At 43.8% G+C, this 203,549-nt stretch overlaps 1 protein-coding gene across 3 annotated transcripts; it reads right to left on the bottom strand.

The window, feature by feature from the left end:
* Positions 1 to 267: 267 nt before the first annotated feature.
* Positions 268 to 136,918, bottom strand: SESTD1 (SEC14 and spectrin domain containing 1). 3 transcript variants are annotated; one of them, XM_075001113.1, is made up of 20 exons: positions 136,789 to 136,918; positions 133,327 to 133,394; positions 132,478 to 132,583; positions 105,539 to 105,618; positions 87,591 to 87,699; positions 79,993 to 80,083; positions 71,866 to 71,979; positions 56,645 to 56,758; positions 47,476 to 47,573; positions 45,319 to 45,374; positions 40,647 to 40,858; positions 26,324 to 26,446; positions 17,999 to 18,193; positions 16,540 to 16,654; positions 15,253 to 15,412; positions 11,614 to 11,695; positions 10,798 to 10,920; positions 9,869 to 10,060; positions 7,697 to 7,818; positions 268 to 1,015 (listed from the first exon to the last, which is right to left on the bottom strand). In XM_075001113.1, exons 4-20 carry the CDS (start codon positions 105,591 to 105,593, stop codon positions 886 to 888), a joined length of 2,091 nt encoding a protein of 696 aa, XP_074857214.1. In that variant the 5' UTR covers positions 105,594 to 105,618; positions 132,478 to 132,583; positions 133,327 to 133,394; positions 136,789 to 136,918; the 3' UTR covers positions 268 to 885. The 3 variants fall into 3 exon arrangements, with proteins under 3 accessions (XP_074857214.1, XP_074857213.1, XP_074857215.1); XM_075001112.1 differs by lacking the exon at positions 136,789 to 136,918 and adding an exon at positions 136,398 to 136,612; XM_075001114.1 differs by lacking the exons at positions 105,539 to 105,618; positions 136,789 to 136,918 and adding an exon at positions 136,398 to 136,612.
* Positions 136,919 to 203,549: the final 66,631 nt, after the last annotated feature.

The raw sequence follows: 203,549 nt of genomic DNA, 5'->3' as shown, positions 1-203,549 counted from the left end.
TCAGTAATTGAGGGCCAGACTGTATATCCTGCTAATTTATTCCAGAAGTAGCTTCACTGATGTCAGTTGAGTTACTCCTAAAGAAAGGCACTACTCAGTGAGTAAAAATATCACAACATGACTCTTAGGAAGAATATTGTGTGTGTGTGTGTGTGTGTGTGTGTGTGTGTGTGTGTGTGTGTGTGTGTGTGTGTAAACAAATCAAAATGTGGGTTTACCAACTTTGAGTAACAAACGACAGTCATATTTGGGAAGATAAATCATAACAACCAATTTGTATCAGATTTTTAAAAGATGTTTTTTATTAAGCACAATCAGCTTTTAATACATATCAGTACAAATAGGAAAACGTTTGTAATGAATCCGATATATCAAAGATTTGATGGTCAGGCTGTGTATTGGAACAAGAGAAATGGTCATTTTTAATGTATTACAAATTAAAATTATAGGGTCACCACTGTCTACACAAATGGGTAGCTTGCCTACAGCCTAAAAATACTACATCACCTTGGGATGGGGGCAACGAGAGCCACTACATCATATGTGGAACTTCTACATTCTGCTTAGCACCATTCAAAGCTCATGTCAGCTGTTTAACTAAGAAGCAACTGACAGGTCAGAGTAAAGCTTTACAGCAATTTTTCAGTGCAAGGTTTACCATTCCTTTTGATAAGATATTTTGAATCTATGGTTTCATAGCATTTAAATAATTATGGCTTGGCAGATGTAGTGTTAAGATGTTGAGGAGCAATGTTTACTTGGAAAAAGATGAGGCTTTCATAAATGCCTATGAAATGCGTTATGCCAAATGCTGTAATATTCAGACAACATGCTGGGTTACAAACTGAAGTATAATTATGAGCTGGTAGTTAAAGGTCCAGTCTATTAGCTCTCTGGGGTAGTGGTTTCTGGTTGTCTCAGCTGTTGCTTCTTCAGGCTAACAAGCTTCATCTTCTCTCTTATGTGTTCTGCTGTAGAAGCCATGTCACTTGGGCTCCCAAAGTACTGTTCAGTACTATGAAAAAACAAACAAACAGGTAAAACACAATTGGAATTTTCACATGAATAGAAATAACCTCCTGAAGACGTGAAATGGTTCTTTTCTGCTTATGATTTTAAATACCAAAGTCAGTGGGCTTTACAGCAGACCTTGAATTGAAATTCTGCTGTAACTGATCAGAAAATCAACCAAGGACAGAATGAATATGGAGATTGAGCTGTCCTCTCACCCAAGCAGTTCCTTCAGAAAGAGCTATGAAACATATTAGCAGGTCAATGTAAGTTAGCTTTGCCTTGTGCTAACGTTTGCATTGTTCTATAAATGGCAGGATGGCAAATCTGCCACTTCTGAGTACAAATTTCATTTTTTTTTAAACAGAGAATTGTTATTAGGCTTCTTTACATTAATGTCCAGAAGTCAGAAAATCAAATGTTTGTTTAATAGCAGAAACAAGGCTATTTCTATTGAAACAGCACCAAAATGTGCTACACAAATTCATAAGTCAACAACATACACACATTCATTACATAGCTCCTTATAGCTACAAGAAAAGAGCAACTGGCCATTTAATTCATTTAGATTCTTCTAAATGCTACTTCTCTGATTGACAGTCATTGTCTGTCTAGTGGGGTTTTGATTTCATCATACAGCAATAACAAGTGATCCGTGACACTGCAACACCATTGTTACTTGTCCTGAGACTGCTGTTACCTTCTCTAGCAATGGAAGCTGAGCACTTGCCAGAAAATAAAGTACTTGCCAGTTAGGAGATACATGGTGTATGAGGTTAGAGTGAAATTGGTTAAAGAAAGGGATGGGACACAGTCTTTTAGGAACACTGTCAACATGAAATCTAACAGTCTTCAAAAAATGAGTTAAAAGTCATTTCAGAGAGCACATTTGCCCGAGTCCACCTGTGTATTCTTGTGGTTTTTCAAACTTATGTCCTTGCTTTCTCTCAAAAAAAAATTCTTTCTTCACATAGAAAAGACAAAGGACTGATTTTACTGACAACTGTACCAGGAGTAGCGAAGATGACTATAACATCAAATACACAACATAAACACCAATAGCAACAACAACAAAACCTGAGTAAATACTTTTTCTTCTCATCTCTTTCAATGTCTGCTGTCACTGATGTTGCAAGTGAGAAGATAAAAACTGTTCAGACAGAACTATGATTTTTAAATTGACAAACGTTCCTTAAAATAGTTTATCCAGAAAACTAAACAGCAGTCACGTAGCATTTTAAAGACTAACAAGGTGATTTATTAGATGATGATGAACTTTTGTGGGACAGACCGACTTCTTCAGATCTATCGAGAAAACTGAAAAGCACATAAAATAAGTGACTGTCCTTATAAAAAACATTACTTCCCTGTAAGACAGATACTCCACTGTCAGAAATGGAACAATGTCTCATTAAGAAGATACAAATTACTTTGCAATTGCTCTAACAAAAAAGGTGAGATTGATTCTCAGGAACAGAAATCACAGCATTTTTTCAAAAAAAAAAAAACCAAAACATGCTCATCTACTCTATAATGTACAGTAAAATTCCTTTAATCTGGCACATCTGGGACTAGATAGGTGCCGGATTACCAAATTTTCCAGATTATTGGATGTCACCATAGTGATATACTGAGACATTCTAATTTCACTAATGTATGTGTTATACGCTATTTTGATACTGTATTTACTACACCACACCACATTTATTACACTGTAAATACTACTGTACTGTACTCACCAATACTGCATAGATGATGCAAAAAGTGAAGTACCCATAACGGTAGATGAAATACCCATAGCAGGAGATTAGTGTGCAGCATGGCTTTTACACTTCAATACAGTAAAGTTATACTTCAGACACTTACATACAATTTGTAATTCACAACTTAATGCTGTAATTTTCTTTCTTTATCAGAAAATTAAACCTCATACTGCACTGTATTTACTAATTGTAGCTTAAATAAACTTTTCACTTAATGCAACAAAAATTCACTTATTTACTGAAAAAGGTCACTTAAAACTTCTGTAGATGCTGTAGCTGCACAACTAATCTGATGACTATTCCATTGTAGTTTATTCAGCTACAGGTTCAGGGTCATCACGGTGAGGCCTCTCTGCAACATCTGGATCATTACGGTGAAGATTATCTTCAACATGGATGTCAGCAGGTTCATCTTCCAAGGGTACATCCATAGCTGCAGCTGAAGTTGAAGGAACAGGGGCTGTAGAAGTGATTTTCTTTGATGCCCTCTTAAAAATGTCTCTGAGATCTGCTTGTTCCATTAATGTTGATTTTTTTCTTATAATCAATTACTTTTATCATATGTAGATTCATTACTTCTGTGGCAGTGTAGTGAATGTTACTCTCAGCAAGTTTCACAAAACCTGTAAGAAATTCTGAAGCTTGCTGACAGCTGATTTGGGTTTTAGGCTCTTTTTCTTCATCTTCCTCAGCTTCTTGAGCCATCTCTGGGTTTACTACACTTTGAATAATTTGGCCATCACTTATCTCTTCTACTACTGGAGAGTCCTTATCAGCATCAACCCATTCTTTAACTTCCCCCTCTGTAAGCTTGCTGATAGGATTTACCCAAGAAGCACCTGCAACAATATTTTAAAATGTCTCTTCAAATGCCTTGTTATACCAGTAAATCCTTCAAACTCATCATCTGACGAACCATCCTGAAATATGGAATCTGTTCAAAGTTTTCACCAGGCTCTTAGGGTTGGAAGCCTTAAAATCCTTCCTTGCTAAAGCAGCAACACTAATTGCATCCTTAATATTAAAAGACCGAAAATCATATAAACTACAGTCAGAATTCACTCACTTGCAAATGAAAGATGTCATGTTTTGAGGCAATTAGGTAGTGAAGATATTCCCACAAATGAGTTCTGAAACTGGAGGATGTGCCCTACAATTATCTAATAGGAGAATAGCTTTACTATCCTCACACAATCCTTACTTTCTGAAGTTTTCCTTCACTGCTGGCACAAAATTATTGAAAAAACAGTCTTTGAAAAGCTCTGCAGTCAACCAACAATTTGACTGATCATCATAAACAACAGGAAGGTGTGAAGCACTTTTGAAAACTCTTGGTTTTTTGAATTTGCCAATAGCAAAAAGTTTCAACTTATGACTACCATCAGCATTAGCACATACAAGAACCATAAGCCTAACCTTATTTAATTTGAAACCACAAACACTTTTTTCACTTCCACCAAATGCTGTTAGGCAAACAGTGCCAAAAAACGCCAGTTTCATCAGCATTATATATTTGGGCAGGTGACAGATTATACTGCTCGACTAAATCTTGGACGAACTCACTGTATTTCTCAGTTGCTTCAGTATCCGCAGACAACACTTCACCACAAACATCAAGCTTACATATACTGTGATTTTCTTTGAAATTACATACCCAGCCATCAGAGAATGAGCACTTTGCAGTAATTTTCATGTGATCATAAAAAAGCTTAGCCTTTCCAATTAGCATAGACCCCGTTATTGGCTTTCCTTCTGAACGCTTAGCCATAAACCATTTAAATACTATCTAATTAGGCATTTTCAATGTTTGTTATTTTTCAGCACTTTTGAAGTTACCTGATGCAGCTACAAAAGATCACAACTGTTTCTTTTGTTTCCTGATATTTTATATCGTAGATGATCGAATACTGTATTGCTGAATTATCACATTTCTGGTTTAGCCACTTTCAAGTCATCATATTATTTCCAATTTTTGATGGATCATCAATGTAATGTGCTTCCTTTTTGAGCCTTTACAAACTTTCTTCACTTTGCTAGCCTTAGAAACCATTATAAATGGTAGATGGGCTCATTAAAATCCAAATATATTGGGATGAACACAACAAACTTTGAATAATTTCGAATGGCAATATGGGAAGATGGCAAATATTACATGATGGTGCTGTAAACTCACTCTCAACAGTCCATGACTGAGAGATCACAAAATTTACTATTGCAGCTCACATCCGAGCCTCAGTCAGGTACACTCTGCCTATCCCCTACCAAAGCTCATCACTAAATGCTGCCTGAGCAGCTAACAAGTGAGCCTCATGCTGGATCGATGCCGGATATGTCAGACCATCAAATTTTGCTGGATTATCTCCATAAATGGGACTATTATTGCCAGATGTCAGACCATCAGAATTTCTGAATCATCAGAGGCCATATTAAAGGAATTTCACTGTATATAATACGGAAGATCACACAGCAATTGTGCAGTCCCATTCTAGGTAAGCACTGACTTTATCAAGACATAGTATTTCTCCGAGCAAAATGTTTTTTTTTGTTTGTTTGTTTGTTTGTTTTTCCCTCACTAAGCAATATAAGAATAACTGATACTAGGGAGGACTAAATGCAGAAAAAGTATATATAAATAGGCCTACAAATAAAACTCTCAGATTGGCTTTGCCAGTATTTGTAAACAGTCCAATTAATAAATTTTTATTTGCAAGAAGTATGGCAGGCAGCAAAGCAGCACTTGATTTATGAATAAATATTTGCCTGGGAAATATTCCTTCTATCATTCTGACAGCTAAGTGTATGGAGACAGAAACCATGAGCAACATTTTAAAATACAACAAAGCAATGATGGTGAGCTGCCCCCATCCCACCACTACTGTCAGAACCTGGGATAAACTTGGTCATTGGGATGGTTGCCTGGAGAGCAATGGAGAAAATGATTGCTTGGACCTTCACCCATTTTTTAAGACCGTCCCCAAAGGTTGAAAACCACAGCCAACAAGGACCCAGAAGTCTCAGGGAAAAGTTTTGTGAAAAACTATGAGAGGATTCCAGTATTTTATTTTGCCTGTGTTTATTTGTTTTTTATTTCTAGTTATAATCATCCATGGAGGAAAACCCTGACAGACCAGCAATTGCGTCTTGTTTCAGACAACACATTTCACCAGTTTTCAGAACGTTAAATGGACATTTTAATGACAAAGACATTAAGACATGTTTAGAAAACTATCCACTGGTGAACTTTAACCACTGATGAAAGTTAGACAGTGAGACCACTAGGAAGATCCAGGCCTTATGTAGGCAAGAACTATGCATGCTTTTTGTGTTTCTACTGCTGCAATTTCTCATTGGAGCAGTACCCAAATACAATTATGAAAACTCCTTTTAGTGCACTATTTGGCTACTGCTTATTCAGCAACACTTCTGAGAAGGAGAACATCTCCAAAGTATAAGGATCTTTTGTGCAGTCCAAGTTATGGAAATAAATAATACAGTCGAAAGCAATTGTCATGTTATTTATATTGCTGATTCCCCCCCACACCCCATTAGCTAGTTATGGAGTGGTACTGCCCCACTTTGTACTCCTGAGGAAAAAATCCCAATAATAGTTCATTACACTGACTTTTAAGACTCTAGAAACAGCCCTCATTAGATTAGATCAATGGCTGATGTCAGATATTTCAGAAGCAATGAGCAAACCAGGGCCATTTTGAGTGATCCATCAGCTGTTAACCATTCGCAGCTTCTGGCAGTTGGAGGTTCAGGGATACCCAGAACATGGTGTTATGTCCCTCATCATCTTGGCTTATACCCAATGAGAAGTTCTTGGAGGTGAGGTTCATCTATTTTTCTTTCTTTCTTTTTTTTTTGGAAGCCAATTATACTTTTGGCCTTCACAACAACCGATGGCAATAAATTTCACAGGGTGACTGTTCATTCTGCAAAGGAATGCTTCTGCGTGCTTTAAACCTCCTACCTATTGATTGCATTAAGTGACCTATAAAATATACATATCTTAGAGCTGGAAGGTCATTGACTCCAGTCCCCTGCCCTCTTGGCAGGGCCAAGCACCATCCCTGACAATTTTTTTAAAAATTTATTTGCCCCACACTCCTAAATGGCCTGCTCAAGGATTGAACTCACAACCCTAGATTTAGCAGGCCAGTGCTCAAACCACTGAGCTATCCCTCCCCACAAAAGACCCACTGTTACATGGACCAGTAAATAACACTTGCCTATTCACCTTTTGTGTTATAGTCATGATTTTATAGCCCTCTACCATAACATTCTTCATCTCTTTCCTAAGATGAAGAGTCCCAGTCTTTTTAATCGCTCTTCAAATGGAAGCTGTTTCCGACACCCCAATCATATTTTTTGCCCTTTACTGTAACTTTTCCAACTCCAATATATTTTTAGATGGGGTGACCAGAATGGTACAGTGTTCAAGGCATGGGTATATTATGGACTTATACAATGGCTTTATGAAATTTTGTCTTCTTTTGTAATAGTTCCTCATATTTTGTTAGACATCTGTAAACATCTGTTCATTGGGAAACAGTAGCTATTTATGACAACTCCAAGATGTCTTTTTTGAGTGATAACAGCTAATTGAAACCCACAGCTTTCCTCTATACTTGCAATTACTTTGCATTATTTTGCACATTTACACTGAATTTCATCTACCATTTTGTTACCTAGTCACCAACTTTAATGGGATCCCTTTGAAATCATCTTTGGATACAAGAGTTTTGAGTAAGTCAGTATCATCTGCAAATTTTATCACCTCATTGTACATCCTGCAGTTTAATAAATAGGAACAATTTAAACATTAATCAAACAATCTAATAATCTCTACATGAGAAACCACTGCCAATCTTAAAGGAAGGCATATTGAGAAAGTATAACAATAACGTGTTCCATACCCATCAGGATAAACTACAGGCACTGTTAGTCTGTCCAGTAGTGATTTCCCAACTGCTTCAATTTCATCAAATTGTTCCATTTCATTAATGGCTTCTGGCTGCTCTGAAAATTCTTGCAAAAACTGTAACAAAAGATATGGAAATGTAAAAAACAGGAGAGTGGACAGCATAATTAACGCATCATCGTGTACACATTTATACAAGACCAACCTGTAACAATCAAACTATACTCAGAGAAATCTAAAACAAATGATTAACCCATGTTAACAAAGATGGTACAGGCTGCTTGCTGTACTGGGTGCCAATACATTTCACAGCAACGAAGGGTCCTGTGCCACCTTATAGACTACCAGAAAAGTTTTGAGCATGAGCTTTCGTGAGCACAGACTCACTTCATCAATCTGCTGAAGTGAGTCTGTGCTCACGAAAGCTCATGCTCAAAACTTTTCTGGTAGTCTATAAGGTGCCACAGGACCCTTCGTTGCTGTTACAGATACAGACTAACACGGCTACCACTCCGATACAATACATCTCACGTTACTGCTAAGTAGTTGCCAGTATTTAAATAAGTCCAATCACAGCTCGCCACCAGGTATTCTAACAAAAATAAACTGCATCAGCAAACAAGCCAAATTATTTGAAATACAAGCCCATGAATATTAAAGAGGGCACTCAATTTATTCTTGAGAGTACCAAACAGTTTTTCTGACAATACACACCAGTACAAAGTTCAATAGTTGTAAAATGGCTAAGATATAGCACCAGATGGAAGGTCCCTGACAGTGTCCCACCCATATACCACAACACAGTTGTAGGAAGACTACCTTTATGGATGAGAAAGTAATTCTCTCTGCCTATTCATTCTCTTTCTACTTAGACTGCCTACACGTGCGTCAGTGAATTATTTCCAATTATGAAAGTTTGGGGACATGGAGAAGTCTCTATTAAGAGCTGGACTGAAATAGTTAATTCATTTACCAGCCACGGAACTTGTCTCATTTACCATCAGATTCAAATAGCTTTCAGGCACTATTGACCTAGATTTGATCTGAACTGACAGATTTGGTTCCCCTTTATCAACCTTCTGACGCTCTCAGTATCTTCAAATCCAAAGTGAAATTTAAGAAAAACTTATTGGAAGTTAGTAATATATAGATTAAGTCTAGAACAGCACTGTGTGTTAATATCAATTTGAATTTATGCATTTACTGTTCCCTAGGTTGACTATCATATACCATCATGATGTGGTTTTAAGATCCTTACCAGAACTTTTTTCTAAAAACAGTTATATAAAAGTGACAATCTACATTCATGTGGGTGGAGTTTGGTACTGTACTAACAACCCACATCCCCCAAATCATTTGAACTTATATGTTCTGAAGAATTAATGTGCCTCTGCCTCAATCGCAAGCTAACAGTTTCTGGAACTCATGCATTTAAGCAGACAAAATTGTCCAGCAGTATCTACTGCAATGTCAGTTTTTCCTCAGAATCTTATGGTAAGCAACGTGTGCCCTTCTCTGTGAGCACAACTAAAACCCCACTGGGGACACTTACTTTTATAATAAAAACAGAGTACTCCTAACAATAACTGCATCCCACAAAAGTCAGCAGCAGAGTTAGGAAGTAAACTAAGTTGTTTAGGTTCCCAGGACAGTGCATTAACCATAAAGACTATTTTTATTCCCTTAGGTGTTATATAGGTTATCATACAGATTAATATATGCTACATATTAGGTTGATTATATAGCCCCATCAAGCCAATATTTTCAAATCAAAAGTAATTTACAGCTATGTGATTATTATAATCAAATGGAAGAAATAATTTACATCTATGCCATGCCTTTTTTGCAAAAAGTGACAATATTCAGCCAGCTCCCTGCACTCTCCCCACAGCCAATCTCATGGCTGGGTCTGCTGATGTATCAGCAAGTACCAGCACAAAAAACACTGTATTTATAACAGTTTTATGGGATTGATTTTACATTTTAAAGAGCTGATTTATGAAAGTATTTTCAATATAGAATACGATATTTAATTTCTTTTTTTAAATGTCGAAAGCAAAATAAGCAAAGTTTGATTATAGTTCAGTCAACATGCAGCAGGATTAATTTTATTTTCCATTTTACGTCCACTAAAATAGAACTAGTACTTCTTTCTAAAACAGCTCACCTTTTCAGCATTTGAATGAAATGCAATAGCCATTTCCAACCGGTGCACTCTCTCTTCAGAAGTTATTGTAAACTGTTTCCATACTCTGTTCAGTCTTGGAAGTGTGTCTCCTGAGGACCTAGAAGCACATCGCAGAGACTGGCACAGCACAACTGTAGCCTGCAGTAACTGTCTCCCATAATCATAAGTACTCTGTAAAGAAAACAAGAGAGTACGTGCAAAATTATAATTTCAACTTCAGAATGGACAGTTTGCAACAATACATACAAAACTGCAAGAAATGAATTCCATAAAGCTTGTTTGCACTGATCTACTCTAGTTTAAAAAAAAAGTCATCGTTTACACATTGTGTGAACAACAATTAGTTCACTAAGTAGATACCTAATACTTCTGGTTTTTTGGTTTTTAGTTTATGCCTATCATACATCAGTGTGAGAGTTGCTTTTGAGATGCAGTGTAGTTCCTCGATCTCTAGATACTGCTATCCTGGAACTAGACATAAAAATAACATCTCAGACTATAGTGCAGAGCTGTACAAATATACCACACGGTTGGCCCCATATTTTTGCTACGTTAGTTGCCATGACCTCAGAATTTATTAGAGCACAGTCTCACATATTTCTCCTTTAAAATAAATAATCAATACGAACATTGTTTTATACTCAATTTCCTCTGCCCATCACACCTATGAAGGCCTTACGGCTGCCAGCATCAATATGAACCCTGCAGCTTTATAATCATTCCAAAGCTAATTACTAATTTTGGCCGTCATTATTGCCCTATGCAACCATGAATGCAAAGTAAGCAAACAGTGAAATTAACAATGGAAACCTTATTCCTGTCCTCCCAGATTCAGAGAAAATTGAGCTAAAAGCTGCTTGTAGCTACAGAAAAGTGAATTTTTAGAATGAAGATAATTCACCACTCACCTGTGCAACATCAACAAACTTTCTATGTTTTTCCAACAAAACTTTGGTTTCTTGAGCATCATCTCCCAATCGGACGTGGGTCTTGAGCAGAGCATCCAGCAGTTCACTTAACCATTCTACTGCCTTAATAAAAGTGCAATAAATTAGAAAGCTGATTAAAAATAAATATCAAGTGCACTGAGCTCAATATAGAACTGAAAAATCACTTTGCAGTTGAAACTTCAGAAAAGGTTTCACCTAAATCAGATGTGTGTGTAATCTCCTTCTACTTTACTTTTATTCATTGCCATAATTTACTACTCTTTGTGCATACTGGGAAGTAATTAAAAACAAAGTAACAGTACCTTTAAAAGAATAAAAAGAGAAAATTATATTATAAAATTGAACAAAGCATTTGTCAACACAAATATTGCAGGAGTGGCTCAACGGTTCCTATATGGGTCCTGTATGAAAATGAATGATTTTATTATTACTTTTTTAAAAAAGATACTTGCAATTCAGGCATTTTTATTTACATTAATATAAAACCCGACACATGATTACAAAATATCTGGCTATTATATGTTTTATGTAATCAAGATTTCCATTTAAATTAGATGTATTAGAGAAAAGTTTGCAGTTAGTACCAAGACGCAGCTTGAGTGAAGACCTATTTGGTGGCTATGTTATACAAGCCCTCAGTTTCTGGAAGGATCATGTCATCACAAGAGCACAGTCAGCTGCAGTCAATACCTATTTAAGGAATATTTCGCACACAGGCCAACATGCAAACATCTGAATATGGCAGAACTGCAAAGTTCTATAGCCAACTCTTACCTGAGCAGCATCCTCTTCACATTTAAATAATTGTACCATCTGAAGCATCTTTAGCCGTCGCACATCTACCATGTCCTCACACCTGAGGAAACCCAAACATTGAGGAATAACTGAAATAGCACAGAAAGTCACCATTCAGCACACTGAATATATCCTGAGAATGCTGACAACTATGGTATCACAATTCATGCATTTTAAATGTACAGAATTAAGAAGTCACTTTTCATGAAAAAGGTAATTCTGTAACATTATGTCTGGCCTGGCCCACACATTACTGACTTTTACAATGCACTCCAAAGACGCATGCAGTAAACTCAGGTAAGCACTAGAAAACACCAATATGTCAATAGTCAACCCCTACAAGAGACTCTGATGAATAATACTGGAGAAGCACTAAAATTCACCTGCATTTCCCCACTTCACCATGATTAGCCAACTACTATTTAAAAGGTTACAAGGTAAATTTATCATCTCAAAGAGCCATAAAAGCATTGAAGGTTAGTTTGGATGATTTGCTTAGCTGGAAATCATACACAATGTAATTTATATAAAATGAATACAGAAAGATAACTAAAATTAACCTCGTGACTTAATTTTCTGTAGCCATGATATGAAAATATTGGAAGCATTTCCCTGTCAACCACCAAAGTTCAATATTGTAACAAGTTAATCTAAATAATGAGTTTCCCCTTGAATTTAAAAGATACTTAGGTCGAAGATAGAGGGAGAATCATAATCCTACATAGCCTAGGAACAAATTCTGATATTTAATCATAATACCAACAGTTAGCTTTATAGGTGAGAGGATACGTACATGACTGTTTTGCAAACAAGCTTTGTAGCATGCATGAGCCCTGCACAAGCGTAATGTATTAAAACTGTGAGCTTTGTTAAGTGTGCCCTGTAATGCTGCAATGTTTACACGAAGCAGCCACTACTGTGAGAGTGTGAGGAAACGTGGCTTTTAAATTTCAAAAACTGAAGTGATCTAGCCAAAGTGTGTCTAAAAATAAACATGCAAAATTATGAAACATTTGATAGTTTTAGTAGCCAATATTTTACAATTCTTACTGTGTTACTCACACGTGTTTTGGACCTACCAGGAATCTTAACACTATTTACAATTAACTATTAGAAACAAATCTTGCAAAGCAAATGGGAAAATAGATTACAAATGAATGCCTTGTCTGACTTTACTTTGAACCTGATTTGTATTCAGGCTAACAGAGACAAATTCCTTTGTGCGTATACATCAGAGGGGAGAAAATTCACATTCATCTCTCCTACCTGTATTGTTCTCTCCCTGGAAAATATAATATAGGTAATACTATGAAAGAGGCATTCTCATTATAGAAACTTATGTCCCTGACACAGAAAAATGTGCTTTTGTGGTAAGATGAATATTTTTAAAGATTAGTCCTTGGGCATTTAATTTTATTGAGCATAAACTGTGCAAATTGGGTAGAACTCTATCTAAACTTCTCTGTCTGGTAGAAACGACAATGGTAACGGTAAGGAAAAGTACGGCTTTTATTTCATTCTGATTGAGTTGCAATTAGTATAACAAAACCACATACCATATTAGCATATTAAGAATGTCATTTGTCAACATGAATTCAAAATAAACATCCTTCAAAGATTGCTATGGCTAGAGCACCTGTATGACGCCAAGGGCTTTCTGGTAAGTTTTCAATTTTTAAGTTTCTCGAGGACAAACACTTCCTCGTCTCACACTCTTGCAATCACACAGACCATCTCCTCTCTAACTGAGGCCATGTCTATGCTGCCATGGTCATCTTCTGGAGTTTGATTTTGTACCTAGTAGGGATGTCCTAACTGAGCTCAGAGGACGCCTGCATTGGCGCCGGTACTCCTGCCCCTCAACTTCCCTTAATAGTGATGGTGCAGAAGCCCAAATTAAGGTAATTAACATAGCTGGAATTGTGTACTTTAATTCAACCTTCTGCTTAAGTGTAAACCTGGCCATATGCAACATCTTTATGACAATTACAATCATATTGGTAATAAAGAACTATGAGGAAAATAGCTGTGTTTAACACAATAGGCCACAATTTAGGAAGACAGTTAAACACATCCTATGCAACAGAGAGAGAGAGCTGTTAGTCTATATACCGTCAAAACAAAAAAGCAGTCCAGTAGCACTTTAAAGACTAACAGAATAATTTATTAGGTGATGAGCTTTCATGGGACAGACCCACTTCTTCAGACCATAGACATACCAGAACAGACTCAATATTTAAGGCACAGAGAACCAAAAATAGTTACCAAGGTTGACAAATCAGGAAAATTGTAATCAAGGTGGGCAAATCAGAAGAGAACAGGGGTTGGGGAGGGGGAAATCAAGAGTCAGATAAAACAAAGTATGTAAAAGAGTCCTTATATAATGGGCTAGGTAATTGGCGTCCCGGTTCAAACCATGTGTTAATGTGTCAAATTTGAATATAAAAGAGACCTTAGCATTCTCTCTTTGTAGGCCATTCTTAAAGTTCCTCTTCAGTAAAACACAGATTTTCAGGTCAACAGAATGGCCCACTCCATTAAAGTGCTGGCTGACAGGCTTGTGAGTTAAGAGCTTTTTGCTGTCTGTTTTGTGTCCATTCATTCTTTGTTGAAGCGTATTTACCATTTGCCCTATATACAAAGTATGCAGGCATCATTGGCACATGATGGCATATATGTTAGCAGAGGAACATGATGAATGTGCCCGTGATTCTGTGAATAACCTAGTTAGGTTTAGTGATGGTATCTCCTGAATAAATGTGGGCAAAGCGGGCAACGGGGCTTATTGCAAGGAAATGTTCCAGGATTGGTATTATTAAGGTTGGGGTGTTGTCTGTAGGACAGAACACGCCTGTCACCTACAGCCTTCTAGTGTGTGGCATCCTGATTAAGGATGGGTTGTAGGTCTTTAATGATAGTTTGCAGTGGTTTGAGTTGGGGGCTGTAGGCAATGACCAGTGGTGTTCTGTTGTTTTTTATGGGCCTATCCTGAAGTAGCTGGTTTCTGCAAGACAGCTTTTATGTACTTGCTTAACTTTAAATCAGTGGGACTTACACAGTTTAACAGCTAGTTCAGTGCACACCCAAACAAGAATTTACTAGTGAATTGAGACCTCCTCCACAAGAATTTAAGCCTGGGAGGGAGAGTTAATGATTAAATGACAGCACGAGTTACAGTGTGCTTTCATAAGAGCACACCACGTATGTCTACTGCTCCCTAGCTTCCTCTCCCTTGCGGTTGCCCTGCCTCTGCTTCCATGCCCTCAAGTGCATATATTCTAAGAGGAGACTTTGTTACTGCCTCTGAGCGTCTGGCAGTGCCTATAAGAGGAGATCATACACTGTCTCCATATTATTGTTTTTGAGTAATGTACATTTGCTCACACTTAAGTATCAGAATTGACAGGAGCATACGTATCACTCTCTCAGCTTCATCCAGTCCTGCAATGTATCCATCTCTGGGTCCAAGGGGAAGAAGAAAAGAAAACTCCTCTCTCAATTAAATAGAATGTGAGACTTAAGTCACACAGATTTCAGCTGCATAAATTAATATTTTCTTTTCAAAGTGAGCTTTTAACGTATAAAAATCTTCATAACCACTAGAAGTGCTATTATTACCGTTGCTTTCTAAGCTGCATATCTTCCATCACTCCCTGGATGTGGTCCACATTTTCTTTGTTTTCTGTTGTTACATCTTTCCCATAGGCCCAGGATGCCTGGTTAGATATCTGGTCAAGAAGACCTTGACCTTTCTCCCGCAAACCTTGCAGGCCTAAGTCTGAAAACAAAATAAATGAAAATAATTGGTTAGTTACCAATTACATTTGGTCAGTTCTCCCCGTTGTTTGAACCCCCTCCAATTTTTCAACATCCTGCTGGAAATGCGGACACCAGTGCTGGACACTGTATTTCAGTTGTAGTTGCACCAGTGCCCATTACAGAAGTAAGATAACCTTCATATGCCGACTCAGTATTCTCCTGTTAATACATCCAAGGATGGCATTAGCCATTTTGGCCACAGCATCATAATGTTTATGATGCAAAGAACATCCAGGCTACGATTTTAAAAGAGATTTTACATGGCTGACAAATACTGGGTACTTCAGTTTGAAGAATCTTTCAGTGCTTGTCCTGTATGTCTGTTGTTAAATCTATAGCACAGCACACTTAGGTCATGCCATTTTAATATAGCATATGGCTTGGGGTATACACAATACAAATTCCTGTATATGTGCAATAACTTTTCAAATTTACTTCAGCTTTTTCAATTTTAATATATCTTTTTATTCCACCCTCTTCTTCCTACATACTGCCCTTTCCCTTATAGTAAAGCCAACATGTGGCATTTAGAGCCTGTAAAAATTAATGAGTGTTGTCATTGTATGCATTCTAGGGTTGGCTAGGCAGAATATAACTCCCTTCAGAGTTTAGTTAACTCATAAAGGATTCTCTGCTGGGGAACAGGAGTTTCATCATCCTCCAGGGAGGACAGGCTATACCTCCAGCAGTGAAGGCCCTGCTCCCGCCATGACTGATGAAAAAAGGTATAGTCCAAGGTATAAACTTTAGGTTTGTTGCCAAACGTAAATCTCCTGAAATAATATATTGCATTTGTGTGCATACTACTTACATCATTTTTCATATAAAATAGTCTCAGAACATAGCACAGCCAAATATGATATAAACATGCAGTAGAGAAATGTATTTAGTTTAGCGCTGGGGAGAGGTGATCTTACTACATGTAAAAAAAAGGGGTGAAATAGAGTAAAGAAAGAACTGATCAAGGGGAAAATGGTTAAACATATTATATAAAATTGGAAAAATTTGCCCTCAGCATTTGTCCCTTTTAAGTACTTCATCCACTATCATTTATATATTTCTGCATTTCAGCAATTTTATGCTTACCAACACTTTTCAGCTTCTCTTCAAGCAGTTTTAAAGTTTGCTGAATTGATGCCCCATCAGCTGGTGCTACATCTACACACAACATCCCTAATAAGCCATCTAACTGCTGAGACAACTGAAAGAGAGGAATAAAACCAAACATTTTATCTGATACCATAGCCATTCTTTGGCGGCATCTACACTGCAAGAAAAAAATCAAATTTAAAGGAGATGGCATGACACTAAAATTTCAGTGTCTCCACTGTAAATGTCATGGAAATGTAGCTTGATTTAGTCTGCTTTAATATCGATAACAAAACATCGATATTAACAGATGGGTATAGCATCAATCTCAAGTTTAAAATGTTTAACAAAGGCTAGTGCAGAAGCACCATGTCCTTCATTTGAAATTATTAACTTCCACAAGTGTCCTGTATGTATCCCACAAAGCTACGCGCTGCACCCGGCTTGTGGCTCCCTGCTACTAGTGGGAGCCAGGAAACTGACCAGGGCTGCTGCGCTGTCAATTTCCCAGGTTCCACAGCTTGGGGGAGCCACCAACTTGATCAGAGATGCTGCACTATCAGTTCCCCGGGTCCCCCAAGCTGTGGGGACCCAGGAAACTAACAGTGCTGCTGCACCTGGCTCCCGGCTCAGAATGTGAGGCTGAGGAAACTGTGGGATAGGATCCCACAATGCACTGCTGCAACAGTCAATGTTTGGTGATTTCAGTGTGGAAGCAATATGTTGAATTTCTTGGGAGCCTGTGGGAAGTGAGGATACTCAAAATGAATTAAAAATGGCATTATTACATCAATTTTTAATAAATTCGAATTTACCTTGTAGTGTAGACTTAGCCTTTGTAATGATATCAATACAATTGCAATTAATATTTAAAAGACGTAAGCACTCTCAGTATTGTCAAGCCCACGCATACCAGAATCATGAGATGAAAATAATTGGGTTCGTTTTCTTGGCCTTCTGTCTTCTGAGCCTTTAGAGTTCACTTACATCAAGTTTTCAAGCTCTTCTCCACCTCCGTGAAAGCTAGAAACTTATATTTAAATGAAAGCTGAAATTATCTCCTACACTAAGATCAAGAGTTGGCAACATCGCAGCAGACACTTGACAAATAACGGTTTGAAAAACGTTTTACGTTCTACCCCATTCAATAGAACTAGCCAGTCAAAAAATAAGTAAAAAGAACTCAATTGACTTTCTTTTCATGATTTCTGTTACAACATACATATTGTAGAAATGTATGGCTGTACGAAAACGTCTACTATTACTATACATTCTTCTTACAAAACAGGCCTCAGCCTTAATAACAGTATTTCAACCAGGCTACCAATAAATGAAGACTTTTGCATTTTCCACAGCAGTTACTTTGTTTTTTTCAACACACTTTACACAAGATACAGGTGGTCAATAATATTATGTCAATAGTTAAAACACTGTCAATACTTAAAACCAAACTTACATCTTGGGCAACACCATGGAATTCAAGCGCTGCTTGTAACAGATTTTGCCTAAATTCCAGCTGACTGGCCTGCCGGTAACAGACATCACTCAATTGTTGCTGCAGTGCTTTCAACTCTACCAAGTCCTCCTCATCCCCAGCATTTAGCAGTGCTGCAATCTGCTGATTAAGCTCCACATATACGGCGAACCATTCCTAAAACCACCAACAAAAAGAGCAAAAACCACATGATTAAAATCAGGAAACACCAAAATATTTCTTTTTAAATGGCATGCAGTTTGAATGTACTAGACTTTTACTGGATCAACGTCTGTTCCTGACAGAGATGTGTTTGAGATACACAGAGCTCTGCTTCAGGTTTTCAGGCATAGAACAGATTACATGTACCAGCTAAACAGCAGATTGAATACATAGTTTAACGTAAGTGGTACCTTAAAAAAATGTGCGCTAACTACTTATCCAAAAATCATGTTTAACCTTGCATTTAGTTGTAACTTTCTCAGTACCTTTCCCAGAACTCAAAAAGACCTTTGTGTATTTCATAAGTTTGCCTCAAGCTTTTGACAGCAGTAGCCTCTTCTGTAGTACAGAGAGAATACTTTCTTCATCTCTGTTTGATAAATTGAGATTTGAAACAGCAGGAAATGCTCGTTTTCCTCTTCCACTCTATGACTACACCTAAACTTGGAGCAAGAGATGCGACTCCTTGCACAGAAGTTAAACTGACTGGTCCGTAGTTTCCTGGGCTGTCCTTATTTCCCTTCTTAAAGATGGGCACTACCTTTGCCCTTTTCCTGTCTTCTGGAAACTCTCCCATCTTCCAGGACTTTACAAATATGACAACTAATGGCTCACACATCTCCTCTATTCAGCTCCTTGAGTCTTCAAGGCATCAGGGCCTGATCTGAATGCATCCTAGAAGACCTCTAACTTTCCTAAGTATTTTTGAAGTCTCCCCACCTTCCATTTTAATTCTGAACCTACCACATTGTCTCTATTATTCACTATGCTAGGCATCCAATCACCACCAACTTTCTTGGTGAAAACCAAAACAAAGAAGTCACTAAGCACCTTTGCCATTTTCACATTCTGTTAGGCCGTGTCTACACATACATCATCTTCCAGAAGAAGCTGGTACTCTTCCAGAAGATCCTTGCAGTGTCTACACATAAAAGGCATTCTTCCGGAAGGAATCTGGAAGAATGTGCCGCCTCTTCCAGATTCTGTACTCTGCTCCCAAACCAAGAAGAGCAACTTCTTCCAGAAGAGTCTTCTGGAAGAATACACGTGTGGACACTCCACGATCCCTTCTTCCAAAAGAGCGGTCCACCATGGTAGCGGCCAGCTGGAGCGCAGACATGCTCCAGGCAGCCATATGGGGCTCTATGGCATCTGACTCTGGCGGCTTTTAAAGCTGCAAGGACCCAGAGACCCCATGGCAGAAAGCTGAGCGCGTGGAGACAGGCAGCACGAGCAGTGCTCCAGCACACACTCCCCAGTCACCCCTGCACAGAAAGTGGAGCACAGACCCTGATGGATGGCTAGCAGCCAGATACCCCACACCTCCCAGGGAGCCAGCTGAGGGCAGCCAGGACCCTCCCCCCCCATCAGACCACAAAAAGGAGGGCCTTGTCCTGGATGGAGCCAGAGCTCCAGGGCCTCCTGGGGCTCTGGAAGGATGAAGAAGAGGTCCTCCGGGACACAACGGGGCACCATAGGAATGCCCTGCCTTCGTATGCCTCACAAATAAGCTGGCTGCCCAAGACCACCTTTCCTGGACTCCTGACCAGGTCCAATGTAAGGTAAAGGAGTTGAGGCAGGGGTACACAATGGTGCAGGAGAGCATCCGTCAGCCTGGGCAGCCCCTGCAACCTGGTCCTACTTCAAGGAGCTGCAGAACCTTCTGGCGGGGGATGACACCTCCCCACCCCACAACCCGGTAGAGATGGCATCGCTGGAACCCCGTGCCACACCAGAGGGGGAGGCAGGTCCAGCCGAAGACTAGCCTGGGTGAGCCACAGAGCCCAGTGCCCCACAGCCAGAGGTCCCATCTGGGGACCAGCCCTCAGCGCACTCCCTGATCATCAAGGTGCCCTCTGCCTCCAGCAGCCAGGGTGCACCTGCAGCTAGGCACTACCTGACCTTTTTGAGGGAGCCTCTGGTAAGTGCATGTCATGGCACATGCCTGGTGGATGGCCACACCCGCGCCCACATGCAATGGCCCAACCCAAGATGCCCCACTCCGGAGTGTGCCCCGGGGCCACAGGCACATCTGCAGGTGACTTTTGGCACCCTCCCCTGTGGCATGCTCCACTGGCCTCATGCATGTGCTGGGACACCTCGGGGTCCCCATCCGCCCCCTCAGGCAGGGACTCCCCTGTGTCCAAATGCATCCCCCCCTCAACTGCTAGCCTGTTTCTGGGAGGGAGGGCCTGCCTCGGCCAGCACCATCTCCAAGACCACCTGCGGCTTTGGCCTGCATGCAGGGAACAAGGGCCACTGCTAGAGGGCCATCCCCGGGACAAGCCTGTCCCTCAGGTCATGGGTGGGGGCAGCTGCCTGTGAGAGGCATGGCAATCAGGGCCAGGAGGTGGTACTAACCCCCCTCCCTCTTCCTTGCCCCACCGTCATGTCTTACAGGAGCACCATCCAGGGCTGGGAGAGCCTCACTAGAAGCCTGGGGCCCACCAGCCTTGTCCAGACGAGAGGGCCTGCCAGTCCCGGAGCAGCTCCAGGACTTGCAGCCTGGTGAGCCTATGCCTGGAGGTCCTGAAAGCCAGGGCTGCAGTGAGGAGGCCACAGCATACACAGCCATCCTCCAGCACCAAAATACCCTTGCTGAGAGGCAGCTGGTCCTGGATGAGGCAGAACTGGCCTGGTGGCAGGACACATTGCAGGAGGTGCGGGGCCCTCGTTGAGCTGTCCCACCCCCAACCCCCGCAGCTTCCTGCCCATGTCCCCTCCTTAGCCTTAGCCTCCCTCCTGCTGGTGGGCCTCTTGGCTGCTGCTCTGAGAAGCCTCAGGGCCTGGCTTGTGGCATGGCAGGACCCGTGGAGGAACTGCACCATGCAAACCCTTTCCCCTCTGCCCCCGCCACCCCACACCAAAACTGAGGCCACGGCCCCACATCCCTATCTCCCCAGGCTCCCAGCCTCTTCCATGCTCCAATGGGGACTGCGCACGCAGGGTGGCGGAGAGACACCTGCGGGGGGTGGGGCTTGTGGCTCTTCACCTTTCCTTGAGTACTGCCCTCTCCATCCCCATCTCCCCTACTCAAGTTGGAATACCCACCCTGTTTAATAAAGCCCCATATAAGTAGTTATCCCACAGACATGTTACAGTTTAAACCTTTGTTTACTGTTGTACAGTTATTTCTAAATACAGTTTAACAGTTTCCAACATCCCATGTCCTTCATTATTGGGGGGGATGGTTGGAGGGTGCCTGTGGGGAGTGCTTGGGTGAGGGTCAGTGTTTCCCTCCCGTGGGCAAATGCCTCCTGGATTGCCTCCCGGATGCAGATCCCATGGCAGTTGACCTGGCGGTCAAGGGCTGCAGTTGGCTGCTCGTATCCAGGGGCAGCCTCATCCATCCAGACTTGAGGGAGGGTCTCCACACATGCCTCAATGAGGTTATGGAGGGCACAGCAGTCCCCCACAACCCAGGGGATGTTCTCCACCCCCACATCAAGGCATGTAAGGAGGCATCTAAATCTTGCATTCAAGTGGCCGAAGGCACACTCAATGTGGTAGCGGACCAGTCTGAGCTAGGTATTGAAGAACTCTTGTGGGGGGTGAGGCAGCCTGTGTATGGCTGCATAAGCCAGGTCTGCAAGGGGTAGGTCAGGCTGCCCACCAGGCAGAGTGGCATGGCGATGTCTTGATGGCGCACTCCTGCTGGGGATGTAGGTGCCAGTCTCCATCCTCCGGTACAGGGTGGAGTTATGGAAGATGCGCGTGTCATCTGCAGGGCCTGGACAGCCCACATAGATGTCCGAGAACTGTCCTCAGTAGCCCACCACTGCCTGGAGCGCAGGGGAACAGTACACCTTGCAGTTCACGTAGTGACTGGTGTTCCAGTCTGGGGTCCTAATGGGGATGTCATGCTAGCAATTGCTTCGAAGTATGGATGAACCTGAGGTCAGTGAACTCTGCAACAGCTGTGTCCAGGTCCCTGATGTGCATGAGCCTCTGCAACAGCACCTCGTTGATGGCTCTCATGACCTGCAGGGGACAGAGAGAGAGCATGCTCGTGGGTGCGTACAGAGATGCACCTACCCCCTACCTGGGGGCTCCCCCTCCCGCCCTAAAGGGCCTTCTGCCTCCCCCCCACCCCCCGCCAAGGAGCTTCTCCGGCAGTAGACCTATGTATGGGTAGGGTGTCATGAACCCTTGGGGTAGGCCTCCCTGCCCTCCCAGGTCCACCCCCTCACACTCCCAACCCCTAAGTGCCCTCCCTTGCTGGACAGCCCCTCCCCACTAACCCAAGCTAGGCCAGGGCATGGAGCGTAGCTTACCTTGAGGATGATGGCCGCAATGGTGGACTTGCCCACCCTGAATTGCTGCCCAGTGGAGCGGTAGCTCTTCGGGGTGGCCAGCTTCCAGACTGTGATGGTCATATGCTTCTTGACGGAGAGGGCTGGCCGCTTCCATGTGTCCTGCTGTCGAACAACAGGGGCAAGCCAGCTGAAGAGCTCCAGGAATGTCTCCTCCTTCATTTGGAGGTTAGGCAACCAGCACACTTTGTTCCACTCAGCCATAACCACCCTCTCCCACCAGTCGGTGCTGGCGGTGTGGATCTTCACATGCTGGATAGCCTGGGGGTGGGAGCCCAGCAGGGGCTGTGGTGGGTTGGGACCCCCAGGCCTTGGTCTCCTGAGCCATAAGAGGCTGAGGAGGGTGGCCATGAGAATGCCCAGCAGCCCAGTCAGGGCAACCGTGTAGGTCTGCAGCTGCTGGGGGCGGTTCATGACAGTGAGTTCTGAGGGTCAGGATAAGACACAGGCTCAGCTTTGCTGTAAGCAGTATGGCAGACCTCAGCAGCATGTGCAGTGAGGGGCTGTTTGGGAGGGGCCCTTTAACACGTCATGTGGCTGGCATCCCTGGAAGAACTTTCCAGCCATGGGACCCCACCCACAGCGTTTCCTGCCCCTTTCTTCTAGAAGAACACCTGTGGTTATGTAGACATGATTTTCCGGAAGGGATGGTTCTTTCAGAACGCATTTAACATGTGGATGCAATCTTCCAGAAGATGACCCTCCAGAAGACAGCCTCTGAAGGATCTTCTTCCGGAAGATCATGCATGTGTAGACGCAGCCTTATTATTTTTCCCTCTTCATTAAGTAAAGTGCTTACCTTGTCTTCCTCTGGCTTCTACTGGTTGCACCTCTGAAAACTAGCAGTCTCTGGTCCAGCAACATCTGTGTTCCTTCTGGACCAGAGAGCCTGGGAGCCTAAGGGCGGGAGGGCCAGCTGGGACCAAGGGCAACAAAGTTGGCAGCGTGGGTGAGGGCAGCATACTACCAGGGCCAGAGCCCTGTGGCAGCAGGCCAGAGTTGGAGCCTTGGGGCAGTCCCTGGGAGTGTGGGGCTGTGGCCCTATGTCAGCCAGACTCTTGTGAGGAAGGGCAGGAGCCCTGCAGCAGCCCGCAGCAGCCCGTAGCAAGCAGGGCTGGGGCTGGAATCCCCCAACAGCAGGCTGGAGCTGAAGCCACACGGCACCCTACTACAGCACAGGGGCAGGGATGCAGCCCCAGGGAGCACGGGGCTGGGGCCCTGTGGCAGACACATTGAGTGGGGAGGAAGCCCTGCGGCAATCCCCGACAGACCACGGCAAGCAAGGTCAGGTCTCGAATCTGCTGACACTGGGCTGGTGCTGGAGCCCCATGGCAATCCCTGGGAGTGCAGGGCCAGGACTCAGCCCAGAGCCACACAGCAGCCTGCTGCAAGTAGGGTCAAGGCCAAGCCCTGCAGCAGAACCCAGAGCCTGGGCACTGCAGGAAGCCGGCAGCAGCTGGGTTTGGCAAATTCTTGTTTGGAATCAGTAAGGTCCCAAAAGTGCCGACTAGGGAGGTTCACCCTGTAATATATTTGTAGAATGTTCTCGTTACCCTTTATGTCCCTAGCAAATTTGACGTTGTTTTGTTCACTCCTCTAATTTTGCCCCTACACATGTGTTATTTGTTTATATTCATCCTTTTTGATTTGACCTAGTTTCCACTTTTTGTGGGACTCTGTTTTTATTTTCAGATATTCTAGATCTCCTGGCTGAGCGAGGATGGTCTCTTGCCATACTGCCTCTCTCTTCTACGTACTGGAAGAGTTTGCTCTTGCATCCTTAATAATGTTAATATCGAGACATAAATCATTATTTAATCATTAAGTTATTCACACTATGCTATCTTAACAATGATAAGGCCCTAGCACCATATTAAACCATTATTAAAAAACTGCCAGTGAATCAAATGTTATTGCTTTCAGAAATCACTACAGCTAGCAAGAAACATCATTAGAAAAATATTTTAGACAGAGAGAAGTAAATGAAATCGGGCAGCAAAATAGAGAAACAGGTTATTTTAAAGTTTCTTCATTATATAAGAGAAAAGTGTCTCCAACATGTCACCTTACAATTTTTGGAACTATAATATACAGCTTTAGGTAATAATAACATTTCAAATGATGAACAATTCATGAAGAATGAAAACCTACTTCACATATCTAGATAAGAAACCCCATGTTCATCCATTTTGTTAAAAACTTGTAATACCAAATATGGCTGCTAGATATCTGCATTTTGGTCTGCTGAGAAGATGACCTTCAAATGTCCTACTTAAACCTAATGTAAGAGAATCATGCCACCTATTGGTTGTATTAATGAAAACACTGATTTAGTGATTAATACTTTATCTTGTTATTGCCCAATAAGCAAAGGAAAAAATGGTCATTTATAAAAAGTTGCCAATACCTAACAGCAATGAAAGTCCAATTCACTGCTGAATATTTTAACATCAAGACCACAAAAAGCTCTTAATTTAGGCTGTTTAAGTCAAATGATCAACTCTAAATCCAAACTGACCAGACTCTCACAGGTCTTGAGGAAAAGGCAGAAATTCGACTAAAGGAAATGAACTAAAGTAGATTAGACATGCAAAGAAACTGTTAAATAGGTCACAAATTGCTTATTTTCTAGAAATCTGAAGCAGTTCTTTTTTCAAGGCTGGATTCACATAGAATATTAAAACTAAATAGAAGCTTTCCAGCAATAAAAGCAGCAAGAGAGCAATAAAGAGAAAATATTTCCAAAGTAATGCAGGAGGAGGTGGGGAAGAGAAAAGCAATGGAGAGGAGATAAAATCAGACAGGCATAAAATTTGACTTTAGGAATGTGGGACGAAATATCGAGAGAAACTATAGAAAATTAGGAAAACGATAAAGGAAGAGGTGAAGATGACAGACAGCAAATGCTCATTTCCAGATCAATTATGGGAGATGCTCCCAGATTAGAGGGCAAAAACAAGTGTACACCAACAGTAAGGTGCAGAGCTACTTTGACAAGTCAATAGGTTCCATGTTTAATACCTCTTAATATTTCCCAGATCTAACTTGCTTAATTTATAAATTTAAAGATTTTTTTTTCTGTCATTGCAAATTCATAGTGGGACTGAAAGCCAAGGTATTTTCTTCTCTCCTTGTGCAATATCAACAGTGATAAATATTCTATAGGCCAAATTAAGACCTCAGTCACACCTCTGAACCCATGGTCTTTGGTGAGATTGCAAGGACCCGAAGACAGAAGCTGCCCATCAAACAGAATTGTCATTTTGGTAATGACACAGAAGCATTTCAGTTAGAAATAAAGCTATTAAATTTTATTTCCAACTAAACTGTGTTTCAAATCTTGTTAACTGAAATTCACATTCGTTGATAACTGACAGTGGTGGGTTCAGCCAAAGAAACCCAAAACTTAAACATGTTATTTATCAGAGAAGCACAGGTCCTATCATAGACATGTTCTTTTTTCAAGCTTATGCTCTTTGATTTTATTTCACTGTTACTGAAAGTATAAATTATCATTGTGGTTTTTAAACATCAATATGAGTTACACACAGACAAAAAGCATATAATTAGATTTTATTATCTACACTGGAAGCTGTAAAATGCTATATCTAATGGACATATTGAGTAATTAAAACAGTGCAGATACTCCTCTTCATATCCAGTAAATCTCTGCCTGCTCAAAATTCCAAAGATTCTGTGACTGAAATGCATTGGTCACAATAACGTATACTCATAATCATGTTGTAACTTGAGGAAGAGGAAAATAACTCACACTGTGTTGACTCTCAATCTCTTCATGTTTCTGTTGCAAAGCTTGTGAAGCTCTAATTGAATCACCTATCCCCCACTGCGTTCGTAGTTGTTCCGATCCAGGTCCTTCAAGCCAATTCACTACCTATTAATAAAATAATAGTTTAGATGCCATCAAATACTCTCAACAACTTTTAAAGCACTTTCATTCACGCTATTAATTTCTTTGCAGCTTTCATTTCAAATCAACTGAACTACACGTTCAGAAAAAGTTGGATTTTTTTTAAATGACTTTGGAAGAGACTCAATTTGTGTACCTTTGGTTATATGTACATTTCATTAGGTTCTCAGCTAATTCTAAAAGCTGATAGCTCACAAATGACTTGATGCACTTGTATTTGTCATTTCATATTGTCTGACAAGAAAGTGAATTAAATAATCCCTTCCTTTTCTCAACAGGGAAAAATTCTCTCTTTGTCAGATAAATTAGATTAACCTCAATCAACAAATTAAAATGCACATAACAGCACTGCTCAAATGTGGGACACACAGTTATGCCCATGAAATTTAAGTGTTTTCTCCCAGCTCTGTTGAACAATTATGTTAATGTACACGCAGGTGACCAGCTTGTTTTCAATACAAAATATTAGAGATAGACAAAATGCTTTAAAAGGAATATAGGCACTTATCTTGCAAGCTGAACCCTTTTGCCAGTATCTCCTTTAAAAGTTATGAGATCTGACTTTGTAAAATAGCTTTCAAGAGAGATTTTATTAACATCTAATCTATACCTGGAAAGTCCCAAGATTAAATTGTCAAAATGTGTAATTTTTGTAACCAAAAAACATCAATTCATTGTGAGTTATATGATCGGAAATTGTCCCACTAGGATGGAATGGCCTCTAAAAGTATGCATAATAGCCTTTATATATATATTTCATGCACACTTATGCTTGAAGTACAGTAAACTCTCAATTTAATGAATTAATGGGGGGAGGGGTGGTCGTTAAAACTCAAAAGTCCATTAAACGCAAGGGTTTACTGTGCACTCACCCCCCACCAGGCTCCTCCCGAGTCCCAGAGCTACCCTCAAAAAAGCTGTGGACTCATCAGACTGCCACTGCTGGAGGAGCCCCTGGATTCTGCTGCGCAGATGGAAGAGCTGCTACCACTGCCACACGTTCCTTCTAGCATGGGTCAGACATGTATGCTTATGTACCGTCTGCCCATGTAAGCACCCCACCCGTGATGGGAGGAGCTCATGGTAGCTCAGGTGGCAGCCGTCCAGGCTGCCGTGGAGGGCTCAGTTGCAGCAGACAGAAGCAACACCTGCTAAATCCCCTACGTTTCTGGAGAGATGACGGATGGGCTTTAGGATTTTACAGGCCCCAAGTAAGTGTGCTTCAGGAACAATGGGGGGGTGTGTGTGCCTGGAGGATATCCATTGTTCCTGAAGTCTGCTAAACCAGGCCTGTAAAATTGAGGGTTTACTAATTTAGACTATTTCCACAGAACAAATTCTAAGATTAAAGCACCTAGGAAATACAGAAATATGCCTGCCATTTGAAAGAAGCTACATCTTGTCACTGAAGCCACCTGGGAGTCCTCAAGCAACTGGGAATCTAGAGACCCCTAAATTATGAGACAATGGCAAAGGAAAATCAAACAGCTTCACTTTTTTAATTAAAAGTCTCTCTTTCACATAACAAGAATACATACAAACTTACTATGAAATTCTGTTGGCTGGTGATTTGTGTGCATTCATTTTTCAAGGGAAGTTAGCTTCACCAAGGGAAAAACAAGGGCAGAACATGGATTCATCCTTGACTTTTCTGTCAGCATGGAAGGTCATAGTGCAACAGTGACTATTACCATCCTTGGATTATTCACCAATATTTAATTCCATCACCTTATCTACAGCTACCCATGCCTACATTACAGCTTCAAACTACTGCCTTTCCAAGAGCCTACTACTCTGCTCCCAAAACCCAAAGGTAACACACATCCACAAGACACCATTATTAATTATATTATTATTATTATTATTGTTATATCATCTATGACTACTCATGAACCAGCATCTAATGTGCTAGGTACTGTATAAATTAAACAAAGATGAATCTCCACTAAAGAGATTACAATTCAAGTAAGATGTCCTTATCCTGTGTGTGGTGCTTCCTTTGGGATCCATGGAGAGCGTATGAGAAGGGAAGTTTCAAGTATACCTATCAGAGATCATAGCTGAGCTGTGAAAACCCTTTTAAGGAAACTGCCTTGCAACTTTGTAACACTACTGCTCAGCAGCCTCCTGCTTTATTCCCCACTGTAGTCTTCTCAGTTGGAGAAGCTAGCTGCCTGTATCTGACCTCTTGCAGCACTTCTAGAGATGCGCTTAGCTCAGCAAGTGGAGAGATGTGTGTCAAAAAGAGAGGCAGCCAACAGAAGTGGGGTGGCTGCAAGGCAAGAGAGAAGAAAGCTGAGGATCCTGCACACTCTGTGCAGGCCAGTGAGGCCATCTACCAGGGAAGGACAGGAGACAAGGGGAACTTCAATGAAGGAGTGTTTTTCAAGTCAGCCTATGGCAGGGAGGCACAGTGGGATTTTATGTGCATTTTTTGTGAGTTTACAGTAACTTCTCTGTGTTTTCTACCTTAACTCTTTTAGGGAAAAAGTAACCCAAAAATTAAATCAACCAGGGGTCTTGGAAATTCCCACAGTCTGCTTATTGAGTGGACTGTTCCTGGCTATACATCGCCAACTATACAGTGGGGAAACAGAAAAGAGCAAAATGTGGGAAGGGAAGCAGAAGAGCAGGAGGTGTCTGAAAGAAACAGAGGAAAAGAGACAGAGGAAGAAGAGAAAAACCATGTGGAAAAGAAGGTGTGAAAACTTAGTAGGTAAAACCTAAAATCTTCACAGTGAGACTAGGGTCGGGGAGAGGGACGACGTTGTACTACTTATCAGTACACCAGGCTCAAGCTGAGGAAGCTAAAGATCCATCCAGTAGACCAAATTCAACAATGAATCCTGGTCACATACCATCTGAGGCATGTTGTGCGTATACTAAGAGGAGAAAGGGAGGAAAGCAGAAAATGGAGACTTCTGAGTAAACACAACCAGAAACAGCAAGCAATACTGGCAAATGAATAAATAAAATAAAAATACAAAGGAAAGAAGGAAAGCGAATGGGTAAAAACACAGGTGGAATGATTTTGCAATACTAGGGTTCTCCAAGAGGGGGAGCACCAAATTAATCACTGCCCTAGCGACAGGTATCAGAGAGGTAGCTGTGTTAGTCTGTATCTTTGAGAACAAGAAGTCCTGTGGCACCTTATAGGCTAACAGATATTTTGGAGCATAAGCTTTCATGGGCAAAGACCTGCTTCATCTGACGAAGCGCGTCTTTGCCCACGAAAGCTTACGCTCCAAAATATCTGTTAGCCTATAAGGTGCCACAGGACTTCTTGTTGCCCTAGCTACAGTCAGTACTGTATTGGGCAAGAACTACTATTGTGGCACTTGCAATGTCTGTTCATTTGGGTCAGTTAATTCAGTATTTCTGAGGCTTTTCTCTTTGACTGTCTGAATCCTTATATTCTCTCCTTTTACAAAGCTATACAGGATTTAGTACAAAATATGCCTTGGAAGAGATCATTTGAAAATTCATCATTATTATCCTGGCAAATATATATGAGGCATATAAATTATAATATTCTACTCTATAACGTTACTGAGGTACATTCCAAGCTTGTGTAATCAAGTGCAAACCAATTTCTCAAACCCAAAAGAGAAACTGATGCCTTAGCTAGGTGCCAGCAATAGTCCATTTGATATCATCTGGTTAAGCAGCCGTTCTTTGGCAGGAAAAAGAGTGAGAGCAAAAATTTACATTTTGGCAAAGAAACAGCCAGAGATTTCTAGCATTCTCCCCTCATCCTTCTATCTCCTGAAACTCAGGTGGATCCAGTTTACATAGAAGCTCTTTCTCTTCTTTCATGCCCCAAGATCGCTCCCTCTTTCCCTCTATTCACAGCATTGACAACACTTCGAAGACAAAGGAAGCATCACTGGAGTGGGGAGAGATTCTAAAAGGATTTCAGCCAGAAACATTCCTAATCATGTGATGAGAGTGACTTTTGCTTTGAAAGCTTTTTAAGTGAGCTATTACTTGCATTTTATCTTTTATTTTCACGTAACCAAGACGTTTATGTGTTACTATTTGTAATAAAATTAGGGCTGACGAGTAACTAAAGTTATTAGTAATTAAAAGAATGATTTTTAAAATTGTGATTAATCACACTGTTAAACAACAGAATACTGTTTATATAAATATATTTAGATTTTTCTGCATTTGCAGATATAGCATTTTAAATATACAGTGTATACCGCAGTGTACAGTGTTCTTTGTATTTTTATACAAATATTTGCACTGTAAAAACACAATAGTATTACTCAGTTCACCTAATACAAGTACCGTAGTACAATCATGTCACTGTGAAAACTGATCTTAAAAATAAAAGTGTAGATACATGTAGAAATATAACTGCATTCAAAAATAAAACTATGTACAACTTTAGAGCCTAGAAGGTCCACTCACTCCCACTTCTTGTTTAGCCAATCACCAAGACAAACAAGTTTGATTTTATTTGCAGTGGATAATGCAGCTAACTTCTTGTTCACAGTGTCATCTGATGTATGCCCAGTTGTGTGTCAAGCACAGTTCCAGAGAGAGATTTGGATTCTGTAGTTTCTGCATCAGAATGTTTCTTTTTAAGCACTTCTAATAGAACGCACCACACTAACTCTAGAAGGGATTTCAGATACATAAACCTTAGCTCAAGTGTTACAGCAGAAATCTTATGTGTGGTTTTGAGATTTGTGAACTCTGCAGTAGAAGCATTCTTAAACTAAACACCACATGCTGGGTCATCAACTGAGACTGCTGCAAAATTAAATATATGGCAAAATGCAGGTAAAACAGAGCAAACAACAGTCCTGATGGGCGAAGTGGCACTCCACCAGTGCTGTGTGTAATAAACCCTCCTGCTTGCTTCATACACTGTGTCCAGACTTTTTTTCCAAGAAGCAGGCAGCGTTATCTTCTATAAATGTAAAAAAACGTATTTGTCTAGCAATTGTCTGAACAAGAAATAGGACTTGTAGGCTCTAAAGTTTCCCATTGGTTTGGCTTCGACAAAAAAAATTCTACATTTGCCAATTGCTCTTTCATGATAAAGATACTACAATACAGTTATCAGTACCGTATTACAGTACATCATTTTTGAGTGCAAATATTTATATTAAAAATAAAGTGATAACTGTACACTTTATGTGTTGTAACTGAAACAATTATATTTGAAAACACAGAAAAAACATCCAAAAATGTTCAATAAATTTCAATTAGTATTCTATTAATGCGATTAAAAATTAATTGTGATTCGTTGCAGTTTTAATCAATTTTTAAAGTTAACCATGTGACAGGACTACTTAAAAACTTGCTGTAGTTCATGAGCTTCTTCTGTTTTATCTAAACCAGTGTACATTCGGATATAAGTGTTTGAGAAAGTTTATTTACGATAGGATTTCTGCATAAAATTTTCTACGGATGAAATGGCAGACTGTATATGAGTTTGTAGTATTCAGAAGGGTGCTGGGCAGTGCAAGATGCACATTTCTGAGAAAAGTCGGACTGGAAATTTGCTGGTGTTGGCTGTGCAGTGTAATTCATGAGTGGTTGGCTCATGTAGAAACCACTCAATGCATGGCTGGGCTCAATATAGCTGGGAGTGATTTACATGCTGGAAGATGTGTGAGAGGTGATGAGGAATGGTTGCTCTCAAAGTGAAGTAATATAAAAGGCACTCCAAGTTGCAGGACTGAAGGGAAATAGCTGTCCATCACTCCAGCTTGTCCCCTATGAAATATCATGCTCCCCCTTATCTTTTTTCCCCCCTCTCTTTACTTTGTTTACATCAATCTGCTTCCCATTTTTATTCCTTGGCTCATTCTTTGTTTCAACAGAGTGCTGACTCCAGCTGGTGGGCAGTTTGCCCACTCTGACTCTTGCCCTTCACATATCATATATGTTTCTAGCTGTGAATGTAGGCAGGTAGCTTTGTCTTGTAAATTTAGGCAACATTTTATTGCATTATTTGTATAACACAGATTTCTTTCACAATTATCTTAGAACAGGTTAAACAAAAATAGCTGAATACATAGCTTCAACAGTGTGCTAAAATTCTGTTAATTTATTCTGCAGCATCAGTAACACAGAGCAAATGGATGACTATTTCCAATCAAAATGATGTAAATTGAGGTTGATGCCCCAGTAAACAAGTCAATTTAAATGCATTAATAAGGCAGTTTGCCAAACTAGGCTATAAACGTCATTTCAATCTGCAATTCTTGCTCAGCCAATTTGATTATTATCCAACTACAGGAAAAGCCCCATACTCTGTTTTTTTGAGCTACACAGTAGTATTATCTTATACACCACACCTTTCATTGTCTTCAACTAGAAAGAGCAATCAGAAAAAGGGATTTTTCTTTTCTTCTGAAGATTTCAATAACTACACAAATGAAAAAAGACAGTTACCTGTTCTGTAACTGGTGTTCTTTGAGATGTGTTGCTCATGTCCGTTCCAATTGTGTGGGCAGGGGAAGGTGCGGTGAGGCGGATGTGCACCGAGTGCATGCCCAGTTGCCAGAAGCTTTTTGCCCTAGCCAGTAGCCCTAGGGTCGGTGCAGCGCCCCCTGGAGTGGCGACCATAAGGCCGCCCATATATGCACCGCCAGCCCCCGCCCCGCCTCCGTTCAGTTCCTTCTCGCTGGCTACTCTGACAGAGGGGAAGGCAGGAGGGTTTTGGAATGGACATGAGCAACACATCTCGAAGAACACCAATTACAGAACAGGTAACTGTCTTTTCTCCTTTGAGTGATTGCTCATGTGCATTCCAATTTGGGTGAATGCAAGCCAGTGTCGAGCAGGCGGGGCTGGATCCCTGAAAGGAGTGCAGGACAGCCCTGCCCACTGCAGCATCTTCCCGTGTGTGCTGCGTTACTGTGTAATGCACTGTGAACATGTGAATGGAGGACCAAGTGGCCACCCTGCAGATGTCCTGGATAGGCACCTTGGCCAAGAATGTCGCAGAAGACGCTTGTGCCCTAGTGGAGTGAGCCCTGATCGGCGGAGGGGGAACACCTGCCAGTTGGTAACACTCACTGATACAGGCTTCTATCCAGGAGGAGATCCACTGAGAGGAGACTGCGTGCCACTTTGTCCTGTGCACCACTGCAACGAACAGCTGCTGCGACTTCCAGATGGGTTTGGTCCTGTCAATATAGAAGGCCAGTGCCCTCCAGACATCCAAGGTGTGTAGACTCTGCTCTCTAGGGGAGGCATGGGGCTTTGGGTAAGACATTGGTAAGGTGATGTCTTGGTTAATGTGGAAAGGGGAGACCACCTTTGGCGGAAACGCCAGGTGGGGTCTCAGCCTGACCTTGTCTTTGTGGAACACCATATAAAGTGGATCCACTCTCAGGGCCCTTAGCTCTGACACCCTTCTGGCTGAGGTAATGGCCACCAGGAATGCCACCTTGTAGGCAAGGAACAACATAGAACAGGAGGCGAGAGGTTCAAATGGGGGAGCCATCAGCTTAGACAAAACCAAATTAAGGTCCAATGTTGGCAGAGGGCCCCGAACCTGTGGTTTGACTCTCCGTTCCCTTCATGAACCTTTTTACCACTGGGTCTGAGAAGACTGAGGACCTCCTGTCCCCTGGGTGAAACGCCGAAATGGCTGCCAAGTGCACTTTTAGGGAGGACAATGACAACCCCGTCTGGCTTAGGGCCAGCAAGTAAGTCAATGATACATGGTACTGGGGCCTCTCCCAGGGACATCCCCTTTTGGGTGGTCCAAATGGTAAACCTTTTCCACATGGCTACATATGCTACCCTTGTAGAGGGTTTCCTGCTGTTCAGCAATACCTCCGTGACCGGTTTGGAGCAGGCCAGCTCAACCGGTCTCAGCCATGGAGCCTCCATGATGTGAGATGCAGCACCTGGAGATTGGGATACCGCAGTCTCCCCTCCTCCTGCGTCAGCAGATCTGGATGCAGTGGAAGCACCTCCAGAGCATGAGTGGACATCTCCAAGACGGCTGAGTACCAGTGTTGTCGAGACCAGGCTGGGGCCACCTGGATAGCTGATGCTTGGTCAGACCGAATTTTCAACAGCGTTCGGTGGATTAGCCGTATTGGTGGGAAGGTGTACAGTAATGGACCTGACCAATGAATGCTGAAGGAGTCTGCCCAAGAGCCTGGACTTCAGCTCTGGTAAGAGCAGAACGTCCTGCACTTTGCATTGAGATGAGTGGCAAAGAGGGCTACCTGGGGACATCCCCACCTCTGGAAAACTGAATTCAGTACTTTGGTGTGTAATGACCATTCATGGTCCATGAAGGACCTCCTGAGGCGGTCCACTAGGCAGGTAGAATGCCCTCAGGAGAATCTGGTGCTGGATGCAGAAGTCCCAAAGCAGGAGGGCCTCTAGACACAGGGGCGACGAGTGTGCACCCCCTTGTTTGTTTATATAGTACATTGCCATAGTATTGTCTGTGCTGACTGTGACACACTGCCCCTTCAGTTCGTTCTGAAACACTCCACCCACCAGCTGAACTGCTCTGAGCTCCCGCACGTTCATGTAGAGCTGAGCGTCGGTCTTGCTCCACAGGGCCTGCCTCTGGTGGTTCCCCAAATGTGCCCCCCAGCCCAGGTCCGAGGTGTCTGTGACCAGGGAGACGGAGGGTTGCGGGGGATTGAAGTGTACTCCCGTGCAGACCAACCCGGCTTCTAGCCACCAGTGTAGTGCCACCAACACTTTTGGGAGGGGGAACTGTGACTAAATTGTCTACGTTGTCCCTGACAGGCCCGTCAGGCAAGCCACACCTGAAAGGGGCGCATTCGTAACGTGGCATGCTGGACTACGAACGTGCGTGCCACCATGTGGCCCAACAGTCTGAGGCATCCCCGGCCATTGTGGTTTTGAACCTTATTAGGCCTTGGATGCAAGATGCTATAACTTGGACCCTGCTCTGTGGCAGAAAGGCCCTGGCTTGTTCTGCATCTAGGCGTGCACCCACAAACTCCATGACTTGAGTCGGGGCCAGCACAGACTTTGCCTCATTTATTAGGAGGCCTAACACGTCTAATGTTTCCCTTATCAGCTGTACATATCTCGACACCTGTCTCTGTGACCGACCTCTGATCAGCCAGTCGTCTAGATAGGGGAACAGATGCACTCCCTGCCTGCATAAAAAGGCTGCCACTACTGACATGCATTTGGTAAAGACTCTCATGGGCTGAGGAGAGTCCAAATGGAAGGACTGTGAAGCGAGATTGGTCCTTCCGTAGCACAAACTGGAAGAACCTCCTGTGAGATGGATAAATTGCTATATGGAAATACGCGTCTTGTAAGTCGAGACTGGCAAACCAGTCCCCTCGTTCCAGCATTAGGATAATTAAGCCCAGGGATATCATACGAAACTATCTTTTTCACAAATTTGTTCAGGTTTCGCAGGTCCAAGATTGGCTGTAGCCACCCTTTCACTTTCGGAATTAGGAAATAGCAGGAATAAAATCCCTGTCCCTGGAATTCCTGGGGAACTTCCTCTATAGCCCCCTTTTGGAGGAGGGTTTCTACCTCCTATTCGAGAACTATCTTGTGAGAGGGGTCCTTGAAGAGGGACGGGAAGGGGGTTAAGAAGAAAATTGGATAGCATATCCCTTTTCTACTGTGTAGAGGACCCACTGGTCCAAAGTTATGCTACACCATGCATGGTAGAATGGGGATAGGCGGAATGAGAAAAAGCACTGAGCTGGAACTGGGTGGGGTGGCTGGTGTGTTGCTCCCGATCGCCCCTGCATCTCCTATTATGACAGCCCCTTCTCCTGTTCCCATCTCTTTATTGTTGTGGGAACTGTCTGAACTGGGGCCTTGGGTAAAATGCCTTCTCTGGGTCGCCAGTGTGTATAGACTCAGTTAACGTAGAGTGGTCCATGAGTCCTACATGGTATGAAGTTTCTCGTCCGTTTTTTCTGAGAATAGGGAGGGGCCCTTGAAAGGGAGGTCCTGAATGGACTGCTGCACCTCCTGTGAAAGTCCTGAGACCTGAAGCCATACCCCTCTTCTCATGGCTATACATGAGGCCATGACCCCTGTGGCCTGACCAACTGCATCTAGTGAGGCCTGCAGTGCTGCTCTGGATAGGAGTCTCTGCTCCACTACCAGAGATGTAAATTCCGACGGTGCCTGGTGGGAGCAGTTCAGTGAAATGGTCCATGGAGCTGGCCGTATTGTATGCATACCTGATAACCATGGCCTGCTGGTTAGTGATTCTCAACTGTAAGCCACCTGTAGAGTAGAGTAAACTTTCCTACTGTACAATTCTAGTCGTTTTGCATCTTTGTTTTTAGGGGAGGGCCCCAGAACCCCTTCCTCTCCCTACTGTTCACAGCTTCCACGACAAGGGAGTCGGGGGAGGGTGGGTGAATAGACGTTTACTTCCCTGGGCCAGGACAAAATATTGGCATTCATTTCTCCTAGCTGTGGGCAAGGCTGAGGCCAGGGTTTGCCGTGCTGTGTTCGCTGTGTTGGCAATTGTCTTTATAACGCGCAGTGCCACCCTGGATGGTCCAGACGTTGACAGGATGTTTCATCCCTGACATCTTCTACCTGCACCCACAGACCCTGGGCCACCCTTCCCAACAGTTGCTGGTACACCCCTCCATCCTCCAGTACTAGGGATGCAGAGGATCCAGCTAACGCCTCATCTGGGGAGGACGAAAATGAGGGCATCACGCCCTCCAAGCCCACCGGTGCGGGGAGTTCTGGCACTTACATTTGAGTCCCTGGCACCGTAGTCTGGTGCCGTGCTTGGTGACTGGGGTGAAGGGCCCCCTATTGGTCTCTGCTACAATGCCATGAGAATAGGGCCACTCTGCACCTGGGAAGGCACCAGTTCTGTTGGTGTTGGTGCCCACTGCACCACAGTACCCGGTGCCTGCAGGGGTGGTGCCCATCCTTGGGTCGCCTCCAACTACACCGGTGCCAATGTTGGTGCCATTGTCGGTGCCGGTGCTGATGACTCTGCTTGGTTTCTCAGCGGGGCTCCCAGAGCAGTGGTCGGTGCTGATCTCAGCACCTGAGGGGTGCCAGGTGCCCTGAAGGGGAGTCCTGCATCCTGCTCCTGTGTCTTGTTGATCTCCCACAGAGTCCAGAAGGGCCACTGCAGTGCCCTTTTGTGGGGCCTTTGCCACTCTGCTTCTGAGGGGCGTTGGAAATGGTGTCGGTGCCTGCTGCGTCGGGGTGACCACGTACTTCCACTCTGAGCTGAGCTGGAGTCAAACAAGTCTGACTTTGATGCGGACCCCGACGCTGACAACCGGGGGCGGGTGCTGAGGGTCCCACAGCACCCGCCCATTCCTGTGCACTCTGCACCGTCTGCATGGCACCCTGGGAGGCGACCATTTGTTGGGGGTCTCACAGGTGTCAGGAACTGTTGGGGTCCCTAGAGCCTGGCTAAGCACCTGGAGCAGGGGCGATGAAGGCTCCCGGTGCAACATCATTTGTGACACCATAATTTGCAGGAGACCTTGTGCAGTGCTAAAGGCCTCCGTCGTCAAGGGCAGCCTGGGAGAGCACAGGCTTCTGCCTCGTGATGGAGTTGACGCCCGCACTTCATGACCCCAGTCATGGTGCGATCTGGAGGACTCCCCCGAAGCTTAGTCTTCACCTTCTCCTCTCCTGGGATCAACTCTCGTCCCGTCTTCTCTTTTTACAAGGCACTGAGAACTGACACTCATGGCGCTGAGTCCTGCTCTTGGTGCCCGGAACTTTCTGAGGGCATCAAAGTGCTCTGCACCGACGATGCGGCGCTCTGAGATCCTTCCGGGGAAATGTCCAGGCGCAAGGCTGATTCCATTTGGAGAACTCATCCTAGTCAACCAGAATTCTTGGTTCCAATAAGCGAAAGCTCCTGCCGAAGGACTGAGGAGGGTAACATTCCTATCTCCTTCACACAGTTTCAGCTTCTTGTGTCACAATGTCTTTCAGGAAGATTAGACCCAAGAGGGGATAAGGGAAGGTGACAATATCATCTGGTAAGGTGTACATGTGGTACATCTTAGAGACAGGGGAATTCCAGTAGTCAAAATTCACAAATCTGAGGCATCCTTGGTCATTGTGGATGACAGGTCTTTAAGGGGATTGATCAGTTATGTGGAAGAGTCGACCTGTGAACTCTTGGGTGGTGTTTGCAGCTGCAGATTCTTAGGCTTAGGAATCAGAGCAAACACTGTACCATCAGATCCTGCCTCCTCAGCACCTTGCTTTCAGGACTGGAAGTTTAAGCAGACGTAAGTCCTTACAACCTGCATGCGAGGGTTCATAAAACTTGGCTGGAATTGGGGAGAGATTTCTTCTCTTTTAAACAATCCTCGAAGCTCAGGAGAGTGCTCCATATTCTCATGAGAAGTTCTGGACAATGGCTCCTGAGCTTACTATTTCCGATTACCACTCCTGAACTCATTCTTAGGAGGGGCTTTTCTTGTTGCTTGAGGCTGATATACAGGCATGTCTCCTCAGATTGAAGTCTCTCTCAGCCTTCTCCATAAGTTGTTTTCTCTGCTGTGGCCCCCGAGTCTTGTGGAAGAGATAAGCAGCAAGTTCTCCCCTTTGCTAAGACAGTCGCCGCTCCAAGAGAATAGCAACATGCTCATGCAGAATGAGACATAGTTCTTAAACTCCAGGACTGTGGGCAGTCTTTGTCTACAGGAAAACACTAGGGGAGAAAACTCAGTTGTACTAACTACACTAAGACTGGACACTAACTATAATAAAAAGTATTTATAATATATATACAGGTTTGTTACAAAGAAAAATCACAAAAAATCTGTGGACACAGAGGATTCCAACTCAAGCCATACCACTGGAAGAAGAAACTGGAGAGGCATCAGTTTACAACACACCTTAAGCCCCTTGGTTCATATCATGAGGAAAGCAACTCTATAGGCCCAGATGAACAGACACTACTTCCTAGAAATCTCCAATCTCATGCTCAAGTGCACTTGCATACTCACATGTAGAATACATGCAGGAAATAGCACGGAAAGAACTTAAAGACATGCAGAATTCCCATCGTAGAATTTTGTCTTAAATGCCTTATCTGATAATTGGGTGGGGATCAGTTTTTGGCTGGCATCCACTGACACACTTGGGGCACAGGGGTTCCCTTACACTTCAGGCCCATGATGCCAAATCTAGCCCCTGGCTTTCCTTGATCTGGCTGCAACAAGGCTTTGGGCTTCCCTCCCCGCATTGCGGCAAGCTGAGTTGACACTAGTGCTCCAGTCCCATGGAGGGCATCAAGGCAGGGAGACTTACAGTGGGCATGGAACACTAGCATTAGGCTCGCCCCCCTGCCAGGGGGAAAAGGAAGCCCCAACCCTCACTGTGGACCACATCCCCACCCCTGCTCTAGGCACTGAGCCCTGATAAGGCTGTCCTGTGCCACTGTGGCAGTGCAAAGGAGGTTTAAGGCTGGCTTAAGAAACAAATCTAAAGGTTCATCAAATGTAGGCGAATTCTCAGCACGAAGGTTGGAAGAGAAAGCTTGTTTGGAAGTCACTGCACTCTAGTGACCTCTGCACCTGGAAAAAATGCCCTATGGGAATCACCGAAAATAGTTATAAATTAGATCACGTAAAATCACTACTTAGTAGCCCCAGAATCAAAAGAAACACAAAAGCCTGAGTAAAGCAACTTTCCCTCCAATTCCCTTAGTCTTTCACAATGTACCGCTCATCCAGATCTGAAGGTCAGAGCGTAAGCTTCAATTTAGCTCCCTCTCCCCAAGAAAAAAAAATGAGAATTGTCTATAGTATATTAGACCTGTTCGGGCTGAATATGTTATTACAAAGACGTGAAACAATGTAATATTTAGCTTGAATCTAGTTGAAAAATATATCACTGTCAGCTAGTTATGACTAACTTCTCAGATATTTAGAGTTAAGCAAAAAGGAATTATACAGTATGTGCTTTTAAATTATGCGCATACCATAGGAATACACTGAGGCTAGATATGTATTTTTAACAGTCCTAGACATTGCAAACCACAAAAAAAACCCACCACCCACCACACCATTGATGTCTGTAATATATGCTATTAAATAACCAACACCAGAAAGACAGAAACAAGGTTGGTTTTGGATCGATTTTTGTTAGCAATGCAAAGTTAAAAAGTTAAATGGTTAAAAAACCATGGTGCCAAGAGACTCTTGATACTTACCTGCATTACCTTCTGCTGAATCTCCTCCAGCTGTGTGCGCTTGCTACGCTGTCTACAAACTTCCTGGTAGCGTGTATACTGTTCTCGGAGTGAATCTAATAGCTTCATGACCTGTGGCTGAGCAAGTAGTTCATCATCCATGGGAGACCATGAGACCCCTCCATCTGAACCATTAAACCGACGTTGCTGTAACTCAGATAATAGCTCATGACCTTTAAAGATAAGCAGAGCAATAGTGTCACAGTAGGGCCCTACCAAATTCATGGTCCATTTTGGTCAATTTCACAGTCATAAGACTTCAAACATTATGAATTTCACAATTTCAGCTACTTAAATCTGAAATTTCACAGTGTTGTAATTGTATGAGTACCGACCCAAAAAGGAGTTGTGGGAGGTCTCAAGGTAATTGTAGGGGGGACTGAAGTACTGCTTCCCTTACTTCTGCGCTGCTGACGACTGTGGCACTGCCATCAGAGCTGGACTGCTGGAGACTGCCGGCTGATGATTGCGAGACCAACTCTGAAGGCAGAGCTGCCACAAGCAGCAATGCAGAAATAAAAATGACATGGTATGGCCACCCTTACTTCTGCGCCACTGCCTGTAAAGTTGGGCCCTCAGTCAGCCACAACCATGCCCTGGCCACCCAGCTCAAAAGAGAGCAGCACAGAAGTAACAGTGGCATGGCATAGCGCTGCCATGCTTACTTCTGTGCTGCTGCTGGCAGGGTGCCATCTTTAGATCTGGGTGTCCGGTCACCAGCTGCCACTCTCCAGGCAGGCAGTACAGAAGTTATGGTGCCAGTTCCACAACCCCTCTAAAATAACCTTGCCATCACCCCTGCAACTCCAGAGAAATCCTTACCTCCCTCATGAAATCCAGATAGCGCAGGATTAAGGGCACACAAAACACTAGCTTTCACAGTGGCAAACCACATTTCATAGTCTCTGATGCATTTTTCATATCTGTGAATTTGGTAGAGCTCTAGTCATAATTAATAAGCACTGATGCAGTCAAAATCTTTACATGGCAGAAATTAGTTTGTAATGTTTCCAGACATCATATTCTTACATCCAATGACCTGTAATTTACTGGTACATTTAATGACGCTTCTTTGTAAACAGCAGGCCAAACACTGTTCTTTGTCAAGGGGACTGTATTGGTTACAAATTAGGACAAAATTTGGCCCATTATGTTTAAGCGGGAGGGGAAGAAGAGAAGTATGCATACAAAAAACAAACTATGCAAAATGTCAACTAAACTAAGACTGCTTCTCAAATTTATAGTAATTTCTGACAGATTTTCAAATTGTGTTTCAGGAGCCCATCTACTGACTTTCCGAAGTTCCATTTTGAGAGTAACTGACCAAAAACACTTAAGGTCATTGAATAATTAAACCAAAAGGAAAAAAGTCACACCTTTCATTCTACTAGTTCTAATAAACTGAACTCTATTATACAGCTTTGTTCTATTTATATGTCTTGTTAGTAGCTTTGAAAATGTGGAGAGAGAATATATGAGTACAGGTTTAACCTCTCTTGTTCGACACCCTCAGGACGTAACCAATGCCAAACAAGAGAACTTGCCAGGCCACCAGAGTTCAGTATTGTCTAGCACATTACCAACACTTCTCCTGCTTACTTGGCTCTTAGAAGATATTTGAGGTAAATTACAGAGAAATAACAGCATAGGACATTGAGAGCAAGAACTGGGTAGCTATAAACAAATGTTATGGGACCACAGGAAACATGGCCACACCTGGCTAACTAAAATCATGCCAGATTACAGATGTTGCTGGATATGAGAGTGTTCTGGATTAGAGGGAGGTTCAACTTGTAGTAGATACAGAAAAAGAAGTTAGAGATTTTTTTCAACAAAATCACCACCTGAAAGCACGCCAGTCTTCAACAAACTTAACCAATATTCTAAAATGGGGTGAGCAACCTTTCGGAAGCAGAGTGCTGAAATGTCACCTTTAGACCTCTATGTACAGTCCGAGTGCTGGTGATACTTTTTAAAGTCACTAATAGACCTACTTACAACAGCTTCCTTAATAAAGCTCATCAGTGACACACATCTATTTGCTCTATAATTCTTATGAATAATGCTGTAAAAACACACTGCTATAAATTAGGGCTTCAGAACAATGAGGTCAAATATCAACAACAAAAAAACATAAGTTTGCCTTTGAACACAAACCTCCCATTGCCCGTGCCCTGGTGGGGACCCTGTCCCCAGCAAGGGGGGCTGCCCCACCCTGCGGAGGGGACTTCGCGGGAAGGGGGAGGTGCTGGACCTGCAGCAGGACCCTATGGCCAGAGCTGGGTGGAGCAGCAAGCCCTAATTTAACACAGTTAAGCCGTTAAGTTCTATTGTTTAACTGTTTTAACATCCCAAATTGCTGCACGCAATTTTGACCATTTCAATAGTGCTGGCTTATTCCAAGCCACTCTGTACATCCACATATGAAACAGCTTTCACACTTCCATTTCCTCTCCATCCTCACTTTGGGATATCATGGATGAGCTAGAAGCACGGAGCAATTCAGCTATTAACTAAGGGTCTCCACATTTATTCTGTTAGTTTTGGTGATTTGATAATATTTAATGTAAAATATTAATAAAGAGTTTTGCATCCAAATCAACATTTTTACCAAGACTCATTACAGCTTTGCCTATTTTTCTTATCCATGGCCAGACTATGAGAATCTTACTCAGACCAAGTACTATCATAATCGACAAGTACTTTCATTATTAGTGGTCTGAGGTGCATCTGGCCAATACTAGTTAATTATTTAACTAACCTTTTCCCCTTTTTGAAAGATGGTAATAATTAAATCAATGAGAGCCACTCAAAAACAGTAAAATAAAAAAAAACTGACACAATAGGGAAGAAAAAGAACTACTTTGCCATTTCCTTCTGTTCCAATTAGGGCAACATAAAAAACAGTAAAAATCATAGGCTTTAATTATTATAAAATATAGGCTTAACATGACAGGTTCTCAATATTTGTGGCTAACAAGAGTAACTAGTACATCAGTGGTGACAACTTGGTATGTTTGAGAAGCATTTTATTTAATTTAAACAATTAAAAAAGAATTAGTTATGGTGCTACTTAAAAGGAAGAGACGTAGTGTTTTTCCCATTTACTAACAAATTTTCGAAGTTTACTTCTAAAAAAATGTAAATATTAATTTTTTTTTTTTAACAGCAGCAAGGGAGCCATGCTAGTCTATATACTACCAAAACAAAAAAGCAGTGAAGTAGCACTTTAAAGACTAACAAAATTATTTATTAAGTGAGCTTTCGTGGGACATGCAAAATTTTTCTTCAGTAACACTGTACCAGAAACCCTCTCCCTTAGACAAAGAGTTAATGGGCACAAAACAGACATAAAAGCACTCCAGATCCACAAACCAGTTAGTCAATATTTTAACAGAGTGGGCCATTCCATTAATAACTTAAGAGTTTTTGTGTTACTGAAGAAAAATGTTCACACCACTATTCAAAGGCAGACAGCTGAGCTATCTTTTATATTCAAATTCGGCACATTAACACGTGGTTTGAGCCAGGATGGGAATCTTCTGAGTCACTATAGGGGCTCGTTTGCATACTTCGCTTAATCTAATTCATGACCTTCCCCGTCGCCTTCTACCCTCTACTCTCTGATTTGCTTACCTTGATCTTTTTTTTCTGATTTGTCCTCCTTGATTACTGTTTTTGGTTCTCTGTACCTTAAATATTGAGTCTGTTCTGGTCTGGCTATGGTCCGAAGAAGTGGGTCTGTCCCTGTCCCACGAAAGCTCACTTAATAAATTATTTTGTTAGTCTTTAAAGTGCTACTTGACTGCCTTTTTTTTTTTTAAATAAATATATCATCGTGTAGGGTAAAAATTTCCAGTGCATACTATGGTTTGTGTTAAGATGCACTTCTCATCATTCCTAAATTTCAGTCTGGTATAAGGCCTAACTAACTCTAACATGTATCATGGTTCATAGGCAGTCAGTGTTAGTGCAAATCTGCTGTCTCTGCCCTTTACCATACATTACAGGCCTTAACAAGGCCACGAACAGAAACAGAGCCTTATAGCCTAAAACAGAGATAACTAAAGCAGCAGCAGCTACAGTCAAGGTCTCAGAACTGTTCTAGAAGGACATTTTCTCTCTCTCCCCCCTGGCCACCCCAAACACACCTTCCACGGACTCAGAGATATAAACAAAGTATAACTAAGTAAAACAAACTCAGTACGCTTGCCATTTACCTTTACAGTTTTTGCTTTAAATCCCTAGATATGCATCACTGGATCATACCTATCTGGGAAGAATCACTGTCACTCCCTTGACCTCATGATTGGAATTCCATGCATGCATTGTTTAACTGAATCATTAAGTAGTAGAATTTAAGTATTAGATAAACGTTATCTGAGCTATGGGCAGATTCATTCGTGTAACCTGTTAGATTATTGGCTTATTGCTTGACAGTGCTCCACTGCGTCCTGATGGTCAATGTGGCACTCTGCCAGCTGTGTGTAATAAACCCTCCTGCTTGCTTCATACATGGTGTCCAGACTTTGTTTCCAACACATCTCATCCTCTATACTTTCACTTAAGTTTTTAAAACAATAATTAAAACCACAGTAGTGATCCAAAAACGATCATTTTCAATTTACTGTACCTGTCTGTAGTACTGTCTCTGGATCAACAGACGGAAGAAAGTTTACATCCATAGACCTTGTAATAAAAAAGTAAACATACTATTAATTAGTTGTACAACAATAGCACCAAGAAGCCTGAACTGAGATTGCAGTTACACTGTATAAACACACAGTAGGAGATAATTAGCTTTTATGGAGGTACCTATTTAAGACTGCATGGGGAAACTTTTTTGGGTTGGTGGGGGCCACTGACCACCAAGGGCAGGGAGGTGGAGAGGAGGGTACTGAGGTCTATGGCTTCCCTCAGGGTAGGGCCAAAAGGGGAGGTGAGGTTCATGGTTCAATGTGAGGGAAGGGACTGCTGGGGAGTGGGAGGGTGCCACAGTGGGCTGAGGCTGGGGTATCTGGCTGGGAGGTTAGGTGCATAAGTGGGCTGGGTGGCAATTGGGGGCTTCAGGAGCAGTCTGGAGGTGAGGGGGCTGGGAAGGAGGGAGGGTGAAGTAGCAGGCTGGGGGTGGGGGTTGTGTGTGTCGGGGGGTGCATAAGTGGGCTGGGGCAGCAGCAGAGGTTCTGGAGCGAGCTGGATATGAGGAGTCTGTGCAGGAGGGCAGCTGCAGGAGAAGGCTAGGTGAAGGGTGTGGGTGGCAGGGAGAGGGAGGCTACAAGAAGAGGCAGAGGATGAGGGGAGGGTCTGGGCAACGTGGGAGGTGCTTACCTCTACCCATCACCGCCACTCCAGCCCCCTCCCCCAGCTGGAGGAAAGGCAGCATGGAGAAACACTCCCTGGAAAGGCTTTTTTCCGCTGCTCTGAATTCAGGCCAGAGTGGCGGGGAGGCCTCTCCAAGCAGTGAAGAGCTGCTTTTTCCCAGCCAGGGAGGGAGAGGAGGAGGAGAAGTGGCAACAGCGCACCAAGCCTGGAGCCACTTCTTGCCTCAGCAAGCAAAGCCTATGGACTGGATCCCCACCCCAAAAGACAAGACATACAGAATGGGAGAAAGTGTAATTATCCCTGCTTTACAGATGGGGAATGGGAAACAGAAGCCTTGCTCCTGCAGTGTAATCTGCCAGCATTGATGTCAGTGCTGGATCAGCACTTGCCAGAGTCATATAGATAGTGTGTGGCAACTTGCCCAGAGTCATATAGCCAGTGTGTGGCAAAACCTAGAAAAGAGCTCAGACCTCTTAAGTTCCAGCCCACTTCTTATCCATCCCTGCTCCCTGTGGCTCTTTGTAAACATATACATAGTAATATTTTACAGCAGAACAACAGAAAAGATAAAATGAGTGAAAACACTTTTGGTACATTAACATAGCAACGCACAACACAACACAATTAAACCTGTCAAGCAACTAGTTATTAACATGGTCTAAGTTGCTTTGGTATTTAAAGACAAGACAGACATTAATAATGTGGATATTTCTAAATCAATTAATAATGTGCAATAACTTTCAAAGTTTTATTACAGAAGCAAATGTCCTGCACATGCATAAAAGATCAGTTTTCACTACCCCACAAAATTCCTACAGAACTGCTCTCTCTCTCTCTCTCTTTTCTCTAGTTCCAAATATTTGGCTAAATGCATTCAGTTGCACTGACCTCCTACTTGAAATCCTCTCTCTCTGTGGAAGTTTGTGACTATCACTATCAGTTTCTAAACCTTAGCAGATATATATACTGTGCTTTAAATAATGGGAAGAATCTAACGAAAAACAATTGGAGTCAATAAATTGGAACTTGAGGCTTATGCTTCTACATGGATTTATCCCATTGTCTCCTTTCACTGAAACAAAATACAGAAGCTAGAAATGGAAGGGTCAGTGAACAACTTGTTAATTAAAGCTCCTTGCAGTGTCCATCATATAACGGATCACCACAGTAACAGTCTGGCTTCCTTTTATTTGTTATTCCAAAACTGAAAATGCAAAGACTGATATTGCTGGGATCAAGCGGATCTGGTTTACTTAGCCACAAAGGCCTGATCCTGCAACCGACTGTGCACAGGAACAGGATTGCACCCACATGCAGTTAGTTGCAGGATAAGGGCCTTTGTGTCTGCCGGAAAACAAATTATTGAGAAACACTTGTGTTGTCCACCAGTCGCTGCACATATTGCTGAACTGGGAATTAAGACACATGCTGAAACATGCCTCTTTTGAAAAGTAATGTATACACATACCTTTCTTTCTCCTGTTGGTTTCCTTTATCGCTTCCATTGTTAATTAAAGCAAGCTCATCCAGTAATGATGTAGACTCTTTTGTAAACTTCTCAAATACCTAAATAAAAATACAATTAAAAAGATAACATTTACTTTTTAAAGAGTTAATATGAATTCATGTCGTGTGCTCTGTTAATATGCTTCAAACATGACAAAGTTATGACCTCCCAGACCCAATGATATAAGAAAAAGGTTAGAAAATATAATTTGCCTTCAGTGAGAGAGGACTGCAGTGTCAAATTCTACAGAGAATTAAGCAATTCAAGTTAGGGCTGAATTTTGATCCTGAGGAATCTCTCAAAACTTAAGTCTTTACTCCTAATAGTTACTCATCTGGTCCATTCAATCCTTTGCCTTTTTTATGACTGCCTGTTAAGGACTATGGTGGGGATTTTTGTTATATGAACATTGGTCTGCTTAAAAAAATGGATTGAATACATCAGCTTATCAAAATTTTAAGTGCCTGGGCTGTATAAGTTTGGGCTTCACTGTAATAACTGGTAGAGACAAAAGGAACACATTCCAAAAGTAAAAAATACTTTGGTAAAAGTTTCTTGAAATATATCGGTTTTGACCTCAGACAGCAAAGTCTATAAAATCAAGCACTGTACTCATTCAGTTTCTATACATTCTGAGTTTATCAAAATTGAGTGTTAAATTGTTCCAGTTGTGCGATCTGCATTCCTGTTCACTAGGTACTGGACTGAAACCAATCACTAATTTCACTATAAATAGGTATCAACTTTCAGCTGATATTGACCTCATCAGCTGCTAACCTTTGGCCTGGGCATGTAGCTTCTGTACCACATTCAACTCATTCAGGCACCAACAGAGAGACCACTGGATATGAATTGGACAGCCCCCTAAATAACAATATAACGTTTGATACACTATGGTAGAAAATGTGTTACAAAGCTAGATATTGTAATAAAACAAAAAATATTTTTTTTCAGCCAAGATCTGAAAATAGAACCAAAGAGACTCTTGCATGTGGCAGGAGCACCAAAGGAGAAAGCTCTTGCTCCAACTTTATGGAAGGGTTATGAAGGAAGATACAGGAGTCTGGTGCTCGATAATGAGAAAAGACAGGTACATCTGTAAAGATAGCATCAGTAGAATTTTTCACCTGAATCCTGAAATGAATAGGAAGACAGGCCAGTGAGGAAGGAGGTGCTTTATTTGTAAGCTTCTTGCAAATGTGAAGGCAGCAGCCACAGAAAGATTGCACGCCAACATGTGCTGGATTTGGGGAGATATTAGGGAAGGGAACAGCAATTTTCGGGATAAAAGAAGGTGAATATATTGATGAAGATTTCAACAGAAGCAGAATCAAGCTAGTGACACAAACCAAGTGGTATTACAGAGGTAAAAATAACTTTCCACCTAATAAGGCAAGTTCAGGGTTCATGATCATACAGACCGTAGAAGCAAATGGAACATCTGAGCAGAGGACAGAAAGAGAGAACATAAGGGTATGTTTAAGGATGCTTATCTTGCCTAAGAAAAGCACTTTTGAGACATTTAGCTGAAGAAAACTGTGAAAGCAATAGTTTCTCTCATTTTAAGCAATCATCCATTTACCACAGAGCATGATTTTTAACCTTTTTTCATTTGCAGACCCATATAGGAGGCGTGGACCTCTCCGGAAATCAAACAGCCTGCAGACCTGCAGGGGTTTACAGACCTAAGTTAAAAACTACTGTTGTATGATAACTGTTTCACGGTCCCCTTAGACAGGTTACCTCAGAACGTGACATTTCTACTATCATTCATTTTGTGCGTCCAGTCGCTGCTATTTGAAAACCAAATACAGGTTGAACCACTCTAAACCAAAACTCTCTCACCTGGAAACTCTGCAATCTGGCATGATTTAAGTTGTCCAGAACCATGATAACTGGTCATCTGGCTAAGTTTCCCATAGTCCCATAAAATTTGTTTACAGCCACCAGTCCTGGCTCTCAGTGTTCTGCGCTGTTATAAGAGCCCAGTAAGCAGTGGAAGTGTTGGTAATGTGACAGAAAATATCAACCTGCCATTATCTGGCAAATACTCTTGTCCGGCACTGGTCATGTCCCAAGGGTGCCAGATAAAGCATGAAATCTGCTACACAACCAGTGGGGGGCACTAGATGATCAAAATGATGCTTACAGCGGATTACATAACCCTAGAAAGGAAGATCAATGAATATGGAGCACAACTGGTGTTCTTGTCTATCCTCCCTGGATAAAGAAGGGGCCCGGGTGGGGATCATCAAATCACGGAGGTAAATGTGCGGTTGCATATATGGTGTAGTAGGGAAGGATTTGGTTTCTTTGACCATGGGATTCTCTTTCATCAACAGGGATTGCTGGGAAGAGATAGGATCCACCTAATAAAGAGAGGAAAGAGCATCTTTGTGCACAGGCTTGCAGATCTAGTGAGGAGGGCTTTAAACTAGGCTCATCAGGGGACGGTGACACAAGCCCTGAGGTAAGTGGGGAAGGAGGAGGGAATAATCAAGTAGGTTTCCTGGGTGAAGAGGAGAAAGTGGGCCAATCAGCCACTTCTCCAAGATGCTTGTACACAAATGCCAGAAGCCTAGGGAACAAACAGGAAGAATTAGAGGCCCTGGCACAGTCAAAGTAGTATGAAGTGGTTGGAATAACGGAAACTTAGTGGGATGATTCACATAGCTGGAGCACGGTCATGGAAGGCTATAAACTGTTTGGGAAGGACAGGCAGGGGAGAAAAGGAGGAGTTGCGCTCTATGTGAGGGAGCTGTATGATTGCTCAGAGCTCCAATATAAGGAGGGAGAAAATCCAGTTGAGTGTCTTTGGGTTAAGCTTCGAGAGGGAAGTAACAGAGGTGATGTAGTTGGTGTCTGCTATAGACCACCAGATCAGGGAGATGAGGTAGATGGAGGATTTCTATAGGCAGCTAAGTGAAGCTTCCAAATCACAGGCCCTGGTTCTCATGGGAGACTTTAATCATCTGGACGTTTGTTGGGAGACCAATATGGCAGCACACAGACAATCCAGGAAGTTTTTGGAGACTGTTGGGGATAACTTCTTGGTACAAGTGCTGAAGGAACTGACCGGGGCCGTGCACAACTTGACCTGCTGCTCACAAATGGGGAAGAATGAGTAGGAGAAATAGAAGTGGGTGGAAGCCTGGGCTAGATTTCAGGATATGGACAAAAGGAAGAAGGGTGAGCACTAACAAACAGACAGACCCTTGATTTCAGAAGAGCAGACTTTGACTCCCTGAGAGAACCAACGAGCAGGATCCCTCGCAAAATGAAGATGAAGGGGAAAAGTGTTTAAGAGAAGGGGCAGTATTTTAAAGAAGTCTTACGGAAAGCACAGAAACAAACCATCCTGCTGCATAGTAAGAAATGCAAACGTGGTAGGCAAACAGCTTGGCTTAACAGGGAAATCCTTAGGCAGCTTAAAGTCAAAAAGGATGCGTATAAGAAATGGAAACGTGGACAGCTGACTAAGGAGGAGTACAAACATAGGGCAAGAGAATGCTGGGGAAAAAAGCACAATTGGAAAGCGAAAGCACAATTGGAACTGCAGCTGGCAAGGGATCTGAAGAGTAACAAGCAGGGTTTCTACAGGCATGTTAAAAATAAACAGGTTATCAGAGGTGGTGTGGGGTCATTACTGGATGAGAGGGGTAACGTAGTGACAGATGATGTAGGAAAAGCTGAAGTGTTTTTTTGCCTCAGTCTTCACGGACAAATTCAACTCCCACACGACGGTCCTAGACAATGCAGTGTGGGAAGGTGGAGGGCAGACATCTGTGGAGAAGGAACAAGTTCTGAGCTATCTAGAAAAACTAGATGTACACAAATCCATGAGTCTGGATTCAATGCACCCAAGGGTACTGAGGGAATTGGCAGATGTCATTGCTGAACCTTTGGCCATTATCTTTGAAAACCGTTGGAGACTGGGAAGGATCCCAGATGATTGGAAAAAGGCAAATGTGGCACCTATCGTTAAAAAAGGAAAGAAGAGCAATCCAGGGAACTATAGACTGGTCAGCTTTACCTCAATTCCGGGTAATGGAAGGGGGTCCTCAAGGAATCCATTTTAGAGCACTTGGAAGAGGGGAAAGTGATCACAAGTAGCCAACATGGATTCACCAGGGGCAAGTCCTACTTGACCAATATGATTAGCTTCTATGATGAGGTAACAGGCTCTGTGGACATGGGGAAGTCAGTGGATGTGATATATCTTGACTTCAGCAAAGCTTTTGATACAGTCTCCCAGAACATTCTTGCCCATAAATTAAGGAAATATGGATTAGATCATTGGACTATAAGATCGATAGAAAGCTGGCTTCATGATTGGGCCCAATGGGTAGTGGTCAATGGCTCAAAATCTGGATGGTGGTTGGTTTCAAGCCGAGTGCCACAAGGCTCAGTTCTGGGGCCGCTGTTGTTCAACATCTTTATTAATGACCCAGATAAGGGATTGGATTACACCCTCTGCAAGTTTGCGGATGACACAAAACTAGGGGGAGAGGTAGATATGTTGGAGGGTAGAGAGGGAATCCAGAGGGACCTGTATAAATTGGAGGACTGGGCCAAAAGAAATCTGATGTGGTTCAGCAAGGAGAAATGTAGAGTCCTGCACCTGGGACGGAAGAATCCCAAGCATTGTTATAGGCTGGGGACTGACTGGCTCAGTAGCAATATGATGGAAAGGGACCTAGGGGTTATGGTGGATGAAAGGCTGGATATGAGTAAACAGTGTGCCCTGGTAGCCAAGAAGGCTAACGGCATATTAGGGTGCATTAGGAGGAGCATTTTCAGCAGATCTAGAGAAGCGATTGTTCCCCTCTATTCGGCACTGGTGAGGCCACATCTGGAATAGTGTGTCCAATTTTGGGCCCCCCAGTATAAAAAGGATGGGGATATGCTGGAGCAGGTTCACTGGAGAGCAACAAAAATGATTATGGGGCTGGAGCACAAGACCTTTGAGGATAGGCTGAGGGATTTGGGCTTCTTTGGTTTACAGAAGAGAAGACTGAGGGGTGATTTAATAGCAGCCTTGATATTCCTGAAGGGGAGCTCTAAAGAGAAGGGTGAGAAACTGTTCTCAGTGGTGTCAGATGGCAGAACAAGGAGTAATGGTGTGAAGTTGGAGAGAGAGAGATGTAGGTTAGATATTAGGAAAAACTACTTCACCAGGAGGTTGGTGAAGCATTGGAATGCATTGCCTAGAGTGGTGGTGAATTCTCCACCCCTTGAGTTTAAGTCCTGGCTTGACAAGGTCCTGGCTGGGATGACTTCGTGGGGGTTGATCCTGCTTGAGGCAGGGGGCTGGACTAGAGGACCTCCTAAAGGTGCCTTCTAGCCCTGGGATTCTATGAAATGCTATGGGAGCACTCAAAGACAATATGGCCATTAAGGAGAAACTAAATTAATTCTTTGCTTTCCATCTTCAAGGCTGAAACATTCTTTCTAGCTGACAAACCTGAGGAATTGTCCCAGACTGAGGTATCATTAGAGGTGGTTTTGGAACAAACTGATAAGAAGGCACCTGGACCAGATGGCATGCACTCAAGAGTTCTGAAAGAACTTAAATGTGAAATTGTGGAACTATTTTTGTTATTATGTGGTTTGTAACTTAGTTAAATCAACTTCTGTACCTAATGAGTGGAAGATAGCTAATGTGATGCCAACATTTACAAAGTGCTCTGGAGGTCACACTGGAAATTACAGACTCATAAGGTTAACAGCAGTACAAGGAGAATTAGCTAAAATTACAGTAAAGAACGAAGTTGTCAGACACGTAGCTGAACATAACTTGTTGGGAGAAAACGTCAACGTGGTTTCTGTAAGGGGAATCCATGCCTTATTAATCTACTAGAGTTCTTTGAGGGGGTCAATAAGCACGTGGAGAAGGGGGATCTGGTGGATAATAGTGTATGTAGACTTCCAGAAACCCTTTGACAAAATCCCTCACCAAAAGCTCTTAAGTAGAGTAAGATGCCATGGGATAACAGGGAAAGTCCTCTCATGGATTGATAACTGGTTAAAAAAAAACAGGAAACCAAGGGTAGAAATAAATGGTAAGTTTTCAGAACGGAGAATGGTAACTAGTGGTGTCCTCCAAAGGTCTATCTATAAATGATCTGAAGAAAGGGGTAAAGCAGTGAGGTGGCAGTATTTGCAGATGATACTAAACTGCTTAAGACAGTTAAGAACAAAGACACACACACACACACACACACACACACCAGCTGCGCTGCATTTAAAAGCTTGAGCCGCACACCGTCTAGCGCAGCCTTTTAAATGCAGACATCTGCTGGATCCCAGAGCAAGCAGAGAGAGAGGCAGAGCCAGCCGCTCCCTATTTACTTTGCAGGTGGGAGGGTAGAGGGTGGTGGCTGAGGAGTTTGTGAGTAACTAGTAGCATTAACTGAGAAGCAGATGCTTATTGGTTAGCTGTGTAACCAGATACTCTTAAGTCCCTAGAGAACAACAGGAAGTCCTGTGGCACCTTATAGACTAACTGATATTTTGCAGCATAAGCTTTCAGGGGCAAAGACCTGCTTGATCAGATGCATAAGTCCCTAGTAAAACACGTTTTGACAAAGAATGGACGGACATAAAACAGACATCAAAAAGCTCTTAACTCACAAACCTGTCAGCCAGCACTTTAATGGAGTGGGCCATTCTGTTAATGACCTGAAAGTCTGTGTTTTACTGAGAAGGAACTTTAAGAATCGCCTACAAAGAGAGAGTGCCAAGCTCTCTCTCATATTCAAATTTGAAACGTTGACACGTGGTTTGAACTGGGATGCCAATTACCTGTGTCATTATATGGATTCTTTTACATTCTTTGTTGTATCTGACTCTTGACTCCCCCACCTCTTACCGCCCTTCTGCTCTTCTGATTTGCCCACCTTGATAAACACTTTTTCTGATTTGTCTACCTCGGTAACTATTTTTGGTTTTCTGTGCCTTAAATGTTGGCTCTGCTCTGGTATGGCTGTGGTCTGAAGAAGGAGGTCTGTCCCACGAAAGCTCACCACCGAATAAATTATTTTGTTAGTCTTTAAAGTGCTACTGAACTGCTTTTTTGTTTTGATAGTGTATAGACTAACATGGCTACCTCTCTGTTACTATTAAAGTCCCTAGTATCTGTTACTGGAATTTTCAGAGCCAAAAGTAGTGGTAACTTAAGAGTTCCCCTTCAGGTAGTGGCAGGAATAAGTTAATGGGGATGTAGCACCTCCATCTACTAACTTATTGGTGTAAAGAAGAGGGCTTTTACTTGAAACCTAATAAAAGAGCAGCTTTAAGTATATACACTGTAGCAGTAGCTTCAGAGCATCCCAACATTCTTTCTAATCTTTTTCATCCATGAGCAGATTTTTCCATCCATTGCAGCAGTGTCTCGCAAAGTGTGGTACATGTACCACTGGTGGTACGTGAAAGTGTTTCAAGGGATACACAACAGAAAATATATTACTAAAATCAGGAGACAAACACTGGGCTGGCACTGGGAGAGGGGGTACGCTGATAAGGCCAAAGTCCTTAAAAGGATACATGAATATTTTAAGTTTGGGAAACACTGCACTGCAGTATACATTGTTTTATGTGCACCAAGGCCCATGCAAATGTGCCCAGCAATAGAAACAAAAGACCAAGCTATGAGCACTCTGTGAATTAGCTGTGTGGCATTTGAATCTTTCCTGCATGGGGGCACAAGCACACAGCTTCCACGGAAGGCTGCTGTCAAGCATTTATAGTTACCCCAAGTCTAAGCTTGTTTCAAATAATTAACAGCCAGGCTTCTGGGTGGCCTTTTTCTCATCCAGCTCCTAGGAATGTAGCTATTAGCACCGTGATGGAAGAAAAGGTTCTTCAGACAGCTCCCACTTGTACTATTATGCTTACCTGTTTTATAGCTAACTTAGAGCACATAACCCATAGTGACTCTTAGTGGGTCATCAAAGTAACCCTTAGTAGGTCACCAAGTCTTTTAATTTTAGCGAACTGCTTATTATTTCTTAATATTATATTTTTTTGTAATTCTAACAAACAACAAAACTTGTATGTCGGGGCACTTAAAACCAAGGTCTGCTGTCCAAACGATCCTTTCATTTTCATGGTGCATTAATTCTTTGTTTTGTCTTCCCATTCTAATTAGCAAAACTGCTCTCATTCATCTGTTTGGCCTTGCCTTTCAGAGCCCTAAGATTATTTCTCTCTCTTTCTCAGAGTTAACTGAGTAACCAACAAAAATATTGCCAGTTGGTTATCAGATTACTTGTTCTTTAACATTCTAACAGATGCAGCCTGCTGAACCCCACAGGCCTGGGGGCTGCAGAGTGAAAACCACTGCCATCGAGTAAAGACAAACTAAGAGACCTTATAATAAGGCTGCTTCTGTTATTCCAGTCTTGCAGCTGAAAAGATTCAGTTTCCAGGGTTGAAAACATATTCAGACCAAAGCAGTGAGTCTGCTTTTAAAATGACATAATTAAAATTTTAGCTTCAATGTTGGGTATTGATTTAAAAATGTGTTTTTAAAATAAATTCTGATCTTCAAACAAATTTCAATCAAAAGAATTGAAATATACTTAATTACGCACATACCAATGACAGTCTAAATAATTTGCTTCTATTAAAAAGTTTAGAGGTAGGACTACCCAGATGTATACTGTATGTCTGGACCTAAGAGGCCATCTGCACGGCAAGGGGATGCTTTTAAATCCATAGGTGCCTTATCTTAAAACACTGCCTGGGAAATGCAAACAATTGAGTATTTTTTGCTTGGCTTGGGACTTCCTCTCTATGGCCAAACCCAGCTGATTCCAAGAACCCAAAAAAAAGCTCTTGCTCCTGTTCCCTGCACTCCTGGGGGAATTTGTCTATACTGAGAATATGTAGCTGAGCCTAAATCTGCTTCTTAAAGAATATAACCACATCTGCTTTGCTACCCCTGGAATAAGTTCAATTTCTTCTACAATAATATTCTCTTGTTCTACTGCATTATAATGTACTCTAAATATTGACGTAGCAACCAAAATGCAGTAGGAGCCATGCACACAAAGAGAAACACAGTCCATGCCTCATGGAGCTTACAATTTGGGGGAAAGAAAGAAAGAAAGAAGGAAGGAAAACCAACCAGCCTCTTATTCAACCAGTCCATGTGATCATAAGAAAGGCTTCCTCCAAAATCTTCGGTCAGTTGGCATGGCTCTATGTATCGTGTCAACTTGTTAGCAGATACTAAAATAACCTGCAAGAAATTAAGAGAAAGTTTTGATAACATGATTTTATGAAATCTATGCTAGAAAATGTAATGTTTTATTAAACTTCTTACTTGGAATAAAAGGAAGACAAAAAGAAAAATAGAATATTTGAAGTGCTTCATAAAAAAGTCACTAGCCTCTCCATATGCAGCTGTTAAGCTTTGATGTGAACTGCTTCTCAGCACTTAATCTGTTTTTAAAAAAAACAGAAAACTAATTTTCCCATCCTACAGCTATGAAGGGTAGAGCTGAAGTAGGAACAAGTCTATAGTTAATGTGAAAATTGAGTTTAAAATAGATAGCTAATTCTGACACAAACTTTCCCCTCTCAAGCATCATTTCTCAAGTTGTAGATATTCCACTATTCCTATGAATTACCGATTGAACATCTCATACAGCACTTTCTTGTCTGGAAGTATCTGTGGGTATGGTATGAATTTAGTATGCTGATGTCCACTTATGGGTGTGGCCAAGTCTTCCATGATCCCATAAAGCTGGTTTACAGCCACCACTCCTGGCTCTCAGTATTCTGTACTGTTATTTAGCTGTAATTTACCCACAAATAGCTTCTAAGAGCCGAGTAAGAGGTGGAAGTGTTGGTAATGTGCTAGACAATATTGACCACCCATGGTTGGGCAAATTCTCTTGTTCAGCACCTGTTAGGTCTCAAAGGTGTTGAACTACAGAGGTTCAACCTATACCATGTCTCCCTCTGACTCTTAACTCTTGAAATTGGGATATCCAGATTTTTCTGGCATTTAAGCCTGCAATCCATTCCTTTACTCTGCACTTTGGACACCCTCTTCTTCTCAAACTACTTATTTGCCCAAGAATCCCCTGAATCTAGGCAATCTGCCTCCACCCAAGACAAATACCAGTTGCACATTAGCCTTAGTAGTCCAGGATGCAAAATAAAATATATGGTTTATTGTTCTATTATTATTTGTTACTAGTTGTGCTATGTCTTCTCTTTCATTTGTGATTCAGTGTAGTGTTAAACTTAGGACACTAGTCTCAGAAGGGTAGCTATGTTAGTTTGTAGCTTCACAAACAAGCAGTCCTGCAGCATTTTAAAGACTAAAAAATGTATTCAGTCATGAGCTTTAGAGGGCAAGACTCACTTCTTCAAATGATTGGAGTAGACACTTAGAATCCAGGATTTATATAACAGAGGGGAAAAAATGTGTTGTGGGCCAGGAGGATTGGTGATGATGGTGGGGGGTGTTGTCATTATTAGGACCAGCAGATGGAGCAAATAAGTAGGATATGTCCCATTCCTGAGAACAAAGATGGGGAAATTGCCCCTGTAATGCATAAGATAGTTGAGATCTCTGTTAAGGCCCAATTTGGGAAAAAATCGCTGTAATAATACAATGTTACTTTTGTAATGCACTTTCCTGCCTATATTTGTATATGTGAAGGAAAAGAAATACGGAGGGACTGAACCAAAAATAGATAAGGAATTAATCTGAAAAGGTTGCCTGTAGTAATGCATGAATACTGTGTGTTCACCTAGTTATTTGTGATAAAGGTATGCATACAACAAGGTAATTCAATAGCTGGACTGTCAGAAAATGCATCTAGGAAGATGGAGGTGGATTAGAATATGATTCCGATGAAACCACGTTAGCATGTGACCAGTTTCTTTCTTATTGGAACTCATCGGACGTCCGATGAGTTCCAATAAGAACTAAACCGGTCATGTGCTAATGTGGTTTCACGGGAACCTTATTCTAATAAATATAGTCAACCCTGATTGGGGCATGCTTACAGTTCACTAGCTTGTGAACATAGCACATGTGGCCAACAGTTATTGGTCCAATTATCTGGGAAAGCAATCAATCCAACTGATCTACATAGAGGTGGATGCTGATCCACCTTCCCTCTCATTTTTTGTGTCCATGTGCAGAATGACTTTTGTCATGTGCGCCCAATATGGAGATGATGCATCACATAACAAAAGTCATTCTGTAGACAGTGCATGGTGGGGTGAGGCCGAGGAGCTGGAGTGCAGGGAGAGGTACCTGCCTGGGGTTGAAGGCTTTTAGAACAGAAATGAGGAGTCAGGATGCAGGCTGCTCTGGAAAGAGAGGACTACACTCAGATCTCCCCCACTGCAGCAAGCTGGGGCCAGATGAGAGGTGCTTTCTCAAGCCTGCCACAGCTCCAGCTGGCACAGCCAGGTGAGGGGCACTGGTCCCCCAGCCTGGGCAGGTGCTGGCTAGGCTGGGGGAGGAGGCAGAGAATGAATGATTTGGGGCAGTTCTGGGTTTGGTGTCCTGGCTGGGGGAGATGGCTGCTCCTCCCCTAGCTCCATCACAGAACTGCCACAGCAGTTCAATTACCTGGACAGAGGCTGGGGCATAGGCAACATCCTGTACAGCAGCAGAGCTGCTGTGTGGGGTTTGTTAGGGAGCTGTGCAGTCAAGCAGATGAGAAGGACCTTGAGATATCGTTTAATACTTCTAATTAAACATTAAAGAGACGGTAAAGAGTCATTCACTTTGAAGGCCTGATCTGGACTGGCAGAAAGGTTTCTTCAGGAGTGACTATTTCAATGGGGAGGAGGTTAGCAAAGGGAAGCATATTAGGATTTCAAGAGTCACTCTGCCACATATGAGAGACGGCGTTGCTGAAGAACTGTTTGGGGTAAGAGACCAAGGCCCAGAAGCTCAGAGGTAAGGCATCTGGGTCAGGGCAGGGCTGCTTGGGACTCTAGTTATTATAGAGCTGCACACAAACTCTGTTTTAAAATCCTTTTATTCTTCTGTTGTGCTTTGTTACAATAGTTAAGATATCTGGGTTTAAGAAAAGCTCTCTGATCACAGGCTTCCCCCAAAGGGAGAAGTGCAGGTGCCAAACTTTGTTACATCTGTTGGACAGGCATGGCTGACACACAGGCTACTGCAGACCAAGACTCACTCTAAGAGTGGAAGAACTACAGGATTCCGCCCCAGGAAACAGAGATGAGACTGCTGGTTGAGCTCACAGAGAATCAGAGCCACTCTGCAACTGTGACACTCACACTACATTTCTATGTATTATTTTAAAGACAATTTAGCTGAAAGAGATGATGGATTGGCATTCTCTCAGTTACAATCTGCAGAGAGTCTTATTCGATGAACAATTTCATGGTTTGTGACACTTGTGCAATTTGCTACATCTAAGAATGTTCTCTAGAACCAGCCAGCATAACACAGAAGCCGTTCTGTTAGTTACCTTTCAATATAACTTGTACTTAGAGCAAAAGTGTCATACAATTTTAGCTACAGAGATGCCATTAGTGTTGTGTACTGATTTTAAAAAGAATAAACCAAAGACAGCATAATGAGGCTGCTTCCAGGCCATTATGAATGTGTGTATCTCAGGGACCCCACTCACAATTCAAATATTTTGGGAGTCACAATTAAAATGCGAGTGAATTACTCACCAAGCACACTGTGGGGGGAACGTCACTACTTCTGAAAGGTTAAATTTGCACTAGCCTCTTCTTACCCAAAATTCTCACTGCTAATACTACTTGAGCTCCAACAGTAGCAGAAGTGGTCAGAGTACCAGTGACAAAGAACGTGGTTTACCATTATGTCTTGTAGACCTCTCACTCTTCACATAGTCACTTTGTCATGGTGAGTCGGCTTGTGTCGTCCAAAATGAACTCAAGAGCGATGCCATAGGGAGTCTCGTGCTCCCAGCAGGGTCACCCGTGTTGGTAAGGTCAAGGGGGAGCATCCAGATGAAGAACCATCCTAAAAGTCCTCAACAACGTAACAGGTGGAGGGTAGCAAGGTAATGCTACAACAGTTGTGAAGGTGGATGAAGGCTACAGCGGACAGGAGACTCCCAGTTGTCATGGATCCCATACCATTGGACCCGAGCCTTCTATTTGTCAAGAACTATGTGGTGGCTTCAGTACAACAGTACCCCCACATCAAAAGATGTCACGCACAGTGTCTTCCTCTACATACTACTCTCCTAAATTAAGCCCTAAGTCCTAAGTAACTGGCAATGGGAGCCGGACTGTGAAATCTGGAGGGTTTTAGTCATAGACCAGCATGTAAGCGGATGTATGTATGTATGTATGTAGTCATTCTGTTTCAAGGACCGAGATGGTAGAATGATCTGGCTGCTGCAGCCACAACTGAGCAACCCTATTTAGGATCTACTCTGCTTACCCACATGTGGAAGGGGGAGAGGGGGCTAGAAAAAGGTGCGCTACTCATAGTCCGACTCAGCCCCCGCAACTGGGTAATCACATCCAGTGGGTTCACCACTATGTGATCAAAACCAAACTGTAAACTTTGGAACATAGAATATTCAGACTCTAATGGACAACCTAGACAGCGAGAAAACCAAAAGACGCATGGCAATGATCACCTGCAAGCTGCAATGATTCAACATTGATACAGCTGCTCTGGCAGAAATGCACAGACCAGGAGGAGGACAGCTAAGAGAAGAACGTGGAGGGTACACTTTTTTCTGGAATGGAACTCCACAGGGGGAACCATCCCCCCCATATTCATGGAGTAGGATTTGCCATCCAAAACAAACTGACAAAGACCCTATTGGCATCAATGATAATCTCATGACTCTCCATTTGAAGTTTGCTAAAAACTAACAGACAACTGTCATCAGTGCTTATGTGCCGACTCTGGACCCCAAAGACAACGTGAAGGAGAAGTTCTAAACCCAGTTGGACACAGGCTTGAAAGACACCATCAAAGACGACAAGATTATTCTCTTTGGGGATTTCAATGCCAGAGGCAGAAGAGACATGGCCCGCCGGCAACAGCAACTTCAGTAGAGTGTTCCTCCTTACAAAATGTACAGAACATGAGCTTGTCATCACAAACATCCTCTTCTGCCAGAAAAAGAAAACTAAGACACCATGGCAACATCTTTGATCACACCACTTGCATCTCATAGACTATGTCATCGTCCGCTCTCAGGATCAGTGTGATGTCCTTCTCACACACGCAATGACTAGTGCTGATGACTGCTGGACCAATCACCACCTTATCAGATCCACAAATGGCAATTAGGATTGTCGCCAAATAGAGAAGTCAGAGGAAACAGATCCAATGGCCTGAAGGACCCCATCAGATAAGTGACTTCCAGATGGCACTCCAAAACATGCTGCCAACAGTACACCCCGAAGATGTGGAAGAACACTCATGTCAACTGAAAAATGCCATAATTGGAGCCTGTGGAGAAACTACTGGCTACCAGTCCAGGAAGCATCGGGACTGGTTTGATGAGAATGATGTGGAAATTGAATGCCTGATTAAGACAAAAAAGGAAGGCCTTTAGGGCCTGGCAAAGCTACACCAAATGTACAACAAAGAGAAGTGAAGGCAAAGGCCAAGGCAGAGGTCCAATGTAAAACAAGGACTCTGAAAAAACAGTGGCGAACAGAGAAGACGCAAGAACTCCAGCATCTCACAGACATCAATGATAGAAAAGGTTTCTTCAATGCTACCAAAGCTGTTCATGGACCAAGAAACCATGGAATCAATCCCGAGATCAAAGGATGATGCCCAGCTCTTGAAAGACAATGAAGCTATTGTTTCTCTCTGGAGGGAGCACTACAACGTCCCTTGTTGAGAACCACTAGGCTAGGTAACAGGGGTGTAGCTTACCTTTGCAGTACACACATGCACATGGATCTGTGCTCCCTCTCCCAGGAACAGCCTTCTGCCAATTCTGGCCAATCAGAGCAGTTGTAAGAAGCCTCTGGCAGACTGCCAAGGTGACTGTTGCTCCCTCTCCCGCTCCCCACCTTTGTCCAAGCCTTCAGTTTGGATATGGAATGCAGCTTGCCTAATCCAGGCTGCTAGGCTTTAAGCTCTACACCCTCCACACCACCGCAGGCTGGATACTACGGAGGGGGAGCCCTCAGGGTCCACATCCAGACAAGCCCTGGTCCAGATGTGGACCAAGGACTTCCCATCTCTGCTTTGAAATAATTGCTTGGAATTTGACTCACTTTGTATGAACAAAGTCTAAAAACCTCATGTCCAAGGGTTCAATACTGAGTGATGATTGGAGAGAGGAACTCTGCTTGAGATCAAATTGTGTCCTCAGTTTCCATATGTACAAGTATTATTGCCATCCAAGCTTCCTACAGCTTTTGAAAATCCAGTCATGGTAACTCTCTCACCTTCTGTGACAGTGAATTTCTTAACTTCCTTTGATTCTATTTCCTGACTTTTACTGAAGTTGACTTTCATCTTCCATTATGCTGGTTGGTCCTCTTCATTTGTCCTTCATGCTTTCTAAAGCGTACAAGTTTCTCACATCCCTCTCCCACTTAGAATAAGATACGACATTCCTTCATTGGCACACTTGAATTAGCTGTCTGCTTTCCCCTCCAAAATCATTAGTACTAAATTGCAGTGTTCTCAACACTAACCTGAGAGAGTACATGATTAATCTTCTCTCCTATTTTAAGGGAATGCATTAGGTATAACTGTTTTCTATTGATTAACCAGCTTTTAGTTCACATGGATGAGACATGTATGCAAATAAGCCTCTCACACAATTCAGAGGAAACAAAAACCCACAGCTGTATTGACATGCTTAAGATATTTTAATGCTCATTACGGTGCCCTTGTGGAAAAAGTCTTCTCTGAAACCATATTAAACATTTTGGGATAGTGGATTTCCAATACCAAAATCAGGGAGAAAAAGATTAAATTTCTTTGAGAGAAGTAGCTCAGGACAAATGGCAGCTGGGGTCTTCCAAAGACAGAAGAAAGTGTTAATGGCTCGAGTCCCAATTTTCCTTCCATCTTGGCCTTCTTCCCCACAACTTCTCTGGCTACAGCAATGGGTATCAAGAAGGTAAATCGTATAACTCAGGGAAATGGTAATGGGTCTGATGTTTGCTCTGGTTAATATCCATTTTTTCTTATCAGACTAACCTCATGGAAGATTTGACAATTGTAATATAATTCTTATTAACAAAATGTCTCTGTTGTAGTAACTAAACGCTGCTCTTTCAGCAATGATTTATCCTTGAGGGCAAATGTGACTTCAACAGAATAGTAAAACAAACTAGGAGAGTTCTACAAGGATTTTTTTTGAGGACTGTAAAAAAGTCACACAAAAAAGAAAAAGTACACTTGAAGTGTTTCTGATGCTATGGCCTGTTTCTGAAGCAATTTGATTATCTGGCAAACCCTGGAATGCTGGATAATGAAGCTACTGCTGTATATTGGGTCATTAATGATCACTGAGCAAAAAACAGCTCTGAAAGGCCAGAGAAAATTCTCCCCACAGCCATATGCTATGGTAAAAATATTTTATTTAAAAAAATACATTTCACTGATGAAGTCAAAAAACAGAATATTTAAGCATCCTAAAGAAGTCCCAGGTCACTAAACTTGAATGATTCCAATGACAAAGAGCTTTGTTAGGGAAGACAAACTACGTTAACTTAATTTTGTTCAAGAGTACATATCCACAGGTCTTGTATTCTAACTTTGAAGTAATTAAGACTTAATTCAGCTAATGCAGATCGGCATCTAGGGTTACCAACAGACCTAATTCCTCCAATTCTGGAAGCTATCCACGTATGATCCTGGGAAATTATATTTTCGTCTTGTCTAGCGGGAGAAAATACACATTTAAAAGCATCAGCAGGGTAGCTGTATTAGTCTGTATCAGCGAAAACAACAAGTCGTCCTGTGACACCTTATAGACTAATAGATATACTGGAGCATAACCTTTCGCAGGCAAAGACCTGCTTCATCAGATGCATCTGACAAAGTGGGTCTTTGCCCAGGAAAGCTTACGCTCCAATATATCCATTAGTCTACAAGGAGCCACAAGACTTCTCGTTGTTTCTACATTTAAAAGGGAATTATTTTACAAACTTACCAAAAGACAGCTGGCCTTCATTTCCAGAAAAGGAGATTGATGTATTTGATTATGAGTATTTATTTAACATTTAACACACAACAGGAAGTCCTGTGGCACCTTATAGACTAACAGATATTTTGGAGTGTAAGCTTTCGTGGGCAAAGACCCGCTTTGTCAGATGCATGATGCCACTCACAGCTAGACCTGTGCTGGTACTTAGAAGTTGCCTCAGGGGGGGAATTTGCTTAATGAAGGGTACAGTTGTTTCTCCTCATCTCTTAAGGAGAGGCTTTTGCATTAATGCTGTCCTGCAGAGGGGCACAGCCAGCTAGTACAGAAGAGGAGCAGCTTCTGAGAACGACATATGGGCTAAGTTACTATTTTAAAAAAAATAAAACAAACAAACCCTGAAAAACAAACTACATTCTCTTAAATATATCTTGCCTAAAGAATGTAACTACGTTTTATGAAAAATTCCCCAGAGTTCAAATAAAAGTTGCTACAACACTACAAGTATTCTTCATTTTCTCAGACCTACCAGCTCCCTCCCACAACCTACTGCTGCTAAGTCATTTTGTATAAACTCAGGCTCAAGTGACAGAAAGAAGTGTCATTTTAATGTACTATTCTAACACACCTCAAATGGGGACTCACAACATCTGATAGTGTCTCTATGTTAAAATGATCAAGAAAACGTATACCTATACAGGAGCACAGAAATGGAGGGCTGGAAGAGTTGCATTGAGGTCATCTAGTCCTAGGGTGACCATACCTCCCTTTCCCCGTCGGAAGCCGGGAAGGAGGTGGCAGCCGCTGGCCCTCCCCTGGACCCCAAGGAAGTAGCAGGGATGTTGTAGTTGCCGCTACCGCCCCTGCTTCCCTGAGACTCAAGGAAGTGACCTAGTGCAGCTGTTGGCAGAAAAAGTCAACAGGAGGAGGGCCCAAACACAGGACAATTAGTCCCTTTTTAAAAATAAGTAGGGAAGACTTTTTGGCGTTCCAAATATGGGGCAGATGGTCCCTTTATCTAGCCCACTCCCCGGCTTTGGGGCAAGAGCAAACCAAACTAGACAACCTCTTACAGGTGTTTATCTTTCCACTGGCAGGGACTGTACAACTTCCCTTGATAACCTATCCTTCTAGTTAGAAACCTATCCATCTAAGCTAAATCTCCACGCATGCAGATTAAACACAACTATTTCTGCAATCTAAGTAGACATGGAGAACTATCAGTCCCTGTCCTCAGCCCTTAATACACGTATAATGGCCATTACCACACTGAAGACTTACTACACTCCCTTGCAGCCTTCTTCCCGGACTAAATATGGCCTGCATTTTTTTAAATCTTCTCACTTTATAATCCTTATTTCTGAGAAAATTCAGAGCCACGGCACACGTAGAGCATTCACGTAAAAACACAGAATTCCTCCTACCCTCCACACCGTTCTCTACAAACTGACGGAAAGGTGCTGAAGTTATTCATTTTGTCCACTAGAGGACAATGTGGAACCAGAACCAATAGCAGACACTCCTGGACAGGAGCAGTGCCAGCTACAGACAGGAAGAGAAAAAGGAGGCTGCCTTCCTCACAGTGCCCTACTGGTAGGGGAAGACCAGGAGCATGAGATATGGGGGAGACAGCACAGAGTGCATTGAACTGTTGAGGGGAGAAGAGTTAATGGAGGGGACAGACTGTGACAGGAGCTGAATAGGAGCAGGGGTGCAGGAACACAACAGGTAGGAGGGGGTGCAGAGACACATGGGAACAGGGCTGATTTGCCTGACTGAATGAGACAGGCTAGGGGTCAGCCTGAGTCTGCATGGAAAGACTCCCCAAGACTGCTTATGGAAGGGACAAAAGGGGCAGTTTTCCCATGGCCTGGCCAGTAACCCTATCAGAGGAGGATGTTAGACTGGTTTGGCATAACATGATTTGTTCTTCACAAATCCACTTTGCTCATTAATATTGCCTATTATCCTCTAGGTGCTTGCAAACTGATTGCTTAATGATTTGTTCCTGTATCTTTCCCATGTATCAAAGTTAAACAGAAGCGGTCTTTAATTTCATGGGTCTATGTTTTTCTTCATTTTAAGAGACAGGCATTATATTAGCTCTTCTCCAGTTCCTGGTCCTCACACAACGTTCCCACCCGAGTTCTTCAATATAAACACATTTCAGGCTATGTCTAGACTGCACGGTTTTATTGACAGAAGTTTGAGTTGGAAAATTTCCCGTGACAAAACTCATGTCAACAGAGGACGTCCAAACACCAATGTGCAGTAACAGAGTGGTCAGACAGCCAGGCCACTCTATCAGCAAAACAGCCGCCTGGAACCACATCAGCCAGGGTTGCAGGTCACCAGTTCCTTTTGAAAGCCAGTGCCAGAGCCCTCTGAAGACATGCACTTAAAGGGCCACTTCAGACAGCCTTTACCTGCCCCTGATGGGGGCACACCTATTCCTGCGAGGGAAGGGAAAGTTCTGTGCCCGCTGTGCCTGCCCTGTGTTAGCAAGTGACACAGATGGCCCGTTTGCTAAGCTGTCAGAGCTGCCCTGCCCTGGGGCTTCTGATGGCCTCAAATGGATGCTGCATCTTGTGCTGAACTTCCTGGCAGCTGCCTTCCTGTTCCCCAGTGAGGTCAACCCCCAGATCACCTTCAGGACCATCGTCCTGGCTGCAGGGGCACAAGCAGCTCTGCGGGCACCACACCAGTTCAGGCTGCTCGGACCAGCTGGTCACGGAGCCGTGGTGTGATCAGCAGTGGCTCCAAAACTTCCACATGGAGATGTCCACCTTTTTGGAGCTCGGTGCCTGGCTTGCTCCTGCCCTCTGGAGATGCGATACCCAGCTACAGCACACCATCCCCAAGTAGAAGCAATTCGCAATGGCACTCTGGAAGCTCACCACCCCCAACAGTTACTAGTTGGTGAGCAACTAGGTTGGTGTGGGGGAACTGCACCATTGGGGACCTCCTCATGGAGGTAATGCTCTCTTGGGCTGCGGTCCCTGACTGGTGGGGAGGGGGATCCTGCTAAAGGGCAACCCTCAGGAGGCAGGGTCGGGGTTGAGAGAGGTGGAGTTGGGGTGGGTAGGAAGCCCCATCCCCAGGGCATTGTGCCTTCCCACACTCACATAGTCCTGCTGCTGGGGAGTGGCCTCACAGTGGGGGCTGCCAGAAGGCTGTTGGTGGAGCGGATGAGAGGGGGGCCAGGGATCCCCCAAGGACCCAGATAATCCCTCCCCTCAGTCCCTGTCATGTTTGTTTGTTTGCCTCCCTCTGCAGGTCATGAGGGCCACCAACTTGACCTTGTTGCACAAAGTCATCATCTGGGAGACCTTGACCAGGTTGTGGCTGGATTCATTGCCCTAGGGTTCCTGAACTGTGACGGAGCCATCAATGGGACCCACACCCTGATCCATGCCCTGGAGCATCATGCAGCCAAGTTCATCAACAGAAAGTGCTTCTTCTCCATGGTGCTGAAGACCCTGGTCAACCACCATGGACAGTTCCCTGACATTTACAGGGGATGGTCAGGCAGGGTGCATGACGCTCACATGTTCTGCATTCCAGCCTGTGGAAGCTGGAGGCAGGAATATTCATCCCCTGCCACGAACTGGTGGTTGGGGACGTGAAGATGCCAGTCTTTATTGTGGGAGATGTGGCCTACACCCTTATGCCAACAGGGAACAATTCAACGAGCACCTGGACCATGTCAGGACTCAGGTCAAGTGCTCCTTTGGCTGCCTCATGGCATGGTTCAGGTGCCTACTGACCCACATCAGCCTGGGAGAACACAACATCCCATAGGTTGTGGGAACTTCTTGTATCCTGCACAACATCATGCAGGGGAAGAGGGAGGCCTTCCTCCCAGGGTTGGGGGGCAAATGCTAACCACAAGGAGTGCGCTTCTGAGCAGCTGCACACAGCCGCCATCCACCAGGGCTCATCAGGTTGGAGGTGAGGATCTGGGAGGGCCAATGAGGCAGAGGTTCTCCCAAGCAGACCAGTAACGCTCCCTCCCCAGGATTCCCCCAGAAGCCTGTACCCACCATGACCCTCCCTTTACCCCCTTCTCCCCTCCCCATCCTCTGCACAATAAAGGCAGGCACTCAAGTGGTTAAAAGTAACTGGCTTCGCTGTAAAAACTATGTACAAAGCGAGGGTGTGTGGATGAGGGATGGTGACTGGGACTGTGAGGTGATGGGAGACGTTTCAACTTAGACATGGGGCTTGGCTTGGGATGGGGGGTACCACAAACTTGAGGGAGGAGCGGGATTCCGAGCGGTGTTGGTCTTGGGATCCCCTTCTGCTGTGCATTGGCTGGCCTGGGACCAGGGGGTGGTACAGACAAGGAGGATCTGGGGCAGGGTCTGGGTTGGTGTGGGGGGCATAGGGAGCAAGGGGCCAGGGGATTGGGTATGGCCATCAACCAGGGGAGCAGGCAGGGGCCCAGGGCGTCTTGCAGGACGACATGTGGGTGTAGAGTGGTGGGGGAAAAACAGCAGATGGCTTAGCCAGCATGTCCTGTCAGATGCTGGTGACAGTTGGCCCCACACCTGCAACTACCACCCAGCACCTCCTGGCCATGGTACACCAGGTTATGCTGAATGTCCTTCAAGACAACATACTGCTGCATGATGTCCTCATGGACTCTCCATCTCCTCCTGCAACTCTGGGGGTGGTCTGGTGGTGTACTTGGGGTGGCCCAGCCCTCAGACAGTGCTGGTTGAATACAAGGAGGGAGGAGATAGTGAGTCTTTCATCTAAACACAGCCCCTGAAGCCATGCCCCCCACCGTGAGCCGTGACCAACACCTCCTAGGCCAAGGGATGGGGATGTCCTGGGAGCAAAGATGTGTGGACTGCACAATGGGCCCTGGCACACAGGGACTCCAAGGTGCCCCCAGGACCATGCTGTCTGCACCATGGCTATTGGGAAGTCAATATGGACATTTTAATTGTTTGCTGCATTGTGACTGGCCTCTGGAAATGCTCCCTAATCCCTACTGTAGCCATTCTGCTCATTGTTTTGAGCTTGGCTGTCTGCTCTTCAGGCATGTGCATATCCCCCTTTCAGACAGCCTGCATGCTCTGCTCTGGGACACAAAGCAAATCATTCAGGTGGAACGTTTGTACAGTTGAACACAGAGGCAGGTGTGTGTGAGAGGGGAAGATGGGCCAAAAGCCAGGGAGGGACTGATGTCAGGGTCTTCCACCACCCCCACTTGAGGGCTGGATGTTTCCTGCCACTGTCTGAACTTACAAGACAGCATGCGGGCATCTTCCACTCCCCCACCCCGGGCTGATATACACACACTCCCTGCCCCCCAACTCCCAGATTTCAACTGGAAAGCAGCTGTCAGTGTAGTAGGTTGACCATGGAGCAATGGGACTGGGTAACCTGCATCAGGGGGCACTGACTGGCCCATGCAGCACTGCAAAGCCTTCCCAAATCAGCCTGTGGTGTTGCACAGTGGGATGGCTACCACAATGCACTGCTCTTTGTGGCATTGCAAGAGCTGCTAATGTGGATCCACTCCACCATCATGAGGAGCAAGGTGTGCAGATAACAGCAGTATTCCTGCAGTGCTCTGAGCAACACTAACCACCAGTGCTTGCCATCTACTAGTGTAGACATAGAATAAAGTCAACTTGCCTTATCAGCATATCAGATTTCTACTTAACAGTCTATAATTATCTGGTCTACAAAGAAATTCTAGCTGAGTCACAAGAAGAGCCTTTAAGAAAGGGATGAGGAAAAGAAATGTGTAGAAGATGGATTTCAAACCACCACGCCTGTAACATTTACAGATACGAAGAATGAAAAAGTACAAAAACTCACAAGGGAATTACAAAAGCTTTCTTTACACTACAACTTCAAATGCTGCCTGTACTGCCCCAAAATGACTGGTCAGAGATACATATAGTCAATTTACTTTGAAAGAGAAATTGCCTAAAGTCATAAACATTATATTTTTATATATAATGTGGCTTTTTCATTATATTGCACAACAGATCTACAATGACATGTGCAGTGAAGGAATCAACTTGTTTCAAAATTAGAACTGGCTGCCAGACTAATGAGACACATGTTTATGGCCCTTACCTGCCATTCATTTTCTAGGCTTAGAAGTGCAGGACATACATCCCTGCCTGTATTTGGGCTCTGTAGATCAGCTTTAAGGAAGACCAAATTCCATATGAATTATTAACAGTGCTCTCGTTCTTCTTACTGGTGAAACCTTGAAGGACATCTTACTCTTTACATATTAAGTAGGTATTTATCCCAGTCATAGAAAACAACATTGTGTCTGTCTCCTCTCTCTCTTAAATTACATTTCTAGATTTTCTGTAGGAATATTTGCAAATTTAGAGCATACTTTGTGGCAGCAGAAAAAAAAAAACCTGTCATCAGGAAGAAAAGGACGGTGTTTTCCTTCTGATATCTTTTTCAAGAAAAGGAGGTTCCCCCCCCTCAAGAAACTTCAGTTTACCTGTGCAGAACAATGGATGACCAGGTATTATACCCACTGATGTGCACAGGACACCAAATTTCAGTTTGGATGAGACTTGTTCTCAGGTGATAGTATGAAGGATTAACTGACATTGAGAACACAACTACCTGTAATAATGAAATCTTATTTTCCCCTTGACTCCACTACCTGTCCAAAAAATACAAGCATGCAATTATTCTTGTTTGCAAGCCCTTGTATACACACATCATTTCATGCAAGTCAAAAAGTAATCAACTATAGAAAAACAGAGTGCCTGTAACCTTGGTAATGAATACCAAGAATTAAGAGCTATAAGAATGGAATGAATTTAACACAGCCAAGGACTGTACTTTCCAAATGTTTGCTCTTGCCTCAGTGACAGCAGAAACGAGCATCCAAAAAGACCACAGTGGTGGAGCCATGCACAGAATATGTACCCCAGAATTATAATAATTTTTAGATAAAAACATGGAAAATTGTACGAGACACCGTTATCATCACAGTCAAACCACCACAAAGGCAGCAAAACCCATTTACAAAACTTCATTTAACAGTCTAAGGTTTTTTCGCAGCTATTTTAAAAACAGTAAGCCCCAGCAGTTTTTCCACAGATATCAACAAAGCAATCTTGAAGACTGATAAGAATTCTTTAAGAAACATCCATTTCAAATCAAGCATATATCATTCTAGCACACTTAGCGTCAACATTCCTGATAGGGGAAAAATGACTATACATACCTCAAAGCCAAGTCTATCTTTCTCTTTCCAAAAACAAAAATGTGTAACCTTCTTGTCCCAGAATTCATCAGGTTTTACTACACAAACAAGTGATACTTCAGCTGGAACAACATTCTGTAAAATAAATGAAAACTGATAAAACTTTCAAGATTAAATTCAGATTTATGGCAAAATCAACTTGCATTTAGATAGCATCTTTTATCCAGAAACTTAATATTTTCTACAAATACAAATTAGACAAAGCTGACAACTCCCAGGTAACATAGGTGGCTGTACATTAATTATAAGGAGATTAATGATTTGCATTAAAGCATGCAGTGAGTCAGAATAGAACTGGGGCTAATCAGATTTTCTGATTCCCAAAAGTGTGCTTTAATAACTAGCTGTTCTCCACCAGCAACAGAAAACAAAACAAAACAAAAACAGAAACAACCCCACAGCTTTATTTACCTGAATGAACATTACCTACAACTTTGTGGTAACACAACTATAGTTAAGGCTGATATGAGACTTTCAGTTTACAGCCTGTTTGCATATTATTTAGAGAATATGCTATAGAAAAGAAATTAAATGTAAAGCTTTATACAAGCCAACAGATACTATATTTGAAGTTTGAATTTCAGTGAGGTCACCACAATAAGAAACAAGTGAGAAAAGAAGAGAAATTTATTCTTTACAATTAAATAAGGATTTTAAAAATCAATGGATCTGCTATTATACTATAACTATAATGAGAAGTCCTATGGCACCTTAAAGACTAACATATGTATATGGGCATATGCTATTAAGTCTTCAATGTGGCACAGGAATCTTCACTGTTTTTGCTGATACAGACTAACATAGCTATCCTTCTGAAACTTGTAACTATGTTTCCTGTTTCCCGAATAGAAATATTCTGAATAATTAAACACATTAATAATTTCTCTCAGAAACCCAAGTTTTAGTACATTTTGTCTACTGAGTTTATGTCCTCACATCACATTATTGGGTGCTATACATATTACTTTGTCGTCATCAAGAATAATACTAGGACAGAAAGCCATGATTACAGTATTGAATATTGAAAAGCAGTAAATGGAACTTATTTTGCAGTATCTTGTTTTCACATGAAAATCAACTGGGGATGACTACTTAAAATTGGCAGAAAATTTAGATTTAAAAATAAGGTTTAGTTTTATTAATATGGAAAAACAAAATTTAAAAAACAATACGTTGTTATGGTTTTTCTCCACTTTGACAGAAACAGTCGTTTCAAAACACACATTCCACTACAATGTTTTGAGCCCATACGCTACCTCGGTGAAAAATCGAAGCGATTCCAGTGATTTTCTGTGTCCAATGAGCTAAATAGGAAAGTGATCTGCATAAATATGTCTTTTAGATTTTCTACATGGTAATTTGAGAGATGTGACTACTTTCAGGTGCAATATTATTCCTCCTGATGGAAACAATGACATATATTACAAATAGGCTGTGGTCACACTGGGCACTAACTTTGAAAGTGTTTTCAAAAGGAGGAGTGATTTCAAAATGAGCAGCAGAGCAACTACACAAAATGCTTGTTTCAAAATCAACTTTGAAATAAAAAGGCAGTCACTTTGAAAGTGCTGTTCCACTCCCGCCTTGGGACGTCAATTTCGAAATGAAACGTGTGTAGCCGCTCCCCTGGCCACTATTTCGAAATCACAAGTCCTCCATAGTGCCAGACCCACCCCAGAGCACAGAGATGCCCTGGCCAACACCCAGGGCTCTATGGCTGTCAGCCCCAGCTACCTTAAAGCTGCAGGTGCACAGAAACCCTGTGCAGCAAGCTGAGAGCATACTTGCACCCAAAGGAGCACATGCTCCCTGCAGAACTCTCTCCAACACCCCCCAGAACGCCAGAGAAACAGACGGTTGGAGCCATGGACAGCAGAAAAGACCCTCAGGAGCCCCAGGGATCGGAAGGCATTGGCAGCCAGGACTCCTGGGACCCTGGGCACCCGCTGAAGAGGAGGGGCGCCCTGTGGCTGGAAGCCGAGGTCCGGGACCTCCTGGTCATCTAGGGGGACGAGAAGGTCCTGCTGAGGATGGAGGGATGGATGCAGAACGCAGCCACTGTCAGCTGGCTGGTAGATCCCCTGGCCACAAGGGGCCACCCACCCTGCACCTGTCACCAGGTGCGCTAAAAGTAAAAGAGCTGCTCCAGGGGTATGCAAAGGCAAAGGACTCAGCCAGATGGTTGGGGGCAATGCCTGCCACCTATCTGTACTTCCGGGAACTGGACCAGCTCCTTGGCCCCAGGGAGGCAGGACTGCCGGAACAGACCCTGGACATGACCAAGCTGGAGGGGAAGGGCGAGGAGCCGGAGCCAGGACCCTTCGCAGCACCATCGACCCAACGCCCAGAGCTGCTGGCCAACAACAGAGACAGAGGGCGGGAGTGAGGGGACACTATACGATCACCATGCCCTTGGAGGACATGAGACAGGCCACCTCTGTGTAGGCCTCCCCCAAGCCAACCGAGGCACCCTCAGGAAGAACTGGGTGTCAGGCACCCTGGGACTCAAGGGGTGCAGTCCCCACTGCTGTTGGCACGGGCTCAAGCACACAGCCAGTGGCCACCGGCAAGGGGCCCCAGGGACAGCCACAGACACCATCAAGGAGCGGCCTGTGCATGGGGGTCCCCACTTGGGGCACATGACTAGGGAGGGTGGGGAGGTGGATCAGCGCCACAAATGGCCCAGTATGGATGGACCGCACAGCAGCTGGGGTACCTTGCCCCCACCCCACCACAGGCAGAGAGGGAAGGTGACGGGGACTTAGCCACAGGCCCATGGTACTCAGTCATGTGACTAACAGGGTGCCACCCTCTCCCCTTACGTCTTCACAGCCTTGACATTTGCGGGCCACCCCAGCCCCTCAACGTGCCAGGGAGCCCTGCAGCAGCCGGCGATGGGGAAGGAGTGACACCTCCATAGGACCAGGGGCCATGCTGGGTGGGCCCACTGGCGCAGCTGGGTGGACGAGCTAGCGGCAGCCCACAGGACTATGTGGCAGGACATAAACAGCCTGCTGAGGGAATGGCTCTCCATGGATTGGGCGGCCTGGGAGGGGGTCGCGGGCAGCATGGACACCCTGACTCAGGCTGTCAACAGCCACCTGCCCCATGTATGGCCCTTCCTGCCATCCCCGTGCGTGCCCCCCCGCTGCCCATGCCACCCTGCTCTCACTCCGCATGACCGTGGCTGAGGTAGGAGCTGGTGCAGTGGTTGCAGGTGTGCATGCCCACCCCAGCCACTGCTCCACCAGTCCCCCCCACCACCTGGCAAGCCCAAGGCCATCACACCCACACCTCCCGGTGCTCCCAGCACCATCCCAGCCCCGGACCTACGGTGCTCATGGCTTGAGGGGCTTCCATGGCTTCTGTCACCCCACCTCTACGGACGAGTGATATCCCCCCATGCCCCCTTGTAAATAATTCACCCCCTGCCATCCCTTGTAAATACTTCACCCCCACCCCATTATGAAGTTCACGCCCCCACCCCTGGTAAATAGTTGGAGGCTTGTCTTGTTGAACAATTAATCGTTAACTTTATCGAATGGGGTTGGTGTCATGCAATGGGCGGGGATGGTGAAGGAAGCGCTCGTGGGGGGCAGGTGGGGGAGCCGGAGTCACAGGGGCCCCCAGGCAAAGGTCTCCCGGATGGCCTCCTGCACATGCACCCAGTCCCAGTGCGCCTGGTGGTACGAGACCATGCCCAGCTGTTCGCAGTGCGGCACAGCCTCGGCCAGCCAGCACACCCTAAAGAACCTGTGCTTTTCCTCCACAAGATTGCGGAGAGCACAGCATGAAGCGTGCCTTCAGATGCCTAAACTCCTGCTCCAGGATGTTCCTGGCCAGGTTGAGCCAGGCACTGTAGCAGTCCTGCCTCTCGTTGTTGTGGCCTGTGTAGGGATGCATTAGCCAGGCCTGAAGGGGGTAGGCCACTTCAGAGACTATGTACAGGGGCATAATCACATCCCCTGCCGGGAGCTCCCATGTGGGGAACGTAGGTGCCCTTGGCCATCTTACGCCAGAGCCACAAGTTCCACAGGATGCAGGCATCGTGGGCCCTGCCCACCCAGCCCGTGCAAATGTCCATAAAACATCTGCTCGTACCCACAAGCACCTGGAGGACAACCGAATGGTAGCCCTTCCGATTAATGTAGCATCCATGGCTGTGCGGTGGGGCCTGGATGGTGAGGTGGGTGCTGTCCAAGGCACCGAAACAGCTGGGGAATCCCAGCTGCTGAAACCCAGCCACGGCAGCGTCCACATCCCCCAAGTGGATGAGCCAACATAGGAGGTTTCTGGTTGATGGCATCAACGACCTGCATGGGAGGCACGCAGCAGGGCACCCTCCCCAGGACCCTCTCCCCGGCCACGCTCCCTGCAACCCGTCGTGGATGCATGACCCCGGGCTGACTTACTTCTAGAAGGACGACCCCAATGGTGGCCTTCCCCACCCAAAGTGGTGGCCAACCGAGCAGCTGCTGTCCAGGGTGGCCAGCTTCCACATAGCTATGGCCACCCTTTTCTCCAGGAGGAGCGCAGGCTGCATGCAGGTATCCTGGTGGTGTAGTGCTGGTGCCAGCCACTGGCACAGTTCCATGAAGGTGGCCCATGTTATCCTAAAATTACGAAGCCACCGCTCGGCGTTCCACTACTCCAAGACGACACGGTCCCACCATTCCCTGCTGGTAGGGTATCACCAGAGGTGACGAGGGGCCTGAGGTGCTCTGGGTGCACCGGGGGTGGGGGACTGCAGGAGACTGGCCACTTGGCGGGCACCACGAAGCCTCAGGTGGACTGTTGCCAGGAAGGCCTTCAGGCTGACCATGATGTCCGGGACATCCTCGTCCTGGAGATCCTGCAGGTCCATGCTGGGCTGTGGTGTTGGAGCTGACAAAGGCTCCACTGGTTCTGAGCTGGAGTTTGTGTGCTGCAACCAGCCTGCACCCTCAGCATTACACTAGTAACAGAGAGATAGCCATGCTCGTCTATATACTATCAAAACAAAAAACAAAAAAAAAAAAGTCAAGTAGCACTTTAAAGACTAACAAAATAATTTATTAGGTGATGAGCTTTCATGGGACAGACCCACTTCTTCAGATCATAGCCATACCAGAACAGAATCAATATTTAAGGTGCAGAGAACCAAAAATAGTAATCAGGGTTGACAAATCAGAAAAATCATCATCAAGGTGAGCAGAGCAGAGAGGCAGAAGCAGGGGAGGGGAAGTCAAGAATTAGATAAAGCAAAGTATGTAAAAGAGGCCTTATAATGAGCCAGATAATTGCCATCCTGGTTCAAATCACACGTTAATGTGTTGAATTTGAATATAAAAAAAGAGTTCAACAGTTTCTCTTTCCAAACGGCTGTTAAAGTTCCTTTTCAGTAAAACACAGACTTTCAGGTCATTAAGCTAAGCAAATCGCTTTGCTTTTCAAGATCTTATCCATTGCCTTCAAACTCGCTCTTGCTTTCACTATTCTAGTCACTATTTCCTTCTTACTGTCTAGATCACACCTCATGTTGCCTCCCAGATACGTGAACTCCTCTACATTCTCTAGTTCAATCCCATCTACACTGATCTTCCTTCCTATTTTCTTATTTCCAAATACCATTGGTTGTTTTATGAATGTTCATAATCAGTCCGTACCTCATTTCGCACATGCACTGTTTTTGCTAGCTTCTCCTCATCTTCCTCAGTAACTACATCATCCATGAACCTCAAGTTGTTAATTCTTACCCTATGCATAGATACCCCATCTACCTCTTCCTTGATCTTGTCCATTGCCCTCTCTATGCATGATGAAGACAGTCAGCAATATTGGATCACCCATGTCTCATACCTCTACTCATTCTAAACCAACTTTCCAACTCTCCACACATCCTCAACGCTGCCTCTGCGTTGTCATTTTATATCCTTCAACAACCATATCAGTCTACTATCTACTCCGTACAACTCTGCCACCACCCAGGTCACTTTCTGATGGATACTGTCAAATGCCTTCTGAAAAAAAAAAATCAGTGAAGCAAGTGTATAGGTTCTTCATCTTTCATTGAGCTGTCTCTGCTATCTTACTGCTAATATCTGCTGTATGGTACTTCATTCTTTCCTGCATCCCACTTGCTCATCCGCTAGATGTCCTTCTATCTGCGATCTTAGTCTCTCTGTCAGTATCATCAGCATCACCTTGCTTAGATGATATGTTAAGGCAATCATTCTGTAGTTCTTACATTCCAAAGCACTTATTGTCTTGTGTCCTGTCACTGGCAGGGATCTTGTCCATTCCTTGGGTGCCTTCCCTTCTTTCCACGTTATATTACATAGTCAGTATTTCCCAAATCATACTTTCTCCACCATAGTTAATTATCTCTCCCAGGATCTTATTTCCAGGGCTCTTGCTGTTCTTTAGTCATTTCACAGCTCCTTCTACTTCTCCTTCGAAATATTGGTCTCACTCAATGCTCAGTGGAGACATCTTTCAAGTCTTCAGTCAGTCTCTCTGAGACACTCCACTCCAACTGTGCTTTATATAGCTTGATGCACTTTCTCCTCCTTGCACATGTGCACCCCTTCGTTCTCATCTTTGATCGCCATCCGCAATCACTTGATTGGTTTTACAGAACTTGATTATCTGGGCAACATCTGAGCTGGCATCTTTTATCATTTAGTTTTACTGGCATCAGATTTCGTTCACCTTGTTTCAAGTTCAGGGCATTGTCACTCATCTGACCAACCCTTCTCCTTTTCCCAGGCTTGGGACTGACATGGAACCCCCAGAGGTTTCATGGTGGAGTTGTTCTTGTGCTGCCCAGCTCTAAATAATTGTGAATTTTTCCTCCGAGTTTATACAACACATAGCTCAAGGCCTCCTGACCCACGAGCTCCCTAAGCATCACAAAAATACACATTAATAGTGCAGGCTGAACCTCTTTCCTCTAGCACCCTTGGGACCTGAGAGCAGTTGGGAAAAAGACAATTTGCTAGACAACAGGAGATCAATGTTTTCTAGCACATTAGCAACACGTCCACTGCTTACTGGACTCCTAGAAGACATTTAGGGATAAATTACAGCTAAACAACAGCATAGAACACTCAGAGCTAGGACTGGTGGCTGTAAACAAACTTTATGGGACCATGGGAAACTTCGCTACACCCATAACTGGTCACCCAGATAACTAAAATCATGCTGGATTACAGAGTTTGCCAGACATGAGAGTTCTAGATTAGAGAGATTCAACCCGTATCAGCTTGTTTCTTCTCACCTTGGTTAATTTAAAAATATTGTGTTTGAAGTGATATTTTCAATATTCTCCTTTTTTACCACTCCCAACATATAAATGAAGTGCCTAGCAGAAATGCAGTCACAATACGACCTACTTCCCCCTCCATAACCTGGTAACAGTCAGCTCTACATTTTATTTTTATCAAACCCAGATTCTATCATCTCTTACTTCTGCCATGCTGCCCAGAGATGGGGCTAGTGGCAAAGGCAAAGCCACCAGTGACTCTTAAATAGGCTATTTAGGTTAAGAGGGAATGGAAAACTCTATAATGGACATATGCCTGGCTTCCACAAAAACAGTTTGCAGCATCACAGTTCTGTTCACCGCTTTCACGTGATTCAGGTACTTCCAGTGCCCCAGGACTAAACAGTCATGAAAAACTGGCTAATAAGTACACCCATGTCTCTTTAATATTTGCTTGACATTCAGGCAAAACCACCTCTTCTAATCTAGATACTGCAAGGGGCCCCATCAGGTGTTCAAGTGGAGCTTCTTTGTCATTTCTGAGTGCAAATCACAATACTAAAAAGAAGGCAGTTGCCAATCTGATCCATTTTACACAACATAATAGAATCCTAGGCTCTCCGCAAACAGCGGTTGGGAAAGTTTTTACCAGCTCTCTACAGAAGCATATAAACCCCTTTTCAGACTGTTCCTACTTGCACCAAATCTTGTAACAGCATATATTCCGTAATTAAATCACAAATTGTTTCCCAATGTAGATATTTCAGCTGTTACAGCAATGCAGCATTTTGACTACCATCAGTAAAACTATCCTGTTGACACTGAATATATAAAAATTGATTTACCTGGAGCATTAACACAACCGTCTTTACCACATTCCATTGAGATTTTCTGCCATCCACTATCACAGTAAATCCTCTAGCTTTACATTTTTCACTAAAACAGAAAGAGATACTTTTAGAAAATGATATAGTGATCAGGGTGGCTATTACTGACTTTCATCAGAGCCATTTTAAAAATTACAGAAGTTTACAATTTTGTTTAGGAAAAAAATCTTCCCCTGAAAGTTGACGTATGTTCACTTATAAAGCATTTTTCCTGTGTACTGCTCAGGCATACTTGTTGTCATTCTACCATACTAGCTATTTTTAAAATAGCATCAATATATTTCCTGGAATATTAAATACTTATATTTTGCATTTATATTGTGGTTTGTCTTATTAATCATCAAGTGTCTTACAAATATTACAAAATAAATATCACAAAAACCTTGTGAGGTATCTGAGTATTTCATATATAGGTAATAAAGGCAGGCAGAAGTTAATTTTCCTACGACCACCTAGGAAGTCTGTTGCAGAGAGTGAAGAATACAAGTTCCATGTATTGTTCCTGAATCACCTGATCTGGTTCCTAGCCCAGGAAAACATTTAGGGTTGTGCTTAAATTTGAAACATGCATTTGTGTTCTTCCAAATCAAGGCCCTTATTACAACATACAAAAAGCCAGCCAAAAGAAAGCAGACCATCAGTAGATACAGAAAAGGAAACATGTCGTCCAAATTGACAGTTTATTTTCTGAAAGTAAAAATTTTCAAAAGACAAATATCTTCATATACTGAAAGAACATTAAAGTTACAGTCAAGTGCTCAAAGCTTAGGAAATGCCAGCATTAAGGTTGTCTGTGCCCATTATCTAAATCCTCCTCCTCCTCACCTGGATTCTGGCAAGGGGAGCATACATAACAGAAAATCTTGCTCCTTGCTTCCAATTCTAGTGCCAGGCACTACAGCACCTAGCAATCTAAAGAGTCTTGCTCAGTGCCTACAGCTCTGGGCTAGGGCATGTTTATGCAAGTGGAACATGCAGAGATTTTAGCTGCTGTCGGCTAACAAACCTGAACTGATCATGTACATGTGTCTATTTCCAGACTTGGTCAAATTTTGGTAAATTCAGGGTAACATCCTTGCTACATTTTAAATACCTACTTTAAACATGAAGTCATTAGAGGTTCTTGGTGAAATGACTCTACATGGAAAATTTCAGCCTGCAAAGTTAAAATTTCAACAAGTGCTAAGCAACTGAGAATATTGGAAAGTGTTAACTGATCAGGAACACTAGTGCCAGCTTTGTCTACAAAAACGATTCAGTAAGACATTATAGTCATTGTTCCAATACATACATTACTACTACTAAACACGAATATATATTTTAGCTTCCTATAATTGCACCATTATGGGACGAAGACATACTTATTACCATTTATAATGAGCTGTCAAGTTATTTAAAGAAAAATACATATCCTATCATTTAAAAAAAATCAATATACCCTTGCCCACTTTATTTACTCTTTAAAAATGTTTACCATCTGAAGAATGCCACACACAGCACAGAGCCTACTACTTCAGTAATCCCTCTGATTTCCAGTGCAGTTGCACAGAGCAGCAAGCATTCTGTTTAGTAGTAGGAATTTGCAGAATCAGAACTTTAGCCTACATTATGGATAAGAACCAACTAAACATCAACGGGGGGAAAATCAATTGGAGTGGTAAAAAATATTCAAACATTTTATTTTTAGAACAAAACCAATTAGTTTAGTTTATTCTTAAACTAAAAAATTAATTTCCAAAATGGCTGCCATTGTGTACTTCTGTTTCACTTTATTTTTAAACAGCACCTCCTAAAGACCATGCATAAGGTTTTCCAGGGACCTCACTGAAAATTAGGCTCATTGGTTGCAATGTCACAGCCAGAGCAAGTTCTGAATGCCAAGTTATACCTAGAAGATTTACATTAGGAGCTGATACAACTGAACCTAAATACAGCAAGGCAAATGCTGCCACTATTGTGGCTCTTTGAAATATTGTTTTCTTAACTAGAATGGAAACAAATAGGGCTTCACCACCTAACCCACCAAACAAAAAAAAAAAATCCCATTCTGAAAGACTACATAAAATGTTTCACACCATGACTTTCTGCTTTTTTTTAGAAATTGGCACAACTGATTTGTGCATTAGAACTGGGAATGAAGTGAAGTCTGCAAATTCCTTTGACAGTGCACTGAAGGGCATGAAATATTACTGCATTTAGCTTTCTTACACTTTGAACAAAATTGTTTAAATCACATATCATAACAAAGACATCCATGCAGTAGCTATGGATTTTTAAAACAAATTCATAGCAGTGTTTCACGGATTTTGCACAAATCAGAGAAATTTCACCTCAACGCTATAAAAGTCTGGGGCCTGCCACAAACCATTTCATATTAATAAAAGAAAATTTCTGGGTTACATCACACAACTTCTGAAGTTAGCGTGGCATAATTTTAAACCAGCTTAAGATAAATATTCATAACTTCAGGTCCAGTTCTACAAAACATCCACTGATGGAACTCCCATGCAATTCAACAGGACTAGTCTCTCAAGACCACTAGTTAAAGAATTAAGCTATGTCTACACATGCATGAAACGTCAAAATGTGTGGGCCCTCTTTAGAAAGAATGTGAGACGTGTCTACACATGCAACACCGTTTTTCAAAAGAAAAGTGAAAGAACAGGGCACAGACGTGGAAATCAGAACTCCGATACCATACCAGGAAGATCGTACCCTTTCAAAGATCTAAATCAAAAGAGCACCCATAGATGCGCTACAGCCCGCTTTTTCAAAAAAGGGACTGCCATGGTGCCAGTCAGCTGGATCATGAGGCCCCACCTGCCAACAGCAGTGGGACTTTATGATCCCTGCATCCAGGCACCTTAAAGCGCACGCATGCAGTAACCCCATGGCAGAAAGATGAGAGCATGCTAGGAGCAACCCCTGCACGTGTTCCAGCCCCATGCTCTGACCATTGACTCCATGGCCAGTAGCCAGCCTTCATGTGAGCCCCTTGTGCCTGCCCCCACCACCCCATCCCTCGCAGGGTTCCCAGGGTTCTGGGGGGAGCAAAAAAAAAAGGGGGGGCTCCCCTGGACAGAGCAGGAGTTGCAGGACCTCCTGGGCTCTGGAAAGAGGAGGAGGTCCTCCATGAGATGGGAGTGAAGTGGCGTAATGCCAAAGCATTCGCCCTCCTGGCCCAGGGCCTCCTCACAAGGGCTCACCCGGAGCATATACTGTGGAACAGGTACACTCCAAGGTGAAGAAGCTGTGGCAGGGGTATGCCAGGGCCCAGGCCAGGTGCTCCGGGGCAGGCCCAACCACCTCCCCCTAGTTCAGGGAGCTCCGAGGCATCCTGGGGTCACGGGACAGATCCCCACCCTTGGTGCTCCTGGACACAATTGGCAGACAAGCCGCAGCCGGAGGAGCAGCCCAGACCAGGGACCCAAGAGGGCGAGGGCAGCACTGAGTGGTCAAACAAGGAGGGGGACCTCGCCATCTATATCCCCTCCCACTCGTCCAGCCGGGAAACAGGGAGCCAGGCATGCCTGGACAACGCCAAGGGACCCTCCAGGTCGTACATGGCGGAATGTGTCCCCGCTCCATAGGGTTCAGGTGACATACCAGCCAGCCAGCCACACACAGGACCTGTAGCCCCAGGCTGCACACATGCTGGCCTGCTGTGGTACACGGAACCCCATAGAGGACCACCCGCAATGCCCAGCAGCTGCCCCCAGTGAACAGCACCATGAGCCACATACAGGGTGGAGGCCAGCTGGTGCTGGATAGCACTCAGGGACCATGCACTAAGGGCTGAGAAGGCCCACCTATCTGAAGGGCCCCTGGATGCAGTGCCATCAGATGGGATGCCCAACGGGTGGGGGGCAGGTACCCCGTGGGGGGGGGAATCTCAGGAAAGAAGGTGGCCTGTGGCCAGACCCCCTCCCCCCCAGCTGTTGCACATTACTGACATGCTGTCCCCCTCTCCATACAGCTGCACCATCTGGGGGCCGGGAGAGCCCAGCACCGTCGCTGGACATCGGGGTGGTCAGCCACCAACCCATGCCACATGCCGCTGGGGCCACAGCTGGAGGACCCACTGCCAGGCTGAGGAGGAGCCAGTCAGCCACCACCAGGCCAAGGTGGCTGAACAGCACCTGCAGCTCGTGGAGGCTGAGCTGGAGTGGCAGAGGATACGGGGGAGACCGGGGATCCAGGGGCTGACAGGGCTTCTGGCCCACCACCCTGCCCCCTGAATGAGCCCCCCAACCCCCTCCAGGATCAGAGCGCCCCCCACCCCCTCCAGGTTAGGTGCCCCCCCAGCACCCCTCCACACCATGTCCCCCCACACCTGTACATAACTCCACGTACCATCCCATTTTTTGATAATGTTTATTTTCCATACACCTCCTTGTGCTGCACTCCTTGGGGAGGGATGGCGGGTGACGGATGTGCGCATGCTGTGCTGGTGGGGGTGGGGATGGCAGGTGGCAGATATACATGGGGGACAAGGGTGGGTGTGGATCACAGGTGGCTGTCTGCAAAGGCATGCCTGAGGGCCTCTCAAATGCAGAGGCTGTCCTGGTGGATGGAAGTGCCCGGCTGCTCGTAGTCGGTGCCAGCCGCATTGCCCCCCCGCAACAGAGGCATTCCCCTTTCCCTCCACAACATTGTGGAGGACGCAACAGACACCCATCACCTGGGGCACGTTAAGGACCCTAACCTCCAACTGCCCCTTAAGTTGCCCAAAGGACCACTCCAAGACGTTGCAGGCATGGTTGAGGTGCTGGTTGAATGCCTCCCAGGTGGGTGTGATGTGTCCCATGTACGGCTGCAGGAGCCACAGCTGGAGGGATTACTCTGCATCTGCCCCCATGCAGAGCAGCATGGTGACGTCCCCCTCGTCCACCACCAGCATCTCCCACTGTGAAATGAGCATGCCGGCCCCCATGTGCCAGCAGAGATCAGAGTTCCGGAAGATCCAGGTATCATGGGTGCAGCCAGCCCAGCCCACGTATATGTCCATGAACTGGCCCCTAGCATCCATGAGGGCCTGCAGCACCACCGAATGGTAGCCCTTCCTGTTGAAGTACTGGCTGGTGCTGTGTGGCGGGGGGGTGTGGATGGGGATGTGCATGCCATCCAAAGCACTGAAGCAGTTCAGGAAGCCCAGGTCATGGAAGACCACAACGGCGGTATCTGGATCCCCCAGCTGGACAACCCTGTGCAGCAGCATTACATTGATGGCTCTGACGACCTGTGTGGAGGGGAGAGGGACATGTGCTGTAGTGTGGGTGTGGTGGGCCATCCCCCCAACCCCAGCCCGCCCCCTCCCAACCTGCCCCCTCCAGCTGTCCCATACTGCTCTCTGCAGCCGGAGGTTCCCCTCACCCTGCCCCCCACCCGCTAGGGACATGTTACCCATACCTGCCTTACCTCTATAAGTATGGCCTCGATGGTGACCTTGCCCACCCTGAACTGTTGTTCCATGGTGCAGTAGGAGTCTGGGGTGGTCAGTTTCTGGATGGCGGTCCTGACACATTTCTCCAGGGGGAGAGCTGGCCACATGCAGGCATCCTGGTGCCACAGTGGGGGGCGGGGGGCAGGCACACCAGTGGCAGATCTCCTGGAAGGTCTGCCTCGAATTGCAGAAGTTCCGCAGGCACCCTTTATTGTCCCATTCCCTCAGCACCAGGTGCTCCCACCAGTTGGTACTGCTGGGGTGGGTCCAGATGTGCTGGGGCCCCCAGGGGGGAACAGGGATGCAGCGGTACCCTGGGCAGGGGAGGGGGGGTGCCACGGCCCCGGGAGGACCACCCAACAACCTACTAAATCAAGTGCAGCTGGGGCGACGGTGCAGAACACTGACAGCAGGGTCTCCAGGATGAGGGTGTCCTCTTGAACGAGCTGCTGCTGTGCCTCCATCCTGGAGCACGAGTGGGCTCTGTCAGCTGGGGACAACTGGGCAGTACTCAGCTTGTGTGGGGTAGAGCATGGAAGGAGAGGCCCTTTAAGGGAGCGTCTGGCTTTGGCCCCAGAAGGGCTTGGCAGCCACGGGACCCCATCCAGGGCGTTTCCTGCCTCCCCTCCTTTGAAGGGGAGCTTGAAGCTGTGTGGATGCTCCCTTTCGAAAACCACAGCAGCCCTTCAAAAGGGAGGGCTGACCTGTCGATCCGTTATTGGCATGCGGTTGCTCCCTTCCAGCTGCTATTTCGACCACTGAGTGTCCATTTTCGCCCTTTTGAAAGGGTGGTCGGGTGTAAACCCAGCTATAAAGAATTAGGTTTTATATTTGTTGAAAATATATAAGCTTGGGAGGAGGAGGGCGACAAAACACTAGTTCACAAGCTTTTAAACTCTTGCAGAAGAGCACAAAGTAACAATTAAGCAAAATGCTTTTTTTAAAAAGTAAATTTTCTACTAGTCTTTCTAACTAAATAAGTATGGTCTCCTATATTACTGACATATAACAGGTTATTATTCCGCAAAACCATTACATCACATTCTTAACTAAGTATGTAAGTAATCCCACTAACTTCAACGAGACTCCCTTCATGCTTAAATTAAGTACACTCGAGTGTTTCAGTGAATCTAGGCCTGTATTAGTGGAAGTTTTGCAAAACAAAAAAGGAATAAGCCTACTCCCTGCCTGACAAGTCCAACCAATTCCAATGATTAGGCTTTTAAAAAAAAAGTCAGTTAAATTATAGTACTTGTAATTATAATTACACTACAATTACCAGACAGATTATATGCAGTAACTTGTTTTCTAACAATGCAATTGTGAAATATACCAGACATTTTAAAAAAAACCACCAAGCAGGATGATTAAACAAAACTATAGCGTATGTTTTAAATTTATTTTGTTGTGCTTTAAATTGTTCTAATAAAATCAAACAAGAGCTCACATTACAGTAGAATCCAGACTTAGTCAATAAGCAGACCAGGAGTCAAACCTAGACTACCAAACAGTTCTGAACAGTGAAATTTTTTATTTACTTATTATTTTTTCAGTGTGAAACTGTTTCTTTGGAATTTGGACCGTGATGACCAAGAAATCTGAACAGTGAGGAAAAATAATTGATTACGTCCCATTACTACGTTAAATACATTTTGGCTATGGCTACATTAGAAGCATTTTTTGTCATTCATTTCTGTCAGAAGAGATTTTCCAATGAGGCATCTGTTGACAGAGAACGGCCATATATTAAAGCGGATCAAAAGAGCGATCCTCTGTCAGAATGGCCAGACTGCCCAGTCACTCTCTCAACAAAACAGCCAACCAGAAGTCCAGCAGACAAGGCTGCCCAGTGTCCTGGAAGCCCTGTCTGTCAAAAGGCGGCCCCACAGAGCATCCACACGGCTTTTCTGTTAACAGACTCTGTCGACAAAGGTGCTCTTCCTCATCCGGCATCAGCCGAAGCACTGAGTTTTGTTGACTAAACTCATTTTGCCTGTGGACGCGCAGTGAGTTTTGTTAACTAAATTCGCTAGTGTTGCCATAGCCTTTGTGTTGGAAGACAAAAATATTTAATGATTTTAAGAAACAAACACCTTTAGAGTTACTTAGTCACCTTGGAATGCTTAGCAAATAGTCTAGGGTAACACTCAGCTCATCCATATTTGTCTGTTCAAGGCATAATGGAATTGTCAGAATGAGGCCACTTCGTCTGTCTTTCCCACCTATTAAAAAAAAACAAAGAAGAAAAAAGATCAATGCTAAGATTTAACGTAGTATTAAGCTTTTAAGAACACACATTTTTGGCTAAATATTCTCATACTACAAATTACTTGGGTCTAAAACTGCTGTAAAGATTGCCCCTACTGTACAGCACTTTGTTCAGTTGTAATCTGATAATTAAAGAACATTTTGTGAAGCATATCTTGGACCCTTAAACCACAATTACATAATAGACTAAACAATGTATTTGTAGATGACATGCTCATAACACAGAATTTGGTCATAAGGTTACCGTAATGCAAAGCAGTTATAACATTTTTTTCCATGCATCTGACAAAGTGGGTCTTTACCCATGAAAGCTTATGCTCCAATAAATCTGTTATCCTATAAAGGTACCACAGAACTTCTCACTGTTTTTTGCAGAAACAGACTAACACAGCTCCCCCGCTGATATTTAGCAAAAATTCTGAAGGATTTTTAAAATTCTCAATACCTTTCCAGTGAGAATATAAATTCACTTTAAGGACCCAACTTAAGGAAGGTACTTTAGCATATACTTGATTTCAACAGAGCTATTCACATGCTCGAAGTTAGGCACATGCTCACAGGCCTTGCAGAATAAAGATCTAAAAGGTGAAATGTAGAGTATTTGACCAAGATTATTTTTAAACAAAGCCATGAATTTAAGCACCTAAATCCATACCAATAGACATTTTTATAATTACTAAATATCCAAGAATCCACACTGGCCTGTTGTTCTGCTCTAGATACACAGTAAATATATTCTACAGCTTCTGTTCGCGCACACAGCAGATTTTCATCCAAATATATACAATGAATATGTCAGGATCAAAACATACAAGATTTAAGGCCTATTTTCAGAGGCACAGATCACCCAGAACTCTCACTGAAGTGTCGAGAGCTTGGGTGCTCTGAAAAGCAGGTCCTTTGTGATTTATCCTTAACATATTTGAGTATATATGGAAAGTGACAGTCATTTCATAAGATCTCATCAACTGTGGAAACTTCAGTATTAAGGGATCAACAATTGACTCCCTCACCCTTCTTTTAAAGTCTCAACCACCAACATACTTTCTCCCACGCTTTCCCACACACTTGGGAAGAACTCCTTGTAAATATTCCTAAAGTCCCTTTGTTCTTCTTCGAATCCTGTGTTTGTATGATGCCTAGAAAAACAGCATCCATAACTAGTACTAAGGTGACCATATCTCCCTGTCCCAAATACAGGACAGGTAGATGGGCGGGGGGGGGGGGGGGGAGCAGCTCCCTCAAGGCACCGGGAGCCAGGAAAGAGGCATCAGCCACCAGCACTGCCCGGGAGTCCTGCTTCCATAATCCCCTGCTTCCCCAAGGCTGGAAGGGGGCAAATATGGGACAATGAGCATCCCAAATATGGGACCATCCCACCCAATATGGGACGGGTGGTCACCTCATGATACAGTAATTCAGAAAAATACAGTGCATGGCTGCTTATCCAAACTAACTGGGACAGGTGCCAAATCAGCTCATCAAAAATGGAGACCTTATAAAATGGATTGAATAATGATGCTGTACCACCTAGTGGCCACAGGAAATATCTCCCCCTTCTGGACCTATGTGCACTGGCTGTCCAGTTCATGCTGAAAACCAAAGGACTGGGTAAATGGGCTTCAGCTGGAACGTTAACAAGTTAAGATAAACAGACTTCTAAGTTCGCTCTCAGTGAAGATGAAGCACTGAGGTTAAGATATGCTTTACATTTGATATCACTCCACAAATAATGCAAACCATTTACCTAACAAAATGCTTTTGAACAGCACTTGAGGTAGACGCCCAAAATGCTAAACAACTATATATGGCCAGGTCCCATGCCATGGCCCCATTTTGTCCCTCTGGATGCCCAAGAGGGTCAGAAAATGATTCCTTTGTTGGGAAACAAACCTGGTCTTGTATAGAGCTAATTCTATGCCATCTCCTCAGTGCTCCCCAGCATAGGGGATATGCCAAGGACATGGCAAAGGCATAAGAGCATGTGACCAACGGAATGAGCCCCCCTTGAGAGTCATTAACATAAGCAGAAAAAAATACAGAGCAGACATTTGCTCTACACTGCAAGTGTCCAAACTGAATCATTGGCTGCCACTAGGATCTTGGGTTTAAGTAGAAAGGTGACAAAACCACCTCTGCTCTCCTGTTGAGGTCCACGTGCCAAACCCCAGCTTCTTCAACAACAATCCAAGACTGCAGCATCCTGTTGGTATTCTCTGTTGCACTTCAGAACCTTGTGGGTGAAGGGAGTCCTATCAGCTCTGCCTTACGGCTGCTTAGGGAGAGTTACGAGCAATAGAAGAGGGGCATGCTGGAACTATTCACAAGAGAGAAGAGCAAAACAGAAGGCAATGGAAGGGCCAAGAAGCAGACATAGACCCATTACATTGAAGCAGGATAAAGACCAGGTAAAGTAAAAGTGCCCACACCATACCACTACAATCATAGGTGCCAGGTGGTTCAAAGGAAGTTTGGGGTTAAAAATATCAAAGGGTATGCTCAATATTAGACCTACTAGCCACTAGCTGATATGAAACAGGGAGCCTCCAAAACAGGGGCAGCATTTAGTTGAAGTGCTGCATTCTCCCGCTTCTCAGTTGCCGGCTGGGATGATAACACTTGTCTGCTATTCTTTCTGGACATGCCCTCTTATCAGCCTCCATGTATGTCTGTTAGCACTCAAATTTCAATACAATAGCACTACAAGGTATCAGTTTCACATGAAAAGTCTACTCTAATGGATGTCCCTTTTCCAGAGCTAGTTATTGATGTAGCACAAGCAAAGCTACGAAGATAAAACAGAATTTTATATCTTGGCTTTTGGATTTCTTCAGCAACCATCTTCTTGAGAAACTGAATATCAAGTTGAAACCGTGATTCTTATCTCATTTTTTATAATGAAATCAAGTACATGGAAATGAAACTGCACCACTGTGGCCTTATAAGCTTTTTTCTATCCTTCAGCTTTATTAAAAAAAAGAAAAAAAAAGCTGTTCCACATCTGTATTAATAGTTCACTTTCAAAGTAAACTGTAAATTTCAGTAGCTTTAAAAGGTGCTCCGACTTTCTTTGCCATTGCTAATTGGATAAAAGATTTTTTTCTAAAAGCACATTAACCTTTTTGTAACATTCTGAAGGATAGTCTAATACAGGTTGAATCTCTCTCATTCAGCACTCTTGGGACCCAACCAGAATGCCAGAAAAATTGCCAAGAATTGTTTAGCAGTACTACCAACACTTCCACTGCTTACTGGCCTCTTAGAAGATATTTACAGGTAAATTAGAGGTAAACAAAACACTGAGAGCCAAGACTGGTGGCTATGAACAAACTCTTTTGTACTCAACGGGAAACTTGGCCACAACCATGAGAACTAGACATCTGGCTAACTAAAATCATCCAGACCATAGATTTTTGCCAGACCAGAGTGGGACGGACAACAGAAGTTCAACCTGTACAACAAGGAGTTACTTACAGACAGTAAGGAGACCGTACCCAAACTAGTTCAACCAGACCTGGAAAGCTGGATTTTTTTTTTTAGGGTTATTATGAAAATGAGGAGAAGTGAGCTGATTTCAGAGATGACAGAAAGGAAGTTTTCCTTAAATGATTTTAAATATTTGGATTACGACGTTAAGAAAGGCATTAAACCATCACGGCTTTGCATCAGAATGGCGTCTGATCTGAATGGAATTTGAATTATGACTAATCAGTCCAAAACTGTACAAACTATCAGAGAGGTAGCTGTGTTAATCTGTATCTTCAAAAACAACAAGAAGTCCTGTGGCATCTTATAGACTAACAGATATTTTGGAGCATAAGCTTTCGTGGGCAAAGACCCAAGTCGTCAGATGAAGATGAAAATTAGAGGGAACACTGTTCCCAAAGTCCTTTTTCAAATTTTACCATCCTTTTTGCCATTTCCTTTCCTAGTAAATGAAAGGTTCTTGAGTATGGGTTAACCTGTATCCCCAGAAACCAGTAAGCAGATGTAGGACAGTTCCGGATACGTCCGCCACTTCCCATAGCTCCCATTGGTGAGAAATGAACCATGGCCAATGGGAGTTGCAAGAGGCCGAACCTGCAGATGCAGAGGTAAATAAAGCATCTGGTGGTCCACCAGGAGCTAACTCTGGTGAGCTGCGTCTTGCCCATTCCTGTGCTAGAGTCTTGTCCATTCTGTAGCTCACTGTTTTGAGCAGCAGAAGTTGTAGACTGCTGCCCCCTGCCCCCCCAGCTTTTTTTTTCCTCCTTTTTGACTAGCAGGAGCTACCGAAAGCCCAGCTAATAGCAAAGGAGAGATCCGAAATGGGAAAGAAAAAAAAAAAAAAAAAGGAATAGAGGGAAACTAGATCAGTATTATTCAGAAGTTGAAGGGCTGTCTTTGCCTTTTATCTTGAGTTTTAGTGCATCATAAAAATAGCAAAACAAAAAGCAGTCAAGTAGCACTTTAAAGACTAGCAAAATCGTTTATTGGGTGAGCTTTCGTGGGACAGACCCACTTCTTCAGACCATAGCCAGCCCAGACCAGCCAGACCTGGCTATGGTCTGAAGAAGTGGGTCTGTCCCACGAAAGCTCACCCAATAAACGATTTTGCTAGTCTTTAAAGTGCTACTTGACTGCTTTTTGTTTTGATAGTGTATAGACTAGCACAGCTTCCTCTCTGTTACTATAAAAATAGCAGGTTTTTTTCCTACAACCGTATTGCTTACAAATACATTACATTCAACAAATAAGAGTAAAATAGCATTTGTCTCAGGATCCAAAGTAAGGCTTCAAAAGCCACCTCTCTCCAATAATAAACTGCCTTCACAAAGTTCTAAAAACAAAACATACTACAGAAACAAACACACTACTTGTCAAAAAAAGTTTTCACCAAAGACCAAACCACATTTCTGTTAAGAAGCAGGAGGTTATATCTCCAATACCGAGTTTTAGCTTTGAGCAAGCAGATGGCAAATAAAAAACAAAAAGCATGGCACATCCACAAAAGAGGACGTCAAAAAAATTATTTGAAAGCTAAGGTCCACGAAGGCTAAATTTAAGCAGTAGTTAAAGATCTTTAAAAAACGATGCAGGATGCAAGAATTACCAGCCCAAATGAATGAGCATAGTACCACTGTTATATATGTGGATGACAGGATTAAAACAAACACCACAAACAGATGAAGTGATTCAGAGCTGAAACTCAAAAGATACACCTAAAATACCACAAAAACAGCAAATGAAGAATAAAGGTGTTCCAGAAGGGAGTAGAAAAAGAAACCTTATACTACTTGTAGAGGTTCTATTTAAACAGAGCTGGTCTGCAAAGAAAATGCCTATATTCAATCCCATTGCACAGTCTTCCACCGGACTGTATCAGGAACCTGCCTCAGAGACCCCCAGTCACCTGTCTCCACTACTATGATGACATGGCCAAATCATAAGAAAACCCAAGGAATCTTTGAATGGTCCAAGGTTACAGAATTCCCCTATACCAATCTGTCAAAGGTAACCTTTCAAAAAAAAAAAAAAAAGGGGGGTGGGGGGGGGGGGGGCAGGGCAAGAGCTCTGCTACATTTTGTCACATCCCGGCAGGATTTTCCTTGAAATTGTGCTTCTCATATAAACCCTGTTTACTTGAGTAAACATATTGTTTCTCTTCCCTTCAGGGAAGATACTTCTTCAACAGCAGCTGCCTATTTCAATACAGATGATGGTTCCCTGTAGCCCTTCTAACATAGAACTGGAACCAAAGAGTTGAACATGGAATATTTCCAATGACTTCTGTTCCTTTTGTCACCGACTTGCTTATGTGTTCAGCAACACCAACTGTCTTGTGACAAGGAGAGAGGATAATAAAACCAACTTCAGCAATAAAATAAATTGCACTACCTTCATTGTAAACAACATGGCTCCCTCAACAAGGCAAATTACCACTTAGGCCATCATTCTCAACTAATTCATCTGGAAACTGGGCTGACTTGTAAAACAACAAAATAAAAAAAATAAAAATCTACCTAGACAACCAAGCTATAAAGCAAACAAAACTGGTTACAAGGACACCAACAAAGAAAATGAAGGGAAACAGTTACAAAATTTCACCCTTCTATCAGATTAAGGAGTTACACTAAAGAACTGTTATTTTGCATACTAAATCTGACTTCTGTCAACAAATCTGTACAGTATAGACAAGGTTTTATAGAAATTACTACCTTGGTTTATCCAATATATAGTAGGAATCATGTAATATGTTGCAAATATATGGAAGAATTGCACATGAAAATATTTTAATTGAAATCTTATAGTGTCAGTCACTTTAACAAGCTGTCAGTCACAAGGTATATTAGTAGGGCAACCACATTGCCCTATGTCAAATATGGGCCAGTGGTCTCCAGGGATGAAGGTGCTGGTTTCCCCTGTCAGGCCTCCTCAGCAATGGGGGCTGCTGCCCCACAGTGAGACACAGGGGATCGGGGCTCAGCAGCCTTCTGATGGATGGGGGGGAAGGAGCAGAGAATGGGGCCTCCTCAACCTCCTGGAGGGAGGTGCTGAGAATAGAGGATTGGCAGCCACCTGGCAGAGAGGGCCAGGGCTCGTGGCAGCCGCCCCATGGCGGAGAATGCTGGCAGCGAGGGCTGGCCCCGTGAGCTGCCAGGGAATGGAGCAGATGCCCCATGAAGGAGCTCCCTGGTTGTCCTGAAACACCAGGAGCCCGGGAACAGAAGCCCTGCAAAAATACAGGAAAATTGGCCCATTTTCTTAAAAAAGCCTGTGACATGGCTGAAATAAGGGACTATTCTGGTAAAAATATAACAGATGGTCACTCTATATATTAGGAATCTTGTTAATAAATAAATAAATCACAAACCAGTTCTCATTTTGCTTTGAATGTGGATTTAACAGTCATAAAAACTATTTTGTAAATATTAGAGCTAGGTTAAAATTTTGGTTCAAAAGTTTCTGAACACTGTATGCAGCAAATTTTCATTTTTTAACATTTACACTTAGTCTATAAAAAGTCTAAATGTTTTTGGTTATTGATTGTTTAATCATTCCATTGTCCTTCATTTTTAAATGGAAAAGAAGGGGAGGACTCAAGACATGGAAAGAATTTTTAGGCTTTCAGGTTCTTTGTTTTGGTTTTAAGTGGTAAACTTTCAATTTTTCCAACCAGTTAAACACCATGTACTGAAAACATTTCCATCTTGTGTTATAAGGAGGGCAGAAGAACAAAATTTGCAGTTGCTATGCTTCCTTTTGACTCTCACAGGTACATCCACATCCACAAGTTGAGGAAGTATGGATTGGAAACATGGACTATAAGATGGACAGAAAGCTGGCTTCATGGTCGGGCCCAACAGGCAGTGGTCAATGGCACAATATCTGGATGGTGGTCAGTTTCAAGTGGAGTGCCCCAAGGCTGGATTCTAGGGTCAGTGTTGTTCAACCAACAACTTTACTAATAACCTGGATGAGGGACTGGAGTACACCCTCAACAAGTTTGCAGATTATACCAGCTGGGAGAGAGGCTGGTACGTTGGAAGGTAGAAATAGGATCCAGAGTGACCTGGATAAATTGGAGGATTGGGCTAAAAGAAATCTGAGGTGGTTCAACAAGGAAAAGTGTAGAGTCCTGCACCTGGGACAGAACTATCCCAAGCATTGTTATAGGCTGGGGAACGACTGGCTAAGCCGCAGTACAGCGGAAAGGGACCTAGGGATTATAGTGGATGAAAGGCCGGATATGAGTAAACAGTGTGCCCTTGTAGCCAAGGAAGCCAATGGCACATTGGGGTACATTAGAAGGAGCATTTCGAGAAGACCTAGAGAATTTGTTGTTCACCTCTATTTGGCACGGGTGAGGCCACATCTGGAGTACTGTGTCCAGTTTTGGGCCAGAGTATAGAAAGCATCTGGATGTGCTGGAGCAGGTTCAGCAGACAGCCACAAAAATGATTAAAGGGATGGAGCACAAGAGCTATGAGAAGAGGATGAGGGATTTGGGCTTATTTAGTTTGCAGAACAGAAGACTGAGGGGTGCTTTAATAGCAAGCAGCCTTCAACTTCCTTAAGGTGTGCTCTAAAAGGGATGGAGAGAAACTGGTCTCAGTGATGACAGACAGCAGAACAAGGAGTAACTGTCTGATGTTACAGAAGGAGGGGAGTAGGTTGGATATTAGGAAAAACTATTTCACCAGGAGGAGGGGGAAGCACTAGAATGTACTGCCTAGGGCGGTGGTGAAATCTCCATCCCTGGAGGTTTTTAAGTCCCAGATTGACATAGTCATGGCTGGGATGACTGAGTCGGGGTTGATCCTGCTTGGGGCAGAGGGCTGAACTCATTGACTTCTTGATGTCCCTTCCTGCTCTGTGATTCTATGATCTATACAGCAACAACACACTTGTGGCTTTATCAACACACACACACACAAAAAAAACAATCTCCCCAAGGGGCATAGAGCTTTTTACGACAAAGTTAGAATATCGACATTGTGTTTGCTTATGTCACCTTTGGTGGCATACAAAAAAGTGTCCCACAATGCCCCTCATTACAGATCTGGTAAGTTGTTCTTACTCCATAATTCTGCACCACCGATCCTTTTGTTGAAGAGTTCTACGCTTCTGTCATCATTTCCAACGTGAGGCTTCATGAATCAGAAGTAAGGAGTAGGCTGGATCTCCTGGATCCTACAGTTGTTTCCACATCCCCTATGGGAGTTGTCTAGTCTGGAAAGAAAGAGGCCCTTGCATGCAGCTTTCTGTACAGGCCAGTGGTCCTGAACAAGGATGCATCATGCACCTTCCCTGTGCACCTCATGTTCAAGTCAAGGAATGACTGTGATGATCCACTGGCAGCTACAATCTGATAGAGAAGTAGCCTCTCTGTTGATGTATTCTGTCACAAGATGATCTAGAGACAAGGGCATCTATTGGCCTGCTGAAGTTAGGTAATCCCATTTCCACATCATCATCCACGATATCAATTACCCAGGGTCACAGGTCTTTGTAGGAGGAGGTGATTAATGGCCTTGCATAACTGCATCATCGCAATCCCTAAAGTGGATTTCCCAACTTTAAACTGATACATGACCGACCAGTAGCAGACTGAAGTTGCCAGCATCCACTCAGTGATTACCACATGCTTTTCCACCAGTAAAGTGACTCATTTTGGTGTTCTGATATGGAGGAGCATGGACCAGCTCCACACAGTTCAAGGAAGGTGCCTTTGTGCATAAAAAAGTTGCACAGCCACTGCTCATCATCCTATAACCTGCATCACAATCTTATCCCACCACCCAGTATTTGTTTCCTGAGCCAAATAGCCATGGTTCACCATGTGCATCTGCTCCATGTGTGTCAGCATCAATCCTGAATTATTTATTTCCCATGACACACTGCATGGATTCTTGTTTGGGTTTGCAGTTCATGAAATATTATAAAAATCAGACATGTTGTGTTAACAGTCATTAAAAGACTGATGAGCAGTGCAGGATCCATGCCTCACAGCAGAGATGGTGATCAAAGTTTACAGTGGCAGTTGAAAAAAGAGAAGCCGCTGGAATAATGGAATGCAGAAAATTGCATCATCGTGCCATAATTCTGCACGCAGGAGGCACTGCGATTCATTCCCAAAATGCCCAGTGGGAGAATGTAACAATTTGCAGTGGAGTAGTTACCCAAGGTGTACTGTTCTTTCCCACTGCTAAAGCATCAACCGCAGATAAACTCTGCTGACAAAAGGATCATTGTGTGAACATGCACCAAGCAGCGTAACCATAGGGGTTTATGACCATAAACCTAAGTCAACTAAACTCTATAACGTAAGTTGACTTAAGCCTCTTGCCTGTCTAAGGGAGTTTCTCTACACACCCATCACTATCACAGACTATCGCAATTCACAGACAATCCAGGAAATTTTTGGAGAATATTGCGGATAACTTCCTGGTACAAATTGCTGAAGGAACCGATCAGGGGCCTGGTACAGCTTAACCTGCTGTTTACAAACAGGGAGAAACTAGTATGAGAAGTAGATGTGTGGGGCAACCCAGGCTGCTGTGATCATCAGGTGGCAGATTTCTGGATCCTGACAAAAGGAAGAAAGCAAAATACAGCAAAATGCAGACTCTGGACTTCAGAAAAGCAGAGAAATGATGGGCAGAATCCACTGAGATGTTAACATGAAGGGGGAAAGGAGTCCAGGAGAACTGGCATTATTTTAAAGAAGCCTACAGAAGGTGCAGGAACAAGCCATCCCAATGTGCAGTAAGAAAAGCAAATATGGTAGGCAACCAGCTTCGTGTACCAGGGAAATCCTTGGTGAGCTTAAACACAAAAACGAAGCTTATAAGAACTGGAAACTTGGAAAGATGACTAAGGAGGGATGCAGGGGAGTAATCAGGCAGGGGAAAGAGCACAACTGGAATTGCAGCGGGCAAGGAACGTGAAGGGTAACAACAAAGATTGTTAACATGCCTATTAAAACAAGAGGGTAATCAGGGAGGATGTGGGGCCCTTACTGGATGAAGGAGGTAACCCACAGACGGACGATGTGGAAAAAACTGAAGTCTTCTTTTGCCTCTGTCTTCATGGCCAAGGGCAGCTCTCTGACTATGGAACTAAGCAATACAATATGGGAAAGAAGTGGGCAGCCCTCAGAGGGGAAACAACAGGTTAAGAGCTACTTAGAAAAGCTGCACAAATCCCTGGGTCTGGATTTAAAGCATCCAAAGGTACTGAGGGATTTGCAAATGTCATTGCAGAGCCATTATCTCTGAAAACTCTTGGAGATCGGGAGAAGTCCGGGTGATTGGAAAAAGGAAAAATATAGTGCCCATCTTTAAAAAAAGGGAAGGAGGACAACTGAAGGAACTATAGCCTGGTCAGCCTTTCCTCAATCCCCAGAAAAATCATCCTCCAGGAATCCATTCTGAAGCACATAGAAGAGGGGAAAGTGATCAGAAATAATCAATAGGGATTCACCAAGGACAAGTCATCAGATTAGGTTCTATGATGAAGTAACTGGCCCTGTGGACATGGGGAAGTCAATGGATGTGATATACCTTGACTTCAGCAAAACTTTTGACAGTCTCCCAATATATTCTTGCTAAGCTAAGGAAGTATGGATTGGACTGTGAGTTGGATAAAAAGCTGTCCAGACGGTCGAGCCCAACGGGTAGTGATCAATGGCTCGATGTCTGGTTGCCGGGTGAGTTTCAAGTGGAGTGTCTCCAAGATCAGTTCTAGGGCTGGTATTTTTCAACTTCTTTAATAATGACCTGGATGAAGGAATGCATTGTGCACTCAGGAAATTTGTGGATGACACTAAGCAGGGAGAAGAGGTAGGTACATTGGAAGGTAGGGACAGCGTTCAGAATGATCTAGATAAACTGGAGAATTGGGCCAAAATAAATCTGATGAGGTTCAACAAGGACAAGTGCAGAGTGGTGCACTTGGGATGCAAGAATCCCAAGCATAGTTACAAGCTGGGGAACAAATGGCTAAGTAGCGATGTAGCAGAAAAGGAACTGGGGATCACAGTGCATGAGAATCTGGACATATGTCAACAGTGTGCCCTTGTAGCCAAGGCGGCTAATGGCATATTGGGGTGCATTAGAAGCAGCATTTCCAGCAGACCTAGAGAAGTTATTATTCCTCTCTATTCAGCACTGGTGAGGCCACATCTGCAATACTGTGTCTAGTTCTCGGCCCCCCAGTATACAAAGGATGTGGCTGTGCTGGAGAGGGTCCAGTGGAGGGCAACCAAAATGATTAGGGGGATGAAGCACATGACCTACGAGAAAAGACTGAGGAATTTGGGCTTATTTAGTTTGCAAAAGAAAATAGTGAGGGATGGTGGGGAGGGTCCTAAGAGGATGGAGAGAGGCTGTTCTCAGTATTGACAGATGGCAGAACAAGGAACAATGGTCTCAAGTTACAGTGGTGGAAGTCTAGGTTGGATATTAGGAAAAACGATTTCACTCAGAGAGCGAAGTACTGGAGCAGGTTACCTAGGGAGGTGGTGGAATATCCATTCCTAGAGTTTTTTAAGTCCCAGCTTGACTAGGATGGCCATCCATCCTGTTTTAGCTGGGACTGTCCCTCTTTTTTGGTTCCCAACTCCCCCGCTCCCTTGAAACAGGCTAATTGTCCTGTATGTTGCAAAGCAGGGACCTGAATTTTAAAGACAGCTCTTTAAACAGCAGGGACTCTCTGTTTAAAGAGCTAGTTAGAGAGGGTAGAGGTGGTGGGTGGGCTCTTTAAACAAAATTGCTTAAACATGTTGTTGCCAGTAGCTCCCAGGGTAATGGGGGGTAGGTTGGAGGAGGGACAAGGTGCTCAGGCTGCCTGGCTGCTGTGCACTGTTTGCTCATGCTGCCTGAGAAGGACAGAGGAGCCTGTGTCTCAAATATCCCCCCTCCCTCTGCAGGCAGGTAATAAGATATGGTGGGAATAGGGGGCAGCCACTTGGGGGAAGGGGGAGCAGCTGTGGGGGCGATGCACTTACCATGATTGCCCACAGCAGCAGCAAACAGGCACGTCTCTGGAGTAAAGGGCAACTTGACCCAGACCAGGGTTAGATGGGGGATCATGGGTTTGGAGGAGTCCCATGAAAGGTGGGGGAATAGGGCTCAGGCGGGAGAAGAGATAGGAAGAAGGGGACAAGGAAGGTAAATCATCAAGAAGGGCTGGTAGGGCTGGATTAACTCTTCTGGCAGCCAGGACTATTAGATTTTTTGGGCCCCCCCAGGATCTGGGGTGAGCACAAAACTAACGGGTTTAGAATATGGGAGAGAAGTTGCTCCAGGCTGGGCCAGAAGCTTGGGGTGAGGGTGATCCAGTTAGGTGTGTGTGCTCTGAGTTAGAGCCTGGGATGAAGCAATTGGGGTATAGCAGGAGGGGGCTCCAGGCTGGGGCCCAGGGGGTTTGGAGTGTGGGAGGGAGCTCAGCCTGGCCCACTGACTAATGGGAGGCAAAGGGGGCAAGTGCAAAGGACCCCAGGCAATTTAAGAGAGAGAGTCTGGAAGCCCCAGACCCTTTTAAATTGTTCAGGCAAGTGGAACCCCCATCCCCTGAGAAGCTTAACCCCCGCTCCATTCTTTTCTGCCTGTGCCTTCTCTCAAAGGCTAGAGCCACAGCCCCCACCCTTGGAGAGGAGGTGGAAAAAGGTGAGGTGATGGGAGAAACAGGGTGAAGGTAGGGAGTCTGGCTGCCCAACTTTGCAAAGGTGTTAATGGTTTAGAATAGAAATAATGTTTTTTTACAACGTAATTCTTTTGGAGTTTTGTAGCTATCTGAAAACTGATCAATATTTTTGAATACCCTGTGTTACTTTACTCATTGATGCATGGTAAATTAAAAACTGGAAGAATTTTACCATACATCCTGTTTGTTTGACTTCAGTTAGAGTTGGATTTCCAGATAAGTGATTTCCATCAAATTTTAGCATTTGTTTGGGAAGGAATATTTGAACCATTAGGCTGCAGCCATTTTATCTGGCCCTGCCCTGGCATATGGGGGAGCTAGCTAAGTCAGGACTGCAGATGGGGAGTGAGGGAGGGGTGGCCTGCAGGCAGCAACTGGGAAGCAAACAGGCACCATAATTTATCTGTTGTAAATCCACTGACTCTAGCAAAATTTAATTGACGGAGGGAAAGGGAGGGGCATAAAATTGACCTAGTGGGTTTTAATCTCTTCTAACACTGCTGCAAAAATATCAAATGGCTTATTATGTTCTAGAACCCAGCCCTAGGGCTCCTCCCTGCTCCCAGCCTCCTGCACACACACCCAGCCCCAATTTCCAGCAGCTCACTCACATACCCCAGCCCTCTCCCACATGTTGGAACACCCTGTTCTGGCTCCTGCACCTCTCTGACTACCAGACCTCACACTACCAGCCCACACCCTCAAGGACAGCAAGGTGAGGACAAGGCAGGCACTTCCATAGCGCAATATCCACTTAATTTGAGTAGATATTTTTAATATTTTACCTATTTTTGCTAAAATAACATACCATATTGTTTACGTGTGTTCAGTCAACTTAATGTCATACTGAATGCTTTTACCGCTTAGTTCTAATGGACTGACATCAAACTTAACTCCAAACAATTTTACCATAGGGAAATACTGTCATCCTAGGCTTGACAAAAGTCTCAGCCGGGATGATTTAGCTTGCGTTAGTCCTTTGAGCGGGGGCTAGACTCAATGACTGACTGAGGTCACTTCCAGCCCTATGATTTTATAATCACAAAGGAAACCAACCTTAAATTAGCTGTAAAAGTTCCTCATATTTATTGCACAAAAGTTGAGAGATACTAAAATTTAAGCAATACTCAACATTTGATATGAAAGTGTAGATTTAGCACTTGAAATATGCTCACATCTGCAGTGTTTAATCTCTGATAGATTTGTATTAAATAATTACCTACATTTAAACAGCATTTGCAGGAGGGATTTCAAAACACTACATTTGTTGATATTTTCACAGAAAAGATTGCAATAAATTAGGTATGTTATTGAGTTTCATGACATTTCACAGCATGCTCAAACTGAGTTATTTTTACTAAGGAGGTAAAATTCAAAAGCTTTTATTCCACTTGCATAGTAATTTTAGTACAGATTTATCAAACAACTAAGACTTATTCAGGTCAGAAAAATATTCTCTCATTGCAAGTTGTGAAACTGTTTCCTTCAATAACTCACAAATGATGGCAAAACAAGGATTATCCACTTCCCACAAACTCTCTAATTAATGATGCCTCTCCACAGTTTCAGTAAAAATTCAGTGAGCACTTCTATCTAGTCTTTTAAATGGAATTGTTATAATTCACAATCAATCAATTTTAAGAGATATCATAAAAGTGTTTGGCATAAACAAACAATCACATCCTGATTACCAGTTAGGAAATCTGAGAAACCCTCCCAACCTACCCACATTACTCAAGATCATCAAACCAAAAAAAGCCAAAACTATTATATTACACAATGCCAGCGCTGGGGTGACACAGGTGATTTTTTCATTTACCTCAGCTTCAGAGTTATATGGGTAAACCATATTTAAAAAAAGTCATTCATTTCTCCTGCCCTTTCAAAAAAATTTCGTTCATGACTGTTCATAACTGCATCACTATTTCAAGCGCAGACACATTCCCTACCACCTCCGCAGTACAGGTTCAACCCTCCCTGGTCCAGCACCCTTGGGACCCGAGCAGTGCTCGTCCAGGGGTGGTCAATTCTGCCATCCTGCTGGCCTTAGCCACTGCTCTTGGGCTCCCTGCCTGCAGCTTCCTGACTCCTCTCCTCCCACATAGGTTCCCCAGTCAGCAGCCCCCATTCCAGTCAACCCTCCACAGCCACAGCTTCCTCAGACTTCAGCTTCCTGCCCAGTTTTGGCCACAGGTTCCCAGGACCACGGCTTTCCATGCAGCCCCAGCCATGGCTTCCCACCCTGACTCCAGGGTTAAGTTGTGCTCCCCAACCAGGGGCTTTACACGCAGCCCCGGCCACAGCTGCCCACCCAGCACCTGCGATGAGCCACTGAGAGCTTACCCACTCAGGCCACTGCTCCCTGCTGTGGCTCCATTACAGTGGATGAGAAGCTGGATATGAATCAATAATGTGCTCTTTTAGCCAATAAGGCTAATGGCATATTAGGATGCATTAGGAGGAGCATTGCAGGCAGATCTAGAGTAGTGATAGTTTCCCTTTATTTAGCACTGGTGGGGCCACAGCTAGATTATTATATCCAATTCTGGGCCCCCCACTACAAAAAGGAAATGGACGCATTGGAAAGAGTCCAGCGGAGGGCAACAAAAATTATTAGGGAGCTGCACCACATGGCTTCTGAGGAGAGACCGAGGGATTTAGTTTTATCTAGTCTACAGAAGAGAAGACTGAGGGACAATTTGGTAGCAGCCTTCAGCTTCCTGAAGGGAGTGCTCTAAAAAGGCTGGAGAGAGGCTGTTTTCAGTAATTGCAGAACAAGGAGCAATGGTCTAAAGTTGCAGTGGGAGATGTCTAGGTTGGCTGCTAGGAAAAACTATTTCACCGAGAGGTTGGTGAAGCTCTGGAATAGGTTACCTAGAGAGGTGGGAGAATCTCCATTCCTAAAGATTTTTAAGGCCAGGCTTGACAACGCCCTGACTGGATGATTTAGTTGGGATTAGTTCTGCTTTGGGCAGGGGGTTGGACTTGATGACCTCCTAAAGGTCTCTTCCAATCCTGTGATTCTACAGCATCTTTCAGAGATGCTTGTACCGTTAACTTAAAAATATCTGTCAATATTATGTAATTCCAAAGAATCAAACCTACTCAGCAATATCACAGGTTCCAATTTTTTTCCAGTAAACTGCCGCTCATTAAATTTCTTTTCACTGAGAATGCCTATATTTCACAGTAAATCAAGTATCCTTCCTTGCCCAAATGCAAATGCACTTTAGCCAATCACAATTTCCGTGAGGTACACCCTGAACAAAACAAGTGTACTAAGAAAATGCTCACTATTTTAGGCTGTAAAATGAAGCTGCTGAGGGAGGGGAAGGGAAGATTTTAATCAGTTGTTCTCAAATGGGGTGTTTGGGGTTGGGGAGTTACATCAACTCATCTAGATATTTGCCTAGCTTTATAAATAATTACATAAAAAGCACAAGTGAAGTCAGCACAAACTAAAATTTCATACATACTATACACTGAAATGCAAGTACAATATTTATATTCCAGTTGATTTATTTTATAATTGTCTGGTAAAAATGAGAAAGTAAGCAATTTTTCAAGTAATACTGTGCTTTGACACTGTCTTTTTATGCCTGAATTTGTAAGCAAGTCATTTTTAATTTGATGAACTTGAGATACAGAAGACAAATCAGACTCCTGAAAGGGGTGCAGTAGCCTGGACAGGTTGAGAACCACTGCTCTGCATACATTACCTCTAAGGAGAGGCACAGGAGTTTAATTGTTTAAACATTCAAGCCGGACACACACTTGTTTGATTTAGCTAAGAACTATTCATGAACTGAAATACGTTATTTTAGCTTTAAAAAAAATACTGTATGTTTTATCTTTCTTAAATCCTGATGTGCATAGGAGCTAAAAAAGAATTAAAAGTGGCATGACCACCTAAAAACAGCACCTTAAATCAACAAAATTTCAAGTCACTTAAAACAGGAATATTTTAAGATTTTTAAAGATGTCAAACTAAAATGCAAATTAGTTTGAGCAAAAGAATACATGTTAATATTCCAGCTGCATCCTGTCAGACTAAATTATGACTTTTACTAAATAAGATTCTGTATTATTAGTGTCAGTATTACTGAAATGCCCAAGAAATGGAGTCTAGACGAGAATCCCATTGTGCGAGGGGATCTACACACAGAACAAAAAAGGTCATCCCAATCCTTTCCAGAGTAAAGGCTGGAATGAAAAGAGGAGCTTTCTCTCAGAAATTCTAAAAATGAAGGGTCCTAAATCTCAGAATCAACTGCTTACATGACAGTTCATAGTTATTGTGGACCCTTATTAAAATTAGCACATTTTATATGAAATGAAACATGACACCAACTTGTATAAGTAATTTAAATCAAGTTACAGATCAGAATAAAAACTGGGCTGCCAAGAACCACTAGCAGCAGACTATGCTTGAATTTATTTTTGCTATCCAGATTAAACAACAGCTGAGAACTGTGCTTGAAATAAGCCCTAGTGTAAATCTGAGATACACTGCTGTCAAATGCTGGTAAAGATAAAGAACAACAATCTGAGTCAGATCCAGACTATACACAGAGCAACTGAATGAAGACAAATCAGAAACCATACCTGAAAGGAAGGCTAATTTTTTCTTCAGAATAGGTAATATTACTGTAGCTTCCATTCTACTTCAGTTAACTTTCACTGCTCTGAAATACAAGAAGTTAAGAGGATAAGCTTTGGAAATTAAACGCCGTGTTACATCAGCACAAGAGTTGGTGCCAACACAGTTCTGACTTTTTAGAGAACAGCACAGAATACTTAATAACCTGAAACTGTGATATAACATTTGAATTGCATCATGTTGCAAACCTGAAGAAAAAGCCCAGATCAGTGTTAAGCATTTTTCCATTGTAAATCTTTTTTAATTCACTATTTCTCTTTATTATCTGAAAGCTGCTGAGCTGTTTTATTATTATTTTAGTCTTAAGTTTCATAGACCCTTCAAAGGTAAACCCATTTTATCTTAACACCCTAAAGAAAGAACACATACCTACAAGACATACATAGCTTGAATGTTGAAAAGAGAAGCAGTCCATAAGTAGATCGCACCTAAGAACGTTGAGACTATAAGGTAACGGAATAAGTGGGACTAAACCTAGTGTTCCTGTTCACATTTTATAGGGTCTGTCTCTCACAGTACCAGATTTACAATGATTAATACTTACTTTTAAACTGCATACAAGTTATGAAATTATCAAATTAAAATCTCTAATTTATCACCAAATTCAGACTGAAGACACTTTTTGAAAACAAACAATCTTTTAATCTATTGCTTAATGTATATGTGGAATTGTCTCTGCCCTCCATTTTGCCCTCCATACCATGCAAAATAACAAAAACCAAATGGAAAAGCCTTAATATACCACGTATATCCAGCAGCTAAAATCCATTACATTATGAGAAACAAAGATTTTTAAAAACATCCATTGGGATTGGTTATGGAGATGTTATATCAGTTTACTTTCCTTCTCAAATGATATCAAAAATAAGAAGCCCACGCAAACTGAAATTTGGAAAATTGTGTAACAATATTTAAGTCCATTTACAGAATGGTAACTGTTCTCTGTTGCTAAAACAAATAGCCAAAGCTATCATTCTACAGCTAACAAGAAAAGTAACATCCTGGGAAGAATTCAGAATAAATTCTATTTTAAAAAAAAGCCATAATATACGTGAAGATAAGCAAATTAACACAAATAAGTTCAAAGTGTATAGAAGAAAGAATGACTTCATTCATGGTAATGCTGAATAATCATCTAAGCACTGGAAGGCAATAAAAGAAGAGTAATCAATGTTGAAACTATACTAATTCCCAAACACTACAAACATGCAAAGATCAAATAAAAACAAACAACGAACTTGGAATTAAGATGAACAGTCCAAGCTCTGCCAAAAGGAACTCAAACTGACAACTAAAGAGAAATAAACATGTACCATAAACATTGCACTAAATGTTACACAGGAAAGTACTGAATATCTAAGCAAAAAGGCAACACTAAGGGGAAAGCTGGAAGTTAAATACAAAGACGGCATGTGAGAAAGTGATAAAAGGAGAAGTTACTCACCTGTATAGTAACGATGGTTCTGCGAGTGGTCCCCGTGTGTACTCCACGGTAGGTGTTGGGCTCAGCCCGGCACCGTAGATCGGAGATTTCCAAGCTGTATCTTGTTGGATCGCGCATGCGCAGAAGTGTGCTGGTCCTTTGCATGCTTACAGTCACGTGCGCGATCCAGTCCATGCCAGTTCCTCAAAACTACCACCTCGGATGCCCCTGAAAAACAAAGCAGAACTCCAAAGCGGGGAGGAACGGGTGGGAAGTGGAGTACCCACGGGGACACATCTCGAAGAACCATCGTTACTACACAAGTGAGTAACAACTTCGAGTGGTCCCCATGGGTGCTCCACAGTAAGTGACTACCCAGCAGTGACCCAAAACATGCGTAGCTTGCCCGAGAGGACTGCTGTCAGCAAGCATGCATCTTCCTCCAGCATCTAAAGAATTGCATAGTGCTTGACAAATGTGTCATAGGACAACCACGTTGCTGCTCCGCAAATGTCCTTTAAGGAGACCCCTCTAAAGAAGGCTGTCAAGGCTGCCATTGCTCTGGTTGAGTGCACCTTGGGCGGAGTTGGTAATGGGGTCTTCCACAATGCATTGCACATCTTTATTCAGGATGTGATAACATTTGAAATTATTTGTGAGGATAGTCCTTCTCCTTTTGAATCTGGAGTGCAAGAGAGACCAGCAGTCTATCCGTCTTTCAGAAGGGTTTGGTTCTGTCTATACAGAAGGCATATACTTCCCTATTCAAGGTATGTGGCTTAGGATGGAAGGATGGTAGAATTATCAGCTCACGGATATGGAGCTCTGAAGAGATCTTTGGGAGGAATGCAGGGTGTAAACGTAGTATTATCGCATCTTTGGAGAAGGTCGTACAGGAGGGGATCGCCATGACCGCAGCCAGCTCACTTATTCTACGAGCGGACGTGATAGCGAGAAGAAATGTCATTTTTAAGGTAAGTAGGCGAAATGAAACAATGGCTAGGGGTTCAAAGGGTGGCCAAGTCTAAAACCAGATCTAAGCTCCATGAAGGTGATATCGGCTTCTGAGGACAGTATAAATTCATGAGGCCCTTCAGGAACTGTGACATAATGGGATGGGCAAATACAGTTGACACTTCTACTGTGTGCTGGAAAGCCGATATAGCTGCTAAGTGGACCTGTAGTGATGGTAGGGAGAGTTCCCCTTGTTTTCGATCTAGTAAATAATCCAAAATCGCAGGAACCGGGACCTCCGGGGGGGGTCAATTGCTTGGATAAGCCCCAGGAAGCAAAGCGCTTCCACTTGTACACATAAGTCTTCCGAGTGGAGGCCCGGCAGCTGCATTCTAAGACCTCTTTAACCCTTTCTGAGCATAAAGCCTCTGAGGCACTGAGCCAAGGATTAGCCATGCCTTGAGGCATAATGTTCGAGGCTGAGGGTGCCCCAGGACTCCCCGGTTCTGTGCGAGGAGGTCTGGCACAATCGGGAGGGGGAGTGGTCAGCAGCACGACATACGTTGCAGCAGGGGAAACCAGTGTTGATGTTCCCACGCTGGGGCCATAAGTATCAAGTGTGCCCACTCGATTGTTGCCTTTTCTAGGACCTTGTGGATGAATACTGGGGGAGGGAATGCATAAAGCAAGGGGCCCTTCCATGATAGAAGGAAGGCATCACCTAATGAGCTTGAATCAATATTGAGGGCATTTCTTGTTGTTGCACGTCACAAACAAGTCTATTTGAGGGAACCCTCTGGTGTTGAATATATGGCAAAGCAGATAGGGATGGATCTCCCATTCATGATCGAAAGCAAAGTGCCTGCTCAGTCAGTTGGTCTTTATGCTCCCGATGCCTTGTAAGTAAAAGGCCCTCAGGATTATGTAGTTTGCAATGCACCAGTTCCCCAGGTGGACGGCCTTCGCACATAATGTGCGGGATCTGGCCGCCCCCGCGCCCCCCCATCGATTAATATAATACATCATGAAAATGTTGTCAGTATTGACCCCGACTACTCTGTGCCATAGGTATTGTAGGAAGTGCTTGCATGCATTGAACACTACCCCTAGTTCCAGCATATTTGTGTGCTTTGTCTTTTTCGTGAGGAAGTACCGGGAACAGAAACCTTCCCATTGGAACTCATCCGGGACTCTCTCCACCGCGCCTATGGAGATGAGGTGATCGACCTCTTCTTTCAACAGAGTCACATGAAAGGGGTCCCTGAGGAGGGACTGGGTAGGGGGGTTTGGTGGTGGTACAGTGTGGAATGGGATGGTGTATCCTGCAGCAATAATTTCCAGTACCCATTTGTCTGAGGTGATACTTTCCCACTGCTGGTAGAATGGTCTAAGGCAGTGGTGAAACAGGAGCTGAGATGGGTGTTGGCACTGAGAGATGGGTGTCATATCGTGGTCCTCGACATAGTCAAAATTTGCTGCCTGTGGTGCAAGGTTACCGCTTTGCTGGGAACGTCGCCTAGACGGCCTTTGGTGCTGTTGGCACCCTGGATCACAGCCCCATTGGTACTGTGGGCACTGAGGTTGGTAGGTATAGCGTCACTGATACGGGTAATACCCTTCCGTCTGTAAGGAAGGCTGTACATGCCCAGTGTTCTTAGCGTGGTTCTCGAGTCCTTGCTGGAGTAGAGGACTGCGTCCGTGGTTTCAGCAAACAGTTTTGATCTATCAAAGGGAAGGTCTTCAACTTTTGTTTGTAATTCCTTAGGCATGCCGGATGTCTGCAGCCAGGATACTCACTGCATCGCCACTGCAGCGGCCGTGGAACGTGCTGCTGCGTCTGTCACGACCATCGCAATTTGTACTCCTATACATGAGACCGCGTATCCTTTCGGAACTATTGCCTTTAGGAATGGCTTATCATCTGGGATATAATTACACAAAACTCATATCACTCGTGGACTATCAAAATTATGGTTGGAGACGTGTGCGGTGTAGTTGGCCATGTGTAGCAGTAGGGTGGAGGATGAGTATACCTTTCACCCAAATAAGTCTAGTCTCTTTGCATCCTTGTCTGACACCATAGATTTGTATTGTGGTGCCTTTGACCTCTGCTGGGAGGACTCAACAATGAGGGAATTTGGTTGGGGGAGGTTAAATAAAAACTCCATTCCTTTTGATGGTACAAAATACCTTTTATCCGCCCTTTTATTGGTTGGCAGAATAGAAGCTGGAGTTTGCCAGATGTTTGTAGCAGCCTCTGTAATGGCCTCATCCAGCAGGATGGCTATCTTTGATGACGTGGGAGATCTCAGCTTTTTGAGGAGTTTGTGCTGCCTCTTTTGTACTTCCACCACCAGTATACCTGAGACTGGGCCACCCTTTTGAACAGTTCCCAAAACTGTTCCAGAGGGGATATATCTCCCAGGACAACCTCATCCAGAGAGGATGAAGAGGCATCTGTCTGATATGCCTGTCTGCTCCCCAGGTGTTCCGGGGGCAGGGGAAATCAATAAAACTAACTCTAGACCCTCTCTTGGAGGCAAGAGATGGTGCCTCATTGGAGGAGGGGATGAGGATTGCCGGTCTGAGGGGCATGGATGTGGGGATCTATCCCTGGATCTTGAGTAGCGTCAGTGCTGGTGATAGTCCTCACAGTGGTACAGGTGAGTGTAGTGGCAGGGACATGATCCTGGTGATGAGGACCTGGAGCGCGAGTGCTGCCTGTATCTATGATGGTGGAAGGAATTAGATCGCCTAGACGTGGGTGGGGACACCCTGTAGAGGTATCCTTGCAGCTGATGCGTTTGTCAAATGTCAGGTGAAGGGTGCCTGAGCTAGGGGGAAGGAGGCCGGGGAAGTGGAGAGGGCAGCCTCAGGAAAGGCGATGGTGGTGGTAACGGCCTTTCAAGTATATGTTTCCGGAGGAGAGCTCGGAGACAAATGAAATGGCATAATGAAAAGGTCTGGGGATGGGCTTCGGTGCTGTGTCTTAGAACGTGCTTTTCTCAGTTCATGAAATAGGTGGGCCGGTGCTGATATGGATGGTGTCAGGCCCGGTGCCAAGGATTTTGGTGCCGCTAGTTCCGCATGATCAGAGGTCTTTGGCATCACAAATCCCCGTTCCGGAGCCCCCGGTTCCAATGCTCTCAGTGCCAGGGTCATTTGTCTCGGTGCCGTAGTATCTGGCACCTGCCACTTAGGCGCCTGCAGGTTTTTTGGTGATGTCTCTTTGGAAGTCTGAGACCTAGGCACTGTCTTTTGCTCTCCGGGCTTTGAGCTTCCTTTAGCCACAGATGCATCCTGCCTCTGTGTCTCACTCATCCTGATCATGGATAGTGCAGGCAAAGACTGAGTGGGGGACACTTTCTTCCTCTTATGACTCGAGGAGGTCAGAAAGGTTGCTTTTTGTTTTTGAGGTACTCTTGGGCCCTCCGGAGGAGTCAACTCAGTTGTTTCAGGCTGAAGAGCTTTATCAAATAAAATCATCTTGAGCCTCATTTCTCTGTCCTTCCTCGCTCTAGCAGTGAGTTTGGAGCAATGAGAATACTTTTGAGGCACATGGGCTTTGCCCAGACAACGAATGCATTTGCTATGGCTGTCAGAGGCCAGCATAGCCTCACGGCATGACTCACACTTCTCAAAGCCTGCCGGAGACATCTTTCCTCCTTTTCCTTTTGTATTCTCTCCCCCCCGCCCCTTTTTTTTTTTTTTTAAATAACTTAACATAGCCTAACCTTAACGTGGGTACTTAACAGGTACTAAGAACAACAAACAGTCTGTAGATAAATGTTAACAACTGGTCTATGCTAAAAATAAGAAAGTTCTAGTGGAGGAGCCTTCCCTCCTGCTCTCCTCTATTTTTTTTTTTTAAATTATATACAATAAAAGATTTTAAAGAACAGTTCTTAAAAACTAGCAACCAGTAAAACAAGAAAACGGGTTCTCTCTCTCCAGACGGTGGAACCAAAGCAAAGTCTGTCTGCAGCCACTGGCAGCAGAGAGGAACTGGCGTACACTGGATCGTGCACATGACCAAAAGCGCATGAAGGACCAGCGCGCTTCTGTGCATGCGCGATCCAATGAAATACAGCTTGAAAAATCTCTGATCTGTGACGCGAGGGCGAGCCCGACACCTGCTGTGGAGCACCCGTGGGGACCACTCGAAGAAGAAAGGAGATTTCTCTACGTTCCTAAACAAGTGAAGTGGCACAGGAAAATAAGTCAACAAGATCGAGAACTCTGTTTACTGGGAAGCTTTAAGAAAAATTAATTGATAAAACTGTGTCAGTGACAATGATCAGAGTGTGACTACAAAGAGCATATGGCTCACAGAAAAGCTTTACCAGGTAGTCTACAAACATCTGCCAAAGCAAAACGACATGAATCTTTTTCTGGCATCGAGATTAGGGAATCCTGTTGATAACGCCTCTTTCCACGCCCTCAAACGCTAAACACACAGAAAGTCATAAAGAACAGCACAAGAAAGTAGGGATCTGAGACTGAATCATAGCTTCCTGAGAAAAGGACTGCAGAGAACTCTCTGATATGGTCCAAATTTCAATAGATTAGGGATTGAACCAATACAACACCGTCCCATGTCTTAAAGTTATAAGGAAACTTCTACATACTATTTCAAATGATTGGGTAATACAACACTTGATATGTGGCTCAGGGAGGAAGTTAGAAGGCAAATAAGGCCCCAAATCAGCTTTCACTTCCATATGTGCAGGGACAAGACAAAGGTCAACATTATTTTATGACAACTTCCACTCTAACTTGTTAACTTTCTCCCACATTTCATTTCTCTTACACATTTTCAAGAAAACAGCAAGAGCATGGTTCAAGCATGTCCAAAGAACAGCTACTTAAAAATATCAACTTTAAAAACTATTATGTCAGTTTTCTTCAGATTTGAATGTTTCGCTTCACAGAAAGCAATGTATCAAGTTTCAATTTTGTAGCGTTAGTCATTCTTGACAAACTTAAAAACGAATATCTGATTGAAACGTATAAGGTAAGATTTTTCCAGGCCGGTGTAAAAAAAGTCATCTTTGGGCTTAGACAAACTTCAGCATAAAAATTTGTTTGAAAAAAAAATCTACAAATTCCTGAAAAAGTTATTATGGAAATAAGAATATCAGCATCAGGGACACAGCTATATATAAAATGTGGTCAAGCAGTGCATGTTATCATATGTATCCCTATACCTATGTGTGCACATGGATGCGTGCACGTGTGAAAAGCTAACTGTGGCCATGCCTCATTTTCAGTGCAGATCAAATTACCAAAGTACACGCCTTTGCCACCCGAGCTAAAGAAGAAGTTATTACTCCTGGGGAATTCTGTATAACTGAACATGTACAGAATTCATTTCCCTGCAGTTTCTTTGCTTCCCTGCAGAAAAAATGACTTTCCGAGGAAGAAGCAAAGGAAAGCCACAAGAGCTATCATGCAACCCTCCCCAAAAGCATGGTTTGGGTGCGGAAGGCAGCCAGCAGAGAGGTAAATCACTGCAGAGCAGAAGGCAGGACTGGGAAAGACCTATCTGGTGGTACCTAACCTGTGCTGGGATCAGCTGCTTGTCCCTCCCGAGATGGGGAGGAGGTGACTACTACTTCCTCTGTATTACATCCAGAGCCAGGGCAGACCCACCGCCAGACTTCTTCTCAGGCTGCATGAAATTTTTCAAATTCCCCTCACCCCACCTCCTTGCTTCCTGTCCCCATCACTCCTCAGCTATAGTAAGAGGAATCACTGTACAGAGAGCTATTTTCCCTTCTTCCCAACGCCTGTGCATCCAGACCTCCTCATACACAGGACCCTCCCAACAAGCCTCCCCGCCTTCCTGGCACCAGAGCTCCCCTGCCAAGCCAAACTCCCTCCTGGAACATCCCAATGAGCCACCTGCACCCAGAATCCCACTCCACAGCACCCTAACCATCTGTACCTGGCTCTGTCCCCCTCCCACTGAGCCCTACTCTCTCAGAATGTGGACCCACCCACTCAACCCTTAGACACCCAGACCCGCCTGCAGAACTCTATACCCCTGCCCACAGACCCTGCCTGCTGAGTCCCAACTGCCTTCACCTGGACCCCCCACCTCCACTACTGACTACCATTACTTTGGATTCAGAACCCCACCCCCAACAAGCCCCTGTGCATCTCAATCCTCCCCCTCATGCAGATGGATCGCCCAGTGATCCGCTTGCACACAGACTGCCTCATACAGAAGCCTCTCAACCCACACATTAAGCCCCTCCACACTTAGATCCTGCCTGCCCACTCTTGGTGCACCTGGCATGGGTGGGGTTGGGGTCCCGAGGAGCTCCTGAGACAGGCTTAGTCCTCATGCTGAGTCAGGGGTGGGCACATTATCACTGTCGATTGTGTCCTGCAGGAGGGGCTGCACAGTGATCTCCCACCTCTGTGCTGCCAGCGGCCTATGCTCCCCACTGTCATGCTAGAGTCTTCACATTTATTTAACAAATGCAATTTGCATAATTTTGCAACTTTTTAAATACTGTGTACACCGGGGGGTGGGGTGAAGAATTTTTAATTTTTGGCACAGGATGCTCCCAGGTGTAACTCATTCAGTTACGACAATCAAAAGTTGTCTAGTGAGCAATGCCTACCAGCAGAAAGGGGTCACAATCACATCCACTTGGTGCATTACATGCACACCAACGTGCAGGAGAAAGAGAGAACACGTGCGAGTATGGTGGCAGGGTTATAAAAGTTTTGCCAGCATGAATTTGGTATGGATGTGTTACAAGTGATAAACCCACATATGAGTAAAGCAGATTATTCTAAAAAGTGCCAATTAATCTACTACCACAAGCACGCATTTTACAGAAAATAATTTTAGAAAGGTAGATTATAGATCTTATCCTTTATCAAACTACCACTCTGACCAGAACTGCTTCTGAACCAAAAATAAAATAAAATAAACCTGACAAACTCACATGATACTAAGCAGAACAGCTAAATTTCTGTGTGTAAAATTACAAAGCCTCTTTCTCCTTACAGCAAAAATGCTTCTTAGTGCCAATTAGTTTAGTCAACAGGAACAAATGGCCACACGCCCAACAGAGGGTGGGGTGATTTGATCACACCAGCAAGGAAAACTACCCCTGGAGTCCAGAGAGAAGGGAGGGAGACACTTCATTGCACTGTGATCATCCCCATTTCCACTATCCAGAATGCAACTAGCAAGTAAAGATCATGCCTCTGACAAGGGCGGGAGGGAGTGGGAAGAGGTGCAAATGCTCTGCCTCTCCCTCTTGTTGTTGGGAGGCTGTGGGGTGAGGTGAGAGCTGAGGCCCTAGCCTAGCTGGCTGCAGCATGACCCTATTCTGCTCTGGGTGATGCTGAAGAAACAGCATTTGTCTGAAAGAAACCACACTGACCATAATTATCTTGACATAGTCAAGCCTTTACACACAAGCCTGGTTAAGGGATGAAGCTGAGTGCCCCAGCTTCCATAAACGCTGACTGTATAGTTACTAAGGAAATTAATTGGCACCAATTAGCCCACTATCTGAACGACTCTCTTTTTGGCAGCAGGGAGATGTGATCTGAGTGAACTCACTCATCCACCAGGAACATTTCCATAGATGGCAGGCTGCCTGGGGTGTCCTGCTCACCTCTGGAAAAAAAAAAAAAAAAAGAACAAACCAGCATTCATGTAGCACTTTAAAGACTAACAAAATGACTTATTAGGTAATTAGGTGATGAGCTCTCATGGGACACACCCACTTCTTCAGTCCTATTGAATTTCCAATCCAGACACAGACACACAGTACAGAGGTCCAAAAACATTGCAATAAAAAACTGACAAATCAAATACATGAATGGAAGGCGCGGGGGGTGGGGGTAGGGGGATGTTACGTGTCTCGCCTGAAAAGAGAGACAAGCTAAAGGCTGATGTACTTTGAAACCAAATTGGTACATATATCATGCCCAAGGAAAAACTGGACAAATTAGGTATGTTCATAAAGTGATCAAGGGTTTTGGTAAAGTTACTCCAAAGCAGTGGCATGTGATTATGCGTTCTTTAATTTTTGCTTCTGTGATGGCCCTGGTCAGGGCTTTGGTCAGCAGCCATTTGCAGATATAAAGGACCTACTATCTTATCAGAATGACAAAGAAAAGGAGGAAATAGTGTGGGAGGCATTTTTGTAAGGCTGTGTCCACACTACAAAAGTAACTTTGAAGTTGCTTACTTCAAAGTACAACTTCGAAGCTGAGCACCTACACACAACCTACTTTGAAGTAAGACATTACTCCATTCCTGGGAACGGAGTAAGGACTTCAAAGTTGGGCTCCCTACTTTGAAGTAAGGGAAAGTGTGTGTAGACTCTCTGCTGGCTACTTCAAAGTTTTGCCTAACTTTGAAGTTAGTTCCTAGTGTGGACGCACCCTAACAGTTTAAAGTGATCTGACTGAATGCCAGGTTCAGACTTACAAGTACAATTGGATGCCACAGTGGGTACTGGATCAGTAGAGCTAAGGCTACACTACGATTTCTATTTTATCCTGAAAACAGAAAGCGCACAGCCAAACACTGAGCTTGAAATAGTGTGGCACAAGGGCTACTGGTTCGAAATAACCCCTGCAGCATTGCCAGGTCTGACATCATAATTTATGTTATTCGCACACCACAAATTGCATAAGTTATTTCGAGCTAGGACTACAGTGTAGCCCTAGCCTAGAGGCTTTGCATCCAGACCAAGTTTTTGCTGGGTGGAGGCAGCACTTTTCAAGACAGCATTTAATGTGGCTTTTCAGCAGTTCTGAGGTTAATGTGGAGAATCAAGAGGCCACTCCAACACATGGGTATTGGAAGAGGTGCTGGTTAAATAAGAGTCAACAACAGAAACTGGGGGCCAGAGAAGAGCGAAGAGAATGCCCAGATCAATAGTTATGCCCAGAGGAACTCCTCCCCGCCCCCCCCCCCCCATTTAGTAGACATAACAGTCAGTCTTATTACATACAGGAAAACCAGCTGCTTGACCAGAGGTCCATTTGCTGTAATATTAAGCAGCAGGCCTGCTTGGGATACAATAGAGTAAGATATGGTAAGTATTCCTTCAGGAATGATTTGGCAACTGGCATCCAGGTGACCGTGCTCCAGATAATACGCTATGTAGCCAATGCTCACCCTTCAGTGCAGACTAGCCAGGCAAGGGGAGAAAACTAGCTAAACCTCTTTCTGCCTGAAGCATTCAGGAAACTGAAAACAAAGTGGATTTGTTGCACTTGGTGATAATGCACTAAACCCACAAAGGGGCATGAGAACAGCAGATCGATTGCCACTGGGCTTCAGGCTGCAACTGTCAACTTTGGATAGTTTCTTAAGGAGGACATGTTCTGGAACATGCTAATGCCTTTTCTGCACTTTCTGATGGGGGAAAAAAAAAAAATCACATTCATCTAATGTCTTGATTATTCATTTAATTTTGGGGCTGGTATCAGGGTGAATTTGGATGTGCAGATTGAACAGACAAGTAGGCTGGATTATCCACTAGTGGCTGGGCACTGAATGAGATTTGGTTAGGGATGTTTGCAAAGCAGGTATTTCAACCCTGCTAGTAGGAATCGGGGCCGGAATGACTGGTCATCAGTCTACTTTAGTTAGATAACTATACACAGAAAAATCAACTATGATGTTTCTCAGCTCTATAAGGAGGACAGGCACCTTGAACGAAAAAACAAAGACACACACGACTGCGATAACTTAGAGTTGATGGGAGACTGCATAGCTAAGTGGCACATACCACAAAATGGGGAGGAGGCTGTGGCCAAGCTACTAACTGGTACCTCTTGTGGCTAGTGCACATATCAATCAAAAAGCTGTAAGCAACTTTTACTGCAATTAAAATGGTGCTCAATTTGTGCCAGGGCCTGCCAAGGCTGAGCCATGGCAACTCTAGGCTTGGCAGTTCATAGTCCTGGCACCACTGGGCTTGCTGAATCAGTTACAAAAGAAAAAAAAATACTCCTTGAGCCCACGTACCTCTTTTGTTATAAATTAAGCACTGAGATAACTGCAAGTAAGTTGGTTTATTTCAAAATCTCTCTCCTGATCTAGTTTCTCAAGAATGGAATACAGTACAATAACCTAAACAGACATTTATACAGTAAACAAAGAAGAAAGCATTTTATCCATTACACCATACACTTCAATATTTGCATACTTTTTATTTATGTTTATACACAAATACTGATTCAGATTTGCTGACTCTAAGCAATACATATTATTTTTATGCTGCAAAACCTCTATTAAATACTTACTGCTTTCAAAATTATAATACAAATTGTCGTCCATGGCCATGTCTACACATGCCCCGTCCTTTTGGAAGTGGAATGTTAATGAGGCATTGATGTGCACATTCAGTGCCTCATTAGCATAACAGCAGACAGTCGTGCTTCATAGTGCTGCTTTCGAAATGCAGACTGGCTGTACAGATGTGGGCACTTCTAAATAGACCCGACACTTCAAAATTCCCTTATTCCCAATTAGTTTTGGAAATAAGAGAATTTCAAAGCGTGGGGTTTATTTAGAAGCATCCACGTCTATACAGCCAGTCTGCATTTCAAAAGCAGCACTTTTAAAGTGTGACTGGCCACCATTATGCTAATGAGGCACTGAATATGCATGTCAGCACCTCATTAACTTATTCCAAAGTGCCTCTTTAACATGGCTCTTCCGAAAGAGAGGGGCATGTGTAGACATAGCCCATGAGTTTAAAAAAAACTCCTTTCCTCCATACCTTGGAAGACAAAGGGAATATTTCAGTTTGAGAGAAGAAAACTTTTCATCCCCATTATTGACAATGCAAACCAGGCATTCATTGTTTGAAATGACCCTGAAACTTACAGTGACCCAGTTAATAAAGGTTTTAGAGTGTTTTTATCCATCAGAAAGAGTCTTAAGGACAAATCACAAGGCTGTTTCTTCCTGGCTCCCACTTCAACAGGAATGGTTATAACATTTTCCACCAAACCTTCAGAGCCCTAGAAGATTCCTGGGGAATAACAAAGTGAAATGTCTTTCCTTAACATCTCCCAGAAAAACGCTGAGCGCGCGCGCGCGAGCAGGAGAGTGTCATTCTGCTGTCCACTGGACACAAAAAGAGAGAGAGGCACCACACACACCACTTACAGAATGCTTAAAATCTGCTATCACAACTATGGGGCACTGTACGTACCCCTGCCTTGGCTGCTCCCATTTGGGACACTCATATACCAGTGTAACACTATCATTTTTTTTTTTAGGCAAAAGCTATATTAAATGGAAGGGGCAAAGTCATTATAAAAATAAGTTTTAGTAGCTACATCTTCATTCTAATGTAATCCCCAGTGAGTGGTTTAACATATCAAACTTGTATTTCTCTCTAAACTTCCCTATTTCACAATTATTTTCTCCTCATTTTGGTTGATAGCCATTTTTCCATCTATACAAGAGCAAAAGTAAGTCCAAGTACTTGTTAAGGATGGAGATTAAGGTCAGTAATGTCTCTAAAATGACTAGTCTACTGAACTCTTAAATGACTTGTTCCATATATTGTAATAAATTGGGGCTAAAAATATACTTTAGTGGAGAGTTTAAATGTAAGTAGTATGTAAAGATTCATAAGATATCACAATCTGTAACACTTGTCGTAGATTGTTGAAGTGAAAAAGTGCAAAAGGGAGACAAATACTGTTAGTCAAAACAAAAAAGCCTACTAATAAAAGCCAAGGACTGTATTCAGATCCTGCATGGTAAACAAGAGTAGAACAATAAATGGGTGCATCCCATCTGGTGTGTCAGAATCTAGGCCTAACTAGTGGGCAAAGGGGAGGGAAGGAAGGCTATTCCACACATCGTTCCTTTGGGGGTCCTAAGGCTGATGAGGGAACATATAGTTAATGTAGCAAATACCTGCATCACAGCAGTCACCCCACAGTTTTCTGGGACCCTGGGCCTTTTGTCACACTGAACTCAAGAGCTGCCCTGACTAGACTGGGACCTAAAGGCTATCATCACCTCCTCCAGCTCCTGCTGAATTCCAAATATCACTTGGGATGATAAAGGATCAGACAAACAACAGCTCCAGTCCATCTCAACTAACTTCTCTTTGCCTCAAAAGGACAATTAAAATTACATCTGTGATGCCATCTACAAGAGACTGTCAAATAAGGCAGTACCCAAAAAGGTTTCCCTTCTAAAAGTTCTCTCTCCAGCTATAGGGAAAGGGAACATGGGATGGTTTTAAAGTAAAACCCTTATTTAATACTTCATCTGGCAGCAGCTTTAACTGTCTTCCCTTCTTTTATTTTTAATAAAAAGTAAAAACAATTTGCACTGGTGTGTTTGCCATAGTAAAAAAAAACAGGCTAAGGCCTCTGAACACCAAACTCCAGTATTAAACAATTACTTGATATGTCTTACACTACAGAGTAACTGGGTTATGTTAACATTAAGACCCATACCCCATATAAAGTACTACAAAAAATTGAAGAAAAAAAATACAGATGGATAATCAGGAAATACATCAATATATGCTTTTAATTAAAATCAGAAAAGGTAATATTTTAAACACAGAATACATGAGACAGCCAGATGCCAGTAGTTCAGGATAACATTTATCCCAGAATCTTAAAGGAATTAGCTCTGACATGCTTACAAATACTTTACAAGTGTCATGGAAAACTGTAAGGAACCACAGGACTGAGGAAATTCATACACATCTCTAACATTTGGGGGTGAGGGGAGGTTGGAGGGAGAAAGAGAAGTACAATTCTGGCTATGACTGATCAGTAAACCTAAATTTTAGTTTCCAATAGAGAAATTTGTACGGAGAAAGGAAGGGATGAAAGACCTAACAGACAGTAGAACAACATTGACAAGAATCATTTTATGAAAAACATATCAGACCCTTTTTATCCAAAAATTCCAAGGAGCTTTACAAATGTGTCACAACACTCCTGGAAAAGGCATGGATCATACCCCCATTTTTAATGAGGGGGAAACTGAGGCATAGGTTAACCAGATTTGCCAACGATTATACATCTGTACTTCCAATGTCTGATCTCCTTACCATTCTCACACAAACAACAAAATTGGGAGATGAAGGAAACATGGTGTAGCTAAGGAACGTAACAAAACTAATTCAAAATTACTTGGATTTGAATCATGAGCATTGACGAAAGACTGGCAGAAAGGCCATAAACAAAAATTCTACCAAAAAACCCAGCAATTGTTTGCAAGTTCCTAGAGAGATGTGACACAGATCTGCATTATGCCCAGATTCAGCTTTTTCATTTAACACACAAAAATACTTAATTGGGAGATGTTGCAAATATCTTTTTAAAATGCACTAGGACAGAAAGGCTAGAAACAACAACAAAATAAAATTCAGTCCTCTCTCCAATCCACCAAACGCGCCCCCCTTCCAAAAAAAAAAAAAAAAAAAAAAAAATAATATCTTACAAGCTTACACTTCTGGTGAAAATAATTTAAATAGAGACAATTCATGAGAGGGAGATACTTGGAAAGCAGAAGTGCTGAAAAAAGCCTAGAGGAGACAGGGAACAAATCAGATACAAGCTGACAGTGTGATAATGGGCAGATATTGTTTTAAGCTGCTGATCAAAGGGTTCAATCAGAGACGGGGAGAAAACAGTCTGTTTACATACTATTTATAGGCTCTGGTGAGACTCCATTTAAAACATTAGATACTGTCCAGGACAATTCAGTCCTAAAAAGTTGTACAGAAAATAAAAGCAATGGAATTTGGCTTAAGAAATCATATTCTATTATCCAAAATGCTCACTGCCAGTATCTTGAGCACTGTACAATATTAGTGATAAAAACAAACACCCAAAGTCAGTTGCTCTTTCAAACAAAAGAAAGTTAAATTTTTTTAAAAAGAAAGAAACAGCTCTAAAAAGAAGAGGGAAGACTCAGAGGTAAACACTTTCCCCCACAAACTGACATTAATTAGCTGATCAGAAGCAAAATGCCCTGAAGAAAGCTGCAGGTAGATCCCCCCTTTAGCACACTATTCTCATACAGAAATTTCTGAACAGAAGCAACAACAAATTGGGCAAACTCAACTTAGATGAGAACCAAAGCATGATCCCTTATGTATGGCAAGTCTCCATCTTTAAGTGTATTATGAACCAACAGTAATGTCTTGATCTTTCACAAAATTAAATTATTCTCTCATCCCATCCCAAGAGTGGAAGGGGTTTTGCAGAGTCCTTTAGGTGACCCAATTTGAGGTTTGAGGTTGAGTGGCAGGAGGACAAGGGGAAGAAAAAGAGAAGAGTCACCTGTTAACACACACAGAGAAAGAATGTGAGGCCATGTGCCATGATGTGGAGTGTCTGAGCTCCACTTTTTACCCCTTCCACATGAGCTGGGATCTCTGGAAGCCCTGACTCTCCAGAACACACATGCTGCTCAGCTATACGCTATGAGCACACTGTGACACATGGTGAGTAGCTGAGATCAAGTATGTTTGACGCATATCAGAAGTGTCACTGTACAGGGGGAAGGAGGCCAAAAGGACACCCATTGACATGAGTAGAGACATTCACATGTCTGAGGCATTGTTTCAGGGTATATTACCTCCACTGAGCATAATTTTTCATCTGAGAACATCTCACTGAGATGAATGGGCCATTTAACATCTCTCTTAGCCTGCAACTTTGGATTCTGAAATCCACCCTGGGTAGAAATCTGAGACTGAAATATAAACACTTGAGCACAATCAGCCTGTCACAAGGTTTTGGAGGCTGGAGAAATGGAATCTCTATACAAAAGAATAGAGAGAATGTGCTGACACTACTGCTGACAAGAAAACGTACATGCACAAATTCTAACGGGAAGGGAACAGGTGATTGTGATGCAAAAATAGGTGGCAACAGGAATGCAGAGTTTGTGTCTGCTGTGACTAATAGGAATATTATGGGGAGGGAGATGAATGAGTGCTAGGAGAAGGATGAGGGGCTGTGGGACTTAGGAGAAGAAGAAAAAAGAGATTGCAGAGGTTTAAGGATGAGTGGGGCCCGTCAGCCCTGAAGTCTCCCTTTCCAACTGTGGGGTGGGATCTAAGCAACATCTCTGACAGGACCTGATTCCCTCTTTCTGCTTATGCAGAATAATGTCAAACACATACCCAGACTCGCACTCTCTTTTCACTGTAATGGACAGGTGCTATGTGCACTTGTCCTACACTCAACACTGAACCTGCTCCCCTGGCAAAACACTACAGTTGTAAAATTTAACCACTTTATAGCCTTGTACAACCCTCTCACACAGGGCCACCTAACCCTCTACTTTTCCTCACCCATTGTTAAATCCACAGACTGTTTCCATAGTCCACCATACTACTGACAATATTTATGGCAGGAAGAACTCAGTGCTCTATTACTTGCGACATAATTTTGTGCTGAAATGACAGATTGAATTTAAGTGTACCTGGTTCCTTTGACAATAAGTGATAAGGATCTCCTCCTAGCACTAATCACAGCTCTTCCAAATATCAGAGGGGTAGCCGTGTTAGTCTGGATCTGTAACAGCAACGAAGGGTCCTGTGGCACCTTACAGACTAAGAAAAGTTTTGAGCATGAGCTTTCGTGAGCACAGACTCACTTCATCAGATGCTGGCCTTGGAAATCTGCAGGGCCAGGTATAAATATGCCAGAGCAAGGGTGGGGATAACAAGGTTAGCTCAGGTCAGCAAGGGTGAGGCTTACTACCAGCAGTTGATCTGGAGGTGTGAACACCAAGGGAGGGGAAGCTGCTTCTGTATGTAGCCAGCCATTCGCAGTCTTTGTTTAAGCCTGAGCTACATACAGAAGCAGCTTCCCCTCCCTTGGTGTTCACACCTCCAGATCAACTGCTGGTAGTAAGCCTCACCCTTGCTATCCCCCACCCTTGCTCTGGCATATTTATACCTGGCCCTGCAGATTTCCAAGGCCAGCATCTGATGAAGTGAGTCTGTGCTCACGAAAGCTCATGCTCAAAACTTTTCTGTTAGTCTGTAAGGTGCCACAGGACCCTTCGTTGCTGTTACAGCTCTTCCAAACTACTTCAACTTCTTCCTCCACCACACAATACAGCTACATGATAAAATCAGCTGGAATGCATGCATAGAATTCCCAGTGGCTGTTGCCAGGTTTCAGGGTGCAGAGTTAATACTGTACAATACAGCGTAGCCTTAACATTGTATTTCCCAAGTTTCAGAAGTTTGAGTTTTGCTGAATTCAACAGCGCATGATCTAACATCAGACAAATTAACTTTCAAACATACAAAACAAAAATTGTTAGGACCATTTAATGGTTTTCTGGTTAAGGCACAGAATTAGAAGCTGAAAAACTGCTTTCTGGTTCTGTTATGGATTTTCTGTACAACCCTGGGCTGCTTACCTGATCTCCTCTTCAATCTCTTCATCTGTAAAATGGGGATGTGCAGTATTACTTCCCTGTTTCACAGGAGCATGAGAGATTAAATTCATTGTTTTTTTCAGGAATTAAGACTAAAGGAGTGCCACAGAAATGCCTACAACTAACCAAGAAGCAGGAAGCCAGATAAATCCAAAACTGTTGTTTGTGACTATGTCAAGTGACCACCAAAATATGGCCCACAGTCTGGACATGGCCCATCAAACCACTGGATCCAGCCCATTAATGTCCCATGGCCCAGCAGAAGCCTTGAGCAGGCTCCCTGCCTGCCACATTCACCCATGCCTGGCTGTGGAGGCCACATCTCTGTGCACCACACACCCTTGGGCAGGGAGCTTTGGTGTTGCCTCTGCCTCCTGTACAATTCCCCAGATCCCATTAAATGGAAACCTGGTCTGCGTTTGCAGTGCATGAGGCATGCAGAGGACTTCCCACACAAGGTGTGCACAGCACACACAGATGCACGCAACCCTCCCCACCTTTGCCTCCCCCCAGCCAGCTTCTTTGCATGGTGTGCCGCACAGCTGCCAGGGAGCCTTCCTGAAGGCCCTCCTGGGTTGCTGGGGGGCAGTTGCCTAAGGTAAGGGCCTCCCAGCCCAAGCCTGAACATGTCACCCCACACTCACCCTCCACCCCACCCCATGTCCCAGGTCAGAATGCCCCCGCCAGACCCTGCAGCCCCTCCTACACCCCTCTCCCAGGTTGAAATCCTCTTGCACCTAACCCTCCTCCCAGATCTCAGACCCTTCCAGCATCCCAATCCCTGGCCCCAGGTCACAACCCAAACCTACAGCCTGTCTTACACCCCTCTGGCAGGTTGGAATCCTCACCTGCATCCAAACTGCCTCCCAGACACTGCATGCCCTCCTACACCCCAATCTCCTCCCTCAGGTCACAACCTCCTCCTTCCCCAAACTCCCTCCCAGACCCCACACCCCTTCTGCACCCAACTTCTATCCCAGACCCCACACCTCCTTTATTAATATTATTGGAAAGTGCACCCTTGATCACTTACCAAATTCTTCGAGTGTTCCCCCAGCAAAAAAAATTTGCCCATCCCTGCTCTAAACAGAAATAACCTATAATAGTACAGGTAACAATACCCGTTCTTCAATATTGAAGCAAAATCATTTTTATACTGACAGAAATCCAAACCAGCTCCTGAAATCTAGACCTGTTTCATTCTCTGAATGGCAGAAGTACATAAACCACCATTCAAGTTCTTCAAGATGCTACCCTCAACCCACAAGGCATTACTTCAGTCTTATCCTGGATCAGCTTAAATCAGCAATCCCTGATCCAAATGGAAACACGAGCCACAAAAATCAAACAGCTGGAAAGACACACAAAAGAGTGAACAGGCTGTGAGTCAAGTATCAGCAGCTTACTGGAGGGACCTAGGTCCATGTCCTGCAAAACAATTACGGTTGGGAAGAGGCAGATGACCCCTTCTCCAGGAGTGATTTTTAGTTTATACAGTGATGAAAGCAGGAGCAGAAACCCCATGCTTCAGTTTCTTAACTTGATTCAAAGCACGCAAGAATATTCAGTATTAGAATGGGCATAGGCAGAACAACATTAAAAGGTCTGATTCATGTGATTGGGGATATGTTTCTCAAGTTATAACCATTTATGGGAAAGATAAGGAAAATGCAAGTGTAAGAGCAGTTAAATCAGCCCATTTCCTCATAATTTATAACCTAGGAGCAAACAATAATTGCCTGATTTTTTTTTACAAAGGAACGAAAGCTTAAAGTAAGATCAATATTAGCATGCAACTGAAGATGCTGCAAATTAATATTTGTACTATCAGCTTTTTGGGGTGGTGAAGAAAGGGAGAACTGAATCTTTGTTCTTTAAAATTAATTGCTCAAAGGCTTTAACGCCACATACAGGTACCCCGTTTTATCTTGTTTAAATGGCTTTGTTCTGCCACAGCCTCCCAAATCACACCTCGGTCAAATTTATGCTTAGTAGCAATGCTTCCCTCCTCTGCTCCCCTTCCCCTACTCCGCCATCCACTTTAAGGAACAAGCAGTCACGTAAGCCCAAATTCATGAATTAGGAGCCTAATGTCACCCCAATCCCCTTTCTCCACACTAACTCCACCATTCAATTCTTCCCTCCTCCTTCTCCTGTGATGCCTTCCCACCTCCCATCACGTCAATATCACACGTTCGTTACCCCCTCTCTGCTGCTCACCTTGCCCCTTCTACTCTCCCCCTTACAAAAGGTAGAGAGAGCAAGAACAGAAAATTGTGAAGATAAACGTAGGGCGGGAGGACAAGCAGTGAGAGCTAGCAAATAGAGAAGGAATTGGTGAATGAGGGAGCAAATGGAATCGGAGGTTTTACATATAAGCTCATTTCACGGAGAGGTAGGGAGACACCACAGAGACTCCACTGTCATTCACTGGCAACAGGAGTTATAGCTGTTATAGCTATAGCTGAGGGAAGAGGAGGAGGGTGCTGGAGTCCCATCCCCCTGGTTGGGTGCAAGAGCATGGAGGAGAAGGGCTAGACACAGAGCATCTTTCCTTGTTGGAAAAATATACAAATAAAAATGGTTTAAAATAAGTAACAACTACAGCAGTTCTACTCCACTCCCTTTCACTCTCCAGCCCCACTGAGATGCTGGGAGGACGGAACCACATGATATTGGGTCAGACTGAGCTCTGAATGTAATAAAACAGGGGAAGAGTCAAGCAAGAAAACTCTACCTTCTTAATATTAATGTTTCTTCTTATTTCTATCATGCTTCATATTTGCAGAGCTTTGTGTGGCCAGTCAACGTTCACAGTGTATTGTGGGGTAGGTGGTTTTGAATTAGACCTATTTTACTCAGTCAAAACAAAAAGCAGTCAAGTAGCACTTTAAACGGTTTAAATCGTGATGGGAACTTTCTCAGTCACTATAGGGGCTCGTCTGCATACTTGGCTCAATTTAATTCTTGACCTTCCCCCCAACCCCTCCACGCTCTGATTTGCTCACCTTGATTATCTTTTTCTGATTTGAACTCCTTGCTTACTGTTTTTGGTTCTCTGTGTCTTAAATATTGAGTCTGTTCTGGTCTGGCTATGGTCTGAAGAAGTGGGTCTGTCCCACGAAAGCTCACCTAATAAACTATTTTGCTAGTCTTTAAAGTGCTACTTGACTCCTTTTGTTTTGATAGTATATAGACTAGCACGGCTTCCTCTCTGTAACTATTTTACTCAGGTTTTTCATTCTCATTATGAGCATTCTTCCTTCCAATCCAAACAGCTGGGTCAAATCTACACACCAATCTACTAGCAGGACAATTTATAAAAGAAAATTCTAGAAGAATTAACTCATATAAGGAGATCTCTAACTTCATCAAGGGGCTGTGCCATGGAGAGCAGTTCTCACCCAGTTTTGCCCCTGGAGTTTAAGCACAGAGGGAACAGGGATGAAGCAGCATTAATTCAAATCCACATCAAATTGATAGCTTAGTGGAACAAGCGTATCCAACCCTTTCAGCTTCAAGGCCAACTACATAGTTGTAAAAGAGCTCAAGAAAACCATAACCAATAATTTAAGATGGACTTGCTGTCCCATTCGGCAACATGAGAAACAAGAAAGAATTTGCAATTCCCCTAATGGAGATTCCCCCAGCCCAGCAGGAACAGCTCCTTTCTACACCTCCCTCCAACAGCACAGGTGATACCTGATCCACTGGGCAGAGGCACTAGCTGGTATAAATGACAGAAGTCTCCAGACCAAGGGAGGCCAACAGGTGGCCCTCATGCCAGAATCTGGACCGTGGAGCCAACAGCAGCACCATTTTGAATGTTGGCTGTGGGGCCAGTGGTCAGCAGTCCACAGCTCTAGAGCTACATGTAGCTCTTTAAGGAGCCATTTGCAGCTCCAGACACTGTAGCTGCTGACTCCTCCTCCAGCTCCCTGCCTTGCCATGATGGAATAATGGAATTAAATTTAATTGGTTTAGCATCTGGCAGGAGGGATCCAGGCATTAAACCAGTGAAATTGAGTTCCATTATTTCAGTGTGGGAGGGCACTGAGCTGCCCACGCTGTATGTGTGGGAAGGGAGTAGGAGGGCTAGAGGAAGCCATGCAGCCATGCTGAGGAGGCAGAAGCGCTACAAGGGGCAGCAACGGCCGTGCACGGAGCTCCTGTGTGAGGTAGGTGGTGGGGGCAGGTTTGAGACAGAGGAGTTAAGCCTGAGGGCAGGGAGGGCAGTGTGAAATACTTGTGTTGCTTTTTTTACAATATGATATATTAATTGAACAACGATGCTTGAAAATGGGCATGTGGAGAAAATTAGATCCACCCATGTTATTGCAAAGTGACTTGTGTGATGCTTTATGCAGTTAAGCCTGGTGGCAGGGAGGTTGGGGCTGAGAGGGGTTAAACCTGGAGACAGGGCTGGGGGTTACAGCTGTTTTGTGTTCGGACCCCAGAACATGTAAAAATTGACATGTGGCTCCTGATGAAAAAAGGTTGGCCACCCCTGCTCCAGACTTCCCTAATCAGCACTAGGAAGCTAGCAGGGAGCTCTCTCTGACAAAAACAATTAACATATCATAAATATCTGATATTGAACTCACAAGATGCAACATTACACTGACAGCTCATTGTCCTCTCTCCCCTTCCTTATCTCAGTGGCTTCTGAAGCCGAGGTATTCAAACCCCCAGGGAACACAGAAGGTTTCCAGCAACCCATTTAGACATTTGTCTATTTGTATAACAGGCTACATAAAAAGCACTAAAAGTCAGTACAGATGAAAATTTCATACAGACTTGTTTTTGCTTGCTCTGTATACTATGCCTTGTTTTTACTGCTCTATATACTATACACTGAAATGTAAGTCCAGTTAACTCTTTCATATCCAGCATACTATCATTCAGAAAACTCAAATAACCAGCATGTTAACAATAGGTAAATTTTAGTTGTTTTCCATAAGTACAGTATAGTGAAAATAAATACAGCAAATACAGTATCAGTTTACAGCGTACAATGCTGCTGTTGGTAAATAAAGTACTCTGCATACATTTTTGTTTGTTTCTTAATATCTAATCTTGTTTTTCTTTAGTGTCATTCATCGTTAGGTATACCTTTCTATTTTAAAGAATACCTGAATATCCAGCAACCACCCAGTCCCAGGGCTGCTGGATATGAACGAGTTTACTGTATAGCTTAAGCTTCATTAACCGACATCCCCGCGGGGAGCCAACATTTGCTAGTTATTACAGGCTGGGGCCAACAGCAAACCCTGCTCTGTCTCCCCAAGCCTGGGCAACAGGCAGCTGGCCCTACACTACCCTCTGCACCCTAGCTAAGAAGCAGGTAGCTGGCCCACTAGCAGCCAGCCCCAGCCAGGACGCTGGCTGCATGGCTGGCAGCCTGAGCTGGACGTGCCATTTAACCAAATGTACCGATTATCCACGTGCAGAATATCCAATCTATTTATCCTATAATTATATGATACAAATGAGGAAGTAAACAATTTTTCAGTAATATGTGTTGTTTTTTGTGAAAGCAAGTAATTTTTAAAGTAAGGTAAAACATGAAGTGTTTGCAGAACAAATCGGGGTGTGGGGGGAGTACAGTAGTCTGGAAAGGTTGAGAGCCACAGTTGCACCTGATAAAGTTTGAAGTGAGGGTTCCCCTATTTATATATATCTCCTGTGCTGGACAGAACCCTTGTTCAACTATTCCTCCTTACCTACAGTCCAATAGCTTTTTTTAGCTCTCTATACTCATCAGTGGGAGTAACTCTGTGGCATTGGTCTGTTTGTCCCATGTCCTTCATGCTCTCTCAATACAAGCTCCAAAGCCGTATGAATATCACTATTATGATTGGTATCCTACTTGCCTTGTTGGAGAGTCAGCTAGAGCACTCAAAGCACAGATCCTCCTAAATCCATAGGCAGCTTCAGTCATGGGATGAACATCATCAGCGACAGAGGAAGAAGCTAAATTCTCCTTCTCCTCATCCATCTACCAGTCACACACAAAATATGCTGAGTTACAGCATTAGATTTCTAAGTCCTTCAAGAGCAGTTATAAACCAAAAGCTACGATGAAGATACAGAACCTAAACCTTCCATTGATGAATTCCCTTCTTCTATGACTGAGGTCAAACACAAGTATTTTGGAAAGCTGCTGAGCAACAACAAGCATTGCAAGAGGGTAAAAGGGAGATGGCTCCAAACCATAAGCAGCTGGTGAAAAAAAATCCAGAGAAACAGCTGTACTGATTGAGTACAGCTGTCGGCAGGGTGGAGCAAATGAACTATAAACATTCTCTCAGCTTTGAGATCAGAACTTAGTTTCCATTTTGCAACAGTGATAGAGGAAAACAACCTAGCTTGAAAACCACACAATAAAATATAAAAGACTGGCTTACACCGAAAACTAATATGCTCATCTCAGTATGATGTGTGTGTCCCACGATACCTATTGAAAATATTATTTTGCTCATATATGCTGCACTGGTACTATAGAAGTATATGTATTTTCTAAAATAAAATTATGTATTTGGGTTTCTACATATTACTATGCTTAGCCTTTAAGATGAAGATGAGAAAGAATGAAAGTCTGCCTTCATTAACAAAAAAATGTATATCTATCTAGACAACGGTATTTTTGATACCCTGTGAATGATCTCTCAGCATGCATAATTCAAGAGTAAGCTTTCATTTGAGTCTTGTAATACCCTGAAGGGCCTTCTGTACTTTTGAAGTGTTTTTCTGGGAGTAATTTCCTTTTGATGTATTAGAAGAAATGCATAGTAATCCTCCACACACACACACACGAGAGCAAAACTCTTGATTTTAACACAGAGGGGAAGGATAGTCCAATGGCGTGGATACTGGCCAACAAACTGGAAGACATACGTTGAGGTCCCTGCTCTATCAAAGACTACCTTCCTGTCAGCTTCTCTGTGCCCCAGAACCCCATCTATAAAATAGCAATCAATAGCATGTCCTTTCCTCACAGGATGAATACACTGACACTTGTGACAACCTCACATACTGATCATCGCTTGACTTGCTTGACCCATCATGCAAATAACATGTGAATCTTACATATTTACGCACTGACAATTTACTCATCTGATATAGCTGTACCTAAAAATTTTGTAAACAGATTGAAATTAACCAGTTCTTGTGTTACATTATAAAATAAATATTTGGGTTGCGATTTAAAAAAGGTCTTGTAAGATATATCACTCCTATGAACTGCACAATCTTCTGTACACACTCTGCCTCTGGTCACACAACCAAGCAATAAGTAGCAACAAACTGGCCAGAATGCAAAGCACAAATGACCCCACCCTATACAATCGGAGTAACAGTCACTACAGTAATGACTGAGTATGAAAATAATATTTGACCAAAAATTGTGTGCCTTGCTGCAAGCTTGGGATATCAGTAAACACAGGCCACACAGACTGCTATATTGAGCAAGTACCACGGAAAAGAACACATTCACTTTCCAGTTAATAATGTCCTGTCTCAAGCCCCAAAGGTATTAGATCTAAGAACTGTAAGCAAAATCATATCAAATGACCTTAGCTATCAAGGTGATTTATAGGGAAGGAGGCTGCTTCTTATGTAACCATGCCTCATGGCATAGGACTCTGCTGATTAAAAATCAACATTATCGATACCACCAGAAAAGAGAGAAAACAGCGCATATCATGTGTGATCTTTTCATGACAACTCTTTCCATTAAGGTCAGTTCTTTTTCAAATTTATTCTTGCATATCACTTTTATGTCAAAAATACCCTCATTTATTGGGAGAAAACCCAGCTATTTCATGTAAAGAAACATTTTCTCAGTTTTTGCCTTCTCTTTTCATCCGTCAGAGCTCCTTTGGGCCTTCAACTCAATACATTTGAAACAGGTGTCCTATGACTTAGTCAGAAGAGTATCCACCATGGACCCAGGAGTTTAACTTGATTCTGAATTCACATTTGCCTCCTACCTCTCCTAAGTCTGTATATCTCCACAACACTTGTACCTCAAGCACTATTTCAGCCACTCATCTACCAATTCATACCTTTATCTCCTCGTCTTAACTATTGTTATTTCCTTCTTTATGGATTCCTTATGTCCCAATGTTCCAAACGTTAGCTTGTCCACAATGCAGCAGCTCATCTTCTCACCTAGAAACAAGAAAACAGCACCTCGTATTCATCTGCTCTCACTTCCTTGTCCACTATAGAATCCAAGTTTCTCCTCTCTTCAAAATCTTTAATAAACTTCCTTCTAATTTCATCTCTAGAGCAGAATGTTTCAATATCAGATTCGTCTACTTGCTGCTCCACATCTCCATGTTTACATACAGGTTAACCCACAGCTTTCCCTTCTGAAATAGTCTTCCTGCATCTCACCAGGCATCTCCCTGATGCTTTTCAAATCTTCTCCCATGAACTCCACATATCAACTCCCGCTTTCTAGTAAAATTCATAAGTCTTCCATTCTGTTTCCTTTGTATTCAGCCACCCACTGTCCTAAAACATTTTAAGATACTTCAGCATCTGTATTAGATACTGTAATCATTGCTGTATTCACATACACTGTAGAAAGTAATCACTAGTAGCACCATTCTGAGAAACTTTTCTACAAAGGGCACTATACAAAACAAATGCACTCAGATGTTAAACTGGCCTACTTAATGTAAGCTACAGACTTAAAGTTTGGTTTTTAAAAAGACCACTAAACTCAAAAACATGTAGGCCCAACAAAACTCAATAAGGAATTTCTGAATTACTGTTGCTCCAGCTACATCCATTACCTGCGTATGCGCTGATGCCCTGTATGCTAACATGAATAGGACCTAAACAAGTTTTGAGTGACTATTTTAATAATCAAATGACTGAATCAAACTATGGCTATAGCTACTTACCATATGTGCTGCAGTATCCAGACACGAAGGGATGTAGGTTTAAGCTTTTACTCAGAGATTCCTGGGTTCTGTGGAGTTAAATGAAAATTTAATTTGAATGTATTTTTCAATACCTTAATATACAATATAATTTAGAAACCTTGTTACAGGCATAAAACATTACAATGTACACAACAGAGGAGGGAAAATTTCTGCTAAATAGTCACACACGTTTAGGTAGAGATTTAAGTTGACTGTGAGTTTGCAGGAATCACGTGTTTTGTACCAAAACATATGGTAGAAATCAGCATTGCTCACAGTTAGCAGGCTATGCTCCTGAGGCAGCACCGGAAGCAGTGGAAAAGCAATGAGAACCACTGTTGTTCTAATATATTCAGCTAGAGGTGATCCACAGAGAGCTTGAAATTTGATAGCCCCAGAGAAAGAAAACAGAGGAGAGTCATGACTGTAAACTGGGGTCAGTGACGGTCATGAAAGAAACTTGATTATTACTAGTTTCAAACAACATCTATGTCAAACACAGGGGATCAAAAATACTCCCTCCAAATAAAAATAGGTTTAAGATGAAGGAAAGTATCTTATGGTGGGCTAGGAGTACCCCAAGAAAAATAAGCAGAGGAGAGTCATGACTATAAACTGGGTCAGTGACAGTCATGAAAGAAACTTGATTATCACTAATTTCAAACAACATTTACGTCAAACACAGAGGATCAAAAATACTTGATACGTTGACAGCTGGCGGACTGATCACTGCAGCATCAGTCCCCTACCTAGTAGAGACAAGCGCTAAATAAGCACTATAGGTTTCTCACACACCCAGATGCCACATCAACTTCTTTCATAGCAAGGCTTGGAAAAATAATTATTGGACACTTTATAGCCAGACGACTAAGGCAGAAGCAGGGAACTCAAGTATGCACTTCTGCAGATCTCTGGGGAGAAATGCAGCAATATCCCCCACCTAAGCTGATCCAAAAAAAGGGTGGATGGTGGGATTCCTATGACAGTGCTGGTTTGGGGCCTGGCTCAAAGGCTCTACAATTCTTTCTGAATCTAGTGGATAATGCGTAGGTTTCCTCAACTGTTTTTTGCAGCTGCAAGAAAAAATTTTTCTCCTTATCTGCTATTGTGAAGACTCCTGACTGTTGTGTTGGAGTTCTCTACTGTTTTTCGGCTGTCCTGTCCCAAGAACATCTCCAGTGTGCTCCTTATTGCTATTCATAGACTTACCAAGCCCCAGCTAACTGAAATTGACTTGCTTCTTGTCTATTTCACGGAGGTGCCCAAGAACTGAACAGTGAAATCAGAAACTGCTTCCCCTTTTTAGGAAAATTTTGCATTGCAGCAAAGGCCAGTATTGGAAAACCCTGTCTAAAGGCTCAAGAAAACAACCTTCACTGCAGGAATCAATGCACTGCTATCTTCACATGAGGAATCAAAAGCTTTATGTTTTCTAAATTAAACTTTCGATTCATCAACAGCTTAGGCTACCACTGTCCTCAGGGAAAGTTTCCTACTCATGCTGTGACACAAACAGCCAGGATGTGGACATTTTCCAAGACTGTGATCAATATACATATATATTTGCAAGCCAGCTGTTTTTTATGCCGTTCTGCAGGACGCAGTAATTGCAATGCAGATTACCCTCATTCTCTGCAGACTCTGCACATCCATCACTGCAGAGAAATTCTATATTCCAGCTGTCCACAGGGCCTTTTCCCATTATGGTTGGCACCCCTATTTGTGACTTAGTTCTCTCCAACCAAACTTTTGTCTGTTTCACCCTGAGGTCACCTTCCGGCACCACCCCCTCCTTTTTGTTCTCACAAGGAGGACTGCTCAGGGGAGGCAATGCCAGCTGGGAACTAGCAAATAAATTATTTAGTTTAAAAGGAGAACCCTTACTAGGGTGTCAGAAGAGCAATATGGCTGCGCCTGTGGAATAGCTGCTCTCACACACAATAATGCCATACAATGCTCACCATATATTTTAACCGTAATGCCACAAAAGCGAACAAAAGGAAAATACTCATTAATCACTACATTTTAACGTGAACAAAATCAACATGTTGCCTTTGCGGATATTATTAAGCCCCTTGCATTGTTAGGGCTGCAGGGAATGCAATGACCAGCTGTATTTTCTTGAGGAGGAAGGAGGGGAAAATGAGGAAAGAGGTGACAAAATTTCCCACTGACTCAGCCTTGTACCATTTTGGGGGTCCCATGACCAATACCCAACTGTGGCTCATTTAAAACCAGAGCGTTGGATTTAGCGATTGTCTCCATTCATAAAACTGCCACCCAAAAGCTTCCTCCGGGCACACACACAATACCCGGAAGAGAGCGCTTCAGAACGGGTCCTTCCCACGCATTTCTGGCTAGCTGCCCCTCCCTGGGCAGCCCAGTGCCGGACAATCGGGGCGCGGGGGGTCAAAGCTGTAAGACAATGGACCTGTCACATTCTAAGCAGTGGAGGAGGCAGCAGGGCGGGACGCCAGAGCGCGAACCAACACACAGAGCCTCTCACTTGCGCCGTTACCAGCAGCAGGGCGGGTCAGTCCCGCCAAACGCGGCTGCACCCCAGGGTACCGGCTCCTTCCCTCCGGCGCCTCGTCTCTTTCCTGAGCCGCGCCCGCCAAAACCCCCGCGCGCGCGGAACGCCGGGCAGCCCCACACAAAGGCGCAGAGCCGAGGCTGCCGCCGCCGCTGCCCCGCGTGGGCGCCCACACAAAGGGCAGCAGCGCCCCCCCCTTCCCCGGGGCCTCTAACCTGTTGCGGGGACTGAGCGGGCGGGGTGCGGTTGTTGGGGCTCGTCACCCCTCCCCCCACACACGGAGGGGGGCGCAGCAGCAAACGCCGGGTGCCCGGCAGCCACACTCGCCTGCTCCGGAGGAGGGGGGTGGGGAGCCCGGGTCGGGCTGGCACCCGGCCCTGCGATCCCCTCCCGCGGGAGCCCAGCGGCGCCGCCTCAGCCTGGGGAACAAAGCCTGACAGGCCGCAGGGCCTGCTCGCCTCCCTGCGCTGCGCTGCGCCGCCCCCGGGCGAGGAGCCCCCCGAGCCCGGCTACTCACCTGGGCGGGCAGCGCCGCCGGTCACTCGGCCTCGGCCCCGGCCCCGGCCCCGCCACACGCTGCCCTAGCGGCAGGAGGGCAGGCGGCGAGCTGAGTCGAGTCCGGCCCGGTCTGGCTCTGCTGCGGCTGCCTGAGGACCCGGCGCGCTGGGCAGGGAGCAGGAGCTACATTATTCTCCCTCCCCTCAGCTCAGCCGGTGCTGCAGCTGGCTTGGGGCAGGGTCAGCAGAGAGCCAGCAACAAGCCCCACCCCGCAGGAAAACAATGCGCTACCCACCCCTCCCCCCCGAAACACGCAGTACCCAGTTGCCCCCAGCTGGTAAGAGCAGGCACTCAGCCGGATTTCCCCCAACCCCCTTACCTACCCCCACCGGGTACGTTCGGGCACTCACCAGGTTTCCTCGAGGGGTACCATCAGACCCTCAGCCACACTGCACCCTCCCTGCTGCCCTCATGGGGTGTAGGATCAGTATTCATCTAATTCAGGAAAGAGAGTGGCTTCCCCGGGTACTCTTACTGCTTTCTTCCTGTCTTTAACCTCTTAACCACCAGAGAGAGAAGAGCAATGTCTCACCCTGCTGTTAGGGGTAAAGCAGTACTAGTGTTTGGTGTATTAAATAATCCCCACTGGCAATCAACAGCTATATTTATAGTGACAACAAACAACAATTCACTGAGACACCTGTGAACATGGACACCTTGGAACTTCCTTAGAGCGAAACAATTAAGCTGCAATTCCCAAACACAAAGGCAACTATGGCAACAAAAGGCCTTTTCCCCTCAGCCTAGATACAATGCCAATGAAAGCCTGCGGTGAAGGGGTACATAAAACATAAGGGACTGAGTCCCAAGAACATTTCTGCATGGTCCTGCCACAGCACATGGGACAGGATGTGGTCACCTCCTGAGGTACTCTTCTGTCCTACATTTCTATGGCTCTTCTTTGGCGTACATGGTATCACTGACACTCTCAAATAAAACTCAGAACCATCCTTAAAAGCACTGTGTGTTACCTTGCAAGTCTCCTTCAGAGAGGACTGGTTATGATTTAAAATATATTTTCCAATGAAAGCCAGAGTATAATAAATGTCAGACTAATAAATGCAAGTCAGTTTCTCCAAATGATTGAGATTGTAAACTTCAACTGTAAATTTCCAATACCATATACGGGTTGACTGGAGGACGAACAGAAAATGGGTTATCTAGAGGTGCTCTATTGTGAGTTTTTTAAGCACTCTATAGTTACATTGTATGTTATAAAAAATTAACAAGACAAACTTGTCATACAGAACATTAGTGCAGAAGCAACTATTCTTATTTACAACATTTTGAAAATATTCTTTCAGCCACTTTTTAAGAGAAGAGGCAGGAGCTCCTGCACTCTTCAATCTGCCGCAGCTGTGTTCACTTTACCTGTATGAGGAGTCCTATTGGCTCCAATCCTGCAACTGACTGACTGTGTAGACCTCTGAGTTTGCACAGAGTCAGTTGGAGGATTAGGACCACTGAAGGCAATGGGACTATTCACATATTTAAAGTTACTCATGTTTGTGAATGTTTTCAGGATCAGGGCCTATGTCTAATCATCAGTTTTTTCAACCAAAATGTCACAAAAAAGTTTCAAGCAAGGAGACACCTGTTTTTAACTCACTATTTAAGGACATTACTTCTTCCATATTACGTACAAATTGAGGGCATGAAGCTGCTCTGGTAACTGCACAGGCAGATCCCTGCACGCAGGTGGAGGCCCACTGATGACAACACAAATGGAGTCAATTGCAGGATGGAGATTTTAGGGCTCAAATGGACACACAGTACTTTTTAAGTATTAATTACTAGAAGGTTTGCCCAGTGTTGCTCTGGCCCTTGTGGGGACTTGGAGGAGAGGATGGAGAGTGCAGGAGTCAGGGCAGGGGGGGTTGGGAGGGGGGGCTCCTGGCAAGAGAAGGGAGTGTAGGAATCAGTACACAGGGTCGGGAGGTGGGGAGAGCTCAGGGCAACCCCTAGGTCAACCATGGCTGCATTACCCAGCCAGCAGCTGCTCCCCAAGGCCAGCAGGACTGCACTGCCTGGCTGACAGTGTCTTCTTGGGGGATGGGGCTGTTGCAGTGTCAGGGGCTGCACTAGCTAGCCCTGGCCAGTGGCTGCTCCCGGAGGCCACCCAAGTAGCTGCTCCACAGGGCTGGCTGGGGCAGCAGGGGCTACAGTGTCTGGCTGGGCTGGGGCTGAGGGTTTGGACTCTTACACTTGGATGGTAGCTGGCAACATGCAGAGCCCCGTCTCCAGCCGAAAAGTGCCTTGCAAGTGCACCCCCCCGATGGTCACTCTGCAGTGTAAATGTTCCCGTGCTTCCTGCCCCCTGTGATCATTCCAGCACATAAGGCTGTCTCTACACTATGAGATAATATCGAGCTATCTGCCTTAAATTTGAATTTACCAAATAACTGTAAATACCAGTAGGTCGATTTAGGGAACACTAATATCGCTATCATAATATTACCAGTACCTGTTGGGTGTAGCATCAAGTTCAAATTTAAAAGTTCAAATAAAGGCCAGTGTGGAAGCGCCATGTCTTAAAATCAAATTTATTAGCCTCCAGAGGCATTCTGTATGTAACCCACAACGCCCCACAGTGGTCTGCTCTCTGTCCAGGCTGCACAGGAATTAGGTAGCAGGAAGACCAGGACCAGGAAGCCTGTGGCTGTGGGGTCATGATTGTATGAGAGCCTGAGAAATATCTGTGTTTCTTTGCTATTAGCACTGTGAGCACATCTACCCATTACAAATAGTACCTGCACAGAGTTCGTGGTTCTGTCTCTACTCTTAGTATATTTTTCTGTGCTGCCTGGCACCAGCCACTGCCCCACTGCACCACATGGCTGCAACAGTGTTGTGGGAGGTTGTGCTTGCATAAGAGGCCGAGAAACTTTTGCATAACAAAACAGAAAGAACAACTTTTGCAGCCTGGTTCTCCAAGAGGGTGTTAAAGGCCTTTTCTCTCTACAAATTATTTGGTAAAATGTCTCTGAGAAATGCTAAATCTGGACTGTAAACGTATCCCCATTAAGTGCTGCCATGACCACCCCACTCACTGCTTTCTTTCTTACCTTCAGAAAACAAAACAACAAGAGCTGTTATGCTTTTGCTCCTCTTCACTGAGGGAAGCACAAATCATAGCAGTATTACAGATGCAAGGGCTGTAGGGATATGGATGGAAAACATTTGTTGTACTGTATATTTCATAGTAAGGATAGTATGCACTGAAGCCAAGGCTCTCCCAAAAGTTAAAGCTTTTGTGTGTGCCTCCCTATAACCAACAATGTTAAGGGTTCTTGACAGTGACACATTGCACAAATTCTGCAAACCTGCAAAGCAGCAGCCATCCCATGACAGAAAAGAAGATAAGGTTGAGGATGAGAAGAAGCCTGCTATTCATAAAATGTTTGTTTTAAAGAATGGCTGCCAAGTCAACTCTACTTTCCAGCTTTAAAACGAGAATTCATGACACAAGCCTTCTTGTTCCTATTTAATTAACGTGGATGGACTATCTTGTTGCTTCCCCTTTCTTAGACTTTTATTTTAACTACATAGATGGCAAAAAACACTGTGACTCCACCTGCTCCTTTCTAACAAGACTCAGAATGGTGGACAACACCCATTTCTGCTCCCTGCATGCCCTCCAGGGCAACTATTCTGTCTCCCCTCTTCTTCAACTTCTACAAGAGACAACTTGGGAGAGTTAGTGGGATACCATAGTCCACTGGCAATAATGCCACTGATCATCAGCAGAGCTATCCCTAATCAGTCCTGGTGCCTTGGGGAGCTTGGCACTGGCATCTCCTATTGCGGGTGTGGCCCCTCCGTGAAGGTGGAGGGGACTACAAGGGCAGAAGGTGTGGTGGGTAGGGTATTGTTAGCTCTCCCTGACAACATTTGATACAATGGTGTTCAGTCCAGGACTCCTGGCAACCTTGGAGTGGGGCAGAGAATGAGGCTCACCTGCAGCAGATGGAAGGTGCTGGCTGCAGTAGGTGACATGAGCACAGATCAGAGGAGCAGAGGGTGGCCGTGCTGCCAGCCAGCCAGAAGTTGCATTTGGAAGGGGAAGCTACCACTTCTCTTTGGCCACTGGTTGCCCCCTGCTCCTCCAGAGTCCTCCAGCTGGCACTCATGCTTCTTGCTGCCACCTGGTGAGTGGGGGCTGGTGCAGCCCATGGTGGGGGCTGGCCAAGGGATAGGGCTGGGGGCCACTGGAGCTGGTGCTGAGCCAATGGGAGGGAGAAGGGATGGGGCTGGAGGAGTCAGAGTACTAGCACTGAGCATGTGGAGATGGGGGAGGGCAGCCATACCTAGTAATTTAGTGGTGCCCTAGGCTACTGCATATGCATAAGGATGGCCCTTCTCATCAGGAAGCACTACTGTACGGTCTCTGTGCTCCAGTCCTGAGACAGCTGCCAGTTTATTTCTGTTTCTGCTGTTGGAATCAAAATCATTAATGAGTCATGTCCCAGCTATTGCACTGACTGCATTTCTGGCCATAATCTATCAAGCAAGCAGCACAATTCTGGGACACTACAACTAGAGATAAACAAGTCTTATTCAAAAGGCTCATCTGTGGACACACTTTCAGAGAAGATTAAACTAATCCAAAGTCCAACCAGCTTTAGGACATGCTGCAAGATGTAACTCTTTGGAAATACACATCTCAGAGGACTGGAAGGGACTTCCAGAGGCCATTGGGTCCAGCTCCCTGCCCTCTTGGCAGGACTAAGCAAGGCTGGTGATCCCTGACAGATTTTTTTTTTTTTAAATAAGCGATTTGCCTTAGACCCCTAAATGGCCTCCTAGAGGATAGGACTCACAATCCTGGGTTTAACAGACCAATGCTCAAAGCACTGAGCTATCCTTCCCTTCTTTATAGAAACTTTCCCCCATAACTGGAAGGATGTTTACAGGTACAACCACCACATTAACAACAAAACATTAATCAAAAAAGTTTCCGAATAGCCTGCTATAAATGGTGAAAAGAGAAGAGCCAGCTATTCTTATCAATTTCCGATTGAACGTACTTGACCATGCAGAACCAGATATATCCATTTTATAATTTAATAAAGGACAAATATTTTAATAATGTTATATATTTTTATGATTCTCAGAACTCAGCCCTCATTAACTTTTCAGCATGCATGTGCAATCTGCATAGCACAGTTTCTGAGTTAGAAGGGAGGGGTAGAGGGAGGTCTATTTGACTGGCTAATGTTTACTCAAGATTCCAAGTGCTGCTGGACTTTGCATTGTAGATTTAAGGATTACTTTGGAAGGCTGGGTGGAAAAGCCTTCAGAAACTGGGATGGAAAATCAGCGCAAAGCCAGTAGAATCAACATATACTGCTAGTTATAATCCTGGAAAAACAACAACATTTTCAATTACTAAGACACATTACTGATAACTTCAGTAATAAATATTTTATTTATTAATTCAAATTCACAAAAAAACCTACAAGTTCCCACAATGTGCTCTTGGCACCAATGCTATAACTTTAGGTATACACATTACAGTAAACCCTTGAGTTATGCTGGAGTTGTGTTTCTGCAACCCTAGCATCATTCAAATTTTTGTGCAAGTTCAGGGGAGATGGGAACCAGGCTGTGGCCTGGTTCTCAGCTTCTCTGGGCTTTCAGGAGCTGGGAAATTGAGCATCCCAGCGGGGCTGGTCAGTTTCCTGTCTGGCAGAGTGGCAGGCAGCTGAGAACCAGGCAGCAGCTGGTCAATTTCCTGGTCCCCGCAAGCAGTGGGGACCTGTGTACTAGGCAGCAACCTGGCTCCCCTCCACTTGCAGAGAGTGGCAGCTGACCAGGGCAGCAGCCTTGGTCAGTTACCTGCATCCAGCTAGTGGGGAGAGCTGGGAACCAGGGGCAGCCTTCCCTGCTCAGTTTCCCAGCTCTGCAAGCAGAAGGGAGCCAGATTTCCACCTGGTTCCCAGCTCTCTGCAACTGTGGGGACCAGGAAACTGCTAAAATAAAATAAGACTTAAAAATAAGACTTTTCTCATTAATGGCACTTTCCAACTGAGGGTCTGTAAGCTGTTTAGAAATATTACTGAATTAAGCTTAACAAAAACCCTTGTCATTAGGTAGGTGATCACTACTGGTTAATAATAAAGTTTAGGCAGAGAAAGGTTATAAACCGTATTTTCTTTCTCTTTGCCTCAGTCACGGTGCAAAGTAGCTGGATCTATTCTTCAATGGCCAGCAACGAATATCCCTTAGAACAGACATAAAATGCTATGGCCCACTCTTTCACTAATTGCCTGGGACATACCGTAGCGGAAGTGTGCTTATACTGTGCCAATTATCAGCTTGTGTGTGGTCCCTTGAAATCTCAGCCAGACGGTGGAAGTTACAGCAAACTTGAGACTACACATTGAACTTCTCTGGCCCAGCACTCTCTCATCCAGCAACATCCATAATCTGGCACGATTTTATTTAGCCAGACGACCACTTATCACAGGTGTGGCCAAGTCTGCATAGCCCCATAAAGTCTGTTTACAGCTCACAGTCCTGGCTCTGTGTTCTGTGCTGTTATTTAGCTCTGATTTACCCCTACATGTCTCCTATAAGCCCAGTAAAGCAATGGGAGTGTTAGTAATGCTGCTAGACAATATTGCCCTCCTATGGTCCAACAAATTCTCTCATTAAGCACTGGTCAGATCCTGAGGGTGGTGGACTAGAAAGGTTTAATTTGTGCTCCAGTGGTGGCTGCCCTACCAGTGTTCACTGTAAGCTGTGCACTTGTACATCCACGCAGGAGAGATACAAATGCCCCCCACCCCCCATTCCCACCCCGAGAAGACCATCCACCCTAGGCTTTTTAATCTACTTCCCCAGTGCACATAAATGAATTTACTCCACACATGGTTGCAAAAGTTGAGAGAGAATATTGGCCCCTACTGGATGGGAGGGACAACATGCAAGCAGGTTGGGGAGCAGGGATGGGGAACTGAATGCACTGTCATGGCACATTCAAACACTGAGTGCTAGGGATGGATCTCAGGGAAGGGACAGAGGTTGGGGGAATGCTTAATCTGAGTGCCACCTGAGAGTCACCTCTCCTCTGGCTCTCTTAATGTGGCAGCTGGGACCCTGGGCATGGGGCTGGCAGAGACTGCCCTGGGTACAGTGCCGGTGTCAGGATCCCAGCAGGCAGCTGGAGACCTGGGCACAAGCATGGTGCCAGTGGCAGAGTCCAAGGCTAGCAGCCAGGCCTCTTGGCATCAGAGTGGTTGGAGGCAGTCAGAACCCAAAGCTGGTAGCCAGGACCAGCATGTAAAACGGGAGGGTGCTGTTGCACCTTCCTGGTTCCCACATCTATGCTTCTCTGCCCTGCTCCTGTCCCTGTACAGTCCATCCCTGCATAGGGCACCATAAATCTTAAAGACAGCCCTGATGCCACGTTTATACTGGAACCACAGCTAAGAAATTTTGAGTATGAGGAAGTCAATATTGACTCCCTAATTGATTTTCTCCATGTGTTTTGTATGGAATAGATCTTGGCACATGAGAGAATCTGAGCCCCTAAGTATGTTGGCTCAAGGTTTTACAGGCAGTTTGTCATGGCCAGGGGTGCTGGCTGATGATTTAAACACAGAGATTTCCAATGGGAAGCTATCCAACCTGGTCATAGTATATCTTTTTCTATCTGCAATGTGTGCTCTTGATTGTAATTTCTGTTCAAATGGATGTTATTTTCCAAAAGTGATGTTAGAGCTACTAAACATGAGTTATAGGAAATAAGGAAAAACTATTATTTATGTGCTTTGTTAACTGGCTGTGTGATGACACAAGAGAGCCTTTGTTATACAGCAACAGTCATACTTCAGCAATAACCTACATATTACTTCCTTCCTCTCTTGATGTTCTTCCAATAATTCAGTCTGTGCAATATTTGAACTATTTTTACTTATGTCATCATGCATGCAGGTGTCTGACCTCATCATTACTTTCTGGATGCTTTGTCTTATAATAAAAGTCTTCTTTTGTTGCACTCCTTAGTTTCTCCATCTCTGTTACTGTCATTCAAACAGCAGTTCTTGAAGATGGAGGATACTTTAAAAAATTTCTCTGGCTCCACCTGCTGCTGAAAGAAGGAACTGAGACTAGAGATAAGGCCCTTGCATAATCTTCTAAGGCACCCCTCGCGTATTATTAATCTTCTTTATTATTAGTTTGTTCAGATCTACAACAAATGCAAAAAAGATGAGTGGCCAGATTAATTAGTACTGAAAAAAATACATTATTGTAAGTTAAGCACTCATTATGTAAGTGGCCAACAGATGTCATTTGCCTACTACTGCAAGTCATTTGTTGTATACATCTTAAATCCATCTAGTCACTGAAGTGTGGTAGGATAAGGTTAGGCAAAAAATGGGGTGTGGTAACTAAAAATAAGGGTATGTATTTGTACATGGGGAATTATACTCATGACAAGGCAATAATACTGTGTTTAGAGTAACTAGCCTCATATGCCTGGTGTTTTAATGTCTAACCTACTGGGAGCAGCTAGATTAGTGTTGGTATAAAATGGGAAAAGAAAGCCGTTCCTATGCTGAAAAATTATATTAAAAGGCTTGGAAAACTGTACTGATGGAAAAGTTAATGCATCACGTATATGGCTGACAAAAGCAGTGAAATAAAACCACTATTTCATAATTTAGATATATTATTGACTTCTCAAGTAAGCTATATTGATCTATGAGTCCCCAAAATATCCGCAATGTTCTTGTCATTTCTGGTAAAGCTGATACAAAACTAAACTGGTGGAGAAAACTATTAACAGTATAAAATCCTGGTTAATGAAATGGAAAAAAAAATTAGTAAATTACTGACCTAGACCCTCAAATGCTAGATAAGTTCATGTAGTTCCATTTACTTGAATGGAGCTATATTGGTTACCACTGGCTGAAAATCTGGCATGCAGCATCAGAAGTAAATCGCTACATTTGTATGAATCAGATGTGTACTCATAATAATATTTATAAATATATATCAAATGTTGATCATGATTTTTTTTTTATAATTCATGATGAAAAACAGACATCCGCTGCAAAGAATTTTGCATGAGTGACTCCTAGTACTCATGCTATGTCTTACAGACGTCAATAGCAATCTTTGCAGTTAAAAGGAACTCTTACAGATACTTAAATATGTGTGCACTTAAAAACATTTCTTTCAACTCAGGTACAAACGTTGAGAGTGTCCCATTCTTATCCATTTGTTCCAAATGGTAGTGGTTTTAGATTATCTATGGTCCATTGTGATGGAGTTTGGGGTTCCCCAAGCTCTGCACCCCATCTGCAGTCAGGAGTGACTCTCACTCAGCAGGAGAACAGCAGGTTTATTAGCCAGCAGGACACAGCATTGTACAGAGGAGTCAGTACAGTAGGCAGAGACAGCCAGTCCAATCCATGTTGGGGAGAGGAGGCCCCAAGGGGCCCCCCAGAGCTGGGGCCTTGCCCCCTCCTTCGTCTCGCTCTCTCTCTCAGCCAAGACTAACTGCTTCCAACTCCCAGTTCCAATTCACACCCCTCAGGCTCCGCCTTCCTCCTTTGTCTCCAGTACAAAAGTGTCACCTGGTCGTCAAGGTTACCCTCAGCAGGAGACCCACACCCTCTGTGAGCCACTCACATACACACAGGTATCCCCCACTCCGTCACATCCATCAAACTCTGTTATGATCCTGCTAAATGTTTGGTTTAATCACTTTAAACTTTCTGTAAAATGCAGCTTCTGCAAACTTCCCTTTTATGTTGAAGAAATGAGGGAAATTAAACACAAAACTAAATGCACTAAAAGCATTATGACTGTGCAACAGATAGGTGGAGGGCTGAAAAAAAAATCTGGTGTGTCCCATGGAAACTAAAGCTGTCTGAAAGACAGAATGCTCTGCTCTTTCTGGAGCCATTAAACTCTCCTCCTTGATTGGAGATGAAAAAAGTGGGCAGTGAATCCACAAAGAATTAGGGATGGACTGGTCTCAAAAGGCAAGGAGAAAAGGCAAAGAAGCAGTAGATGCCTTTTGCTACCCACACCAACACACCTTCCATACAACATATTTCCAGCATCGGCTTAGCACAGTCTGCTGGTTGGAGCTGGAACAAGTAGGCCTTGTATCTGGGGCGGACAGCATGTTTATGCCATACAAGAACTAAGTCCAGAAGTTTTGCCTCTCTGAGCACATGCTCTAAGAGGCACTGGACAAGCTACATAGAGGCTTTTCGGGACCCAAGGCAAATTCTGAGACAAGCCTTCCACCCTTCCAAAAAAAAATAAAAATTACCTCTGATGATGATCCTGGGAGTGGGTTGAAGAGCAAGCTCACCCTGGTTTCACACCACAGCAGCACTGTGTCTCACGCATGCCTTTCAACATGACACAGTACAGAGCCCAAACTTACCCTTTGCTGCAAAAGGTGTAAGAATTAATATTGTAAATCTCACTACACTCAGTGCTCCCTTTTGGCAGCATTTCTGGTTTATTACTTATAAAATACATGGCTTCCTGAGCTTGCTTTCACCCACCTGCATCACAATACAAAAGGACCAAACTTAGGTTTTCCTCTGGAGGCTGAATTACTTACTGACAACTGCATTATACCTGAGGCTATGTCTACACTACAGCATAAAGTTGATTTTAAGGCACTTAGCTCAATTTTACAATGTGACTATCTTCACTGCAAATACCTTTAGGTCGATTTTAAGGAGAGCTAAAGTCAACATTCTTGCATCAATCATCTGATGTAACATAATGCCAAGTTCAAATTTAAAAGGTTGGAGTAATGCTATTGTGGAAACAGCATTTCTTTAAATCAGTTTTACTGGCCTCCAGAGGTGTCCCACTGGTATCCCATAATGCCCTACAATCGTCCATTCTGGCCGCTTTCACCTCTGCTGCTCTCCAGGTGCACAGGAAGTAGGCAACAATAAGCCTGGGAATTTGAATTAGGTAACAGTAATATGAATTCATGTTTTTTCTGACCAGCATGGACAGCGCACCCCAGAAGCCATCCGTCGCATTCAACCATTGCATCAAGTCATCTAACCATCATGACTACTCCACATTCTTTTCAGAATTTGAGTTCTCAGGCTTGCAAAAGAGCTTCAGCATGGAGCCACAACAAGATCCTGGGTCTCCTTTCTCTGTGGGGAGACGAATCAGTGATGAGCAAACTGCGAGTCTGCAAGTGAAATGTGGACATTTATGAGATGATTTTGCAGGGCACGATTGTGAAAAGGTACACCTGGGATGTTCAGCAATGCCAAGTCAAAGTAAAGGAGCTCAGGAAGAACTACCACAAAGTGAGAGAAGCCAATGGGTGATCTGACTCAACTCCCAAGATGTGTCACTACTACATATGACTGGATGCCATTCTTGGAAAGGACCCAAGCCATGGTCCCCAAAGCTAACAAAGACTCTTCAGGAAACCATCCTCAGGACTCTGGTGCAAGTGGAGAGGAAGAGCAGGAGGATGAAGAGGAGGATGCCAATGTTCAGCAGGTGCCTGAGGAAGCTCAGGTGTCCAGTAGTCATGCAGAGTGCTCTTGTGGTGAGTGTTTTTTACAAGTGGGTTGGGTTGGGGTATAAGTTTACTTCTGTGGAGCACTTTTTTGAAATTGCTACAGTTGGTTTGCTGCTCAGGCATGGTGGCTCTATGCCCCTTAGACCAGCTTGTTAATATTTCTAGTGGTGGAATGATTATCTTTTTTGGAGATATCCATAAAGGTCTCAGCCAGGTACTTTTTAATTTTTTCCACAAGGTTTTTGGGGAGGCCCTATTTCTTGTGGCTTCCACAATAGGATTCCTTGCCGTGCCAGGCAGCCAGTAACTAATCTGGTATTGCGGCGCCACACAACATTCTTGCAAATTTTCCAACTCTATGCCCACACAGTGTGAGCACATTTTCTTTTTCACTCTGTTATTCTTAGGCGACTGACATCTCTTTTTACAACCTAGAAGCAGCACAGGAATTTTTATTTTAATTTTTCACACTGCTCCTTGGCCATTTAAAATTCCCAGGACTGCCCTACCATACCACATGGCTGGCAGGCTCTCCATCTCCTCCCTCTGTGCAGCTGGCAGCTTCTTCTGGTCTTCTCCCCTCCCACCACACTACTTGATTTCCACCCCATCCCCCTATACTGGACTGATGAGGAGCCACTGAGGAATTTTTTCCCATACTTTGCACTTTACAGGCACAACCCCCCACAGCCCACCATGCAGACAGGAGGATCAACCTCTCCACACTGCCACAGGGCTGCCAGGCTCTGCAGACCTGTTCCTGTACACTGGCATGTCCAGCCTGGGCTTTCCCTGCTTTAAATGGCTTTTCCCCCATACAGGATTCATGAGAAGCTGCCAAGGAAGTGTTTTCTGAACTTTGCAGTTTACAGGCATGACTGTGCCCCCCAACCTGCCATGCAGCCGGCAGGATTGAACCCTCCCCCCTGCCATGTGGCTGAGGAGCTCTGTGGACTCTGCCCCCAACCCACCCCCATCCATAAGCCAACAAAATTTTTACCATGTCCACCATGAAATTGTCTGGATAACTAATAGCTTGTGTTCTGCACAGTGATTCATTGTCATCCTTAAGAAGCCAAAAGTGGCCTTGAAAAACAAAAGTTACAATGACTGTCAAACAGAGACCCATTCATTCTATTGGTATCCGCAGACAGGACTGCTATGATGAGGAGAAAAAAGAAATCCAAACAGGAAACCATCCTGCAGCAACTTGTGAAGACTGACAGGGAGCGATCCAGAGCCACTGCCAACCAAAAGTGGGCTCAGTAGTGGAAGTAATGTGTGCCCCAGTGCAGGAACCAGGACTCAGCAGCAGCTTCTAATGGCTGTCAGGGAACAAACTGAGATCCTGTGTTCTATGCTGGAGCTGTAGAGGGTTGCTTACCACAGGACTCCTCATGCAATCTCCACACCCTGTTGCCCAGACTCCCCTGGATATGGCTCAATCACCCCCAGCTTGTCGGGATTCCCGAACACAGGGAGGAAGTCAAGAACAGTCTCTTGGTTCATGCCCAGGACCTCTCCACACTGCAAAAGGTTCACATTCCACCACGTATGATGCCTGTCGCTTTTCCCTTTCTTTTACAACCCACCTCTTAACCTTCCCTCCCGTAAATGAAAATAATGTGTTGTTTTGAAAACTACAGTGTCATTTACTGGTTCACATGGGGTGGGGTGCACTTGGAGGTTCTTTCATAAAGGTCAAGCTCACATCATTGAGTGGGTGGGGGTGGTGTCAAAATACTTAAAAGAGGCAGACTCAAGTGGTTGGCTATTTTTCAGAGCCTCCCCGATTGCTGTTGCTTCTGAATGTGCATTGGTAAATGCCCTTGTGTCCAGCTGTGTATAAGCCCTGCTCATGGCATCTGCCTCTGCACTCCAGGCTAGCATGAAATTTTCCCCCTTTGATTCACAAATGTTATGGAGAATACAACATGATGCAACCATGGTGAGGACGTTGGCTTGGAAAAGGTCTAAACAGAGGGCATCTTGCTGCACACAAGATCTGATGGGAAACTGTTTAATCTTGCAAGGCTGAAAGCTAAGTCTAAGGTGTGGGAAGTCCTCATCAGAGACATGCTGTTCGCAGACGATGCTGCTGTAGTGTCTCACACAGAAGACCAGCTTCAAAAACTGCTGGATCAGTTCTGCAAAGCGTGCAAAGACTTTAGGCTTACCATCAGCCTAAAGAAGACAAACGTACTCGGTCAGGGTGTTGCTGAATCCCCATCAATCAGCATTGACAACTATACGTTAGAGGTCGTCCACGAGTTCGTTTACCTTGGGTCCACCATCACTGACACCCTGCTGCTGGACACTGAGCTAAATAGGAGGATGAGAAAAGCAGCCACAACTCTGTCCAGACTCAGCAAGAGCGTGTGGAATAACAACAAGCTGTACACTCACACCAAAATGCAAGTCTACAGAGCCTGCATCATCAGCACCCACCTTTATGGCAGTGAGACTTGGACCCTGTATGCCCGCCAGGAAAAGAGGCTGAACGTCTTCCACTTGTGCTGCCTCAGGCGCATCCTTGGAATATCATGGAAGGACAGAGTGACCAACACCACCGTCCTCGAGCAAGCTGGAATCCCAACCATGCACACCCTCCTCAGGCAGCGTCGACTCCGCTGGCTTGGCCACATCCACAGGATGAATGATGGAAGGATTCCAAAAGACATCCTGTATGGTGAGCTAGCCTCTGGAAAAAGACCTCCCGGACGCCCCCATTTGTGCTACAAAGATGTCTGCAAGAGAGACCTCAGAGAGGTAGACATTGAGCTGGACAACTGGTAAGAACTAGCAGATGACCGCAGCAGATGGAGGCAGGGGTTACACAAGGGCCTTCAGAAGGGCGAGATGAAGATCAGGCAGCTAGCAGAGGAGAAGCGAGTGCACAGAAAGCACAATAAGGACTTGCCAGACACCCACTACATCTGCAAGAGATGCAGCAAGGGCTGTCACTCTCGTGTGGGTCTTCGTAGTCACAATAGACGCTGTAAATGAAGTCCTCAACTGAAACTTTAAAGGGCGCGATCCATAGCCTATGCAGACTGAAGGATGCCTACTACTAAACGGGTCAAAAGGCAATGGAACCTGGCTTTTAAATGGTCAAAGACACAGCCCACCACCGCTGTGCACTTGGTCAGTCTGTAGTTGAAGTGCTTCTGGCTGCAGTCCAGGGTGCCCTACGTGGCTTCATGAGCCAAGGGTAAGCAGGGTCTCCCAGTATCACTATGGGCAGCTCCACTTTGCCAGTCTTGATTTTCTGGTCTGGGAAGAAAGTCCCACCCTGGAGCTCTCTGTGTGGACTGGAATTTCAAAAGAAGTGCATGTCGTGCACCTTTCCAACCATCCCACACAGATGTCAGTAAAACAACCTTTGTGATGCACCACAGCCTACACCACCATTGAGAAGTACCACAGTTAGAAAACCCTATGGCAGCAAAGCTGTCCATTATATGCTGCACATTTCCCAAAGTCATGGTCTTCTACATCAGATGGTCACAGAGTGCATTGGCTGCCAGCATCACCATGGCTCCCACTGTAGATCTGCCCACCCCGAATTGGTTTCCCACTGACCGGTAGCTGTCAGCTGTTGCACACTTCCACAGAGCAATTGCTACTCACTGGTGAACTGTCAAAGTAAGTCTCATTCTGGTATCGCTGCACTTCAGGGTAGGGGACAGCAAATCACAAAGTCCCATGAAAGTTGCCCTGTACATGCAGAAGTTCTGCAGCCACTGCTGGTCTTCCCAGACCTCCAAAACAATTTGGTCTCACCAGCGTGTGCTGGTTTCACATTTCCAGAACTGGCACTCCACTGCAAGCAATGTACCCAGGGCAGCCAGCAACTCTGAACTCCTGTTCTCTTGTTCTTCAGTATCATCCAAATCATCCACATCCACCTCATTGTCCCACTGTCTTTCTCTAATAAAATGCTGCATGACACTTCGCAAAGTTGGGGCCACAAAGAGAGCCTTATATTTCCTCTGCATCTCTGCAACTCCAGGTGGAGCTAGAGTGGCCCTGGCCTGAGGACAGTCTAATTTATGAGATCATTTCACAGGCTGCCTATGGGCTGCTCTTCAGCCCAGAACAACCAGAGTGCTCTGGTCACTCCCACTTCATTCCCATACTACATGGCAGCTATGACGAGCACAGTGTAGGGTCATCTACTCTCTGCTTCTGTGTCAGAGGAATTAACTGAGAAATTTGTAGCCCCTTCTCACTGCCTGAAGCAGCATCCACCATCATAGCCAAAGCAGTAAAGAGATGGTAGTGGGGCTGCTACCCTTTTTTTTGCTTCAGGTTTTCTTTTCTGTTTGTGTGGGTGGTGGTGGCTGTGGCAGTTGTTTGCCAAGGAGAAAGCCTGACAGGGGATTCTCACTGACATTTTCTCCGAGGCCTCTAAATCCCAAGGCATCTTCTGTCATCTTGACCTTCTCAAAGTATTTGGTCATGGATCTTAAATGCATGGTGTATATACACTCTTTTCCTTCCGGCTTGGATTTTCAACTTGACAGTGGCTGGCTCCTGGGGTGTACACAAACTAATCAAGGCACCAATACTTACACTGAACTGAAAGAGGATAAGAAATCCAAGCTATTTCTAGTGATAATAAGCAGGAGCACTTCACTCCTGTCAAAAAACCTTGGTTAGAAATAGGTGGATAATCCAGTCAAACTTCACCATTGTGCCTGCTAGACCATGGATGTTCTGAAAGCTTCTTGACTCTGGAGCTGTAAATAAATTTACACTTTTATTGCAGGAAAAGAAAGCATCCTTATGTTATGAAAACTCAACATTATTCAGTGGAATTCACACTGCAGGGCATGAAATCCTCTGCAGGGAAGTTAGAATTTTAAATTGAAGAAATAATAATTTTATTAATTTACCTGTGAAAAGAGTTAGAGTTAATCACCACCTTGGAGTAGTCTATTCACCACCTCAAGTAGAGCCACTGAGCAGGGTGACTTAGGATAAAAAAAATCAAAACCAAAAAAACAGATGCTTGGCAAACTTGTTAGGCACAAAAAGGAGAGTTTCTGAGGGAGTGTGAAAGACTTCCCTTTGGGATAGAATTCTGCACTTGATGCTGTGATGGCATGATGGGTCAGTTGTTGTAACCTGTAGCAAATGTTATTCTCTTTCATAGCTGAAGCCAGAGAGACATCCTGTATATGAAGTCCAAGTTGATGGCTGTGCTGGAAGAAACGATTCTTGGCTTAGAAGAGGAAGTATAGATGCTATCAAGTATTAGAAAAAGCAGAAGATATTTTGGAAGTATCACTACACCAGCTTCAAAGAAGAAAGAAGCTGCCCTCTCCCCATCTTCACCCAAGAAAATAGAGAAGTGGAAATCAGATAGGCGGTTTGGCAGTTCTTAGCCACCAGAGCTAACAGAACAAGGCTGTATTCTGCACAGCTGGAGGCAGATGCAGGTGAGCAAGCTGTGGCCACCAGAGAACAGGGCTTTGTGAGAAAAAAAAATGCCAGTTTTGTCAACAAAACTCTCCAATGTAGATATAGCCTAGCAGAGTAGCAGCAGATTTTAAAGATACGTTGCACACAATGCACATTGCTATACATCTGGAAAGAGGAAAAACCCACAAACCAAACGAAACCCCTGGTCTCTTGTCTGTTAAATCAAATCTTGGATTTTACTTAAACTGAGATCAGACCTCAAGTTTTCTACCCAGTCTCTCCTTCTGCAAATAATTTGAATCCTTACTTTATTTTTGTCCCCCGCTGCTTCAACATATATCTTTTAATCTTCACTAGTAGAGCATGCTCCCAGAAATTAATGAAAACACTTTCCTGTGAAGTAGTAAATTTATTACCAATCTGTAAAAATATTGTATCAAGCCACATTTGTAATTTCATCTTTACATCCAACCCATGCCAAAAATCAAACTTCAAAGGTTGTCTTTCCATTTAAAGAAGAAAATGAGAGAATATACATTTTGTTTGATGTTCATTGTAGCATGATGTATTTATTTAATGATTATCTTACCATTTTATTACATTATTTTCTCAATAATAGACAACAAATCAAACTAAAGTTGCATCAAATCATAGGGAATTCAGAAAATTAATTAAATCAGCGGATGATTTTTGTATTATTACAAGGATAAATAAATCTTCCTATCAGTAAAGGAGACAGGCTTTCCTCAGATATTTTACTGTCAATTGCAATGGAAGAATTTTTTAAAAATTCTGTTTACATGCTCTTATGGATAGCAGAGTAATGCATAATGAGTACTAGCTTACCAAAGAATTTCACATCTAGTTTTACTGAGAAAATGATTTCGTAAAGTATTTTTTTCTGTTTTTATGGGAGAGGGTTTCTGTCTACTAAGGCTTAGTAATCCTGTTAACATGTTCCAATAAAAATTCATTTTCTTATATTCTGACCTAATGATTTTAGATTGCTCAACTTGAAAAGTCAAAATGCTATAAAGGCAGATTGCAAGACAAGGAAAAGGAAATGGAAACAGCCACACAGCTACAATGTAACTAAACTCTGCAACAGAACTGAATTGATGTTGGTGCCACCTTAATTTTAGCATCTCTTGAGAAAACTTACGAGAGACAACAGTGCAAAACCACCAGGTAGAATGTTCTTTACTACAGAAATAGCAGTACAAAGAAAATGTAATTTTAAAAACAAATGTATGATCTTCAGGAATATTATAAAGACTGAAAATGGCAGCAAGTCTTCACACCATGGCACTTTATGAGCTGGAGAAACAAAACAAGATACAGCTTTAGGCTGCTGAACACCCATCACAGAGCAGATAATTTTTCACAATACAGTTCAGGGGATATTGCTTTCAGTTTGGGGCATCTCACCATCAGCAAGCTAACAACAGTTCAGACCGTGGTAATGCCAATTAGAGGGTTGGCAGGATTGATTGGTGGGGAAATATTAACGACAAAATCTTGCACCCAACACCTACCATGCAAGAATCACAAATACAGCAACAACATTAAGGCCAAAATTTTCAAAAGAAGGTCACTGACACAGATAACCAGTTCATTCTAACTGGGGTGGGGGATTTGAAGGACATTTGGAAACATGTGATTTTCAGAACAGGTGTTTAGCCATGTTGAGGTACCCTGAGCACACTAGGCACTGAATGCTATATGAAGACAAGGATGTCTAAAGAAGCAGACTCTCTGTTTCTATTTGCAAAAGTACTCAGAGCCACATCCCCTAGACTGGGATCAGCAACCTTTCCAAGCTGGAGTGCCAAAATTTGACCTTTTGACGTCTATGTATGGTCCTAGTACAGGTGATACTTTTTAAAGTCACTAATAGTTCTGTTTCATTAATACATAAGTTAAGATGCAGTGCTGTGGCTGGTGGCAGAGAGAGCCCTGACATGCAGAAGTGGGGCTGGCGTGTGCTGGGGCAAGCAAGCTGAGAGGGAGGAACTGGGCAGCCCTGGGGAAGCAGGACCTCCAAGCACCTTGCTGGAATTAACCTCCTCAGTTCACACCTAAGCAAATCAGCATCTTAACTTTCATTGTAAAAGTTCCCTGAACACCTAAATTTCTGTACAGCTATCTGGATGCCTAGCTCACACACAGAACAGGGAGTAAATATAGCTGTAGAAATACATGCTGAAGGCGAACTCCCAATCAGCTCCACACAAATGATGGCTTCTGAGGTTTGCCTTAAGTGCCGAATAACATGCCTAAAAATGAACTTCCATCCAAGTGTTTTTGAGAGAACAAGTGAGCTGCATAATCCATGGTAAATACTTCTGTAGTCACTGCCCTTGTAGGGATCCACTAGAATTAGTAAGCTTCTGGTTTTTGACACTGAAAACAGTCCCTGGAGGCTCCAGTCAGCACCACCAACCAGGCCATTAAAAGTTTGGTCAATGACACAGTGGGGCCTGAGGCTAAGGCATAATTCTTAATTACCCTGGCTCTGCACAGGTCCTGGAAGTGACACCAGGACTCTGCAGCCCATAAGCATGGGAAGGCGCCTTCCACTGCCCTCATCCAAGTGCTGGCTCTGTAGCTCTCATCTGCTGGGAACATAACCAATAGGAGCTGCGGGGGTGGCACTTGCAGTCATGAGGGTAGCGTGCACAGCCTTCCTGGCCAAAGGGAAGCTACTTCGTGGGAGTCATGGCAAGCATTGCTGGGAACCCACCCCCCGCCCCAGCCTAGGGTCACATCCTGCACCCAAACTCCCTCACAGAGTCTGCACACCCCCAACCCCAACCCCAAGCTTCTTCTCGCACCCAAAAACCCTCATCTGCACCCAGAGCCCATACCTGCACTTCCTCTGACCCTCTGAGCCCTTCTGCCTGGAGTCCCCTCCTGTATCTCAAATCCCTCACCTCAGGCCCCACCCCAGAACTGCACCCCCAAGTGGAGCTCTCCCCCCCATATACATACTAACCCCTTATTGTAGCCTGGATCCCTCTCCTGAACCCTTAACCCTTTATTTCTGGCTTTGCCTGGGAGCCTAGACCCTCCCCGCAATAGCCTAGAGCCATCTCCTGCACCCCAACCCCTCATTTCTCACCCCTCTGGGAGCCCAGACCCATCCCCCAGCCCAGATCCTGAAAACCTCTCTCCCAACTCCCCCGCTCCGCATCTCAGCCTTTTCCCACCGCCTCATGAAAGTGAATGAGGGTGGGGGGGGGGGTGAGTGACAGATGGAGGGGGGATGGTACCCTACAGAAGGATCAGGGTCAGAGGTGCAGCTTTGGGGAAGGGATGTTTGGTTTTGTGCCATGAGAAAGTTGGCAAACCCAGGCTTTAACCCTTTTAAATTTGGAATCCATATGGCCCTTTGGATATGAAGTTCTGGAATGGAAAACACCCTGGTAAGTAGTTCAGACCACAACGTGTCACACTTACGTGACTCTTCAGAGACAAGTAGATGAAGCTCACAGCAGCATTTCATCCAACATTGTCATCAAACTCAAAAATTGCTGCTCAGCAGTTTGAAAAATGTGCTTTATATTGAAAGTAGCCTTTTAATTTATCGTGCTCCCCCACCCCATTCAAACATTTTCCACTTCTCTTCTGACTTCAGAGGGTCTCATATACTTGAAAGCCTTTGGGACATCAGTTATTCTCCTTCCTCTTGCCATGATTAATGTTCTCAAAACAAGCAGAGGCACATTGATTTTGCTGGAAGCTGGACTGTACATACCCAAGACTTCTGCAGACAGCTGTAACTGAAGTCAGGGCAGGATCACCAGTACTTCCCTGATGACAGTGGCCAATCAATAAATCCATGATGAAAGGCTCACAAACTATACAGTATATATCAAGGAATTTGGCAGGTGGCAAGTACTGGTTTGGGAGCCTGCCTCAATGAAATCCTTCCTTTAGAACATTTTTCATAGGATATTATATTCTTTCAAGGGACATTCTGCATCCATGTAATGGATCCCAGCAGATGGCATTGTTGGATGCAATCCTTTAAATTAATCAAAATCTCTGTTCAAACCTTACTTTCCTAATTGCCAATTTTATTGAAATTAAACTAATAGGGTGCATCTACACTAGCTGGCTGCTTCAAAGTAACTGGCACAACGTCAAAATAGCACGCATTGCATCTACACGCGCAATGTGCTATTCGATGTTGAAATTGACGTTGGGTGGCTAGACATCAAAATTGCTATTCCTATCCAAAGATGGGAATAGCGCCCTACTTCGACACTGAACGTTGAAGTAGGGCGTGTGTAGATGATCCATGTCCTGCTACGTCGAAATAGCGGAGTCCTCCATGGCGGTCATCAGCTGAGGTGTTGAGAGACACTCTGTCCAGCCCCTGCAGGGCTCTATGGTCACCCCGTGCAGCAGCACTTAGCTCAGAGCTTCTGGCTGCTGCTGCTGCAGCTGGGGTTCCATGCTGTGTGCACAGGGTCTGAAACCGGTTGTCTGCTCTGTGGATCTCATGCTGTGCAGGCTGAGTGCATCTGGGAGTGGCCCTTTAAGGGAGCGGCTTAGGGCTTTGCTGGCCCCATATTTTGATGGGGAAATGTAGCCAGACAAAGTCTCCCCCTTACAAGCCAGCTTGCTCATTGCCCTCCCCCACTGAGGAGCACACAGGGCACGGAAACGGCTGCTGACAGCACAGTCTTTGATGCCCTGTGTGCTCCTCAGTGGGGTGGGGGGGCAACGAGCAAGCTGGCTTGTAAGGGGGAGACTTTGTCTGGCTACAGCTCCCAATCAAAATGTGTGTGTGGATGCTCCGCATTTCCTTCCAGGACGGCTCCTTTCGACGTTCTCCATCGCTACTTCGACATTGAACATCTACGGCACCAGCCCTGGAGGACATGTAGACGATACGTGTCGAAGTAGCTTATTTCGATAGCCTTACACTGAAATAGGGTACTTCGATGTAGTGTGCTATTGTAGACGTAGCCATAAGGTGAGATGATATCTTTTATTGGATCAGTTTCTGTTGGCAAGGGAAAGACAAGCTTTCAAGCTACACAGAACTCTTCTTCAAGTCTAGGAAAGGTATTCCCAGCATCATGGCTAAATGCAAGGTAGAACAGATTGTTTAAAATACATAGTTAGCACATCTTGTGGCCGTAAGTTCGCTTGTGGGTGAATACTTCCCAAAGAGACCTTTCTATATCTGATTCATCAGTCCTCATCCTCAAAATAGACCTGCACTACGCTTCCAAAAGTGGAAGCTTCTGGGGGGGAACTTAATTTTGTTTCTGTGTTAGACACTGAAAATCATGGACTGATGAGACTCACTGGATGTATGGCTTATTACAACAATCAGTAGCTCACTAACCCCCTCTTTTTGTCCTATGACTGTGGAGGGTTTGTTCTATGATTTCAGGCATTCTGCCTTGAATAGTCCCCTACAGTATGTTCCATCTTGCATTTTGCTGTGAGGCTGTGAGTATTTTTTTTCCAGCCCCACACAAGAGTTCTATGTAGCTCAAAAGTTTTTCTCTCTCACCAACAGAACTTGATCCAATAGAAGATATTACCTCACACATCTTGTTGCTCTAAACAAATTGGGAAGAGCAACAGTGAAATACTGGGGCATACTTTTCTCAGATGCCCACTGTCTTACTTTTAGGCAAAGGTTGAAATCAGGTGGCAGAGAAAGTTTCTCCTTGAAATCAGAAAGATGATGTTGGGACCTTCAGATTGCATCTTTGTTCAGCAACATGTCATAGTTATTTTCACATTACTGTGTGGTGATGGAATGTGAGGACATTTTGATATGGTGATGATGAAATGGCATAAGACAAAATATAAAAGCTTAAACAAAAATAGAACTTTTCCAAGTTGAAGGTTAAGTGCTGTCCTTGCTCCTTCTTATGGTCAACGTCTTCTTTGTGTTTCTCACTCTCTTTTATCATTCCTCCTCTTCTGCAAAAATCAGTCTCCATTTCCTCTTCCCACATTTATTTCTACTCCTCTGTGGCTTTTTTTTCCTCTCCAATTGCTTCCTCCCAAGCTGCCATTCTTACATCCTTCTGTGTCAAGCCTCACTCTCTCATCAGCTTTTTTTTTTTTTAATAAGAATCTCCTCTTTTGTTTTGATACTCCCCTCACCACCCCGCCCCCCCACCCCCACAGTTTCTCCTTTCTCTCAGTTGTTTCCCTTTCTTCAGGGACTTCAAACTATGTCCTTACTTTTTGATAGTTGCCTCTCTGCTGCCCCCTATACCCTTAGAAATGAGCCCCAGCCATCGTAAATTGCTTACTGTTTCTTAAGGATGGGTTACTGATGTGTGCAGGAGTATTTGAGGATGCCACCACCATTGCCCACTGCTTGTTCACACTGACGGACCATATCAGAGCCTAGCTGCCAATGATGGACTCCATGTGTTAGCTGACTGCAAATGAACTGCGTCTCTGCCAAGATGCATCACCTCTCTCTGTGTTAAGGTGGCATATAGGCATTTCAGCAAAGTCTAGTTCTATAAAAAACAACAAAGCAGCATGCACCCAAAGAGAGTGCTTAGTTAGCAAGAGACTCTCAATACCAGCTCTGTTTCCTTTCTTTTAAATGTTCAATAATTTTCAGGCCAGGCAATTAATTTCTCTCTCTATACATTTCTATGATTTGCATTTACAGAATGAATTATAAAGTCCTAGTTATCTGGGATTGCAGCTTCAAGATCTTTGTGTGCTTTTTCCTAAATGAATCCCTGCATGACTGCAGTAACAAATACTTCTCCACTACACCTATTCATTAAACAAAGACAAAAGATTTCTTTCATGTAAGAAAAAAGCAGAGATCATGGTGGTCAGAGAAAACCACAATCCTTCTGAAAAATAATTCATTCTTTGCATACAATTCTCAGACTGCAAACTCATGCCGGAGGCATGCATTAGGCAGAAAAAGCAGCAGACTATATCACAGTAACCTGCCAGGTGGCTAGTGCAGCAAAAAAGATTCAATATATCCAAGGGTTGTTTTTAAAACTAATAGAAATGATCAACTTATGCCCCCCATCCAGAATTTTTGTGATGACTCAATACCTTCCCTACTGCCCTTAATCGTCAATTTTTCAGTCATAGCAGTAAGTCTGCATATGAAACAATGAAAAATCTTTTAGGGCAAAAGGGAATACGTGTCAAGGCTGGGGAAACACGGCACCAGTATGTCTGTATTTACTGTTAAATAAAACACTTCCCCAGTGTAACTTTGCCCATAGTCCTTCAACTCAGTTCTGCATGCACAGACGTGCATGTTCAATCAGCAAATAGCCCTATATCACACTTCAAAACCCCTGCTCATAGTTTGTCAGTGGGTAGCTTAATTCCAGAGTCTTAGCTTTTACCTATCCCAGGGAAAGCATTCTGGGATCCTGCTTGGGGGCTTCTTTCAATGGTAGGAAAGGAAGAGCCTCCCCAGCATGGCCACAGCTTTTTTGCTGTCCTCTATAACTTTGGCAAAGAGTTCTTTATGCATTTCACTACTGACCAGCTACCTCAGTGTCATCTTTGATTGAAGAGCAGGATCTTCAGTGGACGGGAACAGGTAGTATCTTGGAGTAGAATCCTTGCAACAAGCTATGAACTCTTTTCTCCTTTGTCTCATTTCATCTCCACTCTGGCAACCTAATTCTGAGCTGATGGACTTTTATGGGGACTCCCAAAGTGACACTTGGCAGAAGGATTATGCAGATGAAGGCTCTTTATGCCCATTCTTCCTCCTCTTCAACAATTGGGAGCAGGGAGTTCTTTACCCTCCAGACTTTCAAGCCAAAGAATTTATGTAATGCTTTCTGAAATAATTAATACTTCTCTATTTATAAATTTGAGTTAATATTACCTATTAGTAGCAAAATCCACCCAGCGGTTAAGATGGCTGCAACCACATGAACAAGTTGAACCTCTCTAGTTGAGAAAACTTCATGACCTGACCAGTGCTAAACGAGAGAATTTGCTGGACCACTGGAAGTCAATATTGTCTAGCAGCATTGCCAACGCTTCCACTGCTTATGGAGCTTTTGTAAGAGATGTATGCACAAAGTACTACTAAATAACCCCACAGAACATTGAGAGCCAGGACTGAGGGCAGTAAACAAACTTTATGGGACCCCAGGAAACTTAGCCACACCCATGAAAAGTGGTCGGCCGGCTAACTAAAATCATGCTGGATTACAGATGTTGCCGAATGACAAAGTGAATGATTAGCGAGGTTCAACCTGTAGTTAGCTTATTAAGTCTTACTTTCCCTGAAGACTAACTGTGGTATCCATGATATTGCACAGGGATGCAGGGCTTATCTGTCAAATCATTCTATTATCGGATATTAGGTTGTTCCATAAAGGGAGACAATTTCCATTAAAAGCAAATGGTTAACTTGCACATTTCCTGCCTAGGTTTGGCAAAGGAGGTGTCTGAGTGGAGTCTCTCTGCACTGTCTACTTGATGCTATGGCAGAACAGCTCCTTTTAGGCTTCAGTAAGCTGAAAGGCACCTTGTAGTTCCTGGCTGTATATTCCTTGTTCTTTACAAGGAGAGTAGATTCTCCTCGTGGGTCCAAAACCCCAGACCTAACTCAGTCTGTTCCCAGGTCTATCCCTAGCGTCTAGAGTGTTTTATTTGCAGCAGCCCTCTTTAGCCCTGCCCTGTTGAGACCCTGGCTTGCCACTGGTTCTGTGGCCATGAAAATTATCTCTGCTCAGCCTTTTGGCTGCAGGGATCCTTCCCAGTTTCTGCTGCTTTCCCACAGATTCAATCTGACTGCAGGGTTGGCCTGTCACTGCCTCCTTCAAATGTGGCTCCCCAGCTCCTGCTGCTCCTCCTGCTCACCACACAGCTCCTTAGTAGTCAGCTTCACATAAACAGTCCTTGTTACTGGCTGCAGGCTGCTTCCCCAGGAGAGATGTTACCAGCGGGTTCAGGGTAACCCTTCAAAAAGCTTCCTTCACTTTCCCCATTTGCCAGGATTCCACCATTGCCAACTGTTCACTATTTTTCCATGAGATTTTGACAAGAGTTGGAACCTGCCTGGTTATGATAGCAGATGCTCCAGCCCTCTAGCCAATTTCAGCCCTGCTTGGGGTGAACACCCCCTCTGCTTATCTGCCTGGCCCACTTGCCACCTCCGATAAAATGGCCAATCAGGCTTGCTGCCAGAAGCAGGTAGAGATCTCCCATTGGATGACACCACCTTTTTGACAGTGAGGAAGCAGGGAATTAAAAGCAGAAAGAGCTCTGTGGCTCAGGTCGGCTCCACTGGAGTCTTACAACTGGCCAGCTGTACTTGGGAGGTTTCCTGCAGGCTCCTGATAAAGCCAGACCAAAAGAGAACAGTGTAAACTTTAAAAAATTATCCAATGATACGGCGGAGTATCAGAGTTATGATTTTTAAAACTTTGGGGTCAGCAATCCAGGCAATACACTCATACATCAAACCAGAAGGAAGGTGTTTTGTGGGAATGATATTTTATGATTTATCACAATAGGAACAATTTTTAATCCATAATGAGCTGGTCTGAATTTAAACCAGTGACGTACATGCAAAATGCTGTCACTAGCTACCAATGTTTTGTGGGGCCACATTCCCTCAATAGTTATCATCAATTTTGCACCTTCATCTATGAGGCTTATGTTTTTGAAAAATCCCTTTATTAGTTCAGGTTTTTACCTTTTATCACCCTCAACATTCCCTCACACAAACTAAATCTTCTGCACAGGGTTCTCATTCTCCTATGAACATACTCTAAATCAAGATGTACTTAGAGGTATATCTCCCACTAAATAAAACAAAATCCATACCACAACAATAACAAATACGAACACAATATCCAGATTCATTTATAGACATAAAAAGTATAAAAGGTAATATCTAATGTACAATAATTTCAACAATTACAATTCTCATTGCTCTTGTGTTAACTGAAGAGGCGGGTCAGATAGACACAGACTATATTAAACTCTTAAGAATGGAAAGTCAAGTGCTCAAGTTATAAAATACTAAAATTATGGTTATCATCAGTTCAACCTTAATTCTACTGCCTTGTATATATTCTGTAAAGTCATTAGATATACAATCAGTCATTCATTTCATAGGGTTGAATTGTGGAGTATATGAGAACCAACCCCAAAAAGGAAGCACTACATCCATTTTGACGGTAAGTTACACAAATATTTGTGAGACAACAGTTTAATGTTGAATTATTATTCCCAAGTTTTCATAAGTGGAGTGTGGACTGGTATTTAGAGCAGAGGTGACGGACAGGATAGCTAAAATACACATACATTTGATACATTCATTCTGAAAGGCACTATGACTGAGTCAATGGGGTTTAAGTTTGTCATATTAGATACTTGGGTCATATTTCCAGCTCTGGCCAAGGAAACCTTGGGGAAACCTGTCAACAATCATATTTGTAAGACAGGAGGATTATGATACTTGCCTGCCTCCTGAGGTAGGAATACAAGATCTCGATAAGCAAGTGTTGTGAACGGCAAAGAAATACTAGCAGCAATCAGTAGAAGAGCCCTGTGTATGTTCCCTGGTAGAAATGGTATTCTATAGGAGAAGTCACTCCCATCTGACAATCAGGCAGATAAGATATGGCTACCACATATCTCATATTTGGCAAGTCTGCATTTGTTTTTTATTCTGAGGGAGGTTATCCCATAACAAATGATGTTTGATGCTACTGTGTTATTCTGTAATTAGAGTTGTAAAAAGATCTAGAATTTGCATAGCATTAGCCAAAAAGTGGCTGGGTAGAACTAGAAAGTATCTTGTTTCAGGCTGTAATTATTTGCAAAATGTATTTTAATTTAAAACAGTTAAATAAAGACAACATAAGTGCATATGCTTATTCCACATTCATAACAATGTTGCTACAGTTCCTTAGCAACCAGTAGAGTGTTAGGGTTTTTTTTTAAATAGAAGCCAAAAAGGGATTCTTTAGGTGAAAATGTAAGCAGACTGTACCAAATAAAAGAAAGAAAACACTATTTATACTCAATATATAAAATGATATTGACATGATGAAATATAATCATTACTACTGCATCCTGGGAAACGTGTTCTCTCACAGCATGAGTGCAGACTCCCCTTACAAGCAAAACCAACTAAAATAAAACCAATTCAGACAAAATTAACCAACAATAAAACTGTCCTCCCCCCCCCACTCACTATCTTAGGTCTATAGCGTATTCTCACTGTTCATATGACAGAGTAGACACAGCAAAAGGAAAACAGTCTCTCTGGTTAGGTTGTAGCTATACTCGGTTTTCTAAACTGAAGGCAAAGTGATACAAATCAGAATTACTCTTCAGAGATCAAATCCTGCTCCCTACATACATCATGAATCATAGCCTGGTCATATGGGACAGGTGTAGCATCAGAATTTCAACTCCTCCTTGTAGGTACTGTACCATCTATCCTCCAGGCATTAGAGAAAAGGGGTTGGTCAGTGGATCCTGATAGCCTGTTACCATCCCCTGTCTCTGCCTCTACCCCCTTGGGTTAGACCTCACCTCTTGCTTCTCATCTCCTAGTAGCCAGGAGGGAACTTTGATTGACTTGATACAATTAAAGTTTAATGGACATTCACACATTAAGAGCAAAGAGTGACTTACACACTGATCACTGAATTGTAATATTTAGGCCTTGTTTTTACCACTTAGGAAGGAATGAATTGTATTCTACAAAGTTTTAGACTTAATTACTAAAAGTAATGATGCCATGAATAAAGATTTAGATTCTCAGCAGGAGGTAATTACATGTGTTGATGATAAAGTTGAAACGAAGCACCCAGACTTTGCATCTTAGATAACAGGCTTTCAAAGTTGGAGTAAGCTTCAGAGTATCATAGAATCTCAGGTCTAGAAGGGACCTCAGGAGGTCATTGAGACCAGCCCCCTGCTCAAGGCAGGATCAACCCTAACTAAATCATCTCAGCCAGAACTTTGTCAAGCTGGAACTTAAACTCTAGGGATGGAGATTCCATCATCTCTCTACACAATGCATTCCAGTGTTGCACCACCCTCCTGGTGAAATAGTTTTTCCTAATATCCAACCTACACCTCCTGCTCTGTAACTCAAGACCACTGCTCCTTGTTCTGCCATCAGTCACTACTAACAGCCTCTTTCCATCCTCTTTAGAGCTCGCTTTTCAGGAAGTTGACTAGGTAGGGAACTGTTGCCTGTGCTTAGCTATAGTATATGATTTAGGTAGATATTAGGAAGCCATGATAGTTTAGCTAATTGAGGCCTAGAAGAATCTATGCTTACCTCCTTTCCTGTCAGCAGAACCACAAGGGGCCTACCCAGTAAGTAGGGCATGAGGGGGGAAAGCTTGGGCAAATTAGTTTTTTTAAAAGTAGGTTTAAGGTCAGATCAGTAACGGTGCAGCATTTCAGTCTGTGCCATCTAAAAACACCTCTCAAATAGCAAAATACACCCAAACCTTCTCTCGCTTACGGGAAAGAACAAAAGGTCATCTGATATATTCAGGTAAAAGGGCTAAGATGGAATTTCCCTTTTAAACTCTGTTTCAAGAAAAACAGGATGAATAGAATAGGTTGTCATACACACGGAGGTCTCCATAGGCATTCAAGATTCGAATAAAATTGTCAGACTTGTAGAAGAACGTGACTTGTTGGGCAAAAGTCAGCATGGTTTCTGTAGAGGGAAGTTGTGTCTTACTAATCTATTAGAGTTCTTTGAAGGGGTTAACAAACATGCAGACGGGGGGATCCAGTGGACATAATATACTTAGATTTCCAGAAAGCCTTTGACAAGGTCCCTTACCAAAGGCTCTTATGTAAATTAGGTGTTCATGGGATAGGAGGAAAGATCCTTTCATGGATTGGAAACTGGTTAAAAGACAAGAAACAAAGGGTTGGAATAAATGGTAAATTTTCACAATGGAGGGGGGTAACTAATGGTGTTCCCCAAGGGTCAGTCCTGGGACCAATCCTGTTCAACTTGTTCATCAATGATCTAGAGAAAGGGGTAAGCAGTGAGGTGGCAAAGTTTGCAGATGATACCAAGCTGTTCAGGATAGTCAAAACCAAAGTAGATTGTGAAGAACTTCAAAAAGATCTCAGCAAACTAAGTGATTGGGCAGCAAAATGGCAAATGAAATTTAATGTGGGTAGGTGTAAGGTAATGCACATTGGGAAAAATAACCCTAATTATACATACAATGGGATGGGGGCAAATTTAGATACACCAGATCAGGAAAGGGATCTTGGAATTATAGCGGATAGTTCTCTGAAAACATCCACGCAGTGTGCAGTGGCAGTCAGTAAAGCAAATAGGATGTTAGGAATTATTAAAAAAGGGATAGAGAATAAGACGAAGAATATCATACTTCCCCTATATAAAACTATGGTACGCGCACATCTTGAGTACTGTGTGCAGATGTGGTCTCCTCACCTCAAAAAAGATATACTGGCATGAGAAAAAATTCAGAAAAAGGCAACTAAAATGATTAAGGGTTTGGAAAGGGTCCCATATGAGGAGAGGCTAGAGAGACGGGAACTTTTCAGTCTAGAAAAGGGGAGATTGAGGGGCGATATGATAGTGGTGTATAAAATCATGAATGGTGTGGAGAAAGTGAATATTGGAAAGTTATTTACTTGTTCCCATAATATAAGAACTAGAGGACACCAAATGAAATTAATGGGTAGTAGGTTCAAAACTAATAAAAGAAAATTTTTCTTCACACAGCACACAGTCAACCTGTGGAACTCCTTGCCAGAGGAGGCTGTGAATGCCAGCACTCTAAAGGAGTTTAAAAAAGAGCTTGATAAATTTTTGGAGGTTAGGTCCATAAATGGCTATTAGCCAAGGGTAAAGTATGGTGCCCCTAGCCTTTACTCAAAGGCTGGAGACAGATGGCAGGAGACAAATCGCTTGATCATTGTCTTCAGTTCACCTCCTCTGGGGAACCTGCCACTGGCCACTGTCAGCAGACAGGATACTGGCCTGGATGGACCTTTGGTCTGACCCACTATGGCTGTTCTTATGATTAGGTCAGACTCTAATTTAGTCAACATAAGGGAAAAGGGTATAAAACAATCCTTTGGGAGAACAGAAAGGCGCGTGTAACGAACACCCAGCGCAACACATGTGAAGCTGTGCCAGACGGATCTGCACCAACGGGGTGCCTATCACCCCAACTCTCTCTCAGTCTCTCTCTCTCTTCTTGTTACATTCTACTCTTGTTATTTCTTAGAACTCTTAGCTAACTTCTTCCTTTTCTGAACCACTGCAACAACTCCCTTTTGACAGGTGGAAGCAAGCTGGTCTCTGCTTCTAAAGAGTTCAAAAGAAGTCAGTGAGTATTGCATCCTGTTTGCTAGACATAGGATAAAACCGTAAGATTAATCAGTAAAACAACAGGCATTGCTTAGTAATATTGTTAAGTAAAATCTCTGATTGCAATCTAAGCGCTAACTGCGATATATTTTTATTGTAGTGTCTTGGCTAAGTGCTGCATATGTGTTATTGTACTATTAAATAAAGCATAGGTATTGTTAAGATCATTGTCTGTGTTGTGACTGGAAATCCCGAACACTCACTCCGGCTTTGGCCTGAGGCTTTGCCTCAGATCTCACCGTTAACTCAGGGGAGATGCAAACCTATAATCTTCAATTTAAAGTCAGATTGGCGAGCTTTCCCAAATTTATATACCTACATATCTTGCTACCTTTCACCCAGGTCAACAGGAACACAAATTCAAAGTCCTTACTCCATTCCCAGGAATGGAGTACTGCCTTACTTTGAAATTTAACTTCGAAGTAGCTTGTACATAGACACTGAACTTCGAAGTTGCTTACTTTGAAGTTGTACTTTGAAGTAAGCCACTTCAAAGTTATTTTTGTAGTGTAGACACAGGCTTAGTATCATCTGCAAATTTACAGAGGGTGCGATCCATTTTCTCATCCAGATATTGAACAATACCAGCCCTAGCACTGATCCTTGAGGCACACCACTTGAAACCAACTGCCAACCAGCTGTCAAGCTGTTGATCACTACCCGTTGGGCCTAATCATCTAGCCAGCTTTCTATCCACCTTACAGTCCATTTCTCCAATCCATGGATGTTGCCACACTAGTCCCCTCCTTTTGGAAGGGGCATGGTAACAAGGGCTTTCGGAAGATGTGAATGAGGCACTTCCATGAGTATTAGCATCTTGAGCATAATGGTGGCCATGCATGATTCTAAAGTGCCGCTTTTGAAACACATGCTGCCCATGTAGCCTGGGGACTCTTGAAAGGACCCCCTGATTTTGAAACCTCTGCTTCCTAAAACCAAATGGAAAGAAGGGGCTTTTGAAAGGCCCCCAGCTACAAGGGCACCGTGAATTTCAAAAGCGGCACTTTCATATTGTGCGCTGCTGCCGTTATGGTTGAGGCACTGCATATTCATGGCAGCACCTCATTATCACCTTTTGAAATCCCTCATTATCATGCGCCTTCCAAAAGGAGGGAGCTAATGTGGCCACAGCCCATAAATCCTTAACTTACATGAAAGAATAGTGTGAGAGACTGTATCAAAAGCTTTGCTAAAGTCAAGGTTTATCACATCTATTGACTTCTCTATGGCCAGAGAGCTAGTTACCTTATCATAGAAGCTAACCAGACTGGTCAGGCATGACTTGCCCTTGATGAATCCATGTTGACTATTCCTGATCATGTTCCCCTCTTCCAAGTACTTAAAAATGCATTCTTTGAGGATCCACTCTGTGATTTTTCTGCCAACAGGGTAAAGCTGACTAGTCTATAGTTCCCCGGATTGTCCTTTTTAAAGATGGGCACTACATTTGCCTTTTTCCAGTTACCCAGGACTTCTTGCAATCTTCATGAGCTTTCAAAGATCATGGCCAAAGGTTCTGCAATGACATTTGCCAATTCCCTTGGTACCCTTGGATGCATTAAATGCAGACCCATGGATCTGTGTATCTTTATCTCTTCTAAATAGCTTTTACCCTATCTGTTCCTGACTTAGGGCTGCCCACCTCCTTTCATACTGCATTGCCTAATACAGTAGTCTGGGAGCTGACCTTGTCCATGAAGACAGAGGCAAAAAGAGCATTGAGTACTTCAGCTTTTCCCATCTGTCACAAGGTTGCCTCCCTCATCCAGTAAGGCCCCCATACCCTCCTGGATCACCCTCTTATTGTTAACAGGCCTCTAGAAACCTTTGTTACTCTTCACATTCTTTGTTAGCTGCAGTTCCCATTGTGCTTTTGCCTTCCTGATTACTCCCCTGAATTCTCAAGCAATATATTTATACTCTTCCTTAGTCATTTATCCAAGTTTCCACTTCTTATATGCATCCTTTTTGAGCTGAAGCTCACCAAGGATTTCTTTTGTAAGCCAAGCTGGCGGCCTACAATATTTCCTTTTCTTTCTGTGCATCGGGATGGATTGTTCCTATGCCTTCAACAAGGCTTCTTTAGAATACCTCCAGTTCTCCTGGACTCCTTTCCTCTTCAGGGGAGATAGTCATGATGGGCTATTACCTTCCAAGGGAGCATGAGTTTGAAATACAGTATAATATATCAGAGAACATTATCTGTATGCATGTTTAGTTTTTTATTGTATTTAGAATTAGAAAAGTAGGAAGTATTTTCGTTTTTGAAAGAAATAAAACATGTTTTTCAAGCAAAAATGGAAAACGATTGTTGGAAAACCAGATGGTTTCAGATCTCACTTCCAATTAATAATCAACAAGTATTTTTGTTTACTTCTGAACCCTGAAGTTTTGCTTTCCTTAAAAACATTAATCTTTACATTGAAAACAGGCAAAACAACAAATTTTCCTCATTTTTTTTTTTTTTGAACTACAAGGCCAGTTTTTTTTTCAAAAAAGAGGTTGACATTTGGCATTATAAGAATCTGCTATTCCAATTAATTATAACATTATTTTTAAACCATTTTACAGTGAAAAAACATCCTTGGAGAAAGATCATAGCTCTGTGTTGTTGTTGCATCAAGGGCTGTGTGTGTATATTGAGGCCTGCCTTTCCTTAGTCTGTTGTCCTTTGATAGTCCCTTATTTATTCAGGGTATTTTATTTTTATTATTTTTTCCTTTTAATAGCTTTTGATCTTTCTGAAAGGACCTAATTCCTTTGTAAAGCACAGTAATAACACTTATTAGGATCTCAAAATCTAGAACTATAACTCACTTTTCAAATTTACATGTACAAACTGTAATTCAGCTCCCAGCAACCCTATAAAAGTCATAGGCCCTGTAATGGGTGTGAAAGTGAATAAAATAATTGGATCCACTTCCTTGTTTCAAGTGATGGATGAATGGTTATAATATTACTGAAGGGAACTTTAACAGTAAAAGCAAAATTGCATTAGGGTCAATAGCTTCTATAATCCTGGGGAAAGTGTTGATTTAATTTGCTAGACTAGTAGGCTGGGTCTATACGTGCCCCTTTCTTTTGAAAGGGGAATGTTAATGAGCAGGTTCGAAATATGCTAATGAGGCGCTGCAATGTATATGCAGCGCCTCATTAGCATAATGGTGGCCTCAGCGATTCAAAAGTGCAGCTTTTCAAATCATGCGCCGCCCGTGGAGACGGGACCTTCCAAAAGGAACCCCCCAGTTTTTGAAAGCCCTTCTTCCGGTCACCAGTTAGGAAGAAGGGCTTTCAAAAACTGGGGAGGGGGTCCTTTCGGAAGGTCCCATCTCCACGGGCGGCGCACGATTCGAAAAGCCGCACTTTTGAATCGCCGCAGCCTCCATTATGCTAATGAGGAGCTGCATATACATTGCAGTGCCTCATTAGCATATTTTGAACCTGCTCATTAACATGCCCCTTTTGAAAGGAAGGGGCACGTGTAGAGCCAGCCGTAAAGGCAGAGTAGGGGAGGGAATGTACAGGATAGTTGTCTTGCCTGTCATTGGTTATGGAGCAAGATTAGGTCATGAAAATCATACAGTTAGAAGAAACCACAGGTGGTCACCAAGTCCAACCCCCTGCTCAAAGCAGGACCAATCTCAGCTAAATCATCTGTCAGTCAGTCAAGCCTGGGACTTATAAACCTCTAGGGATGGAGATTCCACCACCCCCTAGGTAACCTATTCCAGTGTTCCACCACCCTCCTGGTGTAAATAGTTTTCCCTCATATCCAGCCTAGAACTCCCCCACTGTAACTTGAGATCATTGCTCCTCATTCTGTCATTTGTCACAACCAAAAACAGTCTCTCTCCATCCTGTTTGTAATCCCCTTCAGATAGGTGTCTTCTATAGACTAAATAAGTCTAAACCCCTCAGCATCTCCTCACAAGTCACATGCTCTAGTCCCTTAATCATTTCAGTTGCCGTCCACTGGACTCCCTCCATTGTGTCCACAACGCTTTGTCATGAGGAACCTAGAATTGGACCCAGTGTTCCAGATGCTACCTCATCAGTGTTGAATGAAGGAAAATAATCACTTTCTTAGATTTGCTGAAAATGCTCCTACTAATGCAGCCCAGTATGCTGTTAGCCTTCTTGGCTATAAGGGCACATTGTTGACTAATGTCCAGCCTCTCATCCACTGTAATGCCCAGGTCCTTTCCTGAAGAACTATTGCTTAGCCAGTTGGTCCCTAACCTGTAGAAGTGTTTGGAATTCTTATGTCCTCCATGCAGTACTCTGCACTTATCCTTGTTAAACCCCAAATTTCTCTTAGCTCAATCTTGTAATGTGTCTAGGTCACTCTGGACTTTATCTCTACCCTCCACAGTATCTACCTCTCCCCCTAGCTTAGGGTCATCTGCAAACAACCCCTTGTCCAGCTCATTAATAACGATGTTGAACTGCCCCCAGGACCAACCCTCAGGGGTCTCCAGTTGATACTGATTGCCAACTAGACACCAAGCCATTAATTACAACCCACTGAGCCTAATGATCTAACCAGCCTTCTATCCACCCTACAGTCCATTTATCCAATCCATACTTCCTTAACTTGCTGGCAAGAATACTATAAGAGACTGCATCTAAAGCTTTGCTGGAGTCCACATATAACACATCCATTGCCTTCCCCATATTCACAGAGCCATTTACTTCATCACAGAAGGCAATCAAGTTGGTCAACCATGATTTGCCTTTGGTGAGTTCATGCTGACTATTCTTGATCACTTTTTCTCTCTTCCAACTGCTTCAGAATGGATTCCTTAAGGATCCCCTCAACGATTTTTCCAGGGACTGCGGTGAGGCTGACAGGTCTGTAGTTTACTGGATTCCCCTTCTTCCCTTTTTAAAAGATGGGCACTAAATTTGCCTTTTTCCAATCATCCAGGACCCCCCAGTCGCCAGGAGTTTTCAAAGATAATGGCCAATGGCTCTGCAATCATGTCAACCAACTCCCTCAGCACCCCATGATGCATTAGAGCCAGCCTCATGGATTTGTATATGTCCATCTTTTCTAGATATATCTTAACCTGTTCTTTCCCCACTGAGGGCTGCCCACGTCCTCCACATATTGTTCAGCCCAATGCAGCAGTCTGGAAGCTGGCCTTATCTGCGAAGACACAGGCCAAACAAAACATTGAATATTTTAGCTTTTACCACACCATCTGTCACTAGGTTACCTTCCCCATTCAGTAACAGACCCACACCTACCTTGACCACCACCTTATTGCTCACGTGCCTGTAGAAACCTCTTTTGTTGCCTTGCACATATCTTGCTAGCTGCAACTCTAGTCATACTTTGGACTTCCTGATTTCATCCCTGCATGTTCAAGTAATATATTTACACCCTTCCTTCATCATCTTTTCAAGTTTCCACTTCTTATTAGCTTCTTTTTTTTTTGTTTAATATTGCCACAATTTCTCTATTAAGCCAAGCTGGACACTTAACATATTGCTTTTCCTACTGCACATTGGAATGGTGTGTTCCTGTGCCTTCCACAGGGCTTCTTTAAAATAGAACCAGCTCTCCTGGATTCCTCTCCCCCTCATGTTACCTTCCAAGGGGATCCAGACCATCAGTTCCCTGAGGGAGTCAAAATGTGCTTTTCTGAAGTCTGCAGTCCACATTCTGCTGCTCTCCTTTCTTCCTTTGGTTGGGACCTTGAATTTCACCATCTCATGATCACCCCTACCACTTCCTCCCTGTTTGTGAACAGCTGGTCAAGCTGAGCACAGCCACTAGTTGGTTCCTTCAGCACTTCTACCAGGAAACTGTCCCCAGCATTCTCCAAAAACTTTCTGGATTGTCTTTGTGCTTCTGTGCTGGTCTCCCAGCAGATGTCCAGGTGATTGAAGTCCCTGATGAGAAGCAGGGCCTGCGATCTGCCAGGCTCCATTGCTTGTCCCAAGAAAACCTCTTTCACATCATCCACCTGATCCGGTGGTCGATAATAGACACCCACCACAACATCGTTGTCACTTCCACCTTTAAACTTAACCCAAAGACTCCCATTAGCCTTTTCTCCTGTTTCATACTAGGGCTGGAAGGGACCTCAGGAAGTCATCTAGCCCAGCCCCTGCTTCAAGCAGGATCAACCCCAACTAAGTCATCCCAGCCAGGACGCTGTCAAGACAAGGCTTAAAAACTATGAGGGAAGTTAGAGTTCATCTTGAGATAGATGTCTAAGTGTATATAAAGGGGAAAATCATAACAAAATATTTAATTCAACAGCATTTACATTTTAATATGTCATAGCTACTATAAATACCCACAGTATGTTCTGTAGCAATCAGCTCTCCATTTCTAGGAACAGGAGTTACATTGTGGCATAAGTATCAGAGGGGTAGCCGTGTTAGTCTGGATCTGTAGAGCAACGAAGGGTCCTGTGGCACCTTATAGACTAACAGAAAAGTTTAGAGCATGAGCTTTCGTGAGTTAACTCACTTCTTCAGATGCTGGCATAAGGCATTCAGAGAGTCTTAGGCTATGTCTAGACGGCAGGCTTCTGTCAACAGACCATGCGTCGAGATTGCAGATCTGTCAGCAGAGATCTGTTGGTCAGGAGCATTCTGTTAACATCCCTGTACACCTCATTTCACAACCAAGAAGGGATGTCTAGACAGAGGGGGTTTTCCCCAACAGTTGGCACTGTGTGAATGGGCCAAATGTCAGGAAAGCCTCTCCTGACAGAACTGTCAGCAAAAGATACACAAATTGCACAGCGCATTTGTGTATCTTTTGCTGCCAGTTCTCAGCAACCTAGACATAGCCATTGAGTCCAATGCCAGAAGGGATTCCCTGTGAACAGCTGGTTTATCTTAATATTTTACTCTTACACGATATGTGGTCAAGACTTAGTTGCCCCAAATTTTTAAACAGAGGAGTTTCCTTGTAGAAGCAGCCTGAACACAGTTACATAAACACCACACAATTTTAGCTCCTCAGCAATTCATTACCATAAAGAAATATACATGAGAAGCAAGAAAGAAAAATCTATCACTTCTGCACATTAGCAGCTTGTCACGCCTGACACTTATTTCTGAGGTTATGAGCACCATAATATACAACCCATTTTAAACTAAGGTTATTGATTTCAGTAATGCCAGCAGTTTACCAAATCCGTTTATAAAAAATATCCAGATTAAATATTTTACATAGCTGTCACAAAGCACTATAAGAACTCTCTATTAAGTTCTCTTTCTGCAACCGGTCTGATATGCATCATTTTCACATTGCATTTGGGAGAAGGAGTCACCAGCATAAAGATGTTACTGTTGACCCTGTCTTGCCCACTCTTTGTGGCAAGTAAAGCCACCACTGCCCCAAACATTATTTACATAGAAACCCTTTTGTTGGCTTTAAAATGTAGGGAATTCCAGTGTTTCTAAAATTGTCGCAGTTAAATGATTAATTTCACAGTAGGGGAGGGTATGGCCAAAGGAGCAGACTTCAGATGCAGATAAGAACATTTCTGAAGTTGGCAGAGAACTAAATCAGGGATTTGAATTTAGGGTCATCCTATAGTACAGTTTGGGAACCTTGGCACACCTCTAAGAGATGCCTGTATTATAGTATAGAGGCGAAAAGCTATTTGTTCATTCTGTGTACTACTGGTAAATATCTAAGTAGCCGGTGCTGCTCGGGTATTTAAGAGAAGTACTGTAAGGGATTTGTTTGTTTCTGTTTGGAAAATAAAAGGAAAAAGGTGTAGGGTTTATGCAAGTATTTTGGAAAATGAAAGAAAAAAGTTTTTATTAATAAAAAGTCTGAGTGTGACTCAGATTACATTGAGCTTGTTGGTAGACAACATTTGCTGTCTGTCTTTTGCTAGAAAAAATAATGGGGTAGGTGGGTGTCGGGTTGTGGGAGGTCTGACAGTGGGGGGGGTGGGGGGCCTAGAAGTGAATGCAGGGGGCTGGGATTTTGTACATGAAAGACTTTCTTTACCTCCTCTGTCCCCTTCATTCCTTTTATTCCAGTTAATTCATCCAGGAAAAGGCGTATTGACAGTCTTGAAAAACCTTTGTTTATCTGTCTTATTTCTGATTTGGTCTTTTTAGTCTGCCTCTTTCACTCCAGGGTTCATTGCCTTAGGAAAACATTTTCATGGAGCAGATGACAAAAACAGCAGCTTTAGTACTGTGTCAACTAGGCAGAAGGACTTCTGCAATCAGGTGACCTTCTGCCAAAGGACCCTGTAAGATAGCAGTCATGTGCCGTTTCTTTCAACAATATCACACAGAATCTCTAATTCCCTTGGCCCCTTCCTCCACGCCATTTTCATCCTTACCTCAGGGCCTTATCGTAATGGAGTCCCAGAAACCAGCTCCAGATTCCTTCTTGCTCTTCCTAGCTTCTGGCAGTGCTCCCCAGTCTGGGATTCTGCAGCTCGATCAGCCACCCATACACCATCCATGCTCTGCATCTCCTGCAAGGAGCTGACCTCCCTCTGACCCTTGATCACATTTTATACTAGGCTGCTGGGTCCTGATTGGCTGTGTCTCATTCAGCCACCCTAGGCAGAGGGGAGATCCCTTTCCACTGCCTTTTTTTGGGGGCATGGAGTGTTGCAGGGCAACTAGACCTCCACCAGAGGGTCTCAGGGAGTCTAGTATACCCCATCACAGTACATTCTGGAAGCAGGACTGAAACAAAGATGGGCTTGTGACCCAGAGTTTCCCTACTGTCACAAATCCCATAAGGGCCATCAGTGCAGCCCGGAAATAGGGGAAATGCACTTCTCCTCAACCTCTATAGAACACCTTCTGACAGAAAAGGGATCAACCTCTCCCTTTATTTGTCAAACCGCCAGCAATGGAGTGGTAGGAGGAGGAAATTGGTCAATTAACCTGACAGCCTGATACAATGTACCCTTTGAGTTTAGAAAATAGTTCTCCCCACCTCCATTCTTCCGTATTGTCCATATAAGATGGAGACTAACACCTGGACAAACATCTGCCACATAAGTGCCATCTAAAGTGGGTATGCAGCCTGGCACTAAAACAAACATTATTCCTCTCACATACCAATTTGCATTTTGTTCTATTTGATTCCAAAGCCAAAAAAGCAACAAATAACTGATAGCAAGTGCTATTTACCACCTAAACATATGGAAATCAAATACCGTACTTCACTGAAAACTGAAATACTTAACATTAACAAAATAATGTCATCTCAGAACCTTTTAAAGCTAATCATTATAAGTAGGTATCCTTTGAATTAACGTGATGGAACCATGTAAGTGAAAGTAAAAATGAGCGCAAAACAAGCTTCTGCATCCAAACACCATAAAGTCTGGGGAAGTGTAGGTCTTGATTTAGATGCAAATTTGTGGACTAGGACACTAACTGAAATAGTAGCACTCCTAAGCAGTCAAACAGCACAACATCCTCAGTTATTTAGCTGTTAAAACTCTACCACCATACGCTTAATTTTTCCCCCTAATTTAAGGTCCTGACCTAGTACTGAGCTCTGCAAAGGGAAACCCCTCAACCAGCAAAAATCTCACGGTAGTGAAAGAAGGGATTGCTTTGCGGCTTTCAGAGCCTCAGACTGCATGCTTTGAATTTCTTAATCATGCAAGGTAAGTAAAGCCCTAGAGACTAAAGTCTTCTCCTTAACCAAAGGACAAGAAATCAGATAGTAGCCCTTCAAGCTGACTAACTTGTCTCAAGATTAACCTATGAGCAACACCACTTCTAAGGCTGAGGTACATCAGTCTCTCAAGGGCTGGTGACAATCACTCTCCAGCAACCTGGTGAGCAAACAAACAGTACTATCAGGTCAACACCCAGGTTCACTGTAAACCACAGCCTGGAAATTGGGAGGGGAATAAGATCTTGCCCTGTATATCATCCAGACTGGAGAGATGCTCAGCAGGCAATACCCATGATTCTGATTTTACTGTTAAACATGAGGAATAGCCATTCTTACTTCTGTGACTTGCTTGTAAAAAAAGTCACATTGAGCAGACCAATAGTCTGCTGTAGCATTGTGTATGATCAAATGCTACAGGGTTTTAAGTCAGTTTTAAGTCAGTTCAGTGCAATGTAAGTCCTCATTTACTCTCTGATCAAATATGCATTGCATCAAAAGCAACAATTACAACATTTCTAGGCAGTTTAGATCCTGGTCCTAAATTTGATCTTTTACTGCCCAAATCTCGAACATGATGACATGTCATTAAAACTGACGATCAGCCACTGGAGCAGAAGGGGGAGCTGGTAGCCTTTCCTTTGAATGACTGCTTCTGGGGAACGAAGAACTAAAGGTGGCTGTGCTCTTGGGGGAAGCTGGGCCAGTTCCAGTCACTAGAAGGAAAGTCAACTCAATATGGATGCCTACAACGAACATCAAGTGCAATCTAGAGAATCCTAACTGTCCAATGAATCAATGATTATGTCCTTAACATTATTTTAGAGCTTAATCTTAGCCTTAGAAGGAGAAAAAGCCACTGTTGTGCTGAGAATGAAGGAAACTTTTGGTTGGGATACTTGCAGATTTCAAAATGAGGAAGGCTCATCCCTGCAAGCTCTGAATTACCATTCAGAAAGAAGAACACTGGATGGAGATAAAGGCCTATGCTGTTTTTGTATATTTAAAGTATGATGCTGCCTAAAGAAGGGTATGTAAACTACCTGCCGCTAAGGGAGATATTGGATCGACTACCTAAACATACTCAGACCAGTGGGAATTGGTGCTGTATATTAAGGTGAACAGATCAAACAACAGAGAAGACCAAAATTGAGCAACAATCATAAAAAGACAACACTTTCAACCAAATGATATCAAACCAGGTGACGGGGATAGGAAGAACACTCATCCTCTCAACCTGGTCAGACAAAGTAGACCGAGGAGCCCCCAGAGCGAGAGGATGTGGTCACATTGCAGTGGATAACAGGAACAGATCAGGTGGCTAGAAAAATGGGGCACATCTTTGCTTCAACTCCAGATTATATTCATCGTAAATTTTCCTGTTACCTTGTGTTGTTTCATGCAGGGCAAGCAGAGCTACACAGAAGCCAGAGGCAGATAAGAAAACCTCAGCAAGCATGTGAAAAGGCATTTGTGGAACAGGCTAGTTCAGAAACATTCCACTTAGTAGATATTAATCCTTGTGATTTGTATCTCCACTGCAGAAAAATCATAAATGCTGAAATCTACTCAGAATTTCAGTTTTACCTTTGTGTTAGAAATTGGCAATGAATGAACAACAAAGAAATCCAAGTGACTACCCATGTTTATCTGTCCATCACACAAGCCTGTGACTATAGCTAAAGTAGATATTTGTGATGAAACCTTCTATCAATTGTATAATGAGCAGTAGCAGCACCTCAGGGGTCTTTAATACACACAAACTGGGGAAGAGGGACAGCTTTCCGCAAAGGTGTGCCCTGATGTTTTCTGACAAATTTCAGAACATGAACTAAACAGCTGTTCTCATTTTCTCAGAAGACAAAATTAAGGTGATGTTTGGTATTAGTGTAACATATGAATGTGAGTGCTGATTTATATACAACTGTTTCCCATGCTGACAAGCTGTCCTTTTAAGTCAAGAGCTACTGTAGATAGCCACAATGTACTGGGCTTATATCTGCTGTAGGACATCAATAGGTGGCAGAGTAAGATACAGAAAACTTGCGGAGAAGACACCTTGGCAGAATCCCAAAGCCTGTCTGAGGGAACTCTTCACAGCTGTCAGTAGTGCTTGAGCACTTTGAAGGCTTAAAGAACTTAGATTTTCTTGAAAAAGTAAAGGAATCTTACTTGTGTAACCCTTCTGCCAGAGAGAGTCGGCAGCAAGCAGGGCCAGGTTCAACATCTAGGGGTTCCTTTTCATCCATCTCACATAGAATTGGCTCGAGTCCCCACCCAGTAGCCTGGGAAATTCACACACCCATGGGTGCCTTGGAGAGGCAATGCTTCCCCACTTGCAAGCACAGAGTCTGAGCGTAGAAAAGAAACTTCTAATGAAAGAGGCACAAAAGTCACATGGCATAAGCTTGGGAAAAATACCACACCCAGAGTTCATAACCAATCCTCAAATAACTGTCCCAGCTCAAATGGATTGAGCAGTCCTTTGCCTCTCAGGCTCACCAGTCCAATACTGTAAACAGCCAATGCACACACCCAAACTTTTTCCATACCCCTCTTCAAATGCCCCACTTACAACTCTGTCCAGTCCATGCAGGCCCTGACACATTAGCCTGATGCATTCCCTCATTGAACGTAAGGCAACGCCACCTTTGCGCTGATCCAGCATTCTGCTTGCCCCTGCCAGCTGCCCAACTGGTCATCCACCTGTCACTCCTGCCAGCTGCCTGCGGTTTCTCCTACCAGCCGCCCACTGGTCATGCCTGCCAGCCACCCTCTGCTTCTCTTCCCAGCCATCTGCTGGTCGCTTCTACCAGCTGTCCACTGCTGTCTTGTGCTGTGATTCCAGCTCTCCATAGCTTCAGTGACCAGTGATTTCAACTCATAGTGGCCCTCCGCTCTGGGCCTAGTCACAGCATCTCAGTCCACCAAGGTGGATTCTCACAGGATAACTATAGACCTATCTTTAAGGCTACCTTTGAACAGTGTGGGCGGGGGGGAAGAACTAGTCAAACCAGTCTTTACAGCCGTATAGCCAAAAAACTTCCAGCCACCCACTATCCCTCCCTGCTTTCTCCCCTCACAATGCTTTGAGGGAGGGAGCCCTGTGCAATCTATATCTTATACAGTAGTGATGACTGCCCTGTACCCCCCACAAAACTTCAAGCATTGACCAGACTCCACAATTCTTATGCTGCATGATAGCCTAAACTGTGACTTTACAACATGTTGTTTACAATAGACAAAAGGTCATTACTTCACCTGCTCCCATCAGGCTTTGTTTACAAGGCATTACATATGCCCACTTCTGCACTTTCATGCAAATTATCTCTGAGGGACACATTCCCCAAATCCTTCAGCGGTATTGAGCTCCTGCTGGAACATTCCGTACACTTGGAAATGAGACAATCCATCAGCAAGGCTTCACATCGCTGTTACCTCTCCTTTTCTGGAACCTCCCAAGGAAAAGACAGAAACGCCATTTATGCCCCTGTTTTTCTGTGACTGTAGCTACCACATATCTAACACTGTTTTTAGCTCTTGTTTAGTTACCCTTTCAAGAATACGATCCACTTCGTTCAAGGGTTTTATCTTCTCTCCTGCTTGATACACTGTTGGCACTCACTAATTACAATAAAATAAAACAGCCAACTGATAGAAAGGCTTGGAAGGTGTTTGTACTCATGTGTATAAAATTAAATAAAGTTAAATTGTAACCATTGAAACTTTTCTTAAGATTCATACAGGACAAATTTTGGCAAAGAAAGAAAATGGGGTCAAATGATTAATCACACAGCCAAAAACGCAAAAGGACAATTGTAGCCAGTTTGGCCTCCCAGAAGGGCTTCTCCGCTTCCGGGTCAGTGGATGGCCACTCCACCCTAGTACTGCGGGAGCTAAAACAAACCCCCAAGTCAACAGTTTACTAAACCTGGCCTTGCTTCAGGCAGGCAAGAGGCAATAGTTCAGAAGTCCAGCCTTGCTTCAGGCAGATGATGGGTAAATAAACCCAGGTCAGGGATCCTAGCATAAGGTCAGGGCAGTCAGGGATTATGGTGGTTGAAAGCCTGGATACAAGTAAACAGTGTGCACTTGTAGCCAAGAAGGCTAATGGCACATTAGGAGGGGAGCATTTTTAGCAGATCTAGAGAAGTTGTTGTTCTCCCCTCTTTGGAATTGGTGAGAAGGCCACATCTGGAGTATTGCATCCAGTTTTGGGCCCCCACAGTATAGAAAGGATGTGGATACGCTGGAGCAGGTTCAGCAGAGGGCAAGGAAAATGATTAAAGGGCTGGAACACATGACCTATGAGGAGAGGATGAGGGATTTGGGCTTGTTTAGTTTGCAGAAGAGAAGACTGAAGGGTGATTTAATAGCATCCTTCAGCTTCCTGAAGGAGAGATCTAAAGAGGATGGAGAGAAACTGTTCTCAGTGGTGACAGATGGCAGAACAAGGAGCAACGGTCTGAAGTTACAGAAGGAGAGAAGTAGCTTGGATATTAGGGAAAAAAACGACTTCACCAGGAGGGTGGTGAAGCACTGAAATTCGCTACCAAGAGAGGTGGTGGAATCTCCATCCCTAGAGGTTTTTAAGTCACGGTTTGACAAAGTCCTGGCTGGGATGACTTAGTTGGGGCTGATCCTGCTTGAAGCAGGGGGATGGACTAGATGGCCTCCTGAGATCCCTTCCAGCCTTATGATTTTGTGATAAATACTGTTACTTCAGGGGCCTGGCCCTCGGTCAGGGCAGGGCAGGAAACAAGCAGGTGGTCTCACAATTCTGAGTGCCCAGACCCTGGCTCAGGGTGGGGCAGCAAACAAACACAGTTTAGAGAGCCCAGGCCCCCTGGTTCAAGGTGGGGCCACAAATGCACACTCCTGTTCAGGAGATGTGCAGGTAATTTGCCTGTGTTGGTGGAGATGGGGAGACTGCCATGTGGTAGGTGGGTGGCATGGGGATGATGCAGGCCCCCCCACTCCACTGTATCTCAGCCCAGGACCCTGCTCACAGCAGACCACACTGCCGCATGGGTCAGTGGGGATCCACACCACAATACATTGACTTGAGGCCCTTTAAGAGTCCTCACTATTCCCTGGGCCACTTCCATTCTTTCCCCCACCCAGCGCATACCTGGGCATCAGGTCAGCCTCTCAGGGATTGCAGGGGATCCAGGACCAGCTGGAGTCCAGGAGTGGTCCACACCAGTCTGGGGCCAGTTGCATATCTTGTGGTTCTACCCAGACCTGGGGTGCAGGCCGAGGCGGGTGCTCAGGCTGGTTCTCTGGGTTAGGACTGTCTCTCAGGGGCTCCAAGACCAGTTGGGATCTGAGGGTCCAAGCTAGTCCTTGGCCACCTGCAGGTCCAGTAGTCCCAGCTGGTCCTCAGCCTCCTAGGCAGGGAGCAGTAGGCAGACCTCTAGTGGCTGGACAGAGACTAAGCCTTCAGGCTGGGCTTTTTAGTCCTAGCCACCCCTCCTGGCTTCCAGTCCGGTGACTGGGAGGAGTTAAGTTTGGCCCAAAATGGTTCATGAGGGGTTTCTCTGCCTCCAGGTCAGTGGGTGGCCACTCTGCCTCACTACAATAATCCAATACAGATATACAAAGAACTAGAATAAGACAGTTATAGTCTGGTTGTGGTCTAGTGGTTGAATCAGGGGACTGGACTCCCTAATTCTAGTCTAGGGGTTGAATCAAGGGTCTGAAGTTCCTAGTTCTGGGAAGATCAATGTGATCTCACGAAAGTAACCAACTTGTATCTTGATTTTCTCATCTGTAAAATGGGAAAAGAAATGCCTTATGTACCTCACTGAGGGTTTTGAATCTTAGTTAAGCCTCTTGTGAAAGTTGCCATAAAGAGAGACACTTTTGTGTGGTGAATAGCCATTTTCAATAGATAACGCTATGAACAACAGGGACCAGTGGAGCATTCTTCCCTACCTTGACTTGTAGGGAATGATTGAAAATTGGTTGTGCTGCAACATTAACACTGAGGCAAATACATGCACAAGGTGGGGATAGGGTGCAAGAGGCCAGACTGGTTACAGAAGCAGCAGCAAAGCTGCCGTAATGGCTGATAACAGTTTATGAGCAGAGCACCTTGTTAGCAGCAGCAAGTGCTGTTGCTTAGGTACCAATCTCATTATCTGGGAAAGGGCTGCTGGACTTATCCCATTTCTAACCAAGGCAGAAATAACTTTTGATCACACCAATATAATTGCATTCCATGTTCCTAATTCACTCTTCACTTATATGTACTTGACTTGTTTTAATACAGTGCAGTACAACTGATTTGCTTTTCAACATTTGAAGTTTGATTTATTTTGGTCATTCAAGTTAGAAAATATCTGAGAGAGACACAGGATTTGGCGCCATGCTCATTGAGGAATAGCTATTACTAAAAATCGGCAAGGGTGTTAGGATCTGCTGTTCTGACCAGAGGAACTATACTTGGAGATGGCTGGGTTATAGTTTTCCCTTGTTTCAAAAATGGTGACTAGTTCTAGCTAAGATACTTTAAAGCAAAAACATTGATTACAAAAATGGAACTGTGTGGAAATATAATTAGAAGGAACCATTTCCCTCAAGATGCAAAAGTCTTAGATCAGCCTCCACTAAATTTCTGTTATTTGGGGGAATGGATTGAACCCAAAGGATGAAGAAATATCAGACCTGACATTTTACAATATAAAAAAAATGGAGCCTGGGGAAAAGAATCAATTATTAACATATTGCAGGGAACTTCAAAGGAATGAAAACAGCAGAAATTACACTGACTTGCACTACCTCCTAAAATAATTACACTTTTAAAGTGCAAGCTCTATTCACTGAGGAATCTCAAATCAAGGGCCAAATTGGTCCCATAGTCATACCCATGCAACACTGTTGATCAGCTTGGTGTAAGTGTGTGCAGAAGTTAGGACTAAAACTGTGTATTGTGGAAAGATATCTGTGTAACCACTGGAAGGCAGTACACTCAGCGCAGGACTTCAGCTAAGAAGTTGATTAGCAGTTTGACAAACTGCTCATCCATCCCTAAAGGGTTCTGTACTTCCAGGCAGTTCCTTGTGGGCCTCAGAGACTCAGGGAGGCCCCCTTCATTGCCCTGGGACTTCCCAAAGGTGAGGATCTCCCTTTACCAAATCATCTTCATCAAAGGCCAGTCCAAATTCAGGGTGCAGGAGGTTCCCTTCTCCTCCTGCCTTGAGCTGTTCTGGCCCTACCCCAGTCAGTCAGCCCTTCCAGGAAGAGTGATGGTGGGGAGGGGTCCAGTCCCACTCACTGACCTGGACTCCAGCCCAGGGACCTTTGGCAGGGAGGGAGCCAGTGGAGCTTTTTGCCCCTGCTCCACGACAGCTGTTTCCCTGGGCCTTTTCACCCCACCACCACCTTCTGAGACCTTTTCCCTGTATCATGCCACTGCACTGCACTCACCTCCAGCCTTGTTTTCTCTAGGCACCACACCCCTCCTCTCCTGCTACCTTTTATAGAAGAGGCTGAGGGACTTTATTATCCCAGGTGCTTCCACTTCAGCCTGATGCTGGCTGCCCAGATGAGTACCAGCTGCCTATGCAGCCTGCAGGACCGCACTCTCTGGGAACTTACCAGGGGAACAAAAAGGAGTTCTTCCAATGCCAAAAATGTTCCCTTTTCCCCAGGTGCCTGTTGGCTGCAGACTGATCTGCCACAGCAGCAACCCTTTAAATTAAAAAAATATTATGCATGGTAGCTGAGAAATCTCTCAAGGTATTCACCAAACGCGGAACAGTGAAAGTATCTCTGTTCCATGATCTCATTATCAAGATACACAAAGACTATTCTAAATCAACACAACAGGAAATTAGACCACATTTAGCTCAAACATAAGTATTAAAGTTTGTTGATAAAGGTGCACATGTGGGGCTTATACACTAAAGTTAAACCATCAGATAAAGAGATGTTGGTACAGCATATGGCTTTAAAAAGTCAGTTTGGCAGCAGACAAAAGAAAAAGGACATTCTTAAACAATAGGCTAACAATGGTGACTTAGTCTAGATGTAGAGGTATATGAAGTCCTCACACAAGAATATCCTGCTCAATTATGTGTCTTACCCAAAATACACCTATTGCTAACTGGAAATCTGGGCAATCATACTCACCTCTGACCGTTTGCCTGGTACCTTGCAATGTATTTCAATACTCATTTCTCACTTGCACTCAAAGCTGAGATTTTTCTCATAATACTAATCTGACAAGTGACTGCTTAGGATGGCATATGCAGTATCGTGATACTCATATTCCTGTGCTCCACGAAAAGTAGTTGAAATCACTTGCAGGATATCCATCTAACCAATCTTATTGGGTGTAGCCAGACAGAGTCTCCCCCTTACAAGCCAGCTTGCTCGTTGCCCCCCCCACTGAGGAGCACACAGGGCACGGAAATGGCTGCTGACAGCACAGTCTTTGATGCCCTCATTGAGGCCCAGATATGCTAGCTTATCGTGACCCTGAGAAGCAGAAAGTACAGCTAGAAGGCTAACAGGCCAGACTGTCAACATGAGAGGGGGGGTGAACCCTCAAGAAATCACCCCAGCTGGCATTGATCAATATGATGCACACACACAATCACTCAGAAGGGGACGTGCCCCGCCCGCACAAAAGAATGTCCTGTACTCCTAAATTGTTTATCTCTTGTCTTACAAGTGCAAACTAAGTAGAAATGCCCTTGTAACAAACTGGAGTCACAAAGACAGACCAGTATGATCTGGCACCATAGATAAGAAAGAGAATACGTAACCCAAAAGGGGTATAAAAGATGGGTCCAGCAGAACTCTAACTTTGAGTGCATTTCAACCAACTTCCTGCTGGTCGGGTCAGGTGATTGCCTCCCGAGGTCCACTACTGGGGACGCCCAACCTCGTATTCGTCTTTCCGCGGAATTGAGTGACCGATCCGGCTTGGCTACGCTGGTATCGAGAGACGCAGAGAGGGTAAGATACACCCATGCTAGGTCTCTGACTTTTTTTTGTGCACAGCTAAAGAATTAGAGCTCTGTAACTAGATGTCATTGTGCCAAGATATCATTGTGTTAGATGGTAACAGATATCTTTGTATTGGATTGTAACGTAACTTGTTAACACCTGTACTTTGCTAGCATATAAGAAGTAAACAATAGCCTTTTGTAACCGCACGCTTATAACTGTAGCTTAATAAACTTGTAACTAGTTAAGATCCAAGCCTAACTATTTTGTTAACCCTTTTGTCACTGCAACACAGCCGGCACAACAAAAGAACTTTAACCGTTTGGTTACTACAGCCTGGCCGTGGGTGAGTGTGCTAGGAGCTGCCTGCTCTAACAGTAAAAAAACTGGGTTGCTTAGGACCCAGGGGAGTACCTCACCGCACATTACCTGGCCACCGGCTAACAGAATTGGCGTAGTCGAGCAGGGTTGTGACACAGGCTGTACCACAGTGACAAAATGAAATCAGTCATGATAAACAACATGGATTTCCCCAACATAGAGAAGGAATTCACCCAGGAAGGATGGGGTGACCCTAAATGGGACGAGGAAATGTTGGAAAAGAACTGGGGACAATCAGAGGAATCACGGTTGCAGCTCTGTAAGCAGAGAACTGCTTGTAAACTAAAAGAGACAAAGGAATATTGGAGTAGTTTTGTATCTGGCTGTGAGATACAGCTCCTTGGACAAAAGCCCAGGTTATAAGACCTTGAAGAAACTGCCCAACTCTGAAAGCTTTAGTTCAAGTTCTTAACTCTTTGTGGTACAAAGTGTAGTTATGTAAACATTTATGTTGTGGTGTATGTGTATGTGTCATGGAGTTTTGTCACATTAATTGTTTTGCTAACACGTTTGTGTCATGTCATGGAGTTTTGTTCAATGTTGTCTGTCTGTCTGTCTGTTTGTCCTGCTGGTGCATCCATAAGGAGGGGACGCCTTCCGATATGGACACCTTTCAATATAGGTACAAAGGATCTAAATCCCTTTTGTAATACTTAAAATGGTAATATCCAATAACATGTCACTTTGGAAAATAAGCATGTGATTTGAGGTAAAGAGTAAGTGCGTAAGTCCTTAACTCTAAAGGGTCTGGAGAAAATTCAGAGTGAGTAACTTGCAGAGTTTAGAAAGAACTAAGCATATTTGTAAATGGAGTATTCCAATATGTAACCTGCCACCCCAAAGGGGGTAGAAAAGTATTCTTTTGTCTTTCAGAAACACAGAGAAAAGCTGATAGTTACTGAAGAACAACCTAAACATCATGAATCTCCTTTTAAAATGAAGAATGTGGTTTTGTATTTTATGTTTGTGCCTATCTTATTAACAGCCTGACTCATGTAAGCGAAGCAGGGGGATGATTACTGCTGTTCAAGCAAATTGGTTTGCTTCCAAATTCTCCTAAGTGGCCCAAACAACTGTCTGGCTTGCCCTGTCTGCCAAGCCCATGACGTGGGCAAACCTGTAAAGACAGTTCTGGCAACTAGATCTCTGCCTTTAGGACTGTTCCTGCAGTTACAAATGAACTTCATTCAGCTACCCAAATGTAAATCTTTTAAAAATGTGCTGGTTATTGTTTGTTTGTTCTCGGGATGGGTAGAGGAATGTCCATGCTGGAAAGCTAATACCGCACAGAACTCCACCTTAATTAAGGAATCCCTATGGAAGGTGGGAATGCCTAGTGAGTACCACCATGCCACCGAGCAACCCTTAAGTATAGGACATGTGTCAGCCCAGCAAAAGAATAACACCCCGGCTGCACAGCTAAATAACCTGGCAGATGCAGCAGCCCAGATCTCTGCCACCCAAGTAGATTGGGAATGTTTGTACCTATGGCTACATGAGACTCTGGGGCACAGAGGAAGTGAGGAGTTAACGCGGCAAGCACATATCAGGGGGTGGCCTATCACCCACCGACAGGCTAGAGACCTGTTGTAAGCCTGTACTATCTGTGCTAAAACCCTGAAAACGCATAGCTGAAGGACAGCGATTTGCCAGACTCAGAGATGGGAAAAACACTATGGGCAACCTGGCAGGTTGATTACATTGGCCCACTTCCTACTACCAGGCAAAGGTGTAAGTACCTCTTGACTGGAATGGAAGTTGTTTCAGGAATTGGTTTTGCATACCCTGCCCCATTGGCAACAGGACTGTCCACAATTATGGGACTAAACCGCTTAACAGCAATTGTCCCTGTACCCTTGAGAAATCCAGTCTGACAACAGCTCACACTTTAAAAACAAAGTAGTACAAGAGTGTGCTACTAAGCATGGAATTGAGTGGACTTACCACCGCCCATACTGACCCCCGTCCAACGGCATAGTCGAGCGCTGGAATGGGCTGTTAAAAAGCCACTTGAAGCCCACAGCTGACACTTGGGAAAACAGGATGGATAAGGTGGTGCAGCAACTACACAATGAGCAAACCCCTACGGGCAGTCCAATCAGCAGAGGATTCTTCCCTACAGGGAAAAATTCCTCAACTTCGGCTGCGCCACTCAAGGACTCCAAATCTAATCCTGGAGATACTGTTGTAATTAAACACCCTAGCCTGTGAACACAGACTCATGTACTGCACTCATACAAAGGTGGGGGTGTGAACTGCTTTAGACCCTAAAAGGGAACCAATAACCATTACCAAGGCTTGGATCACATCCAAGACCGGCTGACCTTGTGTTTTCTCTCCAGAAAAGAAGGAACCACCTGGAATGCACACCTCCCTGGGAGGAAGCAAGGCAATGGCCACCTGTAACATCAGTACACACCAAAGAACTTTAATGTACATAATATATGCATGCTGCTAGATGCCATATTAATACTAATTGACTCTTAGTAATTGCTATAGGCCTAGTTGTGTTGTAGCTACCTTCAACCCAGATGACAGCATGGCACCTCAACTCCTCGTCATCTTCCTGACAACCTCGCTGACCTTTGCCACGCCTAAGCATCCCCTCAGGAATGCCATCCAGTCCATCGTCTCCACCGCTGGTGCCACGGATTGCTGGATGTGTACCCTGCTGAACTCCTCTACCACATTGGGAATTAAGTTTGTCCCTCTGAACCTGAATGATTGGTGGGAAGTTCTGGTTCTGGTTTTGTTATTGTACCCCATAACGGGATGAGGCTTGCTGGGATTTGAGTCCCTGACAACCTTGTCGTTCCGGGTGCTGGGAGGGTGGAACTGATTGTCTTGCTTGTAATTCCTCGGAGTGGAAGCCATCGCGTGCGAGGAAGCTCCAAGGTTAAGCTGGGCCCTTCCGTCCCGTCCTCCTAGCCAAGCTGGTGTGGGTAGAGGTAACCGGTTTAAACTTTCGTGGAACTGAGTGTCTTGCTTGTAATTCCTCGGAGTGGAAGCCATCGCGTGCGAGGAAGCTCCAAGGTTAAGCTGGGCCCTTCTGTCCTGTCCTCCCACCCAAGCTGGTGTGGGTAGAGGTAACCGGTTTGAACTTTCTGGATTAGACCATAATTCCCATCTGCCTTCCTGTCTAATTGTTCTCTGTCTGAGTGTCAGCAAGGGATGGGTGGGTCTCAAAGTATGTCGTACTGGCCCAACAAGGAGGAGTTTGTGCTGTAATTAACCAATCTTGCCACTTTTAGGTAAACACTCAGAACAGATTAAACAGGATGTATCTGCCATCAAAGATGCAGTTAAAATCTTACGTGCTGTAACTATCTCATGGTTAAAATGGTTAGCTCAACAATTAGAATTTTCTCTTACTCCATTCCTGCATTCTATTGTAACCACTATTTTGATTGTTCTTATCAGTGTAGTTGTGTTTTGTATAACACTGTGCATCGTTAGGAGACTAATTGACGTGGCTATCTCCTCCACGCAAATCCGATACATGGAGCTGACAAGTGATCCTAGCCAGTTCCGCGATTCCCCACGTACTGATCGGATCATTGGGCACTTTTAGACTTCCCCCAAGGAGGGCAAAAGGTGCTGGCATCACCACCACCTTGCGTTCTGGGATGTAGTGTGGTGCATCAGGGGGTGGAATGTAGCCAGACAGAGTCTCCCCCTTACAAGCCAGCTTGCTCGTTGCCCCCCCCACTGAGGAGCACACAGGGCACGGAAATGGCTGCTGACAGCACAGTCTTTGATGCCCTCATTGAGGCCCAGATATGCTAGCTTATCGTGACCCTGAGAAGCAGAAAGTACAGCTAGAAGGCTAACAGGCCAGACTGTCAACATGAGAGGGGGGGTGAACCCTCAAGAAATCACCCCAGCTGGCATTGATCAATATGATGCACACACACAATCACTCAGAAGGGGACGTGCCCCGCCCGCACAAAAGAATGTCCTGTACTCCTAAATTGTTTATCTCTTGTCTTACAAGTGCAAACTAAGTAGAAATGCCCTTGTAACAAACTGGAGTCACAAAGACAGACCAGTATGATCTGGCACCATAGATAAGAAAGAGAATACGTAACCCAAAAGGGGTATAAAAGATGGGTCCAGCAGAACTCTAACTTTGAGTGCATTTCAACCAACTTCCTGCTGGTCGGGTCAGGTGATTGCCTCCCGAGGTCCACTACTGGGGACGCCCAACCTCGTATTCGTCTTTCCGCGGAATTGAGTGACCGATCCGGCTTGGCTACGCTGGTATCGAGAGACGCAGAGAGGGTAAGATACACCCATGCTAGGTCTCTGACTTTTTTTTGTGCACAGCTAAAGAATTAGAGCTCTGTAACTAGATGTCATTGTGCCAAGATATCATTGTGTTAGATGGTAACAGATATCTTTGTATTGGATTGTAACGTAACTTGTTAACACCTGTACTTTGCTAGCATATAAGAAGTAAACAATAGCCTTTTGTAACCGCACGCTTATAACTGTAGCTTAATAAACTTGTAACTAGTTAAGATCCAAGCCTAACTATTTTGTTAACCCTTTTGTCACTGCAACACAGCCGGCACAACAAAAGAACTTTAACCGTTTGGTTACTACAGCCTGGCCGTGGGTGAGTGTGCTAGGAGCTGCCTGCTCTAACAGTAAAAAAACTGGGTTGCTTAGGACCCAGGGGAGTACCTCACCGCACATTACCTGGCCACCGGCTAACATTGGGACAAATAGCCTGCTGAGTACGTCTGGCTGCTGTTCACAATTATGTTTCAATGAAAGATAAATGATGTCGTAGGGTCAATAAGGCTGCTTCATGTGGGAATCTTTTAAGATAGGTGCCAGAGATGGTTCTGCAGGCATCATCACTTAAGCCACGTCCACTTAAATGCGTCCAGTTCACTCTTAACAGATTGGTATTTCCCACTTCTCAGCGCCACTCTTTCACTCTCACTTTGCTTTTTCTTCAACATCAGCACTTGCTGCTATTCACATCTTATGCTGGCTCCACTTTAGCCACTGGGGCCTAAATCCACAACAGGGACTTGGGCCTAGCATTGCGCTGCCTACCTTTAGACACCCTGCTGCCTCAGAGAACCCACAGACCTGAACTTGGCAGTCAGGCATTCTCTACAAGGCATGGGGAGAGCTAGACACTTTAGAGTGGGATTCACAGAAGCCAGCCGGCTCAGTTCGCAGCCATCTGAGCTTGCCTAGAAGAAATGCAGAGGAGAGGTTCATGTCCTAATTCCTGCCCCTTAAAGGGATTTGGTACCTTAATTTTGGCTAGGAAGAAGAATCTCATTCCATCTGGCATTTATAGTTATGAATCTTTTTCTGGAATTAGGCACCTTATCCAGGTCAGCCTCATCTCACAAAGGCAATGACAATCATCATCCCAACTTATATCCACGTAGTTAGAGCACTCCCCCAGGATGGGGAAACCTCACGCTCAAATCTCACTCTGCCTGATGTGGACTTGAACCCAAGTTTTCCATCTTCTAGCTGAGTGCCATAACTGCAGGTGTGTTGGGTGTGTCTGTCTCTCCTGCTGAAGCTATTCCAGCTTGTGTAATGTAATTAAACCTTCATTGGAGAAAGGAATTTCTACCTAACTCACATCGCAGAGGACTGCTCTACCTATTACTCTCTATTTCTCCCAGTGAATATGTGCATGTCCACCAGTCCACCCAAAAGGCTAAGAACCAGCACACGGACATATTAGAACAACAGAAAATATGGAGCAAGGAGAAAAGAGAACTTCTTATGTTGTTACTGAGAATGTCAAAGGAACGGAAACAACAGAAATGACACAAAGGGACTTTTATCATGTCCTAAGTGTAGGGAGATTTCCGGCAGAAATGTAGGTGTTTGCTAGCTTAGGCAGTAGCTAAGCAGGGGTTTTGAGGCTCTAAATTTCAAACTTGGTGCGTAAAGTGGCAGTTGATCTCCTAAATCCCTTTTGTGGTGCTAATCCTCTGTGTTAGCAAAACTCTCACTAGCTCATTATTATTGGCTATCACTGAAGTTAGGCCCACAGCAACAGAGCCCTGAGTCTAACGTTCCACTAATTTTTGTGCAGCAAGTCTATTACGTTAGGCATTAGGCTGCTCCAGGCAGTATTTTCCTGAGTGGTTAACAACCTGAGCTGTTGAGTAAATAAAATCCCTGAACCTGTATCTTCACACTAGGGTTAAACCTAATTTCTATCCAAATGTAGCATGCTCACTGACAGGCTTCTCCAGAAAAGGAGCCATTTCTCCCAGCAAGACAGCGCACACAGGAAATCCATCTCCTAAGTCCATCACACCCAGACTGCTACATTTTAGCAGACTGCTGAAATGCAGATTAAGGAGGCCCTGGATGGGGCACGTCAATTTGTTCCAACACCACAATTAAAATTCCAGTTTAGTTTACAAAGCATAAATTTGACTTTATACTGGTGGTGGTGGGGGCGGGGGGGGGCAAACTAAAACAAAACCTGGAAATTGACCTGGCACGTTTCAGTGCTTTTTAGCTACCCTTTTATAAATTCTTGCAAAACCCCGCCTCTACACATGAAACCATCTGCATTCCATTTTAAAAATCCATTTTCTAATGCCATAATATATTCAGTTCTCCAGTTCTGTGTTAAATTCACTGCATAGACAGTATTTTCACCATCTGGACGGACGCTTGATTACTTTACCTCAGTTCCTTAGTGTTATTTAATCAGATCCTTTTTACAATTAAGTTATCTGTCATGGGCAGAGAGAAACTTGGCCTGGATTCACAGCTGTGGCTGAGGATTGTAGGACTTGAGGGAAGGGGAAGTGTGGGTATTCCACTGGTTCTGGGTCAATTGTATGTCAGGGAAGTTCCCTGGCAGTCGGAATGAAAACAGGTGGGGATTGCTGGGAAGCTCTGGCCATGCCCCTTACTGTGGCCACAAGGAATGTGGGGCAGCAGAGAAATCTTCATGCTGGCTGTTTGTGACAGCTCCCCCTATTGGAGTGCTCATCCATGGTTATCTGTGCTGGCTTTCAGGCTTCATTGCATTGGTGGTGTAAACTCAAAGAGTGCAAATGGCAGCGAAAATGTGGGCCTTTATTTGCCAAGCTCTCAAGCTATTTATAAAACACATACTGTAGTCTGAACTTGTCTATACCTGCACCCTTGGGACCTCATCAGTGCTGAATGAGATAATTTGCTAAACCATCAGAGGTCTATATTGTCTATCACATTACCAACACTTCCAGTACTTACTGGGCTCTTAGAAGACATTTAGGGTAAATTACAGCTAAACAACAGCACAGAACACTGAAAGCCTCTATTAGTGACTGTAAACTAACTTTATGGGACCACAGGCAACTTGGCCACACCCACAATAAGTGGCTGTCCAGCTAACTAAAATCATGCCTGACCATGGATGTTGCCAGACAAGAGAGTGCGAGCCTAGAAAGGCTCAACTTGAACTAAAAAAATGAGGAAAACCATTTGAACAAAGATTTTAATTTCCTCCAAAAAATCATTAAAAGAGAGCAAGCAAGTACCAGTGTCACACTCACAAAATGAAAGATGCAGACCACTACCAGAGCTGAAATGTGGCATAGTGAGAGGACCTCACAGACCAAATGAGCTGAATTGTGCATGACTGTGTTTTGTGTCAGCTCAGCCAGTCCAAGCTACCTTCACCAATCACCAGTGCTGCAAGCGCCAAGCTCCAGTCTTACCTTGTAACATTGTCTGGTGGGAGGAGATGATACACAGCAGCTTTTTAACCAAACTCATGTTTTTCAGGTTTTTCTCTGGATCTTCAGAGGCATCCAGTCAAACTTCTTCACTTACATGTTCTTTAATAGACTGCCAGTCAGTTGGGCCTACCTTTCCCCAACCTTACAAGTGTTTTCTGTAGGGAGTGGGAGAATTGCCTTTTCCCTGCCCCCTCTGTGCTTGAGGGAGACTGGAGGGCTCTCCCTTTGTCCCAGGGCTGCCGCTCTAAAAGCCCCTTGCCTCTCTGTGTGGTTTAGAAACCCCAGCATGCTGCATATTCTTAGGCGGCCAAGATGAGTAGGAAGCAAGCTGGAAGCATTTCCTCCATATACAAAAAGGATTCATGACTTTGAGTTACTGTTTTGGGCTTTGAATGAGCTCAGAATTCATGTGCTATGAAAGCTGTGGACTTTGCACGGCACTGGCAGGTGTTACTATTCTATTTGACTACATCAAGTAGGCTGCAGAGGCGACTTTTAAATTAAATTTTTAAAGTAAAAATAATTGATTTCTCAAATTTAATCAGCTGGTAATTTCAAACTCATGCCAGCTAGGCCAGAGTCTGGCTGCCCCAGAGCATGTAAATTATAACAATTTAAATGCTCTTACTTAGTGGGCAAAGTTCAGAAGTAATGTGTAATTGGCTATAAATTACAGAAACTCTTCTGCCAAAAGAGCACCCTGTACACTGGTGCATAAATCAGCATAAGTTATGTTACTTCAGGCAGTGGCTAATCCACGCTCCTAAGCAACATAACTTATGTCGATGTAAACTGGAAGAGCAGCCGTCTGTTCCCACCCGAGTTCCCATCCGTTCTTGGAAGTGCAGTATGTGACTTCAGCTCAGAACATTTTCATCTTTGAAATTTTAATATTATATGCGTAGAGATATACTTGTGTTATAGCATGAGCTCAGCTGGATGCAGCAATTACTGCAGCTTTGTTCCCACTAGCGTTGAGCTCAAGTGGGAAGTTTATATGCAGGTTCCTTGTTAAGTCCTGCGGTAAATAATTTCATTTACCTAGAAGAGTAAATGGTAAATTAATGTAATAATACTATTTTCCTTAATGACTGAAATGTTTTTTGCCCTGCAATTATTAAGATGATGATGTGTTTTGTTGAAACTAGCTGTACATCATTTACTCCTTCAAATAAGGTTTGGAGACAGTTGCTTTTGCAGTTGCTTTGAAGGGACTTCTGCATCTTAAAATCTTTGCGTTTAAAAATTGTTATTCCCTGCTCTTCAAGTGTGAATGTATAAAGCCAACATGACAGCAGCTGAATGTGGATCACAAAATGACCATCAGCAAGCCTTGTCTACAGGTCGTCCTTTATTGGCAACTGCAGTGAAAATGAAACACAGGACTAAATTCACCCCAGTTGTATTTCTTCTGCCATCAGCTGGAATTATATCAGGAACCTATGTGGTCCCTAAATTCTACAGCTAGAAAGTAAAGGAAGTGCCAGAAAGAATCAGTCATCTAGTACGAGTGATCTTTAATTATATTTATATGTAAAACCAATTTTTTGGGGCAGAATGGGCCATATTTCTCCAGCCTATGGGGTAGGCATAGAAGGTAGGAAAAGTGAAGTTCAGTTCACGGAGCTTCCTATGAGACTTCCTCTCAAATGGAATTAGGGGCTCAGATTTTAGAGGTTGAATTCTCCCATCAGCATAAACTTCTCCATTCTCTGTACTTCTAGATCCCCCTTTCTCCAGAGCTCAAGGTTCCAGAAGGTATCCCTGTGTTAGCCATGCAGGGGAAAAGGAGAGCTTGGCTTCTTTAACACCTTTTAAAGAAGTTTATGAGTAAAATGAGGCCTAATCCTGCCTTTCCTCTGTTCTCCTAGGAAGGGGAGTGATGTTAAAGGGAGGATTCCTCAGTGAAAACTCCCTCCCTCACAGAAGCACATCTCTTCTTCTCCCTGCACTCCTAAGTCCCCCCAGATTTTGCTTCCCTGGGTCAGTGTTAAGCAGAGAGTAACATCAAAGAATGGGGTCTCAGGTGCTGCAAATCATAGACTCATAGAACACTAGGACTGGAAGGGACCTCGAGAGGCCATCGAGTCCAGCCCCCTGCCCCAATGGCGGGACCAAGTACTGTCTAAACCATCCCTGATAGACATCTATCTAACCTGTTCTTAAATATCTCCAGTGATGGAGATTCCACAACCTCCCTTGGCAATTTATTCCACTGGTTGACCGCCCTGACAGTTAGGAACTTTTTCCAAATGTCCAACCTAAACCTCCCTTGCTGCAGTTTAAGCCCGTTGCCTCTTGTTCTATCCTCAGAGGCCAAGAAGAACAAGTTTTCTCCTTCCTCCTTATGACTCCCTTTTAGATACCTGAAGACTGCTATCATGTCTCCCCTCAATCTTCTCTTTTCCAAACTAAACAAGCCCAATTCTTTCAACCTTTTTTCATAGGTCACATTCTCTAGACCTTTAATCATTCTTGTCGCTCTTTTCTGGACCCTCTCTAGTGTCTCCACATCTTTTTTGAACTGCGGTGCCCAGAACTGGACACAATACTCCAGCTGAGGCCTAACCAGCGCAGAGTAGAGCGGAAGAATGACTTCTCGTGTCTTATTCACAACATACCTGTTAATGCATCCCAGAATCATGTTTGCTTTTTTGCAACAACATCACACTGTTGACTCACATTTAGCTTGTGGTCCACTATAATCCCTAGATCCCTTTCTGCTGTAGTCGTTCCTAGACAGGCTCTCCCCATTCTGTATGTGTGAAACTGATTGTTCCTTCCCAAGTGGAGCACTTTGCATTTGTCCTTATTAAACTTCATCCTGTTTACCGCAGACCATTTCTCCAATTTATCCAGATCATTTTGAATTATGACGCTATCCTCCAAAGTAGTCGCAACCCCTCCCAACTTGGTATCATCAGCAAACTTAATAAGCATACTTTCTATGCCAATATCTAAATCATTGATGAAGACATTGAACAGAACCAGTCCTAACACAGACCCCTGCAAAACCCCACTTTTTATACTTTTCCAGCAGGATTAAGAACCATTAAGAACTACTCTCTGGGTACAGTTATCCAGCCAGTTATACACCCACCTTATAGTAGCCTCATCTAATTTGTATTTGCCTAGTTTTTTGATAAGAATATCATGAGAGACCGTATCAAATGCTTTACTAAAGTCTAGGTAGACCACATCTACCGCTTCTCCCCTATCCATAAGGCTCATTATCCTATCAAAGAAAGCTATCAGATTAGTTTGACAAGATTTATTCTTTACAAATCTATGCTGGCTGTTTCCTATTACCTTACCACCTTCCAAGTGCTTGCAGATGATTTCTTTAATTACCTGCTCCATTATATTTCCTGGCACTGAAGTTAAGCTGACTGGCCTGTAGTTTCCTGGGTTATTCTTATTTCCCTTTTTATAGATGGGCACTATATTTGCCCTTTTCCAGTCTTCTGGAATCTCTCCTGTCTCCCATGATTTTCCAAAGATGATAGCTCCACTGCTAGGCTGACTTTGAGGATCAGTTTCCAGACACAGACATTTGAAAATGTTATCAAGAGAAAGGGTGGATTCCTTGGAAACAGCAAAAAAAAAATGTGAATTCTAATGGGTTTTGAAACCTACTGGGCTGTTCTATCTTAGCCGCCTAGGGAGAGTGCTGACCAACAAATTTTACAAAATAAGGGGAAACTATTACACTTAGTCATCATGACCTTCTGTAAATACTTTATTTTCTCAGCTTGAAACCTCCTCTTTCGAAATAAGCTATTTTACTATACAGTTGGAAAGGTTTCGTTCCATTGCTGCAGCTCTGTTGACGTCCACTAAGCCTTGGCTGGAGCCTGCTGTTGTCTTTTTGGTATGAACATTCTGTAGCAACTTTAGACATTCTTGGCAGCTGATATCAATTCCTGTGCAATGACTAATAAGCTGCGTCTACACGTGCACGCTACTTCGAAGTAGCGGCAGTAACTTCGAAATAGCGCCCGTCACGTCTACACGTGTTGGGCGCTATTTCGAAGTTGAAATCGACGTTAGGTGGCGAGACGTCGAAGTCGCTAACCCCATGAGGGGATGGGAATAGCGCCCTACTTCGACGTTCAACATCGAAGTAGGGACGTGTAGACGATCCGCGTCCCGCAACATCGAAATAGCGGGGTCCTCCATGGCGGCCATCAGCTGGGGGGTTGAGAGATACTCTCTCTCCAGCCCTTGCGGGGCTCTGTGGTCACCGTGGGCAGCAGCCCTTAGCCCAGGGCTTCTGGCTGCTGCTGCTGCAGCTGGGGGTCCGTGCTGCATATACAGGGTCTGCAACTAGTTGTTGGCTCTGTGTATCTTGCACTGTTTAATGAAAGTGTGTCTGGGAGGGGCCCTTTAAGGGAGCGACTTGCTGTTGAGTCCGCCCCGTGACCCTGTCTGCAGCTGTGCCTGGCTCCCTTATTTCGATGTGTGCTACTTTGCCGTGTAGACGTTCCCTCGCTGTGCCTATTTCGATGTTGGGCTGAGCAACGTCGAAGTTGAACATCGACGTTGCCAGCTCTGGAGGACGTGTAGACGTTATTCATCGAAATAGCCTATTTCGATGTCGCAACATCGAAATAAGCTACTTTGATGTAGGGTTCTCGTGTAGACATAGCTATAAGCTGTTTCTTTGGGTACACATATCTAATCTCCATATTTGCCAAAGCAAACGGCATTTCTACTGTCAGGTGTTTGGGGTTTTTTAACCCATCAGAGATCCTGGGTCCACAGACCCAGTCAGACCAAGTTTGATCCAAAATTTTAAGTTTTATTAAAGAACAAGTTGTGTTTCAGTAGAAGTGTTTCAGGTATTTTTAAATTACAGTGAGAATGATACTTTTATCACAAATACAAAACATACAAAAAAAATAAAATAAACCCAAACCCACAAAAAACAAAAACAAAAAAACCCCAAAACAAAACAAAAACCTGTCCTACAAGGTTTGTAGCCCACCTGTTGCACCATTTTGTCCGGGCCCAAGAACCTGAAGCTGAAACTGGCCAGCCTGTTATCATCCACAGCCATCGACATGCAATACACAGCTGACATAATGAAAAATAAATGAGGTTTCTGAAATGCCTTCATTTTCAAGTCTAAGGCAGTGGCTCCTCAGTAGTGTGCAGTCACCCTCAGGGGTAGCTGTGTTGCCTTTCTCGATTGGCTGCAGCATCACAAATTGCATCTTAGTCCCCACAGCTCAGATTAGCCGGGCCCTGGGAGATTTCCAAATGACATTTCCAGTAGACTGTGCTGACGGAAGAGAAACTAGCTCCTCTGCTTCCTGCTCATCATTGTAAAGTGAAGGAGTGTTTCATGGTGTGATTTCAGTTTTACCTGATCTTCTTTCCCTTGCAATAAGAGGTAAAGGCCTTAATGCTGGGGACTGGCCAATTTCACAACCATCTTTACAGGTTACCAAACCTGCACTTCGCTCAACCCCTACAATGCTGCTCACACTATTCCTCTTCTAAGGAATTTCTACATAGCTGGAAGGACATGAATTGTCCTTTCATAGACTGACAGTATTAAGTGCCTCTTGTCTAAACTATGTGCAGACCAGAGACACCTGGGGTCTAAAATATTCCCCATTTTATCAATGGAATAGGAAGCAGTTGGGTGACATGTTAAAATGCATCGTTGTGTTACTTGCTCCTGAAAAAGCTGAAGCCAGTCTCGGGAGACTGGGGAAATAATTGTGTGCTCTCCATGCTGAAAATAGCAAGCAAAAAAGGATTTGATCATGTTAATCTGTTTACTTTGTCATGATAAGAAAGAAAATACAGACGACTCTTTTGACATGCTGTGAAATCTATTCCTATCATGCAATGGCATTCTCTTCATTTTTTGTTTTACAGTTCCTTAAAAGAAATGTGACTAGCTTTCTGGGCACTGGTTTTAGCAACTTCTTCTGAAGTCATTTTTTTTTAAAAATTGTATGTTTATTCTGGAGGAGTCAGATAATTTCAGAAGTGGTCAGGCAGAGATAAATTTTCCATATGGGAAGCTCTACAGGACATGTGGTCGTGTTGATAAAAGTCTTGAGAGGATTTTATTATTGAAGTGCATATACAGTATTTGAATTGCACTTTTCAGTCTCAAATATTATTTCACTTTAATACTTTGTCTCCGAAGCTGCAAGTAAAAACACATGCAAAACAAAGGATTCCAAGATTTTAAAACATTTCCTTTTCTTTCCACTGAAAGTAAATGCACTTACCTGCTTCAAAAGTTGTAGTCTGGCCCCCATATATTGACATTGGCACGGGCAGCTGTAGAAGGTAGTATGGTGGAATTTGGCTCCTGGTTCAGTCCCAGGAGTGGGTGTCAAAACAAATGAAGACCATGGGATCCCCATTAGATATTGTGGGAATGTATTAATATGCAACAAAGATGCCTGGGTCCTATAGCTCTCCATTTTTGCCTCCTTTATGACAACTGGATGGGTGGAGTTTCCTTACCTTACTCTTGTGTCAGAGCACACTAAGGAATGGTGATGAGAAACATAAAATCACAGAATCATAGAATCGCAGGGCTGAAAGGGACCTCAGGAGGTCATTGAGTCCAGCCCCCCTGCTTCAAGCAGGATCAACCCCAACTAAGTCATCCCAGCCAGGACACTGTCAAGCTGGAACTTAAAAACCTCTAGGGATGAAGATTCAACCACCTCTCTAAGCAACGCATTCCAATGCTTCACCTTCCTCCTGGTGGAGTACTTTTTCCTAGTATCTGACCTACTCCTCTCCTTCTGTAATGGCAGACCATTGCTCCTTGTTCTGTCATCTGTCACCACGGAGAACAGTTTCTCTCCATCCTCTTTAGAGCTGCCCTTCAGGAAGTTGAAGGTTGCTATTAAATCACCCCTCAGTCTTCTCTTCTGCAAACTAAACAAGCCCAAATCCCTCAGCCTATCTTCATAGGTCATGTGCTCCAGCCCCTTAATCATTTTCATTTCCCTCTGCTGAACCTGTTCCAGCACCTCCACAACGTTTCTATATGGGGGTGGGGAGCAAAACTGGATGTAATACTCCAGATGAGGCCTCACCCGTTCCAAATAGCGGGGAAAGACAACTTCTCTAGATCTGCTCAAAATGCTCCTCCTAATGCACCCCAATATGTCATTAGCCTTCTTGGCTACAAGGGCACACTGTTTACTCACATCCAGCCTTTCATCCACCTTAATTTAGGTCCCGTTCCACTGTACTGCTGCTTAGCCTATCAGTCCCCAGCCTATACAATACTTGGGATTCTTTGATCCCAAGTGCAGGACTCTGCACTTCTCCTTGTTGAACCGCATCAGATTTCTTTTGGCCCAATCCTCCAATTTATCCAGGTCGCTCTGGATCCTACTCTACCACCCAACATATCTACCTCTCCCTCATTTTAGTGTAATCTGCAAATTTGCTGAGGGTGCAATCCAGTCCCTCATCTAGGTCATTAATAAAGATGTTGAACAACTTTGGCCACGGAAATGAGCCTTGGGTCGCTCCACTTGAAACTGACCGGCATCCAGATACGGAGCCATTGACAACTTATTCATTGGGCCCAACTGTCAAGCCAGCTTTCTACTCAGCTTATAGTTCAGAAAGCCTCTTGCACTTCATACTTTCCCCAGATCACATTGTTTTAAAGGTCATTGAAAGCGCCCCCTCCATATTAACTTTGTAAATCAAGTATGCAGCAGATTTTTTAACTGAAAATTCAAAATATGGAAAGTTTTGACCAGCTGTTTAGTAAGTTCCTTCTTTCATGTTTTTTGTTACCCTTTTAGATGTGGTGTTGAACGCTATATTCAATGCACTGAACGGCAAGAAGAAATAGGTAAGACTGGTAACGTAACCTCAGTTCTGTCTGGAACTTCTTGGCTTGAAGATATTTCCAGAGCTTCACACATTGCCATCGAGCCTGTGAATGATTTTAGCTTCTTACAAGTGAACAGGTGACTGTTCTGAACCAAATTCTCTTACAGTTGCTGGAGCTCTTCCAAATCACAGAAGACAGGCTGATAAAGAGAAGTATAGCTGAACCTATCTTCAGAAAATTTGAGGTCTGAGAAGAACTCAAGGTTTTTAGTATGCAAATGTGTTTATTGGTGCTTAGATGAAAATATGTGGAAATAGCAGTGCCAATAGAGTTTGGAAGAGACCAGATGCAGCACCTAGGAACTGGACAATATACCATCTTTATTGACAGTGGTTGTGTCTTTTGTACTTCAGGTTACCAGGTGCTAATTTTTCATTTGGCTCTTATCCCAAACTCTTTAAATTTAGCAATAGCTCAGGGTACCTCTTCACTACAGGGAAGATTGACCCTGCTACAATCAATCTCCTGGAGTTTGATTCAGTGCACCTAGCACTAAACTGCGTTGGCATCGGTACTCCTGCCCCTTGTTAGGCGTAAGGGAAGTTGACAGGAGCACACGGTCCCATTGACCTTCCGTGGTGGAGATGGTGCGGGAGTCCAAATTAAGGTATGTCAACTCCAGCTACACAATGAATGTAGCTGGAATTGCATAACTTAATTTGACCTTTTGCCGTAGTATAGATGTGCCCTCAACTTGATACAAGCTATGTATGCCTTGAAAGAGTGGTTAAAATACAGCTAGTGTGATGATCTTCCTGAAGACCTAGGGATCTACCAGTATAGCCTAATGTGAACAATGTGCTGTCCCTCAGGGGTTAAGAAATCAGGCAGTGTGGGGTCTGCAACCTTTGCTAAAGGCAGAGGGAGAGCTCCCCATTTCTCCTGGGCTTGGGAAGATCATGCTTTCTCACAGCTCCCACCTTCTTGGCTGGTGTGGTGAGCGCTCCCCACTCTTGTTCCAGCCATTTTGTTGAAGTGGGGAATCAGTGTCTTGGAAACTGGTGAACAGTACCTGCAAAATGGGAATTTTAAAATAAATCAACAACTCAGCTCCCCACTCATTTTCTTAAAACTAGAAGGCAATATAGATGGGAAATATAAAATGTGTGTGAGAAAGAAGGGGTGACGGTGTGGAGGAAGCAGGCCAGCACTTGTCTCT

Source organism: Carettochelys insculpta, chromosome 8, assembly GCF_033958435.1.
Source record: "Carettochelys insculpta isolate YL-2023 chromosome 8, ASM3395843v1, whole genome shotgun sequence".
NCBI lineage: Eukaryota > Metazoa > Chordata > Testudines > Carettochelyidae > Carettochelys > Carettochelys insculpta.
The sequence above is the reverse complement of the archived record's forward strand: the minus strand, read 5'-3'. Positions and strand labels throughout refer to the sequence as shown.

Excerpts from the sequence above, each read along its gene's own strand:
- SESTD1 (XM_075001113.1), bottom strand. The coding sequence starts at position 105,593 with ATGGAAGCTACAGTAATATTACCTATTCTGAAGAAAAAATTAGCCTTC. Across the intron at positions 10,921-11,613 it reads GTGAAGAGGATGCTGCTCAG|GCAGTAGAATGGTTAAGTGA; the intron begins GTAAGAGTTGGC and ends ACTTTTATTAAG. Across the intron at positions 10,061-10,797 it reads AGTTTGTTGATGTTGCACAG|AGTACTTATGATTATGGGAG; the intron begins GTGAGTGGTGAA and ends TTTTCTTTACAG.